Source organism: Saccostrea cucullata, unplaced genomic scaffold, assembly GCF_032062105.1.
Source record: "Saccostrea cucullata isolate Sc308-1 unplaced genomic scaffold, CSIRO_AGI_Scuc_v1 ctg287, whole genome shotgun sequence".
NCBI lineage: Eukaryota > Metazoa > Mollusca > Bivalvia > Ostreida > Ostreidae > Saccostrea > Saccostrea cuccullata.
The window spans coordinates 38,353-245,680 of NW_026930709.1; the positions used below are offsets into that span (position 1 = coordinate 38,353).

Sequence of the window (207,328 nt, forward strand, 5' to 3'; positions counted from 1 at the left end):
GATTTAAGAGAATGATAAGGAAAGGCAAGTTTATCTAACGCGTTTGATTGGGAGACGATGACTGGCCTTTTAATAGATCGACATTTTACCTATACACGTACACAGTAGTAATTCTCCTATACATGTATGAAACTAACACTTCTACCACCCCCATTAATAAAGTCTGTTCAATATGTTTCCAAGCAAATAAACAAACAGACGAACAACCCATTATTTGATTAAGGTTTTTAATCTTTTAGTGAATTTTCAACAATGATCAACAAGTATAGGAACGTAAATAATTCTTACTCATGTCACATGTTTATTTACTGGGTATTTGATTTTTCCTTTTAATGATATTCCTAAATACAATTTCTAAATTCATGCGTATTCTTTTCTCTTTTTAAATACATTGATTATGTATTTTTATGTCAAAATTTATGCATAAATTCATTATGTATTTGAACGTCTTCTTTTATTTAGATTATACGATTCTAAGTTGTTTATATAATTATATATAAAAATCGCAACAAAGAATTTTTAATAATTACCATCGTCCTAAAATATACTAGTATATCAATCATATGAAATATACATATACGGCTCGTTGGTCTAGGGGTATGATTCTCGCTTAGGGTGCGAGAGGTCCCGGGTTCAAATCCCGGACGAGCCCAATAATTTTTTTTTTACCTTGCATCTCCAAACATCTCCAAACAGATTTTGCCTTCTGAAACTTGCTTCAAAATATGATATATCGGTGTGTAGATTTATGAAGGTTAATATATATTTCGTATGATGAATTAACATTTACGAACAAAGTTCATCCCTATAAACGATATCAAAAAAATAATAATCATGAAAAGAGCAAAAAGACAGATTCATGAAAGCTCAAGAGGTAAGACGAAGGAGGAGCCTGTATGCTTCCCTGTTCATCTGTCAAGCCTTCAGACAATTTTTTATTCTGAGAATATTAAGACTATTTTTAAGAGATTAAATGTGTTGTTTTTTAGTAAAATCTCTTGTTTTTGCTATACTTGCGCGTTGTTAGTAAGCATTTATACATTGAGTATGGTAGCATACATTTCCATTTTTATTTATTACTTTCTGTTCATATAGAATCAAGAGGTGTCACTTAAAAAAATTAACATTTTTGATTATCTAGATTGTACATTATCCAATGTTAGTAAGTAACTATAGTAAATGGTATACATGTATATCAAAATAAACTTTTCCTCTAAATGTGTCCTTATAAATCTGGTTGTCTTATTTTTGCAATAATACAACTTTTACTAAGACAGTTTGATCCTCAGATTCTGAAAATCAGCAGTTAAAGCAATATGAACTGTATTTTGAAGAAACTTATTTTGATCGCAAAATATGTTATTATGATTAATTGGTATGTAAGTTAGACCCTTATGATGAATATGACCAAAATAAAGTTTAAAAATGTTTCAGAAGAAATAATTTTGTACAAACAAATCTACAGTATTATATAAGAAAGCAATATTGTACAGGACGATAATAATGTAATTTAGCTTCAATCAAAGCTTATTAAAAGTTCTTCCATCGCAAATATCAACAACAAAGTTTAGAAATGTTATCTTTTTCTTTCACTGAAATAGATATTACCAAATTTGTAACTAACTTTTCCCATGCCAAACATGCAGTTCATATTGCTTTAAGTTATTAGAAATGCTCTCAAAATATTTCTGAATTCATAAAAAAAAAATCATTTCACCATGGCATGTCTTGTAAAAATAATTCTTTATTATAGTTAATGATATCATACTGTGAAAAATCTCAAATCTCAAATATATTTCCAGGAAATACAAATTTAAGCACCAGGTATGATTTTTCTAATTGTAAATTAATCAAAAATATATTTTAGAATAAAAATTATAGGTGTGCAGGTATTTGGAGATATATTTGTATTTTTCAATAATAACTTCTTTTGTTATATCTTTAAAAGTTTGTTCCTATACAAATTTATACGAGAAAAGTCTAACATTTCTAATGTTTTCCTGAGCAGGCATAAAAAAATCAATGTTGGACCACTGAGTGAGATGTTGGACCGATCGATGAGATGTTGGACCCCTTACGTCACAGAATGGGCGGAGCTTAATCTCATTTTCATTCGTTGGTGTTCAAAAGTGACGGACATAGGGTAACATCACGGAAGACAGTACAAAATACATGCGTGTCAAAAAAAAAATTAAAATGAACGGTATAACAAAACATTTATTGACTATGTTATCGGGCAAAATGCGTTTTATCGACCCTCGAACCAAACTGAACGCATGTTGCCCTCGAACTTAGTCAATAAATATATAATATAGTGTAAAAAGCTTGCATTTTCATTTGAAGACTTCACAGACCACTTCACTTCTACGCGTAATTTCATATCATGCTAATCTCTTAGGGGTATATGTATGATTCTCGTTTAGGGTTCAAATCCAACTTTTTTTAACCTAGCCAAACGATTTTCTGCATTTCATTTGCGACCACATCTCTGGCTGACGTGACGTTAAAATGACGTAGCGATGATGCTCCAGGTCGATAGACATATACCGGTACATGTTTATAATTTCATCGGAACTTATCTAATTATCAGGTGTCTTAAAAAATTTTGCATACATGTACTTGTTTTATTCTTTTTTGTCACGGTAGCCTAGTGGTGGAGCGTTCGCTTTATGATCGGGAGGCCAGGGTTCGATTCTCGTTCGCGGCGCCGCGTCAAAGCTAAGACGTTTACATAGGTAGTCATTGTTCCTTCGCTAAACGCTCGGCACTAGAAGTGAAAGTCGCGGGTCTTTTGGATATGACCTTAAAATTGTAGGTCCCGTGTCGCGGTGGGCGTTGGCACGTTAAAGAACCCTCACTGCTCAATGACCCTGAGTTCCGAGTATAGGTCTAAATTTGAAGCCCTTCACCGGCATACGGTGACGTCTCCAAATGAGTGAAAAATTCTCGAGAGGGACCTTAAACAACATACAATCAATCAATCAATCAATCTTTATAAAATGTTGACAATTTTTCATGAATTTATCTCTGCCCTTGATGGAGTTAAAGTAAATGTCTCATTAATTTCCGAACAGTATAGTTAGGGATTCTGAGCCCTCGCATGAATTCTGTTTCTTTGATAATATTTTAAGTATGCCATTACGGAAGTTTTAAATATTGCTCACTAAATAGTTCTGTTTCAATCGTCGTTTTTATGTAGATAGGGTGAACTGTCCTGTGTAGTAAGATAGTATACACGGAAATTCCGAAAAATTGATTGAGTGTCAGACAATCATATATTTATTGTTCCTAATTATTATATAAATGTTAGACACTGATGAAAAAAAACCATTTTTTGGATGTGTTTTCCTAATATAAGTAAACATCTGTGATTTTTGTTATCTAATACATGTACTTCGTTTTTAACATTTTTAACATTTAGTCGTTGTTAAGTCACTGTATAATTTCATCGGATACAATTTCCAAAATTGAAAAAAATATATTGTCGAAAATGTTTTTGCTGTATTTTTTTTATTTCAAGTTCGACAAAGCAATTTATTGTGAGAAATATGGTTAAAAATAAGAGGGCTCGTCCGGGATTTGAACCCGGGACCTCTCACCCAAAGCGAGAATCATACCCCTAGACCAACGAGCCGCTTTAGAATGTACGCGGTAAAACGTGAAAAGATAAGATAAGTGTTATTGCATGGAGACGATGATAACTGACCTTTTTATTGACAGTAAATCTGTCAATTACACGGTAAATCTTTCCCATATGAATTAAACATTGCAGATTCTTCCATTGCTGAATCCTTTAAACTATAAATCCAAGAAAATGAACAGACAATTAAATAATTATAATGATTAATTTCTTCAAATTTATTTTCAACAATGTTCAAGAAATAATAAACAGCTGATGAACGTACATTTACTTATGTAGAGGTAAATGCTAATTTATTTAATTTGATCTTTCAATTTAAGAATATTCCTCTTGATAAAATTTCTAAAGTATTTGTTTTCCTTTCTACAGATAGTCAAACCTATGAATTTCATCTTATGAATCAAATAAAGTTATTTCTCCATAAAAACACAAAAAAAGATTTTTAAAAATCATGATCGTCCTAAAAATGTATCCAGTATATACATGTAGCTAGAATATATATGACTCGTTGATTTAGAGGTACATGTATGATTCTCGTTTAGGGTGCGAGAGGTCCAGGGTTCAAATCCAATCTTTTTTTATCCTTGCCGAACGATTTTCTGCATTGCGATATATGCTCTACAATATAACAAAAGAGTGTGAAAATAGATTTCTTCTCTTTCTCCTTTTTTTTTGGTTTATCTTTCATGTGATACATATGTATAAAATATAATGAAAAATATTCAAATCCACAAATCATTTTTTTAAATGAAAAGAGCAAAAAGACAGATGCATGAAAACACCAGAGGTAGGACGAAGGAGGAGCTAGTAAACCTTTGTCAGTTTGTCAAGTAGTCTGTAAGACCTCTATATTGTAAAATATTGACAAAACATACACTTCATACACTTTCTATTTTCATACATATTATATACCTTTTAAATAAGAGTATTTTTCATATTCCTTTTGTCTATAAAGTATCTTTCTAATGCATTAATCAATGAGCAAATTTTAATTTCAATAATATGTTTTTTGCTTCTTGACAATTTTTTTTTTTACATTTTCTATACACTGTTTTTATTTATACTAATTTTCATACATTACAATTAGCTATTGTGTCAAGTATTCTCTCTTTTTTCCCTCCGCACCGATAATGCCGATATTGACTGATTCCTTGAATATACATGTACTTGTGACATACCATACATACATACATGTACTTTCTACATTTACAATATGTTTCTGTGACAATCCATCAAAACCTACCAAGTGTGGGGAGATATGAATGAAGGATATGGAGATAACGAACAGTATTCAATATCAAATTCCATAAAACAATACAAAATAGGAGCAGAGCAAACACGGACCTCAAAAACATCAGAGGAGTGATCAGGTGCCATGGAAGGAGTGAGCATTCCCTGCCGACTGGTCATACTCGTCGTGTGCTCCATGCCATTAGTGTATAAATAATGGACTAACAATTAGTATGAAAAACGTCAATCTGCATTTGACTCGATGATAAATTGTATTTGCCGAAAACGTCATTGTATTGACCATAGAATTTACGATATGATTACTTTAAACGTGACTACTGATACTCTTGTTTCATTAACTTGTTTGTCAATAAATGCCAGTTATGTCAATTTTCACGTGTAAGTTGTAGACTTCAATTTGTCAAATGATGAAATATAATTTTTTAGAGCTTCTCTCCATGTAATTTGACTATCTTTAGTAATTTTGACCACTCACATGACAGAGTATAATATTTCTTTGGTTTTTCTTTAAATCAAGAACACAGTTGCATGATGACAGAATTCCCTCTCCCGAATATAGACCCTTGGTCTTTCCGACTTTTTTCTCATGAAATTATCTTTCAATAAATCTATTTTGTCGACATAACATATTTATGCTACAATCTGTACCAACTTTGTCTGAATTTTTCGAATAAAGTATATCACAAAAGTGCCATTCATATATATATACATGTATAATTTATGACAAAAAAGAAGTCGAAAAGCCCCAGGGTCTGAGGCTTCAATATACTGTTCATGTATTGAAATTATTCGTTTAAAAGCAGTATGAAACCTTTATTTCCAACATATTTCAAATTTAAATTAAAAATCATTGATGTAGATGCTGTTTATTAAATATTTATTAGACAAAATACTTCAATTTTGAGAAATATGATTTTTCAAAAAAAAAAAAAAAAAAATGAGGGCTCGTCCGGGATTTGAACCCGGGACCTCTCGCACCCAAAGCGAGAATCATACCCCTAGACCAACGAGCCGCTTAAGTAAACACTATATTAAGAAGAATGATAAGGAAAGGTAAGTTTATCTGTCAACGCGTTTGTTTGGGAGACGATGACAGCTGGCCTCTTAATTGATCGACATTTTACCTATACACGTACACAGTAAACATATGAAAGTAACACTGCTAACACTCCCATTAATAAATCCTGTTCAATATTTTTCCAAGCAAATAAACAACCAGACGGACCATCCATTATTTAATTGAGATTTTTAATCTTTTAAGGAATTTTCAACAATGATCAACAAAGTAGAGGAACGTAATACTTACTCAGGGGTCATCTCACAAGTTCATTTATTTAATTCTTCATTTTTATGATTTTCTTAAGTATAATTTCTAAATTCATGCATATTCTTTTCTCTTTTAAGATATATATTTTTTTAAAAATTAATTGATATGTATTTTTATGCCAAAAGTTATGCATAAATTCATTACGTTCTTGAACGTCTAGTCTTTTATTTAAATTATACGATTCTAAAAGGTTAATAATTATACAGAAAAATCGCAACAAAGGATTTTAATAATTACCATCGCCATAAAGAATACTAGTATGTCAATTAAATGACATTCATATGGCTCGTTGGTCTAGGGGTATGATTCTCGCTTAGGGTGCGAGAGGTCCCGGGTTCAAATCCCGGACGAGCCCAATAATTTTTATTTTACCTTGCAGAACGATTCTCTGTATCTCCAAACAGATTTTGCCTTCTGAAACTTGCTTCAAAGTATGATATATCGGTGTGTAGATTTCTGAGGGTTAATATATATTTCGTATGATGAATTAAAAAAGTTCATCCCTATAAACGATATTAAAGAATAAGAATCATGAAAAGATTGATTAATTGATTGTATATTGTTTAACGTCCCTCTCGAGAATTTTTCGCTCATATGGAGACGCCACCACTTGCCTGTGGAGAGTTGCAAATTTTGTCCTATACTCGGCGCTGAGGGCTATTGAGCAGGGAGGGATCTTTTTCGTACCAGCACCTACTGCAACACGGGACCTCGGTTTATATGGTCTCATCCGAATGACCGGTCTCCTCGTCCCACAGTGGAATTCGAATCATGAAAAAAGCAAAAAGACAGATTCATGAAAGCACAAGAGGTAAGACGAAGGAGGAACTTGTATGCTTCCCCTGTTGATCTATCAAGCCTTCAGACAATTTTTTTTTTAGTATTCTTAGAATATTAAGACTATTTTTAAGAGATTAGAAATGTGTTGTTTGATTTTAGTAAAATCTCGTGTTTTACTATCCTTGCGCGTTTTTAGTAATCATTCTACTATATGGTAGCATACATTTCCATTTTTATTTATTACTTTCTGTTCATATAAAATCAAGAGGTATCAATTTAAAAAAATTTTGCTTTACTAGTTTGTGCAGTATTCAATCTAGAACTATACTAAATGGTATGTATCAAAATAAAGTCTTCCTCTAAATGTGTCATTATAAGTCTGGTTGCCTTATGTTTGCAATAATACAACTTTTACAAAGACAATCTGATCCCCAGATTCTGAAGTTAACAGTTAAAGCAACATGAGCTGCATTTTTGAGAAAGAATTTATTTTGATTGCAAAATGTATTATAATGATTAATTTGTATGTACAGTAATTTAAACCCTTATGATCAATATGTTAAAAATAAAGTTTAAAAAAAATGTTTCAGAAGATATAATTTTGTATAAACAATATTGAACATGAAAACAATAATGTAATTTAGCAAAGCTTATAAAAAGTTTTTCCATCGCAAGTATGAACAACAGAAGTTTATAAATGGTCTTTTTTCTTTCATTGAAATAATTATTACCAAATTTGCAACAAAATTTTCCCATGTCAAACATGCAGTTCATATTGCTTTAAGTTATTAGAAATGCTATCAAAACACTTCTGAATTCATCAAAAGAAAAATTATTCCACCAGGGCATTTCGTGTAAAAATAATTCTTTATTACAGTTAATGATATTATATTGTGAAAAATCGCAAATCTCAAATATATTTTCAGGAAACACAAATTTAAGCACCTGGTATGATTTTTGTAATTGTAAATATAAATTAATCAAAAATATATTTTAGAATAAAATTATATAGGTGTGCAAGTATTTGGAGATATATTTGTCTTTTTCAATAATAACTTCTTATGTAAAACGCTTGCATTATCATTTGAAGACTTCACAGATCACTTCATTTCTAATTAAACATCATGCTAATTAGCATTGATATCTAAAGCTGGATTATAGGAGACTTGATCCCTTTTTTCCTTTACTTTCATAGAGAAAAATAGAAATGTCAATTTTTATACAATACAATTTCTTAGACTTCACAGGTTTCTTTAATCATATTAAAATTTAAAGTTTTCTCCGAAGAAACATGGTAAATATATAAGTACTACTTATACACACACAACGTGTACTTAACATACATGTATTTACTATTCGTAGAAAAGTCAAAATGTTAACTGTATGTCGATATCATTTTCAGAAAATAAAGAAAAATCATTGATGTAGATTTTGTTTTTGTTTTTTTAATCATTTCTATCAAATTTGACAGGATACGTTAATTGTGATAAAAATGGTAACAATTTTGGGCTCGTCCGGGATTTGAACCCTGGACCTTTCGCACCCAAAGCGAGAATCATACCCCTAGACCAACGAGCCACTTAATCTAACAAAAGTATGTAAAGGTACTTTTATCTGTCAGCGCGTTTGTTTGGACGATTGACAACTGGCCTTTTAATTGAACGACATTTTACCTACACAGTAAATCTTTCCAATATGAATTTGAAATGACTGATACTCGCGTTAAGAAATCCTCTTAACAACACATCGAAGCAAAATGCAAAGTCAGATTAAGTTTTACCGATGATCAGGAAGTAAATGAATGGAAATGTAATTGATATGTTTTCTAATGCCAAAGTTTACGTACTTATTCAATGTAGACGTGAACCTAAAAGTTACTATTTAAATCAAATGAATCTTATTCAAGTTATTTATAATTATTCATAAAAAGGACATAAAAGGATTATGATGATCCGCTAAAGAAAATGTAATAATTTAACAAAAAATGGCTCGTTGGTCTAGGGGTATGATTCTCGCTTCAAATCCCGGACGAGACCATTCTTTTTTTTTACATTGTTGAACAATTTTCTGTATCTCACAGAATTTGCCCACTGTAATTATGCTTCTAGATATGACAAATAAGTGAGTACATTCTTTTCTTCTTTCTTTCTTTGTGTTCTTTTATCATAAGATAAATTCAAGATTACAGTGGTTGAGTGTAGGCCATAGGGTCGCGGAGTAAGGAGTTGATCCTTACGTTGAGGGTTCGAATCACAGTGGGGGACGTGGAGACTGATCATTCAGAGGAGACCGTATAAACCGAGGTCGCGTGTCAAAATAGGTGCTGGCACTCAAACATTCACTCACTGCTTAAAGGTCTTGAGTGACGAGTATAGGTAAAAATTTACAGCTTTCCACCTATATGAGTGAAAAATATCAAGAGGGACATTAAACTACAAACTAATAAACGAACGAACAAACTTTCTTCGATCTCACAATTTATATTAAAAATACGAATCATGAAAAAATAAAAAAAAAATAAAAATTAAAAAAAAACACGGATCGATACAGGAAAACACCAAACGTAGGACAAAGCACGAACTAGACTAAACTTCCCCTGTGAATCTGTCAAGCCTTCGGCTAACCCTAATTAAATATTTTAAAGATATGGAAATTCTTTATTCATTATATATGATTTTTTAAATAAAAAAATTAAAACTTGATCTAATTAGTAGAATTATCATGCATTTATAAATAGCAAATTTTAAATTCAACAGAAACTGATATGCTTTCCATTTAATTTTTAGATTTCTTTCTGCTAACATTATTTACACTAATTTTCATTAATAATTTCTTGGTAGTTTTTAGTTTTATCTCTTTTTACTGTCCACATCATAATTTATAATTTACTTCCTGTGTGGTAGCACACATTTCTCTGATTTAATTACTTTTTGGTCATTAAGCATATGATTAAAATCATATGATTAAAATTAAAAACAGTGCCTTATTTATGAACCTTTTAATACATTTTACTTCATTAGCAAAAATCGGTCAAGAAAGTAAATGATCTTTAATACTAGTGAATGGTATCAGGGACCTATATACTAGTATATAGGTCCCTGATGGTATATATCAATTTAAAACCTTTTCCTGTAAATCTGCATGTTTTACTTTCAATTATAACTTAATACAGTAAAGCATTGTGAACCTCAGAATCTGAAAAACGACAAGTATTTATGTAATTGAAAATGCTTACGAAATGTCTCAGTCTGTATTTATATTTTAAAAATGTGTTATAACCATAGCATTTCTTTATAGTTCTTTATTATAGGTAAGAATGCTTTGTTGAAAATTATTATCAAATATATTTTCAAGAAACGCGAATTAAGTCAGTACAAGCTATATATGCATTTTCAATTTGTACATTAATCAAAAATATATTTTAGAATAAAAAGTATTGGTGTCCAGGCAAATGGAGATAACTCTGATTTTAATACTTATAAATACAATATATATCGAACCTTTTTATATTTTCTTCTATTGCCATTCTTCCAGGTGCGGGGTTACCTGACAAGTTTCATTTGATACTGTAGGACTTGTTTCTCTCATTGAAAAGCACCAGTCAAATTAAAGCTTTCACTGTTAGTTAGATAATGCAAACAGAAAGGATGCAGTTGATCAGCAAATGCACGTGTTACAAGTTGTTCATCATAGATGGTTTATGTGATTGTTAACACTCAAGATTTGTAATTTTTCCGAAAGATGTCGCTAATGTCAGCCGACAAGATATTGCATTAAATATCTCAGGGGTTCGACGTCAACATGTTGACTCCGTACCACTAGCATTGCAAGGATGTTCTATTGCTTGCAAAAGTTTGTTCTTATATTTGAAAGGCATCACATATCACTTCTTATTTCATATCATACTAATAAGTATTGAGATCTAGGGCTGAAGGCGATTTTATTTCTCTATATTTGTTTTTGTTGCATTCATGGCATAATTTATGGCATACAAAACTAAATCTTCATTACAGTGTACTAGTTTCGTAGTTTCTTAGACTTCACGGGTTCTTCAATCATACTAAAAGCATGAAAAAAAAATTGTTGCACGAAAAGATTTCAATTTCAAGCTTTATTTTGAGACATTTTAATTAAAATATAATTATCTGAGATATCTTTCCTGACTGAATAGTTGATGTCCTTAAGGTATGACTACACATTCATCAAATATGTGTTCTATATCTCTTCGTATTGTATAAAAATATTTACATTTGTCATTCTCTTCTGATTTCTACATTGCTTTCAAAATGTTTTTAAATATAAGTTCACCAAAAATTTTGATATAGTCCATTCAGAAGATTACACATAAGGGTTATACAAGCAATATGACCTTCAATGACAAATTCTTAGAAAAAGAAATATTTTTGAGGAACGTGTCGTCTGACCTTGAATGAAAGAAATGCTTCAAGAAAATGAGGGCTCGTCCGGGATTTGAACCCGGGACCTCTCGCACCCGAAGCGAGAATCATACCCCTAGACCAACGAGCCTCGTTCACTTAACAACAATGGACAGAGTAGGTAAATCAATTGAACACGTTTATCTAAAGAGAAGAAACGTGAACGGTAGCAGCTGGCCTTTAAATCGATTGATACTTTACCTATCCTTTTATTCTGAATTAGATGTATGTTAAAGGGACACAGTTTCAACTTAATTGTTTAAAACCAATTTTAATGTTTACAATTTCTTATTAAAACAATTCTAATAATCAGCAAAAAATTGAACAACGTATATTGATTTACAAAGGAGATAGCTTAAAATTCCTCATAATGTAATTAAGTTTCGTGCTTTGTTTTTGTTTACATGTGTACATATAGAAAATATTACTCATAACAGACCAAGATTCAGCAAAGTACTAGAAACTGTTTAATCGTATTTAGAGTTAACTTCCTTATTAAAAAAAAACTGCTTTGAACGAACATAATCTAGCATATTTAACCAATATAAACAAAACATGACACAGGTCTTGCTAACATAACAAAAATTTGGATTTCAAATCTAGTCAGGAATGAAGCTTATTTCAACTTATGTTATCCGATATAACATAACTTGGGGCAGTTTACGCTTTATAAACCGCGAAGCGGTTTATAAAAAAGCGTAAACTGCCCCAAGTTAAAATATTAAAATTTTTAATTGATATTGAGTAAAAACTTAGTTATTTTATCCATTTAGAGCAATTTTTGATTTAACATATTATTCTTTATAAAATTTCCTTTCTGTTTTCTGAAACCTGAGTAAACGTCATCCTTAAGTCTCTTTGTGTGGCAAGATTGCAATAAGACTTCTACTGTAGGAGTAGCTTTTAATAAAATTTTACAGAATTTTCAATTTTAGTTACCATGGCAACATCAATCCACAAGATAAAAAAACAAAAAGACACTTATGAAACTCATTGTAGTGTACAAACTGTACTTGCATGCCACATTATACTATAATCAAACTAAAACTGTATTTGGAGTAGCATTTCTCAAGTATTTCACAGAAATTTCAATTTTTAGTAACCACGGCAACACTGTTCATCGAAATTAGAAACCGATAAATAGAATTATGTATCTTAGTGCCTAGTTATATTTAAATCAGAACAAAACTATAGGATGAGTTGCATTTTTAAAGTATTTCAAAGAAATTTCTCTTTTTAGTAACCACGGCAAGATCGATCAGAGAAATTAAACACCGATACACAGAATTATGCATCTTAGCGTAGTCTACTTGTGTGCCAAGTTATATTGAAATCAAACCAAAACTATAGGAAGAGTATCATTATACCCCCTGCTTGAAAAGTGGGAGGGTATACTATAATCGGTATGTCCCTCCGTCTAGCTGTACGTCTGTCTGTCTGTCTGTGCGTCCGTCCGTCCGTCCGTCTGTTACGCTTTAGGGTACCCATCTCTTATCCGCAACTCCTCTTATACCACTGAGTGAAATTTAATGGAACTTTCACAGAATCTTTATTACATATTGCCATTGTGCACCTCCTGTTTTACTTTTTGATCCGACTCATATTGTGGGTTTCCCGGCCACAGCGAAACATGGACTTTGTCATCAGTTATAACCATATTGGAGGCGGGGGTATTATTTAGTGAGCTCATTGCTCACAGTACCTCTAGTTTTGAAAGTATTTCAGAGAAATTTATATTTTAGTACCCACGGCAACACTGTTCATCGAAATCAAAAACCGATTCACAGAATGATGTATCTTATGGTAGTCTACTTGTGTGCCTAGTTATATTGAAATCAGACCAAAACTGTAGGAGTAGTATTTTTGAAAAATCGTTTACTGATGGACAGGCAGACAGACAGACGGACGGACGACAGACACATTAATATCGCATAAGCTCTTCTAGTCTGTGACCAATAGAGATAAAAACTAGAGGTACTGTGAGCGATGAGCTCACTAAATGATACCCCCCGCCTCCCATATGAATATAATGGCAGTGTCCATGTTTTGCTCCGGAAAATCAAAAATATATGTCAGATCAAACAGTAAAATAGGAGGTGCACAATGGCAATATGTAATTAAGAATCTGTGAAAGTTTCATTGAATTTCCTTCAGTGGTTTGAGAGGAGTTGCGGATAAGAGATGGGTACCCCAAAGCGTAACAGACGGACATACAGACGGACGGACGGAGGGACGGACGGACATACCAATTACTATATACCCTCCCACTTTTCAGGCGGGGGGCGTAATTAGATTCCTCATCTGATCATTTATATACAGACGTCATTATATACCGGTGAGGGGATTAGTCCTTGGCTCGGCGAAAAAAACGGTTGCTATCTTTTATCTAATCAACTTACACCAATGGCGGTCGGAACTCGAACCTACGATCTTCCAATCACGAAGGGAACTACACGATAAATATACTGAAGCGCAAAAGAAACGCAACATGCAGTAATCTGCAAATATTTAAATTCTTTATCTAATGATTTTTAAAAATGAAGGCCAAATTCAAATTTCAAAACATCAGAAATTTGATAAAAATATCAAATAATTATCTAACAACCACCACCCTCTCAGCCATTCAATTGAAGCATGCAAGACTGCCCTAAACAACGATTGAAACTTAATTTTTACGATACAATAGGTTCAACAATTTAGAGATAGAGATCTGAGCGAAGGAAACATTCTTTGCCATTTTTAAATGTCAGTTTTCAGATGACTATGTCGAATTTTCTCTAACCTAGGGCATTGTAGAAACACTTGGACTTCGGTCCACAGATGGTCATTTATGCATATGATACGTAAGAGCCTGTTGAGGTGTAATGTAGTGAATATTTGCATCAGCAACCTCTCCATCACCTTTATTTTGAGATTTTCCAGCTAGAGCAATGGAAATGCGTACTAAAACCTTAGCATCGCTACGAGAAACGAAAGGAGAATTTATTTTCCGAAACATTGCTGCATAACATATTATGAACAGATACAAACCCTTAAAAACTCCATAATATTCCCATATACTTTGTTAAACATGAATTTTTGATTTAGCAGACTCAAACTTAACTTCCGCTAATAGTATAAAATTCCTTTAACCATTAAATTACCGATATTTACAAAATTGAAGATATCCATACTTTTTTGATACAAAATTCTTGATTACATATGATTATTACCCCCCCCCCCCCGAAAAATAGGATGTTGCGTTTCAGTATACTAGCGCATAATGATTAGCAGAATTATATTTACTGTACTCACTTTCTGCATGGTGAATACCATAAATATTTTTCTTGTAGTTAATATAGTAAATTGTATAATTATGTTGGTGTTTAAACAGTGGACAGTAGGATCTTTTCTTCCGTCAACAATCGCATTTTGCTCCATGCATTACAATATGTGAAAATGTACGAGTATATAAAGTACACGTACATGTATTTTTAGAGCAACTTTTTAGCTTTCTTGACTTTCATATATGGAAATCGAATAGACCTGGTTAAGTTTATAGAAAATTACTTCCTCATCTTCAGAGAATTAACTGTAAAAGAACAGAAAAATATTATAGGACAGTCATTGCAATGAAATATATAATCATAGTAAACTATAGTTTACCTCCGCGTTTTAGTACTTTTGTGGGTTAAATACAATGTATACTCTAATTATAGTAACACAATTTGTGATTATCAATGACTATGACTAACAAATGTAACGTATGATCTGCAAATGAACATCTACATTTATCTGCAATCTGAAAACTTTTATTTTCAGACAGATAAACGAAGATTACGATTCACAAAGTATGGTTATCAAATCGTTAAATATAGTTTTACAGATTCAAACTATACAGTGTAGTTTACAAATTGCTACCAGAAGAGTACTGAACATTCATGAAGTATAATTTACATTCGATAATTCTAGTTTGTCAATTGTTAATTTTTTTTGTTAATTTGACGTGCCATAGATTAGTCTTCTTGAAAAACAACACCAAAAGCCACACATCATGCACTAATGCGAAATTTTTTTGGTTTAGATTTGTGGTTCAAAAAGTTTTTTGAGTACATCTCTGTGCTTCAAAGTATCGTTAACCACGGATGTCATTCAAATCCATTAGTAGCGACAGCCCCACGTCATTAGGAAGAAAGGGATATAATTATCACATTAATACAGGATGACGTCTTGTCATTCCAAGATTAAAAACTTATAAAGGTCATGTACGATACATTCTTTTACCTGTAAGTTACTAATATAAAAGATCTTATCAATATCCATTTTAATTGAAATTTTCAATTTATTTTTATACCCCCCGCTTTAAAAGTGGGAGGGTATACTGTAATCGGTATGTCCGTCCGTCTGTCTGTCTGCTACGCTTTGGGGTTCCCATCTCTTATCCGCAACTCCTCTTATACCACCGAGTGAAATATGAAACTTTCACAGAATCTCTATTACATATTGCCATTGTGTACCTCCTATTTTACTTTTTGATCCGACACATATTTTGGGTTTCCCGGTCACAGAAAACATGGACTTTGCCATTATAACTATATGGGAGGCTGGGGGTATCATTTAGTGAGCCCATCACTCACAGTGCCTCTAGTTTCCATCTATATACATTTGCAATTTTTGACAAATTAAAAGTTGAGGTCTGTCTGAACGTCTGTCTGTCCGTCTATTACGCTTTGGCTACCTATCTCTTATCCGCAACTCCCCTTTTACCACTGAATGAAATTTAATGAGACTTTCACAGAATCTTTATTATATATTGCCATTGTGCACCTCCTATATTACTTTTTGATAGACACATATTTTGGGTTTTCCAGAGCAAAACATTGACACTGCCATTCTTTCTATAATATTGAAGGGTACCCATCACTGGCACACGAGTATACTACACTAAGATACATAATTCTGTGGCAGACAAGTAGACTACACTAAGGCACATAATTTTTTTTTTATCGGTTTTGATTTCGGTGTTGCCGCGGATACTTAAAATAGATTTTTTTGTAACATCATACATAATTCTGTGAAACATCAGTTAACGTGGTAACTAAAAATAGAATTTTTTGTTAAATACTCTGAAGATGCTACTCCTCCTACAGTTTTAGTCTGATTTCAATATCACTTGGCACACAAGTTGACCACACTAATATACATAATTCTGTGTATCGATTTTTTTTTATTTCGATGAACAGTGTTGCCATGATTAATAAAAAGTGAACTTTCTGTGAAATACTTTCAAAAGGCTACTCCTCCTACAGTTTTAGTCTGATTCAATATCACTTGGCACACGAGTAGACTACACTTAGATACATAACTCTGCGCATCGGTTTCTGATTTCTATGAACATTGTTGCTGTGGTTACTAAAAATATATTTTTCTGTAAAATGCTCTCAAAATGCTACTCCAAATACAGTTTTAGTCTGATTTTAATATTATGCGGCATGCAAGTAGACAACACAGAGATACATAAATGTCTTTTTAATTTTTTTTATTTTAAAATTTGAAATACTGTTAAATGTTATGAAAAGCTACTCCTACAGTTGTAATCTTATTGCAATATCTTCCCACAAAAAGAGACTTAATCAGGGATAAATTCATTATTCTATTTATTGTTGTTGAAAAGTATCAATTCCTAAGCTACTTTTCTCTTCCTTTGTTATAAGTACAAACCAACAGGAGACTCCTGTTTTTTTGTTTTTGTTTTTTTTTTGTTTGTTTGTTTGTTTTTGTTTTTTTTTTTTTTTTTTTTTTGCAACGAACAGAACTTTGCTCGCTGTTAGCCTTGAACAATTGAATATTCGAGGTTACACCTCTCTTCGATTTTGATATTTATTCCTTTGTCCTTTCTTTTGAAACGCCATAAAGTAAGATGACACAATTTATATTTCTAAGATGACCTCTTAAATGCTAAGTGTGGCGTTATGAACTTGTGCATTTCCTTGTATTTTCCTAAAAAGTTGCATAAAAAATCAATTTTCAGTGGAATTTTCTTTCGGAAAATATAGAACACATACATCGCGCACGAATATTTTGATAAATGTTATTTTTCAAGATATTTTACAAAATATATCTGATAACTGATATTAACGACGGTTGTGGACACTGTTAGGCATTTTCTGTTTAAAACTTTTAAATGCACAAGATAAATGATGTCATATTTCCGAATATGTCTTCCTATCTGTTATATTCTTTCATCATTTATCACATAATTTACTCAACTCATATTTCAGCCAATTTTAAAGAATTTTTGAAACATTAAAATTTGAAGGCACAATAAAGCCCAAAATAAGCTACATCTTTACTCTAATTGCACACATACATGTATTAGTAGAAAATGTCAAACCATTGACAGTCGTTCTAGTGAGAACGACTTATACCTTTTATCTAAAATTTAAAATAATAAAATTAAAAATCTTGATGAGAATTGCATTCTTTAATGCAGTTACAAAACAGTTAAAAATACCAATTAAAATGAAAAATAAATAATTCATAACACAAACTTTAAAATTGCATTTAAAAACTTAATTCAAAATAATTACATATCAGAATAACATATAGGTTGTATCTTGTTAATCTATTAGACATTGTTCCATTCTTAAATATTACAAGATTTTTTTTTCTTTTTCCGGTTCATTGATTATGGAATCATAGATAAATAGATATAAGAAATAGACATACAAAAATATATTGTTAGTTTGGGTCAGAAAAAGGTTAAAAAGTACCGTGAAAGATTTTCATGCAAAAATTAATCTGAGCATAAGTGAAACATTGCATTCACAATGCAAATTAATCATGTGTGATGGTAAAAAAAAAACGCAGAAAAACTAAGGAAATCTGTTACATTTTAATTGCAGTTATGATTTTTTTTATAAACACAACAATGACTTGGGAATAAAAAAAATTACAGAAAAATCTACAAAATTTAAAGAAAATAACACACAATATTGATTATAATAAGAATGCTGAATATAGGTACAAATTTTAAGCCCTTCACAGGTATACGGAAATGTCTCTATCTGAGTGAAAAATTCTCAAATGGGACGTATACAACATGCAATCAATTAATCATTACATTGGTGATGATTACATACTTATAATTAAAAAAATATTCGTATGAACGCTTTGTAATAGTTGGAATTTCCTTACAGAAAAAAACGTCACAATTATGCAACACCTTAATTCCTTAGATCTGTTTCTGGTTCCGATATATTTGCTCTAAATGTAATGCTTCAAATTAAAAAAAAAACTCTAAAATGAACTTGAGAAATAATATATATCCAGATAAATTTAAAAATCAAATCCTGCATCAAAATGATACTTTCCTGAATAACATGTCACTTTTATTGCAACACAAATTATCATAGAATAATTTTAGAACTTACATGCTCAAGAACTCTGTATTGGAAATTGAAAGGAAATAAAATGTATCGGTCTCAGAGAAATGATTGAATTATGATATGAATGTATCATCGTTGAAAGTGTGTAACCCCCCCCCCCCATTCAAAATTGATTTATAACATTCATGCATAACAATTTTTTTTCCAGATCGCTAGGACAATATACTTTCTTTGCAAAACAACACATTTTAAGCAAAACATTCAGCATACAGATAACATAAGTTAAACATAAAAACAAAAGTTAAAAATAATTTGGATTCCAGTAACACTTGTATTCGCCATGAACATCTAATAAGTTTGATCCATAGGCATCATCTCCAAGAGTTTTGAGATTTTCAATCACATTTTCATTGGCATATTTCTTATAAATGTCCTCTTCTTCGCTGTACTCTGCATTGCCGCTCTCCTCTAGCCTGATTTCTGCGTTGTTATTGCTGTTTTCCTCTAGTGCTTTATTTGTGTCATAATACGTATACGTACGTCTTTTCCTTGCCTAGTTTGGAGCTAAACGAGAGAATAGAGCGCACAACTTCATCAATGGGACCGATTTTTATTTTCTCATCATCAGGAAACAGGTACTCTAAAGGATTTTCAGATTTGCTGTTGATACTTTCCAAGAAATCATCATCGGGTATCTCCTTACAGAATATCCTGTAAAAGAAATGGTTATACATTGTATGTTGTTAAAACTTAATCTTAATTTTATTGAATATTAAAAGAAAAAATAATACAAATTCCAGACTGTAAACAGAGAATTACCAACGACATTGTTGATGGTAAGCTTTTCTTTTTACTTGTTTAGACACTCTTTCATGTGCAAAGTGTCGAAGTTTTGACATAATAATTAAAATGTTTTGAGTTTTATTTTTCGTTTTTAGCATCGAAATTTTGAACAACTAAGGTATAGGAATAATCCAAGTTCAGGTTCTATTTGCTTCAAAACCATTTACTAGTTACAATATAGTTAAAAGCATACACGAGTTGACCACTCGTTCGATTTTCAAGAATATTGTGGCTAATTTTGAAAAGCCACTTCTTGCCGTTTGAAGCCTGCATATTAAGACCTAAACGCCACTCCGTCGGGGCTATTCAGCAGTGAGGGATCTCAACTACTGCGACACAGGACCCCAGTTTATATGTTTTTTTATCCAGATGCATTAGATTATTGATGGAATTAGCAGAAATAACTATCGCCTACTTAACTAGATGTTGTCTTAAAAGGGCAATTATAATAAAGTATCCGTAATTTTGTATTTGCCTTTGTATGCTTACTCCTTCGTACTTAGGTAGCATAGAAGCCACGAAAGTTATTCATTTATCTAAATTAAATAGACAGCTGAGCATTTAAACATAGATATTCTCGTGTTTGTATTTCATATTATAGTATTTCATTACCTGTCTAAAATTAAATATTGTAATAATTTAAAAGTAAATTCTGATTTTAGAAGACGAGGTTTCAGAATTGTTTTTTTTTTTTTTTTTTGTAAATGTCCATATTATAGAGACATCTTTTCTGACTCCATTTGGAAACAACGCCAACCCCGAGTAAAAATACACAATTCCAAAACTTTTTTGCATATCTGCAGGGCACCCACAATCGTTTAGTAAAAATACACAATTCAAAAACTTTTATGCATATCTGAAGGGCATCCTAAATCATCTAGCAAAAGATGAAATAGCTATAATTTGATATTTATTCCTTTGTCCTTTCCTTTGAGATTCCATAAAGTAAGATTACGCAATTCGTTTTCTATGATGAACTCCAAAATGCTAAATATATGACTTAATTATGAACGTGTTGCATTTTCTTGTATTTTGCTTTAAAAAATTGCAGAAGAAATCAATTTTCCGTGGAATTTTCTTTCGGAAAATATATAACACATGTATCGCCCACAAATTTTTTGAATTTTTGATAAACATTATTTTTCAAGATATTTTACAAAATATATCTGATAATTGGTGTGGGCGACGGCTGTGGACACTGTTTCCTCAAGGAAATAACCCCTGGTATGAGTCATTGGGGGGATGTTATCAGGCGAAGAAGACTGGGAATTACTGATAATAAAAGAGCTGTTGAAATTTGACTTAAAATAAAAATCATCACAAATGAAAATTGCGTAGGAAATTCTGCTTTGCTTTTATATGGTATATAGAAATTACGACAATGACACACGTTTTGTACGTATTATCTCTAGTGATTGTTTCTGGAAAATTTTGAAATGAAAAACAATCGTTTACAGTTATAAAAAGTTTTAAGATTCATAAACTATATCTAACCAATCTTCACTTTAGTTTACGGGTGGGAAATATAGTTCATAAAGAAAAACTATAATTGACAAATGTAAATTATTGTGTACTTTTGTGTGTTAAATACAAGTATAGTCTATGAGATTCAAGACCTTGAACTAAAACGACCGAAATCTGAAATTAACGAATGTACAACAATATTTATCGGAAAATCATAGTTACACAATTTGTGATTAACAAATCTTAACTATGTTTAATTTATAATTTGCAAATGAGCTCTATATTTATCTGCAAAATCTGATAACATTTATTTTCAGACAAATAAACGAAGATAAGCATTCGTAGAGTATGGTTTACAAATCGTTAAATATATATGTAGTTTTACAGATTCAAACTATATTTAACAAATTGCTACCAGAAGTGTACTGAACATATTCATAAAGTATACTTTACAATCGATAAATCTAGTTTATCAATTGTTAAACTATATTTATTTGTTAATTTGGCATGGTCGTTTTGGAAAACAACACCGATTGTCATATATCAAACACTAATGCAAACACATTGTTTTTGTACAGAACTGTTGTTCAAAAAAGTCTTTGAGTACATCTTTGTGCTTCAAAGTATCATTATGCCATGGAAGTCCTTCAAATCTATTAGTAGTGACAGATTCACGTCATAAAGAGGATGGGGATGTAATTATCACATTAATACAGAATGACGTCTTGTCATTCCAAGATTTAAAAGTTATAAAGTCATGTACGATACATTCTTTTACCTGTAAGTTACTAATATAAAAGATCTTATCAATATCCCTTTGTGACAACATCACCTGCATGGTGCAGTGGACAGAGTGTATAAATTTCAGTGAATTCGAGAGTAAGCAAGAAGTTGACCCCCGTGGATCCGCCTATAGGATGTGGGGGCGGCTATTTTGCTGAAATACCATAAACCGAGATTCATTGTAGAAGAATGTGCTGGCAAGAAAAACAACCCTCTTTGTTCAAAGGCCCTATATGCCGAGTACAGCTCTCCTCTGATAATATGGAGTATCAGTATGAGTAAAATAAAATCTCGAAGGAATATTAACCAAACAAAAACAAAACAACATAAACATTCGCCAGGCCGGTTCCTATTAAAAAGATAACGATCAAAGCAGGGTTTTGTAAAATGGATTGTAGAAGAAAATTTAATTGAAATTTCAATATATTTTTTTCCATATATATTCGCAATTTCTTGATAAATTAAAGATGAGTTTTCTCAGTAACGCCTTTCGGTGTTAAATCTATATATTTTTGAAAAAGCTGATCACTAGGCACGCCCCCAGTTAATTTATACCTCGTCTTCATTTAGTATCAAGGGATGAAATAATCCCAGGTTGCTAAATTTTTGCAAAGGACTTTTTGCAAAGAACAGTCTTCGGTTCGCTTGGTGTTAGCCTTGAACAATTGAAATTTCAAGGTTCCAGCTCTGTCTTCGATTTTAGTATTTATTCCTTTGTCCTTTCCTTTGAAATTCCATAAAGTAAGATTACACAATTCGTTTTTTAAGATGACCTCCTAAATGCTAAATGTGACGTTATGAACTTGGGCATTTTCTTGTATTTTCCTAAAATGTTGCATTTTCTTTAAAAAAAATATAGAACACATGCATCGCCCACAAATATTTTGATGTTATTTTTCAAGATATTTTACAAAATATGTCTGATAATTGGTGTGGGCGACGGCTGTGGACACTGTTTCCTCAAGGAAACAACCCCTGAACGAGTCATTTTAAGGCATTTTCTGTTTGATTGATTGATTGATTGATTGTATATTGTTTAACCTCCCTCTCGAGAATTTTTCACTCATATGGAGACGTCACCGTATGCCGGTGAAGGGCTTCAAATTTTGACCTTTACTCGGCACTCAGGGCCATTGAGCAGTGAGGGATCTTTATCGTGCCAACGCCTGCCGCTGACACGGGACCTCGGTTTTTAAGGTCTCATCCGAAGGACCCGCAACTTTCACTTCAAAGTGCCGAGCGCATGGCGAAGGAACAGTTGCTACCCATTTTAACGACTAGGTCAGTCGCGGTCGAGATACGAACTCACAACCTCCCGATCACGGAGCGAGCGCTCTACCGACTGAGCTACCGTGAACGGTATTTTCTGTTTGAAACTTTTTTTTAAAAATGCTTTAAATAAATGATATCATGATATCATATTTCCGAAATTGTCTACTTTTCTGTTATATTCTTTCATTTTTTATCACATTATTTACTAAACTCATGTTTCAGCCAATTTTATAGAATTTTTAAAACATCAATTTTTTAAGGTACAATAAAGAACAAACTATACCTTTCTTCTTCACTATAATTGCATGCATAGTAAAAACCACTGACAGCCATTCTAGTGAGAAAGATACCTCTTATCTAAACATTGGTTCTCTGGTGCGTAAAATAATAAAATTAAAAATCTTTAAGAGAATTGCATTTTTTAATGCAGTTGCAAAACATTTGTAGATACAATATTTAAATGAAACAGAACTTTAAACAACACAAACTTTAAAATTCCATTTAAAAACTTAATTCTAAATAATTACATTTCAAAATAACATACAAGTTGTATCGTTTTATTTTGACATGGTTCCATTTTTTTTAAATATTACAAGATTTTTTTTCTGCTACCGGTTCATTAATAAGGGAATTATAGATAAAAGAAATGGACATGCAAAAACTATATTGTTAGTTTTGGGTCAGAAAAAGATTAAAAAGTACCATGAATGATTTTCATTCAAAAATTTAACATAAGTAAAACATTGCATTTACAATGCAAATTAACATGTGTGATGGTAAACAATCTAGAAAAACTAAGGAAATCTGTTGCGTTTTAATTGCAGTTTCGAAAGTTTTAAATACAAAACAATGAATCGGGAATAAAAAATTACAGCAAAATCTACAAAATCTAAAGGAAATAACTCACAATACTTATTATAAATAGCATGCAATTAAAGTTTTAGATTTTTCTTTTAATTATTGTCCATTCTGAAGTTTTTGGAAGTTTTTAATTTTCAACTCATTGAATAGTTTTTAAAAAGAATAATACAAATACTACATTTCAAGCTTTATATCATTCATTCAACGGATGGATTTTAACAAAACTTCGAACTTATGTAGCCTATACTTAATTAAAATCAGTTCATTAAAAAGAAAGTCTTATTGTTATATTTTCAAAAACTGATTTTAGTTACACAGACGAAAATTAAAATTCATTTACTTAATTTTTAGCAGCATATGCTTCTGAATGAACACAATTACATTTATTAATCATAATCAGTTCAAATAAGTCAATATATATTAATTAATTACAAGTAAAATTGGATATTTAAAACATATTATCCATAACATTCTATTTAATAAATCAGGACTCAACTTTTTTGCACAAAATATTTTTTTATTACTTGTTCTGATATTTTGTTTTGCTAGAATGTTTATTCTTATAATAACACATGTCTAAAAGAGAAAGCGTAGTTCTAATACTTATTGGGACAACTCTTAGATATCAGAAAGTTGGAATTAACAGTTCTCCACGGATGCATTCATATTGTTTCTTCCATAGTACACTTCTTTCAAAATTCAACCAATACTGTCTAGTCTTGCTTATTTACTTTGCTATACAAATTATATTGGAAATTTTTTTTGGTGCAATCAATAAATGATTGTGTATTTACCTACACATTGGTGATTTTATTTTCCTCAACATTTTCATGCAGTTGATTCAAATTACAGTCAAACTTTTATGCATAAACGTCCTGTTCAACAAACGATTCTGAAAATGGTTATACCTGTCAATATAAATTTAAGTTTCACTGAATAAAAATAATCAGTAATTGTGAATGTTGTAATGATCAGGAAAAGCAACAATAATTTTGTTTTAGAAATGTTCTTCTTTATGTCGACTGTATTGTATGTACATGCATGCAATCTTTAAATGTGTGCAAAATACAGACCCAGGCTGTTTATATATTTTTTTTATATCGAAAATACTATATAGAAAAATATCAAGTTTAAATTAAGAAAATTCATTTTAAAAAAGGAAACTTTTTGATGATAGTTTTGCGGCAGGGAGTTCGCTACGCGCCGCGTGAAACATAAGGGAGTGACTGTTCCTTCCCCAAACGCGAGGAATAAGAAGTTACACTCGAGGGTCTCTCAGATTAGACATTGTAAACCGGGGTCCCTTGTCAGGTTGGCACAACGGAGGGTTTATAGAGAACCATCACTGCTAAATCGCCTTGAAAGCTTAATATAAGTAAAAATTTAAAGCCCTTCACCAGTATACGGAAACGTCTTTATATCAGTGAAAAATTCTCAAGTTGAACGTATACAACAACATGCAATCAATTATTCATTAAGAGGGTGATGATTACTTACTTATAATTAAAAAATATTCCTATGAACGCTTAAGGTAGGTCCGTACTTTCAAAATTTTCTGTCAAACTAATAATCTTTTAATTTTAATACCTTTGATAAGTCATAAACTAACTAAAACACCCATAAAAGACATATCTTTGCAGGTGAATTTTCATACAACATGTCTCAGAGTAAATACCTTTAAAATTTAAACAACCTAAATCGATCTTAAAGAAGTGAGATATCATATTTTATTTAGCTATGCACCAAATCACATTAAATTTATGTTAAAACTTATGAAAATCAAAAATATTCATTTGCCAAGAGAATATTTGAAATCTTTATTGGAAAACATTAACAAATTGATGTTGAATTTGTCCGTGTCTTTCAGAAAAAAATCTCAAATTTTTTTTATTTTTGATATTTCTCAAAATCTCGAAAACACATAGTTTATGATGCTCAACCAGATAAATTTAACAAAACAGCCTTTTGAACACGTATACCCCCCATCTTTTAGATATCAATTTTTCAATCATTCTTTGCAAAAATTTTAAAAAAGTAAAATTCAAAAAGATTGTATAGGCTTTAAAATCAATCAAAGTAGATCTAGTTAGTTTGTTTAAAAAAATTAAAAAGCATGACATTCATAAAGGCAATTAAGAATTTTTTGTCTGTGTATGTACTAAATGACATATAGTTCCTATGGACAGAGTGCAAAGTGTTAAAATTCCATAAATAATGATATTAAATGCTTTGTATGCTCAATGACATTATAATAAACAAATACATACTTGCTAAATTATTTTCAATCATCCAAATATATTTTTTCAATAGATAAGTGATAATCAGAATTTTATATTGGTGTATACAATTAAAACCGGATCCGTAAAAGTATGGACCTTCCTTAAATGTAACAGCTTGAATTTCCTTATATTAAAAAAACGTCAAAATTATGCAACACCTTAATTCCTTCGATCTATTTCTGGTTCCGATATATTTGCTCTAAATATAATGCTTCAAATTAAAAAAAAAACTCTAAAATGAACTTGAGAAATATTATATATCTAGATAGATTTAAAAATCAAATGCTGCATCAAAATGATATTTTCCTGAATAACATGTCACTTTTATTGCAACACAAATTATAGAATAATTTTAGAACTTGCATGCTCAAAAACTTTGTATTGGAAATTGAAAGGAAATAAAATGTATCGGTCTCAGAGAAATGATTGAATTATGTTATGAATGTATCATCGTTGAAAGTGTATAAGCCCCCCCCCCCCTTCAAAATTGATTTTTAACATTCATTCATAACTCTTTTTTTCAGATCGCTAGGACAATATACTTTCTTTGCAAAACAACATATTTTAAGCAAAACATTCAGCATACAGATAACATACGTTGAACATAAAAACAAAAGTTAAAAATAATTTGGATTCCAGTAACACTTATATTCGCCATGACCAAAAATATTTTAGCGCAAAGAAAAGAAAGAACAGAGTTTTCAACATGTCAGTTCATAACCAATGGACGAATATCTTCTCGTGGATAGTCGATCTGGGAGCGTTTTCCGATAATTCCCGAAGCAATGGAATCAAAAATTTTCGGGTATACCTCCAATGTTTGATACGGGGTGTGCCAAGTCCAGTAGTGTTGATGGCTGGAAAAAAGGGGCTGCATGGAGCGTTTTGTTCGCCCTGGCATTTTTAGTTGTTTATCATCTTTCACAACTGCATTTTCTTTGGCAGCTGAGTGTTGCATATTTTTGGAAGGAAACCGAAATTTTTGGTCGAAGAAAGGATGGAAGAGGGTACTCATAAGAACTTTAAAGTCGGGTTCGTGATACTGGTATTTGGGTGGTACCAGAGGAGGAAGAGAGTCGATGTCCTTTACCGTGGTCATTTTTGTCTGAGGAAGCTCCAATACATTGTCCTCTTTATTTTCGTCAGCATTTCTATCTTCATTATGATGATCATTGTCGTTTTCATCCTCGTTTTCATCCAGCTTATTTTTGTAACCTATGTAGTATTCCTGAACATCTAATAAGTTAGTTCCATAAGCATCATCTCCATGAGTTTTCAGATTTTCAATCACGTTTTCATTGTCATAGTTCTTATTTATGTCCTCCTCTTCGCTGTTCTCTACATTGCCGCTCTCCTCTAGCCTGTTTTCTGCGTTGTTATTGCTGTTTTCCTTTAGTGTTTTATTTTTGTCATAATCCGTATTTTCAATCTCATTCGTCTTTTCCTTGCCCAGTTTGGAGCTAAATGAGAGAATAGAGCGCACGACTTCATCAACAGGACCGATTTTTATTTTCTCATCATCGGGAAACAGGTACTCTAAAGGATTTTCAGATTTGTTGTTGATACTTTCCAAGAAATCATCATCGGGTATCTCCTTACAGTATATCCTGTAAAAGAATTGGTTTTACATTGTATATTGCTAAAACTTAATCTTAATTCTATTGAATATTTAAGAAAAGAAACTTTAATTCAAATTCCAGATTGTAACCAAAGAAATACCAACGGCATATTTGATGTTTAGCTTTTCTTACTTGTTTAGACACTCTTTCGTGTGTAAAGTTTTATATTTAAGAAATGTTTTAGCAAAATTTTGAACTGCTAAAGTATACGAATAGTCCATGCTTCTATTTGCTAAAAAACATAATATTGACAATATAATTAAAAAACATAAACGATTTGACCAAACGGTTCGATTTTCAAGAATTTCTCACTTAATTTGAAAAGCTGCTACTTGCCGTTGGAAGCCTAACGCGTCACTTGGGGCTATTTATGGGCAGCGGAAAGGGCAAAAATTACCATATTGAGAAAACAAACAATTATTTTAATTTCAATTACTATAAAAACTTAACAAATGATATACAATTCGTAATCAACAGACCTTTTCGCAGAACAAATATACATTAAAGCAAAACCAACGATCACGTACGTAACAAACATATATGAATGCAAAACCAACGATCATCTTTGCAGAACAAGCGTACATAAAAACACGACAAACGAAAAAAAGTTAACAAACGTGAACGCGGTAAATCTAGTCTTCCCGACACCCGGCTCCCGACGGTCCCGGATTTTTCTTTTGCGATTTCTTTTTTGTCGGTGCACAGAAACTCTTCACACCTCTCAGTCACATTTCCAGTGGGTTCAAAGAAATTCATCAATATATAAAAACGTTAACAAATTTGCGTATTTATTACTGAATCAGCAGTATCATATGCCAAAAAGCGGCATATCTAGTACTCAGCTATAAATGCGAAAACCACTGAAAAGGATACCGATGTTTTCGTAGAATCGCGATTAAGAAAAAACTGAGGTATATATTTTTTAAATAAATGAAAACCCTCATTTACATGCCAGATAATTTGTATGCACAAAAATTCCCAACACATTTTTTTTTTCATATAGATCTCTTTGCCACATCATGTTTATATTCCCAGGCTCTACAACATGGACGTGGTTCTACCTTGGATCCCCTTTTAATTTTTTGTTTGTTAATTTATCTTAAAAAATTCAAATGAAAGAAAAGAATTTACATAAAAGAAAAAAAATCTCATTCTCCCGAAGGCCGTTTCGTCATTTTTTTTCGTTGTTGTTACATAATTTGGTTTTCCCCAGTTCTTTAAATATCACAAGAATCTATCATGATATTTTAATTACAGTGACATATCATATGACTGGCACGCAGCTATATTTCCCAAATTTAAGAAAAAAGTCAAAAAAGGGTTATGTAGTACATGTATATTAAGAAAAAAATGGTACTGAAAGAAGTTGAACCAAACCCCCCCCCCCACGTAACACACACACACACACACCCTCACTCAAACACACGAAATAGGATTTTCGAGTTTGAGCTATATCATTTTAGTTTCCTTTTTGTTTCTGCTTGTCAAGTTTTTAAAATCTTTTTTCAGCTAGATTGAAATTTTTTCCCTGATTGCCCCCTCCTTTCAAAAACGATACTATGTCAATGTATAACAATACAATACTTTCATTTTGTATGGTTTTACCATAAGTTCAATGTAAGATTTAGCTATTTTTAATAAAATTTTGATAAAAATCTTTTTTGAAATCAAATTGTTTTGATGTTATGAATTTTTATAGAATTCAAATGTTCATTTTTTTTTATTAACACCACCGATTTCTACTGAAATACTAATTCCATCTTTTTTTAGAAGAAATATCTTCTCAATATCAATATTTTCGATATTGATAAATATAATAAACATACATGGACACAAATCTGAAGTTAATTTTATTTCATATTAAAGTTATTGATACAAGATTGCCACTTTTCTTAAGTATTAAGAATAAAATTAAAATTTGTGAGAGTGCAAGGATGTGTCAATCAAACCCGTCTAAAAATTTGAAGTCTTAATAACTTTTAGATGAAATAAGATTTTTAATTTATTTTTGTGTGTAAAATGCTATTAAAATATATAAGTCGTAATATTATACAAAAAATATTAACTTTAAATCTTTAATATCTTCGACACCTTACGTCTCTCTATATCGATGTCCGTTTTTGGTTTTCATATTTATAACGAAGTACTACATTTACCGCTTTTTGGCAGGTACATTGTAATACTGATGATTCAGTAATAATTACGCAAATGTGTTTAAGTTTTTACATATCATTGAAAATGTGCCTGAGAAGTTTGAAGAGTTTCTGTGCACCGACAAAAAAAAAATTGAAAAAAAAAATCCGGGACCGTCGGGAGCCGTGTGTCGGGAAGACTAGATTTACCGCGTGCACGTTTGTTAAGTTTTTTTCGTTTGTCAAGTTTTTTTCGTTTGTCGAGTTTTTATAAAATTTATGTACGTTTTTTCTGCAAAGATGATCGTTGGTTTTGCATTCATGTATGTTTGTTACTATGTGGTCGTTGGTTTTGCTTTAATGTATATTTGTTCTGCGAAAAGGTCTGTTGATTATGCATTGTATATCATTTGTTAAGTTTTTATGGTTATTGAAATTAAAATGATTGTTTGTTTTCTCATTATGGTAATTTTTGCCCTTTCCGCTGCCCATGGTATGGCTATTCAGCAGTGAGCGTAAAACGCCGGTTTCTTTTTTTTCATTTTATAAAAATTGGTTCAGATCATGCAGAACTTCTTTTACATTTTTTTTTTTTTTGCGAGATGACTAGCGATGTGCTGCAAAAATGCAGTAAGATCTTGTCATTCTTAATCCCTACCTACTAATGACAGTAGTCTAAAATATCTTATGTTTTTCTGGCTTTTTTGACGATTTTGATAGGTTAAGAGCCAAGAAAAGTCAGAACCGGCGCCATTTTGAAAACTGGAAGATCGCCGCCGTCATTTAGAGGTGGTATTGTGGGGTTTAATTTGATACTGAGAACCGAATTTAATGCTTTCTGTCAAGGTCGTGGACAATGTAAGACGTATTTTTTCTGCTCTCCCAAATTGAGAGAAAACAAGCTATGTGATAAAATATCTGTACTATTTTTAAGCTTAAACAGTTTGTAAATAATATATGTACGGATAATACTTGATTGTGAATCTTTATTTTTCATTATAATATTATTGATTACCATGTACATGTATTATTACTTACTATTGTATCTTGACCTATTATACAGAGAGAGGGTGTACATAGGCCTTGCCTGTTGCCCAGTCCTCATTGTAAAATTCAGTAAAATATGTTTAAAGTAAATAAATGCTGAATTCACAACTCAACAACAGTATAATGCATTTAGTACTCACCAAGATCTATTTAAAGGTTTGTTTACAAATTATACAGTCTAGTGAAAACATTTTATCAGACCACCGAGTTTTTTTTTATCATTTCTTGCATTTTAAAATCTTTCAAAACCTGCATCGAAATATGTAGTGATATTTTCTTTTCGTTGATATAGGTGAGTACTAGAACTAATAGGTGCATTGTGCTATTAAAAAATTGTAAGTTGTAACTTCGCCGAGCTAAGTAGCGTTTCATATGTTGCAACTATAATCTTGAAGGCATCGCATGGCCAGGCGAATACTAGTATATTTTTCAATACTTTATATGCTGAAAGGAATCGTTGGATGTCTTTTAATAGGGAAATATGGCATGTTTTATGAATTAATTGGCAACAATGTTTTTTTTATATATAATTGTAATAGACCTAAATGAAACAGACTTACAGTAAGGTCTATATTTATGTTAAATGTCTATGTTAAATATATGTCTATATTAAAGTATATTTAATAGAATAGACCTATATGAAACAGACTTACCGCAATGCAAAGAAAACAAACACCAGAAGACCAGGAACAACCCTCATTTTCTACAAAAGTATGATTTCAATTATGTTAAGATAATAGGAACATGTACAGGTATATCATCTACTGAAACTGTACCATACAATAGTATTTTATATTTGCATATCCACTGCTCTCTCCCACCATGAACATGTATCCATCAACTGCGTTTATAGGACTATAGACGCAACTGCTTCTACGATGAGTGCAATTGCTCTAACTCACTCGTGTAGAACAAGCTCTACTACACTTATATACCGTGTTGAGAAGTATATATATGAAATGTTTCGTAAAAGGACTAAATATAAGTTTCTAATAATATTTTTTTGGAAAAAAAGAATTCAGAACAATTTAAAATTGCTGTTTTATATCTTTAAAAATTTAATTTTGGTCAATGTATTTAACTGTAATATAAAACTTTTTAAAAATTGAATAGAACTCCATAATTATTTTAATTTTTTTGTATCATGCATACTTGTACAAAGAACGATAACTCTTCACACTTGGGTAATAACATTCAGAAAGAGAATTTTTTTTAAACTAGTATAATTATATCTATTTCAAGAAAAAATAAATAGAAAAAGTACCCCAAAAAATCACAGAAAAGCATACTGGAGTAATAATCATTATAAAAGCATTCTCATTTTTATCATAGTGTTAAATTATTGATTTTTGTCAGAGGATTTCAGTAACGTTGATCGATGACGTCACGACTGCATCAAAACAAAAATTAAGAGAATGTGATGATGGTGCTGCTTGTATCCAGATAACTGTGTTTGAGAGGGAAATACTTTATAAATTGTGATTTATTAGAGAAAAGGAGTATTGATCAGGTGTACTGATTTTAAAGCTGTATGGTTTTCTTTACTGAAGACAGAAGAAGCTGCGTCCTTATGTAAGTCAGGATTTCCTCTGATATTCTTGACAACATCAAAAAATGCAAATATAAGTAATGAACAACGATTATTTAGTGAACATGGCGTAATGAATAGCAATAGCTCTGCTGGCATATTTTCCATGATGCGCTAGCGCGCATCATGGAATATGCCAGCAGAGCAATTGCTATTCATAACGCCATGTTCACTAAACAACGTTGTTTATTTCTTAAATATTTGCTAGAAAAGAATATACCAATGACCCTTACGCAACCTTATGAACATTTACACAGCATAAAATACTGCAATACGGTACATTCAGAAAGCTGGAAAACCAAAGGAGGAAGCATATTCCTTTTGAAAAAAAATCGAATAGGTTAAAAGCAAAGTTAGCAATGTAGAAAAGATATCAAACCGCATTTTCACTGTTCTTATTCATGGGGGAAATATGAGCTAAGCGCAGTTCTCTAAGCTTTTATTGAAAAGCTAGGTCTTTATTGCATGTTCGCTTATATAAACAGTATCTATATTTTGTAATTAACTGTAGGTCACCGTTCTATTTATCTATTTAATCTATTTTCTTTCTTTTTATTACATACAGATACATTTTTGATTGATTCTGTCTTGAATAATATATCAATATTATGTTCTTTTACCCTTTTCAGAAAATTTTATTGGATCAAAATTAAACTGTTAACAATTCAGTGTGAAAAATTTTCCCAGAGCAAAACATGGACACTGCCCTCCTTTGTATGATTAGGCAGGGTAACCATCTCTTATATTACAACTCCTCCTATACCACTGAAGAAAATTTAATGATACTTTCACATATTCATAAGTCATTGTGCATCTCCTATTTTACTTTTTGATCTGATACTTACTTCGAGCCTGTCGGAGCAAAACATAGACTTTGCCAATATAATTATATGGGAGGCCGGGGGTATTATTAAGTGAGCTCATCGCTCATAGTACATGTACGTCTTTTTTATGTTTATGAAATATTTATAATTTTTAAAAAAAACTACCCTCCTCCTTAAGTCATAACTTAAAGTATACAAAGAAACGACCTTCAAAAAACATTTCTAATTTAAACCAAAAAAAAATCTTAAGCTAGCCTTAAATTTAAATTTCTAGTGGTAAAATTAATTTTTAAAATGAATTATATTCAAAAAAATAATGTATCTATTACCTGTGAGTGTGAGTAGTTATTTCTCGTCTTGAGTCGTTCACAGGTACTGATATACCAGTATCTATCTTTATATTGTCGTGATAATACATGTATATAGGCGTGATAACCAATCGCCTGAGTTGTTGATTCTTTCACAGGCGCATAACGTAGTATCATTCTGAATGTTACTTTCATCAAAATAAGTGTCAATGACGTATTAAAAAATATGTTTTGCTTATTGATATTTTTTTTTCTCTTGGGGAAGTTTTCCAACAAAAAAAGTCATTCTTCTGAGATAGGCGTAATATCCTGACCTCCCCTTTTTTTTGGCTCTACCGGTCAGATACCAAAAGAGCTTATGAGATATTAATGCCTCCGTCGTACGTTTAGGCTGTCTGTCTGTTTGTCTGTCCGTCTATAAACAATTTTTCGAAATGCTACTCCTCTCACAGTTTTTGTCTGATTTCAATATAAATTGGCACACAAGTAGACTACACTAAGATGAATAATTCTGTGCATCGGTTGTTGATTTCGATGAACGGTGTTGCCGCGTTTACTAAAAATAGAAAATACCACTTCTTCTACAGTTTTAGTCTTATTTCACTATAACTTGGCACACAAGTAGACTACACGAAGATACATAATTCTGTATATCGGTTTTTGATTTCGATGAACGGTGTTGCCGTGGTTACTAAAAATAGAACTTTCTGTAAAATACTTTCAAAATGCTACTCCTCCTACAGTTTTGTTCTGGTTTCAATATAATTTGGCACACAAGTAGACTACACTAAAATACATAATTCTGTATATTGGTTTTTGATTTCGATGAACGATTTTGCCGTGGTAACTAAAACTAGAAATTTCTGTAAAATGCTATTCCAAATACAGTTTGAGTCCGATTATAATATAATGTGGCATGCAGGTAGACTACACTAAGATACACTAATGTTTTAACTGTTCTCCGAAGGAGAGGGGGGTATACTGTTTTACCCTAGTGTGTTTAGCTGTCTGTCTGTCCGTAACAAATTTCCGACGCAGTTTTCTCAGCAAAAACTCATCGCAGATTCTTTGAAATTTTAATACAATCTTCTCTGAGGCATGTCTTTTTTGTTCAAATCCGATGTCAACTTCCAGATTATCCGTTTTATACATACCAATATTTCATCGCAGTTTTATTAGCAACTACTCATTACAGATGCTTGAAATTTTAGTACACTGTTAAGGCATGCCATATGTTGGGATTCTGTTTTGTTCACTTCTAATGTCAACTTCTTGTTTATCCATGCGTCTGTCCGTACCATACATAACAATAATTTTTGTTGCAGTTTTTGTTTTGCAAATACTCATTACAGATGCTTGAAATCCTAGCACATAATTTGTTGAGGCATGTCATATGTTTGGATTTATGTTTATATGAATCTGATGTCAATTTCCTATTTATCTGTGCATTTTTATGTCATCTAATGCCTATAGGCAAGATCACCACACCTTGGTTTTTGCAAAATTTGTACAAGTCAAATAAAACATATTTATAGAGATGAATAATGTCATTTATTAAAATGACGATATATATGTGAACAATTTAACAAACAAGAAGGGGATCAGATTCACAAGCTTTGATTATCAGTTACGTAAAATATGATAATGTCTGATCCCCCAAATATGACTAGAAAAAATATCTATAAGACAAGACAATCAAAACATCATATGAAAAGGTTAGCAAAAAGATGGCACATCAAAACAAAAAAGGCCACAAGATGTGATATGCAAGTCACATCCATGTAAGATGTGACATGCAGCTCGTAATTGAACTTTCGTATGTTAACATGATAGAGTATATTCACGTCAGAGCGGGGGTATTATTAGTGAGCATTGGCTAACAGACTTCTTGTTAAATTTATTTTCATGAATGATGTTGCCATGGTAACTAAAATTGAAAATTCTGTAAAAGTTTATTAAAGCTACTCCTACAGTTGTAGCCTTATTGCAATATTGCCACAAAAAGTGACTTAATCAAGGATCATTATTCTTGTACATATAGCATGTATATTTTTATACCCCCCGCTTGAAAAGCGGGAGGGTATAGTAATTGGTATGTCCGTTCGTCCGTCTTTCTGTCTGTCCGTCCGTCTGTCTGTTACGCTTTGAGGTACCCATCTCTTATCCGCAACTCCTCTCCTACCTCTGAATAAAATTTGATGAAACTTTCACAGAATTTTTATTACATATTGCCATTGTGCACCTCCTATTTTGATCCGACACATATCTGACACATATTTTGGGTTTCCCATATCAAAACATGGACACTGCCATTATATTCATATGGGAGGCGGGGGTATTATTTAGTGAGCTCATTGCTCACAGTACCTCTAGTTTTTGCCGTGAGACTGTCGTTGTTATTTGTATAGCAGTGAAATAGTCTTCAATTGCTCAATATTTGACACATGTCTAGAACGATATAAAGATTGATATTTCGGGGAAGAAGAGTATCCCTGCAAGTTTTTTTCATAATAAATTAAAAAATAAAATCACTTTAAAGAGACATCTTTTAAGAGAACATTGTTGTGGCTAAAAAATCATTTCAAAGGATTTTAAAAAAAGTATTTTAATAATGGATTTTAGCGACCAGCGTGATGTGTGCTTCTTGTTATACCCCCCGTTTGAAAAGTGGGAGGGTATACTGTAATCGGTGTGTCCGTCCGTCCGTCCGTCTGTCTGTTACGCTTTGGGGTACCCATCTCTTATCCGCTATTCCTCTTATACCACTGAGTGAAATTTCATGAAACTTTCACAGAATCTTTATTACATATTGCCATTGTGCATCTCCTATTTTATTTTTTGATCCGACACATATTTTGGGTTTCCCGGACACAGCAAAATATGGACTTCGCCATTATAACCATATGGGAGGCGGGGGTATCATTTAGTGAGCTCATTGCTCACAGTACCTCTAGTTTTTATATTTTTTTGTTTGTTCGCTTGTTTCTCATTCCTTTGAGATTTTTCACTCATATTGAGATGCCACTACGAGGGCTGTTCAATAAATAATGTCCTTGCTGCTCGGAAAAAGTCAAAAGACGCTTTTCATTTATTTAGTCTGAATGATTTAACTTTTAAATACTAGTATTCTCTACAAATTAAAACACATGTCCGTAACATTTTTATCCAATTTCTGATTGTTTTTAGAACAGTTTGAGTATGGCCCTTCGTATACTGGAATATGGCAGATCCTATGATTTCTTGGACTTTCTGAAAGGTGTTTTTTGTTTTTTAACCAAGTCAATTTTTTTTTTTTTTTTTTTTTGCAAAAAATTTGCTTTATAGACTCCTCCAGAACTTGAACTGCCTTCCCGAATAAGAATCTGAACAACAAGACAAGAAAATAGCATATAAAACTGTCTTTGTCCTCCTGTAAATCTTTGCTCTTTTCAGACTTTTGCTGTTTTTGTCATGTGCATCTTATTGTAAAAATAATTTCTAGTTTCATTATCTGTTTGAATTTCAGACAAATGTGGATAACTACAATTTCTGATTTTTTAAAAATAATTGTTTAGATATTCTTACACGATGTCGTTTTCACTCATTTTTTTCAAAATATAGGGTGACCATTGAGTACTTTTCTTTTTTACTATCAAATGTTTCTTTAAAATAGTGTGAACTATCCCCAAATTGATTGCAATTAATTTTTTTATGTGTTTTAAAGTAAATCAAGCATCATCAGTGATTATTTGTTGAATTTTGGCAAATAGAACATTGGATGTTGTAAGTCCTTGTCGTCACGGAAGGTATCCATTTTTGATGCCCATTATATCCTTATTGTTCATTAAAATCCGCCTGCTCATGTGTCTATAAAACAGGCATTTGTTGCTGTAAATATCACAAATTTCAGTGAATATATCTTTGGGATTCTTATTAATTTTTACATAGCTTGAAGGAAGCGTTTAATTTCAATCTAGTTTACTGATTCTTTATCATTGACTTTTAATGGAGTGTCCCGAATAGCCCGTGTTTTCCAGCTTCTCACAATGAAAATATGAGATGAAAAGTTGTCACATAGACTGGTATCAATTCATTACAGATGAGAGAAAGTCAAGCTTAATGTCGTATGATATCTGTGTTGTATGTCATAGAGTTCAGGACATTATTTATTGAATAGCCCTCTTATTTACCGATGGAAGGCTGCAAATTAAGTCTTACGACCTTTGAGCATTGATCAGGGAATCTTTTTTCCTGTCAGCACATGGGAGCTCATTTTATACGGTCTCATCCGAAGGATTTAACTTCATCAAGTGGGATTTGAACTCGTGACCTGAGGATTAATGCATAACTCTGCGACTCTAAAACAAATAAAACAATTTAAGTTAACGCTCTAACCACTGCATTATATACTGCCTGCTTTTCAACAAAAATGTTTGTGATATTTTTGACATTTAAAAGTTATTAAAATTACATTTTTCACTGGCTCGGTAAAAAAAAACATGCATGCTCGTAGGTGTAGTTTTATGAATCTATTGGCAAATTGATTTTGGTTGTGTATTAATGAAAAATATTCAGGCGAAATCCACGAAAAATAGGAAATGGCAGGATGAAAATGATCAGAGGCAAAACTCCTTCAGAGTACGTGACATTCCGAGCTAAGTTTGTTAAAAGACCGTTGAATACAAATAAAAAGGGATTAAAAAGCGTAAATTTAATTAAGCATAATATGGGTTTAATTTTTAGTTTGTTAGATTCAGCATGACGTTTTCATATAATAAATATGACGCAAAAACGAGAATAGATCAAGGCTTCAGACATATTTCACAGTTCAAAATAATTTAAATTTGTCGTATGGAATTTAAAAACAACATCCTCAATATTGATAAACGTAAACATATTTCATTTGTATTAAAAAAAAATTTATTGCATAATCTTTTATTTTTGTGTTGTATAATTTTCTATTTGTATTGTATTAGTTTTAGTTTAATATTCTATATATAATTTTTATTGTATCCCATTATATAAATTTCGATTTGATTTGTATAGTTTTCATTTGTTTTAAACTGTTATTTTTTAGTCTGTATTCTATAACATTTCATTTATAATGTATTTTTCTACTAGTATCTGAAAAAATGAATAATGCAAACTGAAAATTAAAGAATACAAATGTAAAATTTTTGAGAAACATGACTGTTTTTTTTTTTTAAATCGACGATTATACAACACAAAAGATCGGATATTGGAAAGCTTGATATGCCACACATGCGGGGTTTGAGAGGATGTACTCCTCAGAAAAGTATTGTTTGGCTGATATAAGTATACAGACTAAACGTGTGCATGTGGGTAGGGGTCTTGCTTTTTTTTTTTTCAAAAGAAATCAAAGACAGGAAAAAGGAAATGGCAGGGAGGGAGGAGGTTGGATCTACAAACACAGACACAAACACAGAGTAGATTACAGAGACTCTTTGAGATATAATACTGAAAAAAATTTTGATAATGGGGGCTTTAATTTTGAATTTTTAGATTAACAACTCTTATTATCCTAAAAATAGGTATTTACAGATGGAATTATTCGCGCCTTATTGAAACTTTGTTTAAAATTTTTAAACTAAGTTCTTAAGGTGAGTATATTTTCTAAGTACAGTGTATTTTGCTCATTTACCTTTTGTATTGTACAAATGTATTATTTTAAATTACAATATGCAGAAAGTTTTAAACCAAATTAGGATAATGAGATTTGTATATTTTTCATTTGTTTCTAACTGCTAATTTTTAGTCTGTTTCATAAAAATTCTTTTAATTTACCTTTCATATCTTTGAAATTTTTCCTGGGACGGATCTCTCATGATTTATGCAACCTATTCCTACTTTTTTTTTAAATCAGGTAGGAAAAGGTAAGATTTTGTTTGGGAATAGAGGAATTTTTATGTAAAAAAATTATTAAGTATAAATATAAACATATAACTACTGTATAAACACTTATTAATGAACACATGTTGAATTTTAAAACTACAGATCAGACTTTTTACTCATATTTTAAGTGAGATTGGAATTTTTTAAGGTAACTACTGGTTTTATTATTTATTCCTGTTAATTTATTTATTGTATTTTCTAAAATTCACTATTTAAATATATTTTTTCATACTTTTTTAAATTTTATGTCCTAAAATCAAAATTGTATACTGTTTTTTTTTTCATTTTCAAAAATCCATAAACATGTTTTTAATTAAAATAAATGATTTTTTTTTTTCATCAATCCTTTTATTTTTTGTCTTTAAATTTACAAAATACAGGTGAATCTAAATCTAAGTTGTGATTAGTCTACTTACTGTATAATCTTAATAAAAACATATATTGTTATTTGCAAGTGGGAATAGGTTGAATTGAGATTTTTAAAAATTTTGGAATACTAGTAGGTAGAAGACACTTTTCTCATGATGCTTGATTTCAGAAAAGTAACTCGGGAAATTGTCATCTTTTTAACTTGGAAAGCATTCGAACAGACGAGAAATAGTGTTTTCATCTTGCACTATAAGAGTTACGTTAATATACAGAAAAACAAGTTACAGGAGTTGTACAGTTTCTGTGTCTGGGAAAGGCAAAACAAAAAGACAGCTTTCAAAAGATGGCTGCAAATGGTAAGAAACCATACAAACATTTGGAAACTGTTATAGTTTTTCATACCGCCTAGAGTATATCAAGCTGAAAGTCCTACCATACAGTCATTGTGTGTGATAATATGTTTTCAGTTACAGTAACAAAATAAAACCAAAATAAGTAAATATAATAACTTATTAAATATAAATTGTTGCCTCGTTACAAATATCAATTTGTAACATTGTGTGATGTTATATTTGTGTGAAATATCATGTGAGTTTTAAGAGTATGCGAAGCTTTATATCACTGTAAAAATTCTTGATTGGCTAAGTAAATAAAACATGTGTAAATTGATACTGTTTTGTTTTGTTTCATAGATTTATATTTGGGTGGAGGAGATTGCCCCGAAACATCAATTAATTTTAATTAAGATTAATATTTTTATTTTGAATTAAAAATAAAATATGGCTGAGAGAGAAAATGTGATGCTCCTCCAAAAAGTTAAAAACTAAAGATAAATCATTCTTTTGATGGATTCCCGCGTTCCAATCTAATTAAAATTAGATCTTTGATCCTTAGTGATATAACATGAGCGGTAGCGATTTAACGGGACCGGATCAAAGATCTAATTCTGATTAGATAGCCAGCAACCAATGTGATGTGTGCATCTTTTTTATTTGTTTTTGTTAAACATCCCATCTAGAATGTTTCACTCATAATAAGATGCCGCCACTCCCTGGTTGAGGGCTGCATATATTAACATACCAGTATACTCAGCACTTACAGTATTTTATTGAGCAGTGAGGGATATTTTTTCGTGCCAGCAGCCCAGCACCTACTGTATCCCAGGACCTCGGTTTCTACGGTCTAATCCGAAGGACAGGTCTACATGTCTCTTTAGTGGTATTTGAACCTGCGACGCAAGGATTGACTCCTTACTCCGCGACTCTAGAACAAACGTTCAGTCGATTGCGTGCTTCTGAAAATTAGTTGTTACATGTACATGTAAAGCAGTGAAGCATTTTTAACTGGCTCATAAAAAACATACATGTATGTGTATACATGTTCACTACATTTTTAGTTTTATACTACATTGTATAACGTATATCGGCAAAATAATTTTGGGTTAAAGGGTGCCTCTGGTAGCCAGCGGCTTAATTACGAGAAGTTAACAAAAAAAGGGGGAAAGTCTATGGCACGCCAAATTCACAAAAATGAGATAAACATAGTTTCCCAGTCGATAAACTAGGTTTATCGGTTGTATACTATAGTTCACGGACTGTAAACTATAGTTAACAACGTTAATCTATATTTTACATCCGTAAACCATAGTTAACGCGATAATCTATGTTTCACAACCGTAAACTATACTTAACACTGAAAACAATCATTTGCGATTGCAAAACATAGATTATCTGATAAATACAGTTTCACGATTTGTAAACTATAGTTTACAAACCGTTAACTATAGTTAACGATCTGATAAATATAGTTTCACGATTTGTGAAACTATGATTAACAACTCTTAACTATAGTTTACGATTGTAAATTATAGTTTACAGACGTGAATCTATGTTTATCCAAAATCTATTGTTAACGCTTATTACAGACAGATAAACTTAGATTATCATTCGTAAACTATAGTTAACAACCGTTAAATATAGTTTTACAGATGAAAACTATACTTAACGAATCGGTAACTATATTTAACGAATCGTTAACTATAGTTTACGGTTTGTAAACTATAGTTTACAGTCGATAAACCTAGTTTATCAATTGTGAAACTAGGTTTTATCTCATTTTTGTGAATTCGGCGTGCCATAAAAGTCGGAATGAAAAAGAAGAGGCTGGATCACGAATGATATACGTGACTAATGAGGAATTCAAATCGTGCAAAATAATTAACTTTCATTGGTCAAAAATAATAGGAATGGAAAATCCATTAATCAAGCATAATGGGTTCAATATCCAGGGTTGTTGAGTTAGTATGGCGTCTTTGCGATTAAAAGAAATTCAAAATGTCGTGACATTCGAATAAATGTGAGATAAATTGAATTTAAACGATACAAAAAAGAATATCCACAAAACTTATCAAAACTGTGTGTGGTTAGAAGAGGAGGCACCGAGCTCCAAAAATAAAAAAATTTAAAAAAAAAAATAAAAACTACAGAAAGTTCTGCCAAAATTCAAACATCCTTCTTGGGAGTGGGTAGAGACTTTCACTAATTTTAAGTTAATTTCTTTAAAAATGTCTGCATTTGTCTAAATATACTAAGATACTTATATACTGAAACGCAAAAGAAACACATCGCCCTACTTTAGGGGGAAATAATTACTGTATCTAAAAAATATGGATATCCTCAATTTTGTAAATACTCTAGTATTAGTAATTTAACTGTTGAACGATTTTCATACCATTACGGGAGGTCAAATTTGAATCTGGTAAACAAATATCAAAAACTGCATATTTAACAAAACGTTTGTCTATTTTAAAGAGTTTTAAGGGTTTGTAACTGTTCAGCATTAGTAATGCAGCAATATTTCAAAAAATAAATTCTCCTTTCGTTTCCTGTAACGATGCTAAGGCTTCCTGAAAATGACTTAAGGTAGGATTCTTCTCACATTTCTTGTATTTAAAAATTAATGAAATTTTTACCAAATCAAGAGGACAATATCACTGAGTGATGGTATCAGTGAGATTAAATTTGACCGTTTGATATTAGAGGCAAGGTCAGGTCAAGGTTATTACCTTTTTCCTGGACATTAAGAATAAAAAATTAATGTTTCCAATCATGCGATCCCTACTTGTTATTCAAAAGACTAAACGTTTTTCTTTTTGTATAAAAAGAAACTACCATATAGGGCCTATAAGATGATATTACCAAAATGACATTGATAGTTTAAATAAACTGGATATTTGCTAATCCAAATTTCCTCTACTTTTCTAAAATCTTTAGGATTTATTAGCTATTTTTATATGCTTCCTATATTTAACTTTTTCCAATTCTCACATATTGTAAAGTTGTCACATAATTATACAAAATGATACAAAAACTAAATGTTTTGATCGTTTCCTAAGAGAGAAATAACTCTTTTTACGGATTTTTGGCTCAAATCTGTACTTAGATTTGAAGCATTTAAAAGCCAACATAGTTCTAGTATGTGTGAAAAATCTTATTTATTTGATACATTTTGAAACTTAGTCCCTTATTTTTAAATTAACTTACGTTTGAAAGTTTCATCTAGTTTTTGATTGCGTAAAAATTAAAACTAAATTCAATGTTCTATAAATATTTTTAGAGGCAGAAAAGAAGATATTTTCATACGCCACCATTCCGCCAAAAATTTAGTCCCTGCTAGTTTTCAAACGCAGTTTACCATTTCTATTTAAAGTTGTATAATTGTGATGAGAAAAGAAAAATATGGTCTTTTAAATCTCTTACACCTAAATACATAAGCAATATCAACAAATATACTTTGACTATTCCATCTAGTCAGAAACCGGAGAAGAATCCTACCTTAAGTATGCATTTCCATTGCTCTAGCTGGAAAATCTCAAAATCAAGGTGATAGAGAGTTGCTGATGCAAAAACTCACTATATTACGCTTCATCAGGATCTTACTTATCATATGCCTTAATGACAGTCCTTGGACCGGGAGTCCAAGGGTTACTACACTGCACTAGGTTAGAGAAAATTCGACCTAATCATCTGAAAAACAGGCATTTAAAAATGGCAAAGAATAATTCCTTCGCTCAGATCTCGATATTGATGAACACATTGTATCGTAGAAATTATGCTGCAGTTGTTGTGTAGGGCCTGCAGTCTTGCACGTTTCAATTGAATGGCTGGAGGGGGGGGGGTGTTTTAACAGTCATATATGTTACTTTCTAAAGTTCAAAGATAATCATTTAACATTTTTATCAACTCTCTGATGTTTTGAAAGGTGAGTTATGCCTTACTGTATTCATTTTTGAAAATCATTAGATAAAAATACAAACATTTGTAGATTACTGCTTGTTGCGTTTCTTTTGCGTTTCAGTATAGAGTACAAAAAAAACACTTGAAGGCACGATAAAGATCTGAAAAAGTAAAGAATTCATTATTATCATTGTATTCCAGCGATTTCAAAGAGTAATCAATGATAAAAGTCCAATGAAACAACATAAAGTTTGAGTAGAAACACATACAGACCAATAAAAGCATCAGAGGTGGAACCAGGTGTCATGTTAAAGAAAGAAACCCGACCTCCGACTTTTACCTCCCGTCGTGTGCTTCTTGGCAAGATTTTGCAAACGGGATAATACGTAGACAATTCAGGGTAATATTTTTTCTACATTTCAATAAAAAAATCAGTTAACTTTCGACTTAATGATAGAGTTTATTTGCTGACAAGGTCATTGTATCGAACAAAAAAAAAGCGAAATATTGATAATTAACATTGATTAACATTAGGGATTGATATCCTTATTCCTTCAACTTATTTGTCAGTAGCTTGCAACCTTTTGGGAGCAAAAAACTCAATATGTAAGTAATAATGGTTAATTGCTACTGATATAAAATAATGCAAGTTTACGATAGAAATATTGAAGTAATCATGCCTTTTTGTTGGGTTACCATTGACGTCTTTTTCCAGTAAAATATCCAAATATGAAACATATGTGCTAAACACTTAATATCTTTTATTTCTAGTTCAAAGAAATATATTGAATCAACGTAGAAGAGAAAATGAATGTTGTTAATTAATAAAACGTGAAGCTATCGATTTATCTAAATGTTAATTGAGGCAACAGCGAGAGACCGTTTTACTTTGAGATTACCGATGTCTTGTATGTATATATATATATATATATTAGTGAAATGTTCCTGCTTCAGTAAATAATACAAGCGTAAATATGTAATGTTCATTATTGAAAATTAGTATAATATACTGGTAACATAACTTCGGGGTAAGGGGAGGGGTATACCTCTGTTTCCATGCGAGATGAGGCAAAGAGAGGAAAGAAGAGGAAAAGAGTTATGCAAGATCAAAGTGTGGGTAACAATTATAGAACGTGACAGACACGGTATTTAAAAACTTGCTAAACAAAGTTACCATTGGACACAGATCAAAAAGGAAGTGAAAGTATAAATAAAAGATAATTAGTAAATTTTAGGATGGTAGATTTAGTTTGACGTCTTTGCAATAAAAATTGTCGTAGGAACGAGAACAATTCAAGACAATTGGATAATACGTATAGAATTTAAAGGATACAAAAACAGTATTTTCTTCACTGATCAACTATGGAGCATGGAAGATAAAAATAATCAAAATAATTCTAAGAAAACCAAAAGATTCCGAGATAAATGATCTGATATTAACAAAAAACTTAAAATACATCTGAAAAAAAAATTCTAACTAATACAAAAGGGTGATAAATTATGACGTTGCAAATTATCAATGACGTTATGTGACATTATTTAACGTTTTATTGCGTTATCCTGTTAGCATTACATTGTTTTCATTTTGAGTTTTAATTAGACTTAAATATGTATGCAACAAAAAAAAATGGTAAAATATTCATCAGGACTAGCTCTTTCAATCAGAAACCGTCAAAACGATTTCCGAAAATTTGGTTACGAAGGCCCCTTTCCGCTTGACGACTCATTTTTTATTCGGCAAAAATGACGTCATTGCGAGCATATTTTGTGACTAAGTGAAATTTTAGAAGTTCCCATTGTTCTTTTTTCACTCATCTATTTGCCAGATTAATTTGATTTTTATGAATTTAAATTTTGAGATCGTGTATTTCAATTTGGTATGTTAAGGGAGTAAGATGTAACCGATCAAAATGGTTTCATGTTTTCTGAAACACCCTTTACATGCACACTTAGAGCCAAGGCAATGCTCTGAAAGAAACAACCATCCTAAAAACGGGAGACATCAAAACACCCAACAGTTTTCAATTTGAAGGAGAGGAGTCATACCTTAATTTCCCGTTAATATCCTAATATAAGTTAAGGGGCTTGTCATATAAAAAAAAAATGGATGCAGATAGGATCCATATATTGAGGTAAAACAAAATAAATAAATTCCAATTAAAATAAATGAAAAATAATTATCAGGGATGGGTATATATTTTGTTTGCAAATGATACAAAAAACAAATTCCTATGTCAGAAGTTCAAAATTCTACCTATCTGCAACAATCCTTATTATAATTTTTTTTTTTTTTACATATATTTATGATAGCAGGTTTTTTTTGACTGGATTCTACAATGCATTTCAGGGGGGGGGGGGGGGGTGTATCACAACTCTGCCGTAAATCCAAAATTCTCAAGCTGGAAAACAATTAAATTTTGAGTGAATGAGGGATGGGGAGATCTCGTCGCTCTTTTTTTCAAAACAAGCGGCCCAGGGGTCTTTAGGGTAACCTGAGTACAACAGGATAGGATCCATATATTGAGGTATAAAACAAAATAAATAATTTGACTGATGACAATTAAGAGCAATTAAAATAAATGAAAAATAATTCAGATGCTCAGGGATCAATAAAATAGTCTAGTACTCGTCATGATAGAAAAAGCATACTGTTACATATAATTATTATATTTTTCTTAATAAAAATATGCAATATAAAACTTTCTCTGTACTCGGATTGTTATTCTCTCTCTCTCTCTCTCTCTCTCTCTCTCTCTCATGTGACGATAATATGAATTAACAAAAGAAAGTCCATTGCTTGAACTTGCCAGTAATAATACACTACCATTTGTCACCATCATCATTATATACTAAAAAAATCAATGGTGCTCGAGCATAGAGACTCATCTCACACCCACTCGGACTGCCCTCTCTTAGTCTTTGAAGAACATATAATGTACAAAGGTATACTTGTCTCATTTTTAGCTAACCTCGACGATGAGCTTATACCATACCCTGGCGACAAGGATCAAGTTCAAGGACCAAGTGATAGTCACAATTTTGAAAGACACTTTTTCTCATTATACTAAGCAATCATGCAATTAGTACGTGATGGATTCACTTAAAAGCACCAATATATTAACAGTTCCAGTTAATAAAATAAAAAGAAAACATCACCTCATTTCCATAAACTTTATTTCAGTAAAGATAATTCTTAGATGATGTACAGTAGTCATCTTTACCCAAACAGTGATGTAATACTTTCAAACATTTTCCACAGACATTCTGGGATAATTACACCTCAGAACCTCTGTAAAGGTAACACACACCACAAAGAAATACTTCAAACAAATATCTACTCAGTCAAAACACGTGGCCTTTGGTGTTAAAATATGCCACAAAAATCATCTACGATCTTAAAATTCCCAATTCAGTTACATGGATTATAATATTACTTGCATTATTATTCATTTTTTCAGAAACAAAAGTTTCACATTCTTTTGGGATCTTCCCTCTTATTTGGAAAATCAATTCTATTAGTACAACATTCAGCTAAGTACTTTGCAGTAAATTGCTCTAGCTTTCCACAAATAAAAAAAACAATAAAGCTTTAGGTACAGTGTATACAGCTGTTCTATTTTGCTTGAAGGTGGTGGTTTTAGCTCATTACTGTTCAAAACAAGATATCTTGACCAAAAAATCTGAATAAAATTTGACAAACCAGTGGCTATATACACTGTATCTCAGAAATCATAAATGATTTGATGTAAAGTCATCATATAAAATTTTTAGTACAAGAGCTTTCCGAAAATGAAGATATAATTACTAATAATAGACTCAACATTTCTGGATTTTTTTTAATGCATAGAATTTTTTTTCTTCAATCATTTAATAGTGGTTTAAATAATTAAACTTAAAAAAAATCCAACATTCAAATTTTAAGAACTTAAATGGCACATTTTTGCCAAACAGTTTATATCATACTCATTAAACAAAAAGTCAGTTTTAATTCTCTTTAAAAGATGGAATGAAAGAAAGGGAGATAATTGACAAGAACAGTCACAGAAATGTTAATTCTTTACTGAAAATGCAATTAACAAAAGAAATGAAGGGAAAATGATGGATTAAGTATATGAATTGTTATAAATAATGAAATGAATTTTCATAATTTTTTTAAAAACAATTTTTGCTTCGCAAACTGAGAAATTAGTCTCATACGCAAAATGATTTTACATGTACATGTCAATGGAGTGTAATACATGTATACTAAATGATATAAATAAAAACGTGTTGGGATGAAAACGGAAAAATAAAGGTTTATGACAGGCTTTTCTTAATTAACATAAGGTAGCCAGACACTGTACACACATAAAAATGAATACTTTTATAACAGGAATAAAAGTAAAACCATTCAATGATGCAGTATTGTGATTATCTACACAACTTATGCATAGAATAAGCAAATCAGAATACATATTATTATCAATTGTTCCATCACTGTAAATTCTTATTGATTTTACAGAGTAAGATAGTATAGCAATCTGAGACTATATTCCCCATAATAAACGAGAAGAAACATAAGCAGTGTATTCTGTTAGGTATCTGGCAGACCGAAAAATATGTGTAAGTGTAAGACCACGGACAATCTGAATTCTGTCTACAGAAACCAGGAAACATTCCTTCACCTAACTATGCACAATGAACCAATACTTTTTTTTTTTCAATGTAAATATTTTACACTGTTATAATGACCCTTCTGTTTTTATGCAATTAGAGTGATCTGCCCTTTGATAAAAAATAATAAAATAAATATTTCATGTATAACCAACTTCGTTATCAATTTAGGCATTCTTAACTTTTAAGTACACATTTAAATTTTAACTATGCACAATATTTGAATGATTTTCCCATCTAGAAGATTTCTGTTCATCAATACTTGATGATTATCTATCAAGATAAATGGCATGCGCATTTACAGTATGTTGAAAATGAAATACATGTACATGTAGATACAGTCAATATTTACACCTTTGTACTAAAAAAAATGACTTGGGTACACCACAGTAGCTTATAATTCATTTTCAATATATATATTTTTTTTGGCCTAAATAGAATCATTTATATTAAATGATTAATAAAATTCTGTTTCAGTTATTTGCAATATTGACTTCCCAAATTTGAAGATATTCTGATTACAATTTATGTTCAAACGAAATATTTACCATTTCCTTCTTCTATATTTCTATGAATTTTATAATCAAGACATATTTGCTGAATGAAAAATATATGTTTGATGAGCTGATTGCATGAAAAAGCATCTACAGTTTTTTTTTCTGTCCAACATTACTGGTAATGTACAATGAACTTGCTACTTACAGCTCTCTAGTCAACTTAATCCAACACTCAACATAAAATTATGTGCACCTATTGGTAGCAATTGCTTTAGTTTTTAACTTTCAGTGAGTTTAGTTCTGTTTCTGCTCAACACAGGACTAAATCATTTGCACAAATTATGACCTCAAGATTGGCTCAAGTGCCTTAAAAAACATTTATACAACAGGCAATCATCAATTACTTCCCTCTATATGAAATGTGAACAATCTGTACAGGTTATTAGCCAAAAATAAAATGAAAATACAAAAAAAAAAAAAAAAAAAAAAAAATTATGATGACTCTCCCAATGTATCAAATATTTGATACACTGTGTATCATAGTATCATACACTTTTTATCCATACATGTGTGCACAGCATTTCTGATGTAATTTTTCTATTTCACAAGTGTGCTGTGAAATATAATAATGATGGTAGACTCAGGCCCTTCTTTTAGTTTTATCTTCCACTTATCAAACATCATTCATTCATATCATTCATTTGTTACTCATTATCTCTGGACATACAAAATTGATTTTATCATATACACACCAATCAGACATAGTTTTTTGTTTACTATTGCTTTGAAAATGGCCAAATCATGGACATAAAAATAAATCCTTTATCATTTACACTGTAAATCCTTAAAAATAGAACACCCCCTCTATATCCTTATATTCTCTCATAATTTGAAGTAGGAGGGGGGTTTTCTTTTTCTACAGTTTATATTTTTCATGTTCATAAAAATTCAATGCAAATTTAATAATGTGATCTTAAATTTAGGTATTCGTCCTTGCATTATTTTTTTAAAACATATGTATCATCATTCACACATCTTTCAGGATCTTGTGGCCATTTCAGGCAAATCAATTTACACTTACACTACACTTATTCAAACATTTACATCTTGGTACCCCAAACATTACACTTGCATTCTGTTACTGACTTCAAACAAATCTCAATGATTCAAATCACATTCAATCATTCACACAATTGCTAAAAATAACATTTTTTCCCTCTTTATCTCTCTACTCAATATTTTTTTTTAAGTTTTGTTTTGAACATGAATCAGCAACCTTTCACACATGGGCCATTTTCTTTGTTCTCATCCCAATTAAAAACAAATGTGATAGGGATTTCTATATACAATGTATATATAAAAGAACTGTATTTTTATACCAAGATGTCTACCAAATCATCTGTCCTTACATAAAAATTATAGTACATGAAATAAGCTGATCAAATACAACACATTTCTACATATTAATCTTGGCAAATTCAAGATTATTACTGAATTTTAGAGGTTTCAACATGAAGACATTATTATGTTTTTAATTTTGATTTGCCCAGATCTTAAAAATAAATCTGAAATTATTGGAAATTTCAGAGGTTGCATTAGTGTAACATCTGTCAATACCATATTAAAAATCCTCTTAAATAATGTAAAATTGTCAAAAACTATACTTTTTCCTTTCATTAAAAACTTCACAGTGCCATTCAATTTTTCTAGTCTTTTAAATCTCAAATCCGGCAAATTTTCAACAAACTCCCTTGCACATAGTGGTACATGTACTACTAAAACAGACTTTAATTGGCCAAGAAAGAAATATTTGTTATGAAAAACTCATTTTATCTTATTAGTCATTGCAAAACAAATTTTTAAAAATTTACACACCATGACTCTTTGAGTAGGAAAAAACATGATATAATTTTTTTATGATAAACCATGACACTAGGTAACTGATTATAAAGACTGTAAGATGTGCAGAATAATAACACAAAATATTTTCATTTCGAAATGAACAAAAGATGCCTAGTCTCCATCTACAAATTTAATACTCCTGACTAGATTCTACACAGGCCCACACTTTAATGGGAGCACCCACTAGGGGGGACACTTCCATTAAACTGGGTCAACTTTTCACACCCTCTAGGTTTTTCCTCTTATACGAGGCCTCTCTTACTTCACCTCTCTGAAGTTTTCTTATTGCGAGCCCTTTTGTTTCAGTTTCTTGGGAAGGTTTTCTGCCTCCTCTTGTACAACATTATTCTTTTGTAGTTTTTTGTTTATCTGTGTCTTCAGTTGAGTCTTGGAGGCTTTGTATTTATTCAGTTTGTTGTACTTGTCTTTTTTAGACCTGTCTCCCTGAAAATTGGGAAAAAAAATTGACATTTTTCTTTACATATACCATAAATATTGCATGCATCCACTTTGACTACAAGAGAAAAAGACACAGTACCTTAGATTCAGTTTTTGTTAAGTTGGGGAAATCCTCTGCTTGATACTTGAATGGCTTCAAATCTCTCCTTTCAGATGCATGGTGATTTGATTTCCTTTAAAAAACAAGTAAAATTCTATAGTGCATTTTTCTGGATCAATGGTCATTTTATTTTTTTTGCCAGTAATATATTAACATGTGTATTTACCTTGCATATGGACTGTATCCATGAAGGAAGGGACATAACTCTCCCTTAAAACAGTCTCCTTCCTCCCAAAAGCGACAGGTAATGTGGGACAGATCGTGAGCAAACTTGCAATCTGTACGTCGGCAGTTTCCTTCCAAGAAAAAGGTACAGGGCTTTTTCTTTCCTGTAATTATGTACAAACATTTTGTTAGAATAGGCTGTATAGTTTTACAAATGTTTCAGAAATCAAACCTGTCCTCAAAGGATGATGTGACATAACTGCTATCTGGGGTCCCTTTTTCCACGACGAATTATATTTAGTCTACAACGATGTTTGTAGTTTTCAAACATGAGTGAATTAATACGATGCCTCTTGAATAGTTTCAATAGTTAAGACACATTTTAATTATAAGGAATACTGCATTATCTTTGATTTTTTAGACCCTGTCACAGCTAAATTTGGGTATGTTCTTTTATGGAAAGAGAATGGGCGGGTCTTAGTACAATAGAGGGATATGCGTGTCCGAGAAGACCTTATATGGCTATTGTTATTATTTCGCACATAGTCATTGTCCAATCCGATGACAGAACAACAAAACATGGTGATTTACTATGTTTACATTTTATCACAGACATGTGGTTTAGGTCAATTTACCTGTTATCCTTTTCTACATTTCAAACTTTTATTATGGTCAGCCAAGGCTGTTTATACTTAATAATACGCATGGACTTTCAGCATTTATGGTTTTTAGGACAAGAAATGCACATGGCACTTGTATTCACGGATACTCGGGCATTGCCTACCAAACACGCTACAAAACTTTAAACTAATGTATATTTATCAATTGTTTGTAAGGCCAGATAAAATTAATCTTTAGATTCTCATCCCCGCCCGCCCCTCTAAAAATGTCCCGCCCCAGTGTTTTTAGGTGTTAATTAAAGTATTTTCACGTATTTTCATTCTGCAAGAATTTGGGTCAAAGTTTAAGAGTTATCTCCCGTCTGTATTAAAAGTCGCGTGTCGCTATTTATAGTAAAAGAGCCATGTGAAGAATGGAGAAAAATTGGCAATAAAAGCAGTTTAAATATGGAAGGAAGAGATAATTTGTCAGTATAGAGAAGGCAGTGAAAAAATAGCATAAACACATCTAGATAACTTCACTGGCATGAGCAATTTTTTTTAGAGAGATGTTAACTAACTAAAATAGACAAGGAAAATGACACCAGTCAAGTTTTAACGATCTCCAGCTGTGTGTGATTTTACTTTGAAAAAAAAACAAAACATTGTTGACAGACTTTAGAGAATGCTAAGTGCTAAAAAAATGTCAAATCTTAAAATTGTTCAGACCTAGGTTTTACAATAGAATATCTTATTAGAATATTTTATAGATTTTGCAAATATGACCTATTTTAATCAAGAACGATCAAATTTTTGAGGAAGGTGGAAATTTATGATATTTTACCCAAAACAGAGGGATTTGTTGGTAAAACTAAAAGGTATTTGGGGAGAGGCCGATGAGAAGTCATGCAAATACAATATACTGGTATCCCCATCTCATTTTGTTTGGCGTGTGCCGTATATGTGTACTTGATAATTTGTTAAGTAACGATAAATTTTTAATTTTTTAAAAGCAAGAATCTTCTTTAGATATTTAAAAGAATATGAAAAGAGTAAAATTTATTCATATTGGCATTAACATTATGAAAAAAAAATGTGTACGAAGAGTCCATCTTTTGTTGATACTTACAATTTAACAATTATAAAAAATAAAAAATAAAATCTGCCCACCCGCCCCGATTTTATAGTAAATTAGGATGAGAATCTAAAGATTAATTTTATCTGGCCTAACTGTAGATAAATTTCACTGTGATCTCGGAAATTGTACATATGTAGGTCCTTGTTTAATCTGTGACTCAAATGTATAAAAAAAAATATCGGAAAGCAGTAAAATTCCAGCATGTTTCCATAGTATTTTTGTGGCACTCACTCGTAACGAATTTCATTTAGCTGATTGTCAGTTAGAAAGTATCGCCAGTGCCTCGATTAGCATATGAATTCATTCTTACCTCAGAAAATCGAGTTCCGTCAATCTGTTCATAATGGGAAAGGCCAGCTAGATTTTACGATTTTTTAAAAAATAGCATGTGAGCGCAGTTAGGTACAATTTTCTCCTTTCAAATATAGGTAGATTTCAATAAAATACAGTGACCAGCCAAAGGAGAAAATTGTACCTACCTGCACTCGTATATTTTAAGGGCTTCAAAGAGTGGGGTGGGGTTAAAATGCAATGGGAATTGGATGTACACATGATACCCCTACCTCCGAAAAAAGATCTATATCTTTCAAATCACGTTTCTATTTTTGTTAAAAATAGTATTCTATAAAGGTACACATATTATTGATTAGTTACATACAAAAAATTGAGCAAAATTTAGACATTTAATTTTTTGTCAATTTACCGGGGGCCGCAAGTCACCTCATCCTTTCTGACTTTAGAAAATTCTATCTATTCTTTTACCTTTACCATTTAGGGACTGTGGGAAGAGACATTCCACCTCCATGTTATTCATCCAGGCATGCTCCAACTCACACGAGTACACAGCAGCCACAGGCATGGGCATAAAAAGAGGTGGCTGCAAGAGAATAAAGACAAAGTTCAAAATACATGATAAAATCTATATACCTTATAAATCTTCAAATCTTGATAATGTAGCAAACTAGAACTTACATTTGTGTCCAAATTCTCAAAGTCCTGTTTCTTCTTTCCTTTTTTGATGACCAGTTTGACTTTGACAATGTCCGAGTCATTCTCTGGTGGATGATTCTCTTTATCTAGTTGACCAGCACACTGTTGATCAGGTCTGGCCTTGCTAGTGTCCGATACATCATCTCCAAAGTACGAGGTCATCTCCATAAATGATTGGCCGTAGGGATCAGAATCTGCTATATATGAATTAGACTGGCCAGTTTCCTTCATTTTGCCAATTGTATACTTGCTTTCCTTCTCCTCATGGACCATATCCTGGTTAAAATCAAACAATGTGTTTTCATTTTCTTCAGAAGGGTCCTTCAGCTTAGAAGCAGAACTGTCATCTAGCTTGTACTGTTCTGCAGCAGATTCCTCATCATGTCCAGGATAGTAGAACATTTCAGAAAATGCTCCATCTTCATGGCCACTGCTCCAAATACTGTGACTGAGGGCTGCCTCTTGTTGACCTTCGCTCCCAGGATCCAGCCCCCAGGCCTCCTGAATGACCCATTGATGGACAGGTGGTTTTGAGACAGCAGCATCTCTCCTGGTGTCTGTCTCCCCATCTCTGACCACTGGTGTTTTGCCACAAGAACATACATTCTGTTTCGAATAATCAAGCAGTGAGTTTCCTGTGCTTAAATCCCTGCATACATTAGACAACCAATTTTCCTCTTTAGCCAATTCTCCACATGAGCACATGTTCTGCTTTGGATAAAATCCATATTCCATAGACCATGGATCCCCCTTCTTATTCATTGTAGGACCTCTATAAAAACCAGCCCTGTCTGCTTCGTCTTTCTCTTGAACATGCTGATCTAAATCTTCATATCCTGAATCCACACAGTTGTTTACACATTCCAAAAGATTTCTCGGGGTTGATTCTGCGGATTCAGTCAAATTTTCAACATATCCAAATAAATCAAAGACCTCTCCATCATTTCCAAACAGACCATTGTTTCTTTCACTTCCCTCTTTTAGCTCTTTTTCATCATCACTATCCAGACTTGAGCTTGTCTGTATGTATTTATCCTGATCCTTTCGAATCTTGAACATGGGAACAAAAGTTTCTTCATCCTCATCCCCTTCATCATCTGTAGTTGTCTGGAATTTCTGGTATGGTGTTTTCGAAGGAGCATAACCACCAAACAGGTCTCTCAAGTTGTAAGTAGATCCAGTATTCTGTACAACTGGGGACTGAATTGGTTGAAAGTGGGTCTTCTGAGAGAAGTAAAGATGTTCTTCAGGTGAACTGGAGTCTGACTTACAACTTCGTTTTTTGCAAGATGAACTTGTGGTCAATGACTCCATTTCTTGGCTTACTAGGATGGGCTCGCTAAGCACATGGTGAATCTTCTTTGGAACAACATCAACAAATGCCGATCCCTCCGAGGGCACCAGTTCAAAGCTTCGCGACAGATGAAATTTCTTTGGTGTTGAATGCTCAGCCATGGACCACATTGTCTGGAAATCCCCATAAGAGAGATTTCTAGAGAAACATTGATCATCTTCGCTGTTACTGAGTTGATCATTTTCTCCATCTGAGAGAACATTGTCGTACTCACTTCCAACCTCAGAGACAAGATCAAACTGAATTTGGGGGATCAATTCACTATTCTGGTTTTCTAGCTGGCACACCACAGAATCTTGATCCACATCAACCATAACTAGTGGATTACAAGGGTCTTCAAGCAGATTCACATCTTCTGATGTCTCCACCAAACTTAAGTCCTCTTTTATAAAATCTTTTCCATAGGAATCTTTCAGTTTCCAATAATCTCCCCAGGTACTAGAATTTGGATATAAACCATAGCTTCCCCAAACATCAGACTGTTCCCCAGGCTGGCATGGATCCCAGCAAGAGGACATACCAAACAATCCACAGTCACTCCAACAAGTATGTAGTGGATTCTTCAAAGGACCAGAGTAGGTACCTGTGATCTTTTGATAATTCACATCCCAAACTTGCCAGATCTTCCCATACTTCAAATGATTGTAAAAATCTGCAGTGTAATCTTCATTCCTTTCATCCCAGTGAACATCTGGCATCAAGTCATCCACCAGAACTTTTGATGGCCAAGTTGATGCTACATTTGAAGGGAGGAAACTGTCAAAATTTTGCAAGTTGTTATTCCAGCAGTTTACTTCTTGATGGTTTGCCGTATTCATAATTTGATCAAATTGTTGATGGTCCAATAAATTTTCTGATGATGCCAAGCTCTCATCTAGATCCAAATCTTCCATGCCTTTCTGTAAATCCTCCAGGTCACTGATAGTTGTTAAGCTTACACTGTTTGGCATATTTTCAATGCAACTGTCTGTCAAGCACCTATCAATCAAGCTTTCCCCTTTCTCACTTGTAGGTGTTGTTTGAGGAAGATTATCATAAGGAGAGAAGATAGGAAACCCGCACTCCTCTGGATTCAAAACAGTGTCTGGGTTTGGTATTGCTTCAGGCTCAGATTGGTTAAACATAGAGTGAGACAAATGAGCAGGAAATGTGTTGGAAAATCCAGTTTCACTGGAGTTTGAAGTGGAGTATGGAAAAAAGAAAGTATCATCCACAAAAGACTGCTGCATGAGACCCCCATCTGGACTAACTGGACTATCACTGCCCGACTTCTGTTGGAGAGGTGAGGCAGAGCTACTGTTGTTTCGCTTGTAAAGACGCTGACGGGGTTCCTCAGTTGTGAACAAGATGTCTATTGGTTGAGTGTACCAAGAGTCATCCTCTTGCAGTTCTGGACTTACCGACCCATCTGTGTCTCTTGGACTACTAATTCCTGCAGCAATCTCTGCTCCTTCTGCATTGGTTGGCTTTCTTATCTTCTCTTCCGGACAAGGCATCTTTTGTTTCAAAGCCTGTTCTTCCTTCTGTAATAAAATTTCCTTCAGCATACACTCCACTTGAGAGCATAGCTCCTTGTCCTGTAAAGAATGGGCCTGTGTGTTAGGCTTTTCAATATTAAGACTTCCATTTGGCAAGCTAAGGAAGCGACAGACTCCATGATTGGTATCTTCTTTTCTGGATGGTGTTTTTCTCATGTGTATTTTCCTGACAGTTTGTTTTTTCTTTTTCTTGGACTGGGTTTGGGATGGTATCTGCTCTCTGTGTTGGTTTTCTGGAGCTTGGTCTTTCTGATTTAGTCCTTCATCTGTTTGGCTGGGTTTTGGCTTGGTAATTGGGTTGTTCTTCCATACACTTTGGGAGTCATCAGGTGTGGTGTGCTGATCTTTTCCATGTAAGGCAGGGAAGGCTGCATAATATCTGTAGGTCAATAAAATGTTATTATACCACTGGAACACAAAACAGTCTACATGTATTATAAAAACGTACCATAATTAACACCCAAAAGTATATATTGATTTTTACTTAAGACTTCCTTAAAAATCTCTTAAATTCAGAATAAATGATATGAAAATTATCACATACAGTTGATTTTTCAAGTGTTAATTGATTCCTGGAGACAGTATACTGACAAGTTTATTCTTTGTCTTCAGTACTAGTTCTAGTTCTACCTATAACCTGATTACTTTATACAAGGACATAAATGACAAGATTTGTAATTTTAAAAACATGCTTACATACATGTATATTTAGTTTGTCTTATAAATTTGATATTTCCAAAAGAACACTCAACTGATCAATTATAGATGTTTTTTGGTTTTTGTTTGTTTGGTTGGTTGGTTGTTTGTTTTTTTTTAAATTAAATATGTTTCAGTTTCTACTTGATCTTCGATGATGATGCCAAATAAGTAACATAATTCAAAATTCTTGACTGATTTTGAGTTTTAGAATTTTATTCCAATTTAGTTCCATTATTTCCCACCCATGAGCTATTCATTCTAGTAAAGCTAAAGTTTATAACCTGTATTGATCACACTTTATTCAAGAAAAGGGGGCTATAATAACTTAATTGCATTCACAAAATATTCTTATAGTTGATATTCATAATAAAGCAATTTTAGTGAAAAACAAGAAATTATCTTATACTTCTTCATACTTGACAAACTGAAGAAATTGTGTGCCAAATTTACATGCCAACACCAGCATAGCTATTTAAATGATTGGAAATGATACAAATTTGGAAATCTGTTATTAGCAAGACAAATAATTTAGAGATTAAAAGAATTTTTCTTTTTTTTTGTTTTTATTTAATTGCAATTATTGATTAATCTAAATTATTATTTCCATAACTTATGGGAGTTTGCATATGAAACTTTCAATGTGAACCTTGACTATGATAAACAAACTATTAGTTTCAACATTAATCAGCATTAACCATCAAATGGAGTGCAGGAAAACTCAAAAGAATTACATGAATTCATCAAGTGTTGAGTAAAATCTAATGTTATTTCTAAAAATCACTGCAAGAGTAGAACAAAATGTGACAGGTCTGAAATTACAAAGGTCCCCTTGACTTTATAAAGAATGAAATCACCTACCGTTCAGCTGGGTCTTCAAGTTCTGAGCTGCTGGAATCGCTCTCTGATGAACTAGTGGTCTGTTCTTGGCTGTTTGTACCATCACCCCCTAAAAGAAAAGACCAAAATATTTAATAAAGGATATGCTTTGTTTCAATGTAATTTATTCAATATAATACATGTCCTAGCTTGCTCGATGTTTTGGTTAACCAAAATATATATACTTTATATATGTATATTCATTTTAAATATATACAGTAAAACCGCATTATCTTGATGTGACCAAGATAAAACTTTGAGATATCCAAGGATTCAAGATACATGTACATGATGTATATATCAAGTGTGAAATACAACAAGTTGCTGGGATCTAAACATTACTTTTACATATCCATGGTATTTGAAATGTCAGTCTCCAAGATACCTACTGTAAAGTTTAATTGTTTTACAATGAATGGATAGTTTTCAGTAGACCCAAATTTACAAGAGTTACTTCCCATTGGCCGCCATATAGGGGGTCATCATGCTCCTATTCCTTCATTATTCAACCAACTTTTAACTTCTTATAATGGCAATTGTGGGGTTGGAAGCATTGTTTTTCTTAAAAATATACATCTGTTAGAGCCTCCTTTATTTCATAATTTTTATTCCATGAAGATTTCCCCCCAAATATTTCTGTTGCATCCTCTTATATCTGGTAGGGAAAATTACCAGGTTGACCACTAAGATGGCAGCCAATGAGAAATAACTCTTGTTTATTTGGGTCTACTGAAAACTATCTATAGCACCAAGCCCTCTTTATATTAAGGAAAGAAGATATAGTATAGAAATATATAAGCCCAGTGTGTGGCAGAGTGGGAAAAGATCAACTTTGAATTTAGAATGTATGCTGTGATACTGAAATTTTGTGATATCTATGAGAATTGAACAACCATAAAACTAAATTGTTTGATCTTTATCATTGAAAGATTTTTCAAGATATTGTGTGGAAAATATTGACATTTGACCTAGTGACCGCCAAAACCAGATCATTTACTGTGCCTTAGAAAGTAACAGTGTACCAATTTTGATCTTTTAAGAAAAAGGTTCAGAAAAATTCTTTTGTCTAATAGTCAAATTTAATAGTCCTTTTTCTTTTCTTTTTTTTTCTTTTGGTCCAAGTATGGGCTAATTCCCCAATGTACTTCAACTGTTAGATGGAAAAAGGATTTTAAAAAATTTGTGACATTTTTAGGAAAACCAAGTACCTTAGACATGTTAGATGCACTTTTTTCCAGGTTCCAATATATTTTTATGCCATGTGCTAAAATTTTCTATTGAAATTCCAGTAATAAAATACTTGCAGTTCATAAGTCTTAGAGACATACAATGGCAATCTAAGAAATTTTCTGACTATGGATTGAAGGACAGAAATTGTAATGCCAAAGAATGACCCTGTGGAAAAAGTTTGTGTACATTGTACAGTTACACAAACAAACAAAAACTACTGGTAATGTATCATATTAAGTAATTCGTATAAAGTATAATCTTAATAAATTAAGTCGACAAACCTATTTAAGAGATTCAAAATAAATAAAGTTGGCCATCATACATACGAGTACAGGTATACAATTTTTTTCTCTGAACACCTGTTATTTTATCCAGCAATCTTAGTGTCACTTTCCTTCCTTTTCAGTAAGTGTAATAGGATATTCATCAAGATTCAGGAAGTTATGAACTGTACATACCGTTTTGCTTTATCAGCACATCTCTAATAAGATCATTTTACAAAGTTATTTACCTATATTTTTTTTCATGTAAAATTATTCTCAGCTGTCTAAATAAAACTTTTTTGGCAAATATTATTGATAAGAAACATAGCAACACCACATAAACATAGCATATAAAACATTTTTATAGTTGAAATCAGACCAAAACTTTACAGGACTAGCATCTTTAAAGGGTATTTTTATCATAGTTTAAGTAACCATGGTGACCAAAAATTTATAAATATTACTAATTTTGTACCCCTTTGTACATGTTGTAGTTCAATTCTTTATTATATACCTAACGTGTATCACTCAATTTTACTGTAGAATTAACGCAATCACGTGATGTCGTGATCCGACTTTCCAGATCACCATACTGTAGTTTTCTGAATCCATATCACCACTCTCTGAAACTGATGACGTAGTACGCAAAAACATGACGTTATTTTTCTTGCGCGTTAAAAAGTCCATTGTTATTATGCTTTGTTTTATGGATAAATATTTATACAATTGATCTCTGAAGTTTTATTTTGCTATATTTAGCTAGTTATAAGTGGGTATATAATAAATTTATCATTATAACAGTAACTTGATCCGAAGAGCCGTATCACGTCTCGTTGACAGGCGCGGATCATCAGATCAAACTCAACACTTCGCGTCTCGTTAGATCTGATGATCTGCGCCTGTCAACTCGACATGATACGACCCTTCGGATCAAGTTACTGTTATAATAATATATATGTACCAATTTTTTTTAAATGGGCCAAATCGTTAGAATTTTAATGCATTTCCTTTATGTTTAGTAACTATGGCAACAATGTTCATTAAAATAAAAAATCAATATCTTGATGTAGTGTATTTGCATACTGGGTCTTAATGAATACAGACCAAAAATGTAGGAGAAATGACAAAATCAAACTAAAAAAAATGCAGAACATTGTAGAAAAAATATCATTTTTAAATTTTAAATAATGAATTTCACAGATAAATCAATTTTTAAAAACCATTTCGATTCATCAAAATAACCAGAAGTCTCTGATGAGACATAGCTCTACTGGTCTGTATGTATAACAAAGGAAAAGTAGCACTTGTATTTGAAACTTCGCAAAAGGCAGCAATAAATAGAATTATGTATCTTAGTGTAATCTACTTGTGTGCCAAGTTATATTGAAATCAGAACAAAACTGTTGGAGGAGTAGTAATTTTATGGAATTTCACAGAAATTTCTATATTTAGAAACCATGGCAACACCGTTCATTGAAATCAAAAACTGATGCATTAAATTATGTATCTTAGTGTAGTCTACTTGTGTGCCAAGTTATATTAAAATCAGACGAAAACTTTAGGAGGAGTAGCTTTTTAAAGGAATTTCACAGAATTTTCTATTTTTAGTCACCATAGCAACACCGTTCATGAAAATCCAAAACCAATGCAATAATTTATGTATCTTAGTGTAGTCTACTTGTGTGCCAAGTTATACTGAGATCAAACAAACACTTTAGGAGGAGTAGTGTTTTAAAGGAATTTCAGAGAAATTTCTATTTTTAGTAACCATAGCAACACCATTCATCGAAATCCAAAACCAATGCACTAATTTATGTGCCTTAGTGTAGTCTTCTTGTGTTACAAGTTATATTGAAATCAGACCAAAACTGTAGGAGGAGTAGCATTTTGAAAAATTGTTTACAGATAGATGGACGGACGATGGACGCATTACTATCGCATAAGCTCTTCTGGTCTCTGACCAGTAGAGCTAAAAACAATAAGTAGGATAAATATTGCAGATTTTCATTATTTGTGTTCCAAGTCATTATTAAAATCAAACTAAGAAGAAAGTAATGAAAATAATAATCTGTCTGCAAGATGTAGATAAACCAGAAGACTATGGCCAGATTGTAGCTCTAGGAACTTCTTATAAGAACGATCATTTATCAACCCAAGTCTTACTAAAATTCAACCAAGCTCAAGAAGTAATGATCTAAAAGAATTTCAAATAATTTTATTAGTCAATGGCAACAGTTCTTTGAAAATTAAATAACTTTGATTGTTATGACCACATACATCATTTGAAAGCTCGATAAGGCCAGGTAAAATTAATCTTTAGATTCTCATCCTAATTTGCAAAAAAATTGGGGCGGGTGGGCGGATTTTACTTTTTATTTTTTATAATTGTCAATTTATATATAGGCCTAAGTATCAAACAAAACAAGTTGTGTGTGTGGACGCCCCGAAAGCAAATTGAAAGTTGGGGGGGGGGTTACACATTTTTTTCATTAAGAAAGTATTACCTTAATGCAAATATGTATTCTTAAAATAGATTTAATTCTTTTCATAAAAATTCTTTTAAATATTATAAAAAAGAAAATTTTTGCTTTAAAAGTTAAATATTTGTTGTTAATTAACAAATTATCAAGTACACATATATCACGGCACACCCATGTTAACAAAATGAGGTGGGGATACCAATAAATTGTGTATGCGTGACTTCTTATTTTTTTTGCAAAATCTATATAAATGTTCTAATAATTATTCTACTGAAAAATCTAGGTAATTCTGTGTAAGTATTGTCTACAAAATGTTGTAGAGTTTTTTTTATTTCACAAATTTCTAAGTCACACAGCTGAAATCGTTATATATAATTTGACCAGGTGTCATTGTGTGCCAAGTTATTTTTACTTAGTTACAATCTCTCTACATATTTTTGCTCCTGCCAGTGATGGTATCTATGTGTTTATGCTATTTTTTCTTGTGTGCCTTCTCTATACTGAACAAATTATCTTTTCCTTACACATTTAAACTGCTTTTATTGCCGATTTTTCTCCATGTGTTCACATGGCGTTTTTGCTATAAATAGCGACACGAGTAGCATTTTGAAAACAGATGGGGAGATAACTCTATAAACTTTGACCCAAATTCTTACATTATTTGTGAAAATATACATGAAAATACCCAAAAAATCAAAATAAAAAACATCGGGGCGGGACATTTTGAGAGGGGCTAAAAGGGCGGGCAACAGTTCTTTGAAAGATTAATTTTATATGGCCTAAGGACAGAGACCATGAAATTTTAAGTTTATATTTATCAAAAATGTTTGAAATTGGTTGAAGAAGCCAAAAATGTTCCAAAGTTTATGACCAAATGACAGGCAAAACCAGATCTGGGTGGCAATATTGAATATGTCACCTGAGTCTAGCAGGTGACTTTAACATAGTTAATCAATGATGGCAGACCTCACCTCAACAAATGTTATCTTAAAGTAAGTCAAAGTCTAACACTATAGACCAACAATCTAGTAATGAGCTTTTTTTAGAGTAGATCTATACAACTTTTATGCAATTTTGTTTTCATTTCAGGTCTTGCACTAATGCAGTTACTATGGAATGGACTTGTTCTAAAAATTTCATAACTAAGCTCTGATTCAGAAAAAGTTAGTCAAATACATAATCTGAAGCAATTTTGAGAGTGTTTTTCCCCTCATGCATCATCCATCCAGGTTAAGGAAGGCCTTCCAGTTTCTTGGTAATGAACCTGCTCGAAAAACTTAAATCTAGTTGGATGATTCCAAAAAATATAGGTCAAATCCAGAATCTGAAACATGTCCGAAGCATGTTCAGAAGTATGCATCCTAAATGTATCATCCATCCAAATTTACAACATAGGCTAATAGCTACTTCATATTGAATGAACTGCTCCAAAAACTTAAACTGAATCACTCTTCTAGAAAATGTAGGTCAAATCCACTGTCCTTAAAACTGTGTCTTCAAGAGATTTTACATGTCGTATTTTGGACTGATGAATATTAACTTAGTCATTTTCCACTAACCATCAGTTTGATTAACATGATTAAACACATCTTTTAATAGTGACACCTTAGGTACATGTATAAAAATATACTAAGACTAGCATCTGAAATATTAATCTGGCTAAGTATAAATTTTAGCCTCATCATGTAAGAATGCAAGTTTGCTTTTTTTTTTTTAACAACATATGAAAAGCTTTTTCTAAGCAGATTTCAATGTTGTGTACAATGTCAAACAGACACATTTTAGAAGGAGTCATTTTCCTGGCTTTAATTTATGCATGAGCAGAACTGTCCAATAATACACAGATAAATAATAACACCTATAAATCAAACATGGAACTTCCAAAAATTTGAAATGTGATCTTATCAAACTAAAAATCTGGTAAAAGTATAGACAGTGAACATGGTGAAAATTATTTTTGTTCCTGGTTTGTTTACATTTAATGCCTTTTGTTGTGTATTCTACACAATTTGACATACTTTCTATTCAAAGTCCTACAATAGGAGAAAATCTTTTTTTTTCACAGATATGGGGAATCTCAAGGCAAAAAAAATTTCCAAAAAAAATTTTAATTCTTATTTTCTCAGAGTAATACAACAAATTAAAACTATTTACTGCCATAGGCCACAATTTTTTCTTTGACCCCCACCCCCACCACACCCCAAACCCCCCATGCATCCCCTTCCTTCATCTCTTTTCTATTGTTGTTTCATAAGCTGACACAAAAACATGTGATTGAATTTATACATGAGGGATCTATTGATTTCTTGGGGTTGCTGTCCTTTTTCAAGATGAGACATCACAGGTGTTTTCTGGACTAAATATTCCCATTAACAGGTGACTATAGAGGAGGCAGATCTGCATCTGTCAATCAAGGCCCAGAATCATGGCAAATCTCCCAACTCCTTTACCAAGTTTACTAAACCCCCTTTTTCTATATCCACTACATCAATCATGACCTCATAACAAAGCAGTCCCATAAAAAAAAAATTCTCTGCGAAGACATAAACAGACATGTGATCGTCTGTCATAATCTTACTTAGGCTAAGAAGAACAAGGAATTTCTGAATATTTATATGAATTACACATATAAAGTGCAACTTTAAAAACTTGAAATTTTTACACACAGCAAAGATTTAATTAGCACTGCCCATCCCTCATCAAAACATTAAAAATTTTCCCTGAAACCTCCAAAGATTTCAATTAATTCTCTCACTGTTAAAATTAATACTATCCTGATTATTGGACACTGACTTCCTTTTTCAACTTACCATCATGTTGTTCCAGAGCCTTCAATTTGTGACATAATTCCTCTACTAGATTCTCTATACCATTGTCCTAGAGTAAAAAAAAAAAGAACACATGATCAATATATAATAACTACGAACATTCCCATACATATAATTGCCTCAGCTGGCTGAATAAGGTACACAAAAGACATACACCCTCATACCTTCAAAAGAGTTATGTCCCCTTATTGGCAAATATTTTAGGATAATGAATTAGAGGGGATTCACTCTCATGTTTGATACACCTAGCTAAATGTGTTATTTTTTCCCCTCTCTGAAGTCAACAATGGACTCATTGGCCCCGAGCCAATTTCTTGTGTAGTGTATGAACAGAAAACATAGGGAATCCCTACACTGGAGTGGTTATAATTAAGCATATTGAACATGTTGAAGTCGGAATTCACAACAATTTTGCATGATTGGAGGGAAATCTTATAACAAAAATACTTTAGAGTTGACAAGGGTTCAGCATGTTGTAAGGCCATTGCTCTATAAATATTCTGATTAATTCCTTGCATTTTTTACATATGACCTGAGAAGGTCGAGGTTAAATTCCTTCCTCTCCACCTCAGTGTCTTAGTAAGTACTGGTAGGCAGGCAGGCACATGCTGTAGCATGTGATACATGGGTGGATCCAAGATTTCCTTAGGAGAAAGGAGACAGGATTATGCATTATTGAGTTTTTAAATTTTCCATATTGCGTGTGGACAGACAACTTGACATTTCCATTCCCTTGATCACTACCAATTCACATGATGGACCAATATAATTATAATTTATTGCATGATGAAGCTTCCACATATGACATGTCATTTTTTAATCAAAAGTCTATGAAAAAAAAACATTTTAAAAAATTGTCATTAAACAACCAAACCCAATTTTTCCATTCTCCCCTTTGGAGTTTGGATGCAGATATGGTCATTCCTTTAAAAAAATTTTTTTTTTTTTAACTTATAATAATATTCCCCATGACTAAGAAGCCTTGATGCAAATTAAGTTTATTCTGCCTTATATTTTCAAAAAATAAAAAATAAAAATGTTTATGCATATCGCACATATTCACATTTGATAATGACATGTCAAATGCAAATTCCCAACTCACTGATATGAAATCTTAACAATTTACCTGACCTAATCATGACATGCAGTTGACTATTGCCAAATTCAAATGAAAATCCTGTTTATCTTGCAAATTCTTATGAATTTATGCTCAGTATTATTACCGGTACATATGGTTATATATGAACCGGTACACATGGTACAACTTCATACATTCTGTATTGTAATAATTCCATTCTTTCTCCAATATAATGTGCCAGCAAAACCAGGGCACTTCAAAATGGCACTTTAGTCCTCTTAAATCTGATTCTCTAAATATATATGTGGGTTAAGGATAAATGAAGAATAGACAACATTTTCTTGGCACATGGACATAAAACAAACATCAAAATAACCAAATAAAAATTAACCATTAAAGTCATCCCTTATTTTTATTCCAATTAAAACTAGTATTTCCGTGACTGAACTACCTTAATAATCACTTAACATGAATTAACCTTTTATGTTATTAAATCATATGACTGAAATTACAGATAGGACATACATATGCCATGGTAACTATTAGCACCTGAAGATGTGTCAGACATCTTCTCTCATGTTTTGTTTCTTCAAATATTAAAATCAACAAATATATCCCAGGGATTAATCTAGATATTTTTGGGAAACTACCCTTTCTGGAGAAATTGGGAAAATCAGCCGGGGTCTGGGAACCTTTCGAGCGAGTGCACGGCAAGCTCTTCTTGGGGGCCAATTGAATTTCAGCATTTCTATGACCATTTAAAGTGCATAAAGTAGAAAAGTAAAACCATATTTCTCATATACTGAAAAATTTTTACTTTAAATTTTCAGTTTTTATGAAGAGAAAAAAAATATTTGAGGTTTTTATTATTGCAAGGGGAATATTTTACTCATCAAAACGGGAAAATTAGACCTTCAGGGGATAAATTTTCTCTATGGGAAAAACACCGAAAATCGGTAGCAAATATGCCGTAGATTAATCCCTGTATCCATACAAGAGGCCCATGGGTCTTATAGGTCACCTGAGTATCATGCGACAACTTTCCAACAATTGAATTTGATTCAAGTTTTAAACTAGAGGCCATGAAATTCACCATTTTGAAAGAGACACCATTGCTTATCATAATTATACACTCAGCATGCTTATTTTGGTTACTTAATACCCAGAGGTAGATCAGAGTAACAAAGAGAAAATGCATTTCCACTTTTAGTGAATTTCAGGGCCCCTGGGTCAGGGTTTCTTGTGTTAGGGTGGGTCGACAGTTTAGCTCCCCATCCCACAGGAACCACTGACCCTGGGGCCATATCTTTCAAAGTTTTGGAATTTTTTTAAAATCTAATTTCATCATGCTGTTGATTATTACCAAAGTGCAGATTTCAAAGCATTAAATTATTTCAGACTATGTACCCCCCCCCCCCCCTTCAAAGTACCTCTGTCCCAGGGGACAGGAAATTAACAATTTTTGGAAGAAGCAGGTTTTTTGTCATAAATATATACTAAGATCATTTGGCATTATACCCAACAACACAGGAAAAGATTTTCAAAGGATTCATGCATTTTCACTATATAAACATTAGACATGTTAGAGCCCCACCATAACACAAGAAGCCCTAACCCAGGGGCCATGAAATTCAAAAATCTGAAAGAGACATCCTTCCTCCTCATAACTATGTGCATAGTTCTTTGGTTAAATACTCAGGTGCAGAAAAGAAGAGTTTTAAAGAATTTATGCATTTTCACTATATAATCAATAAAGCCCCGCCCTAACACCAGAACCCCTAACCCAGGGGCCATGAAATTCACAATTTTGGAAGAGGTAGCCTTATTCAACATATTAACTATCTACTTGGTTAGTTTATTTAATACTCAGGAGCAAAGAAGAAGATTTTCAATGAAATAATTCATTTTTACTATATAATCTATATAGCCCCACCCTAGCACTAGAACCCCTGACCCTGGGGCCATGAAATTCACAATTTTGGAAGAGGCAGCCTTATTCAACATAGCTATGCACTTGGTTAGTTTATTTAATGCCCATGAGCAGAGAAGAAGAATTTCAAAGAATTTTTGCATTTTCACTATATAACCTGTTTAGCCCCGCCCTAGCACTAGAACCCCTGACCCTGGGGCCATGAATTTCACAATTTTGGTAGAGGACTCAATGCTGATTACAATCATACCAACCGTTTGACTGCTTGATGTCCAGGAGTAAAGAAGAAGATTTTTAAAGACTGCACTAATTTTAGTGGTTTTTGCCCCACCCCCCAGGCCCCTTGGGGGCAGGGACCATGAACTTCACAAAATTTGTTCCCCTCCACCCATAGATGCTATAGGCCAAATTTGGTTGAAATTGGTTCAGTGGTTTCAGAAAAGAAGCTAAAAATGTTCAAATGTTAACGCACGACGACAGACGAAAACAGATAGCAATAGGTCACCTGAGTTTACTCAGGTGACCTAAAAATATGAATGACCTGCCCAGTGTTCATTAGATGTAACATTTAAATTTATATAAATGTATGATATTTAGTGATTGGGAAGGCCAAAATGGTCAATGGGACTATGGCGCAACTGTCAACATTTTTGATGGGCCATTTAGAAAATGAATGGGCCATCAATATGATCTGATGGACCATTTCAAGAAATAACAGTGACAAACAAATATGAAATACAAGAGCAAACACGTTTTTAATTAATCGAATCCGATTTTTAACGCATGAAGTGCAGCAAATTTAAAGGAACTCCAGTCTTGATGTCATCTTTGTCTAATTTACACATGTATATTATTTTATATGTACATGTACCAGTGCATGAAAAATATGCTGATTTTATTGGTACATGCTATGCATCATGTAGTGCTTCTTCTAATTTTTTTTTAATCTGCACTTTACTGTAGAACAAAAATGAATTTCATTTAATGCAAATACAATTTCATGTACTTCTCTTTTATTAAATTTAAATTTTGAATTTCCATTTCCTTTCATGACTCGATAATTTTTTTATATTTAAAACATACCACTTACAACTCAAACCTTGCAAAATTTTTTGAACAAATTTATATAAACAAATATAGCATAGAACTTGGAAGTTTTACCTAAATCTTATTGTTACTCTGCTCAAATAACTAATTTTTCTATGTAATTCCACCCATCCAGTGCTAAACTTCACATGTAATGTGTATTGACCAAAAATAAACTTGGAAACATGGCATGAAAATAACACTGATAGCAGCATACTTCTATGTGTCTAGAAACCAGGAAATGCTGTCTGGTGGCTTCTAAATTTCAAAATTTTTCCGGGGGGGCATGCCCCCGGACCCCCCTACCGAGTGGTACCTCCTATTTTTCATAAAGTACCACCTGGTTCAAATCTTTTTGAAAGCCCTGTAATCCGCATACTGGACAAATCTTCTGCATTTTCATAGCAACGTCATCCGCATACTGTATAAATCTTCCGCATTTCTAATTGTTTATAGTAACGTCATCCGCATTTTTGACTTCGGCAAAGAATATTTTTGTATAATTGTTCTGATGACGACCATCTCTGGTCGAAACCGGTCAACCAAATAAATTTACATGTGCATTCTTACGAAGTGTTGGTGATCTGTTTGTTCTAATTAAGATTACCAGTACGATTCAAAACAACAAAATATGAGCACTACATTCAATAAGGAAAACCAAACTGTTTTATTTTTCCTTCAATATATATGTATAATATCGGGGTTTTCAATAATTATGAAGTAAATAGGCAAATTTATCAATTTAAAGTGGCTGTTTTAGAATTAATTCCAATAGTTTCCTTTGCCAATTATGAGATTTGAAGCAGCAAAGAACTATATGCGGTATATTGCATATATTTGCCCCCACAAAAGTCAAATTTTGAAAACTTCCTGAAATGTGCTGAATTCAATAAATTGTATGAGAAATATGAATTAACAGAAATTATTAGTTTCAAAGCAGTGTATTCACAATTTTTGTTTTAATGACGTCACAAACTAGTCCGATTTTATATCCTTTTTCAGAAAGAGGACAAAATCTCAGCAATTTTAGCTTTAAAATATAGAGAGCGCAAGTTTGTTCAGGAACAATATTGACATATTTCATTGATATTATTATTCTACACATTATATCAAAATATTAATCCTGAACACACATGCGCTCGGTGACTTTTACTCTAAATATCGACGAAATATGTACATTTTTCTGTAAAATTCATAAAAATCTTAAATTTACGTCATTTTTGTGACGTCATTACGTACATATGACGTCATTACTTATGAAAATATTCAGTGCTTTGAAGTCAGCATATACTCCCCTGTTTAAGAACTTAATTAAATATAACTTTATCAAAGTTTGATTTGGGGGGGCAAATATTGGTTATTACCGAATAAAGTTCTTTCAGACTTTGAAACAGTGATCGATCCCCTTCTGGTATCCCTAAGCTTATTGAAAACATAAAAATTCTCTTTCTTACCTCATCTGAAACAGCTTGCAGACATTCAATTGCTGCCGACTTTTTTCTCTCCTCAGAATTCTTCAACTTTTTCTTGTCATATCTGGCAGGCTTACATTGATGCTTTTTGTCAGCTTTGGGGTCGAAAAGGAGGTCAAGGTCAACATAGTCTTGAAACTCATCATCATCCTGCTGAAGAAGGTGAATTATGTGTCTGGAATAAATGATGGAGTCGATGCCACGAAGCTCCAACTGGTGACCAAACCACTTTTGAACTGGCGACGGCAGCCGCACAGTTTCCATGAACAGTTTATGCTCAGGAAACTTCATGGAAACTGCTCAGCACAGCTTCTTTGCCAAACATGGATACATACAGTGAAACCACTGGGACAGTCGTGTACTGGGTAATTTCTTAATGGACAACATGGCCTTGGTGGTTTAAGAGGAAGACAAGGTGCTTGATAAAGCTTTACATGAAAATTCTATCTCTGGGTATGTATCTCTTCATCTCTCTTCTAGACAACTCCATTGTCTTCCTGTCAAACAACAGAGAAAATTTGAACAAAAAATTACAATAGGAACAACATTTTTATCAACAAGTGTATGGTCAAACATGTTTGCATTTAGACTTTGACACTTTATTTGTAATTCTGAACCTGATTAGACTAGGGTTAACCACTGACATCGTCTCATTAGTGTTTTTTTTTTTTTAATGCTGTATATAGGTGCTAAATCCTTGGTCCATGTTAAAACCTGACAAATATCATATCATTTTACCCAATTCAATCATCTTTAAAATAAAAAACAGTGATGTCATTTTCTGGGAAAACTTTATAAATGCCCCATTTACTGAACTTTTCTCATTAAAATTTTTGACAGTTGCAAGAGTTATTTCCCTTGTCAAAATAAACTGACGCAACAACGTAAAATCCACGTTTTCTTCATATCAGTCCTGCATATATTGGATTGTTGGCTAATTAAAAGACATTTGTCCTTATTCCACAAAGTTATTGTGGTTATCAGCAAGATTTATAGACAGAGTCAAAAAACTATGGAGGGGGAAGGCGGATGACATCCTAGTCCACACAGACAGGGCACACATTACGTTATAAAAGCAACAGGACACCCCATGTACTGACATATCATAAAATGGATAAGGTTCTTCTTTTTAATTCTGATTTTCAATGTGCTTAACTTCAATAAATTCAGGTAACTTACCCCGGAAACTGAAGGACGATGGGGGTACGTTTAAAGATTTACATTCATGACACTCAGAGATAAACAGTTCGCTGCATGTGAACGCCCTGGTGCAAATATTGTTTCCTCAAAGCAGAACTACATCACTAAGACTGTCTACGTACTAACATCGGAGGAAAAACATAAAGAATATACGATAACTCAATATTACCCCAGAGGAAACCTTGGTTGTTCCTCTAGGTTGACGCCGGATATGCCTACGCTTAAATATAAACCGTTTCGGTGTCACCCTTCCTCACTATTATTTACTGATTTATTTACTTCTCTTGAAATATACCATGTCTTTGTTAAAGTTTTAATTATTTTATCGTTATTTGTCATAATTTTTGGCGCTGTCGATTCATACGCATATATTTTACAAGCCTTGGAACTATTTCCAAATTTTCTGCATGAGCAGACACAGGTTCGCAGAGAATGCGTGGCAACGGCATTTTCCCGCGAACTCCAAACACATGCAAAAGAAGGCGGATCAGTGGCGGATCAAGAAGGAAGGGAACCACAAAAAAGATAACTTTATAAGGAAAAGCAGCAGCAGAAAAAAATCTACAAAAAAGCGCAGGTGCTTTTAAATAGTCCGAAAATCATTTTTTCAGTGTGAGTTTGATATTTTAGGTGCCAGATTTTCCCTTGACTTCACTTATCTTTGATTATTGTGTTTAGCTCAGTTTTAAAGATACCATTCAAGATATTTTTATCGTTACATACTGATGAGAGCAATTCAACTACATTTTTGACTTTGACCTTTCCTTTGACCTTTGACCTCACTTTTCCTAAATAAGTATCGAATTCATATGCTGATACATACTGATGTAAGCAATTCAACTGCATCAACATTTTTGACTTTGACCTTTTATTTGACCATGACCTCACTTTTATCATTTTATAGTGTATGTTTTGATACACTTGCACTTTGATTTACTATATGGACCTTTAGAACTTTTTTGAAGATTTAGAGCCTTAATATTTCTTAAATTACTTACCAAAAATCAATTATTTTTTTTTAATAAAACTGCCCACTAAAATAGCAGCAACTTGGTTATAATAATTTTTACTTGTAACCACACTGTATACAAAGCAACTTTTATGCGGTACATGAAAGCGTTTGACACGTGACCATGCAGGTAATTATTTTCAAAACATGCAAACTCAGATTAGGCCATTCCAATGATCTTTTAAAAACCTACCTACCTAACCGCAAAAAACACACAAGCCAAAACATAAAACACAGGCTTAAAAGTCATAAAAATTATGCCCTTCAAATGATTTGATCTAACTAAACTGCTTTCAAATTGATAGAAGAAATATCTATTCTTAAGCAAAAACAAGGGATTAAATGTTTAAAATACACCCAATATAACTTTCTGTACAGAATTATTTGGAGAAATTGACAAAATTAAAAAATTTAGACTAAATTAATTAATTTCAGGACTCCTGATTTTGCATGTTTTTTTCTTATATGGGGTTTCAAAAACAAGGTGCACGCAGACGCTATACATAGATAAAACTTGGAATGGCCTTATCAAAGAAGCTATTGTTATGCCCCCATAAACGAAGGTTCAGGGGGTAAAATATAATAGTTTTTGTCGTGTCCGTCTGTCTGTCCCTCTCTCTTTCTCTGTTTGTCCGCAAATTTTAACCTTGTCCATTACTTTTGATTTAGTGAAGCTATGATTTTCATAGTTCACATGTGTATTCCTTTTGACAAGACCTTTCTTTGGGGTACCACCAAATTTGACCTTTAGACCTTGACCTAGTTTGACCCACTATTACACAAAAATTCCAAATTTTTCCTTTGACCATAACTTTGGAACAGTAGATACCAGGACATTTATTCTTCACATATACATTCTTTGCGACAAGACCTCGTATTGGATACCACCAATCTTGAACTTTTGACGTTGGAGATTTATGCACTATTAATAAAAAAAACTTTAACCTTGGCAATAACTTTTGAACGGTAAGGGCTATAGAGCTTTCATACTTCACATATATAATCCTTGTGAGAAGACGCTTCATTGGATACCAAGAGCTTTGACCCTTTGACCTTGACCTTGGAATTTGACCTACTTTAAAAAATCAAAATTTGACCATATCTTTTAAAGGGTAAGAGCTAGTGCTTTCATACTTTATGTTTTTTAACCTTGTGACAAGACCTTTCATTTGATATCAAGACCTTTGACCCTTTGACCTTAGAGTTTGACCTACTTTTACAAATTTTTAACCTTGGCCCTAACTTTTGAACGGCTAGGGCTAGAGCTTCCATACTTCACATCTGTATTCTTTGTGGCAAGAGTATTTATTGATAGATTTCCAGACTTATGAAAAAACATTAACCTTGGTAATAAATTTTAAAGAGTAAGGGCTAGGGCTTTCATACTCCACATATGTAATTCTTTTGACAAGACCTTTACATGTAATTCAATACCAACAACCTTGACCTTCTGACCTTGATCTTGGAGTTTAACCTACTTTTAAAATCTTTTTAAACTTGGCCATAACTTTTGAATGGTTAAGGCTAGGGCTTCCATACTTCACACATGTGTTCTTTGTGGAAATACCTTTTATTGGATACCAATAACCTTGACCTTCTGACCTTGAAGATTTCTGTACTTTTGAAAAAACTTTAGTGTGGCCATAACTTGGGAACACAGAGGCATAGTCACAAACTTAAAAGTGAGGGGGCTCAAGTCCAGAAATTCTTTGACAAGCCAAAAAAAAAAAAAAAAAAACTTTTTTTCAAAGGCAGGTTACTTTCAATTCCAATTTTTTGACCCGCATTATCCAACTATATTACTTCAACAGAAATGCTTACTCAGTTGTTGTACATAGAAAAAATGCCTTAAAATGAGGTTTAATATTATTTCAAAATACCTGTGACTTTGTTCTTCATTAAAAGGTGGGGGGGGGGGCACAGACATACTCTTGCCCCCCCAGATCTGAAAGTGGGGGGGCTAGTGCCCCCGCTGCCCCCCCTGTGACTACGCCTATGGAACAGATGGTGATAGGGCTTTCATGTTTCACAATTGTATTTACAGTTAGAAGACCCTACTTTGGATACCAAATTTGCATTTAAGAAAAGTTTAATCTTCACTATGTTGCCATACGGGGGCATCAGTGTTTCACAAACACATCTTTTTTAACGATTGACGGGCGGTGTATTATTGATCTTCAATCAGGTAGATTTGGGAGGCATTAACAAAAAATTGGGTGTTTAAGAACTTTTTACAATGTATTTCTCTTACCATGGTTCATCTACATATCAAATATTTGCGCCCTCCCCCCCCCCCCAACTTTTTTCCAGAAATAACCTTTTTACTATAGAAATGTTAACTAAAACCCCACTCTTTTTGATAATGTAATTAATGCAGTAAGTTAGTGTAAAAACCAAAAGTCTCTGATGAGACTGTAGCTGTACTGGTCTGTATGTATAACAAAGGAAAAGATTGTATATGTATATTGTTTAACGTCCCTCTCAAGAATTTTTCACTCACATGGAGATGCCACCACTTGCCTATGAAGAGTTGCAACTTTTGTCCTATACACTCAGGGCCATTGAGCAGGGAGGAATCTTTTTCATGCCAGCACCCACTGCCACACGGGACCTCAGTTTATACGGTCTCATCCCAATACTTCGATTCGAAACTTTGTGGAATCTCCTCAGTTTATACAGTCTCATAAGAACACTTCGATTTGAAACTTTGCAACAGGCAGCAATAAATAGAATTATGTATCTTAGTGTAGTCTACATGTATGCATATTATATTGAAATTATACCAAATTGTATGAGGAGTGGCGTTTTAAAGGAATTTCACAGAAATTTCTATTTTTAGTAACCATGGCAGCACCGTTCATCAAAATCAAAAACCCATACTCTATATAATGTATCTTAGTATTTTAGTAACCATAACACTGTTCAAGAAAATCAAAAACCGATGCACTGATGTATGTTCATGTTGTCTACTTGTGTGCCAAGTTATACTGAAATCAGACCAAAACTTTAGGAGGAGTAGCATTTTGAAAAATTGTTTACAGACAGACAGACGTACGGACAACGGACACCTTACTATCACATAAACTCTTCTGGTCTCTGACCAGTAGAGCTAAAAATAGTACCGAAGGATGTTGGAACTTATCCCCTCCAGCAGAAAACAATTGGGGTTTTTTCTTGTTATTTTCGAATTCTTTTCAGATAAGTTTAATCCCTCCTTCAAATTTGATTCTACGTCACTGCTATGTGCTATGTCAGCGATTTTCATGAATAAGAGACTTAACATGACAAAATCAACTTGTATTTAATAATGGGGGGTTGAATATGTATAAGATATGTCGTTTATGATAAAATTTGTGCATTTTAACTAATAATAATAGCAAGATTGCCTGTATTATCATTTATTAAATCTATAAGTTCAAGAAATCTCTTTTGATCTGATGTCAGGATCATCTTTGAATTCCATTCTTTTGTTGAGAAAAGGCATGAAACCTGAAACATTAAAGACAGTATGTAAGTAGTAAAATTGTGCTCTAGCTTTCATTTCTTTTTAGGTCTTATAGATTAATTAATAGAGCAAATACATATTCATGCATTAGTTTGTCTACAGAATAAATACCAAGCATCAATTTTTTTATCAAGCATGTACAGTAAATCAGCCTTATAACGAAATGTCAGGGATGAAAGTTTTTGCTATGGTATAAGCATAATTCAAATGTTCAAAGCATTCATAAGTCGGGGGAAGGATGAAAATCACTTTGCTAAAGCACCAATTCATTATAAGTCTGTTTCCTATAACCATGTTTTACTGTATTAAAACATTATTATTTATCTTGCTATCATCCCACTTTTCTTTAAAACTGAATGATATTTAGAACAGATCTTACCAAATGCCCTGGCTGTTTTGATAAGACTGGCAACATGTTTCTGCATTGGTGTACACAGTCCTGTGGTCCCTCTGTTGTATATCCTCCCCGTGTGGGGTGACACAAACTGACTCAGCAACCGAGCATTCTACAGAAGCAATAAAATTAGAAAAGCTCACTTTGCATTCAGAATATATAAATAATTGCAAATAGTTGAGGAAAAGACTGAAATTTTCACCCAAAGAAAACCATTGGCAACTGAAATGTAGCCAAGGTTGACAATGTATGGTTTTCGAGGAGTGCTAATTTTCAATTTTACTTGCAACTACATGCAATATTATCTATTTTATGATACTGAATACGTTATATAAATGCATACTACTACAGTTATCATTTTAAATGAGCAAATTACCTTGTAATCAAGATGAACATCATATTCACAAAGAATACACTTCCGTTGTTTTTTGGCATATGGATTGGGTGGTTTCTCATTCTTAATAAGTGAAAACTACAATAATACAAAGGTTTCAGAATAAAGATCTCTTCAGCTCAATCAAAATTTTCATTGAACCACAAAATATCTACAAAATTGACATTATATGACAGCTAGATGACTGATAAGATTCATTAGCTTTAATCATATGTCACCTGTGCAGTTGATCATCTAAATAAGCTACTTTCAGTGATCTGTTTGTTTAATAATGCAATTATGATTTGTTTCCTATATCAGCATTAAATTGAACTTTTTTTATGGCACATAATTGCAGATGTATTTAGTTATGCAGCTTGAATATATTTTGTTTTCATTTATCATGTACTATATTGCATTTAATGTTGAAATAAAGGTTTGATGCATGCAGTTGAAACTCAGTGTAATTTTGATGGGACTCGGCAAATTTAGCTAGAATTCAACCTTCTCAAACATGTCAAAAATCTTTCTTTAAGGGACTCAAGATAAGAAATTTCTAGTGAGAACCCTGTCAATGATGCTTTGGGGCATATTTAGTTGAAATCGGCCTTGGTTTTGGAGAAGTCAAAAATGTGAACAAGATGACAGACAGAGGGACAGAAAAAGACAAAATATATGCGAGACACTCTTTTAACAAAAAAATCTCACTTGTACCTTTAGCTGGGGTGAGCTAAAAAAACAGTCAATAGATTGAAATTCACTCTCAGAGAGAGAGAGAGAATACACTTACTTCATCATGAATACCATCCCCTCTCTCTGTCTGCTTGTTCTGTTGCTGAGCTATCACCATTTCACTAAGTATCTTTTCAATATTTTGAATGCTGTAACTTTCTTCAGCTTTTTCTTTACTTTTCAAAGCCTCTATGTACTTCTTTCTGTATTTCAGTCCCCTGGGGGCCCCTTGAACAGAGGCCCTGGGTATCACTCGTGGGTCATCCTCTGCAAGCTTATTCAGAATTTTCTCTGATTCCTCTTTAAGTTTGTCTCCTTTGGGAACTTCATCAGAAGCACCCAAGTCAGTCGGAGTCTCCATTTCTACAAATTTTTCTCCATCCCAGTATCTTGTTGTTACTGTTCTGGATGACAGGGTATACCATCCTGTTTGTATGTGAATGAAAAATATTTCATATTAATGTTACTCAGTCCATATAATCAGTGTTTGAAACTCACTGTAAAATTAGCTAGACAAAGTCACATGCAGGGCTGATTGCTGGTGAAAGTTGTCCGCCCTGCCAAAAATGTACTAGCCCGAAAAAAATTATTGTCTTTTATAAGTTCATTTTAGCAATAATGTGATTGGGGCCAGCTCACTATATATTCCATCCTGGATCTATATGCTGATGAATTCTACCCATTTGCTTGTTGCAACCAGTAATAGTTGATTTGAGAGGGTTTTTATCAAATATCTGAATTTCAATTTATGGAAATTTTTTACACATCCAGCCAGGCATCACTACGTGCAAAATTTGTGTGTCTTGGGTGGTTAGGCGCACAGTTATTTCAAACACTGAATTATAAACTTTTATAATTTTAAATAATAATTTCAACCATTTTTTGTTTTGTTTTGAAGAATGCTGCATTTGCACTATCCATTGTGATTGTTTGTGTAACATGTAAATACAATGTTACACAAATAATGAACATTATTATTTATTACATAATTTGGTACTACATGTATTTAAAAATGCCCTTAGACTTGCAAGTGATAAATCCTGCAAGGTGCAAAAAAGCAAAGGGTTTGTCAGACAGTGTTGGAATAATTTATTAGAAGAGTGAAATATAATGGTATGCGCCGCCAAGGATATTTGCCTGCGTAGCTTAGTGGTAAGAGCACCTGATCAACCTGGGATGCAGAGTCACAGGTTTGATTCTTGGTCCAGACAGACACTTTTTTCTTTTCCCTTCATCATGTTCATACCCGTATATTGGCACTGTCCCATCTTTTCTGTTTTGCCTAGCACAAACAATGAAACTTTGCTATGCTGAACACCAATATATCGATAATAAATACTATGGACATATTATAGTGAGCGCAGCAAGAGTCGCAAAGCGACTCAATAGACTAACGTGTAAGAAAGAGGAAATTTGGAATGAAATCTGTAGTGTACATACGTCAAGCAAATTTTTCTGTGAAACCTTCCCAGAATTCCTTTGCTACCCAATGCCCTTTGCGCGAATAAGGCGAGAGAAATTATAATTTTCGTTTTACGGATCCGCCGACCCGATTTTTTCCGATTTCTAAAAAAAAAAAAAAATCCGGAATTTTCATATCCACCAAAGTTTGGTTTTAAAATTATATTTATCAAATAAAATCTTCAAAACGTTTGACAATGGCAGCACTGAATATGTAATTTAAAGCGTCTTATTCACACAGAATATTAACTAACATGGAGACACAAGCCATGCTTGGTTTGTTTATCAGTGTTATTCTGAAGATATTTGTAAATTAAAAGCATCTTCAGCATTCACAAATGTCCTAATTTATATGAGCCCCACACTCTCAATGAGGTTTTTGGCCAGTTGGCATTGCATTTCAACTAGGCCTCATTAAAAGTAAAGAGAGTTTCGTCTATAGTATTATTTTAGAAAGGTATGTAGTAAGGCTTCTTTCATAATGAGTCCCACTTATGCACAGTCTTCAATTAATCTCTTTATTCTCTTTGAGATTAGTTTGCTGGAATTTTGATTTGAAGACCAGATTATTTAAGTTGTTAGGCTTGTTTACTGCATAAACATGATAAACATTTAATCCAGAACTTGTGAATAATAGTAAGCCTTACTTGATCACCTTGCCATTTTTACATGTAATTGAAATAAAACATATTGTTAATTTTAGTCCTTAAAATGGATGACATTTTTTTTATCATTGTACGATTACTGCTGTTTTAAAAATCTTTTTTTTTTTAAATGATCCTTTCCGTTTTCAAAAATAGCTAGTTTCTTGCATACACTGGTTCATTTTCTGATTTATTCTGTTCATACCCTAGGGCTTTCAAGGAGATTAGATAAAGGCAATACTTTAACTAAAAAAATGGAGATACTTACTGAAAGTGATTTAATCTAAATATTTTATCAAATTTGTCTCCAGAAAATAATTTGGTCAGTACAATTGTAATAATCAGCTTGATAAAAAGTACCAGGTATTTGGGGATTTTGAAAGACTTTCGAATGGTTAAAAACATAAAGGTTTGTTCACATCTTAATTGAATGATAAAAAACTTGCAGTCTCTTTCGCTCTTTTTTTTTTTTTTTTTTTTTCCCCTCCTCCTACCCAATTTTTTTGAAAAAAAAATCCGTAAAACTAAAAATTAAATTTCTCTCGCCTAAATAAACAAATAATAACGTAAAGCATGAAAGGCTTTCAGTTTGTATAAATCTAAAAATTAAAAGAAACAAAAAATAACTCTGCAATAGATAGTTTTCGATGGACCTAATTTTAGCAAAAGTTATCTCCCGTTGGTCGCCATATTTAAGGTCGACTCAGTGAGTTTTCCTCTTTGTCTTACCAAGTTTACGAAAATATAGCAGAAATATTTGGTGGAAAATCTTTATTAAATAATTTTTTTTAAATAAAGGAGGCTTCCAAAAATTTATATACTTCATAAAAATAATGATTCCTAAATTCAAAATCGCAAATATAAAAATTTAAAATTGGTTGAACAATGAAGCAATATGAGCATTTGGACCTCCAGTATGGCTGCCAACGGGAGGTAACTTTTGCTAAATTTAGGTCAAGTGAAAACTATCTATAGACGAATTTCACATTCCTAAGAGTTATCTCCCATTATTGGCGTAACGCTCATTTTCCCCACTTTGTCCTTTGTAAGTTACCTGTTAATATTTTTAATCTTCAAACATTATCGGACAATTTCGATCTGTACCTGTACTGCCATAGTATTGGGCAACATAAAAAACATAATGAAAATATTCATAAAGATTTTATTTCTAAGATACTGACCCATAAAGTTGGTAAAGTTATAGAGTGAAAAACAGTGTCTTATGTCGGTTGACCAAGGATTGACCCCGCAAAGGGAAATAACTTTAGTAAATGTGAAAGTTGTCTATGTCTTTTGACAAAAATTGCACTACGTCTATAGTTTCAACTAGACGCTCGGCTGTTTCCGTAAACCCTGAAGAGCTCTCGCGTGACATCACAGTCTAGATGTCTCGTGCAACTTGATGTTTGAAGTGGCGGATCTACGTTTCAGGTGTATTTTGAAGGTACAACTGCGCTCGCCCAAACGGTCACACCGTAAAACATATTAGATTCATAGACTTTATTTTTGAAGGATTCGTAGTTTTTTGAAGAAACAACATTTTCTTTTTAAAATACTTTAGCTTTATAAATCCTCCCTATCTAGAGTCCCCTGTTTTAAGTCCCATCGAGTTCGAGATAACAAGATTTGACTGTACCTACAAAAAAGGTTTTTAAGATCTGAGGAAATTCGAATTAAATGCATGGCGTATACCATTATGCTATATCTATGAATGTCTTATAATAACAGGAAAATTCTTCTTACCTGGAAATATTTGTCTGTACGTTGATAGCAAAATCTGATCAGCCAATTTTGTCAAAATAGTCCTCATTTTCTCCAAAGTCAGGCGTCAGGCTGCTGGTTGTTAAAACATTGAGGTGAACCAGTTCAAAATAAATTTTCAAATAAGTTGTACAGAAGTTGTTTCGGTTATTATTTTTATTTATTTTGTCTTAATATTGCTCTGATTAAACAAAATTATTGTTGTTCTTTTTACTAGGTCTATTTAAACTCCCTTTTAATCATTATGATATATATATAAGCATTCATGGCATTCATGTTTTCTCTGCTGTGTCAGTTTTACCGCCAAACAGCATGACCAAAAGATTCCTATCACCGGATGTTGATTTTTAATGGCGGACGGTGGTCGTAGCATAGAACGCTGCAGTAATGTCACAGAAATTAAAACGGCCATCCTCTGCAAGAAGGCACATAAAACTTGATACATTTTCATCATTTGTCAGGTACTGTCTCAACCATTCAGGCCTTTTTCAATGATTATTTTTCTTTCAGGTTGAATGTGTGTGATTCATGCAAACTGTTTAATGTTTTAAAGTTATCCAGTGCTTCAAAAAGGAAATACCCCCCCCCCCTTTTAAAATCATCTCCATGTAGCAAGGAAGATAAAGAGGTCTAGCAAAATCAATAAATATATAGTCTGTTTCAGAGTACCAGCACCATCTCTTTTAGCAGTGTATCATAGACCTAGACTTGCTCAAATTCTCTATGTTTTTATTGTTGGTTTTTTTTTTATATATATAAATATTTTTTACAAATTCTTTATTCTTATTTGTATTTGCTGCCCTCTGCTCTCTGTCATAATTAAATGTTATCAAACATCTATGTTTGACATTATCAAAAAGTATGAAAGAGAGCACTAAAACATAGAGACTTGAGCAAGTCTACATAGTACCAACATAATCTTTCAGCTATGTATCTCAACATGCTCAAGATACACAATACATGTACCTTATCCTATAATTTAGATGTGTCCATGGTTTTCTCTCGATTTTTTGCCTTGATATCATCCATGGATTTTATATGAAATAACATGAAAAATTAATTCAAATTTTTGATTTATCTAACAATGTACAAAACTTAAAAAAAGGGATCAATTAGTTCATTAAAAGTGACTAACCAGTGTACTGTGATGTAAATTTATCAGTTACATAATGACTTCCAGGAGATGTCAGAGCCCCCACCCCCACCCCATCATTTTTTTCAAAGAAGAATCTTTTTGTCTTTGAATGTGAATAGGAACATTCATATAAAGCCAACCATTCTCTTACACATTTACTACAGAATGAAATTCAGTGCATAGAAACTATATGTGATTTTATAAATTAATAAAATAATAATAATAATAATAATTGTTTTTCAGAAAAAAGGAGTGTTACCAAAGAATCATATTTATTACTACAGCAATATTTGACAGTTAAGGATCAACTTTCAAATAATGTTACAGTACATAATCTGCATGTACACCAGATAATTTTTTTTTCAACTATATCTGATTATCAGTTATGGCCTTTGTACAAGCAGGGATTAATCTAGGTTTTTGGCGAAACTACCCTTTCTATTATCAGTTATGGCCTTTGTACATGCAGGGATTAATCTAGGTTTTGGGGGAAACTACTCTTTGAACCACTTGAGCGAGTGCAGGGCAAGCCCTTCTTGGGGGCCAATTGAATTTCAGCATTCTTATGACCATTTTAAGTGCATAAAGTAGCAAAGTAAAACCATATTTCTCAGTTTTTATGAAGGAAAAAAAATTTGGGTTTTTATTATTGTAAGGGGAATATTTTACTCATCAAAAGAGGAAAATTAGATCTTCATGGGAAATTTTCTCGAGGGGAAAAACACTGTATATCAGTAATAAATATGCCCTAGATTAATCCCTGACACGTCAAGTTGAATGTAGACATTATCATAGTAAAATGACCATATAGAGTTACATTTTATTCTGAAATTTTGTTCAATAAATTTTATCTCATTCTTTTTTTTTTTGTTATTCTGAAGTGGGTCCAGATTAAGGACAGTTCAGGAGTTACTGAAATCCGAAGATCATGACAACAAGCCAGATGCCATTCTCTGTATTGCAGGTATATTTGTTTACTTATTCAAATTATCAAAATGCTTGACTGTACTGTAAAAAATTGCAAGTTTTATCTTGATTAAGTATGATTACCATAAATAATTTTAATTGCATCAACAGTAAGCATTTTTTGATAGATTTGTATTTTTAGTTTTAGATTAAAAAGGATTGTCAATTTTGTAAACTTGTCTAGGTCCGGGAAGATGATCAATTTTCTGCTTTGATTTTTTTATGTTATACTTTTTCATGATACAGTTAAATGATAACTTTGTTTTATTTCCTTCCTAGGAATAGACAGTCGTTATCATGAAGGAAGCACAGAGTTCATTGATTACCTATTATTTGGATTCTTTGAACGGAGAAAGGCAGAGCTTGAACAGTATGCTTTTTAGTTGAAATTGTATTAATTAAAAGAAGTATTGGGAATATATAAAATGATAGAATACTTTATGCCTGATTAATTTGGTGTATTGAAATTTCTGTGCAAAGTATGGCTATGTTGTCCATGCATCTTTAATTGTCTTTGCAATCATGAATAAGTTCCCTTTAAGTTAATGAACGTTCACTGAAATTCAATCATACTATAGATTCCTTATTTTTCGCAAGTACTTTTTATCGCGAATGGGCTCTTCAACAGCAAATCGCGAAAATAAGAATTCGCGAATAGACGGTTGATCAAGAGTTTTAACATAAATTACAGCACCAAAGAAATAAAGGTGAGTAATTTAATTTCACATGTGGTGCTTCTCGCAAAATTACGTGATAATTAATTCCACGCGTATATTTAGGAATCTACAGTAATATCACAAGTCCTTATATTTTGAATTTTTCTGTTACATCAAGTTCCAGATAATAAGGTTTGACTGTAATGTGGATGGCAAAATGTACAAAACTATCAACACACTACCATCCCCCCCCCCCCCCCCCCCCCACACACACACCAAAAAAAATTACATAATCATGAATAATTTGCAGTATAATATCTGGTATAATGACGACAGATAAAAATGCATTCTCATTTCATAAAACCAGTTAACTTTGAATTTTAGCACCAATGAATACATCAATCTTATTTTTTTTTAATGTGAAAGGTCTTTTTCATAAATAATTCTGGTATGAAATGCATTTGTTTTTATTTGTAGATCTGGTTTTGAGGAAGAAGTTATTGATGGTGAGATTAAAATTTCATTTATTTCATGAACTTATGAGAAAATCTGTAAAAGTTTATATTAGTATTTGTCTGTTTTCTTTGCAGACATTGTAGATCAAATTAGTAAGTGTATTATGTTGGAGTTCAAGCCAACACTTAAAACAAAATGTTATACTTTGGTTTTTCAACTTTTTGGTTTTTTTATTCCTGTATTACCTTTAATTTTATAAAATTAAATACATGTATACACATTTTTTCTTATTCTTCTTTGGACAATTGTAAGTCATAATTCAAGTTTGGTCTCTATACGTATAACAACTCAATTCCATAAAGATGTTTTTGATTAAGATGTCAATTTACAAATTGTTCATAATTTTTATAATAATTATTAATTTTATAAAGTATATGTATATTGTTTCTTTATTAGTATCACATACATATTGAATAGAGTGCAGTATATGTTTATTCCTGTATTATAGACTTGATATTGCTGATCAGAAGACATGAAGTGGACATATACTGTAACCCTATCAATTATCACTACCTCTTACCATATGTGGCACACTGGAGGAATCTACGATTTCACTGCTTGTCAGATTCAGAGGTGGGTTTTATTACTGTAGATCATCAGACTTTTAGGGACACCTTATTGTCATGAGAAAGGTATTTGGTATTTATAATGGAGACAAAATTTTCACAGATTCTGGCTATTATTTTATATGATCTATACTAAGACAGATATCTGGTAAAAAAAAAAAAAAAAAATCACAAGCAAACCTATATAGAAATAAAGTTTTGGCTAGTAAAAAAGTGATTTACAGTGTTTGTGTAGATAACAATTTGATGACCTTCTGTTAGCTTTACCATATAATTCAAATGCCAAAGAATATAGGAAACATTTGACATGATTTGTACCTTGTATATACCCTGTATATTTGACTAGTATGAAGATGAAGAGGCTGCAGAGGAATTTAAAATCCAGTCCTTTATAGCCATGGTACAGGGTGTGAAGAAAGTTGGTATCCCCCATAATGTGCTGGGTGAGAAACCGTTCAAATTATGCATTTCATTCTTTAGTATGGTAAATGAAAAGGTTTCTGTTGATGTAAATATTAACTTTAATTTTCATTAACAACTATAAAACTGTTAAAACTGTTAAAATGTTCATAGTTAAATTTCTCATACATGTATTGTATAACATTATAATTTTTCACAAAGTATATGTCTAAATTATTAAATTTTAATACATTTACCGGTACAATTAATTGTATATACATTGAAGCTATTTATATGACTGTCCGTAGATTTCCCTATAATATTTCATTACATGTATATTTGTTGGACAATTTTTCTTTTCACAGGGCACCCTGCTAAATTTGATCACATGATGATTGAGAAATGGCCTATCATCCAAGCATATGCATTAGAGGATTATAAAGGGTAAGTTAGAATTAAGGTAACTTATATAATTCATAGATAGATATCACTGCTATAAATTGTTCTATGACTGTGTAAGAATTTGTTGTGTTACAAGTGAATTGTTTTAATTACAGAGGTGGATTCTTCACATTGCAATATGAGGTATGTACAGTGTTCATGTTTTAGTTGTGGTTTACACTGTAATTGGACTGTGAAGTTGAAAGAGGATTCTTTATTTTCAGCATATTTTTTATCTATCAATTATTTCAAAACAATATTATCCATATCTACTTAACATATTTCAAAATGAGCAATATATCCCATCTGTTCTATCATACTTGTATAACTATTTATTTTTACTATTTATATTCATATATTGACAGATGGTTGATCTGATCTGTACTATTTGTTCAGCTATATGTTGACTATTTTTGTTGGCAGTGGTTGATGTGTTCTGTACTACTTCTTAAACTATTTATGTTGACAGGTTGTTGATTTGTTCTGTACTACTTGTATAACTATGTATTTTGACTATGTATGTTGACAGGTGGTTGATGTTGGACCACAACTTTCTAACATTTACAGTCTTATGGATCCTTGTGCTATGGAAGTTCTCCTTACTGAGGTATGCATAATCAAAGGGAGGTAAATTTTTAACTGTAGCTCTTCATTTTTAATGGTATATCCAAATATGTATCATGCATTTACTGCCCAATTAATAATTTTTGTCTGTGTGGCATGAAGAGGAACATGAATTTGTGTCCTCCATGAAATGTAAAAATTTCAAATTTATAACTACCCAACACTTCATCAATCTGAAATTCAGATTCCTTCAAAACAATTTTTTTTCCTCAAGCCTAAGTTGACTCCACAGAAATGTAATTTTATAGTAATAGTCGTGCATGGAATTAAAATGCATGAAAGAGAGAGTGAGTGAGAAAGAGAGATTTTAACAAACAGGAACATGATGAATATTTATGGAATATACATATATTTTAGCAAATGACCCAGTTTGAAAGACAATGGCAGACCTTGATAGACAATCTGAACATCAACATGTAAGTAACACCAATAAAATAACAAATAGACATACATCTCCAAAGAATCTGCTTATTTTTAAAGGATGTCTCTTTCTTCTTACCATAAGTTCATAATTTATGCCCTCGAAAAAGTTTGATTAATTAAATATGATTTACTGTACAAATAAGTAATGAGTTTAGTAATCTAAATTGAGTTGCACCTAAATAATGAATTATTGCATACTTAAATTTAGAATACAATGTACTATGGAATCATCACATTTTGAGATGGCTCAGTTTCCTTGAGATTTGTGGATACCTCTCTTCCAAGAATTAATATATTCCAGGAATTAATAAACTGTTTACACAGTCATATTTCTTGCTACATAAGTGACTATATGAAATCACTTCCCCAAGAACCTATTAAGGATGTACAACACACCTACCCCAAAAAATTCCTGTCGTTTAATTTTCGTTATTTTTGTATATTTAGTACATGACTATATCTACTGCATGTATGCATATTTTGGACAAAATCGTTCGAGTGGTTTTTGGACAGGAACTTCCGAAAGTTACCCCCCTTTAGTTGTTTACAAGGAGAGAAATTTTTTAATCAATGAACTACTTAAATCTTGATTTTCAAAAAAACCAGGTTAGATATAAATGTCAAATTTCATTGGCTTATTCTTTTAACCATTTAACACAAAAACATAGTCATCTTTTTGATATACATATCATCAAAACAATTTTTAGCTCTGCTGGTCAGAGACCAGAAGAGCTTATGCGATAGTAAGGTGTCCGTCGTCCGTCCGTCTGTCTGTCTAGCTGTCCGTCTGTCTGTAAACAATTTTTCAAAACGCTACTCCTCCTACAGTTTTGGTCTGATTTTAATATAACTTAGCACACAAGTAGACTACACTAAGATACATAAAATAGTGCATCGGTTTTTGATTTCGATGGACGGTGTTGCCATGGTTACTAAAAATATAATTTTCTGTGAAATTTCTTTAAAATGCTACTCCTCCTTCTACAGTTTTGGTCTGATTTCAATATTACTTGGCAAATAAGTAGACAACACTAAGATACATAAAATAGTGCATCGGTTTTTGATTTCGATGAACGGTATTTTGATAGTTACTAAAAATAGAATTTTCTGTGAAATTCCTTTAAAACGCTACTCCTTCTACAGTTTTGGTCTGATTTCAATATTACTTGGCACACAAGTAGACTACACTAAGATACATAAAATAGTGCATCGGTGTTCGATTTTGATGAACGGTGTTGCCATGGTTACTAAAAATAGAATTTTGTGGAAAATCCTTTAACCTCCTTCCCCGCAGTCACGCATTTTAACGCATAAACCATTTCCTATTTCTGATGCAATATCACGCATTTACCGTTTCCCCGCAATCACGCATTATCACGCACTTTAAAAAGTTCATTAAATCTTCAATTTATTGCCAGATTCCAACTATTTCATACTTGCTTAATCTCATAAAATAAGAAAAATTATTTTCTAATTAAAATATTCGGTCATGACATTATTTACGCTAAACTTTAGAGAAACTTGTACCCTGCTAGAAAGTGCTTGCGGGGAAATGGTAACGTAATATTTCTATGACGTGAGGATTCAGTTTATTTTGCATAACAATTTTGTAAGTTGTAAAGTGTTAAAACGCTACTCCTTCTACAGTTTTGGTCTGATTTCAATATTACTTGGCACACAAGTAGACTAAACTAAGATACATAAAATAGAGCATCGGTTTTTGATTTCGATGAACGATGTTGCCATGGTTACTAAAAGTAGAATTTTCTGTGAAATTTCTTTAAAATGCTACTCCTCCTACAGTTTTGATCTGATTTCAATAAAACTTGATGCACATGTAGACTACACAAGATACATAAAATAGTGCATTGGATTTTGATTTCTATGAACGGTGTTGCCATGGTTACTAAAAATAGAATTTTCTGTGAAATTCCTTTAAAACGCTACTCCTTCTACAGTTTGGTCTGATTTCAATATTACTTGGCACGCAAGTAGACTACACTAAGATACATAAAATAGTGCATCGGTTTTTTATTTCGATGAACGGTGTTGCCATGGTTACTAAAAATAGAATTTTCTGTGAAATTCCTTTAAAACGCTACTCCTTCTACAGTTTTGGTCTGATGGCAATGGCCTCTTTTCTCATCCTTTCTTATAAGTACAAACCAGTAGAGCTACAGTCTCGACAGAGACTTCTGGTTAAAGACCTTAAACTGAAAAACTATGAATTTTCTAAGTCTTGAAAATTGCGTTTTTTTCAAATTCAAAATTTTTTTTGTGAAAAAACCTGTCGTTTAATTTTTGTAAAAAACTTTCTTTAGGTAGCTGGTAGTAAAAATAATCTTAATAATTTTTTGTATAATTTTTGTACGACCAGTTTTGATTCAATAGCGGAAAATTACCCCCTCCCCCTTTCTCAATAAAACACGTTCCCACGCGTCTTTCAGACGGGGGTCGATCACTTTGTTATATCAATCTACAAATACACATTTAAAAAATTAAATTGGAATATTGCTTTTGCTTCAAAAATATATTAACTTACAAATTTAAAAGTTCTCATATGTAAAGCGTATTTAAATGTAGATTTTTAGGCAATTTTTGAATACCCCTATCACCCCCACCCCTTCCTTTTTTGCGTCGCAGACCATTTAGCGTTTGACGAAACGTCGTTTACAGTGCAAATATACTGGTATTTCGTCAAGAATCCCGGAGGTATGCATTAGTTTTTAAATTCATGAATGCAGAATAAATATTGACTACTCTTTTTATATGTATCAGGAAAAAATTACTGAAAGATTTTAGTGTCTAGTCCATATACGTATGCGTTATGCATTCCTAGTATCTCATGAAACCTGGATACGAATTCAAGTTTTGTTTCTTTAATTTTATACATTAAAAAAATGGTGTATGTTCAACTCTCCTGTCCTGTGATATAAATGGAATAATTGTAGTTTCTTTCATGTCATCTTTTCAAACGAGACAGTATGTGGCCGTGGGGATACATCGACATTTGCATTAGATGTACATACACCCTCATGATATTGTACGCATTTCTTTCAATGTCGTCGCTTCTAAAGTTAAAATGAAAATTCCGTATTCGTCCACATGAACATCAAAATATCAATAATTAAACTCTTCATCTATTTCAATTTATATCAAATCGCACATTGATATTCTCTAAAATCTTACAGGCTACGTTTTGTTTTGATTCGAGGAAATGCGAACCGACATTGTTGACAGAAAGTCAAAGTTAAGATTTGCTGCAATAGGATATTCATGAATGCAGATAATTTCAGTAACAAGTAAACAATTCTTTTCAATTCTATATTTACATTGTGCATTTGAGGTCTATAGTATTCAATTCTCGGATTTATCAGGTCTTTGGATTCTGTGGAAAACCGTGAATAAAGGGAGGAAAATAAACATCTCCTACATTTTCAGAGTTGTTCCTCTTTGATCAGTAAGGGTCTGAGAACAACATCGATTTTACATTGTAACAAGTTTTTTGTTTATTTATTGTTGTTTTATTTAATTAAAGAAGAAAAACAATATTTATATCGTGTATGCACAAATTGTAATGAAGACCATTAATCGGAATGTTATATAGCCAATTGTAATAATGAGAATTTCGGCAAAATAAAATTTTAAGAATAAAAAAAAATGCTGCGCTTTGATCAAAAATACAATTTTTTGTATATGAAATGAAATGAAATAAACATTAAGGGATGGTATTTTAAGTCTTGCTTTTTACGGAGTTTAATCGGGTTAAATAAAAAAATACTAATTAATTGAGTATGGTACGCACAATCACAGCCAAGCCCCATATCCCAATTTTCTTTCATGATTGATATACATCGGGATCGTTTTACTCGTCGTTTTGACGCTTTATTTCTGATGTTAAATTTGATGTTACGTCAAACGTTCAATTGAAATCGCAAGAGTTATCTCCCCAGTGTGTTGTACGTCTTTAAATTAAAGCAATCCACAAAACGTCGACCCCAATAATGTAAATGATTTCTACAATAGTTATAAATGTTTATGAATTGTTATCTTTACAGATCTACTGGGATAGGCAGACTTACAGAGAACAAAGTGTGCGAGGTACTAATGTTAATGCTGTAAATTGGTCCTTCACAGGGCCATGGGTATAAATGTACGACCTGACTTCTGAAATTTACAAAACAGCTGTCTATTCATGAGAACATTTTTATGTAATTTTGTAAAATGTCTGCAAGCACAAATTTCAATCTTGTGTTTATTTTTATAATGAAATATTATATAAAAACAAAATCAGAATTCATCAGAATTTCATCTCACTTTTGCTCATAAATGAAAAATAACTCATGAAAAAAAAGTGATCGGCAGTATAGTTGACAATTATACCATAATCACTTTAAAGAGATTTATTGTTGAATCATATGGTAATCAGTAATGCTGATTTTTTGTCAATTCTGCTTGTTTGAAAAAAAAAAAACAACTATAAATTGGTCAAATATAAAGAATCAAGGTTATGCTAAAGAAAAAAGTATTATAAATCATGGATAATGCTAATTTTCAAATTTAATTTATTTCTAGCCCCTTTGGAGTTATTTTAAACATGGAAAAGTAGCATCCCAGGAAACCAATACCATGTAAGCATGAGTGTTAAATGCCAAAATCTCATCCCTTTTTATAAAAGAGAGTGATTTCTACCAGGGCTTTTGATTGCTTTTAATCAGACTTTAAACTGAATGCTAGCCCTTGTTTCCAATGATGATATGACTTTTATGCAACCGTATCAATTATTTTCCAATATTCATTTCTGCCTAAAAGGGTGATAACAAAACATCAGAAAATCAAAAATAAAGCAAGCTTTAAAAAAAAAAATGAAGATGTATGTTAATTTTGCCAGTTTTTGCCGGAATGTTCCAAATTTTTAATGTTAACAACCTTTGTTCCATTTCAAAAAGTGATGTAAGAGCCTTTTCTACTTATATGTATTTCTTTTCTTAAAGTGACTTCACCCATATTTTAGAATGACTTTGATTTTTAAAAAATGCTCATGAATTACAGAGAAAGACAGAGACAGCCCTTTGTTTTGTGTGGGACAAACAGTCGACGCATTGTACTAGATGATGTCCGACGCTGCAAAACAACAGTTAATTCAGAAATCTCTCAATGTGGTGTCAACAATGGACCTCCAAAGTTTATGGTGTGTGGAACATTTTTGTCTAAAAAATATTTTTATTATAATTTCACTTTGAACATGAACATTTACAAAGTATATTAAACATTTCGATTTTATTTTGAATTGAACTATTTGCATCGTGTCATTTGATGGAACTGAACTTTTGAATTTTGTTAATACACATGATTATAGTAGTGAACTAAATTATATTCACAACTTAATCTTTTCTGTTAATGAAATTTAAAGATAAAGTAGTGTGTTTAATTATAAAATAACTGGTATTTTTTTTTCCAGTAAATAAAATTTATATGCACATATTTGCAAGGAAAAGTGTATTGACTGTTTTAAGGTTATAAATGGCCTCTGTAATGATATTAGATAATTTGCAAGGTTTATTTTATGTGTATTGATATTTCAGGTGTGTCATGGGATATCTCCAAGAGGCCCACTTTGTTGCACTAGAACATATTTCTTTAACAACGGTAAGTTAATATATTTTTTTGAGTGATATTTGATCGCCTGCACTGAAAGTCTTATGCAACATACATGCTTAATATGTACTTCTGCTTGTCTATCTATAACCTATCTATAGTCATCCATCTTTCATATTCTCTTGATACTAAAATGAATTATTGTATGGATAGAACATCAATTGAAGGGGGACTAAAGCTGTGAATTCTTACTTCTGTCCCCAGGGACCTAAACAGTGGGATCAAAATCTGTGCAATCTTTTCTTTAAAAATGTGTTCTTTATCCTTGACATCTAACTATTAAACCTCTACCAGGGGTCTGCTATAGTTGCTAGTGATCCAGCCATTATTATTTCTCAATAAAGTCGGGGGGTATAGTAAAGCACTTGTGAGTGTGTGGATGATCGGATAAGTGAGTTATTGCATGCATAATAGAAGTAAAGCTTATGGCTTGCAAAAAGAGAGGGGGTTATACAGTTTTACCCTTGTATATCTAGCTGTGTGTCCATGCATCCATCAATCTGTCCACAGCAAATTTTCTCGGGCATTAGTTACTGCTGTATACTGTAAATGCAGATGCTTGAAATTTTAGTACACTATTTGATTTGGCATGTCACATGGTGGGATTCATCTTTGTACGAATCAGATGTCAACTTCCTGTTTATCTATGTGTCTGTCTGTATCAATTTCCATCAAAGTTTTGTGGGTATTACTAAAGAGCATTGTTGTTTACAAATGAAAATGATAGAGGTGTAAAACAGAAGAATCACAACCTCCTTCCTAAAAAAAATGCTCTTTCTTACTTTTGATCAATTTCAATTTGGAAGAAAAAGAAAGTCATTTCAGACTCAAGGATGACCAAATTTAAAGTTCTTGCATTAAAAATTTTGCTGTTCCATTTAATAGTTGACTGTAGAGGGAAAAATATGTAGGAGTTGTTGCCCTTACTTTAGAGTATGTTCATTGTTGTAGCCAAATTAGATACATTTATATTAAGGTAAAAAAAAAATGGTTTTGCTAATCAATTTAAAAATGCATTCAAAATGTATCAAAAATTCTAAAAAGTACATGTATATTGAAGATATTCATAGTTTTAAAGTTGAATATAAACTGAGTTCATTTCACTTAATTAATTGTGAGACTATTTTTTTTTTAATTCATTTGTGCTGCTTCACACAAGTGAAAATAAAAAAAAAAATAATCTAGTCTCATGAGTGAAAAATAGAGAGGATATACTCATGAAGATATTAAAAATAAAGTCCTGTTGTACATTGAAATAAATTCCATATTCAACTAAAAAACATGGAATTTTCTGTTTATTACATTTTAATGTCCCCGCCATAAAATTACGGGGGCAAATAATGTTGAACTGTTTTATCATTCTGTCATCATTTACTTTCCGTTCATTATCTCAAGAACAGTTGCACACATTCAATTCATACTATACATGTATTTGACATTTGGATAAGTCATAGGAATTCCCTCTGCCTCTATCTTTTCATAACACAGTGTCATAGCTAGGCTGTGACATCATAGTCAAAGGTTGAGACGTTGTTATAGCTAAGAAATTGTAAGATTGAAAACATTATACCAGTAAATAATGGATTTCAATAGCATATTTGAAGAAACTGTGGCTGCTTCAGTGTCTATCAGGATGGTATATTTACTTTATCTTATAACAGACCAGGGAGTATTTTTTAACAACACTATTTGTGAAGGGAAGGCAAATCAAGAGTGTTGCTGGACTTTTGACATTCTCTCACACTATGACAGGATATCACTTTTATCTTATGAATAACAATATTTTCTATTGGAAATATAATAATTTTCATAATCTAACTACTATACAAAATATTGAATTTTCTGTTTATTAAATTTTCTTTGGTTTAAAACCTAAAATTTAGTTTATCAGTTATTGATAAGTATGGTAGCAAACCAATAACTATATTGATACTGTGATGATGAGAGAAAAAAATAAGTTTAACAACTTTTGTGTCTCTTTATTTCGTTGACTTCCAGCAATTAAGACATAGAACAACGACAACATTTTGTTTCATCAGTCATCACAATAAAAAAGTAACAACATCTAAAATATTTCTGATTGTGTAATTTAAAAAAAAGACAATTATTTGTAACTAAATGAATACTGAACCAATTCTTTATGTAAAATCCATGAAGGACGAATTTACAACTTAAAACTTGATTTGTTTGAGCATAGTCACTGAACAAATGCATGAAATGTTTGGAGATAAGGAACAGAATTGGAGCTCAAAAGTCCATTAACATTAGAAAATAGGAGCGGAGCAAACACAGACCTCCAAAACATCAGATGTGGGATCAGGTGCCATGGAGGAATGAGCTTCCCATACCGACAGGTCAAACCCGCTGTTTGCTCCTTGTCGTGATTGGGAAATAACAGAAAAATAAGGGATATTTGTACTAATTAAGACAAAAAAATGTCCTAAGTTAAAAGGTTCTCTCCTCTTTGACTATCAATATGAATAAATAAATAACCATCTCAAAAACCTCATGATAATATTACTATTAATAGAGCATAAGAATCAAATAATTCTTACATTTATGAAAACCCCTGACAGCTGATGGCCATTTCCCTACAGAAAATGGAAAGAGGAAAAAAATTAAATTTAATAGATTAAGGCCAAACTTAAATATTTTAATTAGACATTCTATTTATCAACAGCAGCATTCCCACATACCAATCATGGTATTGCGGTACTGTTTGTGGTAACAAAAATATAGCTGCTGATTTAAGACCAGATACATGTGGAACCAAACGGTTGCTATGTTACCGAATACAGTCACCTTGGTACTTTCCTGAAGAACGCCAATTAAGGAGTGACACAGGAAGTTTATGACCCCCAGAGGAAACATCATGAGAACCATTAAGATAAGGAGCTGAACAACAAGCTTAGTCTTGGCACGTTCCTCAACACGGTTCCGGTGAAAAATTAAAGTTGTGCTGGATCGGCAGGAAGTGTTGAAAGTCTGAGAAGTGTTGCCTCTCCTGTACATGAGAATTACTAATGCTACGCACAGTATTCCTGATAGGAATGTGGGTAAGAAGATGGATATGCTCGACGTATACCAGAAATAGGCCATGATAAGAGTGTTGTTGTCTAGGGTTTGGACATTTTTGATGAGAGTCACAGAAATGTTAGATGTGTTTGTTGTATCGGCTTGTATGACTTCCTCTGTCAGGTTGTATTGCCATACCAAGGGGAGAGCACTGCTGATGGCAAAGGATGAGATGATGCAGATGTAGAAAGGTGCATGTTTGAATGACTGAACACACTGTTGAAGCCCCACTCCTATAAGTGTCCACACAAAGGCATACCACACTGCCTCGCGACACACCAGGGTGTAATACTGTATGTGGACTAGAACTTTTAGATACCCAATATAGTGTGGTAGGCATAGAATGATAGCACATATAACCAATAGAGTACTCTCCACACTCAAGGCTAATAAATAGGTCTCTAAGGACAGTCGAATTTGTCTCACTAAGGTCACCAAGTTCAAAAGTTGACAGAGCATGCCTAGCACAAGCACCATAGGAAGCAGTACATAGCACACATAGTTTGCAATTTCACATAGGGTATAGGCCCTGGTCCATGGTTCTGACTCTTTGTACTCCAAACACAGAGAATGCACTGTGAGACATAACTGAGGGGGTATCAAAAGAAGGGGTTCATTACGATATTCTGGCTCCAAAAAATACATCTCCAAAATACCAGGAAAATTCAAACAAGAATACAATGGGAATTAATGGTGTTTTTAAAGCACATTTACGCACAGCACATTTGCATAAGTCTAAATCCAAGAAGGTTTTTATTTTTCAGAATCAATTCCATCCTCACATTACTGAATTTGCATTCATTTACAAGAGTAAAGCAGATGTGTTGTTAATATCCATTAAGGCTTCGTTTATTTCCACTATTTTCCTATGATTGTAATGACGTGAAATCCTTTTACATTCTTATTAGAATACAAATGCGGGTCTGAAACGCAAGACCATCCTGACAGATAATTGTAACTGGGCTTCAGTTTTCTCCAAGATAAAGGTATAATTTTCAAAGAATATTTTTTTCCTCAGCTTCAAAGTATAATTAATTATCATCCAGAGTTTGTGTGAGAATGTATTTCAGCTGTGTCAGTTGATAAATGTTTTCCAGGTTAATTCAGATGATACAGGGTCTAAGACCTGCTTATTTTCCACAAAAATCTCATTAATTCCATAAATGGAATGACAAGCTGCAGAATTCTAATCCCAAGTCAGTGTTCATCTGTCATCTTTTTTGATGCTTCATGGTTCGGATTTCAATCTTTCCACTCTACCTCTTCAGATCAATACCTTGTAATTCTTAGAACAGGCTTTCATGCATTCGATCTTCTTTTTAACTTGTGGAGATTTTTCTTTCTCTCTCCCTCTCTTTTAATTTAGATCAGTGTTGGTTGGGGTTTACATAGCGTGGTTTTCGGCTTTAATTTGCCGGAATGATGCGTTGCAGTCCTTGTATTTAATTGTCACCCTGTCGTCAGAAACAGACGCAGGCTGACTTTGACTGGTCTCCGTGGATTTGACAATCTGAAGCTTGCCTGACACAAGACATGAAATACTCAGAAGGGAATAATACCCCAGGGGGTTTGATGAGAAGGGGACACTTCTGTCACTCTGAGGATCTGAAACGTATCTGCTTCCTCTGTTATTGAATGTGAATGCGGTTGATGAGACAGAATTCTACTAATTGTGTTATATGCACTTAAAAAGGCTGAGTAAATGAGATACAACTTCATTTTTCTTCTAATGCATCAGGGTTTTTCCCAAAGAACCGTTAAATCTCTCAATTCTCTGAGACTAATATTGAATATGAATGAGTCAGTTATGAGAGAGCTCAGCTTTTAATTAAATAATAGGCATATAAAGGGAGTAAACCAAGAGTGTTTTTCATCAGAGACACTTGTATTTTTAACGTTGTGGCATCGAAAGCTTCGGCAATATAATGATATTTTGGGTATGCATGGAAAGGGAGTTTTATTTTGACTTTGAAGTTTATTTGAATGTTCTCTGAATTAATTATGATGCTGTAACAGCTTCATTAATGGCCAAAATTTGTTTCGTCTGATTGTTTAAAGTTTATATTTCAAAAGTGCATTAAGAAAACTGAATTATACATTACAACATTTACTCTTGGGAAATTTATGGGGTAATAGTATTTTGGAGTAAATGTTATGTATTTGACATGCAGGGAACTGTATTATATAACTGATATTTCAAACAAGTTCGTTTCCTATGAGACTTCAATCATAATTTTTTAAAGATGTTTGGCTATAAAATTTTTGTTATGATATCAACAGAAACATGGCTAAAATGATTTTAAAAATTTACTCAGATCAATTTTATCTATCCCCTCCAAATGTATGGGTCAAATTAAATTTATATTATCTCACAAACACTTTGCTATGACATCCCACAACTACTCATTTTAAACAACACATCCTATGACACTGACTTACAAAGAGGTATAGGCAAGATCAAAGAAATTAAAGTTATAAACAGAAAATTCATTACATTTATTTTGTAGTCAGGTTAATTAAGATTAGAGTAATCTTAGATTCATGCTATATATACACTCTGCGAAGAGCACAATGTATCTACAGTGGACCTTCAGATACCCGGACACCAGATATCCGGATGCTTCGGTGTCCGGACGATATATAGTTTTGTAAACCTGGTAATTCAGGTATCTGGACGCTTCACATATCCGGAAAAATTGACTAGGAACCAAAGCGTCCAGATAAATGAGGCTCCACTGTATATATAATATGGTGTGGATCTAAGAAGTCTGATTTTAATTCCATTGTTTTATAGTTATATATGAATTTACTTCATGAGTGGAACAGGATTTTTTGTTTTCATGACTCACAGTGAAAAACGCACTTCAAAAAAAAATTGTATCCTACTTTTGAAATAAATTTCATTAATAACTATTGTGAACATTTAATTTACTGTAGATAACTTAATTTTCGCAACACCTTATTTTCACGAGATAGTCATTGACTTTTTATAAGCGAGACAAAATTTTCATGAATTGTGGTCATTGCACTATATTTGCATATCCACTGCTCTCTTCCACTATAAACAAGTAGTCATCAACTGCGTTCATAGGACTATAGACGCAATTGCTTCTAGTATGAGTGCAATTGCTCTATCACACACGTGTAGAACAGTCTCTACTACACTTACCTGACGTGTTGAGAAGTATATATATGAAATGTTTTACAAGAGGAATAAAAATAAGTTTTTAATAATATTCTTTAAAAAAAAAGGAAATTCAGAATATTTAAATTTGCTGATTTATATCTTTAAAAATTCAATTTTGGTGAATGCATTTAATTGTAAAATAAAACTTTTTTAAAATTGTAGAGAACTACCATATTTTTATTTTTTGTATCATGCATATTTGAACAAAGAACGATAACTCTTCACACTTGGGTAATAACATTCAGAAAGAGAAAATTTCTTTAATTAGTGTGTCTATTTGAAGAATGATTTCAGCTCTTAAAAATAAATAAATAGATAAACTAAAAAAAAAAAATTATAGAAAAGCATTCTGGAGTAATAATCATTATAAAAGCATTCTCATTTTTAGCTCTACTGGTCAGAGACCAGAAGAGCTTATGCGATGGTAATGCGTCCGTCGTCCGTCCGTCTGTCTGTCTGTCTGTCTGTCCGTCTGTCTGTCTGTAAACAATTTTTCAAAATGCTACTCCTCCTACAGTTTTGGTCTGATTTCAATATAACTTGGCACACAAGTAGACTACACTAAGATACATAATTCTGTGTATCGGTTTTTGATTTCGATGAAAGGTGTTGCCGCGGTTACTAAAAATAGAAATTTCTGTGAAATTCTTTCAAAATGCTACTCCTCCTACAGTTTTGGTCTGATTTCAGTATAACTTGGCACACAAGTAGACTACACTAAGATACATAATTCTGTGTATCGGTTTTTGATTTCGATGAACGGTGTTGCTGTGGTTACTAAAAATAGAAATTTCTATGAAATTCTTTCAAAATGCTACTCCTCCTACAGTTTTGGTCTGATTTCAATATAACTTGGCACACAAGTAGACTACACTAAGATACATAATTCTGTGTATCGGTTTTTGATTTCAATGAACGGTTTTGCCGCTGTTACTAAAAATAGAAATTTCTGTGAAATTCTTTCAAAATGCTACTCCTCCTACAGTTTTGGTCTGATTTCAATATAACTTGGCACACAAGTAGGCTACACTAAGATACATAATTCTGTATATCGGTTTTTGATTTCGATGAACGGTGTTGCCGTGGTTACTAAAAATAGAAATTTCTGTTAAATACTCTCAAAATGCTACTCCAAATAACAGTTTTAGTCTGGTTATAATATAATGTGGCATGCAAGTAGACTACACAAAGAACATAAAGAGACTTAATCAAGGATCATTATTCTATTTATTGCTGTTGAAAAGTTTCAATTTCCAACTGCTTAAGTACTTTTCTCTTCCTTTGCTATAAGTACAAACCAGTAGAGCTTCAGTCTCGACAGAGACTTCTGGTTCATCATAGTGTTAAATTATTGATTTTTGTCAGAGGGTTTTCATAACGTTGATCGATGACGTCACAACTGCATCAAAACAAAAATATGATGACGGCGCTGCTTGTATCCAGATAACTGTGTTTGAGAGGGAAATACTTTATAAATATGTTTGTGATTTATTAGAGAATAGGAGCATTAATCAGGTTTACTGATTTTAAAGCCGTATGTTTTTCTTCACTGAAGACAAGAAGCTGCGTCCTTATGTAAGTCAGGATTTCCTCTGATATTCTTGAAAAAAAATCGAAGAATGCAAATATAAGTAATAAACAACGATTATTCAGTGAACATGGCATTATGAATAGCAATAGCTCTGCTGGCATATTTTCCATGATGCGCTAGCGCGCATCATGGAATATGCCAGCAGAGCAATTGCTATTCATAACGCCATGTTCACTGAATAACGTTGTTTATTTCTTAAATATTATCTTAAGGAATTCTATTATACGCGAGAATGAAATTTTCGCGAGCATACTGTCTCGCGTAATTACGCGAAAATAAAGTTCCCACGAATAAAAAGTGATTTACAGTATGTGTCCTTGTATTTGCTGATTCACTATATTAAAAAAATGTAAATACCAGTAAATGTTTAAGCATTAATTTTAAATCATTATTCATTGCAAGATATAGTCTCATAACTGCAACGGCGTGTTGAATAACGTGCGTTATGAAAATCTGTTTGCACACATTGGTGAAATGATGAGACTATATCTTGCAAATAATAATTATTCAATGCTTATTTCTTTTTCATTTTGAACTCCTTGCTTTGTCTCTAAATATAGGATTTATATTTAAAAATCTCTACATTATTCTTCGGATATTTAACTTAACAATTAATGGAGGAGCCATTGCATCAGCTTCTGTTCAAAGTGAGCATGATTTTAGAATTTCGCTTAAGACGTTGCACTTCCATGGCGTTCAATGTTCGTGATGTCAAAATGAAACACATATACTTTAACCTTTTGACCCCTGTCTGTATTATGGTGTTTTGAATGCTGTAGCTTTCCTCACACTTTATAAGCAAAAAATACCGTATATCCGAGGTCTTTTTGCGTTGATCTATTTTTTTGCATTTTTTGCAACCATGCATCTTTAATATTCAAAATATGAAACACGCAGAAATTATGTCAGCTATAATGTGACATAAAACATTACCATTTTAAACAAAAAAGATCTTCAATCGTAAAAAATAACTTGTACAAAATAAAAACTGCACTAATCTACCCCATTTTCGTAAAATTTCCAACATGCGAAAAAAACACTATAATTTATAAATATATATGATTGTTGCAGCTACTTAGCAGATTCTACATTGAGCTGCTGCTAGCCAACTGCCTCATGGAGATAACAATTGCTAATTCATAAACTGTAAAACAGCATTCAATAGTTCTGGAGTATAGCCTAAGTACGGTAGTAGCTATGCTAGCTGCTATGATTTTGAACACAGCCCTGAGCAAGTACTGCTAGAATGCATTTCCTTCACAGATGATTTAAAAGCCATAAAATAACAGTATCTGCATCTAAAATATGTCTTTAAAAAAAAAAAGGATTTTAGAAATGGATTCATCTTTATAATCTTCCACCAATAGTGTCAGCAATGTGGATATTTTAATTCCATATTGATGTAACAATGATGTTTTATTACTGACATTTGACGAGTAATAGCACCAAAAAATAAAAGAGGTCTGTAAAATCTAATGGCATAAACTTCAGATCAGCATCTTTATTGCTAGTTTTGATCTAATCTACCATTATAAGGGATGTTTTTTATACCAGCAAAACCACTTTGTAATACACACTGTAGAGCCCCAGTGTCTTGTGCTGGGTATTGATTTTATGTAAATTCAGATTTCTTAGAAATTTTTGGAGGTCCAATACAAAGTGAGCTTTAGTAACTTGTAGTAGTTATTGATTTGTTATTGTGAATTTAAGTGTCAATTTGTCCATTACAGAGGAAAACCAGCATGGTGCTAAATCCACACTGCCAAAGAAAGCAGACGGCAATAACCCAGCAGACGGCAATGGTCCAGCAGACGTCAGCTCAGCCAAGGAAGACCAGGATAAAAAGTATGTCACCGCCCATGTCAAAAACAGCAAAACTCGCAGAAATTATGTCACCACAGAGATAGGTGGTCCATAAACGGAAGTTAATCGTCTGATCATAATTTACTTGCCTGCATGTTCAGCATATGAAGTATCTGTTGGTGTCACATTAAACTGTGACTGCCAATGGCTTGCTGTTATAAATTGGATTTCACATCATATATAAGGTTGTAAGAGATAGCATTCACTGTGGATATGAATCTGTTGGTGTCACAAAGGCTTTAACATTTGTCAATATAAAGAGATGTATTGCTGAAAGTAATTGTAGCAATAAGGAGACACTTTCTAGCTTATTTGTTAGGTTTCATCCTTGGTGATAATTAGCTTCATATAAAATCATATTGGTCATGCAATTTATTGTTATGGAAGAAGGGTTTCAGAGGAAGAATAATGTAGATTAAACTTACAAGTGGATGACTTTGATATGAACATTTATGAGTAAAAATTAACATACATGATACACCAAGATAGTGGATATATATTGCTAAATACTCTAAATATATGTACATGTATCAGCAATTTAAAAGAACTCAAATCAATATAAATTTAATGTTTAATATTCTATTAATTAAGTCCATTTTTCGTAGTTTGCAGTACTTCTTTTGAAGTTAGAAAATTGAATAGCTAATAGCTCTAGTTTGGTAAAGCAATCAAACCTGCTGCATGTTTCTCCTTTCTATTTGAAGAGCAATCTAATGGCGTTTTTGTAATGAAATAGGACTTTATTAGTGGTATCCTGCATTATCCTTCCAGCACACTTCCAAAACCCAAGGGGCTTGAAAGAAGTGATTTGAAATTTCAGGATAAATGAAGTTCGGTCAGATTAAAGCTTTTAAGCGACTTTTTGAGTGTACAGTGTATAACTTTTCTTCAGTAAATGAAAAGGCTGATACTAACATGTATGCAAATACTAATCTGTACAGAATCTTTTATTGGCCAAGTGAATTCCAAGGTTTATTTTGTTAAAAAAGAATTGATTGATAAACAAGCTTATTCAGAGAATCTGTGTCCCATGCTCATGCTTAAGGGAGAAAAAAGGAGCATGCAGGGATCAGGATAAGGGGGCATTTTAGGGATTTAAAAAATTTCACCGCAAAATCACAAAATCCTCTTGTGATATCACCAGGAAATGAAAGTTTTACACACACACAGAATGTATGAGCTTTTGACCTCAAAATAAATACAGCTCTTCAATAGGCCATAGACAGTTGTTTTGCTAAAATTTCATTGCAAAAACTCAAAAGTGTCTCAAGATATTGCATGGAAATGAAAGTATTACAGACAGATGGATGGACAGTTAGACTGAAAATAATATGTTGATGAAAAAATTCAATCATGTAAAGGATAAAGCAGTCATGTAAATAAGATCATTGATAAGCTCTGCTTTGGTCGTTCCTAGAAAGTGAATGACTTAATTGATTTTAATTGGTGAAATACTGCTCTAAACATAACAAATTAAAATGGTTTATAAATAGGGGCCTTATGAGAATGCCCCATAAATAGTTTACAATTTAAAATGTAATATAATTATATATGAAATATAATATAAATATGAAATGAAAAATATATTTTAATTTTTTTTTTACAGGATGCTTGTTGATATGTACTCCATAATGATTGACAGTGTGTTAGAGGGAATTAAACAGTATTCAAAGACTCTCAGTGTACACAAGGTAGGATACAGTGTTTTCTTTTTCTGTAATCTGGAACCGAAGCTTATGTAGTTAATATAGTACCAGTAAAATGTGGTATATTTTGCACCTTAATATGCATAGTACTGTATACGACTGTGTTGTATCGTTATGAAATATGGAGTTGACAAATAGTATTCAAGCTCATAAGCCAACTGAAACAATACAAATTGGGATAGAGCAAATGGAGACCTCTATAAATATCAGTGGGATCAGGTGCCATGGAGGAATAAGCATCCCTTATATATATATATATCTATATTGTAGTATAAAGTGATAGAGTTCATTTGGTAGTAAATGTTTTCATTGTAGACTCGTGCCAAAGTGGTGGATCTGATTTGTGAGGGGTGTAGGGCTTACCCTGTCCTTAGCAAATATATTCAAAGAAGGTATGTGTTTTGAGTTAGTATGTAACATCTAAGGGGAAAAAATTATAACTACTGATTGATATGAAAAATATTTAACTAATATATCTGATTTCCTATGATAACAGACAGAATACATATGTCCTATATATACTCTTATTATATTCCATAAGACTTTTGATTCACAATGTAATAATCAATTTTTTCAGATCAGACATTGTGTTTACATTGGAGGCATATGATCAGGATGGAAGGTAATTTAAAATCTGTTCCAATCTTTTTCTTGGGACCATATTTAAACACATATTTAAATGCATGTGAGGTATGTCCAGTGCACGATGTTTTTTCGATATTGTCGACATCGCTATAAAAATACCACCTAACCTATTCAATATTACAATAATACCTGTGTTTATCTCTCAACATATTACGTTGCTTAACAATATAATGATATTGTCTTGTTAACATTGCCTTCCCCCTTTCTTTTGTTTACATCGTTCACATCGTCGACATCGCAATGTTGGTCGATATCGAGTCGACATCTTGTCAACATTGCCCTACTTATTTTTCTTGTTTACATCGTTCACATCGTTGACATCGCAATGTTGGTCGATATCGAGTCGACATAGTGTCAACATTGCCCTACTTATTTTTTCATGTTTATATCGTTCACATCATCGACATCGCATTGTTGGTCGATATCGAGTTGACGTCGTGTCTATATTGCCCTACTTATTTTTCTTGTTTACATCGTTCACATCGTTCACATCAATGTTGGTCGATATCGAGTCGACATCATGTCAACATTGCCCTTCTTATTTTTCTTGTTAACATCGTTCACATCGTCGACATCGTAATATTGGTCGATATCGAGTCGACGTCGTGTCTACATTGCCCTTCTTTTTTCTTGTTTGCATCGTTCACATCGTCGACATCGCAATGTTGGTCGATATCGAGTCAACATAGTGTCAACATTGCTTTTTTCCAAATCTTGTTTACATCGTTCACGCAATGCTAGTGCTTCATGAAAAATATGCCAATGTGCGAGTCTTTGTGATTCACACATCAATAACTCTCACTAAACATCCTTATATTTACTTTTTTACATGTTTAAAAGCAACTTAAATATATTCAATAGTTGAATTCTTTGCTGCCCTATATCATTGCATTTTAACTAAAGTCGCAGCAGTTTTATTGTGACGTGACGTGACGTCATGTTAACGCACGTTTCTCCGTGTATATATCTACGTGTGAGGAAACACGAAAATGGTTTTCAAATTAATCTCACAGTTGGCTTAGTAGGAAAATACAGGGAAATGTAAATATGTAGAAATAATAACAATGTTGACGATGTAAACGCGATATCGTATCTACGTTGTCAACATTGCGATGTCGACGTCAGCAATGTCGTCATGTAGAAACAATAACAATGAAGACGATGTAAAGGCGATATCGTATCAACATTGTTTACATTGCTATGTCAACGTTGTCGTCATCTAGAGACAATAGCAATGTAGACGATGTAAACACGATATCGTATCAACATTGTCAACATTGCGATGTCGACGTCGACAATGTTGTCATGTAAAAACAATAATGATGTAGACGATGTATACACGATATCGTATCAACATTGTATACATTGCGATGTCGACAATATCAATTTGATTAAGGGAACTGGACATGAATGATGCATGTTGCAACATTAGTTTCTAAAAGATATGAATTATTAAAATTACATCCAGTGGAATAAAATTGTTAACCATACACATACTATGAGAACTGGATATGTTAGCTGCACTATATACCCTGGTAAGTAATTTTGATTTCACTATTACAGGAGCCTACCAGTGGAGGAGGGGAGTCGTAGCCTCTTGTTGAAGTCAACCAGTGTTTGTCTGTATGATGTACCGAGTACACTCATTCCGGGGAAAACCCTGGGCTCTCTTGTGTTCTCCGAAGTCTTCCAAGACTCGGTCATCTCTGTGCAGAAGGAAGGTATAATGCAATCAGCAGGTAGTGAAGTGATAGCTTTGGTAAAAATTCTAACCTGAATCAATTTGTTTGTACATACAATGTAGTGCATGCATATATCCAAACACCTTACATTTGCACTGTATTTTTTTTTAAAAACTTTTTACCTTCTCAAATCTTTACATTACTGTATATTTGGAATCTTTGTAGATGGGACTCTAGAACTTAATGGAGAGAGCTTAATTCTAACTTCAATCATACCGAGATACAGGAGCTGGCCAGTAAGTATAGGGACTATATGTACTGAAAAACTCTATTTAATGTAGATATGCATTGGTTCATTAAGACTAGACATTTCTTGGTGGATATGAAACACTTTGAAATCACAAGTTTTTGTGGGAGATTAATTTGCGTTGTTTTTGAGGTATGAAGAGACCCAGGAATTCATGTCCACCACGAAATATAAAATGTTACATACATAACAATTCAACAATTCTTCATCTACGATTTCAAATCCCCCCGAACTAAGAGTTTTTACTCAAACCATGAAAATTTGACCCCACGAGAATATGTGATTTTACAGTAGATTAAGGTACTCCAATCCTCATCTAGGAAGAATAACTTTTTGATTTATGATATAATTCAAAAAGTCTCTAAACGAAGCTTGAAAATTCAATCTTTTCATGCAACAATTTCCATTTTGTACCTCTCAATGTCCTTCTAGGTTCTGTGAAGTTCTCAGAAAGGTCTAATGAAAATATGAATTTAGAAAGATTTAAAATAAAGTGTAACCATAAACTTTTTTTCCAATTCAAAGCTTGTTAGTAAGGTGGAGCCTTCTGGTTTTCTACATAACCTTACACAGTATGGTCGCCTGTTGTGTCCCGGGGAGACATTTAGAGTTTGTACAGATCAGAGTCTCACACTGCCAGTCACGGAGGGTACGTACAGTCGAACACAATCATGTCAAACTGATGAAAAATAAGAAAATAACATTTTTATTTATATAGTAAGACACATTTATAATGAATTTAAGCTTACATCGAAGTGTTTTTCTTTCCCTTGGGAATAAAATAATATTGTAAACTTGTACATTTATTACGAATAGAAATTGTTGGTCCCTGGCACCTCACTATAAGTTTGTTTTACTGTATTGTAAATCTATATAAAAAGTATATGCATATAAATGTTCTTTGTCATTAAGAAGTGCTTAAAAAATTACAGAGCTTATAAAAAAATTTATTTAGTTCAGTATTTTATGATAAAAGTTGTAGAAGAGGGATTTTACAATTTAACATTTGATGATGACATTTTTTTATTGTTGCAGTGGAACTGTTTGCCTATGAGGCTGCCATAGTCCTTGTGTTTCAGAGAGCCAACATTTTGCTTCTGGATAAAGATAACATTAAATCAATGCAGATGTATGTTGGAGTAAGTACAGCTGATTGACTACATGCTTTCAAATTATGATTATATGAAGCAAACATTTAATTATCATTTCTTCATACTGGTAATCAAAACACTTTTGATACTGGTACAATTTTATATAAGCATGATATGGGAAAAAATGATGACACAAAATATAAATATTTTGTCAAGACCCTGATAAAAACTGAATTTTTCTGTGGAAAGTTGAATTCAATGTTTTGTGGAATGTTTTGATGAAATGTTTTTTTTTTTAAAAAAACAGGAATCTTCAGATGCTGTTTCGGTACTTATGGTGGAAGTTTTGCCATCCACCAGTATCCCAGCATTCCTACAGTCAGAGAGAAACATCATATACATCTCAATGTTCCCAAAGTCTAAGGCCAAATTAACTCTTTTCCAAGAGGTAGGATCTTTTTATCATAAATAAGATGTGAGGGGGAAACAAATATTTTATTTAATAATTTAATTTTTATTCTAGTTTTGTAGATGCCATTTATAAACAAATGTACAAAGTACCCAAAAGTGAAGTGATATTTTATGCTGTGTGAATAAATATGAAAAATTCCTGACTGATTTTTTTACTTCTTTCAATTAAAGGTATTACCTGAGTGGAAGTCACACGGCATTGTGCCACATGTGGACCCCACAGAAAGCATCCCAGAATCCTTCCATCCAATGTATGTACTAAAAGTATGAACATTTAAAGAGATTTTTTTTGCTTGAAAATTGGGGGGGGGGGTTATATAGTGATGAATGTGGCCTAATATGTTAATATGGCCTATCCATTTCATACCACTATTCCTAATTCTAAGTGACTGGATTTAAGAAATAAGATTTTCTTGTTGCATATAGTAACTTTGTGCACTTTCTATTTTGATGGTTTGACCAGACAGATAAATTGGGTTTTCCTATAGCAAACTTGGACTTTGCAATTACTTGTATACTCAGTTTAGGGTTTTGGGTATCATTTTGTGAGCTAATTGCTCAAAGTTACTTGGCAACACATGAAAAAGTAAACAATTAAGTTTTTAATTTCATTGTAGTGCCAAGCAATTACAGCTAGAATTTGAGAGCGAGCATCATCCAACCACAGCCTACCATCACATCAGAGGAAAATTCACAAATCTTGACAGGTATTCTGTAAAAGTAGACTGGACTAGAATTATTCTTTGAGAAAATAAAATACTTCTTATATCAGGTGTCAAAAACATACAATTTTTTTTCCAGATTCATGACTCATTTTAGTGTTAGTAATGTGACCTCACTTCCTGTTACATCATTACCCATCATGCTTCAGGAGGCTGAGGATGTGGAATATAGTCTAGATGAAGACAGGGTAACCAACGAAACATTCAGTGGGGTGTGTGATTTATAATTTATCATTGATTTCAGTTAATTTACATTTTTGGCGGAATGAATGATGCATTTTTTGGAACAAGTAGAATTTGTAGAAAACTTTGCTATATTCATCCATTTATTCACTTTATCTTTGTTCTTATTAAACAAGATTTACTGTATTTTACAGATCACTGTGACAGTGATTGGGGGAATTCCAGGAAGTCATAAAGAACAGCTGTGTGACACATTGCTGTACCTCACAGAAGGTCACATCAGGTCAGAGAAAACTTTGTACTGCATAAATCTATATTTTATGGGTTCTTTTAATAGCATCTAATAAAATTCAAGAAAGGTAAATTTTCCATTTGAAATCCTTTTCTCTGTGTTCATTGTATGAAGGGGATCATTTGCTAGTAAATTCATTTACATATGCATGTCAGTACACCTAGACTGAATTCTTTCTTAATTTTTTTTTTGACAACAGATGGACAGTATTGAAGCAAGTAGCCGGGGACACAAAATCCCTAATCAATGGTGAATTACAGAACACACTGTCTAAAATGTGGAATTCCATGAGACGTCGACTCAGTTCATCAGAGACCAGTAACAGACTTCTCCTTGTCACTCCAGGGCAAGTTATTATACCAATAAGATCAAAGGATAATCAACATACTTATTTCAAATGTTGTGTCTTTAGACACAGATGTATTTTTCTACTTGCAGTCTTTGCAGTATTCTTACAATGTCAACATTATTTTTCATTCGAAGGTTTGACATCAACCCTGACAATTTCATAATTTTGTATAAAAATGCCCACTGTTAAAGGAAGTGCCACATAGACATTCATTTAGATGTTAAGGCAATTAAGGAAGGAAAACTACTATTTTGGCATGACATTTCCTTAATTTTATTGAAAAGTTTGTAACTACATTGAAAGCTAGGATATCATGTGTTTTGTTGCACAAAAATTCTTTTTTGTAGGGAATAAATAAAATTAGAACTGTATTGTTTACTTGATTATCTGTAATATATTTGTTTTACACATTGTATTTTTCATTGTCTAGGTATACAGATATAATAGATGTGTTATGTGCCATTATGAATCACCCCAATCCAGATGTACAGCAGCATGTCCGTATTGGTAAGAGAGGAAAAACCTAAAGATCTCATGACCTAATTAGTTAAAAAAGGGATTTAGTTATCATTAAAAGAAAGGAGTAAACCTAAATCAGGCAAAGTGTATGACAGTTGGTTCTCCTTGTACTTTTCAGGGTCTGTGACAGTTTGCATTGATCCCTTCATTTCATTCATGGAACATAGGTAAGATTGGACTGCAGAAACCTGTTTAATAGTGGAATACATTGAAAAATGTCAAGAATAAATTGCCACTATTTTATTTATTTTTGGGGGGTAATTTTTAGAATAACATTCCCAAATCTACTGAACCAGTGTGCTCAAGGCTTTGTCAACAACATTCTGATTACCTCTGCTACCTCCATACAACAGGTACTGTGTCTTGGTTTGTCACACTAATGAACATCTAATTGCTAAATGTATTTGTTTTTTACAAGTATGGATGAAGCCAGATACATACTGTAAAGTTTTCATTTAGTCTTATACATGTAGCATGCATGACAAAAAATCCAATGTGTCATCACATACAAAAATAAATATTATTAATCATTCTATTTATTTTATAATGTAACAGAATTCTAGTCTAGAAGAAATCCAGACCTTGTTACGCAGTGTCAATCCTGATGTGGCATTCTTCCTTGCCGAAAAGGGAAATGTGAAAAGGTGGGATACCATTCTATTCAAATGACAAGCATTTAAGATATGTCTGAAAACATTGACCTTTCAGTTTATATATGTACACTTAATGTATATTTTATTTCTAAATATTTTTTTTCAGGAGTATGGATGTGGATGCCATTTTGTCCGAAACAGCTTTTATGGAGAACAAGAAAGTGAGAGCAAGAGAAATGCTTTGTCCAGGATGGTAATTAAGTTTTATAAAATGTTAGAATTTCTGGACATAAAGCTGCATCTCATCTCTTGGCTAATTTATGGTCAAAGCCCTAAAAGAAGTATATAAATGTTAACTTTTGTGACCTCCTGAGAAATATTTCTCACTATAAGTATTTTATTTAACTGTGCATTAGGCAAAAAAAATTAATTTCTTGGTTCTCAGGCCCTCCCTCATCTCTTCCAAGGGTGCCTCATTGACCCTTTTTATTGCTAAATCAATGAAATATAAACACCAAATCACCTCCCTCATCATTTTTTGAGGTTTTGTACAATGTAAAAAGCTGCCTCATCATGTTTTGGGGGCAATAAAAAAGAAAAAAAAATGCCCCCCTCCCTCATCATATTTCTTGAAAAAAGGCCTGAGAACCAAGTAATTAACTTTGCATGGCCTTAACAATTACAAGAATACATAGATACTTGTTCAAAATTGTTGCAAAAGTGTTTATTCATGGATGGATTTCAAACTGTAGAATTGTGGATAAAAGTTGATGCAAATATACTTCATTTACAATATATTTTGTAATGATTTACATGTGCATTATAAATTCACAACAGGTGTGATATAGGGATTATTTTTTGTAATATATACATGTGTATACATGTACCCTACTATAATGACTAATTTATTTGTGTGTTTATCCTTTTTGGCATGGGAATGGTTTAATATGTTATGTTTGTATTAGCCTTGTATGTTTTATTATAGGTCCCAGGGACTGTACAAGACTCCTCCTCTCTCCTTCACCATGCAGGACACAGAGCTGACCTTCTCACAACCTCTAGTGAGGAATGTCTTCATTAACAAGCTCAGGGGTAACTCAACTAAATGTTTGGATATCAGAATTAATTGTGCATACATGTATCTTGATTGAAAAAGTACATTATATGACTGTTTGACTGTGAAATGTAATAAAAAGATTATATATTTAAAAATGTTTTGTTCTGCAAATTTAGATAAATTCAATTTTGAAATAAATTAATCATTGGGTGGTTGTTATTATTAGTGCTTGTACATGTACCTCTATAAACAGTTTTCAGAGAAAGTCAAGTACTTTGCTTGATTTGCTATTTGCTGTAATTTTTATAGGACTGAAAAGCCAGTTGACCCATTATCCATTCTCAGGAAACATCTTTTTGGTGCAAGGATGTGTGTCCTTTACAGGTAAATTATTCTCAGCATTAACATTTTAAACTATTCAATCTCCACAGTGATATTTGATTTCTTTGGTATCAACTTGTGTGTACTAAGCACTTAAACACTTCTGCATGTAAGTGATACATGTATGTCTATCTTTCGTATTTTTTTTTTTATAGATTCAGAGGAGTTGATGGATGTTCAGTACAATGTGAAATCTGACCACCTGGCAGTGACCAAACACACAGACAAGCCGAACATCAATGGTGACGGTCATCACCTCTCTCATAATAAGTACTGCCTGGTCTTCACTGGACCCAAGTTACAGGTCAACAAGATCAAAGACTGGCTTAGGACTTGTGGAAGACAGGTAAATCTGAAGTCAGCTGATTATAAATCAGGAGTGGATCTAGGAATTTTTTTTCTGAAGGGGAGACAATTGAAACCAATATATGTACTAGTATTTTAGTGAAAATTTGAATTGTCATCATAAGGAAGAAAAGTTTGATATTAGTAAATCAATATTTTCTATTTTTTAAAGAGGATTCATATGTTACTTTCTAAACAGAAAGTATTCTTAGAGTACTTGAGTATGTAAAATTGATACTGAAAAGTTCTTGAGGTCCCAGACACCCAAAAATTCGTTGAATCTATCTACTAAATTAAAAGGATAAAGTTGACTACTTTTCAATTTCATTTTACTTCAGAAACCAGAGCTGAAGAAAGTGATAACAAAGAAAGACCTGACAAAAGAGGAAATCAAAAAGATTCATGTAAGAGCTGGATTTGTTTTTTCACAATGGGGTCAGCAAAAATTCTTTCAAGGGGAATAATAAACATGTTAAAATATATTGTGGTCATTTATAAATATACTTTTCAGCAACTGAACTATTTAGATTATAAATGACTTTAATTTGGTGACCATTTATATAGAGGTTTCATTTACAGCATCTTCTTGTAAATATTCATTTGCTTTGAAGAGTTATTCATATGTGTATATTATGGATTTTTGTATTTTCTTCCTCAGAAACAGCACCATTTGGATCCATTGCCAGCTGGGTGGTTCTACAATGGAACACAGTTTGTCAGTTTTGATGGAGAAAAACAGGATCTGCATCCAAGTAAGCCAGCCCCCCAGAATGGGGAAAATTTTAAAATTCTACGGCATGGCCAAGATGAAGTCCCCAGTATTTCATAATTTTCATTGTATATTTTAAGGCTACATTACAAATTGTTCTCCTATTCACTACAAATCCCTCCCTCCAGACTCACGTTTAATTCATCCATACTTTTAAACCACTGGCTATTCTTATTAAGGAACTTTTATCAATTATTTTAGGTCTGGAGACTTTTATCCAAGAATACATTGACATTAAGAACAAAGAAATCCAAGAATTCAATGACACAGTGAGAAGGAATGCCAGTCAGTATGTGGATCTGTTTGCCTGAATTAAGGACCCGGAATGTTTCACTTACCTTGACATTTTTTTACCATTACCAACTGACCCCATTCCCCCATTTTCTGGAAGATTGTGATGGAAGACAGATCTGTTATGTTATTGTTGGTTGATGCTTGTGTTGTTTTTGTGAATTAATTTTATGAATGGAATTCTGTAAGATTTGATGATTCTGAATTCATTGTGTGTTTGCTAATTGGCATTAGAATACATTGTATTTGAGTGCTATAAGGAAAATTTGAGATGTACATGTTTTCATTGTCATTTCAAAGTTTATTCTTTTTTGCTAATCATTCCGTGTGCTTCTTCAAGAAATCCATCATTATTTAGGCATTTAATGCTAAAATTGTTACTGCTTTATTTCATAATATGAAAACATGCAAAAACTAGTTTTCTAGCTGATTACATTGTTTATTTTCATGTGTGATACTGCTTTATATATTTCTTTTTGCAATTTAAATATCTTAATGTTGTATAACCAAGCACATCCATCCAATTTATATACAAGAATATTCATCCAAAAATGAGTGATATTTAGTGTAATCACTTGAACAAGATTTTTTTTATTTTATTATTATTGTTATAAAGCTTTTTTTTCTTTTTATAAATTGAAAAGTGATATTTAGATAAGAACATGTTTGAATGTACATGTATATATTTAAATTTAGATACATCAGATAAAAAAGCAAGAAATATTGGCTATTCTTGATTTGAACTAAAGTGCTTGTTCTTATAGATATTTTCATGCTCAATACTTCTAGATCTCTGTCAAATCTGTATTTAAAATCATCTACCTTAACTAATTAAAACAAAATTACTAGGTAAACTGAAAATTCATTAAGAAGTGCTGGTACATAATTTATTTTAAAAATTCTATTGCCTCTGGCTTCTTCCTTAAAATTAGTCCGATCGAGACATAGAGAGTGACATTAGTGTGTTTCAATATATCTTGAAATCCTCAAAAAGAAATATCAAACACATGTTCATATTTATTATTTGTTGCATAATGTTAATGTATTGTAATTGAAATGCATTGAAGCATTGTTTGGAAAATGAAATATTTGTTTATTAGGTCACCTGAGTAAACTCAGGTGACCTATTGCTATCCGTTTTCGTCTGTCGTCGTGCAGGGCTCTATTGATTATGCAGTGAAAATGCATTAATTCTTCAAAAATCATCTTCTCTGCTTCTTGATATTAAATAAAATATCATAGTTATTATAACAACAGTGCCTCTTCCAAAATTGTGAATTTTATTCAGGGGTTCTGGTGTTAGGGTAAGGCTATTGATTATATAATGAAAATGCATTTATTCTTTGAAAATCTTCTTCTCTGCTTCTGGGTATTAAATAGACTAAGTAAGTACATAGTTAAGATGAGCAAGAGTGCCTCTTCCAAAATTGTGAATTTTATGGCCCCAGGGTCAGGGGTTCTAGGGCTAGGGAGGGGCTCTATTGATTAAACAGTGAAAATGCATAATTTATTCTCTGAAAGTCTTCTCTGCTTCTGGGTATTAAATAAACAAACTAAGTACATAGTTATGATGAGCAAGAGTGCCTCTTCCAAATTTTTGAATTTTATGGCCCCAGAGTCAGGGGTTCTGGTGTTAGGGCAGGGCTCTATTGATTATATAGTGAAAATAAATTAATTCTTTGAAAATCTTTTCCTTTGCTCCTGGGTTTTATGCTAATGATATATGTATATTTAGTAGCAAAATAAGTCTGAAAAAAATATTCATTGGTATTAATCAACAATTTTATGATAAAATTTGCAAAATTTGGAAATACCAGGTATGTGGCCCCAGGGCCAGTTTTTAGTGAGGTGCAAAACTGGTTATAAAGTGGAAGTGCATTTTCTCTTTGTTACTCTGATATACCTCTGGGTAAAGTAAATGAGTAAGCGTGCAAAGTTTATACAAATTATGATAAACAATGGTGCCTCTTTCAAAATTGGGAATTTCATGGCCTCTGGTTTAAAACACAAACCAAAGGTAATTGTTTGAAAGTTGTTACACAATACTCAGGTGACCTATAAGGCCCGTGGGCCTCTTGTTTTGTATTCTTTGTTTGAATGATATAAAGTGCTAAAAATATTTTGTGTTATCTTGTTTTTGTTGCAAGAAGGTAAGTGAAATAAATGCAGGACTGTTAAAAAAAATTATTAAAGGGAACATTTATTTAAGAAATATTTTGAAGACTAACAGCAGAAAGATTTTTTTTTTAATTGTTCCTGTTCAAGATACATGTAATTATATACATGCAGTTTTTATTTACACAATTATCCATAGTTAAATGTGATTTTTTTCCCCCACTTCTTTTCTGTATAGGTTCAATGGTGTTCCACATGGAAGGTCAAATATCTCAATTTTTTATGATATTCAATATTTTGTAATTTGATATGGGATTGTTTTTCAAAGCATGGGTGAAAGTTTTTAAAAAAAAAAAGTATATTGACAGTTGATTCCTAACAACCTTATTTGATTGACATTGAAATATGACCTTGAGTCAGAATTATTTGACATATCTAGGTTATGTGCAACAAAACACAATCAAAATTTTATTTAATTGCAATAACCAGCTGATAAAGGGATCATTTGGTATGGAAAAAAAATTTAACTGATATTGTGAAAAATATTTTCAATATGCATTCTACCACGTATAAAAAGAATTTTTACCCTTTTTTTCCAAAACAAAGATGCTCACTTATTTAAGAAAAGAATTTTGTGGTTATATAGCTACAAATCTACATAAGTACGACAGATTACAAATTATGAACGAATAGTTTTGTGATCGACTTGTTTTTGAAAGCGCCATCTCGTGGTTCGCGCCATATTTACAAAAAATGGCGCCAGCACCAGAGAAGAACGAACCAGCAGATGATCAAGACGATACAGCAGGTTTGTTCTTCATATTGGCCCCGATCAAAATTTGAATAAAAGAAGAATGAAAAGTGTTTCATATGAAATACACAACAACTCTTTTTGGAGGATAGAAAATATAGTTATTTCCATGTTTTGGGTGAGATCGAAAGATCTCTTGAACACGAACAAACGATCGACATCGTAAGTATATCGCATGTTCAAGTACAAAAATACATCCAAAAGGTAATGAATTTTGTTTTTTAGTGGAACAAGGATTAGCAAAGTCTCGATCTCGCAGAGAAAAGAAAGATAAAGGAGGAAGATTTGCAGCTCTCGAAAGATTCAAGAAAACCAAACAAAGTGGAGAGAAACACAAATATGACGTATGTGATCGTTGTGTAGTTGTTTAAAAATTGTTTCTTAAGAATGACTTTTTTTACAGATTGATTATTATATACCTATGGATCATAGCTTTGATACTTTTCAAAAGGATTAGTCATCAGGGATCACTCTGGATTTTAATGTTGATGGGCCAATGGCCCATCAACATTAAAACAGGGGGGGATCAATCTCCACGCCCCGGTAAACAGGATATATATGCTAATATATGATCAATTTCAAGTAAATTTGATCAGGGTTTTTAAATGCCATTTCTGACACAACCAATTTCAGTTTTTTAAAATAAAATGAATAATATTATAAATATAAAAGAAAGTTTTTTTCTTTAAAGGTACTGTAAAATGTCAAGAGAATTGAATGTCATACAATAGAGTATTAAAAAATTGATAAACAGAATACCTAAGTTAATTCCTCGCCCCTTTGATTTTATTGATTTAGTTCCGAAAGTTGTTGAAGAGCTAAACTATAAAGGATGACTTACATGCACATTTCTCTACTGAATAGACCTGGGGCAGCAGATTAAATTTGGTTCAAATGGTAGGGACTGGTTTTGTATGCAAAGAACTCGGAGCAAAAAACTTAAATGAGAAACTTTTTATTTGTTTGGAAAACATTTTAGTACGGAAATATATGCCTTTAGCCACTTGCTTGAAATGACGAACATCGTTGCCGTTGACATCAGGAGTGAACGTCTTGGACTGTTCTTCTTAATCAGAGACCTCTGCCGAGTCTGGGAATGAAAAAGTTTCCGTCGTTTTATTTGTAAAACAAACTAAAGATTTCGTACAAAGTAGTTGGCCCAATAAATCTTCGCTTTGGAGGCATTAAAAGTGTCTGGTATATACACAATGAGTAACTTGTACTTGTTTTGTTTCGAAATAAATAATCAAAGTTTTAAGAAATATTAGAACATATTACATAGTGGAGTATTACTTTCAAGTGTTAATTATTGAAATCATTACATATAATTTTAATATAAATATAATTGACTTCACCATTTCGGTAAAAAAATTCTAGTTAATCTAAACAAAAATATTCTATGTACAATTATTTTGGCAAGCATATGATTATATTGCTGGTGTAAAGAACATACGCGGCTACAAAAGTGCTGATTAAAGTAACAAGGCTATTTCATGAATACAATCGGTCAGCTTGAAAACGAAGTTAAAAATTTTCTGCATATATATATTTTAAGTCTTATAGCGCCATATCTGTTTTGTTTGTTTTGAACCTCTCTATTTTTTTAGTGCGCCATTTACAAATATTGAGCGCCAATGGCGCAAAGGCGCAGCCCAAAGTGATCCCTGAGTCATCAGTCTTGCTCCTAAAGAATTGATTCATAAACAGGTTGGGATCAATCTCCAAAAAAAAGGATAGAATATTTCTCAAGCAGGTCATTATGATCATTGACTTGTGCATAACTTCCTTTTTCTAAAGAAAAAGTTAAAAATCCTTGTACACATATTTAGGTAGAAGAAGAGAAGAATGTGTATGATGTCGTTGATGAAGATGAATACTCCGAGATTGTCCGCCAGCGTCAAGACGATGATTGGATCGTAGATGATGGTGAGAGTTGTCTTTTCTTGAGTTTTGATAAGCTGAGCAATATTGCTAGAAACCTGGAGCATATACAGAGATACATACTTTTAGCAAACATGCTTGAAATGAATTCTGCTTACAGCAAAGTGATTTTATTCTCTGGGTTTTTCTTTTCTTGAAAATAAAAGATAAACTTAACAAATAAATTGTACAAAGTAGTAAAATTGTCCCTGACACTTAAAAGTGGTATATATTTCACTGTAAATTGTTTCATCTTAGTGTCTTTTAAAAGTACTATTTTCTGAATATCAGTGAAGACTTGGTCACTAAAAATAAAGGTAACTGTTAATGTTTTGTTCACCATTTCCCAACTACTTGTTATTTGAACAAAAAGTGGTAGGTAAATTACTTTGGCAAGCATATGATTATATTGTGGTTTTTCAAGTGCTACAAAAGGCTATTTCAGTAAATGTTTGGAAGTTAAAACATTTTCTGCATATATATATTTTAAGTCTTTGCACATTCCTGTTTTGTTTGTTTGAACATATTTTATTGACAAAATGTCAAGTGGATTGGACACAAGTTCCAAAAACTTGGATAGTCCTCTTAAGAATGATATATTTGTATGTATAAGTAAAATTTTGTTTTTTGTGTGAGTCATAAAAATAAATCTTTGCATTATAATATTTCTTGGTAGATGGAGCTGGGTATGTGGAGGATGGTCGGGAAATCTTTGATGACGACCTCAATGAAGATCCGGCAGCCAGAAAAGGAAGTAAGTCAAGAGTTATCTACTCTTTCTATTTGTAACTATCATCCTGTCCATTTGAAAAATCATTCAAGTTTAGGAAAATATACCTTTGGGTGATTTTACTCTTACTTCATAAAATTGCTTTTAAGGCATGTGTATGTAGTTCTGCAAATTCTTGGTTTCTCCAGTGATGAATAAAATTCTAAATTGTGATCAACCTTGTAAATATTGTTTGTTTGTAATGACAGAGAAAGAGGAGAAAAAGAAAAGCAAAAATCCTAACATTGTGAAACCAGGAACCAAACCTAAAACAACTATCAAGTCTATGTTTGCTGCTCAGTCATCAACAGGAGGATCCAAGCTCAAATCAGAGGTATACAGCAAAAAAAAAAATTTCAAGATGTATTTTAGACTTTAAATTAAGAACATTTACTTTGAACAACAAACAATCTAGCTAAATCTGTCAATAAACTCTATAAGAGCATGTTTCATAAAGGTAGTCTTTTGTGAATGAACAATATTAATGACTGGAATTCCTTGTATTTTCAGAAAGATGTATCATTGGCTAATGATGATTTATTGGGGGACCTCATGGAGGAGCTTCACCAGGGGCCCTCAGAGGGGATGATGAAACCTCTACCCATCAAATTGAAAAAGAAAGGCTTTGGTGCTAGCAAGTCAGTTTTAAGAAAATTTGTTGTTATCCTTTAAGATATATCCAGAGAAATTGTTTGGAAATTACTTGTCCATGTGTAAATGAGATAAAAATGTCTTGTATACATTTACAATATATGTAATTCCTGTTTAAATTGTAGGTCACCTTTGAATCCATTTAACACCAATGTACAGTCTCCTCCAGTGCAGGCTGTCAGAAAGAAACCCATCATTAAGACAGAACCCAGAACTGTCCCAATCAAAACTGAACCAAGGTCCCTCCCCAAACCCAACATTCCGGACCCAGAGGAAAATTTTGATGAAATAGATGGGATGGAATTAGGGGTAGAATCAGCTCTAAAAACAGAAAATGACATTGACATTCAAGAATCCTCTGAGGGCCAAGGTAATAATGATGCTCAATATTGTTTAACTTTTTTATAGTGACTGCCAGAATGGGAATTAATGGTTTAGTGACTGCCAGAATTGGAATTAATAGTTTAGGTTTAAGCATGTGGAAGAGTTGTTGTATAACATAAAAATATTTTCAATAGATGCTGCTGCTATGATGGATTTAAATGATGTCGACTTTGATGAAGAACTTGGCATCAAGAAAGAGGACACAGCTATGACATCTGTAAAACCTAAAGAAGAAATAATGTCAATGTGAGTCTGACTTTGGTTATAAAAAGATGCTCTATTAAAGTTTCATACATAGAAATCTAGCCTCTGTGATGTTATGCATGTATTTAATAGCATTTCATTGTGTTCTCTAGTCCTTCTGAAACTTTGTCAACTGGGTGGGAGAATTTTCAGACTGATTCCCAGGAGGAATCTCTGGCCGAGGTCAAAGTTGACACTTCAGAGCTACCATTGGTCACCTCCTCAAGTGGTGAACAAGTCCTGCGATTTTATTGGCTGGATGCCTATGAAGACCCATATAACACTCCAGGTATTTATTAGGACCTTTTATTAATTTATGTCAGAAAAGTTCAAAACCACAAAGAATTCAATGTTTTCTGTTTAACAAACATGTAGCTGAGATTCTGAAGGATTCATTTTACTATCATAGGGACAGTTTTCTTGTTTGGGAAGGTTTGGATAGAAAAAGCCAAGGTGTATGTGAGTTGTTGTGTGACGGTGAAGAATATTGAGAGAAGAATGTATGTTCTTCCGAGGGCTACGGTAAGTTCTTTTACAGTATTCTTTTTTCCTACCAGAAGTAGATTTAGTATAGTAATATAGTAAACCAGACATGGTCTAGGTATGATGAAAGCTCCCTCTTAAGTGCTTGATTTCACAATTTGAAAAAGGAGAACTTGTGTGGAATCTTATATTATTTTAAGTTTAACATGAAACTTTCTTAAGGGCACACTCAGTTTTTCATCTTAAGCTACATAATCAAATGAAGGTGGACAGCTGATTTGTTTTGGGGGGATGGAGGGCATAAGAGATGTTTGAGTTTATTCAGTGCTTTCTTTCAGAGGAAAAATACAAAGACAGGAAATGACACAGGAATAGATGTCACTATGGTGGATGTTTACACAGAATTCACAGAGAAAATTGTAGAAAAATATAAAATACCAAAGTTCAAATCCAGGGTGAGAGACAATACATGTATAATATTCCCCAAAAATGAAGAGCCAAAGATGTTAGTTATCTATCACTAATGTAAAATTGATATAATTTTCTCCATCATATTAACAAATAATTGTGGTTAAAGTGTACGTACATGTTTTTTGCAAATATGCAGACTTAAATATTTACTTTAAAGTGATGTAACTATTGTTTCTGCATAGAGACAATAACCTTTTATGGATGTCTTTGTATAGTAAATGGAAAGTATGGATGAAAATTATCGACTTCTATCATAGTAGCAAATACCACATACTTTTGGTAAATGTATCTGACTTCATTATCTTTGTGCATTATTATTTGAAAACTCTTCTTGCAGAAAGTAACTAAGCAGTATGCATTTGAGAAGGCTGAGGTTCCAGTGGAGTCTGATTACCTAGAGATCAGATATGGGGTAAATTTTAAAATGTTAAATGGAATATTTAATTTTTACATGTGCGAACCTATTTTTCTTTTGATTTAAATAGAGATGCACATTAACAAATATTCTTCTGACTATCTGATACAGGCAGACATACCTCCCCTACCCAGTGATATTGAAGGAGAGACATTTAGCAATGTATTTGGCACCCACACATCATGGTAAGACAAATTATGAAGAACAAGTATTGTTATAGATTAAAGAACCATATCTCAAGGGAATTCATGCTTGCATTCAATATGTGTGATGCTGAAATAAGTGTATTTTATTTTGAATTTCAGCTTGGAGCTTTTACTGATTGATTCGAAAATGAGAGGACCTGGATGGTTAGATCTGAAGTTACCACGTAAGTTAGTTTGATGTATGAAAAGTGTTATCAGCAGAGAAATGCTTAGGAAATGGAGATAGAAACATAGTTCATTAAATTGTACATAACGATACACAAATAAGTTAATAGATTAAGTGGTGGTTGGGATATTCGCTTAAAAACTACTAGTATTACCCTTGTAAAATGAAATAATTACAGTGTTTTCAATAAGATTTTCAATAGAAGGAAATATATTTGGAATAGCAGGAAAGCAATCTCGGTGAGAGGTCTGAGGGCAGTCTACTGATTTTCTATTATTATCAATGATTGGAACACCACTAACATATTGATTGTTTTTTTTTAGAGCTGGTTAATCCCCCAGTCAGTTGGTGCAAAATGGAGGTAATTTTTTTTAATGATAAATTACATCAACAATCGGCAAACGTTTTCCCTGTACAGCTTCAAACATTATTTCAATGAAAAATTTGCTGCACATACATGTTACATTTTCCATGAGAAGTTGTTACTATTTACAGGTCAGTATTGGGAGACCGGAGTACCTGTCTGTGATAAATGATCAAAACCTGACCCCGCCCCCTCTGGTTGTCATGACGCTGAACCTCAGAACCCTCCCCAATCACAAAACTCATCAAAATGAAGTAAGTCCAAGTTCATATATTAACAGCTTACTTTCTAGTTTTGAAAAGTGAACAGAACTTGAAACAATTCTTTAAATTTGATCTTCAGATTGTGGCAGCTACATGTCTCATTCAGGAAACATTTAACATTGATAAACCTGCTCCAAAAACTCCATTCCAACAACACTTTTGTGGTAAGATGTTTTATGCCTCTTGATTATGACATGATTTATTATACCTCTAATTTGTATACATGTTAGATACTAGATAAGCTTAAAATAAGACTTCATTTCCTGTCTTTTAGGTCTAACAAAGCCAAGTGATAGTCTCTTTCCGTTTGATTTCCGAGAAAAGCTTCAAAAAGAGGTATTATACCTGTAGCTTATGTTGTAAATGTAGAAAAATGACATTCCTTAGAACCTTGGTGTGCTGAATTTTCAAGGAAATTGTCATTACAGGGCAAAAAGTTGAGAGTAGAAATGCTGCCGACTGAGCGGGCTTTAATGGGATTCATTCTGGCCAAGATTCACAAAGTAGACCCAGATGTCATTGTAGTAGGTTTCTGCCTCCTTTAAGCAATAAAACTTATATGCAGACATTTGTTTTAAGAAACAGAATATTTTAAAATTAAAGGGATAGAAATATGTCCCATTCAATGTGAATGGCAAAATATTTATCTAAAAGCATTTTTTTTTTTAAACAATAAACATTGAATTAAAAAAAAAAATGCTTTGATATTGGTCATTCCTGCTCAGTTTACATTGAAATGTTGCTTTTTTTGTAGGGACATGATATCTTTGGATTTGACTTGGATCTTATCCTTCACAGAATAAATGCCAACAAAGTGCCTCACTGGTCAAAGATTGGGAGACTAAAAAGGACAAAGATGCCAAAATTATCTGTAAGATGTAGAAAATTACACTATTTTAAACCTGATTTTAAAGGAAAATGTATGTGCAAAGTAAACTTGTTAAAATCAAAATGTTTCAAATAAATTCATCAATGCTCTTCATATTTTGAGCATGTTGGAGGATGGTCATTACAAGTATTTTGGACCACAGTCTTTGCATTCCTTAGAATAAAAGTATGTAAAAGAAAGTTCCACATCTAAAAACAGCATTAGATCCAATTCTTTCAACATTTCTAATTTTGCACGCACAGCCATGCAAAGAGGTTTGTTTCAGGCTTCAGATCTGTAAAATTCTGATTTTACTTTTTACATTTACATTCTATTTCAGGGTGCTGGACACAGAGGTTTTGCAGATAAAACTGCAGCATGTGGTCGACTGGTGTGTGACATTAAACTCTCAGCCAAGGAGCTGATTAGATCTCGTAGTTATGATCTCACAGAACTGGCCAATGTCATACTGAAGGCAAAGAGACTAGAACTGGATTATGATCAAATTCACAATATGTATATGTAAGTCCAACAAAGTACACGTATTTAAAGGGATTTCATCAGCAATCTTTTTGCTCATTATTGTCTTATAAGTACTAAACTTTTCATTGATAAAAATGTGTTTGTAGGTCATCACATCAGTTGCTGCAGCTGCTAGAACTTACTCTGATGGATTCCACGTATATTCTACGGATTCTCTATGAATTGAATGTTTTACCTCTGGCACTGCAAATAACTAACATCTGTGGAAATGTTATGGTAAGCTATTGGAATTACATTATTTTGAGTCATGTTGAATATCATTGATGTGTTGGACAGTAAAAATTTGTACCGGATATGATTTTGTTTTCATGTTTCAGACAAGAACTCTCTTAGGAGGAAGGTCAGAAAGAAATGAATATCTGCTTCTACATGCCTTTACTGAAAAAAATTTCATTGTCCCAGATAAAGAGTACAAAAAAGTAACCGTGGTGAGCATTTAGTCTATACATTTAAGCTATCAGCATAATCTCTTAATATAAATTTTCTCTTAGATTAATAAGTGTTTTAAACATTGATTTGGCAGCAAAAAGAGACGCTGGATGATGATGAAGCAGAGGATGTTGGGAAGGGAGGTAAAGCCAGTCGGCGTCGTAAACCTGCATATGCTGGGGGTCTTGTTTTGGAGCCAAAGAAAGGTAAAATAAAAGTGAATGGGAATTGGCAGCAGGCAAAGCAGGCCCTCTCCCTAACATTTGTTTTAAGATGGTGTAATCATATTTTATAAGGTCACCTTAGATATTACTATCTGTTCTGATTCACTGTTGGTCATCAACTTTCATATATTTTCATTCTCTTATCTGAACTATTTTCAGCCAAATTTGGCATATAGGATTTAAGAAAAATGAGAAACAAAAGTGAATTTCCTGGTTTTGTTTTAAAACTGAATAACAGTTTCTTTTTCTGATTCAGGTTTCTATGACAAGTACATCTTACTGCTGGACTTTAACAGTCTGTACCCCTCCATTATACAGGAGTATAATATCTGTTTTACCACAGTCAGCAGAACAGCTGTACAACAGGTACATGTATGTCTAGCAAACAGTCATAAAACCTACTGATATTAGCAGTACGTAGCTGCATATGACTACCTTAAATTTTACACTCAAAAGAGAGAGTGTTTAGAGTTTTTGAACAAAATATAAAACTTTCTTATAGAACTTGCTCGTTCCTTTGGCTAAAAGGTCATATATGTTTAAGAGAGAACAAAAATACATGTACATGTACACTATATATTGTTGTCCTATCCTCTTCAAGATTAACATTGATAAAAACTTTTGAAAGGGAGGAGAAATTTGAGAATGTAATACTTTATAAGTACAAATTAGTTTCTAAGTATTCTTAGTTACCACATTATGACTGTATTTTAAATACAGGAAGATAAAGCTGATGATGAGGACCCGCTGATTGAGCTTCCAGACAAGGACCTAGAGCCGGGAATCCTGCCAACAGAGATCCGTAAACTTGTGGAGAGTAGACGACAGGTCAAACAGCTGATGAAGGGAGACATCTCAAACGACCAGTACATGCAGGTATCAAAGAGTGGCACAGGGTGATCAAGAATATGAATTATGCAATATGCAAGCTCCATAACTTGTGAGAGTTCTGTAGTTTTTAGCTCACCTGAGCTGAAAGCTCAAGTGAGCTTTTCTGATCACATTTTGTCCGGCGTCCGTCTGTCTGTCTGTCCATCTGTCTGTAAACTTTTCACATTTTCGACTTCTTCTCAAGAACCGCTGGACCAATTTCAACCAAACTTGCCACAAAGTATCCTTGGGTGAAGGGGATTCAAGTTTGTTCAAATTAAGGGCCACGCCCTCATTCAAGGGGAGATAATTGGGAATTAATGAAAATTTGGTGGCATATTTCAAAAATCTTAAGAACCACTGTACCAGGAAAGATGAAACTTATGGGGAAACATCTTCAGGTAATGTAGGTTCAACTTTGTTCAAATCATTACCCCCGGGGGTAGGGTGGGGCCAAAATGGCCGACTAAAGTTTTACATAGAAATATATAGGAAAATTCTTTAAAAATCTTCTTCTCAAGAATGACAAAGCCATAATTCATCATATTTATATGGAAGCATGCTCAGGTAGTGTAGATTCAAGTTTGTTCAAATCATGACCTTCGAGGGTAGGGCGGAGCCAAAATGGCCGACCAAATTTTTACATAGAAAAATAAAGGAAAATTCTTTAAAAATCTTCTTCTCAAGAATGTCAAAACCATAATTCATCATGTATATATATATATGGAATTATGCTCAGGTAGTGTAGATTCAAGTTTGTTCAAATCATGACCCCCGGGGGTAGGGCGGGGCCAAAATGGCTGACTAAAGTTTTACATAGAAATATATAGGAAAATTCTTTATAAATCTTCTTCTCAAGAATGACAAAGCCATAATTCATCATATTTATATGGAAGCATGCTCAGGTAGTGTAGTTTCAAGTTTGTTCAAATCATGACCCCCGGGGGTAGGGCGGGGCCAAAATGGCTGACTAAAGTTTTACATAGAAATATATAGGAAAATTCTTTATAAATCTTCTTCTCAAGAATGACAAAGCCATAATTCATCATATTTATATGGAAGCATGCTCAGGTAGTGTAGTTTCAAGTTTGTTCAAATCATGACCCCCGGGGGTAGGGCGGGGCCAAAATGGCCGACCAAAGTTTTTAAAGATATATATAGGAAAATTCTTTAAAAATCATTTTCTCAAAAATAGCAAATTCATGATTGGTCATGGGACTACTTTCGGATTTAAACTTTACAATAAAAAGCCATTTTCTACTTTTTCCTACCCTTAGTGCTCAGGTGAGTGATGTGGCCCATGGGCCTCTTGTTGGTTCTTCTAAAATTTGAGTAACTGAATTAGTAATTGTTCAACTGACATGAGGCATGGGGAGTTTCTTTTAGATACACAACAAACAATTAATGCTTGATAGGGGTATATTAATCTTTAATAGAGAAACAAAAAAAAAGATCACTGCACTGGGATGCTGAAACATTAAGAATGCATATTATCCCCTTGGCTTATCTGGTAGTTAGAATAGTTTTCAAAATTCCACTATAATTACAAACAATGTCATTCCTTCAGGACATTATAACATCTTGACATTTCAGTATGACATCAGACAGAAGGCTCTGAAGCTGACGGCTAACAGTATGTATGGTTGTCTGGGATTCAGTCACTCCAGATTCTTTGCTAAACCTCTGGCAGCACTCATCACAGCAAAGGGGAGAGAGGTCCGTATATATCACTAAATAAAGTTGTTATTAAAAGAAAGAAAATATTACAAGAATATTAAAAACTTGAGTTATATTGTCTATAGGATAAAAAAATATTTAAAACATTTAAAAGTTCCCTGAGCAGCAATTACAGATTAATTTTTTGAATTTATAGATTTTAATGAAAACAAAAGACTTGGTAGAATCTGTAAGTTGATTTGTTTTATTTTAACAAACTTTTTTCGTTATTTTATGTCTGTGACTTTGAATTCCTTAGAATTAAATTGATTTCAAATACTACAGATATCAATTTGATATTTCTTTTCTCCCAGATGAACTTGGAGGTAATTTATGGTGACACAGATTCCATCATGATCAACACAAACTGTACTGACCTTGACATGGTCTACAAAGTAGGGAACAAGGTCAGTGGTTTCTCTTCCAGCACCAAAGGTTTAAGTTTGTCCAACACATTATTATACAATGTACAGTAAATGCACTTTTAATGAAATACCAGGGACAGGTAATTTTGCTTTGTTATAAGCATAATTCATAATATCTGTTAAGTTTATAATTTTTTTTTCATTTCACTGGGATTCAAAATCACATTTGATTATAAGTGTCAATTCCTTGTAAGCATGTTCGCTATAACCATATTTTACTGTGTTATACAAAAAAGAAAATATAGGAGAAAGTGAAAGTAAAATAAAAGTTTAATGTATTTGGTTTTAAACAGGTGAAATCGGAGGTGAACAAGTTGTACAGGCTGTTAGAGATTGACATTGACGGAGTGTTCAAGTCCATGCTATTACTGAAGAAGAAGAAGTATGCTGCCCTCAGTGTGGTCAAAGGTCCAGACGGCAAGTACATCGAACACAAGGAGCTGAAGGGACTGGACATTGTCCGCAGGGACTGGAGTGACCTCGCCAAGGAGGCCGGAAAGTAAGTGGGTCAAACCTACCTAATTGCATCATATATCAAAATTTGTTTTAAGGATATCTCACACACATAAATTTAATTGTGTCACATTATTTCAATGCGATAAGACAGCATCATAAAATTCTCCCTTAGCTTCATACACGTGTTTTATTTCCATTATTTCCATATTCGTAGATGGATGTATAAAATGGTTATGTCATAATTGAGGCTCTGTAATAACAATTTATATGTATTGGTGAAAAAGCCATTACAAAAGATGTTGATTGAAAATTAAAGATAATATTACAGCTTTGTAGTGGAACAGATTTTGTCAGGAGAGTCCAGGGAGACCATTGTGGAAAATATTCATGCTAAGTTGATGGAAGTTGGGGAGAAGGTCAAGAATGGACAAATACCTATAGAAATGTACCACATTACCAAGGTACCTGGCAAGTTTATAAGACTGATACACATTATTTTACCTTGTAAATGCTCAGATTTTGATATGAATTTAGAGCTTCTGTGATTTTTAGTTACTATCAAATTTGATAAATGAATCACATGTTGAAAAATGAATTGTTGAAAAACCTGTTGCTCTTACATGTATATTATGTTAGATTTTGCCATGCTAAAACTCTTTAAAAAGAAATTTTCTCTGCATGCAAGCTAATAAAAATAAAATAAAAACTGAATAAAAGGCATTTTTTCAATGAGTCTACATTGTACCATAAATGAAAAGTAGTGATTGTTTTCAGAAAATATACAAGACTTTATTACTATATGACTGTTATTTTTAGCAACTGACAAAGAATCCTGAGGATTACCCGGACAAGAAGAGTCTGCCTCACGTACAGGTGGCCCTGCGAGTCAACAGCAAGGGAGGGAAGAAAATGAAGGCAGGGGACACTGTGGCCTACATTATTTGTGAGGTAAAATCCAGGGAGAATATCAAATCAAGACTTTCAATTTTCATGGTTTTGTCCTTGATATCACTGAAGAAGTAAATTTCAATCTTATTATATACATGTATTGTATGACTGTATGATGTATACTTCATATTATGATGATTTTATGGTGAGGTTTCTATTGTTAAGGATGGGTCTTCCTTGGCAGCCTCTCAGAGAGCCTACCACCCTGAAGAGTTGGCAAAGAGTGACACACTGACAGTTGGTAAGTTTTCAGACGAAGACTTTAAAGAAAAAAAGGAAACTAATGTTTACTGTGAAGATGGGGTAAATCATACAAATGACAACTCAATTTATAAACACTTTGCCGTATTTCTTTCAGACATCAAATACTACCTCTCTCAGCAAGTACACCCAGTTGTGTCAAGATTATGTGATCCTATAGAAGGAACAGATGCAGCACATTTAGCAGAATGTCTAGGTAAGTTCGCCCATTTGTGCCCCTATGGGTTTATCCAGTTTATGAAAAGCAAGGACATTTTACAAGCACTGTATATTGTTGATCTTAACAGACAAACCAGCAAAATGGATGCATTGAATGAAGTAAAATAATTCCTAGCAAATACAAGCATATAAATAATATGTACTGTAAATCACTTTTTATTCGCGAGAACTTTATTTTCGCGTAATTATGCGAGACGGTATGCTTGCGAAAATTTCATTCTCGCATACGTATAATAGAATTCCTTAAGATTATATAGAGCTATGACCACAATTCGTGAAAATTTTGTCTCGCTTATAAAGAGTCGATGACCATCTCGCGAAAATAAGGTGTCGCGAAAATTAAGTGATCTACAGTACATTTATATCAGCAACAACTTAATTTGATGCCAAGAAGTATAACTGCATTTTGTTGGAGAAAATTGCTAAAAATAATTAGGAGTTGTTGCCCTTCTCTTCACATTTTGTATGAAATTTTATTTCCTTCTTTTTGGTTCTAGGTCTGGACCCCTCAGGTTACAAACATACTGTCCATCATTATGATGATGAGGAAGAAGCCTTACTGAATGGAGCTGAGATTTCTGATGAAGAGAAATACAGGAACTGTGAGAGGTTTAAGTTTACCTGTCCAGGGCTTACCTGTAAAAGAGAAATCATTGTGGATTCTGTCTTTCAAGGAGCTGTGAGTATTATTCAGAAATGCAGGGAATTTTTTTTTCTACTTTAAAAGTTAAAATAGTCATTAAAATGAAGAGTTTTAGGCTACCCAAAATACACAGATGGTGGGTTGTTATCATGGTAGTCTTTTTCAACATCTACAGAATCAGTGGGCCTATCCAAGAAATGTCGCAAAACGTAGCTTTGGGTGTTCAGGATTCAAATTAAACAAAGGTCCGTACACTGTACCTCCTTTTCAAGTGGAGGAAATAAAGAAACAGTTATTAAGGATCATTGATTTAAACATCTGCTCTGAACATTTTTTCAGAGAATGAACCCTGAACAGAGGTTGGGCCACAAAGGGAGACCTACAGTCTTGAATCCTCCTGTACTAATTAACATTATTCCTTACTTTAAAAGATCCTAAATTATTCCTTGATAAATTCTACTAATTGTTAAACAATTTCATTTGAAGGAGGAGTTCACAGAATGTTCAATCAGCATATGTCCAAATAATGAATGTAAAACTGATTTGAGGAAACACATCCCATACATCTGTAATAGACTTCAAATGGACATAAGGAGACACATTCAAAAGTACTATCAGGTAAGAATTGATGCACTTTGCAGTATGATAATAATGGACCCTTTTGAAAAGATTAAGAGTTTTAATTTTTTCTGCATGAACAGGGCTGGCTGAAGTGTGAGGATGCTGCCTGTGGAACTGTGACCAGGAGAGTCCCCTTGACTTTTCAGCGAGGGCATCCTGTGTGCTATGTGTGTCACAGAGGACTGATGCATCCACTGGTAATACATTCTGAGTTCCCTGTTGAAAGTTTGTAGAATAAACAAGTATTAAATTCAAGAACTTTATGTTCCCTTGATTTAACAATTGAATACTGCATGAAAGATCTAAAAGGAAACAGATACTACACTGTAACAATTTAGAGGGCATTAAATTTGCATTTTTATTTCTTATCAATTTATAAATATTTATTAACAATAACATTATTTCTGTTATAGTACACAGACACCATGCTGTACATGCAACTGTGCTTTTATGAACATATTTTTGATGCCGATAGAGCTCTCAAGGCTCTAACAGAAGGTTCTAAAGAAAAACGTAAGTAAATGGTGATAGCATGTGGGATTGAACTGCTCATTTATCAAAACAGAATATTCAAATTCTAACAAAATTGTTTGAAAGGATTATTTGTGAATAGATAAATGGGAAAGAAAGAAAAATTCTCCAAAAAATTCTTTCATTCTAGATTAATTTTTCAGGTGAAGTTTGGCATGGTCCCATGTATGATATTGTTTGTATATGCTTTATCAGATGATAAATGCTGGGTTCCAAAGACCTTTCATAAAATTTAACATGCATACATGCAATAATTCTCACATGATAAGGAAAAAGGCAATTTTTTTCAGAATAAGTAGCTTAGGAGGTCTTCCTTTAATGTTACAGATGCTGCTTCAGCAAAAATGAGTCTATGTAGAGCAGAGTATGCCCAAATTAAAGATATAGCGGCCAGAGCCATTAGAAGAAGTGCTTACTCAGAAGTCAATTTAGACAAACTGTTTCAGAACACCTTCCAAATTAAACCACGGCACCATCAGATGTCATCGTGACTTTGATCAGCAATCCTTTCGCTTGTATTCTCAGGAAAGAAGCTTAAGTGCCCCCTTCTTAAGGCCTTTAAATTACAAGTTCATTGTGATTGTGCAAGATTTGAACCTTGACTACTAGTAACATGTATGGGTTTATATCCACAATACCAAATTTAGGTATTGTTAAAACTGAATAAACTCTGTATAAAGGAAGAATGCAGGGGATATTAACATCAAATTTTTCATATCATGTATTTAGGAAAAAAAGTATCATTTTGTGCATATTTTATGTTCATGGTATACAGTGTATGACAGTAAGGCATATACAGTGTATAGTATTATATACCCGACCTCCTGAATTCAATTCATTGTTATTCTGTAAATTATTGCCAAGTAGGTGTGCATTTTTCCACTTGCAAAAATAAGATAGTTGGAAAAAATTTCAATAATTTAGTGATATTCTGTATTTAATAAATGAAAGCACTTTATCGCTAGAAATGTGTAAAATTGATATTTTTACCTTTTTTTCCGTTTAATTATAGCTTGTGAATATCTTTAAACTTGTATATTATGAAGTGCAATTTAATACATGTAGGAATAAATTATTAAACACTTTTATAATTTAGTTTCATGTTATTTCCAATGTGCAGTGTTTGAATTACATGAATATTATATAATATAGGATGTGTTTATGAATTGATGTGACCTTGACCTTTGACTTTCTGTCTCCTGCTTTTGTGAGAGCGAGGGGACATTATTCTATTCGTCTGTCCTTCTGTCACAAAAAATTTAACCTTGGTCATAATTAAATGAGAAGAGATAATACTTTCATATTATACTTGTATTACCTTTGACAAAGCCTTTCTAAATACACTATGATTTTTTACCCCTTGACCTTGAAGTTTGACCTTATCAAAAATTAACATTTCTTTAAATTAGCCATAACTTTTTAATGAGAAGAAATTCGGCTTTCCTATCAAAGATATATACAGTGGAGCCTCATTTATCCGGACGCTTTGGTTCCTAGTCAGTATGTCCAGATATCTGAATCACCAGTTAAACAAGACATTATAACATTTAAAAATTTTGTCCTGAGGAAAAATCGTCCGGATACTGAAGCATCCGGATATCTGAGGGTCCACTGTACATTGTATTAAGAAATTATGCTGATAGCTTTATAGACAAGTAGTATTACCTGTGACAAGACCTTTCTACATACACTATATTTTTTGATTTCGTGACCTTGAAGTTTGACCTACTTTTCAAAAAATTGAATCTTGATCATAACTTTGGAATAAGAAGAGATGAGGCTTTCACATTTGAAATGTGTATTATACACCTCTTAGAATCCCTTTCTAAATACACTGATTTTTGACTCCGTGACCTTGAACCTTGATATTTGACCTTCTTTTTTTATAACTTTTGATTGAGAAAAGATTGGGCTTTCATTTTTGAGTTGCATTACCTATGACAAGATGTTTCAGAGCATGGTATGATTTCTGACCCCCTTGACCTTCATGTTTGACCCAGTTTTCATCAAAATCAACTTTGGTAATAAATTTTGAATGACGTGATGGCGTTCATATTTGACACAATATGCCATAAATGGTGACATCTCACCCACAAAGAATCCAAAAATTGGGGACCACAATTCTCTGAATTTGCTTGTTGAAAGATTTATTTTAAGCAGAGATGTCACCTTTGCTTGGAAAGGGTGAGAATCAATTCAAAAGCAACTCATCAGTCATCACCCTTGGCTAGCAAAGATGCTGAGATATGAGGTTGTTATGTTTACAAGATTATGTCATGTCATACCAAATGGAGGAACATGTTTTTGTATATGTTCATTCCTAAGTTTTGTTGGGCATACAGGGGTTAATATGGTAAGATGAAGATATTGCCTACATTTTCTAGATGACTTGACTCATTGAAAATTAAGTCCTTTGATGACCAATTTCAATTGATGATGCATAAAAGGATACACAATACTGAACTTACTTCGGATGCTGAATATGAGCTACAATTGCTGAATGAGTGACCAGGTCAAAGTTTTTAGAACAGTTAAGTTCATTCCCAAGTAACTCTAGTCCTACAGCGAAGAAACTGCATGGGTGATGCTTCTAGGGATACACACTTTCAAACACCCAAGGGATGCTGGAAAATGTACATTTTGCTTGATGACAAGGTTATATTTTGAGAAGCAATTCCATCACGATATAACTGTTTACAAGCCATAGGGTGACGAAACAAGCTTGCATGAAAATTATGTATATAGAGATGCACACTACTGGACATGCTTCACGTACTGTATCTGACCTATACTTTTGAAATATTTAAACAGATAAAACTTTTTATGCGCCCGGTTTGATGGATCCGGAGCGTATATTGTTTTTAGCTCACCTGAGCTGAAGGCTCAAGTGAGCTTTTCTGATCACATTTTGTCGGTCGTCCGTCCGTCCGTCTGTAAACTTTTCACATTTTCGACTTCTTCTTAAGAACCACTGGGCCAATTTTGACCAAACTTGGTACAAAACATTTGTACCAGGGGAATTGAAATTGTTAAAATAAAGGGCCAAGTCCCCTCACAAGGGGAGATAATTAAGAAAAGACAAAAATAGGGTGGGGTCATTAAAAAATCTTCTTCTCAAGAACCACAAGGCAAGAAAAGCTGAAACTTATTTGGAAGCATTCTGGGGTAGTGTAGATTCTAAATTGTAAAAATCATGACCCCCGGGGATAGGGCGGGGCCACAATGGGAAATCAAAGTTTTACATACAAATATATAGGAAAAATCTTTAAAAATCTTCTTCTCAAGAACCACTGGCCCAGAAAAGCTGAAACTTATGTGGAAGCATCCTGGAATAGTGTAGATTCTAAATTGTCCAATTCATGACCCCCGGGGGTAGGGCGGGGCCATGATGGGGAATCAAAGTTTTACAAAGACATATATAAGAAAATTTTTTAAAAATCTTCTACTCAAGAACCACTGGCCCAGAAAAGCTGAAACTTATGTGGAAGCATCTTGGGGAATCAAAGTTTTACATAGACATATATAAGAAAATTTTTTAAAAATCTTCTACTCAAGAACCACTGGCCCAGAAAAGCTGAAACTTATGTGGAAGCATCTTGGGGTAGTGTAGATTCTCATTTGTCCATAACATGACCCCCGGGGGTTGGGCGGGGCCACAATGGGGAAACAAAGTTTTACAATGGGGAATCAAAGCATCCTATGGTAGTGTAGATTTCAAATTGTCTTAATTATGATCAGTGGAGTAGGGTGGAGTCACAATATGTATTACAAGTGGGATATCTGGTAAAGAACAGAATGGTCAAAGCTTCTCAGGTGAGCGATGTGGCCCATGGGCCTCTTGTTGTCCTGTCTGTCTGTTTGTTTGTTTGCAAACTTTAACCTTCGCCATAACTTTTGAACCATGAAAAATAGAGACTTCATATTGGTATGCATACTCCACTAATGAAGCTCTTTCAAATGACACCAAGGTCAATGGCCTTGTGACCTATATGCTAAAAATAGCTTTTTATCTGCAAACTTTAACCTTCACCATTACTTTTGAACCATAGAAGATAGAGACTGCATATTTAGTATGCATACTCCACTAATTAATCTCTTTCAAATGACACCAAGGTTAATGACCTTGTGACCTTGACTGTGACCTATATGCTAAAAATAGCTTTTTCGTACCTTTGCCATAACTTTTGAACTATAAGAGATAGAGACTTTATATTTGGTATCGATACTTTACTAATCAAGTTCTTTCAAATGACATCAAGGTCAATGGCCTTGTGACCTTGACTGTGACATAATATGTTAAAAATAGCTTTTTAAAAATTTTGTTGCCGCCGGGCGCATAGTGCTTCAGAAACACATCTTGTTGGAGAAAGTATCCATTCCTAAACATGTCATTGGCGTCGGAAGCAAATTGAAAGTGTTTGGGGGGGGGGGGGCTAAGTGAAAGAGAGAAAAAATTTCATGTAAGAAAAACTTGACAAGCTAAAAAAAAAAAGGAGGGAAAATGTGTCTATTGTCTTAACACGAAGATCCTATGGGGGGAGCTTAAGATAGAACTTCTTTCAGTATCATTACCACTTACCCTTCGACTACACTGCAACGTGACTGTTGAAGTGGGGGGGGGGGGGTTATAAACCTACGCCCCGGTTTGATACCTATACGATGTCTATCTTTGCTAAAATTAAAAAATATGGGGATAAGCACCCATTAGCCCCCTCCCCGCTTCCGACGCCTATGCATCTTGTCCCAATTTGCGACGCATGATACCCCACAGGCACTTGTTTAGTATACGGGGCACCCCTACTTTATACTATACGAAACAAGTGCCTGTTATATATACGTCCTTAGTAGACTTGATTGGTGTCCTGGATTTAGTCGACATTATTAAGATGTTTGGATAGTTAAAAGTTTTTTGAACAGATTCATTTACAGGTGATTTTAAGTTGTACTCGGATCAAGCATTACCGGTTTCAAATAAAGGGGAAGGAGTCAGCTTCCTAAAAAAACATGATCAAGGCAAAATTAAAAAAAAGTCGATTGTTCATTAATTTTAAAACTTTCAAGTCCTGTAAGATGCCATTTGAAGGGGGGGGGTCTTTAAGGAAAATTCACTATAGCAAAATTCTATACTAAGAAAAAACTGCCCCCGGTTTAGCCTTTATACGGGCTTGAAAACATTCATTTACAATGAAATTCTCTCTCTCTACATTATATTTGTCGAGGTGAAGTTCATAATCTTTGAGATTACTTATCATGTTTTATTTTCAACATCAAATGACTTATTGAAATGAAAAATATCGCATACAAAAAAAAGGGGGGGGCTTGAAAATGCATATAAATTATATTGACTTTATATTGCCTAATAACTTTTGACCGACCGCTTCCCTGTCTGTCCGTTGCTTTTATCTCCTCTGAACCATAGCCCCAAGAGATTTTTTTTCAAATTGAGGAATTCCTGTCTGTAAATTTGTCATTTTTGACAAGAATCACCAATTGCAAACAAACTTTAAAAAAAAAAAAAAAGACGTGATTGAATTCTCAGAGGGGATAGGCACAGACACTTGGGGGTATGGAACCCCCCCCCCTTCCACTTTTTTTTCTTTTTAAATCTGGGGTCGAGTCACCTTTTTCCTATTTTTCTATTCTAATATGCACTTTATGTTATCAGTAATGTAACTTTTGTCTCTAAAAGCTGTTTTTAAATATTATCGTTTTCAACTGATACATAAAAGATTATGTATCAGTCGAAAACGATATATTTAAAAACAGCTTATAGAGACAAAAGAATTACATTATTGATAACATATACATGACATGTAGTGCATATTAGAATAGAAAAATAGGAAAAGGGTGACTCGATCCCGTATTTAAAAAGAAAAAATGGAAAGGGGGGGTGACCATACCCCAAGTGTCTGTGTGGATAGGATCCTATTCGTACGCTAAAAGAAAAAAGGGGAAGGTCTCTCTAGGTAAAAAGGGACCAGCTCTGCTCCCTTTCCCTTTCTGCAGGCACGTAGCATTAGGAAAGGGGGGGCTGCCCCTGAACTTTTTTTTCAAGACACATTTTTCTATTGAAAGTGTTCATTAAAACCCCCTGTTGTGATGTAGTCAAATAAGAATAATTAAGGGTAACAAAGTGTATGGAAAAAATGGTACTGATAGAAGCATCCCCCCCCCATCCGAAAAAAAGGTGCTCGTTGAAAAAAGATGAAAATTTCTTGGCGGTTGCTTGTCAGGTGTTTTCAGGTAAGCTGATTTTTTTTCTGGCTGCCCTCCTCCCTCTCCTTTCCACTTTCAAATTAATGTTGATTATACACGCATTAAAATTTTTCTTGTGGCATTTATTCTTTTTCTTGAAGCGAAAGACACACTGCATGGGTGTCCTTTTTCTAAGTTCGTATCACTAATCTTAAAAAAAATGCTGCTCACCAAGACAATTTTTAAAAATAATTTCTATAGGGGGCAGAACATGAGTGGTCAATGACACAACATTCAAAATATATGGGATAACTTCTATTGTAAGCAAGTCTGTGACTAAAAATTATGCATCTTTCATTATTGATTGTCCAACGCCTATTCAATAAATCTGTAATTCGAAAAAAAAAAATTAAAGTGATACCTTGAACCCACTTTGTTGATTTTTCTGTTAGTATATTTCTTAAAGGGGGGTCTTAACATCTTAGCATTGTTACATTTTTTTTTTACTAATCGTCAATTTTTAATAATTAAAAAAAAAGAAATAAGTTTACCCTCACACTGAAAACCGATATTACAAATTTTACGGATACCAACTTTTTAAACCTAAAGTATATACACTATACTTTTTTCAAGGCTACAAGTCGCATGACCAAGCACATCCGTCTTAACCGTGGATAGAAAAATTATTGCTAGAATTGATAAGAAATGGTAAATGCTATTCAAAAATCTGACCAGCGAGAAAAAAAAAGATACTGTAACATCAAACTTTGAGCAATGAAAAAAATACATCTGATCAATCTTATTTTTTTTTCCAAGTATTTTTAAACTTCTATGGTTTTGTGTTTAAAATGCTTTCTATTTTGTTGACCTCTGCAAAATCTTCCACCCCCCCCCCCTTCCACAAAAAGAAATGGCAACTCGTTCTAGGCACTTTTCAAAGGCAAAGTTTTCTGTTCTAGCATTTCTAAGTGAACAAAGGCTTTTTAATAGAGGAATTTCTAATTAAATTAGATGTTGAAAAGGGGGGGGGGTGTTAAAGCTATATTCCAAATAAATAATTTTAACAACTTTCACAACAGTGCAATTTGACTTGAAATTGAACAGAAAATTCAACATGTCAATCCTTTTCACCTGCTGTGGGGGAAAAAAGGGGGAGGGTGTCCATTTGATGTTTCGTTTATACTCTACCCAAATAAAAATTTATTTACCAGCATCAAGAAAAATTTGATTCGGGTTTATGTGGGAATTTTATCAACATTTCAATGCAATTTTGGTTATGAATGGTACATGTTTAGTCATGAATATTTTCTTGTACCAGTAATCTCGCAAATATTTTACCTACACTGTATGCATTTAATTCTACACAGACGACATGCAATTTGTAATCAAGGCATTCATGTTTACCAAGGCACCTAATAATTCAGTCGGTGATATATGGGGTATCATTACATATATGGTCTCAACTTCCATTTAAAATTCTCCTTCCGTGACTAATTTTCTATTAACGCAGCTAAATGAACGCATTCGTGCGTGTAAAGGAACCTATCTCCAAATCAATCTAAGGTGGATTTTAATTTGTACTTAGTCTGCAATATAAAACAAAACACGAAAAATAGCTTTTTGATGTCTTGTATTCTGGTTTTTTTTTATAATAACTAACAGATCTTAAATAAATAACAAGTCCAGAATAATACTTTTGATGGTAAAGTTTTACATTTTAAGACATTGATGGTAGGTCTAATTGAGTATTTATTTTTCACAAAGATCTTGCTGCGACTAGAATGTTCTTTTTAGAGGACACAGTTTAGGCCTCTTCACCCTCACCCTCCTCTTCATCAAACTCGGCCTCTTCCTCGGCGGTGGCATCCTGGTACTGTTGGTACTCAGACACCAAGTCGTTCATGTTGGATTCGGCTTCAGTGAACTCCATCTCGTCCATACCCTCACCAGTGTACCAATGCAAGAAAGCCTTACGACGGAACATAGCGGTGAACTGCTCGGAGATTCTCTTGAACAGCTCCTGGATGGCAGTGCTGTTTCCGACGAAGGTGGCGGACATCTTAAGACCACGTGGTGGGATATCACAGACGGCGGTCTTGACGTTGTTGGGGATCCATTCAACGAAGTAGCTGCTGTTCTTGTTCTGGACGTTCAACATCTGTTCGTCAACCTCCTTCATGGACATGCGGCCACGGAACATGGCGGCGACGGTGAGGTAACGTCCGTGACGTGGGTCGCAGGCGGCCATCATGTTCTTGGCGTCGAACATCTGTTGGGTGAGCTCTGGGACTGTGAGGGCTCTGTACTGCTGGCTACCACGGGAGGTCAATGGAGCGAATCCGGGCATGAAGAAGTGCAGACGTGGGAAGGGCACCATGTTGACGGCCAATTTCCTGAGATCAGCATTCAACTGACCAGGGAATCGGAGGCAGGTGGTGACACCGGACATGGTGGCGGAGACGAGATGGTTCAAGTCACCGTATGTGGGGGTGGTGAGTTTCAAGGTACGGAAGCAGATGTCATATAAAGCTTCATTGTCAATACAGTATGTTTCATCTGTGTTCTCAACAAGTTGGTGGACGGAGAGGGTGGCATTGTATGGTTCTACGACTGTGTCTGATACCTGAAATAAGATCAAACGAACGCGGTAAGTCATGACGTCGATCGTAATCAATTTCAAAGATTTAAAAACATCTAAAGAACCGCGGAAGTTCAATAATCACGCTCAAACACTTACTTTTGGTGAGGGTACAACGGAGAATGTGTTCATGATTCTGTCTGGGTATTCTTCACGGATCTTGGAGATGAGGAGAGTTCCCATACCGGATCCGGTACCGCCACCGAGTGAGTGTGTAAGTTGGAATCCCTGAAGACAGTCGCAGCTTTCGGCCTCTTTTCGTACAACATCGAGAACAGAGTCAACCAGCTCAGCTCCTTCTGTGTAGTGTCCCTTAGCCCAGTTGTTTCCAGCTCCGCTCTGTCCGAAGACAAAGTTGTCTGGTCTGAAGATCTGTCCGAATGGGCCGGATCTGACGGAGTCCATGGTACCGGGCTCCAAGTCGACCAAGATTGCACGGGGTACATATTTGCCTCCTGTGTAAGGAAGGAAAAAGTAAAATTTAATTAAAATTCTCATGGAACAAGTCTTCAAAAATCGATATATAAGAATCGCGATATTAAAGCGCGTTTACGATTTTAAAATTATTAAATTACCTGTGGCTTCATTGTAGTATACGTTGATTCTTTCTAACTGGAGATCGGAGTCACCATGGTATGTGCCAGTTGGGTCGATTCCATGCTCGTCAGAGATGACTTCCCAGAACTAGAAACAGTATTGTGTCATTAGTAATTCATGCTGCTCAACAATACACAAGCAATCAATAAACATTTTCATTTAACGATGACTCATTGCTGATGCCTTTGCAGTATCGATTTTGTCTGCGAATTCCCCTTCCGAAACTTTTAACATTTAGGCCTACATAGTGACTGTTGGGACACCCCACTTTCAAACGCTATGTTAATTTAAAATTTTTAAAAGATCGTTCCGGTACAATAAACACGTGTTATTTATACACATGTATGATATAAAGTTTTAGATTATAAGATTATGTACTAAAACTCATCAATGAATATATTCTAAAACACAATTTCCCTACAAATTTCCATTGCAATTTTGCATTTATAATGAAAGGGAGAGCAGGTGTGGTTCAGTGAATTTCCACCCCAGAAAATGAGCGCCGGCGCCATTTTCACATTCCATGTTTCTCGAATAATATTTGATTTAATGAATGAACAAATGTATATTTTCTTTCGATAAGATCACTTACTTTAGCACCAATCTGGTTTCCGCACTGTCCGGCCTGAATGTGTACGATTTCCCTCATTGTGAATAAATAATAAATATAGCTCTTAGCTCACCGTTTGAACTTTGCTTTGAAGCTTTGCCTACAGTTGAAAGTAGAACGCGCGGTGTTTATATACCTTTGCAGTCGTTGGGTTTTAAACCTACGCGATATAACGTTTTCTGATTGGTTGATTTAAAACACAAAATAGTTTCCATAAAGTGAACATTTTTTGCGCTTTCCTCTCTGCAGATATTTAATTAGAGTTTATTTTATTTCTTATTTTAAATTATTTTGGACCTGTTAATTAAAAAAATTATGAGAATTTTAGCATTTTAAAGAAATGTATATTTCAAATGCGGAGTAATTTTTCAACATATTGTGATTGTTGTTGCTTAGCGATTTTTGTTTAGGTTCCCAACAGAAACGGCAAGTAAACGATTTCGCGGATTTCATTGAAACTTTTACATGGTATCAAAACAAAAACATGTTCTGATAAATGTTTTACTTTAAGGATTTTACTTATGATAGGATTAAAAATTTAATAATTACGCTGACTCTGTTTATTTCGTAGAATTAAATTTAAATTATAAGCAAATAAATAGAAAAATGTTTAATTTAAATTTAATTTTTCCAATAATAAACAGAAAATAATAACAATCTGAAAAAATGTCCACCATTTAGTTGGTTTATTTCTTTTCTTCTTAACTCGAAATACCCGACTGTAAATCTTTATCATTTAAATCTTTGGTCGTTATCTTCATTCATTCTAAACAAGGTGCGTGTTGCTGTCTTTGGCAACTTTTGATCCATGAAAACGATAGATCATCATTTGATCAATCTATCAGAATGTGAACAGATGTGAACGTTGCTTCTGAAGAAATGTCTATTGGATCTATTCGTAACGTATAGTTGTTCCAATGTAAATTTATATGTTCGTGGCTTTGGTTAGAATTTAATTTGTCTCGAGATTGTTTAGACATGTCTATAAGCATTTAAGATATTTATTCAAGATGTAGCAATAAAATAAAATTACTCTGTCGCTGATTTTGTCTACCTACCAGACTCTTCTAATTATGAAATTTATTATCCAATAACATGACATTTATTATTTTTAAATAAACTGAAACCACGGAGAATATTTTAAAACATTATGTGAATAATAATATTGACTAAAGTCCTTGGTAAAGAGTTATAAAGTTTTAATTTGTTCAGAACGACTAAAAATCGGGGGGAGGGGGCTGTTTCTTAGACTATACATTTAATTTGAATCTTCTGTTATATATGTCTTCTCGTATCATCCTTTCTATCTATATCAGAGAAAAAATATCTATATTACTTTAGCTATTTTCAAAGAATACTGTATAAAACAAATAAAATATATCAATATTAGGAAAAGTTTAAGATTTAGATAACTGGCACAGATAAAAATCCTATATGCAGCTAAGCCGAAAAATTACCAGAAGAATCAAACGTAACCAACATTGACATGAAATTATCATTTTATTGAACATATAATATACAGGTCTGCATGGGTTCAATTGTCTGTTCGGGGACTGCTAATTCAATACTTGAAGGGTCTTCTTCCTTTATATTAAAAATTCAGTCGTCGTGTACTATAGAATGTCTGTCAGATGATAAAGGATCTTAATTTTTTCGGGGTCATCAGATTTTTTAATACAGTATTACCTCAACGTTCAACTTCATTAACACATGAAATGACACGAGCGTAATCAGGGGGCTTATCTTTCAAAACCCTGAAAGGATATCTGATTAAAAGCCCGATTTAGTATAACTAAAACGCTGCGTAGTCCAATCTCAGTCCAAATTTTCTCTATTAAATTATTTAAACTGATTAAGTTATGTATTAAAGATTTATTGTACATATATACAAGTCCTATCCCATCTCCCGCTTCACGTGTGTAATTTAAAATCCGCGACCAATTTTCTGGCATGGAGAAATATTTCTGAACTAAGACAAACAATCGACATTTTATTTGGTGAAAAGTCTGATATGAGGTTTAAATTTGATGGACCCGGAGAACCGATATGATGTTTGATATGCAAATAAAGCGAGTGGTATTTAGAGAAATAAAATCCCTGTATTCAAAGCCTGAGGGGTCATAAAAGAGAGAGAGAATTTTTTATTTTTCATTTCCTCAGTTTGTACACCTCGCCCAGAAAACAAAATCATATTACATACTTGAATTAATTAAGGTATAAACTTTTGAGGAAACATTCGGTCATGAAAAACTGAAAAATCTTCCTCAAACCAAACAGATATATAAAACTATCGTGCTGTTTGGTGTTTAAGATAATATTCAGAAAAATAATTTTCTTCTGCAAGAAGTTAAACTTGAAGATTGACTCAACAGGTGCGCTGAAAAACTGCCTTCTGGTATTTTTATTTATGCCGGAGCAAAAAATATTTTACGAAAGTTTGTCTGTAAAGACTTGACAGCCACGAGCTATGGTATGACATACTACTTCTTGTATGCCGACATAGTGTATATTCAGTCGCTAAACAACACCCGTTTTGTTCAGTATAGAATGAAAATACGTTTTTGGTATTAAATTTCCAATCTAACAAAAACGCTTCTGAACTTTCTATTTGTTCTGCTGGGCACTAACTCAGAACTTAAATCAATAGCTCCAAACAAGAGAGTTTTTATCACCCATAAAAGTGGTTTTTAAAGATCCCTGTCCTAAATCTATTTGACGTGAAATTGAAAGAAGTCTATAATATGTACCTGAAATATTTATTCAGCGCTATTGACTGCATGCATAAATATGTATGCGATAAGAGTGAAATAAGTTCTTTTAAAAGTGTATGTGAACAGTTTAATTTATTTCAGCAAAAGGAAATTAAAAATAAATGATAAATCAAATTTCTCCCCACTAGGGAAATAATTTACCGGTTTGCTAATCTCTCTCTCTCTCTCTCTCTCTCTCTCTCCGTACGTATTTTGTTGTGCAATGTAACTATCGCGTAACTTGGGACCATGAAGTGTACATAGATATCCAACTTAGATTTTAAGAAATTAAACAAGTTTAATCAATGAATCCCATTGATTTGGGAGATAAGAATGCTAGCAGAAATTGGTGGATCCTTATCGAGTCAACATGATAACTCTTGTCACAAGAGTTAAAACTTTAAAAGTTAAAGGGAGTTTAACTTGATTATTGATATCTATTTACTTTGTACACCAGACAAACTCCGGTGTGTTGGTAGCAACCCACGAATGCAATGTACCCCAGTCTAAAGTAAAATGTTGGCCATACTTTTACTGCACCGTCATGTCCAATTTTAGAATTGACCATGTGTATCTGGTAACATGGTCTATATATAAATATATATCTACATGTACACGGGGTCAATATCTATATAAGCTTACAGTATGTATGAAAAGTTCATGAGAAATTTTCAGACATGTACATTGACGTAGATATGAGTCCCTGGTAAAAGTCATGTAAATCAATGGGGTGTGGTGAAATTAATTTCTTTCAGAAGATGGGTATTAACACGTTCAATATCCCCAAACGTATAAGAAATGACATTCATATATACTGTCCTATATTTTTACATATATATGTGATATGTTTTCTGAAGAATTGCGCGATGAAGCTTTACATACATGTATTACATGTATATTGTGTAAACTTCATTTATAAAAGTATTTATTCATGTTTTAAATTATGTGGGTCTGAATAGTTTTATAAATTAATGTATGTACTATGAATTTACTTATTTTCAAATTTATCCACGTCAGAGAGAGAGAGAGAGAGAGAGAGATATTTATGCACAGACATCGCCAAAATATACAATTGAATTCTAACAAAAAAAATGTATAATGTCTTTAAATCCCCCTTTTCAATAGAAACTAGCAAGCATTAAATCCCCCAGTGAAAGAATTAACATTTGGATTTTCTCCCCGACTGGTAATACATATGTACACATTTACTTCAAACTTAGCAACGAACAACCTATGTTATTTTCAGCGCTCAAGTCTCGACTGGCTCACGTTCACTGTCATTCTACGCGGCAGATCGATATCAAAAGTCGATCGCTCCCTAGTCATCGATAATCCAGAGGAATTACTTTTCAAATCGCTTTGTATACAAGTTTAAACTACAGGTGAAAATCCCCCGCGAGTGCACGATTCATATATATGTTCTCAAATATTGGTTAACTCGTTATTTAAAAAATGTGATTTTCAAAGGGATTAAAGACAAAAATAAAAGGCTAGAAGATTATAAGCATGTACATATCTATTTTGTATGCAGAATAATACATTATGTCATAATTTTTAATATATTGGGCATGAAATACATAGTCATAAGACCCAATCTCCTTTTCCCTAGATTTCATAGTATTATGAATCCCGGTATACTTTCAAACACACGAAATCTACCCCCACCCCCACCCCGAACGCCCCCCCCCCTCCCCCCGCGCGTGAAGCAGTGGTTAAAGCGTCTAGGGTCGCGAAGTAAGGAGTTGATCCTTACATTTCGGGTTCGAAATCCACCGTGGGACGTGGAGAGCGGTCCTTCGGATGAGACCGTATAAACCGAGGTCCCGTGTACACAGTAGGCCCTGACACGAAAAAGATCCCTCACTGCTCAATGGCCGTAAGTGCCAAGTATAGGACAAAGTTTGCAGCTCTCCACCGATAAGTGGTGGCGTCTCGAGTGAAAAATTTTCGAGAGGGACATTAAACAAGATACAAACACCCCCCTCCCCCAACACACACTCTCAGATGAATACTTTCAAAAAATTTTATCAAAAATAATGTTTGAGTTTTATAAATTCATTTAATATTTTATATACCCGGTGGCAGATTACGCTCTATTCATATTTATCTCGTAGCTGAAAAAGACACAGAGATCGAAGACCCGGTCCTAAACTTTAGAGCTCCTCTCTCAGCTACAGGACATTTGACCAGGCAGGGGCACCGGAGATGTTAACAATTAATTTTCTCAATGGTATATACCATAGGATAGAAAAAGCAAAGCCAATTTATGGCTGTGCCCCTCGATAACTTTGAAACTTTTTTATAGTTTTTTTTACCCCCTCCCCCCGAAAAATTAAATTATTTCTTACTACAGTGTTTTATACACGTACGCTCGAAATATCGATATTTATTCAAATTATAGCATTCACTTGAATATAAAATTTGTACTTGTACTAAAGAAGAGAGAAAAGAGGAACTGATTACACTGTATAAACCACGGATCAATGTGCAAATTTTATAGTAGTCATATATATGTATTTCAGATGGGCTAATTGAATTAAAAAAGATATAAGGACGATAGTCTCTGCCTCCAGTATAAAATAACAACGGTTATGAATTTCCCAAGAGACTTGAATATGACGAATATACTTGGGAAATTTGTATTATTCATATTTGCACCATACTTTTCAAATCGATATTCCTACTGTTACAGCTGCAGTTTGAACTCTGGAAATCCGATGTTAATTTAAAATTCTCTGACTTCTAAAACTTTAATGAAACATACTTATAGTAAAACTGTCGCAAAATAGACATTAAAGGAAAATGAGGAATTAAGGTTGTGTGTAGTACATTACACCTTAGCACTTATTAAGACAAATGTCAGGCGGATCCAGGAATTTTTTCCACGGTTGTTCCATCAAGCAAAAAAAAAAAAAAAAAAAAAAGCCCGAACGTGAAAAAGCCTGAAAAATAGTCACAAAATCCAGGAATTTTTTCCACGGTTGTTCCAACAAGCGAAAAAAGAGTCCCGAACTCGAAAAAGCCTGAAAAATAGTCACAAACGTGAAAAACCTATTTCGATCGGAGGGGGAGAGGATGTCCAAATTAAGTCTCTCTTAGCTTGTTTAAGATACTATGTATATACATATAATAACTCTGCAAGTGGAATCTCTTTTACATCCTGATCTGAGTCGGACTCCCTGCCCGTACTCTTCAAAATCGATTTTTTTCAATTATCAATCACATATGACCAGATTTTTCCCCAACATTTCTTTTACTGTTGAAAATGTTCATTGAAAGGCTGGTTACACCACCCCCCCCCCCCCCCCCCCACTTTGTAACAACAGTAAAGTGATATCAGGGGAATGGAGTATTTTATGCTCCAAAAAATTGGTACTGAAAGAAGTTGGCCTCTTACCCATTTCTGAACAAAATCATTCAAATATACTCAATCATCACTCATTACATTATTTATTTTTAAAAATTAATGAATACAATAAAAATTGAATTGATGAATTAAATGGGAAAAAAAAATTGTTCGTGGATCGCGGGAAGGAGAGGGCAGGGGCAAATTTTTTTTCTCTGAGCATAGTACATGTAACTGTTTTTGGTCAATAGGCTAGGTACCGGTGGTTTTATTTTGTTACTTTAAGGCTAAGCAATGGCCAATTTAAGGATTATAATTATATCATTTGATTTAAAAATTACCAAACACAAAATGGAAGGTTTAACCCACCCACCCCCCTTACGAAATAGAATTTTCAAATTTGAACTTGATTTTTTAAAATTTTGTTTTTTTTGTTTTATTTGTTTGTTTGACAAATTTTTTTTGGCTTGTGGGATATCTATGGAAACCCCCTTTTAAAACCGTTCATTGCAGCTACGTGCCTGGAAAAAAGTATTCATTCGCAAATATACCTTTGTATACTTAATTGTAAAATAAATAATCATTTGTTAGGCCCTAATAAAAAGTAGTAAATTAAAAAAAGGGCGTACATGCGCGCGCTTAATTGAGAGAGAGAGAGAGAGAGAGAGAGAGAGAGTAAAATTATCTATTCAATCATGTCTTGAAAGAAAAAAGTAATCTGGAATGGCATGAATCAGATCTTTTGAAGTATATTCAATATAAGAACACCACTGTGTATTATGGAGAAAAAAATTATATCAACTCTGTTGTTTTTAACAAATTATTTTGAATTAAAACCAGGGACATATAGGTCCCTGTTAAAACGTATCATTTAGTTTCGCAATTTTTACGTATCACTTTTTTCAATAGTAATATTTTACTGTCAATGATTATATCAGTTTCATTAATTGATTTACTATACATGGCATACAACTAATTTCCCCCCAAAAAGAAAAGCACAATGTGTTATCTTACTTGAACTATTTTTGCACGGTCAAAGGGAAGTAACTCTAGTTTGTTGACACCATAAAGCTTCTGACTGCAAGTTGAAGTTCGAAGTTCTTCTGTATCGGTGTATGTGTTGAGAAAGGGATAGGCAGTGAGAGAAAATGCCTCTCAAAAACATCCCAAAATGTTTGTCACCTCAGCTCCTGCATGTTCTGGCGTCCATGGGACATGGAGATGAGATTGGTACTGAATTCTCCGAAAGAAAATACAATTTTTTGTTTAAAATTGCTTTATTTATTTATTGTAACTTGAATTTACTCTGCAAGTCTGAAACATTTGTTCAACATTTTCAAACATACATAACCAGCAGAAATTTCTTTTTTCTAGTATTAGCTGATGCCCATTTTCCATCGTCTTCTATATGCAGGGATGGCCCAATAGAAGTCAGGGCAGATGGTAAGAATTTTATAGAACGTTTGAAATGTTATGAAATCTTGAAATAAGAACATTTCAATTAAATCAAGTAAATCTACACCGTAGGCCTTACAATTCTTATTTGTTAATGCTGACAAGAAATTCAATTGAAAAAGGAAATTCCATAAAAATTATTATGCAAAGACTATTTCAGTATATGACATGTAATCAATTAAACTTATTAATTTTCATGATTTGCTGGGTTAAATAATGTTCACATCAATGATTTTTTCCATTGGAATCGAATTAAAATGAGACTTCTTGGATCAGCCATGTATACACTCTTACGCAGAGTGAATACGGCGCAGATCTAAGAAGTCTCATTTTAATTAGATTGTGATTTTTTTCTGACAGGTCTAGATATACCTACCCTTTTGGATGCAATTCTACAGTTGCTCCCCCTTGATACGTATGTTGACTCTTCAGTAAGTTACACTTGATGTTAGAAATATCATGTTCCATTATATCATATTTTAAATAAAATTGGAAAATCTGATGTTTTTCGCAATTAATTTGAAGAATAACAAAAATTTGCTAGTTTCGCAAATATGAAAAAAAAAAATTGACTGGGCCATAATACACCTGTCCTATTGACCCATTGTTCTATTCCCTAGGTAGCCTTAATGGACCCAGTCCAGAGTGATAAAGACAGTCACATACAGATTCCCGTGTGGAGCAAGTACAAGGAGATTATCAGAAACAGGGAGGGCCCCAGTGTATGTCATTAGTCTATTTATAAATCTGAAAATCAGTGACAGTAAGGTTACCACTGGAAATCTGATAGCTTTGAATACATTTCTTTGCTCAGCATACTTATAGTTTCCCCATCATCAACTCTTCATGTTTAAACAGTATACATAAGGAATCACTGTCTTCTTAGTAGAGTATGCTAGGGAATCAACGATAGTTGGAATCATGGGATAATTTGCATAAGGGGCAAAGCCCAAGTTTCCAACTATCATTGATGTCCCCGGCATACTTTACTAAGTTAAACTTAGTTATTCTGTGCATTAATTTCCATTTCATTGTGAAATAAAATTGTAAATTTAGATTTTGAAAAATGTAGACTAACAGATTTAAATTACACAAGCCTTCCATGTCAATTTCAATAGTCCCCGCCCACTGACAAACACAAAGACAGATTTACATGCATATTAGGCCTCCTTAGCTCCTGACCTATTGCTTGGCAAAATTTACATTCTGATAGAATGTTCAAGAAATAAACTCTGCCAACTTTCAAAGAGTTACCACAGAAGAAAAAATAGTGTGGAATCATTACTGTTTTTGGGGGACCAATGTTTGTGGATTTTGTTGGCCACCCTTATCCAACAGTTAACATGTCCATAAATAATTAATTTGTCAATATATTTATTCATTGAATCTTGTGTAAGTGCAAAATACCCACAAAATAAAATCGCTGCAAACTAACATAATTTTGCACTCCCACAAATTGCAATGATTCCACAGTATTCCGTAAGTCTCTGCAAGTGAATTGTCATTATATTTGCCAAGTTCTTTGCATGGCTTTGTATGCATGTTGATTGGTTTAAATAGAAGTGAACATCTTCATGTGAAGAGAACACTTCAATTTTTGTTGCATCGATCCTCACAAACATTGTGTTCTTAGCCCACTCATGGCTGTTGGACTCTTGACAAACTTTCTTTGAATTTTTACAGAAAATCCTGAGTTTTTCCCTCTCTCTCTCTCGGCCAATTCTTTTAACAAAGCCTTTCTATCTGTAATACATGTATGTACAATGAGATGTTAACTGCCTAAATTCTGCTTACATTTTATCTGTCAGTGAGTTTTGAAAGTCCAAATGGTTGGTGCTTTGAATGAAAAAAAAATTATAAGTTTGTCAGTGGTCCCATGGCCAGAACAGGACATAAGACCTGATGTAATGTAGGTAATTTGAAGGAGATAGAATACATTAGCTTATAATAGTATAATCAATTTAGGAATCTAAAAACTTATGAATGTTGTTAATGACCTGGTGAAATGTGTTTTTGTTATAGGTGGTAATCGAGTATGTAGAAAGATTTGCCTTTTATAGAAGAGCCAAGACAGCATATGCCATTGTTCACACAGGGTAATGCTATTTCATGCATTTTAATTATTTTCAACATTTTTTGACCTTGACCTTTCCTTTGACCTTGACCTCACTTTTCTTAAATTAGTGTTTAGCTCAGTTTTAAACATACCATTCATGACGGTGTTATCAAACTTCACATTTTGATACAAACTTGCATGGATGATGCATCTAGGGATGAAGACTACCAGACTTGCTTCGGATGCTGGATCTGACCTACATTTTCCAGATGAGTGACCAGGTTAAAGTTTTTGGAGCAGGTTCCTTCCTTAGGAACTGTAAGCCCTACTTGCACCAAACTTGCATGGATGATGCATCTAAGGATGGACACTACCAGACTTGCTTCGGATGCTGGATCTGATCTATATTTTCATTGCCAAATAACTATAAGCCCTGCCTGAACCAAACTTGCATGGATGATGCATCTAGGGATGGACACTACCAGACTTGCTTCAGATGCTGGATCTGACCTACATTTTTATTCCCTAGTAACTATAAGCCCTACCTGAACCAAACTGATCAAATTTTATACACATACAAATTTTCATGTTGCTTTACTAATATATCCTCGGTGGGGCATTCATGTCCTACGGACATATTTCTAGTTAATTTAGCAAATCCATTATTGTTAAACCAATAAACTCTTTTTTAGAACACTTAACAGTTGAGATACTTAATTTTCTTTTTTTTTCCCCTTTTCTACAGAGAGATGGCCAAGTATGGAAACATCATATTGAAGAAAGGCCTTGCCCTTTGATTTCCTGACAATCTGTTCCCAGTTCCCTTCGTTAATTACACCACTGGAAATCCTTCATAGGAAATCCTCCCCTCATCAAATCTTGTGATCCTCTTGATAATTTATTTAATTATTTCATGTACAAACAAATATACAAATTCATATAAATTAATTTTTTATATACTTTAACAATTTATATGTTATGAAATAAAACGAAGAAAAGACAATTACTGTGTTATTTTTCTTGAAATCCAAAATTACACAAACACAAAGCTCTTCATTTGTTTGAGGAAGAAATAGCCACAACTAAGCCATTTATATGTAACAATCAATTCAAAGTACTGTGAAATCACAAATTTTCGTGGGGGTTTAATTTTCATTGTTTTTGAGGTATGAAGAGACCCACGAATTCATGTCCACCACTAAATGTAAAATGTTACATACATAATAACAATTCTTCATCCACGAATTCAAATCCCCACGAACCAAGAGTTTTTACTAAAACCACAAAAATTTGACCCCATGAAAATATGTGATTTTACAGTATACAAGTGCAACTTGTTTTTAAAATTACTGTTATATGCACTAAATACAATGCACTACTTGTCTAAATTATTGTTATCATTTCTGTGATGGGGTGTACAAAAGGCAAAAGAAGAGCTGGCTAAAGTAGTAATAATACTATTGTCTATAAGGAGGACGCTCCAGCAAGCAAATTGCACTTTCCCAAGTTGGCATCTGTGAGGTTTCAAATTATAACACTGGGGGACAAAAGTTGGCTCCCTTTAACAGCTTGAATTCTTTTTCTATACAAGTTGTCTCCCTTTGTTAGCTGTTGTACCAGTCCAGGAAAAGTAGTGATAGAGTCAGTAGGAGGAGGAAAAATAAAATGTAAACACGGAAACCAGCACTGTTCTTCATAGCCTGAAAAAGGATATATGAAAGTTAATCAAAATATATCCTTAGATTTTATTTGGATTCCAAAATTGCAGTTAAAAAGTGTGATACTAGCCCCGTGTGCCACAAGACTCGCCTCTCTTTATTTTTAATCTCAAGAAAGTTATATTACAGAAATAATATCTGTCATTGAACTTGCCAAAATGACCTTGGGTCAAAGTTATTACTGTACATATCTTTAGCTAAACAAGAATCTTTGAAGTACGTGTATCATTTTCCACACAATAATGTATTAATCCATTTTTACAAGAACTACAAAGAAACAAAATGGAGTTTACTCTCAGTTTTAATTGTGGACCACCTGAAATTTAACTTTATACTTGTGTAGATATGATATAGTTTATACTTGTCTGATCTCCTCATTGCCCTCTTTAATGTTTTCTGTGGAACCAACAACCACCTGCTCAATTCTGTCTATATCTTTCTCCTGAAAATGCAATTAAGTAAACAAATATGGTTTGCTATTCTCACACACTCTCTTGTTATTTCAATAGTAAACATTTTAATCATTCTGTATGGTTTTTAGAGATTTGTTGCCATTCAGTCTATTGATTTTTATTCACTTTTTTAATATCATAATTATGATATACTGAATATAGATCGTTTTCCATTGAGGTGATTTAAGCAAGAGTAATTTCCCAATATCCACCATATTGTAGTCAACATTCCCAGATCCTTTGTTATTCAAGTTCAATTTGTTATACTAGGTACTGAGGTAAAGATAACACAGTTTTTCATATGAATATACATTTGTTAAAGCCTCTATTAATTCATAATTTCCAGATTTTAAATATTTTCCCCCATATATTTCTGGTATGCATGTTTAAAGTTGGAAATTCACTACTTTGCCCTACAAGATGGCGGCCAAAGGGAATAATTCTAGGCAAAATTTATCATAAGAAAACGATCTAGACTCTTTTATAATATTGGTATGGTATAAGAGTTAAAGGGAGCTAACCTGTTCTAACACTTTTTCTGTGAAGATTTCTTGGAGTTTGGCAATTTCCATGACTTTACCCTCTATTTGACTGTAAAGGAAAATGCATAAAATCTAAAAATCAAATATTCACAGACACAGCAGGAGCATAATCTGACCATTATCAATCCAGTTCAGATCTAATATTATTTTTTTTTGTCTGACCTAATTTGTATTATTATCTTTATAGTTTTAACTACCGATAATACTAAATTGTAAGTCAACAAGAGGCCCATGGGCCACATCGCTCACCTGAGCACTGTGGCTAGGCAAAAGTATAAATTGGTTTATTATTGAAAAGGTAAAATCCAAAAGTAGTCCCATGAACAATCATGGATTTTCTATCTTTGAGAAGATGATTTTTAAAGAATTTTCCTATATATTTCTATGTAAAACTTTGGTCGGCCATTTTGGCCTCGCCCTACCCCCGGGGGTCATGATTTGAACAAACTTGAATCTACACTACCTGAGGATGCTTCCATATAAATATGATGAATTATGGCTTTGTCATTCTTGAGAAGAATATTTTTAAAGAATTTTCCTATATATTTCTATGTAAAACTTTGGTCGGCCATTTTGGCCCCGCCCTACCCCCGGGGGTCATGATTTGAACAAACCTGAATCTACACTACCTGAGGATGCTTCCATATAAATATGATGAATTATGGCTTTGTCATTCTTGAGAAGAAGATTTTTAAAGAATTTTCCTATATATTTCTATGTAAAACTTTGGTCGGCCATTTTGGCCCCGCCCTACCCCCGGGGGTCATGATTTGAACAAACTTGAATCTACACTACCTGAGGATGCTTCCATATAAATATGATGAATTATGGCTTGGTGATTCTTGAGAAGAAGATTTTCAAAGAATTTTCCTATATATTTCTATGAAAAACTTTGGTCGGCCATTTTGGCCCCGCCCTACCCCCGGGGGTCATGATTTGAACAAACTTGAATCTACACTACCTGAGCATGCTTCCATATAAATATGATGAATTATGGCTTAGTCATTCTTAAGAAGAAGATTTCTAAAGAATTTTCCTATATATTTCTATGTAAAACTTTGGTCGGCCATTTTGGCCCCGCCCTACCCCCGGGGGTCATGATTTGAACAAACTTGAATCTACACTACCTGAGGATGATTACCCATAAGTTTCATCTTTCCTGGCACAGTGGTTCTTGAGAAGAAGATTTTTAAATCATGCCACCAAATTTTCATTAATTGCCAATTATCTCCCCTTGAATGAGGGCGTGGCCCTTCATTTGAACAAACTTGAATCCCCTTAACCCAAGGATGCTTTGTGGCAACTTTGGTTGAAATTGGCCTAGCGGTTCTTGAGAAGAAGTCGAAAATGTGAAAAGTTTACAGACAGACAGACAGACGGACGCCGGACAAAATGTGATCAGAAAAGCTCACTTGAGCCTTCGGCTCAGGTGAGCTAAAAACCAGTCCAAGCTTTAGTGAAAAGCAGATACAGAGTATCAAGATTAAACTCTAATGGTTTTTACATCAAGGGGAAGTAAATTCAATTTAAGACAGACAGATTTAAATATGTTAAGCATTACTAACCCAACTTCTTGTGACATACTACTCATCTCTTCAAATAATGCTGCATTTTCTTTCTCAAACTGAAAGATATCATGAAAAAGTTGAAAATTATTCCTTGAATTATAATGCAGAAAAAGAGCAGATGCAAGAAGTTAACAAGAGGCCCAGGGGCCACATCGCTCACCTGAGCAAATCGGCTAGGAAAAAACACAAATCAGATCAGAACTGAAAAGTTTACTGAAGGGGGTGGGGGGGGGGGCTTGAATTTAATACTACTTTAGAATGCCTTCATATTAATACAGCATATGACTTTGCTGTTCTTGATAAAAGGATTTTTTAAAAACATTTTCTTCCTATACTATCACTAATCATTGCTTTGAAGTACTTGAGAAGACAATTTTCCTGTAAATTCCTATGTAAAACTTTGATCAGCCATTGTGGCCCCACCCTACCCCCGGGGGTCATGATTTGTACAAACTTGAATTTACACTACGTGAGGATGCTTCCACATGAGTTTCTTCTTTCCTGGCCCAGTGGTTCTTGAGAAGAAGATTTTTAAAGATTTTCCCTATATACTCCTATGTAAAACTTTGATCGGCCATTGTGGCCCCACCTTACCCCAGGGGGTCATGATTTGAACAAATTTGAATCTACACTACCTGAGCATGCTTCCATATAAATATGATGAATTATGGCTTTGTCATTCTTGAGAAGAAGATTTTTAAAGAATTTTCCTATATATTTCTATGTAAAACTTTGTCGGCCATTTTGGCCCCGCCCTACCCCCTGGGGTAATGATTTGAACAAACTTGAATTTACACTACCTGAGGATGTTTCTCCATAAGTTTCATCTTTCCTGGCACAGTGGTTCTTGAGAAGAAGATTTTTAAAATATGCCACCAAATTTTCATTTATTCCCAATTATCTCCCCTTGAATGAGGGCTTGGCCCTTCATTTGAACAAACTTGAATCCCCTTCACCCAAGGATACTTTGTGGCAAGTTTGGTTGAAATTGGCCCAGCGGTTCTTGAGAAGAAGTCGAAAATGTGAAAAGTTTACAGACAGACGGACAGCTAGACGGACGGACGGATAACGGGTGATCAGAAAAGCTCACTTGAGCTTTCAGCTCAGGTGAGCTAACAATTACATTGTTGCTTTGTCTTCTAAAAAAAAATCACAAGGTTTTTATGTCCAAGAATTCCCACAGGCTAAATCGCAAAAGATCTATGAAAAAGAGACACACTGCAATCATTTGTCTAAATATTAAGTCTTCACATGACTGGGAACATACTGTAAAATCACCAATTTTCATGGGTTTAATTTTTGTTGTTTCATAGTACATGTATGAGGAGACCCACAAAGTTTGTTTTATTTCCTTTTATCACGTAATTAAATCCCCTTATTTTCCCTCAAACAAGAGGCCCATGGGCCACATCGCTCACCTGAGCACTAAGGGTAGGAAAAAGTAGAAAATGGCTTTTTATTGTAAAGTTTAAATCCATAAGTAGTCCCATGACCAATCATGGATTTGCTATTTTTTAAGATAATGATTTTTTAAGAATTTTCCTATATATATCTTTAAAAACTTTGGTCGGCCATTTTGGCCCCGCCCTACCCCTGGGGGTCATGATTTGAACAAATTTGAATCTACACTACTTGAGCATGCTTCCATATAAATATGATGAATTATGGCTTTGTCATTCTTGAGAAGATGATGTTTAAAGAATTTTCCTATATATTTCTATGTAAAACTTTGGTCGGCCATTTTGGCCCCGCCCTACCCCCGGGGGTCATGATTTGACCAGACTTGAATCTACACTACCTGAGCATGCTTCCATATAAATATGATGAATTATGGCTTTGTCATTCTTGAGAAGAAGATTTTTAAAGAATTTTCCTATATATTTCTATGTAAAACTTTGGTCGGCCATTTTGGCTCCGCCCTACCCCCGGGGGTCATGATTTGAACAGACTTGAATCTACACTACCTGAGCATGCTTCCATATAAATATGATGAATTATGGCTTAGTCATTCTTGAGAAGAAGACTTTTAAAGAATTTTCCTATATATTTCTATGTAAAACTTTGGTCGGCCATTTTGGCCCCGCCCTACCCCCGGGGGTCATGATTTGAACAAACTTGAATCTACACTACCTGAGCATGCTTCCATATAAATATGATGAATTATGGCTTTGTCATTCTTGAGAAGAAGATTTTTAAAGAATTTTCCTATATATTTCTATGTAAAACTTTGATCGGCCATTTTGGCCCCGCCCTACCCCCGGGGGTCATGATTTGAACAAACTTGAATCTACACTACCTGAGGATGTTTCCCCATAAGTTTCATCTTTCCTGGCACAGTGGTTCTTGAGAAGAAGATTTTTAAAATATGCCACCAAATTTTCATTAATTCCCAATTATCTCCCCTTGAATGAGGGCTTGGCCCTTCATTTGAAGAAACTTGAATCCCCTTCACCCAAGGATGCTTTTTGGCAAGTTTGGTTGAAATTAGCCCAGTGGTTCTTGAGAAGAAGTCGAAAATGTGAAAAGTTTACAGACAGACGGACAGACAGACGGACGCCGGACAAAATGTGATCAGAAAAGCTCACTTGAGCTTTCAGCTCAGGTGAGCTAAAAATGAAAATTTGACACCACAAAATAACACGGACCAAATATAAAATCAGTTCCTGTTCTGGCCACAGTTAAATGATAAGAGAATTCTTAAGTTGTTGTTGTATTTTGTAGCTCGTTAAAATATCGACCAATTCTAGTAAAGCATAGTTGGAAAACAAACTCCGACACAACCTTTCAACATCATATTGCAAGCTATATGCAGACACTGTACTTTGGCTTAAGAAGATGCAAAATACGTGGTTTTACAGTAATTTACCATCTGTGCCTCCTCCGGTGATATGTCCTCCTCTTCCTCCATCCTTTCCTCTGAATGTTTAGATTTTGTGGGTGTTTTTTCATCTTCTAAAAAAAAACCCAACTTTCTTAAGTATGTGTTATACTTAAAAAAACTTTTAAAAATGGGCTGATAATGAATTCATACATATATCGAAATGATTTTTTTCCCTAGTTGTTTTAAAATATCATATGAATTTAACTGATATATCAAATTACACATAATAATAATAATCAGCATTGTAACATGCATCCATGACACTTCACTGAAACGTGTTTTACTAAAATGTCAAACTCTTAGTTTAATGTGTTGGAAGACACAGGGATCAGAAGCATACAATACTTAATTTTTTGCGTCTTTTAATTATGTGTATAAAATGATCATAAATAAAGTGCCGCGCCAAAGCATGATACGCCCGTCAAAAAATACAATTTTCTTGAACAGTTTAGCGTGCAAGAAAATCATGTCAACCTTGATTCTAAGATTTCCATGATTTTTCCATTCCTTCAAATATTTATCCATTCTCTGTGATGTAGGCATTAATTATAATAAATATTACATGATTCTATGCTGGTTGTGACTTGTCAAATGCCCATCATATTAAACAATATCAAATTAGTCTTAACACCTTAATCTATACCAAATTAATTTTTAAAAGAAAAGGCTGGCCATCAAATGACATATGCTATAAACTGACCAGCACTTCTTCAGTCTAATCCCCAAAGGTTACAGATAAGACTGATAAGACTGCTTGATCAGATAGCCTTCCTGCATTGAACTCATTAATTAATCTTTAACTGGATGCTTGTCTACTCATTACTACCAAGAGATGAATGGGTCTGCACTATCTGCCATAATTTTTTTAAACATATAAAATATTCAAAGATTTTTTTTTTGGTTGAGATTTAATGTCCGATAGGTTTTAATATTTAATTCATATGGACACCCCCGATTCCACCCCACCCTACATTTAAAAATTAGTTTTTAAATTAATAATATTATATAATATCAGATTAGTCTATTATGCAATATCAAATTAGTTTTAATTACTTTTCATCAAATTCATTTTAAAACTTAGGCTAGCCAACAAGAGCTATTTTTAATCCAACAGGCTTACCCATCTGCCCAATACCCAAGGGATATAGATAACACCAATGCTCTATCAGTTAGATCCTCACACTCAAAACTCATTAATTTCTCTGTAATTTGACATGCAAATTTCTGTTATCAAAATTCTTCTTGGCCAGTGCTTGATAATTACACTCAAGGGAGAGGCAGGATTTCTCTAACATACATTATATTTGTTATAGATTGCTGTCAAGTATATGCTTAAAAAAATAAGTATTTTCTTGATTTAACACTTTTTTAATAAGGACAGTGCAATACTCTTACATTATTTGGGATGCTTAAATGAATAGTAAAAAGACACATTTTTTTTAAAATTTCACTTAAATTAAAGGTCACAGTGACCTTGAAATAGGTCGCGACACACCTTCTACCTAAGATGCATAAACTGGCCAAGTTTGATGATTGTAAGTCTTATAGTTTTCTAGTTATGGGCCGGAAAGGATTTTTTCATATTTGGCTATAACATTTTAATAAAAGGTCAGAGCGACCTACTTTTTGTGCGCTACACACCTTCTACCCAAGATGCATCAGATGACAAAGTTTGATAATCCTAGTCCTAATAGTATTAAAGTTATGAGCCGGAAACGAAAAAGCTAACAGACAGACGGACGGACACGAAGCCTATAACATAATACGTCCCGTCTTAAGACGGGCGTATAAAAATGAAACATTGCATGATACATGTATAGGTCCCTTCACATGCAGACAAAATATAATTGTTTGGGTTTCTTGAACATGGATAAGATGGCTTAGTGTCAATGTGAGCTAGTATTCCAAAACATCTTTTAAATCTGGCTCTGCCTACTATTCACTGGACTGATTAGTGTTTGTCAGTAATTCTTACCTTGACTAGACTGGCTCTGTTCATTGGACTGATTAGTGTTTGTCAGTAATTCTTACCTTGACTAGACTGGCTCTGTTCATTGGACTGATTAGTGCTTTTCAGTAATTCTTACCTTGACTTGACTGGCTCTGTTCACTGACTGATTAGTGTTTGTCAGTATTTCTTACCTTGACTAGACTGGCTCTGTTCATTGGATTGATTAGTGTTGTTAAGTTCTGTTGGAGAGGGCTGCTTGTTAAGTCGTTTCTGTTTTATTAACTTGTCAGGTTCCAATTTTGACCTTCAAATATACATGTATTTAACAATTAAAATAACTGTACGTTTATAAAGGCTCTGTTACTTAAAGACAATTACCTAAAACTTTCATATATCATCATGTATTAAATTTTTCATGTACATGGACTATGACTATATAAAAGAACAAGGAATTCAATCCTTTAGGCATGAGGGTCCTAAGTCTACTCTAGACATGCTAATTCTTTTGATATTTTTCTTGGAAGCTTCTTTCACTGAGAAGCACCAATCATATTTATTTAAGTTTCAGAAGTTGACATAACAAATAAACAGAAAGTAAAGCAGTGAATAACTACATGTAAGTTCAAGTGTTATCACTATGGCCTAACGTGATTGTGATCGGTCAAAAGATAATAAAACAATCAGGAATTTTATGGCAGGGGAAAGTAAAGATAACACTTACAATCTTTTTCTATCAACTACCCTCTTCACCCTCACTGCTCTCTGCTCACTGTAAAGTTTACAAACCACTGCAAAAAATCAAATGTTCATTTCAAAAATAAAATTTTGAAAATTAAGATTCAGTTCTGATTATCTTTATCTGTACTAGTAGACAAGTGTTACATTAATACATTGAGATTTCTTTGATTCAAAATTGTGTTTCAATTTTCTCTCATTTGTTTTGAGTACTTTATTCTCTTTATTTCTTTACTCTTTATTCTATTTATTATACTTGTTATTTTTTTTTTTTTAGCAAATTCTACTCCTAAAGATTCTTTAAACTCTGCATCTGCATACCTTTCAAATAATCATCTACAAGTTTGATGACAGCTGCTCTGTGTTCTTTTGTCTGAGGTTGAAGTCGGCCATTTAAGTCTGTTTGAGAAAATTTAAATTTTGTAATAAACAAATAAAGATATTGCCGAACATAGGACAAATAACCTATCAGATTCATGTTTACTAAACTGGCCTTTGTTTTGCTTTGCAGTGAAATTGTGGATATTAAGTCTCAACTACGATATCTTGGACACCCAGAATATCTTGAAAAATTTTTATAATGTGCCAATACTGAGGTACCAATTGTTTTCTAGTAAGGGTAAAACTTACAAGAAAATGAGGTTTTAGGGTAGCTTTTCTGAAGTAATTTTGTAAAACTTACTTTTAATCAGAGTCAAAGATTCCTGACACATGTGGATCACCTTCTCTGCCTCTTCATCAATCTTATCACGTTCCGTGTCTGTCATGCTGGATGTTTCTGCACTCAGGTGACTACAAAATGTGTTGATAAGTTATTTTGTATGAATGAGAAGAAATCAAAAATTTCATATTAATTAAAAGCACTTGTTACACACACGCCCTCACATATTTAAGTTATGAATTTTATATACATTGCATGTAATGGTAATTACTGCAATCAATTACACTGTACATTTATAAATTGTACATAGGGTGAATTCACCATGCATCGGATACCCTTGTACTTCAACAAGTCCTAGTGATATCGCTACCGACGGAAAACTATCAAAATGGAGTTTAACATTTAGTATGTGATTAAAATATAAATTTTGGACACAATTATATGCTTTTTATTGAGAAAATATTATAAAAAATCGAGTTTTTAAAAATAACTCAGAATTCACCATGGATCGAACATTGTTTACCATGCATCGGACAGACGGTATTTGAATTGGGAAAATATAATACCTTCATGACAGTGCTTTGAATTCCTTGATATGGATAAACTTTCATCTTTTATCTAAGAAATAACCCTCAACTTAAATATAATTGACGATATCGTTGCACAAATGTAGAACGATTCAAGAAGCCTCACTTTGCCTTAGTAATTCTTAAAATGCTTGAAATGCGGTAATTCGCGCCTTTTTTCTCATGTGCTATCATACTGTGGTTTGTAGAAATAAATTGAGTCAGATTTTAGACCTCATATATGGATAACTTGTATTTTGACTGAAAATTTAGAGTTTTTATTTTCTATTTCCGACAAAAACAGCTGTCAGTAGGGTTCTGTATCAAAATGGTCGTGATTACCTTTACATCGGAAAGTGTCCGATGCATGGTTAATTTGTGTCCGATGTACGGAGAAATGAACATACTAGTAAAAACCAGCTTTAAAAAGAATTATACAAATATCGAAGGGAAAATTCTTTAAAATTTATGTAAAGTTGCCAATCTTTGATAAAATTCACCAAAGTCTGATCTGTTCCGTTGAAGTCGAATTTTAAGAACGATAACTCTAAAAATTGCAAAATCATAAATTTCTGGTTATTCCCCTTTGATGATGTAAAATATGACGTAACTTCAAGGCCATTATCGGAGTATTTTTATCACAACATGATAATAACAATCAGTATCATTAAAAAATTTAAATTTTCATCTTTAAGACAGAATCAAATAAATACACGGAACTCTTAAGTTGAAAGAGAGTTTATTGCCTAAAGTTGTCCGAAGCAAGGTATGTGTCCGATGCATGGTGAATTCACCCTATTGTATTACAAGTCTAAGTCTTAATAATTACCCTCCAGTGCTAACATAGGCTTTCCTGTGTTCCAGTAAGAAGTCTTTCAATTTTGTGATACTCTGCACCTAAAATAGTTATACTAGTTATACTACTTACACATAGAAGTATTGTATACAAACATGTTTCAATATGGTGACCCATGGCATTACATCAGTGTACATTGTATCTTTTCCATACTCTTTGAATGATTTAAATAATGGGATTTAAAAAGAAGCAGATTGCAATAGAAAAGTATACATTCTGGGAAAAAACAATACATCCACGTACACATGTAAACAGTAAACATGTTTTAATTAACATTTTAAAATAAATATGATGAAAGTCAACATACTACTTCTTTGCTTTTCTTTTCAAAGTCGCCTTTGTGCTTTGATGATGGTAAAATATTAGTAAACGTCTGTGATTTTTGTCCATCTCCTGTAAATTTCTTTCTGGTTCGTAAAGCCTTCACTGTTGCTTTGAAAACATTTGTAATATCTGCCATTTCGATGATCTCTTCTTTTCCAACGTGTACACAATCACAATCACAAGGCAAAATTTAGAAATGTTTCGAATGCTCCTAAAAACGAAAGTAGAGTTCCGAGTACAGTTTGTTGTAAGGTCCTGAAAACGTTTAAAGTCACGTCAAAAATTGCTGGGCTCAGACAGAACATTTGAACTCTTGATTAAAATGTTGACAGGAAGATTTGACGTTTTGGAAAATGCTAAAAAGACATAAAATATGGACAAAATGAGAAATTTAATTAAAGTCTCATTGGTAATTCTATTCTTTCTCCCGTTTGTGATACACTGTGATGAACAAGGGTGCTACAATGGTACATGCAAGTCGGAATACGTTCCCCATGGACCTTTGGTTCACTGTAAATACTTGTGAGTATTTGATTCTAATTCTAATATTTGTCAGATAAAGTCTATATAGAGATACAACTGAAATATAATTTGAATTTTCTTAGACCTATGGAATTCCTTAACTGTTCTGAGCCTCTTGATTTGAATGGAAATGATACCAGACAGAAAGAGCTTGGGCATGGATGTTTAAAGGTGAGCTATTAAAAATAGTTAGTAGATTCTCTATTTCATCTTAATCTAATTAAAATCAGATCCTTTGATCCCTTCATTTAAATAGCTACACAAGGATCTGGCCCTTGTGTAGCGATCTATGGGAGTGGATCAAAGGATCTGATTTTAATCAGATTGTTTCGTCTTTTGCATAGTAAAAAGAATAAGATACTGTTAATGTACATGTTGCCAGTGTTCTCAAATATTGTACCATCTTCCTCATCAACTTGGTCTTTAAATTTTCAAAACAGATACCATCTACAGTATTCTGTTTGCGATTGACAAATTATTAATGCTTGTTTAGTATGGAGGTCAGAGACATGAGGATATTGAGTATACAGGAGTGGTGTGTTCAGTTCTACAGGGAATTGATTGTTATGGAAACAGAACCTTCATAAAAGAGGGCTTTCCATGCATCAAGTAAGTATTATAAATATTTTTGTGAAACATACAGTGCAGTATTTTCCTTTATATCCTGCACACATGTAGGTCACTTGTGCATGAAAGAAAAAAGTAGTATATTATATTTTGCAACTACTATTTTTTACCTTCTGTCATGTACATGTTGCTACCACTACCCTTAATATTATACTAGTATTAAGAATCTTTTCTGTACAGGTTAATCTCAGCGAGATGGGTAGAGACTAAAATTTTGGTCTGACATCTAGTAGACGTCAGAACCAAATTTTAGTTCTCTACCCATCTCGCTGAGATTATGTACAGGTGAGCTTGAATATAGACCATTACCTCTAATTTTTTATTTAATTAAGCTACAAATGCAGATGATGGTCTCTCTCTCAGTATATGTCAAGTGTTCATTTTGCTGATGTTATAAATAGTATCACAATGTTCCATTGTTTGACAGATATAATGGACACTATTTTGTGACCACCCTCATCTATTCAGTGCTGCTGGGATTTCTGGGTATGGACCGATTCTGCCTGGGACACACAGGCACAGCGGTGGGTAAACTACTGACCCTGGGAGGAGTGGGGATCTGGTGGATTGTGGACATAGTCCTCCTGGTCAATGGGATGTTGACCCCCGATGACGGCAGTAACTGGGTCCCTTATTACTGAGTTGTCAATTAATTATAAAGCATGATCTCATTTGTACCAGCACATTGTAAATATTCATATAAATAATGCAGTATATTTTTTATTTAAGTTTTCATTAATGCATGATGTTTTTATGCCCACGTAGGCCTAATTGAAGATTCAGGGGTATATAGTTTTTGCTCTCTCCATCTGTCTGTCTGTTTGTCTGTTAATCTGTTTGTCTGTTAACCTGTTTGTCGGTAGAAACTTTAACCATGACCATAACTTTTGAATGGGTGGGTCTATGGCTTTTAATTTCAAAGGTGTATTCCTTGTGATGAAACCCTTTTTGAGTACCACCATTTGACCTCTTGATCTTGAATTTGGAGTTTGACCAACTTTTGAACAGTTAGTACTTCATAGGTTTATTGCTTATGACAAGACATTCCTTTGGATATCAATAATTACAGCCTTCACTACTGAATTAAATATCCCCTTAGATTCCAAAAAATCCCCTGTTGTCCCCCTGTCAGTCCCTGACATTTTCCTGTCTCTCCCTGACTTTCTCCTATGATCCCCTGTCGTTGTCCCTGCTCTCCCTGTCCAGTCCCTGTCGTCCCCTGTCGTTGTCCCTGCCCTCCCTGTCTACTCCCTGTCGTCCCCTGACATTCTCTGATCTCCCTGTCCAGTCCCTGTCGTCCCCTGTCGTTGTCCCTGCCTTCCCTGTCTACTCCCTGTCGTCCCCTGACATTTATTTTGGCCAAGAAAAGGAGTTTAAAAAATATTTTTGTTGCATTTAAGAGTGAAAAATAATATAGTCTTGAAAAATTTAAGTTTTTTTTTTTTTGAAAATATAGACTTAGTAAAAAGTTAACACATTTTTAAATGCCTTAACAAAATCCCCTGTAATTTAGTTTCTATTACTTGTATCAATGTGATTATTTTAGTGTGGTAGCATTTCGGGGGAGAAGGACAGAGAATTGCATCATTATAAAGAAGAAATAAATTAGCAATTTATTTCATCTTGTGATGTTAGACGGCTTATACATTGTACTTTATGGACCTTTTATATATATTTATAACTTTTTCATTTTTTATTTGATCTACTTTGAAACATCTTTGAGCGTAATAACTGTCTTTGTAAAAGAACTAGATTTAAACATTTGAGAATACATTATCAAATCCATGCATGGGATATTTTTGTTTTACCAAAGAATTAAAAAATTAATTGAAAGGAATGATATATGAATGTATTAATAAAATAAAAGTCTATTTAATAAATAAAAATTATTAAATAAACTAAAGATATATTTTATTCATTTATTTTCTTATGTGAATAAATCTACAACAATGAATAAATAAATAGATAAATAAATAAATAAATAATGAGAATTATATAAATTTATTCATTTATTTTTTATTTTTTTAATTTATCGCTCATTTATATCCCCCAGAATTTGATTTATTAGTTTTATTTTATTTATTTGCTAAAATATCCTACAAAGTATTTTATTAGCATATTTAAACGACTTTTTATTACTTAAAGTCCATGATGGATATCAAAATAATCGTCTCATTATGCACAATATTAATCCGTCAATTAGATTTTTGATACTTTGTTTTGATTAAAAAATCGGTTTTCAAAACCCTAACACGGTTCTGAAACAACATCAAAGCCACTGATGTTTACCAGTAATTAACTCGGGGTACACAGTCATGACACCTATTATTTTTTTTTCACTGACCACTATACCTTGTTTATATTGTGACAGGACGAGCGTGTGTAGTTTGCAGCGGTTTGAAATAACATTTTCTCTTTGTATGAGAACTTAATTTTTTTTTTTCAATCAAAACAAAATAAAAGTATTAAAGAAACTATTGACGGGTAAAGATTGTGCATGATGAGACGATTATTTTGATATCCATCATGGAAGTAAAATAATTAAAAGCAGATTTAATATGCTTCAAGAATACTTTGACACACATTTTTTGCGTAAATAGTTTTACATAAAATAAGCCAAACAAAATTCCATTTTCGGGTATTTGATTATTTAATTTGTATGTATTGTCAATTTTAAAAATAAAAAAGATTGTTTTTATCATAAATAAATACATGCAGTTAATATTTTTTTTTCTTTTTTGTTTACTAACTATTCAAAATCAATTATTGTTTTGATTTTAAAAAATTAATTATTCTAAAATGCACCAATGCTCCCTGCTATCTCTTTATTTTTTCTTTCTTTTCTTTTTTTTTTATATTATTATTATTTTTTTTTTTGAACAAATGGTAAAAAGTCAAACCAGTACTTAACGAATAAAACAGATTACAGCGAAATAAATTCATATTAAATAAATAAAGTAAAGTAAATGAATAATAAAAAAAATATTAATAAAATATTAATCTATTTAATTTTGAAATTGAAAATAGAACAAATTAATTAATCATTTTTATCTGCAAGAAATTGTGTTTCTTTAGTTTTATTTTATATAAACACTTGCATCCGTTGATGTTCTACAAAGTATTTTATTAGCGTATTAAAACGACTTTTTATTACTTAAAGTCCATGATGGATATCAAAATAATCGTCTCATTATGCACAATATTAATCCGTCAATTAGATTTTTGATACTTTGTTTTGATTAAAAAATCGGTTTTCAAAACCAGGTTAACACATTTCTAAACAACATCAAAGCCATTGATGTATACCAGTAATTAACTCGGGGTACACAGCCATGACACCTATTATCTTTTTCACTGACCGTTATACCTTGTTTATATTGTGGCAGGACGACCGTGTGTAGTTTGTAGCGGTTTGATATAACATTTTCTCTTTGTATGAAAACTCAATTTTTTTTTTCAATCAAAACAAAATAAAAGTATCAGAGAAGCTATTGACGGGTAAAGATTGTGCATAATGAGACGATTATTTTGATATCCATCATGGAAGTAAAATAATTAAAAGCAGATTTAATATGCTTCAAAAATACTTTGACACATATTTTTGCGTAAATAGTTTTACATAAAATAAGCCAAAAGAAACCATTTTCAGGTATTTGATTATTTAGTTTGCTTGTATCGTTAATTATAAAGATAAAAACATTGTTTTTATCATGATTAAGTACATGCAGTTAATAAGTTTATTTGTTTTTATTTACTAACTACTTAAAATCAATAATTGTATTGATTTTAAAAAAATCAATTATTCCAAAATGCACCAATAACCCCTGCTGTTTGTCTCTTTTTTCTTTCTTTTTTTTTTTTATATTATTTTTTTTTAACAAATGGTACAAAGTCAAACCAGTGCTTAACGAATAAACAGATTTCAGCTAAATAAATTCATAGTAAATAGATAAAATAAAATAAATGAATAATAAAAAAAATATTAATAAAATATTAATCTATTCATTTTTGAAATTGAAAATACAACAAATTAATGAATCATTTTTATCTGCGAGAAATTGTGTTTCTTTAGTTTTATTTTATATAAACACTTGCATCCGTAGATGTTCTACAAAGTATTTTATAAGCGTAGTAAAGCCACTTTTTATTATTTTAAATACATGATGGATATCAAAATAATCGTCTCATTATGCACAATATTAATCTGTCAATTTGATTTTTGATACTTTGTTTAGATTGAAAAAATCGGTTTTCAAAACCCTAACACGGTTCTGAAACAACATCAAAGCCATTATTGTTTACCAGTAATTAACTCGGGGTACACAGTCATGACACCTATTGTCTTTCTCGCTGACCGCTATACCTTGTTTATGTTGTGTTCAGAGTGACCGTGTACAGTTTGCAACTGTTTGAAATAACATTTTCTCTTTGTATGAGAACTTAATTTTTTTTTCAATCAAAACAAAATAAAAGTATCAAAGAAGCTATTGACGGCTAAGGATTGTGCATAATGAGACGATTATTTTGATATCCATCATGGAAGTAAAATAATTAAAAGCAGATTTAATATGCTTCAAAAATACTTTGACACATATTTTTGCGTAAATAGTTTTATATAAAATTAGCCCCCCCAAAAAATCCCATTTCGGTTGTTTGTTATTTAATTTGTTTGTCTTGTCAATTTTAAAAATAAAAAAGATTGTTTTTATAATAAATAAATACATGCAGTTAATAAGTTTATTTATTTATTTTGGTTTTTTTTTTTTATTTACTAACTATTTAAAATCGATTATTGTATTTATTTTAAAAACTTAATTATCCTAAAATGCACCAATACCCCCTGCTGTCTCTCTCTTTTTTTTTCTTTTAAAAAGTCAAACAAGTATTTAACGAATAAAACAGATTGCAGCGAAATAAATTCATAGTAAATTAAAAAAAATAAAATACATGAAAAATAAAAAAAATATTAATTAAATATCAATCTATTTCTTTATTTTTGAAATTGAAAATGGTACAAATTAATGAATCATTCAATCTGCAAGAAATTGTGTTTCTTTAGTTTTACTTTAAAATTATATAAACAATTGCATCCGTAGATGTGCTACAAAGTATTTTATTAGCGTATTAAAACGACATTTTATTATTTTCAGTACATGATGGATATCAAAATAATCAGCTTATTATGCACAATATTAATCTGTCAATTTGATTTTTGATACATTGATTAGATTGAAAATATCAGTTTTCAAAACCCTAACACGGTTCTGAAACAACATCAAAGCCATTGATGTTTACAAGTAATTAAGGGAGCTCTAAACACTGACAATCAGGACAATTTAGGACTTAATAGAAATATATTTTATAACTGAGTTCATAAATGATTTTTTAAAAATATTTTCATACATGGATGCCACCATTTTTAATAAAATAAAAATGATAGAAATAAGGGAATATGTAGGAAAGTGAAATTTTTTTTATTTTTTACACAAATAATTTTCTCCAAAATTTCTTGAAGTCTTATATCATTGTTACATAAACCAACATACAAAAAAAATTAAATACATAGAATGACCCCAACAGTTCAGAAATATTTTGACATTTTTTACAAAAGATTACAAAAAATGTAAGGATAATCACAGATATTTTTTGTATATATGGAATTTTTGAATTTTTCTACAAATCTAAATAAAGGTTTTGCTATTTGGTGCACAAAAATTCATATCTTACATGGTGGAGCCAGGTTTATAAGAGAGATAAAAAATAAAATAACATATAACTTTACAATTATAAAAACAAAGGGAAGTAACTCTTTACAACTGACTTGACAAATAATTGGACACCGAGTTGATTATTTTCTTACACTTTGTAACTCTTGCTTTACCATTTACAATTTCTTGAAACAAGTTTTTTACTCCATCTTCACCATTTCTTGTGTGTGCTAGTTTAATATAATTCAAATTCAAACCAGATTTTGCAATTTTATTTGCCATAAATTCTGTTATCACTTTTCCATGGACTAAGACGTCAAGAGATTTCAAATTGTCATTCTTTACTGAAGAAAACTTTAGATGCTGTAAAACATAATTGTACATGACACTTTGACTCAACAGAGTGTTGAAAGGAATGTTATGAAAGTTCACTAAATTTTGTAGGTCCATAGCATCAGTTAGAGCACAATGAGAAACCCCTGTTGACTGGATTCCTGCATCTCTCATAAGAGACTCCTGAGAAAAACTGCCAGTTTGTGTCTTTAAATCAGAATTTTTAAAAAACCTCCAAAGTGTCGATAAAGCCGGCAATGCATGTATTCATCACAATATTTTGTGACGTAATGTTTTGAATAAATAAAGGAAAGTCAAACCGTAATCCATTGTGGCTTACAAGAATGTTAGAATTCGAGTCCGATAACCACTCTGAAAACTTTTGGAGTGCTGATTTCAAGTCTGTTGTTGCAAGTTTTTGATCCCTGTAGTAAAGTTCATGGTTTTTCATATGGAGACCAGTCACACAAGTTGCATTTGCAGATATTGTACCATTGGGTTTTATGTATTTTTGAAATATATCCTGTCCTCTTGCAGCTCCTATTTCCAATATTTCTGCTGATGAACCTGTAAGACAAATCTGAGACAATGTATCTCTAGAAAAAAAATGTATATATCTATATATCAATGTCTCATGGAAATACATGTGTATATATATCTATATATAAAACTTTACCTAAACCTGTTGTTTCTAGGTCAAAGTAAACAAATGTGCTATCAGTATTTCTTAGTGGTATTCTCTCTGGTTCAACAGTGGCACTTGGAATGGAATTGATGTCCTGCTCCTCATCCATTTTCTCTAGTCCAACCGACGTTTCATATGTTTTTCCTTCACGCACTTCTTTACAACCCTGATCTTGACTTGAGGATTTCCTAATTTGGCATCTCCTTTTCTTGTACTCTGCACTACTCTGTCTTATCTTCTGTAACTTTCTTTTTCTGTCCATCTTTTCAACCGCCTTTTCTGTATAGGCTCCAGGAGACATATTCAGTTCATCATTGACCTGTAAATATACATGTAAACATAATCATTACTCCTTCACATGAAATGAGAATACATGTATATGATTATTTTATAATGCATAATTTTTTTGATTATCAAATATACTTACTTCTTGTATATAAGACTTTCCAATGTTTTTCTGTGCAACAGCTGCAGCGATTCTGAAACTTGTACTTTCTGATCCTGACAGAAAGAGGCTCTTTGGATTTTTTGATGCAACGATGTGATTAAAACTTTCGCATGCTTGTGTTGATCCAAGATCAGATAGTTTATCAGCTTGCTGTGCATACGTCTGAATAATGGCTTCCAAGTCCTTTTTCAACTCTGGACATGTTAGATACCTGCTGTATGGAAGATTCTGTGGAAGGTAACTTGCTGGATTCCGCTTATATTTACACCATGAAGGGCATGCCAGATGGTCTCCATACATATGAGGAATAATACACAACAAGGATTTTTTCAACTCTTCAGGTTTCTTCTGGTTCTGGGCAAGAACATAAGAAAAGCATTTCTTTAGATGTGTCATAGTTTTTCCTCTAAGTTGTCGATACTTTTTGAATCTTTGCAAATCATACAGTTTGTTTGAAAATGTTTTCTTCAGGTGATTTCTGTCACTGAATTTTGTAATACTTTGCTCACACTCTTTTCTTGCACGTGAGATTGTCGTACTGTCATCATCCATTACTAATTCATGTGGATGGATATGATCTTTTTCTAAGTCTTTCAACATCCCCACTATCATGTCAGGCTCCATAGCTTTGGCCGAGCCATCCCAATTCTTCCTGGAAATTAAAATATAAAAATAAGCATGTAAAAAAAAAATAAATATAGACACTGTATTAATTTGCAGTGACCTTCAATAAATATTGATTTTTTTTTTACTTTACATATTCATTTTTATATATTATTATACATTTGATACTTATCAACTTCTTACCTGCAGTCATGGTCAATGGGCTGAATGCCTTTTCTTTTTGCATTTTCACAAAGTCTGCATTTTCTGCATCTATAATCATACCGCACTATTTTCCCAGATTTATCACCTATAAGTGAACTGTGACCTGTGGTTAAAAAAAAATAAAAAGAGATATATTCATAATCACCTCATAAATAAGTTTTATTTACAAAAATATTTTTTTTTCTCAAAGTTTCTTCTTGAGTGCACTGCATACCTGAATAGCTGTTATATTTCCTTCCACTAGATCTTGTTTGCCATCCAGCATCAGCCGCAACTCTTATTTCAACTTTCCTAAAAAATATATACATGTATATAAAAAACTACACTGTCATAGGAGAAATAAGAAAGACAAAAGGATGTTGAGATCATGATGCTTGGTATATTTTTTTCATAAAATTTAATTCCATAAAATTTACCCATCATTCATTTTTATTTCTTCATCAAGAGCCTCAGTGCAACTTTTTTTGGCAACAGATTCAATAGCCTTTCCTGCTTCTCTGTCTCTTTTCTTGACTGTTCCAGCCGCTACACCAGGGATATTCAATGATGCAAATAACATTTGTAAATTAGAAAACCCTATTCCACTGCTGGTAATACCTACAAGACACAGAATGAATTGAAAATAAAATATTATTCACTATCAAATATGCTGCATTATTAAATCATATTGCAAATTTTTCTGAAATTACCTGCACCAAGCTTAGTGTTCACATCCCAAATGTTTTTTTCATGCCGCTTTCCAGTGGGGATGTTTGAAATAAAACTGCATATAGTACACTACAAAATTAATGAAATATTTCATATGAGTCATGGCGATTACTTACAAAATTAGGTTCTTTTATTATAATTGTTTATGTTGATGATGATGTATTTGACATTTACCTTTATGTACAAAATACTTCCAAGGCCATAATGCCTCTCTTGAAAACAATCACACAGATGTAATACAGTCCCACATTTCTTGCATCCTTTCTGTAGCTGTGCTGCTAGCACACCAAGCTCAACCACTCGACGACCCTTTGTATGATACATGTATTTGTTTCAAAGTAAAATTGATATAAAAAATATCAATACGTAAAAGAAAATGGAATTGATGAAAACTAAAGTTCATTTTTGCATTCTACATGTTTTGTGCACATTCTGTGTTAAACTTGTAGCTTGCAGAAAGCCTTGAAAAAAGTAACAGAGACCCTTTCAAAATAACTGTTGTACTATTCTTTTGCAGGAAATTTCTTTAGTGAAATGTGACCTAGAAGCAATTGTTAAATATACATAATTTAATATCTATCAACAAAAACTTTTCCATACGTTATTAACTTGATTAATTTGTCCTGCAAAAGAGTAGTAACACAGTTATTGTCTAAAGAACTAATATGTAAGGTTTTCATTTAGAAATACCTCATGCCAGTCAAGTAAATTCTTTGAAACATCTGGGTGCAAAGTGTCTTCCTCATTAGTTTCGTCGGGCGGATCGTCGTTTCTATCGTTGCCTCTGTAATCTTCATCGGATGTATCTAATTCATCCTCGTCCTCTTCATCATATTCCGACCAACCCTCGTCAATGCTGGTACTCATAATATTTTTACCATGATTTGGGGGTTTTGAATAATCATGATCCATCCTTAACAAAATTTCGATAAATATAATTACAACATTGAACAAAATATTCTATTACTTCTAAAGACATGATGTTTTTTTTCTCAAGTTTCCGAAAGCCGTTTTTAGAATTAAAATGACTATCGTGCAGTTACCTGGAGTCCTCTAATGTTTTTCTTTCAATTGCTTCAGATGTAGGAATTGGAGCAGACTTTATTTTGGGGCGAAATCTTCCGCTTTTATAGCGTTTTCTCAAACATGTCAAATTAGTGGACATGCTGTCTGTCATGTTGCCACTCTTTTCCTACCTTTTTATCCTAGAGAGCGGAAAGGGGAGTAATTCATTTTATATTTTTAGAGTATTGACGGAATTTTTTTTCCCGAATAAATACGAAGGGCGGATCACTCCAAGCTCCAAAAAATACCGAAGCTACCGGAAGACTCTTTAGGCAGTGCAGTGTTTAGAGCGTCCTTAACTCGGGGTTCACGGTAATGACACCTATTATCTTTTTCACTGACCGCTATACCTTGTTTATGTTGTGACAGGACGACCGTGTATAGTTTGCAGCTGTTTGAAATAACATTTTCTCTTTGTATGAGAACTGATTTTTTCAATCAAAACAAAATAAAAGTATCAAAAAAAACTATTGAGGGGTAAAGATTGTGCATAATGAGACGTTTATTTTGATATCCATCATGGAAGAAAAATAATTAAAAGTAGTTTAAATATGCTTCAAAAATACTTTGATACATATTCATTGTTAATCAGTTTACATAGAATATGCGAAACAAATCCCATTTTCGGGTATATGATTATTTAGTTTGCTTGTATCGTCAATTTAAAAAATAAAAACATTGTTTTTATAATGATTAAATACATGCAGTTAATAAGTTTATTTTTTTTTACTAATCAATTATTGTATTGATTTAAAAAAAAAAACTAAAATATTCCAAAGTGCGCAGTGCCCCTACTTTTTTTTTTCTTTTCTTTTTTTTTATTTTTACAAAAGGTAGAAAGTCACTCCATTGTTAAATGAATAAAACATGAATAAAATAAAACTCTACAGAAATACAATTTCTTGCGGATATAAATAATTGACTAATTTGTTTTTTTTTTTTAATTTCAAATATAAATAAATAAATTGTTTTTATTTATATTTATTTTATTATTTTTTTTTTATTTTTTTTTATTTATTTACTATGTATTTATTTCGCTGTAATCTGCTTTATTCATTAAATACTGGTTTGACTTTGTACCATTTGTAAGAAACAAAGTCAGCAGGGGGTATTGGTGCATCTTGGAATGTTTTAGTGTTTAAAACCAAATCATTAATTGATTTTAAATACTTAGTAAATAAAAAAAAAAACTTATTAACTGCATGTACTTAATCATGATAAAAACAATGTTTTTATCTTTAAAATTGACGATACAAGCAAACTAAATAATCAAATACCCGAAAATGGAATTTTTTTGGCTTATTTTATGTAAAACTATTTACGCAAAAATATGTGTCAAAGTATTTTTGAAGCATATTAAATCTGCTTTTAATTATTTTACTTCCATGATGGATATCAAAATAATCGTCTCATTATGCACAATCTTTACACGTCAATATCTTCTTTGATACTTTTATTTTGTTTTGATTGAAAAAAAAATTGAGTTTTCATACAAAGAGAAAATGTTATTTCAAACCGCTGCAAACTACACACGGTCGTCCTGCCACAATATAAACAAGGTATAACGGTCAGTGAAAAAGATAATAGGTGTCATGGCTGTGTACCCCGAGTTAATTACTGGTAAACATCAATGGCTTTGATGTTGTTTAGAAATGTGTTAGGGTTTTGAAAACCGATTTTTTAATCAAAACAAAGTATCAAAAATCTAATTGACGGATTAATATTGTGCATAATGAGACGATTATTTTGATATCTATCATGTATTTAAAATGATAAAAAGTCGTTTTAATACGCTAATAAAATACTTTGTAGAACATCTACGGATGCAAGTGTTTATATAAAATAAAACTAAAGAAACACAATTTCTTGCAGATAAAAATGATTCATTAATTTGTTGTATTTTCAATTTCAAAAATAAATAGATTAATATTTTATTAATATTTTTTTTTATTATTCATTTACTTTACTTTATTTATTTACTATGAATTTATTTCGCTGTAATCTGTTTTATTCGTTAAGTACTGGTTTGACTTTGTACCATTTGTTCAAAAAAAAAAAAAAAAAAAGAAATAATATAATAAAAAAAAGAAAAAAAAAGAAAGAAAAAAGAGAGAGACAGCAGGGGGTATTGGTGCATTTTAGAATAATTAATTTTTTAAAATCAATACAATAATTGATTTTGAATAGTTAGTAAACAAAAAGAAAATAAATAAACTTATTAACTGCATGTATTTAATTATGATAAAAACAATCTTTTTTTATTTTTAAAATTGAAAATACAAACAAATTAAATAATCAAATACCCGAAAATGGAATTTTGTTTGGCTTATTTTATGTAAAACTATTTACGCAAAAATGTGTTTCAAAGTATTCTTGAAGCATATTAAATCTGCTTTTAATTATTTTACTTCCATGATGGATATCAAAATAATCGTCTCATTATGCACAATCTTTACCCGTCAATAGCTTATTTGATACTTTTATTTTGTTTTGATTGAAAAAAAATGAGTTCTCATACAAAGAGAAAATGTTATTTCAAACCACTGCAAACTACACACGGTTGTCCTGTCACAATATAAACAAGGTATAGCGGTCAGTGAAAAAAAAAATAGGTGTCATGGCTGTGTACCCCGAGTTAATTACTGGTAAACATCAGTGGCTTTGATGTTGTTTCAGAACCGTGTTAGGGTTTTGAAAACCGATTTTTTAATCAAAACAAAGTATCAAAAATCTAATTGACGGATTAATATTGTGCATAATGAGACGATTATTTTGATATCCATCATGGACTTTAAGTAATAAAAAGTCGTTTAAATATGCTAATAAAATACTTTATAGCATATTTTAGCAAATAAATAAAATAAAACTAATAAATCAAATTTTGGGGGATATAAATGAGCGATAAATTAAAAAAATAAAAAATAAATGAATAAATTTATATAATTCTCATTATTTATTTATTTATTTATCTATTTATTCATTCATTCTTAATTCAGTCGAGTTGTAGATTTATTCACATAAGAAAATAAATGAATAAAATATATCTTTAGTTTATTTAATAATTTTTATTTATTAAATAGACTTTTATTTTATTAATACATTCATATATCATTCCTTTCAATTAATTTTTTAATTCTTTGGTAAAACAAAAATATCCCATGCATGGATTTGATAATGTATTCTCAAATGTTTAAATCTAGTTCTTTTACAAAGACAGTTATTACGCTCAAAGATGTTTCAAAGTAGATCAAATAAAAAATGAAAAAGTTATAAATATATATAAAAGGTCCATAAAGTACAATGTATAAGCCGTCTAGCATCACAAGATGAAATAAATTGCTAATTTATTGCTTCTTTATAATGATGCAATTCTCTGTCCTTCTCCCCCGAAATGCTACCACACTAAAATAATCACATTGATACAAGTAATAGAAACTAAATTACAGGGGATTTTGTTAAGGCATTTAAAAATGTGTTAACTTTTTACTAAGTCTATATTTTCAAAAAAAAAAAAAAAACTTAAAGTTTTCAAGACTATATTATTTTTCACTCTTAAATGCAACAAAAATATTTTTTAAACTCCTTTTCTTGGCCAAAATAAATGTCAGGGGACGACAGGGAGTAGACAGGGAAGGCAGGGACAACGACAGGGGACGACAGGGACTGGACAGGGAGATCAGAGAATGTCAGGGGACGACAGGGAGTAGACAGGGAGGGCAGGGACAACGACAGGGGACGACAGGGACTGGACAGGGAGAGCAGGGACAACGACAGGGGATCATAGGAGAAAGTCAGGGAGAGACAGGAAAATGTCAGGGACTGACAGGGGGACAACAGGGGATTTTTTGGAATCTAAGGGGATATTTAATTCAGTAGTGCTTTTGACCTTGAGCTGCATTTGAGAAAGTTCAACCCTAGGCATAAACTGCCATTCAGGGCATCAGTGTTTCACAAAAACAACTTTTTTATTTTTGCATTTATGAAATCATGGAGTCAAATTGGAGAAAAACTAATTGCTCAATGTAACTATTCTGAAGCTTGTATTTGATTCAGTGTAACTATTCTGAAGCTTGTATTTGATGTACATAATTACCAGTATATATATTTATTGAAGGTTTACAAAACCTAATGTGTCATATATTCCAGTTTAGAGCTCAATGGTTGTTCTTTATGTTGAGCGTATTGATGTTGACTTTGGTGATGTATCAAATAAACATACCTGATGCTGTTGAACAGAGTGAATGTTCAAAACACTAGCACATATTTTGTTAGAGGAATAAGGAATTCTGATAAGCACTTCACCTTGCATTGTATATTCATTTTGTTTAGCAGACCTCTGTATATCATGTTGATGTTTTGAGCAAGTGGTAGCAAGTAATCTCAAACATATTTATGTACATGCTGTCTTGCAGCTTTGGGGATTTTTAAGTACATGTAATTACATATGTAAGCATTAATGTCCATAGAAAAAAGTAATTTGAATTACTCAGCTTCAAAAACTTGCATTTTGGGTAGAAAAAAGCATCTCTTTCCGAACATATGTTGCAGTGATATTGCTGGAAAGCTTACAGATGTCCTTTTATTTAAATGTGGCAATAATAGCTAAATATGGAAATATTCTGAAATTAAAAAAATTTAATGTACTTCACGAATTATGGTATTCTGTACATGTACATACTGTAAATTCATTTCAAATTTGAATTCATTAAGGAAACTAAAATCTGAATTACACCCGGGTAATTTCAAATAGTTTATTTGATTTGTTGTCTTCTGTTATTTACATAATATTTTCTAGTTGTTTACAAGCACTGTACCAAAAATACAAATGAATGTAAAAAGCATATGTATAATAAACTTAACCAAAATTGTTATATCTCTCTTCTCAACAGTTTTATGCATAAGCTCAATGAATTTATTATATCTTTTTTTTTCAACATTTTGTGCTAAACAAAAAAAAATATGATTTTACAATAACTTAAAACAATTTGTACGAAAATACAATTGTTAACCATTCATGAATTGGTACATGTATGACTTAACAACCAAAATTGGACAGTTACAAGGTTTGTTTGCACATGATTTATAACAAAAAAAGGTGTTTAAAAAACCTGACTACAATCCATAATAGACAAGTCCTGTATATGTATTATTGCACTTTGTGTGTGTGGAGAGTCACTTTACAACCTTGTGACCTCGAAGCCTTCCCTGTGATCATCCAAAAAAATAGTGCCAGTTTTTCTCTTCAACATTCGTGCCAACATAAAGGAGAGTAAACAATTTATTTTATATTAATGTGCTCTTCTGCAATATGGTCATTTGATTTCAATTTTTTAAATAATTTAACAAATAAATAAATTCTCAAAAGTACATGTATGTAAAAGAAAAAATCCAACTTTTGAATAGATTTAAATATTTCTTGAAACTGATTCTTGGATAAAGAACAGTTCTGAAAAAAAATTGTTAGTAATGAAATGGTGGCCTTTAAAGACAGATATGTAGAAAACATCAATTGCAAAATGTAGAGGCAATATCAAAGCTGAACACAAAAGCTTTATCATCTCTAAACTTTATAACATGAAGTGTTTTCCAGTGGACATGTTCAAAAGAGGCTGGTTCAAACCACAATTTCTCCCATAACCTTGAAAGTCCCAACAGTCAAACTAAAGGGTACAAAAACTCCTTTATGAAAAGTGGAAGACCACCTGACCATTTATTGGAATGCACCTCACTTTCAATAAGTCGGGGCAAGACTGCTTTTAATATCAGCACTAATAATAAAAAATGACTATTAAATCAACCATAGACAATAAATACAGTTGCTGCAAATTAAATGTATACACCATACTTATACCACTTATAATGTACAAAAAAAAAGCATTTGTTCTTTTTCCCACACCCCTTCCCTGCATCAACTGTCACATGCTTGTAGGTTGATCATAAATAGATGGTTTCTAGCTTTGTACATGGTTAGAATGTCTTTCTGTGAATGGCCTTCAATCCTTCTTCATTATATTCACGTTTCGACACCCACATTTTCTTGAAAGTGTCCAGGGAAGCTAAAATGGAACCACTGCAAAAAAAAGTAAAAGGCTGTTGCATTCAGTGGTGCTTTTTTTTTTTTAAATAACGAAATGATGCTACGTAACTGGCAATGATTTTTTCCCATCAAGCCCCTGCATGTTCTTGTCATTAATATTTTTAAGATTTTTACGATGCATTTTCTCACAAACTGATGGATCCATTGGAATTGTGTGACTTTCTTAAATTTTAACCAAATCTATAAAAAGAAATCTATGGTACTTACCCTATCCAAGTTGAGTATAACCTTTCTTGAGGAGCAGATATCTAAAATGCAAGACAGATTTGCAATAAAATATGTAAAATAAATCAATGGCTCAATTTTCATTTCAATCATAGTGTTCAGCTCAAATTGTTTATATCCTCAACCATATCCTTGTTAACTTCTAACAAATACCTGTAGCTTTTAATTAGGTTTAAAACACAAACTAGAGTTTAAACAAGGGGCCAATGGGCCACATCGCTCACCTGAGTAACTTTGGTGATGCAGTTCTTTACCAGATTTCCCCTCTTCTTATATCTATTGTGGCCCCCTACCCCTCCCCACCACCACCCCCAACTTGATTTTAACAATTTAGAATCTACACCACCCCAGGATGATTTCACCTATGTTTCAGCTTTCCTGGCCAACTGGTTCTTGAGAAGAAGGTTTTTCCTATATATTTCTATGTAAAACTTGGATTCCCTATTGTGGCCCGGCCCTACCCCCGGGGGTCATGATTTAAACAATTTAGAATCTACACTACCCCAGGATGCTTCCACATAAGTTTCAGTTATTCTGGTCCACTGGTTCTTGAGAAGAAGATTTTTAAAGATTTTTCCTATACATTTCTATGTAAAACTTGGATTCCCTATTGTGGCCCCGCCCTACCCCCGGGGGTCATAATTTTAACAATTTAGAATCTACACTACCCCAGGATGCTTCCACATAAGTTTCAGTTATTCTGGCCCACTGGTTCTTGAGAAAAAGATTTTAAAAGATTTTTCCTATATATTTCTATGTAAAAAATGGATTCCCTATTGTGGACCCGCCCTATCCCCGGGGGTCATGATTTTAACAATTTAAAATCTACACTACCCCATGATGCTTCCACGTAAGTTTCAGCTTTCTTGGCCCACTGGATCTTGAGAAGAAGATTTTTTAATGACCCCACCCTAATTTTGTCTTTCCTTGATTATCTCCCCTTGTGAGAGGACTTGGCCTTTCATTTTAACAATTTAAATTCCCCTTCACCCAAGGATGCTTTGTACCAAGTTTGGTCAAAATTGGCCCTGTGGTTCTTGAGAAGAAAAGTCGAAAATGTGAAAAGTTTACAGACAAACAGACGGATAGACAACGGACAAAATGTGATCAGAAAAGCTCACTTGAGCCTTCGGCTCAGGTGAGCTAAAAATTGTGCTAAAGCAACAAAGTTTAAATTTTTCTGCAAGTGAATATTCAATCCCATTGTTTCTCTGATATTATGTTGTATGTTGCCAGGAAACAAATAAAGCACATTTTTGAAGTACTGCATGAAATCATGAACTTGGCAAAATAACTAGAGTTAAGATCAAGATACACCATCAGGTCTTATGCGGCCTTTGTCTTACTGTAAATCACCTTTTATACATAAGAACTTTATTTTCGTGTAATTATGCGAGTATGTCTACTTGCGAACATTTAATTGCAAACATTTAATTCTTGCTAATACAAAAAAAGAATTCTAGCAAAAATAAGATGTCATGAAAATATAGTGATTTACAGTATGTATGAGTCTCCCATACATATTCCCTGCAATTTTTTTTTCAAGTTTCCTTGAATTTGCCAAAATGTTCTTGGCTCAATGTTAAAGAATAACTTGGGTCATAAGCAACCTTCCTGTCAACCATAATTAAGAATTAAAGTACAAGTAAATAAGAGTAAAGCAACTGAACTTCGAACTTACCCTAATTTTTATATCTTTTGGGGCTAGTTTCTTTAATTCACTTAAAAGTCTATCACCAAATCCTGTAAAATAGAATATAAGTTTACCAATTTTTAAAAGTAAATGGTTCCTGATAACTACCTGTATGGTTCCTGATAACTACCTGTATGGTTCCTGATAACTACCTGTATGGTTCTTGATAACTACCTGTATGGTTCCTGATAACTACCTGTATGGTTCCTGATAACTACCTGTATGGTTCCTGATAACTACCTGTATGGTTCTTGATAACTACCTGTATGGTTCCTGATAACTACCTGTATGGTTCTTGATAACTACCTGTATTTCTAAGAAAATACCGTATAACGGGTATTTTTTACGTGCTGCTAATTTTTACAAGTTTCAAAAATTCGTAAAATTTAAACGAGTAAAATTTCACAGAAGTAAAAAATGTCTCGCCTAAATTTTGAACATCGTATTATGAGAGTATTTCAATGCTATCATTGCCATTTAGCTAAATACCCGGAGGCTATAGAATTAGTACTGACACTCGTTGGTATTTTTGGGAATTTTTTAATTGATTATCGATTAGGATCAAACAAGTAAATCTTAATTAATGCACAAAATATACAAACATCGTCAATTACCTGGTTACTCTTACAGGACGCATAATTTCTGATAATGGCTTAATTATTACAGATTGAAGTCTTCAAATTATATCCGTTTTTCAGGACTTTGACCCTTTCTTCTTTTTATTTCCTTCCAGTAAAAACTTCGACATTTTATGGCATCATAATCCGCGTGTCCCCTGTAATTCTGTCAACTTAATCATGATGGCTTGAGTTGTCTCTCTTTGTTTTCATTAAAATGAAGACGGGCATGTGGTGCGCAACAATAATGATGCGTAAACATGTGTATTAATTGACAAAGGAATAAATTCAGGGCATGTGATATATATATATAAAGGTATTTAAATGAATAAACGTATCACTTAAGGAATCGACACTCCTTATCACATGAACAATTTCGTTTTGATTTTAAATCGGGTTGTCCAGACATTTAAAACACGTGTATATGTATGTTAACGCACTCAAAATGCCAAAACATTGCTGAAACTTCACCTCTGATGATTTTAATTTTTTACCGACATGCTCAATTCATAAAAATTTAAGGCGTAAATAATAAAATTACCCTATTTCAACAGAAATTCGTAAAAATTTACGGCTGTAAAAATTACCCGTTATACGGTAACATTACACAACAATTCTAAACATTGCCATTTCCTTTTTTAAATCCAGTGTATATCAAATGTTTCTTTCAATTTAATTAATTCAATTAAACAAATTAAACATCATAGTCAAATTGATAGAACTGTTCCTACTTTTGAAAAGTGTTGATCCTCCTGACAGGACTACGTTGGAGAAGAGCATTCGCCGGAGATCCATGTCTGACTTTCTAATGGAGTAAGCAAGCACTTCATGTATCCCTTCAAACTCTTCTCCGATTAAGTCTGGTCGAAACAGGACTTCTGGTGCTCTGAACTTAGCAGGACCAATCTACAGTAAATATGTACATCATGTAAATTATATGTTACATAAAGTTTGTTTTGTATTCCTGAGTAATCAACAGTAACTAACAGGTACTGTTGTGTTCTTTCTAAAAGTTTGTACATGAAAACCTATCATTTACTCGTAAACATATGCCATACCTTAATGCTGAACATGACTCGTGTAAATAGGCATATTACAACTGACTGCTTTATTGTCACGGGTATTGGCGTGGATTGGTGACACTTGTTCTTGCTGGTTATCTTGCACTATCTTTGTTTACATAAATGCAGTTACGTGTATTTGTGTTTGTTTGTATACTGCCCTGACCTGTGCAACTGTTGTAATTAAGTTTCTTTTATATCTTACTCTACTGCTTTAGAAGAAGTGCAGCTATTTCTTGTAGCTCTTGAGTACTGTATAGCATGTAAACATCTGTCTATGCTGGTGATGACTGATTACACTGAACAGTGACCAAGTCAGTGGCTTTATGTAAGGGACCTCAGATATAGTGAGAAACCAATTGAATATGGCGAACAAATTCCTTTTCAAATTGTGTTCAGCTTTAAGCAGGTGGGCAACAATCATTCAATTATAAAAAAAGAAATGTTTGTATTCAATGTTTAATTACACAGCATTTGAATTCAAATTTACTTATATCTACACAGTACATATGCCTATATTTTTTTTTGACTGACCTCAATAACACTTCCATCAGGTAACGTATACTGTGACTTTTCTCCCTCTACTGTCTCTTCCTTAAGGGGATTATCTGACAAATAGCAGGCTCTCTGAAAAAAAAAACCCAGTCAATTTGTCATCAAATTTTTTTTTTATCTTTTTCCTGCTTAACATTAAAAGAAACAAACATTGAAATATAACAATACATGTACATGAATCATATAACTGACAAAAACTGAAAAACAACCTTCAGCATTTGTCAACTCAAAACAAAGGAAAATGGAGTTTCTAAAAAAAATTACAAAATTTTAGGAAGATTTCTCCATAGATTAAAGTGTTAATTTCCAAACCTCTTTGATGGTTCTAACAATTTCAAGTTCAGCAGATGTATGGAAATTGTATCCTTCTTTCCTAAGAAGCAGTCTAAGATATCGTGTGACATCCCTGCCAGCGACATCCGACCTCATTATGCTGTGTGGCATCGCAAAGCCCTCGTAGATCGGGACAGCATGCGTTACCCCATCTCCAGAATCTAATACTACGCCTGTTGTTTTTCCTGTGGCATATCTAAAGGAAATTTCAAAATCAGTTATTTATTATAACAAATGGACAAAGAAATAATACATGTACTGAGAATTTTTTTTTGTATTTAGGTGTTTGCTTGTTACTCTTTAACAGATATCTGCAAAGTTAAGCATCAACTAAAATGACTTACAAACTAAGCACTGCCTGCATGGAAATGTACAGAGCTGGCACATTAAAAGTCTCGAAAAATATTTCTGCTGCTTTTTCTCTATTTTTTCTTGGGTTAAGTGGTGCCTCTGTTAACAGCACAGGATGCTGGAAAAAGAAACAATGGATTTTAAATTTAATTTTAATCATTCAAAGATGCATGAATTTTAACTGATTTACATGATAATACACTGTAAAATAAATATGTAATTTACACGAGAATGATACAACTTTGATATTTAGTCCACAGGTACACTTTATATTGAATAAAGTGCCGCGCCACAGCATGATACGCCCGTCAAAAATTACAATTTTCTTGAACAGTTTAGGTGCAAGAAAATCACATCAACCTTGATTCTAAGATTTCGATGATTTTTCCATTCCTTAAAATATTTATCCATCCCCTGTGACGTAGGCATCAATTATAATAAATATTACATCACTGATAGATTTCTGTGCTGGTTGTGTTAGACCTTGTCAAATGCCCATCATCAAATTAGTCTTAACAACTTAATCTATACCAAATTAATTTTGAAAAGAAAAGGCTGGCCATCAAATGACATATGTTATAAACTGACCAGCAGTTCTTCTGTCTAATCCCCAAAGGGTACAGATAAGGTCACTGCTTAATCAGAGCGACTGAGACAGCTAGCCTTCCTACATTGAACTCATTAACTAATCTTTAACTGGATGCTTGTCTACTCATTACTACCAAGAGATGAATGGGTCTGCACTATCTACTATAAATTTAATAAAATACTCAAAGATTTTTTTTTTGGTTGAGATTTAATGTCAGACAGGTTTTAATATGTAATTCATATGGACATGCTGATTCCACCCCACCCCAAAAAATTAGTTTTTAAATTAACAAGAGATGTTTGTAAAACACTTATGCCCCCCTCCCCCCAAATTGGAATTTTTCCAAGCCCAAGTGGCAAAACTCTGTCAAAAATGGCACGATAGTACATAGAACAAAATTTGACCTAGATATTCATCTGATAAATCTGTATACTAAATTTCATCTCAGTATTTGAACAGTTGTGAAGAAAATGAACTGAAACTGCAAATAATTGAAATTGTTCTAAGTCCAAGGGACATAACTCTGTGAAAAGTGGTGCGATCGTACCCAAAACAGAACTTGATTTAGATATTCATCTGATTAATCTGTATACTAAATTTCATCTCAGTATGTGCAACAGTTGTGAAGAAAATGAACGGAAACTGCAAATAATTGAAATTTTTCTAAGTCCAAGGGGCATAACTCTGTGAAAAATGGTGCGATCATACCCAAAACAAAACTTGATTTAGATATTCATCTGATTAATCTGTATACTAAATTTCATCTCAGTATGTGCAACGGTTGTGAAGAAAATGAATGGAAACTGCAAATAATCGAAATTTTTCTAAGTCCAAGGGACATAACTCTGTGAAAAATGGTGCGATCATACCCAAAACAGAACTTGATTTAGATATTCATCTGATTAATCTGTATACTAAATTTCATCTCAGTATGTGCAATGGTTTTGAAGAAAATGAACGGAAACTGCAAATAATTGAAATTTTTCTAAGTCCAAGGGGCATAACTCTGTGAAAAATGGTGCGATCGTACCCAAAACAGAACTTGACCCAGATATTCATGTGATATATCTGTATACTAAATTTCATCTCAGTATGTGCAATGGTTTTGAAGAAAATGAACGGAAACTGCAAATAATTGAAATTTTTCTAAGTCCAAGGGGCATAACTCTGTGAAAAATGGTGCGATCGTACCCAAAACAGAACTTGACCCAGATATTCATGTGATATATCTGTATACTAAATTTCATCTCAGTATGTGCAATGGTTTTGAAGAAAATGAACGGAAACTGCAAATAATTGAAATTTTTCTAAGTCCAAGGGGGAAACTAAGTGGACCGACAGACCGACGGACCGACAGACCGACCGACAGACAGCAGCAAAGCAATATGCCCTCCCTTCTTCGAAGGGGGGCATAATAATATTACATAATATCAGATTACTCTATTATGCAATATCAAATTAGTTTTAATTACTTTTCATCAAATTCATGTTAAAACTTAAGCTAGTCAACAAGAGCTATTTTTAATCAAACAGGCTTACCCATTTGCCCAATACTCAAGGGATATAGATAACACCAATGCTAGCTCCTCGCACTCAAAACCCATTAATTTCTCTCTAATTTGACATGCAATTTTCTGTTATCAAAATTCTTCCTGACCAGTGCTTGATAATTACACTCATGGGAGAGGCAGGATTTCTCTGACATACATTATATTTGTTATAGATTGCTGTCAAGTATATGCTTAAAAAAAATAAGTATTTTCTTGATTTAACACTTTTTTATTATGAACAGTGCAATACTCTTACATTATTTGGGATGTGTAAATGAATAGTAAAAAGACACATTTTTTTTTTAAAATTCACTTAAATTAAAGGTCACAGTGACCTTGAAATAGGTCGGGACACACCTTCTACCTAAGATGCATAAACTGGCCAAGTTTGATGATTGTAGGTCTTATGGTTTTCTAGTTATGGGCCGGAAAGGATTTTTCCATATTTGGCTATAACTTCTTAAATAAAGGTCAGAGCGATGCATCAGATGACAAAGTTTGATAATCCTAGGCCTAGTAGTATTAAAGTTATGAGCCGGAAACGAAAAAGCTAACAGACAGACGGACAGACGGACGGACACGAAGCCTATAACATATTACGTCCCGTCTTAAGACGGGCGTATAAAAACCAAACATCATGTCACATTGCAAATTAAACAAACTATAGTCTTAAGTCTACCTCTTCTGAAAAAGTTTGTAATTGGTCTTTGGAATAAATATACTGCCAAATTCTCTCCATATCATTCCAGTCTTTCACTATACCATGCTCCATGGGGTATCTAATGGTCAGAAGTCCTCTGTGTTCCTATCAATAAAAGTCATCATACATTTTATTTCCTTCTCATTTAAAGACCATTTTAAAATGCTACATTTATTGTTGTAACCAGTACTGTGATATTTCCATGACATTTATCTACTCTAAAGAAATTTTAAGCTAAATTTATTGTTTATTGAATTAAATAACCTCTGCTTCTGGGCCTAGAAAGACGTCCCCTTCTAGGGCACCTGCCATTACCCTCACATGCTTTGGTCTTCCCACACTGCAATATAAAACAAAGCATTAGAAGTTGAGACTGATACCTGGGTATGTGCTGTTTATGAACTAAGAATCTTAATTTTAAAAATTTTATTTTTTTCTGCTGTCAAGGGAAAAAAAAACTTTTTAAAAGTATTGAAACTTTGATTTTAAAATATTTGAAAGTATTTTTTTTTTTTTTGAAAGACATGCCTGGTTATATGTCTTTTGTAGACACACAATATATTGTGAAATGTTTAGAGATTATTATCAATGGTTTAAGTTAACTCACAAGTTTGGAAAGTGGTATTTTGGTACTTGGTCTCCTGCAAATCCTGCTTTGATAACCCCAGACCCCTAAAAAATAATCAAATAATTAAAGCAGAAAATCCAGCATATATAAAAAGAGCATACCATAAATCAAGGCAGCATTTCATACAAGACGCAAGGACATACAAATCCAACTGCACCCACACAAGCAAGACTATTACTATATCCCCACCAACTCTCTTGGGATGGGATAAAAGCTTTCATGTTCTCTATTATTACTTATTCAATGATGTTACTGTGTTCCAAGAACTTGGTTATCAGCTTATTGCAGTTATTCAGAAGTTCGAAATGTCTTCTTAATTTTCCAAAGAAACAACGTTAATATTAAAAGCAAAGAAAATACCAAGCACTAAAACCAAACAATATAAAAGCTCATTTTTTATTTGCACTGCAAAAACAGGCACCAACTGGAAGAGGAAGTAGTCTGAGACTCAAAGTTAGACAGCTTCATTTAACACCTCAAGACAACAAAATTTGCTTTCCTCAGCAGATTAAAGCCCAATCTATAGAATTCTGTGACATGCAACTACAGATGTAGATAATCTCTTTAAAATGCAAAAACAAAAGTTCTACCCCTTTTCTTTGTCACAATTCATTATAAGTTAATATGCCACGATAAATCTCTTTCCAACTTACTGTCCAGTGACAGTTTTTGCGAAAAAGAAAAATCACCACAGGATTTGGAGAGACAGTTAACACAATTTCACAGGACCAAACAAATTTTCACCGGTCCAAAACTTTATCATATAATGATCATAGCGATGTTACTTGACTTACTTCATAGCATATGAATCAATAAACAGATAACACATTAAAAAAATTAACCGAAATATTTCTTTTTCTTTCCTGGTACACTAATGTACAGTTCAATCGAAATATTTAAGAGACATCTTGGCGGAAGTAGGCTTTAAAACAATCACAATTAATCAACAAAACATTTTTAATAATGTGTTTTGGTATTAGTTAAAGTGTCTACATGATGAAATAGGACATATATAATTTAAAACCCAACCAAAACAAACCTCAGACAAACGGACCGCTTTTACTAGTTAGTGCATCAAACCAATAAGATTTTCACATGTTATGTCCAATGGACCGGTGCTTTTGGGATAGACTGCAGTGATGAAAACCATATACAAAGAACTTGCCACACCCACTGGCATCATATTCCAAATGTATCACAGGCAAAGTAAGAACTCTACCAGTGTAAAATATCAAACTGATGTGTATTCATTATTCTTACTAAGGGGGGAATGCAACAATGAACTATTACTTGGTGAAAGTACATTCTTACTTCCTCAGTAATTGGCCAATTTTTCACTATTCACAATGATGGTCTAATGGTACACACTTTTGAAACTAGACATAATATTGCTACAAAGCATGTATATGGATTGGAATAAAGCTATAGATAGTATGACTTTCTATTTTTAATGGTGTAAAGAGCGGCAAAAGATTTTAAAAGGTCCTTTAAAAATCTGGAGTGTTGAGGAAACTCGGTCAAAATGAGTCATTGTTTACATTTTGCCTGTAACCCAAGTGGCGTAAGTGATGCTTCATTCAGAAAAAGAATATACATGACCCTTTGCTTACATTGTCTATTACAACGGGCTGGTTAGCTATCACATCTGCGTAAGTTTCCATCTAATATTTACTGCCTCAACTTGCAGACACATTCATTTATTGATCGGAAGTGCATACAATTTAAAACCAAGTTGTAATAAATAATGAGTCCGGAATAATATATCAAGAAACACAGCATGCTTTTGCTTTTATTGTGTGAATGTTATTTATCCAATTTTTTTTACGACTTAACAGTGGATCATAATATCAATTATTGTGAAATAAAATATTTCTTTATAATTCTATATAAATCATCCCAATTTTGTAATCATCATCTTATTAAGTTAAAAACACTACACGTCAGTGTTTAAGTAGTCCTGAATGCCATAACAGAATTTTATTTGATAGATCTTTAAGACATTCCTTTTCAACTACGATTTCAGCATTGAAAGGCCGATATTAGGTAATTATTATTTTATACATTTTTTTTTCATATTTTCACAGAAAATAAAAAAAAAATGGGTCTTATTTGCAATTAAGGTCATACACAACGTAGTTTGAACTTTATAAATTATTTGGCTCTTCCCTGAAGTTTAAGAATTCCACTAAATGAAGGACCTGTGTGCAATAATTTTAATTTCTATATATGAATCTGTACACCTCTTCTAAAACAATTTTGATGGAAAAAAATCTGGAAATTATGTATTGTAATTTTTGCATATTTTTCTTTGAATAATGCAAACGTTTTCATAATTTAATATCTTCCAAAAACCCCTGGTAATACATGCTGATTTTTTGTCTATGAACATCTGATGGCACTATAATCTTAAATTAAGAATATCTTGAAAAATTATCAGTAGGTAAGGCCGTGTCACACTGTCACGATTTTTGCTACGATTCCAGACGACTTACAAAAAACCATAAATCGCCGACAATCGTCACGCTAGCCTAGCATTTTTTGACAGAGGATGATTTTTTTTCAGTGTGTCACGATACGACTACGATGTCCGCTCAACAATGTACGAGGCTTATACGATAACAGAACGAGTTTTGTCGAGTTATGTACGAACAAGGACGATCACATAGCGAACGCCATACGATCTTTACACGAATTTGTACGATAAGACACGATTTTAAACGAAGCTCTTACGAATACCTACGAGTCTGTACGATGCACACACGATATTCCCACGAACAGTGACGAGTTCTTACGACTATACTTGATTTGAGTATATATATATAGAGGGAAAGGGTTGCTTAATTTCGAAGTTGTATAATTATGGCAGTAGCTACCGTGCGGAGGCTTCAACTGCTGCAATATTTGGGGGAACTTGATCAGAATATTGCAGAAAATGACGAGGCAATTGCCATTTATTACATAACGGGCGTCCACAGAGGCAAAGAAGAAGATACTGGATAAGACCATGGATCACCAGACGGACTCAGTGTGGATATTTCGATCGCTTGATGAAAGAACTTGAAACGGAGGATGTATTGTCATTCAAAAACTTTCTCACAGTAGAGCCAGACTTTCTCAGAGTAGAGCCAGGTATGTTTAGAGAGCTTGTAGACAGATTGAGTCCTAGATTACAAAAACAAGACACATGGTTCAGATAGGCTTTGAAACCTGGATTAAAGTTGGCCATTACACTTCGGCATTTAGCAACAGGAGAGTCTTACACAAGTCTGATGTACGGATTTCGAGTTCCACATAATACGATTTCCTAGCTGGTTCGTGAAGTTTTGAAAGTATAGTAGCGGAATATGCTGATGAAGTAATTAAATGACCAACAACTACAGATGAGTGGCAACAAATAGCTGAGCAGTTCAGAAATAGAAGGAACCTGGACCATGTCCTTGGTGCCTTGGATGGGAAACATATTGCTATAAAATGCCCTCGAAACGGAGGATCACTTTATTACAACTACAAAGGGTTCCACCTCCTCATTCTTATGGGGCTTGTTGATGCTGATTATAAGTTCATCTGGGTTGACGTAGGTGCAAATGGTTCTGCATCAGATGCTACAGTGTTTAACAACTCAGAATTAAAAGATGTCGTCGAAAATCATAATATTGGATTTCCAGAAGATGCCCCTCTACCAAATGATAACAGAATTTCATCGTGGGTGATGACGCCTTCCTTATCAGGACATGGCTTATGAAACCTTTCGCAAGAAAGACATTGACCAATGAGGAGCGTAACTCAGCAGAGCAAGGCGCGTTGTAGAAAATGCATTTGGATTACTTGCCAACAGATGGCAATGCCTCTTAGCTCCAATGCGTCAAGAACCAGAAACTTTTTCATCTATTGTATTAGCATGTTGCTGTCTTCATAATTTCATGCGAATGAGATTTCCAAATATCCAAAACGAAAATCTTGACCAGCAGGACTTAAATCATCACGTGGTTCCGCGAGCTTGGAGAGACTGTGCAAACCTTACAGACTTGAATAACGTTGGTGGATGTAATCGAGCAACTATAGCAGCGAAGACCCAGAGACTGTACCTGAAGCACTATTACAACTCACCTGCTAGGGCGGTTCCCTGGCAGAATGACATGATATAATGATTATGATTTTTAAGATTTGTATGTGTGTTCTGATGATTCTGCTGACGGCCGTTTTATTTAAATGTACCATATTGTAAATGAATAAATGAATCAGGATATTGTTTTAAATTTATTGTGTATCAATAAACGTGAAGCATTGGACAATGTTAATACTCATTCTCTGAACAAATTAGAAATAAAACACAAACTTAAAATGCAAACACTCGTAATTACATATGTGTAAAGCCTGACAATCAACAACTGAATTACATGTACATTTACATGTAGATCAGTAACTTTAATGATAATCATTACAGTACAATGTACTTTGTAAAGAAAATAAAAATAACATAAAACACCAATCATAACTTAAAATAATCCATACCGTGAATAAGGAGCAATCAGCAATCAGTCAACACGTACAATCGCACTTTTTCGCAGTTCACTCGCACGGTACTTGTATTGCACTCGCCGTCAATCGCATGTGTTCGTATCATATTCGCATGAAATCGTAGGACATTCCTTTTGAGTCGAGAAACACTCGAAGAAACTCGTGGGACACTCGCGATAAATCGTAGGAAACTCGCAGAGTCGGAAGTTCTACGAATTTCTACGAGTGTCCCACGAACGTTGAAGATTTACAACGATTATGTGTACGAGTGTATTGCGATTTCTGTACGATCGCTTACGGATAATTAAAAATCGTACCGTGGCCACGATTGTTTTGAACATGCTCAAAACAATCGCCGCGTTTGGCGATTTGCTACGATGAAACACGAGTTAAGAAGATATCCTACGACTATCTCTACGATGAACGCCGAATTACTGCGATTTTTTAACTCGTACTCTATCGTAGCCAAAAATCGTGACAGTGTGACACGGGCTTAACCTTGCGTATGTCCTTAAAATGCTTTACGACGGTTCAACATTTGCTCTTATATGATGTCATACGACGTAGGTTCTACGTTAAAAAATGAATATTATTAATGCTAAATAAAATGTGTAAAGAAATGTTGGATAAACATTTTTATTTTAAAAATTATTTATGAAAATAAAACACATTATTTGTGAATATATGATGCATTCATTAACAGCAAATTTTTAACTCCAAAGCATCTTATAAAAATGCAAATAAAAGTTTTTTTTGTTCATTTTCTCTTAAAAAAAATGCAAAAACAGATCATTTAAAATAATCAAGAGCTAATATCGGACTTTCATTGATGAAACCAGAACTTGATACTAAGTATCAAGTTCTGGTTTCATCAATGAAAGTCCGATAGTAGTGATTTCCCAAAGATCTATAAAATAAAATTTTGGCTTGGCATTCCTTCTTTTAAAAAATCGAACTGAAATATTGAGCTCCCCTTTTTATGGTTACATTATATGAACGATTTTCTGTTACAATAATGGCGTAGTAACAAGTTATCAGGTTAATTTAATGTGCACAATTTTTGGACCCCTAATATTAAAGAGATGCCACTTGTTTGTGGGACGTGGAGACCGGTCCTTCAGATGAGACCGTGTAAACCGAAGCCCCTTGTCAAAGTGGGTCCTCCTTCGACACGGGACCTCGGTTTATAGTAAAGCGCTTTCTCCGGTAGAATCTATCCTGGCTATCTCCTCAGAAGTGCTGGTCATTGCAGCGGAAAGCTTCCACTTTTGTGACCAAAATATACATAAGATTTAATAAATCAATTTTTTGGGTGTTGCTGTGGGCTCCTACCCTGCCCCAAAAATGTTCGGGTTCCCCTTCTAAGATTCCTGGATCTGCCACTGCTATGATAAAACTTAAAGCAAAATTATTAATCTTGACTTGAGTCTAAAACTGCTTCATAATCCCCGGGGCCTGAAATGTTGAAAGCTACTTAGGAAGATGTGTAAAGGAAGTTGATTGATTGATCGAAAGTTGTTTAACGTCCCTCTCGAGAATTTTTCACTCATATGGAGACGTCACCACTTGCCGGTGGAGAGTGCTCGTGCTCTAATCATTGCGCCACGCGGACGACCTGCATAGAAAGGAAGAATAACATTTAGTGATCTGCACTGGTAAATAGACAGGGAAAGTTTGAACAGTTTATTGGATGATGCAACCTGTGAAGAGCCAAACCAACACTTTGACGAATCACCACTAAAGCTCAGTGAGGTATAACAAACAAAATAAAGAATTCCAAGTCAAAGCAATCAGAGACGAGGCCAAATGGAGTGCCAAATAAAGTTTAAAAATCTCTCAAAGGTTGTCAGGTAAAGACGTCCATGGAAGCTGATGACAGTTGTGTGGACTCTGGGGAAGAAGCCTATTAGCAGATAGCTAAAGAACTTTTATTCCTAACGAGGCCAAACTTTAGAACAATTTCATTTCGAATCCCTTATGATATCTGTATGTTGTCCCATGAACTTCAGTTATTAAAAGAATTAAAAGCCATTTGATTATGCATTCAAAACACGCAATGTTATTGATTCCAAAAGTAAACCACGATGTAGATTATCCTTTGAAAAATTTTAAAAAGTATAATCTTTTGCCACCTTTTATCTCTTGGTGACGACCCAGCAATGTTGTTATCCAACATATATCCCAAAAGAAATCGACAATTCAGCAAAATAACGGGTTGATATCACAGAACCCATGAAAAATCTTTATATGGCCTTCTCAAAATGGCAGGGACCAAATTGTTATTGATTCTCAGCCCCCCCCCCCCCCCTTCCTTCCCCGATAATATCAGACGGAAACTCCCTTCTTAACTTTTTTTCGGACAGAAACTAATGATAAAAATAATAGTAATGGAATTAAAAATTCTTAACTACTCAACTATAAACATTTATTGATAACTATAGAAACGATAGCTTGCTATATCGAAGGAAAATCAAGTATTCAAAAAAGAGGGGGTAGAGAATTTAGTTATATTAATTTCACTTTCTGTACTTTTATACAGTTGCATGCCCATATTTCTGTAGCTTCTGTAAAATTAAATGCGCCGTGACCTTAAAGCTTTAAATGGAACAATTAAAAAGGAATTCTGTCGTAAGGAATTCAGCAGTAAAATAGGGGGATCGGGTGTTAAAAAATCAAAACAACCTATTATTCTGTATGGCTACGAGATGGAAAAAACGTAGATTCGTAGATTCTCGGTCTTTATAGATCACGAAAAATACCACTCTTTTTTTTTTTACCGATGGCTATTTTATGAAGTCCTTGAATTTCGCAAAAATAAAATGTGATGAAAAAGTAAAACAATCCGGGGACCAGAACCTACCAAGGACTCGAAAGCATTGTGTGTTGTAATTTGATCGTCTATTTCTGCTTACAAATATCAGCAAAGCATCCCCATTTTTACATTGCTCTTACTATAGATGAATTAACACGGGTATCAATTACGAATCGTACGACTAAAACTGGTCTGATTTTACTGGGTGTATGGTAAGAAGTGGTTTAATCCGCAGGCGATCCCCGTGGTCTTCGTTGTTTGTCAACATGGTCAAATCCATTCAAAACCTCGTTATTGTGAACAAAGCTCAGAGGGGTAAAAATTAATCCGTCCTTGATTCGACAAATGCCACTTTCTTAAAACATTCAGAGGTAAGATATAGTCAATGTGCGAGACCCTCTCTGGTGTTGGAAAACGTGTAATCTAATCTATGGCAGTGCATTTGCACAATTTAATAATGTACTTTTTTTTGTGGAAGTTGAATGATGTTTTAATTAATTAATTAACAGCATAAAAAATGACCACATTTTGATTTGTTGTTGTCTTTGTTGTTGTAAGTTTCTTGAAAAAAAAAGCCATTCATTTTTGATAAAATAAGAAAATTGATCTCACTCGTGTTCGATCTTCTTCGTTACGTCCCAAAGGCGGAGCTGTGTTTGGATAGTACACAATAAGTAACCAATGTAAACACTTTGAAAATCATTGTCTGAAGCCGTTCTTGTGTAAATTCTTATTTTCTCAAATATTGATGTAACTTTTACATAGTGATAATTTTTGTGCAGTACCTTGTCAATATATTGTCCGTAACTCTTTTTATTGATATTTTTCTTTTCTTTTTGAAAGATTGTGCGAGTATATAAATATACACGATGGAAGAACATCGAAGATTCTCCTGCATGACCGAAAACGGTAAGTGTCCTACTCATATACTAAAAATCCTAATAAAATTTATCATGTGAATAACGATTTTAAAGTTTGCAATTGAAAGAAAATATGAAGTAAAAAGTTATCGGAAATCCGAAACCCATCTCTTTTAGCAATGGTATGATTTTGAATAATAGAGTGTAAAATCTGAAGATTTTTTTTTTGCGTTGCTAATAATATAAGATGTTAATAGCATAATTTAATGTGTTGTTATAAATGTGTGTTTGAATGTATTTGGTTTAATCACCAAACATAAAAAAACTTATATGCTACCAACTTTTTCCATCTCCCAACGAAGATGGAGGGAATATAGAAATTAGAAACACCCTTGTGCATTTGTGTGTGTTTTAGTGTGTTTCTGTGCGAAACGGCGTTTTTGCATCGGGATCGATGTTGAATGTTCTCTTGATTTTTTTTTGAGGGGATGCTCCGCTTTACGGTGTCTTTTTCGTTTCAAACCTATCCACGGGTTGTCTTTTTGGCTGACATCGGCTCACTGCGGGTGTAAACCATCGACACCAGATGCTTACTATTTGAACAGTCACTGTCTTCATATAGGGTTTCGATTCCACTTTTGGAATTTCCGGGGGTCCATGGTTTATGCCTTGTTAGTAAATTGTACTATATACAATTTTAAGCCCTTGTCTTCTTGGGGCCCTCTAAGCATGTTCAATTATTATACAAATAAAATTTGGTGAAAATCGTACAACAAAAAATGAAAAGAATTTTAAATAGATTAATCCAATTAAACCAACGTGACCCAAAGTCTGAATATTGTGACATTCATAATTCGACAATTGAAAAAAAAGCAATAGCGAGCAAATAGAAAAAAACAAGCATGTTTTTAAGAAAACAGAATATTTGCGTAATCCGAAGTTTACATATCAAAGATTAAGATTATGACAATTAAAACAAATAAAAAATTAGCATTACGTCACAGGTTTAAGAACAGAAAGAATAAGAACCCGGGGTGTCATAGAAAAAGTCAGAGAGGCTCATAACATGTTATTGTGTGTGCATAAGATCAGAATCAATATAAAGAGGGCATTCTTAAGAATTAGCGTCGCCAATGACAGGGGTTTTGAAAGTATCCTCCTTAGGGCAATATGGGGATTGTTTGCGTTACTCGTGTGTTTGCAAACATTTTGGTAATCTCACCAATAACATAAATAATCGGCGTGACCTTTTGTGTTTGAGACTGAAATTGTTCAGGGTGTAAAAAATAGAAAGGGAGGGTTAGGGAATGCTATATAAATTGAATCCAGTGTAGTTTTATCTTAGACGCAGTGATTACTGTTTGATAAATGCGAAAGAAGGGATAACCTGTAATAGAAATCACGTTCTGGTATGTTTTATGTTCTTGACCTTTTAATCACAGAGGGATAATTTGTCATGTAACAATTCGGTCTGATTTGTTTACTTTCCTATACATGTATATATATATATTTTTTATAGATTTCTAGTAAAAACTAATTAATATGTTCAGTTGTCTTGGAATTGTAAAAAAATATCTTCTCCGTATTTGCAATTCAGATTTGTGTTTCTTGGAATGTATGATAATTTCCACATGGAGTAAATCGGTTTATGGACTTAAAAATGAATATAAACTTAGTTTTCCGGAATGTTTCCCGTATTTATTATTTAATTTTTGTATTCAGAACGTGACCTATATATGTATGAGTAGGCGTATAACAGCTCATCCGGCTTCTTTCGTAATGAAAACATGATGAGGCAGCCTATTGTCACACATATACGGATAATCAGATGTTGGTTCACCGACACTATGACATAAATTACTTGTAATATGTTGTTATATTGTCAATGAATAAAATTCTTTCAAAGGCCTTGTGAGAAATTCAACCCATGTAATTGGTTCAAAATAAACTAGTTTATGTAGAATTACAATATTATATTCAAAAGTAAGTACATGTACAATTATATAGTATGTCAATCCTGACACAATCAATGATTCATACTATACGTTTTTGTCAAGTTTATTCTTTGCCTTGGTCACTCAAAATGTCCGTCATATTTTTGTGTAATTTGCCAACAGAAAACATTTAACAATATCATATTACTTTTTTTCAGAACACGACCTGTACGAAATAAAAAGGAAAATGAAGTCAATGACCAAAAGTTCATCGACAGATACAATCATCAACAACGAGTCATCGCCGACACAGAGAAAATCCGGCCTCATTAGTAGGATGAAAAAGAGGCTTGCAATGAACTCCTCTAGCCTCAACAGTGTTCAATCATCATCCTCCATTGGAAGCGGAATGGATAATCTCAGCGCATCACCATACGAAAACTATCTGGATTTATCCTCTGATAGCTCCAGCGAAGAAGAGGAAGAAGATTGTCACGTGACAGAAAATCCAGATGGTCACGTGAACGCAATCTTCACATTCGATAATGATTCTTATCCTCGTGCTGCTTTAATGAAAATTTTCGGATGTGAAGGTAAGCAGAAAGGCTGTTTCAAAGATGCCACGGATGTGCAGAGTTTGGGCAGGGGAAAGTGTATAGTAACAGACATGATCAATGGACGAATTTCGACCTTCAACCGAGAAGGTAGACCAAAAATCATAAGGTGTAGTTGGGCATTAAGAGAACCATGGTCCTCAGCCATAATCTCAGAAAATAAAATCGCCGTCACATCTAGAAAAGACAAAAATGTATCAGTCATTTCAATGCATGGAGATATTCTGTTCTCTTTTGGAGGTAACTTTTTTCAGTGCCCTTCTGGTGTAGCGGTAGACAAAATTGGTCGGTTCATAGTAACGGATGCGTTATCTAATGACGTGTCGGTTTTTTCTCCGGAGGGAAAATGGTTGTTTAATCTTGGAGACCCATTGTCACCCATTCAGCAGTTCCAATCTCCCCGCTATGTACATATCAGCATCAATGGCGACATAATTGTGTCTGATTCTGGAAATCATTGCGTCAAAGTCTTTAATGAACATGGTAACTTCAAATTCGCATTTGGACAATTTGGCCGTCAGGAGGGAGCGTTTAAGTCTCCTCATGGCGTGACGTCAGACGGAGAAGGAAACATCATCGTGGCGGATCATTACAACGACCGTGTGGCATTATTCTCAAAGAGAGGGGAATTCCTCAGAAACATTGTTTCAGCAGAAGACGGGTTGTTGCATCCACAGGGTGTGGCGCTGTCTGGTGATATGCATTTGTTTGTCACACATGGAAAAATGAAAGCTACAGAAGTTATAGTTTATTCATTTAATGATAATCATCTTGAAATTGTGTGAATTTTGAGCATTTTTCATTATGTTTAATACCAAATTACATGTTGAAAATTTATCCCTGTGACTAGATAGTTTAATGATTCATGTATGTCTGCATAAACAAAAGATTATACTTAGACTGTAGTGTTCTCATTGACATGTTATCAATCAACTTGGAAAAGTAAACAGCACTCTTCATGAAATCTTGGTTTCGTCATGCCAATGTTATTTTAGTGTTTAAGATTTGTTGAATCTGATATTCTAGTCAAATCATGCTTACGTACAGTGTACTAATATGTGAATCTGATGCATTCATTAGCACAAGAGATGCCTACATTGTAGCTCTAAATGTATTTTTCGTATCCTGGCAAGAGAAACGATATTGTTTAAAAATTTGCCAAGTTTTTGTATAAAATTGAACATGAAATGTTTATATGCTTGTGTGTGGGTATTTTTTTCAGTATACATGTAATAAACTGTGGAAAGTATGAAAGTAAAAGAATATTACATGAAGCATATTTTTTGTTTTAATCTGAATTTTGGAATTTTTTTTTTTTTGTAAAATAAGATTTTATATGATCTTCTCATGGAGAAATATTAATTCCAAAATCTTACATTACTGCATACCTACAGGACACTTAAATACTTATATGCGAGCCACCTTTTTGCATATCTACATGACACCACAAATCGTATTTCAAAGGGTGATTCTGCTACTGCCTAAAGTTTAGGAGGAGTTCTGGGAACACGTTGTTTATACATGTACCATGAAGATGCCTATTATTGCCGCCATATTGACATCCCTTATGAAATAAATATTCGGAAATCATTTTGTTTTTTGTCAACAGGAAACCCTTGATCGGATTCAAAAAAATATTTAGCGGGTATTTTTTAAAACTGTTGCTGAACGTTCCTCAAGAGAATTTTTCACACATATGGAGACGCCATCACATTCCGGTGGAGGGTAGCTACAGAACGTAGCTCTCAGATTAAGAAACTGCTGACACACACCAGAGAACTTTAGGTTCAATCATTGTACATAACAACTCTCTATTTACAACGACACTTTTTTTGTCGATGGCTTTGTCTAGGTGGAGGACTGCAAATTTAGACTTACACTCGACATTCAGAGCCGAATTTTTTCATGCCAGCACCTACTGAGATACAGATATGCTCTCCCTGTCCCACTGTGAGAAAAGTCTATGAAATCAAACAATACAAATCAGGAGTAGATCAAACATGGGCCTCTAAAACATCGTATCAACATAGGTTGGAAATTAACTAGTTAATTGAAAATTCGAAGGCCACAGCCACATGTTCCTTTTCATATTTGGGCAAACGGAAAAATCCGTAGATTTAAAATGGTCTATCAATGATAAATTCAGTTGTATTTTCTGTGAAGGTTATTCTGTCGACCATATAACTTGCGAAATGATTGTTGGAAGACTGTTGAAACCCCTGATATTCATCAATTTTTTTGATGTCAACTTCCCTCCTTGTGTGTGCATCAGAATGTGTTTTAACAAAATAATTTTGCAAATGACCAGTGACCAGGTAAGTAAATTTACCAATTACCATTTTTATTGAAAAAGCAGTGTAATGATGTGAAAAAGCCATTTTATAAGAAAATTGTGTATAACGTTAAAATTGCGAAAGAATAAATCCCCTACCCAGCAATTGCCCTAAACATTTGTGATTTCAAATTTTCCAAAAGTTCCTTGGAATTTTTAATATCAACATCTGATGAACACCACTTCTCGAATATATTGTTATATAGTACTCCTGAAGTTTCTCCTTCACTACTGTTAATAGTTTTTTGGGAGGAGTTAAGAAAGAGTATTGGTAGAATATTCACTGGAAACCACTATGTTTCGTTGTTTGTAAGGATTTTTATGAAGTTTTGGAATCCAATATAGATATGGTAATTCAAATTCATTCTGGTTGTTAGGAATATGAAAAATATATTAACTGACACATGATTTTGAAGAATTTCCTCCTTAGAAAGGAAACTATGAGTAAAAGTTGGATTAAGGTACTACGATACTCAGCCAGGAAGGACAACTCTTTAATTTATAATTTAATTCAAAGAGTCTCAAATGAAGATTGAAAATTAAATCTTTTCATGCAAGAATTTTTATTTTATACCTCTCAATGTACTTCAAGGTTCTTTGAAGTTCTCAGAAAGGTCTTATAAAAAGTCAAAATTTTTACACCGTAAAATTATTTTAGAATTACATATTTAAAGAAATTGAGGTTCATTTTAATCTAACCATAGATACCAACGTTTATTAATATGATATGAAATTAGAAGTGATTAATTTACTTTAAGGAACCAGAGACATTTTTGTGAGCATTTTCAATAAGTCAACGTTACCTGCTTTGTCAGCAGGGACCAGTAAGTACCCACTATGTATTCTATCTATTTCCTTTTTTCATTCTGAGTTACTGAAAACAGAAAGAAAAGTTAGTTTTTATTATTATTTTCATTGAAAAATTATCTAAGTTCCACAAGTGGTATTCCAAACTTTACTCAAAGTCCCCATTCAAAGAATGATTTAAATTCTCCAACGTCATCTTCCAGGAAATGTACTTGATTTTGAACTTGGCTTTCTTACAAACAAAATATATTGTAGGTCAAGTGAAAGTTCAATCAAGTCCATACCCTAACTCCCCGTCAAAATAAAAAGGACGTATTGTTCCACAATACATGCAAGAAGTGTTGTAAATTCCACAACGTACTGATATACAAGAAGTGTTGTAAATTCCACATCGTACTGATATACAAGAAGTGTTGTAAATTCCACACCGTACTAATATACAAGAAGTGTTGTAAATTCCACAACGTACTAATTAATATACAAGAAGTGTTGTACATTCCACAACGTACTAATTAATATACAAGAAGTGTTGTTTATTCCACAACGGACTAATTAATATACAAGAAGTGTTGTAAATTCCACAACGCACTGATATACAAGAAGTGTTGTAAATTCCACAACGCACTGATATACAAGAAGTGTTGTAAATTCCACAACATACTAATATACAAGAAGTGTTGTAAATTCCACAACCTATTAATTAACATACAAGAAGTGTTGTAAATTCCACAACGTACTAATTAATATACAAGAACTGTTGTAAATTCCACAACATACTAATATACAAGAAGTGTTGTAAATTCCACACCGTACTAGTATGCAAGAAGTGTTGTAAATTCCACAACGTATGCAAAAAAGTGTAATAAATCATATGGGGATTAAAAGAAATCTCTCGGGCAATTTAAAATATCAGAAACTCTAAATTATCAGTATAATCAAAACATACAATTTTTCAATGCTATTTACAACCACTCCTCAGTAAAAATGGAAAAGCAGCTTTTTTGACATGACGTCTTTGACATCATAGACAACTTGTCCTCCTTTAAAACGAAACTCATTTCGAACTTTATGTCTTGTGATTTGTCATCTACAAAATTTCTCTAAAAATCATTCTGATTCTACATAATCTGAAGAAAAAAATGTCCTCACTGAATATCTCTAAATATAAATGTATTTTTGGAGACCACTTCAGTCTTCCAGTAAATGGCGTTTAACTACTAAGTTTGCTCCCTTTTAGCCGACGTGTTTCTTTATTTTGTGAAGCAAATTTTGTTCAAACACTTCGTCATGTAAAAACCATTCACGGTAGCCTAGTGGTAGAGCGTTCGTTTCGTGATCGGGAGGCCCGGGTTCGATTCTCGTTCGCGTCAAAACTAAGACGTAAAAATAGGTAGTGACTGTTCTTTCGCCAAGCGCTCGGCATCAGAAGTGAAAGTCACGGGTCTTTCGAATATGACCTTAAAAACGTAGGTCCCGTGTCACGATAGACGCTGGCACGATAAAGAACCCTCACTGCTCAATGGCCCGAGTATAGGTCTAAATTTGAAGCCTTTCACCGGCATTCGGTGACGTCTCCATATGAGTGAAAAATGTTCGAGAGGGACGTTAAACAATATACAATTAATCAATCTTCATGTAAAAAAGGAAACTCTTGCTTTGGCCATCAACTCGACATTTAGATATGTTTCAACTATGACAATTATTACTTTCATTTATACGTCAACCTTTATATCTCAGTGAACTGGAATTAGAGACACAAAAGCTTAGAAGATGCAAAAGCATAAAAAGAACATGGTACGTATAATCGCGATCTGTACAATGGATTTGATTCACTTATAAGAAAGTTTTTGAAAACAGAATGATATTTGTTTGCCCTCCTGCATTCTTACTACCGGTATGAAGATAACTAACAGTAATCAATCGAGAAAAATATATGAGTGAACTACATGTACTAGTATTCATATGAGTGAACTACATGTACTAAATTCATTTGCGGTTACTAGTAAGTAAATAAAAATCGTTGAAACAAATATATACCAATTTCACTAGAAAAATTGTGAACTATAACTGAAAATATAACCAGAAAAGTTTTGGAGACCAGTCCCCAGGATCATGAAACTTCTTAAGCGTAAGTCAAAATATTCATTTTGTAAATTCATTTAATTTTTTTTTAAAGTTCGGAATATTATATCAGAGACAATTTATTGATGATGTGCGAAACACTGTTTACTTTTTGATCTCGATCGGCCGATGCCGATGGTAAATGTTGTAGAACTTAAGAAGATAAAAATTAAAAGATGTTTCAATATTGATTCACAAAAGTTTTGTTATTTGCAAATCTTGAGGTTAATTCAATAATAAATGAAAATTTAACAGGTGCTTGAAAATTTGACTTAAATCTAAGTCTGTTTCATGATTCTGGGGCCTGGCCTTATGATCATGAAACATTTTAAGTCTAAGTCTGTTTCATGATCCAGGGTCCAGATCGTCTGGCAATCTGTTGAAAATGTAATAGCACAACTTACGAGGGCTGTTCAATAAATGATGGCCTGAACCCTATGACTTTGACCTCTGGGTGTTGGTCTCCAGTTTTTCATTGTTTTGTATTATACAACAAAGAAATCATATGACATTAAGCTTGACTTTCTCTCATGAATGAATCTTTAGTGAAATTTATAACAGTTTATATGGCCACTTTTCATCACACAGTTTCATTGTGAGAAACTGGAAAACGCGGCCTATTCGAGACACTGCATCAAATGGTAAAGAATTTGTAAACTAGTGTGAATTAAGCGCTTCATTTAAGCTGCTGTAAAACTTGTTAAAAATCCCAAAGAAATATTCACTGAAATATGTGAAATTTACAGCAACCAATGTCTGTTTTATAAACACATGAGGAGGTGGATTTCAATGAACAAAAATGGTATAATAATAGTATGGCTATCAAAATGGGTACCGTCATTGGCGATAAGGACT

The 207,328-nt window shown here is 33.0% G+C and overlaps 14 protein-coding genes and 6 non-coding genes across 23 annotated transcripts; 8 read left to right on the forward strand and 12 right to left on the reverse strand.

Annotated features, from left to right (window-relative positions):
- The first annotated feature begins 580 nt into the window (after window positions 1-580).
- Window positions 581-652, forward strand: Trnap-agg (transfer RNA proline (anticodon AGG)). The gene has a single exon. It is a non-coding gene; the product is annotated as a tRNA-Pro (tRNA).
- A 2,912-nt stretch (window positions 653-3,564) lies between these two features.
- Window positions 3,565-3,634, reverse strand: Trnaq-uug (transfer RNA glutamine (anticodon UUG)). Its single transcript has one exon. It is a non-coding gene; the product is annotated as a tRNA-Gln (tRNA).
- A 2,198-nt stretch (window positions 3,635-5,832) lies between these two features.
- On the reverse strand, window positions 5,833-5,904 carry Trnap-ugg (transfer RNA proline (anticodon UGG)). The gene has a single exon. It is a non-coding gene; the product is annotated as a tRNA-Pro (tRNA).
- A 597-nt stretch (window positions 5,905-6,501) lies between these two features.
- Window positions 6,502-6,573, forward strand: Trnap-agg (transfer RNA proline (anticodon AGG)). Its single transcript has one exon. It is a non-coding gene; the product is annotated as a tRNA-Pro (tRNA).
- A 1,931-nt stretch (window positions 6,574-8,504) lies between these two features.
- On the reverse strand, window positions 8,505-8,576 carry Trnap-ugg (transfer RNA proline (anticodon UGG)). The gene has a single exon. It is a non-coding gene; the product is annotated as a tRNA-Pro (tRNA).
- A 2,877-nt stretch (window positions 8,577-11,453) lies between these two features.
- Trnap-cgg (transfer RNA proline (anticodon CGG)) lies at window positions 11,454-11,525 on the reverse strand. The gene has a single exon. It is a non-coding gene; the product is annotated as a tRNA-Pro (tRNA).
- Window positions 11,526-27,012: 15,487 nt separating this feature from the next.
- Window positions 27,013-28,031, reverse strand: LOC134229770 (uncharacterized). Its single transcript, XM_062711565.1, has 2 exons — window positions 28,027-28,031; window positions 27,013-27,910 (listed from the first exon to the last, which is right to left on the reverse strand). Exons 1-2 carry the CDS (start codon window positions 28,029-28,031, stop codon window positions 27,013-27,015), a joined length of 903 nt encoding a protein of 300 aa, XP_062567549.1.
- Window positions 28,032-47,473: 19,442 nt separating this feature from the next.
- Window positions 47,474-73,079, reverse strand: LOC134229745 (uncharacterized). Of its 2 annotated transcripts, none has more exons than XM_062711531.1 (9): window positions 72,834-73,079; window positions 71,637-72,151; window positions 66,071-66,137; window positions 59,270-59,357; window positions 54,803-58,091; window positions 54,599-54,707; window positions 52,095-52,257; window positions 51,908-52,001; window positions 47,474-51,813 (listed from the first exon to the last, which is right to left on the reverse strand). In XM_062711531.1, exons 2-9 carry the CDS (start codon window positions 71,943-71,945, stop codon window positions 51,652-51,654), a joined length of 4,281 nt encoding a protein of 1,426 aa, XP_062567515.1. In that variant the 5' UTR covers window positions 71,946-72,151; window positions 72,834-73,079; the 3' UTR covers window positions 47,474-51,651. The 2 variants fall into 2 exon arrangements, with proteins under 2 accessions (XP_062567515.1, XP_062567514.1); XM_062711530.1 differs by having other exon boundaries at window positions 54,593-54,707.
- Window positions 73,080-77,245: 4,166 nt separating this feature from the next.
- On the reverse strand, window positions 77,246-82,831 carry LOC134229740 (uncharacterized). Its single transcript, XM_062711526.1, has 5 exons — window positions 82,716-82,831; window positions 78,926-79,293; window positions 78,139-78,234; window positions 77,748-77,874; window positions 77,246-77,352 (listed from the first exon to the last, which is right to left on the reverse strand). The coding sequence occupies exons 1-5, from the start codon at window positions 82,780-82,782 to the stop codon at window positions 77,279-77,281; spliced, it is 732 nt and encodes a 243-aa protein (XP_062567510.1). The 5' UTR covers window positions 82,783-82,831; the 3' UTR covers window positions 77,246-77,278.
- Window positions 82,832-83,048: 217 nt separating this feature from the next.
- Window positions 83,049-116,328, forward strand: LOC134229746 (dynein axonemal assembly factor 9-like). Of its 2 annotated transcripts, XM_062711532.1 has the most exons (40): window positions 83,049-83,194; window positions 84,750-84,832; window positions 85,114-85,204; window positions 85,968-85,996; window positions 86,081-86,098; window positions 86,455-86,579; window positions 86,919-87,015; window positions 87,337-87,415; window positions 87,529-87,556; window positions 87,942-88,019; window positions 88,394-88,452; window positions 92,518-92,560; window positions 93,035-93,090; window positions 93,512-93,650; window positions 94,045-94,108; window positions 103,701-103,815; window positions 105,440-105,524; window positions 105,855-105,931; window positions 106,117-106,161; window positions 107,748-107,905; window positions 108,092-108,162; window positions 108,699-108,822; window positions 109,209-109,312; window positions 109,572-109,712; window positions 109,907-109,986; window positions 110,353-110,442; window positions 110,537-110,669; window positions 110,835-110,923; window positions 111,132-111,278; window positions 111,712-111,788; window positions 111,919-111,967; window positions 112,069-112,153; window positions 112,356-112,444; window positions 112,560-112,646; window positions 113,379-113,485; window positions 113,760-113,834; window positions 113,987-114,177; window positions 114,515-114,580; window positions 114,835-114,928; window positions 115,147-116,328. In XM_062711532.1, exons 1-40 carry the CDS (start codon window positions 83,121-83,123, stop codon window positions 115,254-115,256), a joined length of 3,552 nt encoding a protein of 1,183 aa, XP_062567516.1. In that variant the 5' UTR covers window positions 83,049-83,120; the 3' UTR covers window positions 115,257-116,328. The 2 variants fall into 2 exon arrangements, with proteins under 2 accessions (XP_062567516.1, XP_062567517.1); XM_062711533.1 differs by lacking the exon at window positions 86,081-86,098.
- Window positions 116,329-118,058: 1,730 nt separating this feature from the next.
- Window positions 118,059-134,156, forward strand: LOC134229748 (DNA polymerase alpha catalytic subunit-like). The gene is made up of 39 exons (XM_062711534.1): window positions 118,059-118,159; window positions 118,388-118,506; window positions 119,992-120,088; window positions 120,759-120,836; window positions 121,061-121,185; window positions 121,362-121,489; window positions 121,628-121,872; window positions 122,021-122,132; window positions 122,243-122,418; window positions 122,539-122,651; window positions 122,951-123,067; window positions 123,421-123,495; window positions 123,610-123,683; window positions 123,804-123,868; window positions 124,194-124,231; window positions 124,366-124,488; window positions 124,577-124,661; window positions 124,772-124,833; window positions 124,926-125,021; window positions 125,252-125,368; window positions 125,706-125,887; window positions 125,995-126,124; window positions 126,226-126,336; window positions 126,432-126,543; window positions 126,818-126,927; window positions 127,282-127,437; window positions 129,025-129,147; window positions 129,305-129,337; window positions 129,462-129,554; window positions 129,866-130,071; window positions 130,357-130,489; window positions 130,845-130,976; window positions 131,142-131,217; window positions 131,335-131,433; window positions 131,954-132,135; window positions 132,586-132,717; window positions 132,801-132,917; window positions 133,134-133,233; window positions 133,579-134,156. The coding sequence occupies exons 1-39, from the start codon at window positions 118,105-118,107 to the stop codon at window positions 133,740-133,742; spliced, it is 4,491 nt and encodes a 1,496-aa protein (XP_062567518.1). The 5' UTR covers window positions 118,059-118,104; the 3' UTR covers window positions 133,743-134,156.
- A 6,903-nt stretch (window positions 134,157-141,059) lies between these two features.
- Window positions 141,060-143,421, reverse strand: LOC134229749 (tubulin beta chain-like). Its single transcript, XM_062711535.1, has 4 exons — window positions 143,274-143,421; window positions 142,660-142,768; window positions 142,184-142,539; window positions 141,060-142,069 (listed from the first exon to the last, which is right to left on the reverse strand). The coding sequence occupies exons 1-4, from the start codon at window positions 143,328-143,330 to the stop codon at window positions 141,251-141,253; spliced, it is 1,341 nt and encodes a 446-aa protein (XP_062567519.1). The 5' UTR covers window positions 143,331-143,421; the 3' UTR covers window positions 141,060-141,250.
- Window positions 143,422-150,480: 7,059 nt separating this feature from the next.
- On the forward strand, window positions 150,481-153,901 carry LOC134229753 (fucose mutarotase-like). The gene is made up of 6 exons (XM_062711540.1): window positions 150,481-150,617; window positions 150,762-150,830; window positions 151,203-151,273; window positions 151,463-151,564; window positions 152,865-152,938; window positions 153,644-153,901. The coding sequence occupies exons 1-6, from the start codon at window positions 150,536-150,538 to the stop codon at window positions 153,693-153,695; spliced, it is 450 nt and encodes a 149-aa protein (XP_062567524.1). The 5' UTR covers window positions 150,481-150,535; the 3' UTR covers window positions 153,696-153,901.
- LOC134229751 (syntaxin-18-like) lies at window positions 153,786-165,376 on the reverse strand. The gene is made up of 11 exons (XM_062711538.1): window positions 165,136-165,376; window positions 164,802-164,869; window positions 163,428-163,537; window positions 163,067-163,144; window positions 162,732-162,798; window positions 162,202-162,314; window positions 160,045-160,130; window positions 157,176-157,234; window positions 155,590-155,659; window positions 154,978-155,058; window positions 153,786-154,598 (listed from the first exon to the last, which is right to left on the reverse strand). Exons 1-11 carry the CDS (start codon window positions 165,286-165,288, stop codon window positions 154,503-154,505), a joined length of 981 nt encoding a protein of 326 aa, XP_062567522.1. The 5' UTR covers window positions 165,289-165,376; the 3' UTR covers window positions 153,786-154,502.
- A 38-nt stretch (window positions 165,377-165,414) lies between these two features.
- Window positions 165,415-167,023, forward strand: LOC134229752 (TM2 domain-containing protein CG11103-like). Its single transcript, XM_062711539.1, has 4 exons — window positions 165,415-165,674; window positions 165,758-165,845; window positions 166,168-166,283; window positions 166,729-167,023. Exons 1-4 carry the CDS (start codon window positions 165,526-165,528, stop codon window positions 166,940-166,942), a joined length of 567 nt encoding a protein of 188 aa, XP_062567523.1. The 5' UTR covers window positions 165,415-165,525; the 3' UTR covers window positions 166,943-167,023.
- Window positions 167,024-172,266: 5,243 nt separating this feature from the next.
- Window positions 172,267-174,891, reverse strand: LOC134229741 (uncharacterized). The gene is made up of 6 exons (XM_062711527.1): window positions 174,720-174,891; window positions 174,518-174,594; window positions 174,283-174,406; window positions 173,455-174,127; window positions 173,019-173,346; window positions 172,267-172,909 (listed from the first exon to the last, which is right to left on the reverse strand). The coding sequence occupies exons 1-6, from the start codon at window positions 174,860-174,862 to the stop codon at window positions 172,566-172,568; spliced, it is 1,689 nt and encodes a 562-aa protein (XP_062567511.1). The 5' UTR covers window positions 174,863-174,891; the 3' UTR covers window positions 172,267-172,565.
- LOC134229769 (uncharacterized) lies at window positions 174,880-176,188 on the reverse strand. Its single transcript, XM_062711564.1, has 5 exons — window positions 176,055-176,188; window positions 175,702-175,924; window positions 175,186-175,320; window positions 174,997-175,080; window positions 174,880-174,900 (listed from the first exon to the last, which is right to left on the reverse strand). Exons 1-5 carry the CDS (start codon window positions 176,186-176,188, stop codon window positions 174,880-174,882), a joined length of 597 nt encoding a protein of 198 aa, XP_062567548.1.
- Window positions 176,189-180,813: 4,625 nt separating this feature from the next.
- Window positions 180,814-192,201, reverse strand: LOC134229750 (alpha-centractin-like). The gene is made up of 11 exons (XM_062711537.1): window positions 192,086-192,201; window positions 190,455-190,519; window positions 190,112-190,187; window positions 189,827-189,952; window positions 187,002-187,126; window positions 186,637-186,853; window positions 186,304-186,396; window positions 185,440-185,614; window positions 184,080-184,141; window positions 182,381-182,421; window positions 180,814-182,146 (listed from the first exon to the last, which is right to left on the reverse strand). The coding sequence occupies exons 1-11, from the start codon at window positions 192,134-192,136 to the stop codon at window positions 182,044-182,046; spliced, it is 1,134 nt and encodes a 377-aa protein (XP_062567521.1). The 5' UTR covers window positions 192,137-192,201; the 3' UTR covers window positions 180,814-182,043.
- A 1,321-nt stretch (window positions 192,202-193,522) lies between these two features.
- LOC134229771 (putative nuclease HARBI1) lies at window positions 193,523-194,217 on the forward strand. Its single transcript, XM_062711566.1, has 2 exons — window positions 193,523-193,604; window positions 193,856-194,217. Exons 1-2 carry the CDS (start codon window positions 193,523-193,525, stop codon window positions 194,215-194,217), a joined length of 444 nt encoding a protein of 147 aa, XP_062567550.1.
- Window positions 194,218-197,794: 3,577 nt separating this feature from the next.
- LOC134229754 (tripartite motif-containing protein 2-like) lies at window positions 197,795-202,072 on the forward strand. Of its 2 annotated transcripts, none has more exons than XM_062711541.1 (3): window positions 197,795-198,176; window positions 198,649-198,714; window positions 200,818-202,072. In XM_062711541.1, exons 2-3 carry the CDS (start codon window positions 198,675-198,677, stop codon window positions 201,996-201,998), a joined length of 1,221 nt encoding a protein of 406 aa, XP_062567525.1. In that variant the 5' UTR covers window positions 197,795-198,176; window positions 198,649-198,674; the 3' UTR covers window positions 201,999-202,072. The 2 variants fall into 2 exon arrangements, with proteins under 2 accessions (XP_062567525.1, XP_062567526.1); XM_062711542.1 differs by lacking the exon at window positions 197,795-198,176 and adding an exon at window positions 198,470-198,488.
- Window positions 202,073-207,328: the final 5,256 nt, after the last annotated feature.

What these genes read in the sequence shown, in the direction of transcription:
- LOC134229745 (XM_062711530.1), bottom strand. Translation starts at nt 71,945, where the DNA reads ATGAAGTTTCCTGAGCATAAACTGTTCATGGAAACTGTGCGGCTGCCG. An exon ending in TGCAAGCTGTTTCAGATGAG is followed by an intron (nt 66,138 to 71,636) that starts GTAAGAAAGAGA and finishes TTTTTACTCTAG; the next exon opens with GACAATGGTATAGAGAATCT. An exon ending in TAACAAAAACTGAATCTAAG is followed by an intron (nt 51,814 to 51,907) that starts GTACTGTGTCTT and finishes CCCAATTTTCAG; the next exon opens with GGAGACAGGTCTAAAAAAGA.
- LOC134229740 (XM_062711526.1), bottom strand. Translation starts at nt 82,782, where the DNA reads ATGAGGACTATTTTGACAAAATTGGCTGATCAGATTTTGCTATCAACG. An exon ending in ATGTTCATCTTGATTACAAG is followed by an intron (nt 77,875 to 78,138) that starts GTAATTTGCTCA and finishes TTGCTTCTGTAG; the next exon opens with AATGCTCGGTTGCTGAGTCA. An exon ending in CAAAACAGCCAGGGCATTTG is followed by an intron (nt 77,353 to 77,747) that starts GTAAGATCTGTT and finishes TTAATGTTTCAG; the next exon opens with GTTTCATGCCTTTTCTCAAC.
- LOC134229746 (XM_062711532.1), top strand. Translation starts at nt 83,121, where the DNA reads ATGTCACAGAAATTAAAACGGCCATCCTCTGCAAGAAGGCACATAAAA. An exon ending in CCAGAATCCTTCCATCCAAT is followed by an intron (nt 109,987 to 110,352) that starts GTATGTACTAAA and finishes ATTTCATTGTAG; the next exon opens with TGCCAAGCAATTACAGCTAG. An exon ending in TTAGGACTTGTGGAAGACAG is followed by an intron (nt 114,178 to 114,514) that starts GTAAATCTGAAG and finishes ATTTTACTTCAG; the next exon opens with AAACCAGAGCTGAAGAAAGT.
- LOC134229748 (XM_062711534.1), top strand. Translation starts at nt 118,105, where the DNA reads ATGGCGCCAGCACCAGAGAAGAACGAACCAGCAGATGATCAAGACGAT. An exon ending in CAAACGACCAGTACATGCAG is followed by an intron (nt 127,438 to 129,024) that starts GTATCAAAGAGT and finishes TTGACATTTCAG; the next exon opens with TATGACATCAGACAGAAGGC. An exon ending in AAATGTACCACATTACCAAG is followed by an intron (nt 130,490 to 130,844) that starts GTACCTGGCAAG and finishes TGTTATTTTTAG; the next exon opens with CAACTGACAAAGAATCCTGA.
- LOC134229749 (XM_062711535.1), bottom strand. Translation starts at nt 143,330, where the DNA reads ATGAGGGAAATCGTACACATTCAGGCCGGACAGTGCGGAAACCAGATT. An exon ending in GAAACCAGATTGGTGCTAAA is followed by an intron (nt 142,769 to 143,273) that starts GTAAGTGATCTT and finishes TACTGTTTCTAG; the next exon opens with TTCTGGGAAGTCATCTCTGA. An exon ending in CCGTTGTACCCTCACCAAAA is followed by an intron (nt 142,070 to 142,183) that starts GTAAGTGTTTGA and finishes ATCTTATTTCAG; the next exon opens with GTATCAGACACAGTCGTAGA.
- LOC134229753 (XM_062711540.1), top strand. Translation starts at nt 150,536, where the DNA reads ATGCCTCTCAAAAACATCCCAAAATGTTTGTCACCTCAGCTCCTGCAT. An exon ending in AATAGAAGTCAGGGCAGATG is followed by an intron (nt 150,831 to 151,202) that starts GTAAGAATTTTA and finishes TTTTTCTGACAG; the next exon opens with GTCTAGATATACCTACCCTT. An exon ending in GAAACAGGGAGGGCCCCAGT is followed by an intron (nt 151,565 to 152,864) that starts GTATGTCATTAG and finishes TTTTTGTTATAG; the next exon opens with GTGGTAATCGAGTATGTAGA.
- LOC134229751 (XM_062711538.1), bottom strand. Translation starts at nt 165,288, where the DNA reads ATGGCAGATATTACAAATGTTTTCAAAGCAACAGTGAAGGCTTTACGA. An exon ending in GCCTATGTTAGCACTGGAGG is followed by an intron (nt 163,538 to 164,801) that starts GTAATTATTAAG and finishes CACATTTTGTAG; the next exon opens with TCACCTGAGTGCAGAAACAT. An exon ending in ACAGAGCCAGTCTAGTCAAG is followed by an intron (nt 160,131 to 162,201) that starts GTAAGAAATACT and finishes GTTTTTTTTTAG; the next exon opens with AAGATGAAAAAACACCCACA.
- LOC134229752 (XM_062711539.1), top strand. Translation starts at nt 165,526, where the DNA reads ATGGACAAAATGAGAAATTTAATTAAAGTCTCATTGGTAATTCTATTC. An exon ending in TTGGTTCACTGTAAATACTT is followed by an intron (nt 165,675 to 165,757) that starts GTGAGTATTTGA and finishes GAATTTTCTTAG; the next exon opens with ACCTATGGAATTCCTTAACT. An exon ending in TTGGGCATGGATGTTTAAAG is followed by an intron (nt 165,846 to 166,167) that starts GTGAGCTATTAA and finishes ATGCTTGTTTAG; the next exon opens with TATGGAGGTCAGAGACATGA.
- LOC134229741 (XM_062711527.1), bottom strand. Translation starts at nt 174,862, where the DNA reads ATGTTATTTGCATCATTGAATATCCCTGGTGTAGCGGCTGGAACAGTC. An exon ending in GAAATAAAAATGAATGATGG is followed by an intron (nt 174,595 to 174,719) that starts GTAAATTTTATG and finishes TATATTTTTTAG; the next exon opens with GAAAGTTGAAATAAGAGTTG. An exon ending in CCTAGAAACAACAGGTTTAG is followed by an intron (nt 172,910 to 173,018) that starts GTAAAGTTTTAT and finishes TTTGTCTTACAG; the next exon opens with GTTCATCAGCAGAAATATTG.
- LOC134229769 (XM_062711564.1), bottom strand. Translation starts at nt 176,188, where the DNA reads ATGACAGACAGCATGTCCACTAATTTGACATGTTTGAGAAAACGCTAT. An exon ending in ATTTACTTGACTGGCATGAG is followed by an intron (nt 175,321 to 175,701) that starts GTATTTCTAAAT and finishes TATCATACAAAG; the next exon opens with GGTCGTCGAGTGGTTGAGCT. An exon ending in GAAGTATTTTGTACATAAAG is followed by an intron (nt 175,081 to 175,185) that starts GTAAATGTCAAA and finishes TTAATTTTGTAG; the next exon opens with TGTACTATATGCAGTTTTAT.
- LOC134229750 (XM_062711537.1), bottom strand. Translation starts at nt 192,136, where the DNA reads ATGGAAACTTACGCAGATGTGATAGCTAACCAGCCCGTTGTAATAGAC. An exon ending in AAATACCACTTTCCAAACTT is followed by an intron (nt 190,188 to 190,454) that starts GTGAGTTAACTT and finishes TTTATATTGCAG; the next exon opens with TGTGGGAAGACCAAAGCATG. An exon ending in TTCTAGGCCCAGAAGCAGAG is followed by an intron (nt 189,953 to 190,111) that starts GTTATTTAATTC and finishes TTTTATTGATAG; the next exon opens with GAACACAGAGGACTTCTGAC.
- LOC134229771 (XM_062711566.1), top strand. Translation starts at nt 193,523, where the DNA reads ATGAAAGAACTTGAAACGGAGGATGTATTGTCATTCAAAAACTTTCTC. An exon ending in CTTTCTCAGAGTAGAGCCAG is followed by an intron (nt 193,605 to 193,855) that starts GTATGTTTAGAG and finishes CAACAACTACAG; the next exon opens with ATGAGTGGCAACAAATAGCT.
- LOC134229754 (XM_062711541.1), top strand. Translation starts at nt 198,675, where the DNA reads ATGGAAGAACATCGAAGATTCTCCTGCATGACCGAAAACG. An exon ending in CTCCTGCATGACCGAAAACG is followed by an intron (nt 198,715 to 200,817) that starts GTAAGTGTCCTA and finishes ACTTTTTTTCAG; the next exon opens with AACACGACCTGTACGAAATA.